We start from the raw sequence: 288,358 nt of genomic DNA on the forward strand, positions 1-288,358 counted from the left end.
GGTGTCTTCGGACTAGTTTTTCCTCCGTCGCCCACCCTGGTGCTTGAGCGGCCCGTTGCCTCAATGACCACATGCCCCCTTCCCCCTCAGCTAGGATTGCGTGGCAGGCGCGCCGTCATGGCGCGGGTCACCCTCCACCAGGGCTGGACGACGAGAGCGGTGTCTTCGGACTACTTTTCCCTCCTTCGCCCACCCTTGTGTTGAGCGGCCCGCTGCCTCAATGACCCAAAGCACCCCTCCCCCCAGCTCTCGGCTGGCCGGAGCGGTGGGACCACTCCCACTAGTTTGCTAGGGAGAAGAGGGTGCAAGTAGGGAGGCGGGGGTGTCCAGCGGAGAAACCAGCACTAACCGAGTCCTCGCAGTTTCTCCCGCAGATGAATGACCCCGCCGATTACCGAGCCTGCCGAAGACGTTCGATCAGCCCGATCCTGCCGAAGCCGACCGACCAACACAAGCCCGCTGGTACGCCCATCCCATCCCGCCTGGAACACGCAGCCGCTGTCCAGGTAAACCCCGTCGCCAGCCTATCTCCCCTCTCACCCCGGTCCTGGTACGCGCTCCGTAGCCCACCGCCGTTGCATCCGTCACGCCGCTGCTACGACGACCGTTGGCCGTCTGCCATCCTACCGCCGTCAAGCCGCTGCTTCTATCCCGCCGCTGCTTCCGTACCGCCGCACCAGTCCGTCCGTTACCCGACCGTTCAATCGCCCTACCGAACCTCCTCTACTCCAACGACCGTTAGCCGCCGCTCCGCCCCCTCGCCATCTTGCGACGGAAAGGTGCTGCCCGCCTAATATCTCCAGCCGTGTGTGCGTGTGTTCGTAACACATAAATATCGTGTATTTATTCAGTAGGGGTTTGTGGGACCTTTACTTGACTCTGGATTGACTGAGCGTTATACCAGCCTTAGACAAAACCCACCTCATACTATATACACTATTACACACAGATAAGCATCTGTTCATTTAGCTATTTTTTCTTTACATTTAGCTGGAATCTCTTCTATTTTAGGAGCAGTAAATTTATTACTACCGTTATTGATATACGATCATGATTTGTGACGTCTGTGGGAAATGCAGTATCAGATAATTTGCCTAAATAAATGTGAAATGAAAATTTGGATTAGTCGCACGGTACACACACATATACGCTAAGTCGTAGGAATTGCCTTATCAGCAGCTCTTATTTGTATGAATTATAATTTAGACGCATTTTGTCACAGGGTGCACATTAAGTGGTTTGCACGTTTTGGCATTGCAATTGTTGGCTATTTACACTACAGTTGCCCTAGGTCCATTTTCCTATATGATGATTTTCCCTTATTTGACACAGGATGAAGGAAAAGCGTTCCCAAAAACGTCTCACTTGGTCCGCAATTTCGGACTTTTATCGGACTCATAATTAAGAGCGCTTCGAAAATATTTCAGGGGTGATTTAAAAAAAAAAATGACAAAGAAAAGCGTTCAAATTTAACCAAATTTTCATATTTAAAAAAACGTTCAAATAAAACGAATTGACAGCTGGAGAAAGATAGCAAAGGTAAGTTACTACACTTTTTAGTATTACCATTTGTATGTATTCATGAAAAAGACACTTTTGTCTTCAAAGCTCTCAGCTGAGTATGTAATGTTCAGTTACACCCGAACTTAGCCTTCCTTACTTGTTAAAATTTATTTTCTCCCAATTTAAATTGGATACTTTTATAAAATAAATACTGTATGAGCTTTCGGTCATTGATTATGTGAAATAGTGAAATACCTAGAATTGTGTCTAATATGTGGATTAGCTGAAGTAAATATATAATTTAATGTATGCTATTACATTCGTGTATTGTTTTATTTAATATAATGATTTAATATGAACAAAGCTAAATCATACATTAAATTGCTTTGAAAAGAGATTATATTTATATGTATTTAAACTTTAGCCACCTTACAACAATTTGTATCCTTTAGAAATTCTATAAAATTAATTAGCCAATTTCCTTCGAAATTTCATTCGTGATTCAAAATAAATAATGCAATTGTAACAAATCAGAGGTAAGAGCAAGAAGTTTCTTTGAAATATTTCCACTTAAGCGCATTGCCCTATTTATGCTAAGCACTTTTACTTTGAAGTGAGTTTCAATACCCAGAAAGCCTAGTCGAAGAAAATATTTCTCACATAATTCTTATTGTGCGTTTCGCACACTCGGAAACATTTGAAATTTTTACTCGTTCTCTTTACTACCTTTCAATATACGCCTTTTCCGATTTTCACTTAATTCTCCCTTTTAATAGCCACACCGGTGCGGCAAGCAGTGCCTGAACAGTGAAGTGCGTCAGTTGCACGCTTCAGCGATTATGGATAAATTTGAATGGGTTGCAGCCTTTAAAGTCATTGGCTTATTTGTAATATTGCACCATTGGGTGAATGAACTTAAACAACAACAACAACTCGGGTAATTACAATAAGAAAAACTAGCAACATTCCTCGAACATAAAAGCGTATATTTACCATTTGTGTAAAAGGTATGCAAAGGCCACAGAGTAAACAAATGAGTGGCTTTGTTGAAAATTTGGCAACGCCAGACGAATGAGTGCATACGCGAAGTCACTTGGGTTTACCGTTTCGTTACATTGTATACATGTACATATTTATTTATATAAACACAAAACGCTAAAAGAGCTTAGAATAAACCCGCAGTAGGTACATATGTCTGATGTAGGTTAGGTTAGGTTGAACTGGCCGGTTCATGTGGACCTCACATAAACTAAATAAGTCCGTAGTGTTACCAGAAATTTGTTTCAACGAACAAACTAAAAAACCCTATCAAAAACCAGGACCAATGTTATAAAATAACTCCGTCCCCTTGGCAGATACTAGAAGCTTCCTAGGGTTTAAGCCACCTGCTGCTTCTAGATCTGACAGCTGTATCACTCCTAATAGCTGGAGTCTTAGCCTGGCAAGCTATAGTCCTCTCTTTTTAATGATAGAAGCAACTTTGTTAGTCTAAGGTTGTAAGACCTGCACATAATCTTCGACACTTTACAACCCCGCGCTTGAACCCACGCCTTTCCTGCTTCGTCGATCATATGCACCTCTCGCCTTCGCTTAATTTCGCCCGGTCTAATTGGGATGTCTACGGAACAAGCTTCAAGGGGTACTCTCTTTTTAGCTAGTTCATCTGCTTTTACATTCCCATCTATCCCCATGTGCCCTGGGTCCCAATTTGATGTATGCTTCTCCCTATCCCGATTCTCTCCAGGGACTGCTTACACTCTAACACGCATTTAGATGCTGTGCTATGTGAGGCTATTGCCTTAATTGCTGCTTGACTGTCAATATAAAAGTTAACACGATTGCAGCTTGGGATATTTCCTTCCAAGGTTTCTTCTGCTATGGTTACGGCTACTATTTCCGCTTGGAAAACGCTACAGTAATCCGACAGCCTGTAGGATCTGTTTATTTCCGGATCAGCACAGTATACCGCAGACCCTACTCCTTCCACTACTTTGGAACCGTCTGTGTACACATGTATCGCCTCGTCCGCCATTTGAGCACCCTTGCGCCAACCGTCCACCTCTATTGTGGCCTTAAGATTGCCCTCGAAGCGCAAATAAGGAATCAGGTAGTGTGTTCATCTTGTGATTGATGACTCTACACTACTCTCGTCGTATGGTCGGCGCTCAAGTTGCCTCGAGCCACCGAGCCTGGTTGCATTTGTTAACGCTATGTCCTTTGCTACCAGGTCTAATGTAAAAAGTGCCTTAAATTCGAATGCTACTCCTGCGTTATTACCAATGAATCAAAGAAATAACAATCCTCGAATGAGAATTCTTTTCTTCAATGACAACCTCGGCAAATCTTTAAAGAACTTTTTTGTTTAAACCTTGATATCAAAGTGACATGGAAGGTACATACTCTGTTAGGAGAATGTGCTGAAGCCCGGCTGTTTCAATTGGTTGATGTCACTCGTTCGTTGACGTCAAAATCATAGAACAACACCAACAACATACGATAGACGGTTGGAGGCAAAAGGATGACATGGCCTTGCGCCGTTTATTATAGTGGCCATATGAACAAATGCGTAATTCGCAGACGGAGTGGTAGTTTTGTTGAGGGGAAAGTAACTTCGTCGTCAAGTACAGGCTTCCATCACAATGCATGGGTGCCCCGCCGCGATCAGCAGCTATGACCAGTTTTTTAATATATCCTTTATAAGAGCGTATGCACCAATAGATGATGCAAACGACAATGGGCTTAGAAGGTGTATTCCTGACGTAAGAAGCGACAAAAATACCCAAATAATTCGATGGGTTGCGCAGTGCGACCCTTGCAAGTGGATGTCGGCGTAATTTATAGCTTCTCCAGCCCAATTTTCAATCTCCCCTATCTGTGGCGTATCATGTTTCTTTGGAAGCTGAAGGTGGAGGGCGAGATAACCTAGAAGTGTCAATATGGTCACATTTAATCGTTCCCGAAATAGTCCGGCTTTTTCCTCAATAGCCTTGTTACTGGAACGTGCGAATCTATATCCAGCAAAGACTCATCAATATCGGTAACTCTCCCTAAAACCTCCGATGAGTATCTTTATCACTACAACAGCAACAACAACTATAAGGAGACGGACTTCTTCTATGAGGCACTAAAAAACCATCCTATGACTGCCCCGACCATCATATTAAATTCATGCTGGCCAACTTCACATACAGAAATATTATCCTCTACTACGTAATAATTCCAAGGTTTTTGACTTTGCCGCCCCTCGAAATATGATCATCGGTAATAACAGGTTTCATCACTAAAAGATACACCAAGCTATTTGCATATAACTTGATCGAAGAACATGAAACCAAATCAACCACGTCGTGAGTTACGGCAGACATACTTCCAGTGTCATGCACTCTACGGGGTTCAAATATCAACTCGGACAACTTCCTTGTGACATAAAAGACACGTGCATGCCTCTGTGCAGCGAAGAAAGTGCTCACAGTTACACAAGCAACGTTTACCAAAAAATTCTGCGTATGAGACAAAGTTTCAAGATCTGGGCTGGTTACAGCAGGAATGATTATGGGGACTTAATGCCTAGCGTAGATAGTGTGCTTACATTTTGGAGGGAAAACTTCTCCTTAATGCTAGTTAGCTAGTGACGTAAAATACGATTGAGCACCCGACTATGACGCAATCGGAGTGAAAATAGCCTGGCTAGGGAATACCAAAGCGCACGCTTAAAGAAGAACTACCCGCCGTTCTGTTCAAAGGCGGAGGTGAATAGCTGAAAAAAACATACTTCAATTCCTTGAAAATGTCCTCTTCTAAACTAACAAAATATGCGATCCATCAAGCCTCTCTTAGTACAAAAATACTGAAGCCCAAAAGCAATTTCTTGTTTGCTGTTATATCTGAATTTAAATTCTCTGTATTGCTATGCAATTACATTAAGTAATACTAACAGGAGGAAGACAGTCTGCGAGGCATTCGAAACCAAACGAGGCCTTCATTTCATGTGTTAATCTTTAACCGTATGCTGGAGAAGATCATTCCACCAGCAGAACTAAGCCGCAGCGGTTCGCGCTTGGCAACAACTTCACAGCTGAAAGAAGATATATGGTACTGTATACACTCAGACATGTCTATTATGCAACACACAAAAGCCCAAAGGTTTCGCAGGCTAGGTCATGTTATGTGAATGGAGGAATTCGCTCCAGCCAAGAAAGTTTTTCAATCGACTACCGCATTCAGAAGCAGAGGAAGTAGGATACGCTCACAGAGTTGGAAGTGGTTGATAGAGGAGGACGTAACTTTCACTGTTGCTCCAAACCGGCGTCAGTTATCACGAAACGGGAAATGCTGGCGTGATTAGTCGTAGTCGTAGAACGAGAAAAAAAATTAACAAATCGATAACACAAAAGAAAGAGGAAGGGCTTAAAAAAGAGGACATTCGTGATGGTGATTTTCAAAATCGTGTAACCCAACTACAGTACCATAACAACTTTCAGGTCATTCCCAACATGCGCGTTGATGTAATCAGGCAAAGGCTCAGCCATTAGACCCAATGCTTCGATAAAAATGGGCCCAAAATGGAATGCGGTATTAGTGCAAGGATTTTCTTCAAACAGCTTTACGTCTACTATTCTTATGTATCCCAAAATAAACTGGTATATTCAATGCAGAGTTACTAGTAATAAAGAGGGACTATTTCTCCGTTTTGGAGAGTTCTGTTAGCCCGGTAGGTCTTGTGGCACTGGATTCATATTATATGTTTTTCATGTCATCGACAACTGATAAAGGGTCCTGCAATTTGATTCGTCGTCACAGTCACATTAACGGCAATCGGAAAGCGTTTAAATATAAGAGCAGGATTTTGTCAGACATTTTCTTGAATGACGGAAGTAGAAGCTGCAGCAAAGGGTTGTAAAGGGATGGTTACCGAATTATTTCTTAGAACGTACAGCCTTTTGAATATCAGCTACCTTACTTTAGTAGTTCCATGCTTATACCACTTTAATGCAAATAAAACCGATATTTTGAAATTTTTCAGAACGCACTGGCACTGGATAGGATTAGAGGACAATATCTCAGGTATACTCCTGTTTAGCAAGCTGTCAAAGTAAAACAAAAGTTCATGAAAAACACGTTTTCGACGGACTTCATAACTCAAGGATATTAAAACTGGGAAGTTCCTCAAATATAAAAGTACAATTACATAATTTTAGGTAGCCGGAATTCCCGTGTTAGTTCTTTTGTTTATTCAAGAATTGTGTGGTGAGACGGGACCTTTTCTTCGCAATAAACCAGCCAATTTCTCTCCCTTCAAATTGACCCGGTTAGGAGATGACAGGCGTGGTGTGTTGCCGTACTGCCCAAGTCATCTAAATGCCCAAGTGCCAATGATTGAAGTTAGAAAACAGTAAACGGGTATTTCTTAAATTAAACTTGTTTAACAACTTTCTGCAAATTAATTTGTTAAGCTATGCAATCAGGTCAAATTTTCATTTAATTTCACTTTCATTTCCAAATGCACAATCACCAACAGATTCACGCTTATGAAAACGAGTTGAACTGCATTTATGCTGCGCTAGCCATAATTCATATCATAATTATGTACTTGGTTATACATATAAGATTTGAGTAACATTTACATGCATGATACATATATACATATATAAATGTGGTTTTGTCTGTTGGTTTGTTTATTTGCAAAATAAATTCACAGCAATTTGCCCTTTTTACGATTTCCTTGTTTACATTTTGACTTATGAGCCGTTCAACCTCAGGTTACGCCCATACAATTACTTGTGTAAGCAGTGTATATGTATATATATTTTTATGTGCATTATATCAATGTATGTATGTGTGAACGTACTCGCATATTTATGTATGTATTTGCTTGCTTCGCTATGCATGTTTGCATAAAAATTAAGAGCATCACATTTGTCTGCCTTGATTAATGCTGGAATACATGTACGACGTACATTGTACATTGTACGTACATACATACACATGAACATTGTGCATATATGCATTTATGTATGAAGCTGATGGTGCATTATTTAATGGTATTGTTGTTGTTAGTATTTTTACGCCTCATTTCAGGCAATTCAACTACAAATATAATTTGTATACGCACTATCAACTTCGCCCAACATAACATAAAACAAGTAAGGACTGGACTGTCTTCGGCTGTGCTGAACCCTTCATACCTTTCACGAATGGGGCTGAATGATAATCCTATCCCGTTCGTAATCTCCAAATAATCGGATGTATAAGATAAGAAATATGAAGTGAACAGATGTACATACCTAAACGATTTTTAAGATAAATATAAAATAAACAAGTAAAGGTGTCTATGTTCATGGGCGTGGTCTTTAACAGGTCTCGTTCATTTTTCCTAAAAATATTTCCTGCTATAGGGAAAATTTGTGTACCCAATTTTATTACGATCCGTTAATTTTTCTTCGAGTTAGGGCTCCCGCAACATAGAAAATTGCTTAGTAATAAAAGGGTTGGTGCCACGCCCATTTTTTTTTAATTTGAAGTTTTTCCTTTTTATTGTTATAACGCCTCTTGGGAAATGAAATACCATTGATATAAAGCTCTTTTTTACAAAGATATAGCTTATTTTATTCCTCCACGACCTTTTTTAAAATCTTTTATATAAAAGTGGGCGTGGTCCTTAACCAATTTTGTTAAATTTTCTTCAAGTCATTCCTTCTAGTAAAGACAACCTTCCTGCCGAATTTTGTTACGATAGGTTTAACGATTTTTGATTTATGATTAATAATATTTGTAAAATTGATTTTATCATAAGTGGGCGGTGCCAGTCCCATTTTGAAAAATTTTATCGAGAGTATCAATATCAGTCCTCGTGTCAAATTTCAACAATCTATGTGTATTATTTACTAAATTATCAGGTTTTTTGTGTTTTCCAAAATGTTATATATATAAAAAGTGGGCGTGGTTATCATCTGATTTCGCTCATTTTCAATGCCAGTCTATCATGGGTCCAGATAAGCTCGTGCGCCTAATTTGGTGAAGATATCTCAATATTTACTCAAGTTATCGTGTTAACGGACAGACGGACGGACCGACGGTCGGACATGGCTCAATCAAAGTTTTTTTCGACACTGATGATTTTGATATATGGAAGTCTATAACCATCTCGATTCCTTTATACCTCTACAATCAACCGTTAACCAATCAAAGTTAATATAATCTGTCTGCAAAGCACTCTGAGTATAAAAATTGCAAAAAAAACCCCTTATCTGAACGATCGGTTGTATGGGATATATATTATATAAAGCTGCTATCGAAATGATTTTTACAGGAAATCTTCTATAATATATTAGAAAATATATCACCAAGTTTAACGGTTTTATATTGAAAACTAAGGGAGAAATGACCAAAAATCTTTCCATCTGAACGATCGGCTGTATAGGATAGGGATATACTATATACATATAGCTCCGACCAAAGAAATCTTCTATGATATTGTAACGAATTTTACTTGCAAATCCTCTTATTTCCAATCTTCTGTTGAGTTCGAATCACTAAACTGTTGAATAAATAACTCCAATATTGAATAATGGAAAAATGGCCTTTATTAAAGTACTTCACAATAACACTCAACCTGTGCAACGAAAAGCTTAATAACCAAACTGATAGCTCAAATGAAATTCCACTATTCAAAATAATACTGCTATTGCTCGCTATATATCGTCTTAGTCGTAACTGCTTGACAACTCAAATCAAACTCCAGCTCCTCGCCATTACTGTCGCGCCTTTTATACTTTTTGATTTCTAATTGCATAATTCTAGGCTTTTCCATTCCAGAACTTACTAGTTAGTTTCGGCTACAAAATCGCCAGCCACAACTACGTGCACAAATTATTGCCCTCTCTTGTGACAACTCAGATAAGATATATGCATGTGTTTGTGCATTGCCGCTCCACTGCTCGCATACGTACATATGTGTAGACGCAATTATTTATTCGTTTATGTAGATACATAATGATTGAATTATTGATGTGAATGTTTGTAGTTTATAGTCTCTCGAGTACACATAGGCGTATAAGTAAATGCACCTGTGTGTGACATCTCTCTGGGCTGCCTTATATATGCGTATACTTGATTTGATTATTGACGTAAATACTGCTTAGCGTGGCCTTAGTGATGGTATAGCTTAGTGATGTTAATATCCGTGACAATATATTAGAATAAATATCACCAAATTTAAGGTTTTTATATTGGAAATTAAGGGAGAAATGGCTAAAAATCTTTCTATCTGAACGATCGGTTGTATGGGATATATACTATATAGCTATAGCTCCGATCAAAGTGATTTTTTCAGAAAATCTTCTATGATATATTAGAATAAATATCACAGAGTTTCACGTTTATACTATCTAAATTGCTGCAGGAATTACCAAAATCGTCTTATCTGAACGATCGGTTGTATGGAAGATATATATATTATAGTAGTCCGATTCTACTGGATCCGACAAATGTCTAATATAATACAAAAGTACATTCTTGTGCCAAATTTCATTGAGATATCTCAAAATTTGAGGGACTAGTTTGCGTTCAAACAGGCAGACGGACGGACAGACGGACATGGCTATATCAACTCAGTTCGTCTCCCTGATCAATTCGGTATACTTAATGGTGAGTCTATCTTGTATATTTCTCAACGTTACAAACATCGCACCAAAGTTAATATACCATTTCGTGTTCATGAAAGGTATAATGATGGCAAGATTTCGTTTTAACAAATAAGATAGAAAATTATAAAAAGGTAATTTTTTTAATGAAACTTTTAAAACAACATCACCGACACTCACATTGTTTGGTGAGAAGCACAATTTAGTATACTATTTTATTGCACTTTTAATATTTATTATAAAAGAGTGCAAATTTTAAGAATCGTTATGCTATCGTGGATTTTTTAAATATTTTTCTGATGTTCGTTCATGGGTTTTTATACCTACATAGGTAAAATGGATGATTGGTAATACATACATAAATTTTTACTTACGTAGGTTTATGAAAAAAAACCATGCATGAACTTAGATAAAAAATTAAAAACACGCTGATAACAATGTAGAAACTCTCCAATAACCCTTACAAAAACTGCTTCAATGGGTAGATTAGCCAATTTAAGAGTAAAGTTCTCTCTCGACGAAGAATACTCAAACTTATAAAGGCGCTCATCATAACTGTCCTGATGTATGGCTCCAAATCATGTACAGTGTCGAGATAAGATGAGATCGCTCTTGTAGTGCTTGGCGAACATCAAAGGAGGTATAATAATAAGCTAAATGAGACTTACGCATAAATGAATGGTATGGTGATAGTGCAGAGATAAAAACGCTCCGGCCAAGAAGGTTTACCAATCGACAGCGCAGCTCGGAAGCAGAGGGATAGACGGACCACCACTGAGTTGGTATAGCCAGCTGAAGGAAGACTTGGTCTCTCTTGATGCTCTGATGCTCTTAGTTGGCGTCAGGTATCATGAAACTGGGAAAGGTGTGACTTGTTACGAAATGGCCAAAATCGCTGAGGCGGTTTAGCGCAACTGAATGATGAACTATTGTGTGTAGCTTTCAAAAAAATTTTGAAAATGGGCGTGGTTTTGCCACTTTCTTAGGTAATTTCACTATTGTACTATTAATGCCATACAGCGAAAAAAAACTGCTTTTGCCCTATTTAGAACTTTTTGAATAATTTAATGAATGTTAGGAGCGGCAATCTCCAAAGGGACTGTAGGCCGAGCTTCTCTTCCGATTTTTGTCGTGCTTCTTTTAGTTTTTGCTACAAATTCGCGTGACGGGATATACTTGTTTTTATGCCGACTCCGAACAGCATCTGTAAGGTAGATGAGTTTTCACTGAGAAGCTTTTCATGGCATAAATACACTAAACTTGTTTCTTGTTCAAGCCCCATCTGCTCTTCGGTGTGGTAGGCGGCCGCCATAAACCTTTTTACTTTTTGAATATTTATTTCCTCGATCATTATATTAATTTTCATTATTTCTTTTGTACCCATGAACTAAAGACCAAAATCAAAGTGAAGGTGTATGTTTATTCGGTTCTTTAAACCTAGTCCTCAACCTATCTAAGCTCAATAATAAAATACGATAAATATTATTGATACGCCCCAACCCCATTCTAAATGATTTGAAGATTTTAAAACTACAACCAACAGGAAGGAAATAAGTAAGCAGGAAGTAATCAAAACTGTTGAAGCTAAAGTTATGTAAATGGTAAGCTAATAAACAGATAGTAAACCCACACATATACTCCAGTGCCAATTATATTTATTTATTAAAATACACGTACGTTAAGGCGGGTCGATTTAAAAATCGCTCATTGCTCTGGGAAAATCGTATTCTAGGGATCAAAATAAGAAACTTTGCCGAAGGAACCATACCTCTAAAACGAATTCTGATGTCCCCCCCTTTGGGTCGAACTTTTGGATAGGGGCAATTTCAATTCTACCTGCTGTGTCTTGTGGTGGCTTAAAAAAAACAACACAAGCAATTTTACGATCTGCAATTGTGTCACAGTGATACCTTCATCTTTTAAAACGGTTGAATAAAAAACCCACACAACTATGTTTACGACATCACAGTGATGCCTTGGTTTTAAAAGGGGGTTGTAAAAACGCTAATTTCTAATAATTTTTTTTAATTTCTTTTCTATTACTAAGTTAAATTCATTTTTTCATTTACATATATTCTGACTAAATAAATTTCTAAAGAGAAAAATAAACTCCAAAAAGAAAAAACATAGGCATTTCAAAGTGGGATTTTTCAAAATTTTCCCCTACGAACCAAAGGGGGGGACATTAGAATTCGTTTTAGAGATATGGTTCCTTCGGCATAGTTTCTTATTTTGATCCCTAGAATATGATTTTCATAGAGCAATGGGCGATTTTTTTGCCTCTCCACAAATCGACCCGGCCTAACGTACGTACATATATTTACATATGTATATGGCTACCTAACTATAGTTTCACTATGAAAATGTACCGTAAAAACATTTTTAAATGTTGCGTGCATACAATTTATATCTTCATCAAGCATGTTCTCATTTTCGTGTGCATGTTTCTGTGAATATAAATAAAATACTTGTATCTGCACACACGCTAACTAATTGCCAGACAAACAAGTCAAGGTAAAATGCTACAATATGTAGCCAAATAAAACTCTAATGTGAACAATGCAGTGACACACATACATACAAAATAATAGATCTACTGACATAATGAGGTGTATCTACGTACGTGTGGGGTGGGTTGTGTGTGTAATACACATGCCTTACGCCCCGATTCTGAGCGTTACCGGTAAAATAGTACGCAGAACATTATGTAACCGAATATCGTTACCAGTTCTTTTATCCGCGATTCTGGCCCAAGTGGTAACGCTGTCATCACCGAAAAACTCACCAGTGTCTGTGGAGAAATTGGAAAGGTAGTTTTCTTCGCTTTCACGGTTGCTCACTCAATAAAATGTACCAGAGAAATAACATTTCACCTAGGGTATAATATATGCCAAGCTATAAAAAGAAAAATGTTGGCAAACACATTGTCGTTAATTGTTGATGAAATAACCGACTAATCAAAAAAAAACTCTTGTTTTATAATATTTTTAACGGCTAGATATTTCGATCGGTTATACAACACTATGTAAAATATATGAAAATAAAAATTGATTCTCGCTTAGCATAGCTTATAGCGAGCACTCTGCCGTGAGCCTAACACTTTCAAAACTTATACAAGGAAATTCTATGCATTACTTCTCGTTTGGCACGTTGATATTTAAATCTTTCTCACCCAGCTCAATTAGTTCAAGGAATTCTAGGACTATTGTGGTGTTAAGCCACGCAAAGTAATTGAAAATTAAGTATCTTGGCACAAGAAATATTTAACTGGAAGACAGAAAGAAGCAAATGCAAAAGAGATTTGATTTCGGAACAAATGTTTTGTACAAAATTATTCCTATACGTGCTAGCAGAACCCCTGAACTGAATCTAGGCTCTGATATGAAGTTTAAACGTTAAGGGAAAAAGTAAGCATCTATAAAAATAGCGCTAACAAAATTGCCTAGTTTCAGTTATGATTTACTGAGTTTTCCATATACATAGTTCGGCCACACCAGAACGCAAATTTTGAACCGTTTCTTACTAAAACCTAACTGCACTATATATTTTATTTCATTGCAATCAACAACATAATTCTCGAACCAAGAGCTTTGAGACCAAAACTAGGTTCAAAACGTTTGGTTGGTGAAAGACATAGGCTTATCCTATGTCAAAATATAGTATAATTTTGGTTGCATGTACATATATTTGTTTGCTCAGCTTGAATTAAAGGAATGTCTTCACTATGTTTAGTAAAATTTTATATAGAAACATCATAAAATTTTGTATTTTATACTAATAAAATAAAACAAAAATTTGGTCGTTTTTTTTTTGATGAATTTTGGTCCCAAATGAAAACATGGTGTGGCAACCGTGTTCACTTTACCGAAAATGTCTCACTTGTAGATACGAGGTTAACGAATAAATGGGACGATGTGCATGTATATGCATATTATGCATGATAAGTTTCTATATAGGTATATTGTAATTTATTCTGTGAAGTATATAATGTAAACAAATATGTATAGCAAGAGGCAACACTTTTTTACTATTATCTTTACTTATTTGCGCTTACAATTCTTTATTTTTCACTTTTGCCTTTTTCTAAACAACAGCTGTTGTGTGGTTATTTCGATGTAACCACCTTTTTTTGTGGGTAAAAAATTATCCGTAAAAGTTGCCGCATGATTTCGTTACCGTGGTGAAGAATGTTGTTACAATATTAGAATCGGGGCGTAAATAGGCCAATCCAAGCGCGACAAGCGAAAATGTCGTTGGCAGAGAGAAATGTCGCCATTTTCATGCACGTCAGCTCACTCGTGTGCTTTTAAGTGAGTATACAGTACAGGATATACAATAATGTTAAGCGCCTGAATACTGGCAATTTGTGTACATACATGTATACATATATACATATATAGAAACGCAAATATTTTACAGTTGAAGTTTTATCCTATAGGGTGTACACCTACGCACATACATACATGTATAATAGATTGTACACGTTTCAACATTTAGGTAGTTCTTATTACCTTCCGTTCGTTCTCATTTACACACATACATACAAACGTAAGTAAATTCAAAGCCGTAGTAGTAAACGCTAACGACTAAATGCGACAATTTCAACTGATGTTACATATATTTTGAGAATATTTTTAATTAAATAAAAAACGTGTAGCGGAAGGTATGCACGTTAGTCTTAAGTGAATAATTAGATGAAACTTAATGTTGGCGTACCGTTGTTATTTAATTAAGATGCAGACATCAACAATTTTCAGATATGTTAGCATTAAATATATGGGTATATTTACGAGCCTGCATTAGGATTCAGAAGGAAAGGCTACTGTTATGGTTAAAGATGGAAGCTGTCTCTGCAGTGGATTATTATATAGCGCGGATTCAACAACTGACGCAATGCGAAATTAATACAAATAACAGTGGCATCTGAGAGAATCAGAAAAATTTTACTCCGCATTATATACGTTGTTTAATTATAAACTTATCCTTCTTAAAGACGCATAAGCACTAACGCTGACACAATCAGATGTTCCAACAGGCGAAGTAGAAATTTGCTTTGAAAGACTCACGAAATTCAAGAAGAAAATATTATGAGTTAGCTTTCTTTTAAGTGACTGAGGTAGCAATTACTTAATGCAGGGTCAAAGAGAAGTCCCAAAAGCCCCCACTGTATAAAATAAAGCCTGAGTACCAAGTCCTCGTAAATATCGATGTGAAAACATACAGATGTATAACCGCATTGAAAACCAAATTTCTTAAATTTACTAGAGCTCACCTGGGTTTCAAGTTAAAAACAACAAACGTTGCCATAAACAAGTAATTTCGATAACAACGAATACCTAAAGTTATATTTTCTTTATCTGGCTATTACACTGGTGGGCGAAATAAACTTTTTGTCTGTTACATGGCGTTGTTCTTTTGCTCTTCATTTGAGGTAGCTGATTTCAATCTGCCCTCAAATTTCTTCTAGCAGCTGGAATCAAACACTTATCAGGTGACAAACTATTATCATAGAAGGGGTAGTAATTGCTTTTTTATACTCAGCTGAGCAGAGCTGACAGAGTATATTAAATTTGTTCGCATAACGGTACACCGTAACGGCATAAACTAATCGAGATAGATATAAGACTTCTATAAACTTCAAACTGATCTTAGCGAAAAGAGAAATTCATTTAGCCATGTCCGTTCATCCCTCCGTCCGTCCGTCTGCCATTGAACACGATAACTTGAGTAAATTTTGAGGTATCTTAATGAAATTTGCTACGTAAGTTCCTGTGCACTCATTTCAGATTTCTATTTAAAATGAATGAAATCGGACCATAACCACGCCCACTATTTCTATATCGAAAATTTCGAAAATCAGGAAAAGTGCGATAATTCATTACCAAAGACGGATAAATCGATGAAACTTGGTAGGTGGGTTGCCCCTATGACGCAGAATAGAAAATTAGTAAAATTTTGGACAATGGGCATGGCATGGCCCACTTTTAAAAGAAGGTAATTTAAAAGTTTCGCAAGCTGTAATTTGGCAGCTGTTTATGTAATGTTCGGTTACACCCGAACTCAGCGTTCCTTACTTTTTTATTATGAGTTCATCTATGAGAATGTCTGTAAGCAATCCATACAATTTTAGTTTTATTTTTAGCTCGTATATGTTCAAGTATTCTGGCTTGAATTTGACAGACCTAGTGAAACGAGCTTAGATGATCTTATTCGGTTCCCCATATGGATATAATAACAAATCCAATCATTTTCATTTCAAGTATCAAACTCCTTTGATATGGCTTGAACTTTCGGACTGTTATTTCTGTGTGGTAAACATACCAGGAATAAACCGCCGAAATCACTCTAAATGGATTTATCCTAACCTACTGACTGCTGTTTGAACAGTCTTTAGTGCTAGACTGTTATCAGAGGCTGAGCACAGTACATCCCGGCATCATTAATCCATGGTTTTCAAAAAAATTGCCAAATAGTTTCCTGAACTGAGTTCTGAAAAGGTGAAAGCTGGGATTTTCGATTGTCCGCAGATTAGAAAATTTATTTATGATCCAGAAGTTACTAGTCGCAAGTAAGCCACTGAAAAAACTTCACGGGACGAGTTCGTTTGTTCGAGCACTATAGGAGAGCAATTTAAAGTACATTAGAACACGCATATGTTAGCTGATTACTGCTGGAGCACTCAGAGTAATGTTCCGGACACAACTCATAAAAGATAAATTCTTAAAAGACAATTTAATTCACTGTAGTTGATAATGTAACGAATTTATTGCAAATCCTCTTATTTGCAACCTTCTGCTAAGTTCAAATCACTAAACTGTTGAATAAATAACTTCAATATTGAATAATGGAAAAATGGCCTTTATTAAAGTACTTCACAATAACACTTATACTTTGCAACTAGCTTGCTTAATAACCAAGCTGACTGATAGCTTAAATGAAACTGACCTTTCGCCTCCACTGTTGTCGCCTTTTATACTGTCCGACCTCCTCGGTGCATATTTCTACGCTTTTCTAATTCCAGAACTTACTAGTTAGTTATACATTTCTCAACTATAACTACAGATGTATAATTTTTATAGCTTCTCTCATACCCCATGCGCTTGTATGTGTGAGCGACACTTCCACAATCACAATTGCATACATTTAGGAGCATCTCAGATAAGATATCTGCATGTTTTTGTGCATCTCTTCTCCGCTGCGTGTACGTACATAGGCGTAAAAAAAATGATTAAATTATTGACGTGCATTCACGTCACTGCTCAGCATCGGCATAGAGATGGCAGTACCCCTTAGTGTTGCTAACATTCGTAACAATAATATTATGGTTTATTTAAAACAAAATTATTTTTGCTAAAAACTGTATTACTAAATATTTCGGAAACTAAAGCTTCTAGAAAAAAAAGCTTCTTCATATGAAATTATTGTAGAATGTACTTTAGCAATCGTGCATAAAATTCCATGCAACAGAATTTCTGTCGACCAATATTATCGATAGTGAATTATTATCATTTGTGGTCCACTTATATTATTTTTTGGGGGATTCAAATCGCTATTTTATCATCGGTTTACAGAGGCTTCATCAATTTTTATTGCAGTTTTATGGGTAACTGTTTTATAATAATCCGATGAGTTGTTTTTAACAATTCGATAAAATACCGATAACAAATTCGTAATAAAAAAAATGTATGTAAGGCGCTATAATCTCCGAATAGATTAAAGGCCGAGCTTCTCTTCCAATTTGCGTCATGCTCCTTTTAATTTTTCCTATAAATTGGCGGGAGAGGCCCTACTTGTTTTTATGCCGAATCCGAAAAGCATCTGTAAGGTGGATGAGTTTTCACTGAGAAGCTTTTCAAGGCAGAAATACTCTCGGAGTGCTTGCCAAACACTGCCGAGGGGCGACTTCGCTTAGAAGAATTTTCTTCTAATTGAAAAATCTTGTTTCTAAAATGTTTGATGTAGCTTTTCCCGGAGCGTGAACCCAGGATCTTCGGTGTGGTTGGCGGAGCACGCTACCACCACACCACGGCGGCCGTAATACTCCGATAAGAAGTCGAAAATCCTCTATAAAAAGTTGATAAATTGTTTAATAAAAAAATCAAGTGTTGATACTTTATCCGTCTTTGGTAAAGAGTTATGGCACTTTGTCGTTGTCGAAAAAGTGAGCGTGGTTATCGTTAAATTTCGTAAAGATATCTCAATTTTTACTCAAGTTATCCTATTAACGGATGGACGGACGAACATTGGTCAATCAAAATTTGATTAGATGCTTATAATTTTGATATAATGAAGTATATATCTATCTCGCTTCCTGTAAGCCATTACGTACTACAGTTATCCAATAAAAGTTATAATACCCTTGTGTACATGTACACGCTGGGTATAAAAAGTTCAAAATTTACTTTTTCTGTTTTAAAGAAATTATAATTAAATCATACAACTACTAATTGAGATCAAAAAAAAACAACCAATATTAGAAAAAACATAAAAATATGACATTTAAGTGTTAACATTGTTTGCCTTATATACATACATACGTGCATGAGCTATATTGCTACCTGTGACAAACGTATTGACGCTACAAATTCAGTGACGAGCAAACTTTCCAACAGCACTATTTAAAACAACGAAAACATCAAAAATCACGGTACAGCAAAATTTAGATACTATGCAATCAGCACTGATTTCAACAGCTGCATTTAACATCGCGCTTAAATTAATATGCATCCGAGTGCGCGCATGTATGTGTGAGGAAAGGTGCAACATAGGCGGTGATATGTATTTGAGCATTACTTGTATGTAGAAAGTTTTGTAGTATGTAATGTACCAAACAAAGAATTTAATACGCGATTGTAGGCAAAAAGAAAGAAAACAAAATTGCGACGCTTTATGTGCCAATACAAAAACCTTATAAAAGGGTAAATACGCTACAGCCTACATCTTATAAAGACGCTATATTTGAGCTACAGATAAGCCCTTTGCATGTAAAGAGTATATATTAGAGAGAGATATAGAGAGAGAGAGTGATAGCGAGAGTAGGAGAAAACATGATATGTCTTGTTTTTTTTTTTTTTTTTTTGATCAACCTTAGTTATTTTGGGTTGTTTTTTAAGCTTTTAGACTGCGACCCCAGCTGACATAGAGCTCACTGCTTATTCGACCTTTCGACGGCGTAATTGACTGTTAAACCGGATAAATGGTAATTAGGCGGAAAAGGTTTAGTGCCGTTAAAGTTTCACACCGACTTTGAGGCTATCGATACTTCCTTCTGTAAAAAAAAAACAAAAAAACAAAACCCTATTTACACGCACAGCGATTTTTGAAAATTATCGTTATTATTGCTAATTACGTTTGTTTATTATTTACAAAAAGAAGTGCGTCAAAAGCAGTCACAAAGCTACAGAATTCGGGCCTTTGTAATCAGGGTAAAATTCAGGTAATCCTTTCGATAAAATTAAAATAGCCTCACGTAAAGCATATATTTCTTCGTGGGAATTAAAATGTATATAAGTATTTTTTTTTTTTTCAAAATACAACAAGAGAAAATATCGTATTTGTAGTTGTTCTTGCATCCAAATGTGTACGAATATCTTTTGGCTTACAATCGCTTGCAATATGTCGTCGACTGCGTCAAATTTTATTTGGCTTTTTTGTTTATACCAAATTTGTCTTGATTTCAACACACACACACACATTGCGTACTAATGCTCCAGTTGTGATTGTTAATTTTGATGGAATAGTTGTCTGTCTAATTTAAAGCTGACAACAACAACGGCAATCTAGTCACGCTTTGTCTTTGTTTTGTGCTATAACCCAACAATGGTTTTCAGAGCGCAAAAAACAAATGAATCCTATATGATATGTGCTAGAACTTTTCCGTCTTCTTCTTCTTCATGTAGCGACACTACCTAATGTTTTTTGGTATTATTATCGATGATGATTGTCCTTTGCCGGTATTGATCCATAACGTACGGATGATTATTACCATAGCCCGATCATAGGTGTGTGGATTTTAGTCACCCCGGGCCCTTAACCAGCTGAGGCGCTAGAGCTCGAACTATGGTGAGCTGGATTTTTGCAACTATAGCTTAAACTTTGATACTTCTTATTAGTTTTCAATAAAGCACTTTTCTTCTTATACGAACTTAGGTATGGGAGAAAGATCCACTTAACTTTTGCAGCACTTTTTGTCTGCTCTTAAGGATAATGACCAAACAAGTGTTGAATCGGCTCCTCTTCCTGCACGGATTCTGTAGAATAATATTCGCCATCGTCGAAGCACCACAGCGATTGAAGCTTGCTCCTTTCATATCTATAGATACATGGCCAAAAAGACTTTGTTAGCCCACTATCAATTGGACTGATCCACACAAAGTTCATTTCCCTAATGATTTATTCTTTAATTTTTACAAAAATTAACTCAGTGTTCTTCGTATGGAGCTCTCATCCATGTTTGTTTCATTCCGAAAAACTTTTGTTCTATTTCTACAACAAATATTTTTGAGTGTTTTTATATATTAGAAACTCCATAACATATTCGATTTTATCAATTTTGATTGTGCTGTCTTATATTAAAATTAAACTTGTAAGCTATAACCAGGTCCTTTGCCGCCGCGGATAAACTTATTTCATACATCAGTCTCTATTTGAAAAAATTTACGCTCCACTACCTTTTCTCGCCCTTTGCTATTCCTTCTCCTTCTTTTTTTCCTAACTTCATTCCCTATATCTCAATTCCTTCCACCTTTCTCCTCCCTCTCCCTTTCTTTTTTCCTTAAACTTCCTTCTCCCCATCCGCTCCTCTTTCCTCCCCCCCCCCCCCCTTCCTCTTCTATATATCTCTGTGCACGCCCCTCTTTTCGTCCTTGACAATATGCCTCGCCCATATCTATAGATACTCATTTTTCTTAACCTTACTTTTTCCTTCCTTCACCGGTCTTTCTTCTACTTCACATCCCACTCACCCCCCCCCCCCCCCCCCCCCCCCGAACTATGAATACAAATACGAATGTTCCTACGCATAGTAACGATTTTCCCATTTTCCAGAAGGAAATGGATCCTAAATATTAACCTATTGTTGTTTCAATTAAGAAAAAATGTATCATAACAATAAAATGATAAAATAATTTTTGTTAGGAGTTGAGCTCGATTCGAACCCGCAACCTTTTGAATTTGCAGTATTAAAAAAAACGAAGTCTTTATATTTTTTCTTGAGTTTCCGGTATGGCCCGCCTCCAGCTGAAATTTGCGCAAAATTTAATGTTTTTTTGCTGTCTGATTTAGAGCTTACGATTTCCCGAACATGTTCGAGAAAAAATTTTTCGCGAGTCTCGCCTTATAGCAAGATTCTCGAATTTCGAATTACTCGTAAGGCTCGCGAGATTCTCGAATCTCGAGTTACTCATTAGGCTCGTGAGATTCTCGAAACTTGAATTTCTCGTAAGGCTCGCGAGCTTCTCGACATTCAACTTAATCGATTCATTGGCTGTTTTATATAGGGGTTATGATTTCTTCTGGAGCACAAGCCAAAATATCCGCAAAACCACAAGTAAAAAACCCCGAAATGTATAGAATATTGCCAAGCGGCGACTGAATTGAAAGTCGAGATGATCGCGAGTATTACGAGTAATTCGAGAATCTCGCGAGACTTACGAGTAATTCGAGAATCTTGTGAGAAGCCGTGTTCTTGATATCTCGTTGAAAAATAAAATATTGCGAACAAAATTATATGTATAATAAATATATTTTGAGTTAAATGTCATTGAAGCAATATAATCAACAATAAAGTGACAAGTAAAAAAACCCAGTGTATAAATACGGTCCATACAGCGATTAAGTAAGAATGTCGAGAAACTCGCGAGATTTACGAGTATTACGAGACATGAGAATCTCGCGAGAAGTCTAGTTCTCGATTTCTCGGGTCTCGAAAATCTCGCTTTTGTTCGAGAAGGAATCATAAGCTCTAGTCTGATTACTTTCTGAATTTTTATTTCTGAAATTTTACTTCTGAAATTTGCCTTTGAAAATTTTACTTCTGAACTTAGACTTCTGAGATTTGACTTCTGAAATTTGATTTCTGAATTTTTGTTCTGAGTTTTGACTTCTGAATTTTGGCTTTCAGAAAAAAGGGTTCTGACTAATGTTTTCTGAAAAAATGTGTTTCTGAAATTTTGTTTTCTCAATTTATGGGGGGAACCCAGTTCAACAGTTCCCATTCAGGTGTAAATTGGTACAATATAGAAGTCCCTTTATATATGCATAATATATATATATGCTTAAACAAAAAGCGTACAAAGCAAACTCGCCCTAAAATATTCGTCGAGGCACAAAAAGATCCAGCATGATATCATCTATAAGATTAGAAAGAAGAATAGAAATAGTGCCAGCTCCACAATAACCATAAAAGAGTATAAAAACGTCCAGTCCTACAGTTGTCATAAACAATTAGTCTTCGTATAGGGCATCCCCAACACTGACTACCTCGGATTCAACCTGGGCTGATACTTTTTGTGTGTAATTCCAAATTATAAAGAATTTTTCTGGCTCGTTCAACTGAACTCGATCAATGAGATTGAATTTTTTGCATTGTTATGAACAGGACTTACGCTGTGAGCCAATATATCCATGTTATTTAAGAATATTGGACTCGGGGCAAAGCGACTTGACAGATCCCAAAGGTAGCACTTTAAGTCCAAGAGCTAGCTGGGTTCTTAAAATGTGTACTTCATGTGTAGCTGTGTTCATCTCCTAGTTAAATATTTGTCCATATATGTGTATATGCATTTATGTATAAATATATGAATTGCAGATTTTGAGGTACACACTGTTGCCTCGTTGATTCCTTATTTAGTTTGAAATTGCGTCTTTTGTATTTTGTTTTGTCGTTGATACGCCTAAATGTATGCTTCTTACTCACATATGCTGAAATTTGCTGCGACATTGGTGTGTGTTGCAAGTGAGTCTCTTGGGAGGTGTTGAAGCAGCAACTGTAAAACAGCTGTTGCCTTTTTTTGGCTATACGCCTGCTTGTCACACATAAACACACACACACGCATACACACATACACACAATCGTTAACGACACGTCATCACTTCGTACCCATCGTGTAGCACTACGCCTATCTTTTATTGCATTTCTCAACCAACTCTTTTAACAAATAAATTCTTGTATGTTTATTTGCTTGCTTGTTTGTTTATTTGCTTGATTGTTTTCTAAAACTTTATCAAGTTGTTAGTTTGATTGTTGTTTACACAGTGACAATACGTACAAGTATTTATACGATTTTATCCTGCAACATCACTGAAAGGCGGATTAAAACTAAAGGATCCAGCCGCCGCTTAGTTACCAAAAGTAGTTTGCTTGAGGCAGAGGCATTTCTCTGTATAAATTTGCCTGCTTACATTAAAACAACACACATACATGCATACATATTATTTACACAGATTTTGCCTTTTGCCTTTACATCTTACAAATTTCACAATTGTTTAACATTTTGTGGAAATTTAAATTTCTTATTTGATATTTGGTTACTTTTAGAAGAAATAAACTTTTGCTTAATACAATCGGTTAAACATGTGCGTGTGTGTGTGTATTGAAGCATTCGCGTTCTCTCGTTAGTGAATAAAGAGAACACAGCTGTTTACACACACAAATACTGAACCATTGATTTCAAGCGTTTTGCAGTAACAACAAGCAATTTGCAACAAACTTCATAAGCTAAGGCACCTGAACGAATCCTTTGTTAATTGTATAATAAACCCCCACCAAAAAATTGTGAGCATATATAAAAATCGACCCTATTTAACTACCAAAGCTTTTGGCCGTACATACAGAATCGCGCTGACGTCACCTGCTTATATATTGGGCTCAAGAAAACTTCTTGTATTTGTCTAGAGGTTAGAATAGAGCATAAATCATAAGTTAAGCTATTTAAGGAATTGAGGTTTCCCATTTAATAGTCAAACTGATTCTTTTTTGAAGTCTTTATTGACCTAATAGTTAAACCTTATCTAGAGCACCAGGATTTTAATTGAGGTTAGACTGAAACCGACCAGTAATCAAAATCGAGTCCGAAGTCAAATCTTCAAAGAAGAATGAGGGCAAAAGCGAAACCAAGACCAAAATCGAATTTGATACCAAGTCTGAGAGTGGGACTGGCATCGGAACCGAAATTTGGGTTGAACCCTAATAAAAATCGAGTTCCAAAGCAAGCCCGAAAGCAAGTTCTTTACTGAGATTGAACCCCAAACCGAAGTTTAAACCAAAAGCAGGATTAAAACCGTAGCCGAAGTCAAATGCGAATTTGAAATTAGGATTGAAACCGAAGCTGAAATCATTATGAAAGTCCATATTAGAACTAGGAACAGAGGTTGAAATAGCGGTTAAAAAGTAGATTTAAATGGAGATTGAAACGTAGATTTAAACGGAGATTGAAACCGAGATTAAAACATAAATTAAAACAGAGATTGAAACCGATACCTAAACAGGGATTGAGACAGAGCTTGAAACAGAAGTTAAAACACAGACTCAAACCGATATTGATATATTTAAATCGAGTTTGAAACATAAATTGAAGCCAATATTGAAACAGAGATTGAGACAGAGGTTTATATATAAGTTGAAATAGAGGTTGAAATTGAGAATGAACTCTAGAGCCATATATTAAAACTAAGATTGAAACATAGACTAAAACAAATATTAAAATTGAGAATTAAACATAGATTGGGACAAGTGCTGGAATAGAAGTTGAAACAGAATGTGAACCGAGATTAAAGCCATGAATTTAAGCCAAGATTGATGCATAGATTGGAACATAGATTGAAACTTAGATTAAAACTTAAATTTAAATTTAGATTGAAGCCAAAATTGAGCCATAAATTAAAACCAAAATTGAATCATAGATTGAAATCGGAATTGAAACAGAGATTAATGCAGATTTTATAACCAAATATGAAAAAGAGATTGAATAAGAAAATGAAAAGGAGAAGAAGAGGGTTTAAAATTAAGATTGATAAAGAAATTGAAATTACGAATAGAACAGAAATTTAAACTGCGTTTTGAGCCATGAATTAAAAATAAAAGTTTTGCTTGAATTGAAACCGATATTAAGACTTTAATTGTAATAAGGATTAGAAGAGAAATTATAACCAAATATGGAGCAGAGATTGAAAAAGACATGGAAATCAAAATTAAAACGAATATTGTAATTAAGATTGGAACAAGAATTTAAAACAAAACTAAAGCATTGATTTTAACTGATATTTCATATAAGATTGAAACCAGGGATAAAGTTTAAATTTTAATGGGAATTTAAGCCAAAATAAAATTTAAGATTAGAGAGATAAGAGGTTTAGAACAGGGAATAGAGGCTATCTATATTCAAATAGGCAATGAAATCCAGATGGCTACTAAAACTTAAAACGAAATTGGAATCTCAAATTAAAGCCAAGCTTTTTACTTAGATTAAAACCGGGCAGTCAGACATACAAACACTAAAACCGAAGCATCATCTTGAACTGCAATCGGGTTCAAAACCATGATCGAAACTAAGACATGAACTGATACTAGAAACAAATGTAGAAACTAGAAAACTGAGCTTAAATTGGAACCTAGTTTGTGACAAAAAATGGAACAAACACCAAAATCAAAATCAATAACAAGCTCGATTTTTTGATAATACAAATTGTTCTTCTATAAATAACGCAAAGCAAGCCAGTTCTTAGTAATAAACCGCTAACAAAAGCGTATACATACAAACGTATATGATACAAACTTGTATACAAAGTATGTAGTACACAAAAATTAAGCTATGCAAAGTAGGCAACAAAGGCATGGCCTTGGCTGAATACGTTTGAACAGTTCAAATATCGCTGGAGGGCGAGTTGAAGTCTCACTACTGGGAGAATAGACTTTGAAGAGATTGAAAAGGTAAAATCGATAGAGAGCTCACCTTATACTTCCCGATGTCACGTTGTTTAAACTTTTTTATTAAATAGATTTCAATTAAAAATATTACATTATTATATTAAAGCAATAAACGACACTCTCCGCTTAATAATACAAATTATTCATTTGTTAATTTGATTAGCAAGGGGCCAGATATTCTAATATAATCAGAATGAAATTTCTAAATTAAATTAATTTTTGCGGTAGTTAAAAGGGCTTTTAATTCGATTTTCATGACAAATTTAATCACTAATTTATATACAATATAATTTAAATCTGCAGTCCTTTTAAATAAACTTAATGCAATTAAAAACTTGAATATATTTCCAATATATTATATTTAATTATTTGTGCTCCCATTTATTTTTATTTGTTACAAAATGTCACTCACATTCTAAATGAAGCAGTAAGGAACCCCCACTGTTTGCCACAACTCACAAGTCAATCAATTCATGGTAAACAATATTTCAAAATCAACTTCCCTCAGCTTTTATTTTTAAACAAAATCTCATTCTTCAAAAAGAATATATGTGCATATATAATAAAAATAATAATTACTTCATAAATATATGTACATATACTCGCATACATACGAACATTTCATAAACATTTATTCATATTTCAATAGCAGCGCTTGCTTTCTAGTACATTTTTTTTTTTTTTTGATTGTCTGAATGGAAGTGGCGCAATACAATGATTCCCCTTTCACTCTGTCATTGCATTCAATATTTTTTTTTTTTTTACTCACATTGGATACCTGACGTTAATATTAGACGGGAGAAAAACGTTTACTTCACCATCTTTAACTTACAAAAGTTTTTTAGGAGTTAAATCATGAAGTTGTAATTTTTTTGGTGGTCATCTCAAAGCGTGTTCTTTTATTCGTTTGATTCTTATGCACACAAGACAAATATTCAATATTTGGTTTGGGCCTGAAGTACCAGCTGACCTGACTTTTTGATACATTTTCTTCACATCTTCCCACTGTTTGACTATACTCAATGAATAGTGAGCAAAACGTTAATTTTTATAAAAATATGCTACCTTCTTATAATTGAAGAGCAGAAACCGCCTGCATAAAATGCAAAAGGCCTACGACTGTTAGTTAGGATTAGTTTTTGTTTAACTATAAAAGTCCATTAAATATCATTTGTTAAAATTTTCCTCAAGTATAAACAAAAAATAAATTTGAACAATCTAAGAAAATCATAAAAAATAAATCTTTTTTTAAATGACCAAGGGTTAATTTTTACTGCATACTGTAATGCCGCTTTCAGTTGCATGATAACCTATACTGTTATAGTTACCACTACAAACGCCCCCACTGTAACAAAGATCAGCTAACGAACGAAGTTACACAAACAAAATGTAGGACATGCAAGCATTTCATTCAGGCTGGGAAGTGAGTAATATTCTAGTCTCAGACGAAACCCACCTCTATTTCATGTTTGGTTCAGGACCTATTTCTATATTGTTGAAAGGATTGGCTCGATTTTACTAACGAAGATATTTCTTTGGGATTGTTTTGGAGATAACTTAAAGGCAGTTACGGGAATGCTTCGGATTTGGTTTGCCGAATTGTTAATCGTTTCGGTGTAGTTCAACCACTTCTTAAAAATTTCTTTTTGAAAATTTAATCACTATTTCGAAAACATATAGGAATTTTTATTTTCCGTATTTTTTGACCACTTCGAAATTGGAAACCAATTCTTAAGAACTTTGGGATAATTTCCGGTTTTTTCTGGAATCGATTCGGAAGAATTTCAGGATTGTAATATGACTTATATATACTTACTTATATATAATATACTTACTTACTTTTTTGCATATACGATTTTGACTTGGCTATGTACAAAATGTAATCAAAATCAGTAAAGTTATTTTTAAGAAAAAAGCAGAATGAAATAAATATAGAATAAAAACCATGCTGGAATAGTAGCAGTTATCACGTAATGATCATTTTCGAAATTATTGTGAAATGGCCATGAATTCAAGGCCTGAAGATAATCACAAAAAGATCCCAAAATGACAATGTTGTAATCTTAATGGTCCTGAATAGTGTCTCAAATAATCTGACGCTGAAAACGCACAGCTCTGATAATGAAACCATATTGACATAGTACCGAAAAAGTTCCGTCTTATTGACAGCACAAAAATAACTCCAAATTTATCCAAAAACCAATCTGAAAATGAAAAAATTCCGAAGGTAATTCCGCAACGATTTGGATTTGTTGGCAGCATCTATTTGTTAGAGCTTTCAGTTAAAAAAAATTAGGATTTTTCTGTAATATCTTATGAGAAGATGTGAACACAAATTTGTATAGGAATTTATAAAATACTAGCTTTAGCCGGCGTACGTTGTAACGCCCGATATCGAATGAAAGTAGCGTAACTTTTTCTGTTTTGTTTGTTGATAATTTAGTTTATTGTTCTGTAAATTTAATTAAATTATATACGCATATTTGGTGAAATTTTCGGTTAAAACATTTTATTATTGTATATTATTGTAATGCAAGTGGGCATCCAATATTTCTAGCTTTTTCGTTCGGTGCAAAGATAAAAAAATTTTTTGGCATTCCAACTCTAGAGCAAGCAACATATAGCTGGCCATAGGAAAAGCATGGGCTCTCTAAATTTAATCGTGCAACAGTAAGCGATTGTCCTTCGTTGCTTCGATTACAATTGGCATTAATTTCATAATGCAAAGTCTGGTTCCATTGCACAATTTTGGTGGGTCTAAATTCCGAAGAAACATGATTGGTGGTTTTAAAGAGTTTAGAATTCAATTGGATGATTAAAAATTTGATATTCATCTGTAACTGTGTCGAACGATTTTTATTTCTTCACTTCGAAAGGAATTTGGTTTTGAATACGATCATTGATTTTGTTAACATGATCACTTTGTGAGCTAAGATTGCACGTTCGCATAGCCAAAAAAAATTTAAATTTAAAATTCTTAATTGTGAAATATGAAAAACCTTGGTCTTGATCGAGGGAACCTATAGCCAAAATTTGGTGATTATTGAAGTGTGGGAAATACGTTTCCACAGGGAACACACACACAGAATTTGATTTTTATAGAAGATGCAGATAGACTGATGCTAATAAATTTTTTTAACGGCGGCATATTACTAAACGTCCAAAAGCAATAACAGCCAAACTCAACAATGCAGTCAAACTTTAGTTGTTAAAATAATCTAAGTTTGTACGGCAGCCATAGTTCTGAAATATCCCATTTGTAGGGAAAGTGCCGCGCCCCTTTTTTCCCAATTCCACATTTTACTGGAGGTGTTAGGAATTAACGTCATATAGCAATTTTCATTATCCTATCATTACTACACCCAGAGATATGCAATATGATATATACCGTTTGTATGGGAGGTACCACACCCTCTTTTTTCCTATTTCCACATTTTCTTGGTGGTGTTAGGGATTGAATTCATATAACTCCTTACTGAATTTCAATGTTATGGCATGTATACCTTTAGAGGTACGCAGTACCAAAGATTCCATTTGTATCGAAATTATGTTTATGTTTATGTCGTTTTGATAGAAGGAACCTATAGCCAAAATTTGGTGATGATTGATTGAAGTGTGGGAAATACGTTTCCATAGCGAACACACACACTCAGAATTAGATTTTTATATATATAGATTTTGGGAGGCCTAATACAAATTCTAATACATTAGATTGGGTTGGCCTCCATGTGAAAATAATATTTCAACAGAGGTCCCCCAATTTTCAAGCTTATCATATGGGTGTGCTAGTTTTTTTTTTAATAGATCCGTGAAAGTACGACCAAATCCGTCTTTTTATTGTAATTGGTTCTCGAGAAGTACCTTTTAAAGTTCCCTTGAGCAATTAAACTTGCTTTCAATATTCAATTATAAAGTGTCGTAAGATAATAATTTTTATAACCACAATTCAACTAAATTTTATTGCTACATATATTTGAGTGTAAATTAATTGTAGATTGTAAATTTTACAATAACAAAAAATCAACTAAATTTGATAGCCGTCATTGACTATTAGGTGATTGTAGACTACAATTTTTAAAATCAAGGAAAAGTAATTAATTTCATTATAATATTTGATTGTAAATTGATTAAAGATTGAAATTTTTGCACACACAAAAAATTATTAAGTTTGATTGGAATAATTGATTGTAAATTCATTGTGGTTTGTAATTTTCATTACTACAAAAAGGAAATTTGGAATTTGAATAGTTGATTGCAAATTGATTGTATATTTTGAAATACAAAAAAAGCCATCGAATTTTATTACAATCAAATTAGCAAAGCAATAATTTATTCGAAATCAAAATGACTGCAAATTAAGACTAACATTTAAAACTTTTTTTCGACTCAGCCTAAAGCACTAGAGCTTCTCCTACATGCTGTGTATATTACACCCCTTGCCATATAAGCTGTTGACTGTTTACAGCTGCTTTTATGTATTGTAGTTGTTGCTTAGCTTTTTTTTTTTAAGTGGCCAATTCAACGATTATTGCGCTGCTGTTTTAAGTGTCAAAGTGCCATAATGAATAAGTTTATTTATTCATACTGTAAAAGGAGCGTTTGCTGTTTTGAAAGGGCTATTTTATTCGCGTTTCTTTCTATGTATGGGTCAGAGTATGTAGGCATTGCGTGGTTGTATATGTGAATTAATTCTTTCAATGCGTTAAAGAATGACACACACACATGCATATCTCGTGGATTGAAAAGAATGCAGTGAAATTACTTGACTTTGTGACCACATGGTAAATTTGCTTAACCTTGATCATGACACACGCACATACTCATATACAGATTTTGTGGTGCACGATATCAATGTTAAACATATAAATTAACATAAATGTTTAACACATAAGCACGTATGTATGTAGAATGTTTTTTTTTTCGCTAATCTGCATTTAGTAGCAGTAAAAGTACAGAAATTTTACACCTTTTGACTTTCTAGCGGTATTTCGCCCCACATTTGCTCTACGCGCCATGTGCCCCAGATTTCATTTTGATTTTGTTTTTTTTTTTGCTTTTATTTTCTAAGGGAAGCCACATACAGACATAAACAAGTCACGTTACAGCTCACATTGCTCTACTAGTGGTGGGCATAGGCACTTTGAGTAATTTTTACTTTAACGTGCGTGAAATGCTAAGCTTTTAGATGGGTGGTGGTGGGCGCAGAAAAAGGCGTTGCTGTGGGTTGAAGCATAGATTGTGACTTTTTGTTTCTGATTTCTTCCGCTTTGTTTACTGTTGTTTTAGCTGTTGCTGTTATTATTGTTCTTATTTTGCGTATATTTGCACGCACTGTTAACGAGGCTGAAAATTGGTATTTATTTAAGGCTTGTGACGCACGAACACGCAGAGATTTTCAATGAACTTGCAACTGGTAACTTATGTACTCAAAATTCTAACAACTTTTGGTATTTGATTTAAAATATTTAAAATTAAGTGTACAATATATCTGGTGGGTCTGACAAGCCTCCATTAAGAAGAGTTGATGTGCCATTTAGTATTTAGTATTTATTTATTAAACCAATTAGAATACAAAATCTTACAGGCTAAGTAGAAATATGTGGTAACAGTAGGCAAATTACTAATATTGTTACGAATATTAGCCAATCTAAGGAGTGCTGCCATCTCTAAGCCGATGCTAAGCAGTGACGTGAATTCACATCCATAGATCAATCATTATGTATCTACATAAACGAAACAATAATTGCGTCTACACATATGTATCATGTACGTATACGAGCAGCGGAGAGTCAATGCACAAACACATGCATATATCTGAGATACTCCTATAAGTATGCAATGAGAAAAACTATAAAATTTTGCAATTGTAGTTACAGCTGAGAAGTTTGAGAGCTGCTGGACTAGTAGATTCTGGAAGCGCCTAGAAGATGCGAAGGCTGAAATCAAAGAGTATAAAAGGCGGCAATTTTAGAGGCGCTGGAATTCAGTTTGATTTGAGATTTCGATTAAGACGCTATCTAGCAAGCAAGAGCAGTATTATTTTGAATAGTAGAGATTCATTTGAGCTATCAATCTGTTTGGTTATTAAGCAAGCTGTTCGTTGCACAGTTTGAGTGTTATTGTGAAGTACTTTAATAAAGGCCATTTTGTACTTAAAAGGCGCTCTTTTGAGCAAGAAAAATCTATTTCCAAATAATTTTAAATTCTATTAAACTCAATCGAGTTCCTAAGCGCTCTGGCAGGAATGTTTATGAAAATCCTCTCAAGGAGCATTGGGCAGTCAGGGGCACCGCGAAAAACGTCAAAAATAAACGGTAGCAACAAAATTATTCTCCTGTTCTGCAGTGAATTTAAATTAGTCAATAGGCATCTAGCATCATAAGCCGGAATGGGTTAAGAGAAGCGTAAGTTGCGCAAAACAAAATATAAGAATACTTTATGAATCCGCTCGATTCTTGCAATGTGGCACTGATAATACGGCAACCAAATGAAAGAGGCATACTTAAGTTTAGAGCACACAAACGCTGTATACAAAAGCTTTAGGGTATATGGGTCTGTAGACTGCGAGCTATGACCGATAAGAAATGCAAGCATGTCATATGATTTCGAAATGCAAACGTTAATATGGTTTGCGAAAGTAAATTTGGAGTGAAAAGTTACTCCTAGATCTTTTATTCACTAACCCTTGTAAGGGGCGGGTTAGACAAATGGTATGAGGTATCAATGACATTAACGCGTTTTGAAAAAGTTATATGAAAACATTTTATTAAGTTAAGGGTTAACCAATTGCTATTACACCATGTACTTTAATTATCCAAATCTAAGTGCACCAGTTCAGAGCCATGTTGACTGTGAATAAGTGAATAGATTTTTAAATCATCCGCATATAATAAAAACCTAACTGCTGAGAAGCAAGAGCGAATGCCAATAATGAACAAGATGAAGAAAGTTGGTGCTAGGATGCTTCCTTGTGGGACAGCACAACAGGCAACGAAAGGCGAAGACCTCACATTGTCCACAACAACCCTACAACTGCGGTTTTTTAGGTATGATTCTTTAATGGGGCCCTAAGCTCAAGCCAAAGAATCTCAACACTTCAAATCAGTCAGCTGATGTTTCACTTTTGTAACATTCCTATCGTGCATAATGCAACCGTGCATGCAACTATAGATATACATAATTTTCCATTTTTTCGTGTGAGCGGTCAAGTTTTTGGTTAACACTTAAATTATAGAGAAGTTCTATTAAATTGTACTGGGGAAAAAGCCCCATTGAAAACCGATAAGACAAATACAATTTGTAAAGTTTATAACTTTGAGCGTGATTAAATCCACAGTTTTATTAAAACCAAACCAACATTCTTTTAATGTAGAAATGGGCGCAGTACCCGAACAACGCGACTAGTTCGCAACATTCTCCAGCAATTAAAGGTGGAACCTTGGATCCGTTCCTGAAAACTACCGTGCATCTTCTCCTGCATTCTTCGCAACTTCTGGTTGGTAAGCAATTACAATTCATCTATAAAATAGCGGTTTTACATGGCGACCGTGCGGCGCGGGCCAGCCGCTAGTGAAATTTAATTCGGAGCACAAAATAAAAGGGGCATCCATACACGTGGGCGTTCGCGCAGAAAAACGACAGCGAGGTATGCCTCGTAGACACAAAATGGCGTCGTATGCCACCATTTCTCAATTTTTAAACCCACGCTGCCACCGATAAGCCGCATATTCTAAATAATATCAATTTCATCTATCTTGCTGCATCGCACCCTTCATTAATTGAAATTTCAACATCATCATTCATTACTGTTGTCCTTAGTACCAGCGTCCAGTAGCAATCACGCATATTTTATATGGCTTACATTTCGGCATTTCAACAAGCAATCTTCACTTGCGACACTGCTCCACCGACGTATCTCTATACGTACACATTTTACGTACATGTTTTACATATTATAAATATAGATATATAATATATTCCTAAATTGCATATTCATACATTTTTATAAAATTATGTACGGTAATATTTTTTTTACATGCAACACATTCGTGTGTTTCAAATTGCATATGTCACGTGGACATCCTATTACATGTTAGCCTCTTTGGTAAGAAAAAATGCATAAATTTTTACAGGTCATTGTGCAAACTGTACTTTGCGGAATTTGGTAATCCCAACATATAACATGTCTTAAATATTATTGGGGTTTTGCATATAACTATAATTGCCAACTCGGGACACCTTTTCAATTTATTGCGTTTTAACCTATATTATATAATTCTCGTTCCAATTTTCTCATCCATTTGAGATTTTTCCTTTCGACCACGCGTTCCTCATAACGCCTTTCACGTATTTTACGTGGGTATGTCAATAAAATAAATTTTGAATATTCAGAATGTGTAAGTTTTTTTTTTTACAACCGGTATCCGCCCTGAAATTCATTAGACCATAAATCAATCAAATCTGAACATTTTGTCTTCATATTATCGGTAAATAATCATTTTCATTTTAAATGCATTTTTTGAGTTTAAGTCCAAAACTGTATTTTATTATATCATCCAAGTAGACATAATTCACAATTGCCACGGATAATAAACGGCGACAGCCTTATTAACACATACTTAATAAACTAATACAAAGTGAGATTTTTTTTTTATAAACGATGGTTTGTTAAAAACCAATTGAGATTTTTTGAATAAAGCGGTGCGTCCGTGATTACATCTTGAGACTTTTAACAATTAATACACATACTTTTGTGCAAAGTTTAAATTCCATTACACTCTAAATATTTTTCATACAAGTTTACTGCAGTTTCAATTAAATCTTCTAATCAATTGTTAAATATTTCTTTACAAAATTTTTCTCTTCTTTTCCCTCAACACTTCACCTTCAAATATAAATTCAACATTCAAACAAGTGCTTTAGTAATTTCTATGTACAACCTTAGAAGTGGTAGACAATTGCAAAAAAATTCAGATTCAGAATCCGATTCAGAGAAATCAGGCTCAAGCTACGAAAGTTTAGCTTCATCTTCGACCGAAAAAGTCACAAACCAGGAAAATAGATTTTCTTTATCAACAGATTTTCCAGGTTTCGAAAATTCTTCCATTAAAAATTCAACTTCTAATTTAGTTTCAAATCTTAACGATTCAAATAGTGAAATTTTAACTTCTTCTATTTTAAAACAAGATCCTAACGATCCAAATAGTGCAAACTTAATTAACCCTTCTTTTAACGTAAACCCAGATCTTAACGATCTAATTAGTACAAACGTTGCCTCATCTTCTGCTAATTCAGCTCCAGATCTTAACGATCAAATCATGGCAACTCCAGAGGAAAAGAGAATTTTTATTAACACATGTGCTAATTCCATTAGAGAAAACTACAGTGGTGATCCACTGGCACTTGATTCTTTTATAGACAAAATTGCATTACTAGAACAATTCGCTACTGCAGATTTAACTGATACTTTTATAGCGTTCTTGAAATCAAAATTAGAGGGTAAAGCTCGTGAAGCAATACCAACACAAGTAACTTCAATTAACGAAATTAAAACAGCTCTACGTAATAGGATCAAACCAGACAACTCGAAAGTTGTAGCAGGGAGAATTGCAGCGTTGCATGTTAACGGTAACAATTATACAGATTTTGCCAAAAAAGTGGAAGATTTAGCTGACTCACTTGAGAGGTCTGTTATTATTGAAGGGATCACTCAAACGAAAGCTCATGAAATGGCAGTCGAACAAACCGTTAACGTGTGTCGTTTAAACGCAAAATCCAATTTAGTTAAAACCATTTTAGCCTCAACGGCATTTACAGATCCGAAGGACGTAGTAGCAAAATTAATTGTAGAACAAAACAATGAAATAACTGAACGGCAGGTTTTAGCTTTTCGATCACGTGGTAACAACACATTTAGAAATTCACGTGGTAGTTATCGAGGTTTTTACCCAAACCGCGGCTATACTGGTTATAGAAATAACAACAATTCATTTTCACACAATAGTTACGGTAATAATATTCAAAGATATAGGAATTATCACGGAAATAGATATCAAAATAATCAAAATAATAATGCGCGTCCAAATACAAACCCTAATCGAAACAATAGTAACAATATAGACAACAATTCAAGATCTTCAAACGGTAGAGGTCGAAACGCAAACTTTCGCGCTTTAAACGCCAGTGCCGCTCAGGAGCGAACACTGAGGGAGGGCGAGTTAAGCGAGTAAGCGAACTTCCCTCACCAATAGCCATCTATTGTTTAAATTTGAATTACTCTGATTTCATTGAGTTACAACTTAACGAGTCACAAAAATTTTGTTCTTTCCTAGTACACTCAAGCCGACATTTCCTTAATAAAAATATCATGTCTAGACAGAAATATTTCCTTAAATAAGAACGACATTATTAATATTACCGGTGTCACTTCTAATTCAGTTTCCACTTTAGGTAAAATTACCGCAAATTTAATTTTTCAAACTTTTCTATTAAACATACTTTACATGTAGTAAATGAAGACTTTAATATTCCATCCGATGGCATACTGGGTAAAGATTTTCTGAAAATTAACAAATGCATTATTAATTATGAAAGAAATGGTATTTCCTTTTGGGTAGGCAATGAAAAAGTCGCGATACCAATCCTACACGGAACAGAAAGCGACAGTTGTATCGTTCCACCGAGATGCGAAATATTCAGACTTTTTGATTTAGGAAACTCACCCGAGCCACTTTTCGTGGACTCGCAGGAAATTGAAAAAGGTGTTTTCACAGCTAGGTGCATTGTTAATTCCAGTAACTCAATAATCAAAGTCATTAACACAACGGATGATACAAAGTATGTGAAAAGAAAAAGTATTAGGACAGAAAAACTTTCGAACTATAATGGTTATACAATTAACAAGACAGAAAAAGAAGACAAACGTACGAAAAAACTAATTTCGATTTTAAAAAATCAAATACCTCAACATGCTCCAAGTAAATTAATTGACCTTTGCATAGATTATGCCGACATTTTCGCTCTTGACACGGACAAAATGACTTTAAATAACTTTTACGAGCAAAAATTAAGATTGACAGACAACGAACCGGTATATGTTAAAAACTATAGATTGCCATATTCTCAACGTGAAGAAATAAATCGCCAAGTAAATAAATTGTTAGACAATGATTTGAATGAACCCAGTTATTCGAATTACAATAGTCCTTTGATTGTAGTCCCAAAGAAAGATACTAATGGTCAAAAAGCATACCGTATGTGCGTAGATTTTCGCACGGTAAACAAAAAACTCATTGCTGATAAATTCCCACTAGCTAGAGTTGACGATATTTTAGACAATCTCGGTAGAGCAAAGTATTTTTCCACATTAGATCTTTTTTCAGGATTTCATCAAATCCCCTTGCATCCTGACTTTCGTGACATTACGTCTTTCAGCACTGATCGTGGCGCATTTAGATGGAAAGTGCTTCCATTCGGCTTAAATATAGCACCTAATTCATTCTCGCGAATTATGACCATAGCTTTTTCGGGTATACCACCCAATGTCGCATTCTTATACGTCGACGATATTATCGTCATAGGGTGTAGCGAAGCACACCACATTAAAAATCTTTCAAAAGTCTTCGATACTTGTAGATCTTTTAATCTCAAACTTAACCCAAATAAATGCAACTTTTTACGACCAGAAGTCACATTTTTAGATCATAAATGCTCAGCTAAAGGTTTGCTGCCAGACGACTCTAAAATAAACGCAATTAAAAAGTATACGAAACCGACTGACAAAGACGCGGTACGACGATTCGTCGCGTTTGCAAATTATTACAGACGGTTTATACCCAATTTTGCGTCTCTGGCATCGCCTCTAAACCGATTAAGCAGAAAAAGAGTTGAATTTGTATGGGATCTTGAATGCGAAAGGGCATTTTTATCTTTGAAAGCAGCGTTACTTTCACCAAAATTACTCCAATATCCAGATTTTACTAAACAATTCATTATTACAGTTGATGCTTCCACAACTGGATGTGGCGCTATTTTAAGTCAAGAACAGCAAGGTAGTGATTTACCAATTTGTTTCGCTTCCAAAGCATTTAATAAAGCAGAACAGAAAAAACCCATTATAGAATTAGAGCTTTTAGCTATTTACTTTGCAATCAAGCAATTTCGACCATACGTTTATGGCACCCATTTCATTGTAAAATCAGATCATAGACCTCTAGTATACTTATTCAAAATGAAAGACCCATCTTCAAAACTTTCAAGAATAAGACTGGAACTATCTGAATATAACTTTACTATTATATATATAAAAGGTAAATCAAACGTTTGTGCTGATGCACTATCGCGTATAACAATCGATGAGATTAAAGAAGCTAATAAACAAATTTTGGCAGTACAGACAAGAGCCATGACGAAAAAGGCAATCGACAAAAACTTACATAGGAAAACAGACAAAACCGACGAAAAACAACTTACTTTACACGTCTACGACAAATTTTCATTCAATTTTTCAAAAAATATCCCACGAGTAAGATCTGTAATTACGTACACTAAAAATAATAAAACAACAAACTTAAGAATCTTTGCGCATATTAAACATAAGAAACTCGAGTTACTTAGTTTCGAGCTTGTTAACGAAATAATGACTTTAGAGAAATTTCTTTCGAGGCTTGAATCAGAAGCCGGCAAACGCAAAATTAAGAAGATTGAATGGCCTAAAAACGATATTATGTTCGTTGTATTATACTATTACGAATTTCAAAAATATTGGAAATAAAATTTTAAAATCATTATAAATTATACTAACAGATCCTGTGGAGACAGTAACAGATGAAGATACAAAATTAAAACTTATGAAAATTTACCATAATGATCCCATTTCCGGTGGACATTGCGGAATGAAAAGACTTTACGCAAAATTGCGAACAAAATTTTATTGGAAGAACATGACTCGTGATATATCGAAATATATCAAAAATTGTAAGGATTGTCTCTTAAACAAGGTTAAACCTAAAACAAAAGAAAAACTTGTTTTAACACCAACTCCGTGTAGACCATTTGATATACTAGTAATTGACACAATAGGACCCCTACCTGAGTCCAAATATGGTAGCAAGTTCGCACTTACCATGATTTGCGACATGACTAAATATCTGGTAACAGTCGCTGTACCAGACAAATCGGAAAAAACAATCGCTTCAGCTATTTTTGAAGAATTCATTTTAACATACGGCACAATGAATGCCATAAAATCAGATTTAGGTACTGAATTTAAAAATGAATTATTTGAAGAATTAACTAAACTTTTAAATATTCAACATAATTTTTCAACTGCATACCATCATGAAACTGTTGGAACGATCGAACGTAATCATAGAGTCTTTAATGAATACTTACGTGCATATTTGAAAGATACGTTATCTGATTGGGATGTTTATTTAAAATACTTTACTTTCCTACACAATACTACGAGTAGCACAGTTTTCGACAATCAATTTTCGCCTTTCGAGTTAGTTTTTGGGAAAAAGGCAACTTTGCCAAATGAATTGAGTAAAGAAAAAATTGACCCGATCTATAACGTCGAAAACTATGCCAAAGAAGTTAAGTTTAGGATGCAGAAAACGCACAAAATAGCACAAAACCTAATTAATAAAAACAAATTACAAAGTAAAAATCTATATGATAAAACTGCACGACCTTTAATTATAAAAATCGGAGATAAAGTAATTTTACAGAAAGAACCCCACCACAAACACGAGAATATATATCAAGGTCCGTTTACTATAACTAAAATCAACGAACCTAATGTAACTATTTGTGATGAAGTTACGAGAAAAGAAAAAATTGTACACAAAAATAGAATTACTAAAATACATTAATAACTACTTGTTTATATTATATTCATATATTAATATTCTTTTCAAACAGCCAAGAAGGCAGAACAAAAATAATACAATTACAAACATAATACAAATTTAAATGTAAAACGAAAAAATTACAAATTTAGATGTAAAACAAAAAAAAAAAAACAAAAAAAAACCATAATGAAATGAATCATTCTAAAACTTTACATACACATACGTATTAAAACATATTCCTAATATTTGCATATTGCATTGTATAAAGAAATTTAATTATCACTCATTAAAATTATTTTACATATAAAATATTAAATAAATTTAATAATATTGTATAAATAAACTTAATTATCGTTAAGTATTTTACATATAAACTAATTTCATAAACTGCAAATTGAAACATAAGCTGACAAATATTAGATTTTCATCATTTAAAATATTCCCATTTTACTTTTTCGTAAACTTTGAGCAAAAAAGAACTCGGCAGACTTGATCACCCTGTCGACTCCTTTTTTTCCAAAGGAGGGTGATGTAATGGGGCCCTAAGCTCAAGCCAAAGAATCTCAACACATCAAATCAGTCAGCTGATGTTTCACTTTTGTAACATTCCTATCGTGCATAATGCAACCGTGCATGCAAAAATAGATATACATAATTTTCCATTTTTTCGTGTGAGCGGTCAAGTTTTTGGTTAACACTTAAATTATAGAGAAGTTCTATTAAATTGTACTGGGGAAAAAGCCCAATTGAAAACCGATAAGACAAATACAATTTTTAAAGTTTATAACTTTGAGCGTGATTAAATCCACAGTTTTATTAAAACCAAACCAACATTCTTTTAATGTGGAAATGGGCGGAGTACCCGAACAACGCGACTAGTTCGCAACATTCTCCAGCAATTAAAGGTGGAACCTTGGATCCGTTCCTGAAAACTACCGTGCATCTTCTCCTGCATTCTTCGCAACTTCTGGTTGGTAAGCAATTACAATTCATCTATAAAATAGGGGTTTTACAATTCAATCCGTTTTAGAAACACTGAGTGGAGACCCATACAGGCCAGCTTCTTAACCAGGACTACATGATAAACCCGATCAAAAGCTTTAGAAAAGACCGTATATACTGTGTCAACCTGACAAGCAGACTGAAAAGCTGCGATGCAGTCATCAGAAAAAATAGCTAAGTTAGTCAAAGTTGAGCGTCCGGGAAGAAAGCCATGTTGCTCTGGACACACAATATTCCTAACGAAAAAAAGTAATTTTTCTTGGATTATGCATCCAAAAAGCTTTGAAGTGGTGGAAAGTTTTGAAATGGGTCTGTAGTTGCTAATATCATTTTTATTGCCAATCTTAAAAATAGGTGTAATAAAAGCCAGTTTCCACGCGTCAATGAAAGTACCCGAGGAAACGGAACTATTAAATATTAATAAAAGGGGATAAACAAGAGCTTTGTACTGCTTAAATAAAATTGATGACAGACCATCAACATATTTGATGACTGTTTAAGTCGAGAGATTCCACAAACGACATCATCAAAAGACAATGCAAGATTTCCAAAATGTATCGATGGTTGTGTGTTGAAACTAATGTCATCACTATTATCAGGGTCGGAAGCGAAGTTGGCCACGAAAAACTCAGCGAACAGATTTGCCGCATCAGCTGGAGTATCAACAGCTTTAGGGTATATGGGTCTGTAGACTGCGAGCTATGACCGATAAGAAATGCAAGCATGGCATACGATTTCGAAATGCAAACGTTAATATGGTTTGCGAAAGTAAATTTTGAGTGAAAAGTTACCCCTAGATCTTTTATTCACTAACCCTTGTAAGGGGCGGGTTAGACAAACGGTATGAGGTATCAATGACATTAACGCGTTTTGAAAAAGTTATATGAAAACATTTTATTAAGTTAAGGGTTAACCAATTGCTATTACACCATGTACTTTAATTATCTAAATCTAAGTGCACCAGTTCAGAGCCATGCTGACTGTGAATAATTGAATAGATTTTTAAATCATCCGCATATAATAAAAACCTAACTGCTGAGAAGCAAGAGCGAATGCCAATAATTAACAAGATGAAGAAAATTGGTGCTAGGATGCTTCCTTGTGGGACACCAGAACAGGCAACGAAAGGCGAAGACCTCACATTGTCCACAACAACCCTACAACTGCGGTTTTTTAGGTATGATTCTGTAATGGGGCCCTAAGCTCAAGCCAAAGAATCTCAACACTTCAAATCAGTCAGCTGATGTTTCACTTTTGTAACATTCCTATCGTGCATAATGCAACCGTGCATGCAAAAATAGATATACATAATTTTCCATTTTTTCGTGTGAGCGGTCAAGTTTTTGGTTAACACTTAAATTATAGAGAAGTTCTATTAAATTGTACTGGGGAAAAAGCCCCATTGAAAACCGATAAGACAAATACAATTTGTAAAGTTTATAACTTTGAGCGTGATTAAATCCACAGTTTTATTAAAACCAAACCAACATTCTTTTAATGTAGAAATGGGCGCAGTACCCGAACAACGCGACTAGTTCGCAACATTCTCCAGCAATTAAAGGTGGAACCTTGGATCCGTTCCTGAAAACTACCGTGCATCTTCTCCTGCATTCTTCGCAACTTCTGGTTGGTAAGCAATTACAATTCATCTATAAAATAGCGGTTTTACATGGCGACCGTGCGGCGCGGGCCAGCCGCTAGTGAAATTTAATTCGGAGCACAAAATAAAAGGGGCATCCATACACGTGGGCGTTCGCGCAGAAAAACGACAGCGAGGTATGCCTCGTAGACACAAAATGGCGTCGTATGCCACCATTTCTCAATTTTTAAACCCACGCTGCCACCGATAAGCCGCATATTCTAAATAATATCAATTTCATCTATCTTGCTGCATCGCACCCATCATTAATTGAAATTTCAACATCATCATTCATTACTGTTGTCCTTAGTACCAGCGTCCAGTAGCAATCACGCATATTTTATATGGCTTACATTTCGGCATTTCAACAAGCAATCTTCACTTGCGACACTGCTCCACCGACGTATCTCTATACGTACACATTTTACGAACATGTTTTACATATTATAAATATAGATATATAATATATTCCTAAATTGCATATTCATACATTTTTATAAAATTATGTACGGTAATATTTTTTTTACATGCAACACATTCGTGTGTTTCAAATTGCATATGTCACGTGGACATCCTATTACATGTTAGCCTCTTTGGTAAGAAAAAATGCATAAATTTTTACAGGTCATTGTGCAAACTGTACGTTGGGAATTTGGTAATCCCAACATATAACATGTCTTAAATATTATTGGGGTTTTGCATATAACTATAATTGCCAACTCGGGACACCTTTTCAATTTATTGCGTTTTAACCTATATTATATAATTCTCGTTCCAATTTTCTCATCCATTTGAGATTTTTCCTTTCGACCACGCGTTCCTCATAACGCCTTTCACGTGTTTTACGTGGGTATGTCAATAAAATAAATTTTGAATATTCAGAATGTGTAAGTTTTTTTTTTTACAACCGGTATCCGCCCTGAAATTCATTAGACCATAAATCAATCAAATCTGAACATTTTGTCTTCATATTATCGGTAAATAATCATTTTCATTTTAAATGCATTTTTTGAGTTTAAGTCCAAAACTGTATTTTATTATATCATCCAAGTAGACATAATTCACAATTGCCACGGATAATAAACGGCGACAGCCTTATTAACACATACTTAATAAACTAATACAAAGTGAGATTTTTTTTTTATAAACGATGGTTTGTTAAAAACCAATTGAGATTTTTTGAATAAAGCGGTGCGTCCGTGATTACATCTTGAGACTTTTAACAATTAATACACATACTTTTGTGCAAAGTTTAAATTCCATTACACTCTAAATATTTTTCATACAAGTTTACTGCAGTTTCAATTAAATCTTCTAATCAATTGTTAAATATTTCTTTACAAAATTTTTCTCTTCTTTTCCCTCAACACTTCACCTTCAAATATAAATTCAACATTCAAACAAGTGCTTTAGTAATTTCTATGTACAACCTTAGAAGTGGTAGACAATTGCAAAAAAATTCAGATTCAGAATCCGATTCAGAGAAATCAGGCTCAAGCTACGAAAGTTTAGCTTCATCTTCGACCGAAAAAGTCACAAACCAGGAAAATAGATTTTCTTTATCAACAGATTTTCCAGGTTTAGAAAATTCTTCCATTAAAAATTCAACTTCTAATTTAGTTTCAAATCTTAACGATTCAAATAGTGAAATTTTAACTTCTTCTACTTTAAAACAAGATCCTAACGATCCAAATAGTGCAAACTTAATTAACCCTTCTTTTAACGTAAACCCAGATCTTAACGATCTAATTAGTACAAACGTTGCCTCATCTTCTGCTAATTCAGCTCCAGATCTTAACGATCAAATCATGGCAACTCCAGAGGAAAAGAGAATTTTTATTAACATATGTGCTAATTCCATTAGAGAAAACTACAGTGGTGATCCACTGGCACTTGATTCTTTTATAGACAAAATTGCATTACTAGAACAATTCGCTACTGCAGATTTAACTGATACTTTTATAGCGTTCTTGAAATCAAAATTAGAAGGTAAAGCTCGTGAAGCAATACCAACACAAGTAACTTCAATTAACGAAATTAAAACAGCTCTACGTAATAGGATCAAACCAGACAACTCGAAAGTTGTAGCAGGGAGAATTGCAGCGTTGCATGTTAACGGTAACAATTATACAGATTTTGCCAAAAAAGTGGAAGATTTAGCTGACTCACTTGAGAGGTCTGTTATTATTGAAGGGATCACTCAAACGAAAGCTCATGAAATGGCAGTCGAACAAACCGTTAACGTGTGTCGTTTAAACGCAAAATCCAATTTAGTTAAAACCATTTTAGCCTCAACGGCATTTACAGATCCGAAGGACGTAGTAGCAAAATTAATTGTAGAACAAAACAATGAAGTAACTGAACGGCAGGTTTTAGCTTTTCGATCACGTGGTAACAACACATTTAGAAATTCACGTGGTAGTTATCGAGGTTTTTACCCAAACCGCGGCTATACTGGTTATAGAAATAACAACAATTCATTTTCACACAATAGTTACGGTAATAATAATCAAAGATATAGGAATTATCACGGAAATAGATATCAAAATAATCAAAATAATAATGCGCGTCCAAATACAAACCCTAATCGAAACAATAGTAACAATATAGACAACAATTCAAGATCTTCAAACGATAGAGGTCGAAACGCAAACTTTCGCGCTTTAAACGCCAGTGCCGCTCAGGAGCGAACACTGAGGGAGGGCGAGTTAAGCGAGTAAGCGAACTTCCCTCACCAATAGCCATCTATTGTTTAAATTTGAATTACTCTGATTTCATTGAATTACAACTTAACGAGTCACAAAAATTTTGTTCTTTCCTAGTAGACACTCAAGCCGACATTTCCTTAATAAAAATATCATGCCTAGACAGAAATATTTCCTTAGATAAGAACGACATTATTAATATTACCGGTGTCACTTCTAATTCAGTTTCCACTTTAGGTAAAATTACCGCAAATTTAATTTTTCAAACATTTCTATTAAACATACTTTACATGTAGTAAATGAAGACTTTAATATTCCATCCGATGGCATACTGGGTAAAGATTTTCTGAAAATTAACAAATGCATTATTAATTATGAAAGAAATGGTATTTCCTTTTGGGTAGGCAATGAAAAAGTCGCGATACCAATCCTACACGGAACAGAAAGCGACAGTTGTATCGTTCCACCGAGATGCGAAATATTCAGACTTTTTGATTTAGGAAACTCACCCGAGCCACTTTTCGTGGACTCGCAGGAAATTGAAAAAGGTGTTTTCACAGCTAGGTGCATTGTTAATTCCAGTAACCCAATAATCAAAGTCATTAACACCACGGATGATACAAAGTATGTGAAAAGAAAAAGTATTAGGACAGAAAAACTTTCGAACTATAATGGTTATACAATTAACAAGACAGAAAAAGAAGACAAACGTACGAAAAAACTAATTTCGATTTTAAAAAATCAAATACCTCAACATGCTCCAAGTAAATTAGTTGACCTTTGCATAGATTATGACGACATTTTCGCTCTTGACACGGACAAAATGACTTTAAATAACTTTTACGAGCAAAAATTAAGATTGACAGACAACGAACCGGTATATGTTAAAAACTATAGATTGCCATATTCTCAACGTGAAGAAATAAATCGCCAAGTAAATAAATTGTTAGACAATGATTTGATTGAACCCAGTTATTCGAATTACAATAGTCCTTTGATTGTAGTCCCAAAGAAAGATACTAATGGTCAAAAAGCATACCGTATGTGCGTAGATTTTCGCACGGTAAACAAAAAACTCATTGCTGATAAATTCCCAGTAGCTAGAGTTGACGATATTTTAGACAATCTCGGTAGAGCAAAGTATTTTTCCACATTAGATCTTTTTTCAGGATTTCATCAAATCCCCTTGCATCCTGACTATCGTGACATTACGTCTTTCAGCACTGATCGTGGCGCATTTAGATGGAAAGTGCTTCCATTCGGCTTAAATATAGCACCTAATTCATTCTCGCGAATGATGACCATAGCTTTTTCGGGTATACCACCCAATGTCGCATTCTTATACGTCGACGATATTATCGTCATAGGGTGTAGCGAAGCACACCACATTAAAAATCTTTCAAAAGTCTTCGGTACTTGTAGATCTTTTAATCTCAAACTTAACCCAAATAAATGCAACTTTTTACGACCAGAAGTCACATTTTTAGGTCATAAATGCTCAGCTAAAGGTTTGCTGCCAGACGACTCTAAAATAAACGCAATTAAAAAGTATACGAAACCGACTGACAAAGACGCGGTACGACGATTCGTCGCGTTTGCAAATTATTACAGACGGTTTATACCCAATTTTGCGTCTCTGGCATCGCCTCTAAACCGATTAAGCAGAAAAAGAGTTGAATTTGTATGGGATCTTGAATGCGAAAGGGCATTTTTATCTTTGAAAGCAGCGTTACTTTCACCAAAATTACTCCAATATCCAGATTTTACTAAACAATTCATTATTACAGTTGATGCTTCCACAACTGGATGTGGCGCTATTTTAAGTCAAGAACAGCAAGGTAGTGATTTACCAATTTGTTTCGCTTCCAAAGCATTTAATAAAGCAGAACAGAAAAAACCCATTATAGAATTAGAGCTTTTAGCTATTTACTTTGCAATCAAGCAATTTCGACCATACGTTTATGGCACCCATTTCATTGTAAAATCAGATCATAGACCTCTAGTATACTTATTCAAAATGAAAGACCCATCTTCAAAACTTTCAAGAATAAGACTGGAACTATCTGAATATAACTTTACTATTATATATATAAAAGGTAAATCAAACGTTTGTGCTGATGCACTATCGCGTATAACAATCGATGAGATTAAAGAAGCTAATAAACAAATTTTGGCAGTACAGACAAGAGCCATGACGAAAAAGGCAATCGACAAAAACTTACATAGGAAAACAGACAAAACCGACGAAAAACAACTTACTTTACACGTCTACGACAAATTTTCATTCAATTTTTCAAAAAATATCCCACGAGTAAGATCTGTAATTACGTACACTAAAAATAATAAAACAACAAACTTAAGAATCTTTGCGCATATTAAACATAAGAAACTCGAGTTACTTAGTTTTGAGCTTGTTAACGAAATAATGACTTTAGAGAAATTACTTTCGAGGCTTGAATCAGAAGCCGGCAAACGCAAAATTAAGAAGATTGAATGGCCTAAAAACGATATTATATTCGAACATTATACTATTACGAATTTCAAAAATATTGGAAATAAAATTTTAAAATCATTAGAAATTATACTAACAGATCCTGTGGAGACAGTAACAGATGAAGATACAAAATTAAAACTTATGAAAATTTACCATAATGATCCCATTTCCGGTGGACATTGCGGAATGAAAAGACTTTACGAAAATTGCGAACAAAATTTTATTGGAAGAACATGACTCGTGATATATCGAAATATATCAAAAATTGTAAGGATTGTCTCTTAAACAAGGTTAAACCTAAAACAAAAGAAAAACTTGTTTTAACACCAACTCCGTGTAAACCATTTGATATACTAGTAATTGACACAATAGGACCCCTACCTGAGTCCAAATATGGTAACAAGTTCGCACTTACCATGATTTGCGACATGACTAAATATCTGGTAACAGTCGCTGTACCAGACAAATCGGCAAAAACAATCGCTTCAGCTATTTTTGAAGAATTCATTTTAACATACGGCACAATGAATGCCATAAAATCAGATTTAGGTACTGAATTTAAAAATGAATTATTCGAAGAATTAACTAAACTTTTAAATATTCAACATAATTTTTCAACTGCATACCATCATGAAACTGTTGGAACGATCGAACGTAATCATAGAGTCTTTAATGAATACTTACGTGCATATTTGAAAGATACGTTATCTGATTGGGATGTTTATTTAAAATACTTTACTTTCCTACACAATACTACGAGTAGCACAGTTTTCGACAATCAATTTTCGCCTTTCGAGTTAGTTTTTGGGAAAAAGGCAACTTTGCCAAATGAATTGAGTAAAGAAAAAATTGACCCGATCTATAACGTCGAAAACTATGCCAAAGAAGTTAAGTTTAGGATGCAGAAAACGCACAAAATAGCACAGAATCTAATTAATAAAAACAAATTACAAAGTAAAAATCTATATGATAAAACTGCACGACCTTTAATTATAAAAATCGGAGATAAAGTAATTTTACAGAAAGAACCCCACCACAAACACGAGAATATATATCAAGGTCCGTTTACAATAACTAAAATCAACGAACCTAATGTAACTATTTGTGATGAAGTTACGAGAAAAGAAAAAATTGTACACAAAAATAGAATTACTAAAATACATTAATAACTACTTGTTTATATTATATTCATATATTAATATTCTTTTCAAACAGCCAAGAAGGCAGAACAAAAATAATACAATTACAAACATAATACAAATTTAAATGTAAAACGAAAAAATTACAAATTTAGATGTAAAACAAAAAAAAAAAAACAAAAAAAAACCATAATGAAATGAATCATTCTAAAACTTTACATACACATACGTATTAAAACATATTCCTAATATTTGCATATTGCATTGTATAAAGAAATTTAATTATCACTCATTAAAATTATTTTACATATAAAATATTAAATAAATTTAATAATATTGTATAAATAAACTTAATTATCGTTAAGTATTTTACATATAAACTAATTTCATAAACTGCAAATTGAAACATAAGCTGACAAATATTAGATTTTCATCATTTAAAATATTCCCATTTTACTTTTTCGTAAACTTTGAGCAAAAAAGAACTCGACAGACTTGATCACCCTGTCGACTCCTTTTTTTTCCAAAGGAGGGTGATGTAATGGGGCCCTAAGCTCAAGCCAAAGAATCTCAACACATCAAATCAGTCAGCTGATGTTTCACTTTTGTAACATTCCTATCGTGCATAATGCAACCGTGCATGCAACTATAGATATACATAATTTTCCATTTTTTCGTGTGAGCGGTCAAGTTTTTGGTTAACACTTAAATTATAGAGAAGTTCTATTAAATTGTACTGGGGAAAAAGCCCCATTGAAAACCGATAAGACAAATACAATTTTTAAAGTTTATAACTTTGAGCGTGATTAAATCCACAGTTTTATTAAAACCAAACCAACATTCTTTTAATGTGGAAATGGGCGGAGTACCCGAACAACGCGACTAGTTCGCAACATTCTCCAGCAATTAAAGGTGGAACCTTGGATCCGTTCCTGAAAACTACCGTGCATCTTCTCCTGCATTCTTCGCAACTTCTGGTTGGTAAGCAATTACAATTCATCTATAAAATAGGGGTTTTACAATTCAATCCGTTTTAGAAACACTGAGTGGAGACCCATACAGGCCAGCTTCTTAACCAGGACTACATGAAAAACCCGATCAAAAGCTTTAGAAAAGTCCGTATATACTGTGTCAACCTGACAAGCAGACTGAAAAGCTGCGATGCAGTCATCAGAAAAAATAGCTAAGTTAGTCAAAGTTGAGCGTCCGGGAAGAAAGCCATGTTGCTCTGGACACACAATATTCCTAACGAAAAAAAGTAATTTTTCTTGGATTATGCATTCAAAAAGCTTTGAAGTGGCGGAAAGTTTTGAAATGGGTCTGTAGTTGCTAATATCATTTTTATTGCCAATCTTAAAAATAGGTGTAATAAAAGCCAGTTTCCACGCGTCAATGAAAGTACCCGAGGAAACGGAACTATTAAATATTAATAAAAGGGGATAAACAAGAGCTTTGCACTGCTTAAATAAAATTGATGACAGACCATCAACATATTTGATGACTGTTAAAGTCGAGAGATTCCACAAACGACATCATCAAAAGACAATGCAAGATTTCCAAAATGTATCGATGGTTGTGTGTTGAAACTAATGTCATCACTATTATCAGGGTCGGAAGCGAAGTTGGCCGCGAAAAACTCAGCGAACAGATTTGCCGCATCAGCTGGAGTATCAACAGCTTTATCGCCAAGAAAGAGAGAGGAGGGAATATTCGTCACAGATTTTTTCGAGTTATCAAAATTCCAAAACGATATTGGATTTGTTTTTAAGTTTTCTTCAAAACTTAAAATGTAACTTCTTTGCAAAAATGTATCTAGGCACGTGAACTTCCTTTCAAACTCTTTATACTTGTCGAAGAACACCATATTTTTACTATTTTTGAACTTGCGAAAAAATGTATTCCTCAAATTTAGAATTTTCATCAAGGCTGCGTTATGCCAAGGAACTTTATACTTCTTTTCGGAAACCAAAGGAAGAGACCGTTTACAGATGTCCACAACAGTAGTTTTAAATATCTCGAAAGAACTGTTAGTGTCTACGTTGCGAAACAGGCAATCCCAATTAATTCCCAGAAATAGATTGTTCAGGTCAAAAAAGTTGCATCGCTTAAAATTAAAAGAAATTTTTGATTTATCATTACTGACTTTGGCAAATCTATAAAATTCAAAAGTTATGACTAACGGTACATGATGCATGACAGATTTGTAATAGGTGAGTCGCATTTAAGCAATGAGAAATTTAAATTATTACTCAAACATACTAAATCTAAGGTGCGACCAAGTAGATTTGGATAACAATTGCAATAAATCAATGCTTAAAAAGCTATCAGTCACATATATTTCATTCAGGCCAGTAACATTACACGCTATTAATGAAGAACTGGAAGTATCTTGAGACCAATTTATATTAGGATGGTTGAAATAATATTTTCAACATGCGCTGTGTATAGGTTATGGCTACTCTTGGACGGAATATACGATGCACACATAAATATTGAGTCTGGGGTGCCTCGGATGTGAACACAGACTTGATCAAGCAGCTCATTGTTATTATTAAGTGCAACCTCAGAAGCGTGATGTTTACAGTGGACTGCGATGAGAGCTCTACCACCTCTAGCACATCCTGTGATGTTAGCATTTCTGTCCTTGCGAAAGACGTTATATAACATGGGGTCGAAGTACTCCGCGCTATGAAATCATACAACCACATCTCGACGATAATGAAGACATCATATTTCTGGTGGGAACTGAATAACCGCAAAAGCTGAGATTTAGTTCTAATGCCAGCCATTTTTAGCATATAAATTTTTAATCGGTTCGTTGTTCCGTCTGACCCAACCGATTGCCTTTGGACATCGGTTGGACCTAGTCGTTTGTTGAATGAAAATTAAAAAATAAAATAATTTAAGCGCAACAAATCGAAGTTAAAGCAAATAGGATGAATTAAAATAAGAGCCACCGGTTTGATACGAGTGGCGCGTAACTCGCTGGAAATCCGGAAACTAAAAGCCAAATGTTTTATAAGAGGGAGTTTTTTGAATTGCCTCTCATTTAGTAAGGTGGTGTAGTCACCTTGCACAATTGCTATTTTTGGAAAGAGAATTAATTAATTAATTAAATACAGTTGTTGAAATAAACACAAATACGCAACACAAATGCATAGAAGACATTGATATGCACATCTCGAAAAAAAAAGCAACCAGCAACTACCTCATAGAAAACATCGAGCAATTGACTACGTGTAGGAGACTGATGTCGCATTTTTTTAATTTATACTCTTTGGTTAACGCAATAAAATATACTGGAAAAATAACGCCGATTATGTAAAATTTAAGTTTGGTATAAGACGGTATCAATAAAGTTTCAAGACACCGCCTCTTAAATTGGAGATTATTTTAAGAGGTAGCAACATTATATTATTAACTGTTTATTTGAAATCCAATTTTTGAGGTTATTATGCCATATTTTTGGTCTTGAGAGGATCTATGTTTCCTGTTAATACCCTTTTGAGTTCTGAAATCACTTTTACTATTTTTGCCCTGCTGAATGATTTGCAGCCGCTTGAAGTTTGCTTCTGGTGTCAGCAAACTATGCACAGACGGCTATATAAAATTGAAAACGGAGATCAAAAGGACATAAAAAGATTTTATAGAGCTCTCAAGACCGAAATATTAGCCCTTAATTTTAAAGGTCGGATCCAGTCTATTGGTAACGCTTTATACAGTCAAGCTCAGCAAACGCTTTAAAGGAATTTGTCTGAATTTTCAACCAATTGCCCCACGCGAAGAAGAAGAGCGAAAAAGAGTGTAGAGAAACTGTTAAATCTATGTTTTCGTTATTTTTTTTTCAGGACATTAACCAAATTATTTCGCTATAATTAGAATATGTTTCGCTTTTTTGTTGAAACCCAAGTTTCAGCGTTAGGTCACTTTATTTTATTTTTTTTTTATTATAATGTCTATTGCACCGATTTCAATGTACATGATTTTAAAAGCGTATTCCTTTCCTAAACTCTTGAAAGCTGGAAAGAACTGTGATACCTCTCCGCGAAAACCACTTAAAGTGTGTTTCGAATTGCTTTCTTTGCGTCACGGAATATATTCTAAGCGCTCGATCTCATAATTTGTTGAGTTGAAATGTCTTTAGAGTACTAGAGCTGTATTCCCCTTTTTTGTCCAGTAACCACCTTGTTTGAACACACTAGCAACTCCCACGTCATCCCCGAGCTAACGAAACCGACATGTCTCCAGCTCATATGTCTAGCTTCCACTCTTCGAATGTCCGGTGGCCGCCGTGTTGTGGTAGTAGCGTACTCTGCCTAGCACACCGCAGGTCCTGTATTCAACTCCCCGCAAGGTAGCATTTAGAAAAAACGTTTTCAACTAAAAAACAACTTTTCCTAATCGGCGTCGCCTTTCGAAAGTGATTTGGCCAGTACTCCGTTATATTTCTGTCATCATGAAAAGCTTCTCAGTGAAAATTCGTCTGCCTTGTAGTTGAAATTTGCAGTCGGCATAAAACATGAAGGTTCCGTCCAACCATTTCGTAAGAAAAATTAAAAGGAGCACGGCGCAAATTGGTTTAGAAGGTCTAACTCCACGGAGGTATATCGCGCCAAGTATTTATTTTATTGCTACCTACTTTTATTTCCTTGTATTTTTTTTCAGAAAGGGGGTAGTCACAGATAAGAGCAAGCCTTTATGAAAGGTGTATCTAGAAGTTACTGGCCTGCAGTGTCCGCGCCAAAACTTGCGTTTGATCTCAACACGATTAAGCAATCAATGAACTCATGCAATTAGAAGAGGCTTTCGACGATTTCATATACTCGAAAGCCTAGCAGATGCGCTTTTGTTTTGGCGCCTCACCTCTTAAAAGCTACTAAAAAGAACGCTCAATCATCGAAGTTTCTTAAAAAACACCCATTTCTCTACCATCTCCCACTCTCGCGCTCATTTCTCTGCCATCTCTTTCTCTCACTTCCGCTTTTTGCCTTTGGAGGACAACTAACATATTTTTCCGTACACCTTTCACGCCGACTGCAAGGACCTTCAACCCATATTGCGGTAAATTTGCTGTAGCAAGTGGTGCGACTGACCAGAATAAGCATTTTATAAGTCATAATAAGGTTTACGCAAGTCCTTACGGCATTTTGTACATAGACCCAGGATTGATGCTAATCTGGAGTGCATCTCAACTAAAACTTACGGCCACCTTAATAACGATGTGGAAAAAAAACCTACATTGGAGACCTGACGTTTTGTTAACAAGACTGATCAATATAGCGATAGCAACCATATCAGGAACGTACATTCCTATGCTACCTTCACAAGCACTGCTGCTTATCGTTATCTTGTGCATCGTGATCACGACCCCACTGACCTTACTTACTTACTTACTTAATTGGCGCTTAACCGTCTAAACGGTTATGGCCGTCCAACAAGGCGCGCCAGTCGCTCCTTCGCTCCGCCAAACGGCGCCAATTGGCCACACCAAGGGAGATTAAATCGTTTTTCACCTGGTCCTTCCAACGGAGTGGGGGCCGCCCTCTAGCTCTGCTTCCTTAGGCGGATTCCGATAGAAACACTTTCTTGGCCGGAGCATCATCTTTCATTCGCATAACGTGGTCTAGCCAGCGCAGCCGCTGCGTTTTAATTCGCTGGACTATGTGGATGTCTGTATATAGCTCATACAGCTCGTCATTAAATCTTCTTCAGTACTCGCCATCGCCAACGCGTAGAGGTCCACAAATCTTTCGAAGAACTTTTCTCTCGAACACTCCCAAAGCCGCTTCATCTGCTGTTGTCATGGTCCATTTCATTCGCCGTGAGAGGACTTTACTTTTCAATTTCTTACCTAGTCCAAAGTAGAATTTATTGGCAAGATTGATTCTTCGCTGGATTTCAGTGCTGATGTTGTTGTTAGTGTTGACGCTGGTTCCCAAATAAACAAAGTCTTTTACTATTTCGAAATTATGGCTGCCAACAATAGCGTGGTTGCCAAGGCGCGTATACGCTGACTCTTTGCTTGATGACAGCAGGTACTTCGTTTTGTCCTCATTCACCATCAAACCCATTTTTACCTCTTCTTTTTCCAGTTTGGATTAAGCGGAACTAACAGCGCGGGTGTTTAGGCCACTGACCTTGACCCAGATTAAAAATATGTTATTTTCCTGCTGACCTTTTGCAGAGTTGCTTTTTTCTCATTAGTAAGTTGTACATCGTTGTTAATGCCTTAAGAGCAGAATGTCTAGATATTTATATACTTGTTAAAAAAACTGTTAAGTTATAACCATTCTATTAGGATAGGTCAATATTTCATCTATATATATAAAAAGAAGTGTACATTTTGATTGTCACTCCATAACTCGAGAACGGATAGAAAGATTGCCATGATATTTTTGGAAAGATAAAGGAAGGAAAGATGATGGTTAGTTGATTTTGAAATCCAAAATCGGTTTAGCTATTCTTGAGTCTTGATTTTTTTTTAGAAAAAATTCAAAATTTGAAGAAAAAAATAAAAAGAACATTTTGATTGTCTTTATACAATATGGATATCAAATGAAAGCTGTCGAGATATAGGCCAAAACATGGACCCGGATACACCTAGAATGTGTTTTTATATTATGGGTATCAAATTGAAGCTGTTGATGTGTGCTATTATACAGAGTAAGTTTTACACCGCTGACTGACTACGGTCTCGATATATAGGCCAAAACGTGGACCCGGGTATCCCTAGAATGTGTTTATGCAATATGGATATCAAATGAAAGCTGTTGATGAGTGCTATAGTACAGGATAATTTTCATACAACTGGGAGGCTAGGGTCTCGAGATATAGCCCAAAACGTGGACCAGAATACCCCTAGGATATGTTTATACAATATGGATATCAAATGAAAGCTGTCGAGATATAGGCCAAAACATGAACCCGGATACCCTAGAATGTATGCGTATTATGGATATCAAATGAAAGCAGTTGCTGAGAGCTCTAAAGTTCATTGTGATACTCGATTTAGTCGTATCAACCTGGCAAAATTGATAAATATGCATGCGAAGCCGAAATAAAGACAAGAATTAATAATACCCACATACCTATTTATATACGTCCTATTCGATTTGCCTGAAATTTCGTATATAAGTTTGCCTATATTAGTATTTACGATGCTTTTTTCCGGGAAGTATACCAGAGACTGGGATTAGGACTAGAACTGGGACTGAGACTGAGATTCGGAGTGGGACTGGGACTGAGACTCGGAATGGGACTGGAACAAAATACATACCACCCTCTGGGACTGGCAATAAGAGATGAAGAAGAAGGAGAAAAACTTGATAGAAGAGAAAAGAGAGAAGGAGACTGAGAAAGAGATAGAATGAAACGAAGATGGAGATGAAGCGAAAAAGACGGAGGGAGGAGTGAATAAAAAGATTAGGAAAAAGTGTAGAGGGGAGGGAAGAGTTAGACGGAAAAAGCTTATTAAAATGTATGCAGATAGGCCAAATTTAGGGCAGAACAACGTTTGCCGGGTCTGCTAGTTTGTAATATAAAATATTATCTTAAAATATCTTCGAAGTAGTTGAATATTTGATTTGATATCGGTAAAATATATTCAGTGGAAATTTTTCAAATTAAAATTAAAGAGTTCCTGAAAAGCAAAGTAAATATACACTTATTGCGATATCAGCATGTGTATATGTATATATTTAAGTATATCTACAAAATTACAAGCTTTCCTTTTTTTTTTTAACAAATCACGTAGTACAATTTGCATGGAAAAAAATTTGGAAAAAATATTTTCGCATGCGTACTCATACGCCCTGTGGCACAGCGGTACTCGATGGCATGCAGTAGCACGTGCCCTATATGTTCTGTAAAATCTGCTATCTTTTTTTTTCTAAAACAAACATTGTTAGTAGTAGTGTAGTACAAGTGCGCATATCCTCCCAAACCACTGCAGGTGGTATTTCAGTTTAAATTATGCAAATTGAATTTTTCTCTTGAAAAGATTTTACCATGCTGTACTGTATCTATAGCACTGTGCAGTTGCTTGTTGATCCTACATACATAAATGTTTGTACAAATCAATTTTATATACATAGAAACACAGTTCCTGAGCAAGTTTCATAAGAAAATAGCGCATGCAGAAAAAAAACGTACGTCTATAAACTCAAAAAAAAAAAAATTCAAATAAAAATACGTAACGGAAATAAATAAATTATAAAAGTAAACAAGAGTTCTTTGAGAAAATAATCGATACACAAGAAGAAAGCTGGCTGAAGCAGCTGCAATAAAAACTATTTAACCTTTCCCCTCTCTATTACATTTTTTTTTAATTTTTATTAACTGAAGAAAGCAGCAGAAATTCTGGAGGAAGCGTGCTTAAGCTGCAGTCGCGTCAGCATATAAATATGTATTGATGGTCAGGCGGTATTGCAAAAAACAAAACGAGGCATTGGTGAGACTTCTCTCAGGTCGGACTATACATCAATACCAAATTCTTTGGTCATAAAGGGACAAAAGGTAACGAAAAGGCCAATGAGGTGCCAGACGAGGGTGCAGCACTCAATGAATCGACGGTAGACATCGCAATCTATTTGGGAGAAATGAAATGGAGAAAGGGTTGCATATGCTCCATCAAACACAAAAAAAACGTGGACAGTAGCGCGGAGCTGTAAAATTTTTAAGATTATGTGGAAATCCTTGTGGCGACCTTGTAACTGATGCCCAGAGAGTGCTTAGATTATGGAGGGAATACTTCTCTGTTCTTCTAAATGGAGGCAGCAAATCACCGTACAGAGATGAAGAACCCGATCCCGCAATCGATGATGATGGAATATATGTCCCCGCGCCCGATTATGACGAAGTTAGAATAGCAATAACTAGATTGAAAAACAACAAGGCCGTGGGCGCTGATGGATTGCCTGCGGAGCTATTCAAGTACGGCGGCGAGGAGTTGGTAAGGCGTATGCAGCAACTCCTTAGCAAAATATGGGCGGACGAGTGCATGCCCGACGGTTGGAATCTAAGTGTTCTTTGCCCAGTCCACAAGAAGGGGGATACTGCAAAATGCACCAACTATCGTGGAATCAGCCTTCTTTATATCGCATATAAGGTCTTTTCAAGTGTATTGTGCGAAAGATTGAAGCCCACCGTGAACCGGCTGATTGGACCTTATCAGTGCGGCTTCAGACCTGGTAAATCTACCATCGACCAGATTTTCACAATGCGCCAAATCTTGGAAAAAACCCGTGAAAAGAGAATCCACACACATCACCTCTTCGTCGACTTTAAAGCCGCCTTCGACAGCACGAAAAGGAGCTGCCTATATGCCGCTATGTCTGAACTTGGTTTTCCCGCAAAACTTATACGGCTGTGCAAAATGACGTTGAGAAACACCATCAGCTCAGTCAGAATTGGGAAGGACCTCTCCGAGCCGTTCGAAATTAAACGAAGTTTAAGACAGGCTGACCCCCTATCGTGCGATTTCTTTAATTTGATGCTGGAGAAAATTATACTAGCTGCAGAACTTAACCGAACTGGAATAATATACTATAAAAGCGTGCAATTACTGGCATATGCTGATGACATTGAAATCATCGGCCTAAACACCCGCGCTGTTAGTTCTGCTTACTCCAAACTGGAAAAAGATGCGGTAAATATGGGTTTGATGGTGAATGGGGACAGAACGAAGTACATGCTGTCATCGAGCAAAGAGTCAGCGCATACGTGGCTTGGCAACCACGCTATTGTTTGCAGCCATAATTTCGAAATAGTAAAAGACTTCGTTTAATTGAGAACCAGCATCAACACTAGCAACAACATCAGCAATGAAATCCAGCGAAGAATCAATCTGCCAACAAATGCTACTTTGGACTAGGTAGGCAATTGAAAAGTAAAGTCCTCTATCGGCAAACGAAAATCATACTCTACAAGTCACTTATCGTACCCGTCCTGCTATATGGGGCAGAAGCATGGACCATGACAACAGCAGATGAAGCGGCCTTGGGAGTGTTTCAGAGAAAAGTTCTTCGAAAGATTTATGGACCTCTACGCGTTGGCGATGGCGAGTACCGAAGAAAATTTAATGATGAGGTGTACGAGCTATACGCAGACATCAACATAGTCCAGCGAATTAAAACGCAGCGGCTGCGCTGGCTAGGCCATGTTATGCGAATGAAAGATGATGCTCCGGCCAAGAAAGTGTTTCTACCGGAACCCGCTTATGGAAGCAAAGATAGAGGGCGGCCCCCACTCCGTTGGAAGGAAAACGATTTAAACTCCCCTGGTGTGACCAATTGGCGCCGATTGGCGGAGCGAAAGAGCGACTGGCGCGCCTTGTTGGGCGGCCATAACCGTTTAGACGGTTAAGCGCCAATTAAGTAAGTAAGTAAGTATGTGGAAATCTTGCGACGCTAGATTCATTTTCTTACATCTCTAAAAAGTGAATGCTTAAGATTCATGATGAGCACAATAGCTGGACACTGCTTTTGGCGTCACATGCATATAGTGCGGCTCCGTCAGTAACAGCAGTTATAGGAAGTGCGAACTGCAGAAAGAAACGACTAAACACGTTTCATGATCGTGTCCTGAACTCGCGAGATCAGGGCGCCAGCTTCAGTTGGGGCTGTAGATTTGGTGATTTCTAATATTTTCCAAGATGTCCGGTTAACCTATATCCCGACTTTTGGCTGTAAAACAAATTTTGCTAACACTATGGACAATTTCAGTTTGTGTGAGGTCTTAACTGATCGTGCAGTTCAACGCAACCTAACTGATTTCTAATAAAAATAAAAGTATAAGTAACTGTTTGTGAGTTTATGATTGTTAAATACCTTTATAAGACTTATTCGATACGATATTTCTGCAGAAATTATCGCCTGAGATATCGCCTTGGTTTCGAATTTGTATCAGCCGATCAACCGACATTTAGATACGAAAGCGACACAGCATTAAGAAGCTGTGTCGATAGGAATAGAAGTGACTAAAGCGATAAGGCTAAAAGTGTCGAGGAAGATGGAGTTTTTATATCGTGAAAGTAACTTATTCGAAAGGATATTTTGGGAAGTAAGTTGCGATTTCTGAGGCAACGAGAGAAACCGTCGCCAATATCTTGCCAAAATTTGGTTACCAAGAAGCGCCACTGGGAAGTCAGGTAATCCAAAAATGAGAATGCAGTCGTGTCTCAGGTGTTTGTTCTTGAAAGTTAATGAGGTAGGGAATGCCAAAATTAAACCAAGATCACAATGAGTATAAGCAGTCCGATGAGTTTCTAATATTGAACACTGAGAGCGGCGTTCACCGGGCATATATAGACTTTGACTTTCTTTTGTGGGTAATGCTGAGATCCTCTCTGTGCATTTTTGGTTCGAACGGCTGAATTCTTGTGGCCAGATTTCTTCATAGTGTTAACAGGTAGGCGTGTCCTCATCAATCAGTTATCTGTTAGAATGCGCAGGGTTTTGAGTAAAACTTTCTGTTCAGCATTTCGTTTCTCGTTTTTATGGGGAGTACTCTCGCATCCATGTTTAAATGATGTTCTGGCGACATAAGTAGACATCGGCAGTTCTGAGGGCGCAGTTTTTACAGGTCTGTAGCTTCTTCCGTTGTGTTTTTTATAAACTAGGCGCGTTGCATACAAGCGCATTGCCTTAAAAGTTGCTATGGGCGTTTCTTTGTATTACCCTTAAGTGCTGTCAGCGAAGGACTTAAGGGTTTTCTTGATTCTGTTTTGGCTCACTTAAGTTCAAGTGAAATTGCGGTTGCAATTACAGATGTATATTTATCCCTATCCCTACCATGCACTTGTAAAAATAACGTAATTTTTTTTAAGAACTACTGTTTACGCCAGTTCAATGAAAGTTTTCCCAACTCACTAATTTGGAAGCAAAGAGATTAGCACTATATGCAATACATGACCACTTCTCCTGTCTTCTGTCTACCAATGAATTTCTAATTTTCGTTGGAGATTGCTGCAAACTTATAGTGTGTGGGGGTGAAGAAGTAATGTCTAAAAAAATAAAAATTTAAATCAACAACAGCTTTGTAACTATCTGCTTCTGGATAAGTAAAACTAGCTCTATTGAAGTAATACATTAAGAAGCTGCGCAAAATTCGTTTGTCTGTTGTATAATTTCATCGTTTCGGTAGTAAAAATATCCACTCACAAATCCTTGTTTTTGTTGCATTCGAAATTTGCGCTGCAAAATTATTCTCAACATAACAATGAGCAGTGAAATAAAAAAGTACAAAAAAAATAAAAATAGAAGACAGTGAGAATAAAAACACGATTTGGAAAACTATTGTTATAACAACAACAAAGACAACAACGGAAACTAATTTCAAAATAGTTATAATACGCAAAAGAGCCGAAAGTGATGTCTTGCGCACTCATCAAATTTCAAATGCACTCTAATGTTTTGCTCTTATTTTATGCTTCTTCGTTATTCTTTGTTGCCGCCAAAGGCGAGTGACGCGTTTTCTTGCTTCATTTTGAATTATTTAGTAAATTCGTTGTCATTTCAGTTATCTTGCTTTGCTATGTAGTTTAAATTTATTTTTGATTGTAAGGATAGCTTCCATTTCGCGCAGAGTTCTATTTTTTTTTTTTTCTTGTTACATTTCCTAGTTTGTTCAACTAATTTGTAATGCAGATTTTTTGTTCCTTTTTTTCGATTAATTCTTCGTTGTTTGTTTTTTATTGCAAATTTTTTTAATTCTGTAATTTACTGCAGGCATTAAGCAAGTTTTTTTTTCCTTTCGCTAAACTTTCGTTATCATTTTGAGTCAATTAGAAAGTAGTTATCAATTTAATTGAAATGTTAATTGATTGAGTTGCAGAGTTGTGGACAAAAAGCAAACTTGTCATTAAACTTTTGAAAACCAGTAAGTTGTTTCATATGCAGGGCGGAAAACTTTGAGTTTATATTAAAATTGATTAGCGGAATTCATTGTAGAATATAGCACGGAGGGAAATGGGTGATAAGAAGCGGAAGAAGACAGCAGCTGAAGAAGAGATAGAGTATGAGAAGGGAAAGGTGAACAGTAAAAGATGGAGACAGGAAGATAAAGGGCGAGCCAGAGATTTAGGCTGTTGAGAGCAAGATAAACAAAGGCAGCACGAGAAGGAAATAGAGAGAGGACGAAAGACAAGAGTGGTCAAGGTAGTGTGCAAGGAAGAGGGTGGAGTAAAGCTACATGAAATTGAAGTGGGGGTGGGTAGAGGTAGGGGAATGGGAGTTAATGTGGATGGGAAAAAGGAAAAGGAAGTGACACTGGCAGTGAGAGTTGGAGTGAGTGTGAGAATGATAATGAGAACAGGAGTGAGAGTAGGAATGAGAACGAAAACAGAAGGGGAATGAGAATCAGAATGATATTAAGAAGGAGAAGAACCATGAAAGTGAAAATTAAAATAAGAATGAAAATCAGAATACAAATGCGAATGGTAATTCAAATGACAATGCGAATAAGAGAGAAAGTAAAAATACTATTGAGAGTGTAGATGACAATGGGCATGATAAAGGAAATGAGAATCACAATGGGAATAAGAAAAGGGAATAATAATTAGAATAAAAGAGAGATTTATAATAAGAATGTGAATGAGAGATTGAGAGTGAGAATGTGGGGAACTAGAAAATGAGAATGAGTAAAATAATTAGAATAAAAATTAGTATAAGAATGAAAATTTTAATGAGAATGTGAATCAGAATGAGAATGAAAATGCAAATGACCATGCGAATGAGAATAAGAATAAAAGTGGTAATAAAGATGAGCATATTAAAAGGAATGAGAATGCGAACGGGAACGCAAACGAGTATGAGAATCAAGAATAAGAATAAGAATGAAAATGATAATTAAAATGAGAATCATAATTACAAAATAATGATAACTTGAGTGAGAGTGAAAGAAGGAATGAAATTAAAAATGTGGGTTGGAATGAGAATAAAAATTAAAATGAGATTGAAAGGGACAATAATAATAAATTCAAACCCCTCAGAATAGTATACAAGACTAACAACACAGCACCAGAAGCTGAGAATAACGCAAAAACACGAAATTAACCCCCCGAATGCATATAAACTAGAGTCACGGATGTCACCAATTGGCACACAGCCATAAACGAAGCACTTACTTAACCAACGCTTCTCACGAATACATATAAACTGACTATTTGCTATACACTCACAACGTAGCTAAATAAACAGTTTTGTGCAAAGGAAGATTATAAAAGCTTACAACTAAGCATGATCACAACAGAAGAAAACTCAATACTGAAGACGGCACTGCGCTAAAAAGGGTTGTCATCAAACCAAAATTATTAAGCGATGACCAAAATCGTTTCGAATTTATTCTAATGCGTTTAAGCATAGGAATAAAAGTAAGAGCGATAATAAGAGTGAGAAAGACGGGGAAGAGATATGAAAAAACGGACAAGCAATCAGAAGAGAAAGTGGGGAGGAAGCGAGCGGCATGAAAAATAATAGGAGCTTAATATATGGAGGGAAGATAAAGGTGTTTTATAACGGAGAAAAAGGAAAAAGAGGAGAAGAAAGGGTACTACTAGGCAGAGAATGCGGGAGCGATAAGGATAATGAGAAGACAGGAACAGGAAGTCAGGAAAAAGGCAGAAGAGGTAAAGAAAAGCAAGAATATGCAATAATAAAAAAAATAGTTCTTGCGATGCAGACGAGGACTATCCCTGAAGGGAGAAGTTTAAATTCTGAACCAGGGCCCTTCTTGTTTCTTCGGAACCGTTACAAAGTTCACCTTCTGCCTCTTCTACATGCATTCAACTGGCTAACTAAACATGGTGATGTCTTACGCGGTGAAAATTTTCGACGCTGTATTACCTTTTTCTGCAGTTCTGAGCTAGTGAAAATCTAGATACTCTCGAATTAGTTCTTATTTGGTACGTTAAATTGAGTTCTCTTCTACTGGTATCACTAGCTCCTGACCTTCTCATGGGTACGCTTTATATATGTACCTTCTTCAATTGCTCGCTTGCTATGGAGAAAAAAGGGAAATGCTCGAGTAAAGAGTCGGCTGTCGATAATGTAATGGTAAAACTGTTTAGCGGCACAGCAGACAAAAAAGGAACCTTGTGGCAGGAGCACAGAAGGGTTTAATAAAACTAGTAATATGTTCAGCCAGCCTAAAGTAATGCTGAAGAAGTCTAGAGATGGGAAAAGGCTACAAAAAGGGATGTTCTATAGTCCACGAAAAAATAGTTGTAGTGTACCGGTGGGAAAAATGGTGCACCAGGCAATTGTTTATGTGATATAAGGTGCCTGGCGCCTGTTAAGACTGGAGTGCCTTACAACGAGACTAGACCAAGCCTCATACCTTTCTTCGATGTAATTATGGTTGCCGGATAAGGGACTGTCTTATTCAAAATCACTTTGAAAACTTTCATCTGGTATCTCCTTGTGATAGTATAAGCAAATTTTTCTCTTAAAGGTAGGTAGGTAGGTGAAATGGCTGTCACCGTGGTCGCCCAAGTAGCTATTTAAAGCCGTTTTGATGCCATGTAACTCGTCTAGAAAACTACGAAATGTTACGGTCAATGTATTACAACCAGCCAGAGTTGTTGATAAAATGAAGAATATTCGGGATTGCTATCACAGATAACCCTCTGAGATCTTCTAGAAACGGGGTTCCAAGTACCCTTAGCCGGGCTCTAGCTAGAGCGGGCATTTACACATAAAGTGTTCTACTGTCTCCCTAGCATTTGGATATTTGCAGCTTCTGCAGTAGTCGTTATACGGAATGCCCATCTTTTCCGCATGCGTACCTATTGCCCAATGACCCGTTCAGACTGCTCTCAGTTTTCATGTGTTAGCCCTGGATTTGTTCAGGAGACTTCTCGTCCTCTTTCCATCATAGTTTGGCCAAATGGTTTTTAACATTGCACAGGTGGGATGTTATTCCACTTTGTTTGTGCTTTCTTCAAGTAGAAGCTTTGGATATTCCCCTTGGCTACTGCTAAGAGTATGCCTAGTTCGACACTGGTTATTTCCTCGTTCATCTCCGATGAGCCCCCGCGTGTTAGCTCGTCGGCCTTCTCATTCCCCTTTATCCCCCTATGACCCGGGACCCAGATAACGCATAGTTCTAGATTGGTGCATAACGGGGATATGATTCGCTTACAAGCTCACACTAATTTTTAGTTAATGTGTGGCGAGGAAAGCGCTTTTATCGCTGATTGGCTATCCGACAGGATGCAAACTTTACCAGCTACATTGAAGCCCTCCTGTGATTTGCAGGCTTGCCAAATCGCGAGGATTTCTGCTTGAAACACGCTGCAGTGCGATGGAAGTCTGAATCATGCAGAAAAATCTAGGGACTCAGAGAAGACTCCGGCCCCAACTCCCGATTCCATCTTGGAGCCGTCAGTGTTAATTTGGATGTCGTCGACCCTTATGCCCGGGTTTCTCTTCCACTCGTTCCTGCTTGGAATGGCGGTATTACAACCGCATTCAAACTTCAGTTTGCGAGGGTAGTAATCTGTTTCGGGGCAACATGTACCATCCGGAAGTGCAGCTGTGGGGCAAGTGCGTCCGGCCCCTATGGAACCAATGCACGCAGTGCGTTGGACTTTTTACAGGCGGGTGATATTTTAGCTCTTACTTAGGGCTTCCCGCCAGACTATGGAACCATAGGTAAGCACCGGTAGCATCACCGCCTCGTACATCCAAAGTACCTTGCTTGGCTTGAGTCCCCCTTTCTTACCAAACATTGATTTGCAGGCATAGAAGGCGATGCAGTCCTTCCCTACCCGCTCTTCGATGCATACTTTCCAATTCAACTTGCAGACAATTGTTAGTCCCAGATGTTTGGTACTCGATTACAGGGTTATTTGCTGGCCGTTTAAGAATGGTAGTCTGAAGGCAGGTGGCTTGTACTTCCTCGTGAAGAGAAGCAGGTCCGTCTTGTCGGGATTTAAACTAAAGCCACATCCCTGTGCCCACCTGCTGAGTTTAGCCAAGACCCTTTCCATGATTTCGCTCATTACGGAGGGGAAAGGACCAGAAACCAAGATCACCACGTCGTCGGCATACGCCACGATCTTAACCTCCCCTGTGTTAAGTTTTCCTAGGATTTCATTTATGGTGATCAACCAAAGCAGAGTTGAAAGCACCCTCCCCCTTGTGGTGTGACTCTGCATAACTGCTTGCCAACACTAGCTCCACCTAGCTATGTTGTTATTTCGCGGTTGCGAAGCAGGGTTGAAGCCGTAGTGGCTCTTCAACCCCTGCCCTACCGAGGGCAGCTTCAATCGTTTCGGCTCTTACATTGTTAAACGCGCTTTCTACATCAACAAACGCAGCCAGAGTGAACTGCTTGTGATGAAGGGACTTTTCCACCGTTCGAACTACACCATGTAGCACGGTTTCTGTGGATTTCCCTCTCAAATATGCGTGCTAAGCCGTGGAAAGTTGAGCCTCGCCTAGAAGCTCCCGTATATGTATATATAGTAGCCTTTTTAACGTTTTCAGAACAAAGGATGGGAGAATTATTGGCCGATAGTCTTTGGCTACTTCATGCCCCCTTCTGCCGGCCTTAGGGATAAAAACCACCCTTGGTTTAGTCCACGAGACCGGAATGTGATTGAGACGAATGCATGCCTCGAAGATCTCCTTTAGTTCCTTAACCAAAGATTTCTGAGTCTTCTGCAGCATAATAGGTAGAATACCATCCTCGCCCGGTTATTTATATGGAGAGAAGCTTCTATTGCCTATGCAATTTTCTTCTCCGCTAAAGGTTGTCTATGAGGCCAACAGGTACTTCCTCATGTGCCGTCTCTGTATCTCGTTTTTCTCTTAAAAGTCCCATTTAAAATCCCTCTGCCTCTGATCACACTCTGTTGAACCTCACACATTCTAGGCTTAGAGTTAGACTCCTGAGATTATTTGGCAGCCGGAAATAAATAAAAACGTACTTTTTTAAAAAAAGTGGAGCGAGATATTCAAGAAATTTAAACTTCATTGTATACAAAAAATATAAACCCAAGCCAGCTCACTAAACTTAAATTTTTGGTAACAAAAAATAAAAAATAAAACTATTCTAAAAGCATACAACAAAGCAACATAAAAAAGATAAAAGTGCTATTCAAGTAGTTTTCTTTTAAAGTATGTAGATGTCAAGCTAAATGGCTTTTCCAAGCTTTTGTACTCTAGAAGTCCCTTTCACTGGCAAACGATGGGACAACTAGCACTCGAGTGTCGACTAAGTGGCGGAGACAAATTTTAGAAAATTCGTTAAACGCAAAACGCGAGACTACCAAATAAGATAAAAGCATAAAAATACATACAAAAATCTTGAAAACAAAAAAAAAAAATTACGAAAAACAAGCAGCATCAATTGAAAAGGTTAAAACCAATGTAAAGTCGGCGTTAAAGCCAAGGCCATACAAAAGTGCTAAAGGAAAGGGCATCAAAGGAATGAAAAACAATAAAAAAAGAAATAAGATATCCGCAGGCATGGGAGAAAAGGCGTTTTGCAATTTAAATAAATGTGCAAAAATATACGAGTTTCCATTTACAGAAACTACCCATAAATGTCACAATTTCATTTATGCGGTTCATGTCTGACACGGTTTTGCATGTGACGAGCGATATGAACATAAAAATATAGAAGAGGTATGTAAGTAAAGTCAAGTTGAATGGGACCCACAAACGTAATAGGATATGTGGGAGTATAAGGCATAGCCAAGTCGGAAATTCGCACTTTAAAAGATTATATGCAAAATGTGTGATAAAGCCTTATGTTGTAATAGAATAATACTAGCACAAGGTGGTGTTTTTCAAGAAAAACTTTGCAGCCAGCATTTCTGATCAAAAGATATTTAAATATCACACCCAAAGATAATTAAAAACGTTCAAATTTAAAAGCATTTTCTGATCGAAAATTAACGCATCGTCGGAAGAAAAATGTCCCATAAATGTGATTATTCTTGAATAATCATTTATGATTTCTATTTCGAGACGCTTTTTATTCATATTTGATATCGTTGTAAAATCGAGCTTTAATTGTTTTAGAGTAATATTTGACTGCTTTTCACAGTCATTTTCTGATCATATTCGTGAATATATGTATTCCAATCGTTTTGGTTAAGATTTTTGAATCATTTTTGAATGCCATTATAATGTATTTATTCTTCATGTCTCATTCAAAATAGGATACTACATAATAATCTTATTTCATCAGGTGATGAAAGCATGCGAAAGTGAGCTATTCGAACCACAGCTAACTCGCAAGTTTGACCGATATACACCTGCGACTACAACATACAACATCAGCATTATCGTCTGCATCTTAAAACATGGATACGATACGGGATGTTGAAGCCGTATCCAGGTATGTCAAGATAGTTTCACTTACCTGGGGTTCAAATAGCTCACAACCTATGTATTGCCCAATCATTACGTATTTTCTGGGAAGCTGAAGGGGAGAAATGGTTGGGGAAATCTTGGTTCACGAGCAGCATTACATTATTTTTGTCTGGAAGAATATATTTTGCATAAATAATAAAAAGGGTATCAATACCTACCCGCCCCCCCCCCCCCCCCCCCATGGGAAATTGAAAATATTATTTTTGAAAATTTGACATATACATATTCATGTATGCATTCATTTCTCGAACTGCCATTAACCTCCTTGCCGTATTAAATCATTTATATCACTCTAAAACTAGAAAGAAAAAATATTTTCATGATAGTTATGAATTTATGGCATACACCTGAAAGAAAAGCCATTTTGGAAAACACGATTGAAAAATCTGACGAAACTCCATGAACGAAATCTTTAAAAAGATTAAACCTGCCCGGATGGGTTTTGAAATATGAGACCGTCAACGATTTTTATGAGTTATATCCGTTCGTTAACGAAACTCTAAATGAAATCAGAACCTCAAAAGAATAGCGCGTAGACAAAAAAAAAAAAAAACAGGCAAATCCAGAAGTTCAAAGTACAAAAGATTGTTTTCGTGTAGCAGTGTTCAATCCTTTCCTATATTCTTACATCATGGATCTTGGAGAAATGTTCACTTAACATGAAAATATACTAAAAGGATTTTCGGCTCTTTTCAAGTATGATTTGAATGAAATTGAAAAAGTTGCTGATAAATTCATCAAGACAGTGGAGTTGTATCAGGAATTTCTCACTGCAGGGGCACCTGCTATTTTTGCCGGATTAGAAGTGTGGAACAGATATTTGATTCGTAGAGGCGATATCAAACCTGGAAACGCTTTTGATGGGCTTGATCATTTTGCTGAGAATATTAGCTACTTTACCGGTATCGAAATCACATTTAAAATGGATAAAGACGATTCTGAGGAACACGACAAAAGAAGTCAGTAATTATAGTTGCTTTAAGATCCATGAATTTTATTCTTATATTAAAAATTAAAATTTGCCTAATTTTTTTATTGTAGAACCAACTGAATGAACTGGCTGTTCTGGCTATTTATCATGACATTGCAATCACAGCTGATGAAGTCATAGATAAATTATAGAAAAAATCCCAAAAACTTGATTTATTTCTTTAATTATTGAAAGACTTTTTCGCATATTGAGAGCGCCGACTGTATCCCAATTTTGGTTTGTTTTTATGCATTATAAAAAGTGATTCTCATGATTATAAAAAAGAACCAATAAAAATAACTTAAAAGCAAACAAAAAAAGTGTCAAACTAAATCCCCCCCATCACATAAAGATATATGCGGACTAGTTCTAACTATTTACTATTACCCTTTAATTAAACTATAAACAACTAACTATTAACTACGAGCTGTTATCTATTAACTACTAACTATTGGCTATTGACTATTAACTATTAAAAAAAAAATAAACACTTAACGCATTTAACCTCCCAATAGATTTCAAGCCGAGTTTTTCATTCTTGTTTTGACGTGCACCTTTTAAATTTTTCCCACAAGTTGGCTGGACATATAGGTCTCATATTCAAATGAAAAGCTTTTTATTGACTATTTACTGTTAGCTATAAACAAATAACTTTTAAACTATTTATGTATAAAAAATTTTTCCGACTGGGTCACTTTGCATATATTATCGTAAGTTTATACACACAAATATTCGTTTCAACAAACGAGCCCATCTTCTTTGAAATGGCTCACGTATGGCAATAGTAAATTTAGCAACATTTTAAGTACAAGCAAATTTAGATATACTGCCTCAAGCCAGAGACAATAACTAATACGAATTAAAAAAAAATAATAATAATTATAAAATAAAATAATTAAAAAAATGTTTTTAAGTTAAACGGTTTTATTGAAAACAATACTTACATGAAGTAATAATAATACGAAAAGCTAGAAAATAATTAGGTAGGTCATAGGTACTAGTCATCACACTCCTTATCAATCTATGGCCTTGATCAGACAATTAAATAAAAGCGTTGGGCGCGTGAAATTTCTAAAAATGTGACTTATTAAGGTTCAGTTAGTTTTACTTATGACTATCAGTAGAAAAATGACGCGTCCAATGCTTTTATTTAATTGTCTGATCAACGCCATAGATTGATAAGGAGTGTGATGACTAGTACCTATGACCTACCTAATTATTTTCTAGCTTTTCGTATTATTATTACTTCATGTAAGTATTGTTTTCAATAAAACCGTTTAACTTAAAAAAATTTTTTTAATTATTTTATTTTCAAGTTTTTAGTCTTTATTTAATTGCCTATTATTTCTCATTCTATTTAGTTCATTTAGTGACTCATTATTACAAGGACTCTTTCCTGAAAATTTGTTACAACCTAAGTCCTCAATACATAATCCTTCAAAAGACTTTACTCGACTCTGCGCCACGTATGCTTGTCCCTCCTCCAACTCCAAAATATTTTGATGTCACTTCTACCGGACTGTATGCAATATATGTTCCAAATATGAGCCAAATCGGGCATCATAGGTCGCTTTCTATTCATGTATCTATGTATTATGTGTTCCAAATATGGGCAAAATCGGACCACAAATATGATTTTTGTGAATATTTCGATCCTTCCGCCACCTAGCGGCGATTTTTTTTTTGATAGGTCGCTTTCAATTCTTGTATGTATTAAGCGTTCCAAATATGAGACAAATCGGGCCACAAATACGATTTTTGCGAATATCTCGATCCATGCGCCATCTAGCAGCGATTTTCTTTCACAGGTCGATTTCTATTCTTGTATGTATTAAGTGTTCCAAATATGAGCCAAATCGGTCCACAAATACGATTTTTGCGAATATCTCGGTCCATGCGCCACCTAGCGGCGATTGTTTTCATAGGTCGCTTTCTATTCTTGTATGTATTATGTGTTCCAAATATGAGCCAAATCGGGCCACAAATACGATTTTTGTGAATATCTCGATCCATGCGCCACCTAGCGGCGATTTTTTTCACATGTCGATTTCTGTTCTTGTATGTATTAAGTGTTCCAAATATGAGCCAAATAGGTCCACAAATACGATTTTTGCGAATATCTCGATCCATGCGCCACCTAGCGGCGATTTTTTTCTTATTATTGCATTATCATAGGGTTCTGAACTATATTCAGAGTTTCATACTTGTAGCTTATCGGGAAGTTACTTAAATTTCAATTACAAGATTCGTTAAAAACGGTCGTACCCGTGCATGCGGCCTGCGGCCTGTCAATTCAAGCTAAATAAAACCGTTTAAAAATAGCAGCTTATATTCAAAGAAATGGTGAAAAAGGTTAAACTTGAATATCGTGGAGTCTCTTGAATAATAAATTAAGGTCGATATAAAAATTGGAAATGAGAACATTTAATAGCAGATTTTTGTGCTTTTAAGAACCAATCGATTCAGGCAATGAAATCAGATCGGATTCAACTATTTCTTAAATCCAGTGTGTTGTTTTGCATTGTGTAAATAGTCGAATTAATAACTATTTTCGGTCTCTGATACAAACTCATGCTGATGTGATAACAAATGTACAACAACGAGTGGTAATTCGGCTATGCTCTGACAATTCAATATCTTTTACATGTAGAAGATTGCGTTTGCCGATTTGTATGAAATGATTCATGTATGACTATATGTTGGAGTGAATACAGTTTTTTTGCTTGACTTAATTTTATTTAATAGGAGGGCGTATGGCCGTTATATTATAATTTTTTTTATTTAGTCCTATTCACTTACTTATATGTAAGTATATTGAAAAATTTGTGCTTAAGAGAAATACTATATACGTGATTTAAAGATACTTTTTAAGATTTTTTGGACTGCATTTGCTTCACAACCACTTATCTTACCAAATATATGAATATCTACTCACCAAAGAAGAACTTTCTAAGTTACCAAAGTTACACTACAGGCTCAAGGATCACGAAAAAGGGAAGGTGGCAGGGTTTTCTTTATTCGAGCAGAAGTGCTTTGAAGATCTTTTTGGAAAGCCCTTTTAGAACTGTAATGCACCGAAAGTTCAAAAATAGTCTAGTACAATAACCTAATTGGGAGACAGTCGATCATGTTATTACGCACTCAAAGGCTTAGTTTTTTAACATTCAATAGTATGCCCTCTTTAACCGATGGTGAAGAAGGACGATGTGGACACCGCTAATAGACAGAAAGGAAGATGAGCAGTTGGAAAGAGAAAAGAGCAATGCTTAATCGAGTTATCTGGCCATCATTATAATTTTGTTATATTTTTGGTGGGTTATTCTCTCCTTCTTTTGGTATATGCAAACATAAGACCAAAGTTAGAATACCGATTAAGTTAGTGAAATATTTAAAAAGAGTCCTTATCCTAAATGGCCATCGAAAAACAAGCATCTAGATCGGCTACGTAGTGGTAGATAGATGGAATACATTCAGTGTTTTATAAAGGTGCATGTTTCGATGCAGTCAGTATCGACAAAATATCTCATCGACCTGGGATAAAGCTCCATCAAAATACTTTAGATAGTTTTTTTTTCTAAACGCGATCTTCTCTTGACCGCTGTTGGGAAAATACTCCGAGTTTATTTCTGTCATGAGAAGTGAACTTGACGTGAGAGCACAACTTGGAAGCACTTTTCACCGTCAACAATGAAGTAATTAACGATGCCGATACAAATAAAAAAAAGCTTACGAGCACTACCGTGACATCAAAAAGAATGGAAGACATACTGTGGCGAATATGAGCAGTTTCGATACGTAACTATGCCGCTAGTAAATAAATACTGTAAGAAAACAGCCACACATCCATGTAAACAGCAGCTAAGGGCGCAGAGAATATTAGCCGAAGCCAAACATGAGATACCGAAACGAGAAATTAATAAGCAACTATTCGAAAAAGTCGAAACCCTTAGAGTGATAAGTGAAAGAGGCAAACTGAGCGCATAAAAACAGTGCAGTCAAATTGGTGGTGAATCAGTTTGATTTTAAAACGTTGTAAGTGAAGTAAGTGAGTTACATATTTAATTGTGAAGTACTATTATTATAGAAGTGTTTTAAATAAAGAACATTTTGCTTAAAAGATTATTTCGTTTATTTATTCAACTGTTCAGGGTTTAAACGATAACAAAGTGTGTAGAATTATCTAGAATTTCTTAAGATTACTATATTTGCAGAGCAAAAATAAGAGATTAAGAAATTATTTTTAGACAAGAACGTGAGCACCCAGAAAGAGTATGAAAGGAACACTTTTCTGCCATTTTTATTAAATAGAACTAGCTATAAAGTACCCAAGGAAGATGGTAATAGCGATCCCATAAATTAATTTTATGGATTCACTTTTCCTGCACGTGACTTTTTTATTGTTGTCTTATGAAATTTCACTGTTCAAAGTCAGAGCTTCTGTCGGATATTTTTTTTTAATTTTATGACTTACAAGTATAATTCCTTCAACTTGGATAATAAAAAAGGTCATAACAGCACAACAATATTACATGATTTGTCCAAAATAAAAACTTATTCTGAAACATTTTGAGTTAAACTGCTTTTAAGCAAAGTTTTCACGCTTACTTAACTTCGTTATTTAAAATTTCACACCATTTTCACAGGATTTGGAAACCATTGTAAAAGTCGATTGCGAAAAAATTCTTTCTATCTACATATGCTTTTGTTATATTTATGTTATTTTGTATCTTTTCATACCTTGCTTTCCTACTTTAACACGTAGCAAATCGTTAGCACTTTATATAATAAAGAAAAGCAACAAACAAAACAAAAACGTGTGAAGATCTTGTGACAGAGAGCGGAAAAAAGGAGTCATTATAATTGTATTATTTCTCAATGTCAAAAGAACAGCAATGCAATCGAAGTGTACGCATCAGCACACCACTTGAAAATTATTTTAGCTAATGGAGCTCAAGCTGGCATACAAGCTAAAATAGATGTTGGCTGTTATGCTTGTAACCAAAAATATCCATAACAATTTTTCAACAATGTCCGTTTTTGTTATTTACTTAGTAATTAGCAAGCCAAATAAAGCGATTTTGTCTATTTTGCTTACTTACTTAATTAATTGACGCTTAAACGGTTATGGCCGTCCAAAAAGGCGCGCCAGTAGCTTCTTCTCTCTGCCAACCCGCGCCAATTGGCCACACCAAGGAAGTTTAAATCGTTTTCACCTGGTCCTTCCAACGGAGTGGGGGCCGCCTTCTACCTCTGCTTCCATAGGCGGGTTCCGATAGAAACACTTTCTTGGCCGGAGCGTCATCTTTCATTCGCATAACATGGCCTAGCCAGCCTGCGTATAGCCCATACAGATCATCGTTAAATCTTGTATATTTTACTATTCACGTAAAATAAAAAAGAATAAAAAATGTAAGGCGCGATAATCTCCGAAGAGATTTTAGGCTGAGCTTCCCTTCCAATTTGTGTCGTGCTCCTTTTAATTTTTCTACAAATTGGCTGGATGGGACCAACTTGTTTTATGCCGACTCCGAACCGCAGATGCGTTTTCACTGAAAGCTTTTCAAGGCAGAAAAACAATCGGAGTGCTTGCCAGACACTGCTTAGGGGTGATTCTGCTAAGAAAAATGTTCCTTTAATTGAAAAAACTTGTTTCTAAAATTTTGAGGTTGCTTTTCCCGGGGCGTGCACCTGCGATCTTCGGTGTGGTAGGTGGAGCACGCTACCATCGCACCACGGAGGTCGCAATGGAATATATTCCACGATAATCGGCATCACGACGGGTTCTGAACAGTACCGGTCTTTCCTATTTCCATAAAGTTTAAATGTCCCTTAAAGCTATGTAGTTGACGCTGCATTGTTGTTTAAGCTATGCCCGATGTGCAGATATTCTAAGATTATCGTACAGTGTGCATATGAGTACTCAACCAAAAGAAACAGTTATATAAATTTTGTTACTTTGCCTACTCTGGCAGTTATACATTTGTTATTCATGACTTCATGTTACTTTTTAAAATTTGTGTGCTTGTGTGTTTGCATGTTTGCCCTAAGTCGTACGTGAGTATGTTCTTTTTGCTAACTTTATAAACTTTATAACTTTAACCCAATATCTATTTCAACAAAAGTGCTTAAGTTGTTGTCCTCACAATAACAATAGACAATCTCATAGCAACTACAACAAAAACTAAAACACTTTCCTTTCAACAATAAAGTGATGCGTCGTATACAATGTAATTTTTCCCGGTATCAATGCCATCAAACTATTGAGAGCTGCTCATAATTCACGCTTTATTTCCTTTTTCCGTATCCGCTAACTCATTTCCACTTCCTAATGTTCCGGCAATTGCGTAGAATACGAAACTCAAGTTATTACCGGTGGTATGATTGTAGTTGTTGGTATGCTAAATTTGAATAGTAACTGTATCTTGTCTTTTATTTTTTTACAACCCTTTCGCTCATAAATGTTATCTTTCTATTGATTCTGTTTTTATGTTTCTTAACACTTTAAATATTTTATTCTTCATTTGAAAATGCTGGACATTTGTGTGATTTGTTGTGTTTGTTTTGTTAAAAAGGCCTTCTAAAATATTATATGCTCTTATGAAAGAATTATTTCCAGACAATTTGTTTTTGCAAAAAGTCGTGTTAGTTAAAAGTTTATAACTCGTTTTTGGTGTATGGAACAAAAGTTCTATGTTAATAGCAGTTTTACAAGAGAGTACTTGCTTAGTATGCTACAAATTCAATTTCAGCTAAACATTAAATATTCATTCGTTGGCTTCAACAGTACATCCCATTTAATTTATGAGATATTGCTTTTCCAGAATTTAGATACATAATGTTATACCCTCCGCCGATTTATGTTTACCGAATTTGTCACGGCATTACAAAGTTACGAGTGGCACAATTGATTTCGACTCGACTCAAACTTTAAGAAATTCCCCTAGCTAATATTTGAAGAAGATTTGAAATTTTTTCTCTAAAAGTCGTTCATTTTCTCCGAATATCTCCATAATCAAAGCACAAGCAAAGCACAGCGTCTAAACGTGTTTTCGAGTGTAATAAATTCCTGGAAAGAATCGGTATAGGGAAATTTTTACATATTTATTGGGTTCCTGGGCACATGGGAATAGATGGAAATGAAAAATTAGATGAGCTAGCTTAGCAGAGCGTATAAATCGAAGCTTGTACCGCAGACAACTCAGTCAGGTTGGGTGAGATTAAAAGAAGGCGAGTGCTGCGTATGATCGGCAAGATGAGCTCAGCTGCAAAGCGTCGAACATCATAACAAATAACAAAGTTACTCTTTTCATTGAAAAATGGAATTATAGGTTTGTGATGGGTTTCTGTGTGGACATTTTCTTCCGGCGTCACATGCTTTCAAATTAGGGTTTGTCAGTGTTTGCAGTTTTTGGAAGTGCATATTGGAGTAGGAAATGATGGAGCACGTTTTGTGTTCGTGTCCTACGCACACAAGACTAAAACTCCAGCTGTTAAGAGTGGTACTGCTATAATATCTAGAAGCAGCAAACTGCATAGCTCCTAGCAAGATGCCAGTATTCACCAAGAGGACGAAGTTATGTATAACAAAGTTCTAGTTTCAGAAAGTGGTTTTCAGTACGGTCGTTGAGCGATCTTCTATGCACTAATTCAGTCTATGTGAGGTTTTCACAGACTAGCCAGTTCAACCTGGTTACTTATTTTCAACGTTTGCAAACAGGAAAATTTCTTATAAAGTGGGGCAAACTCGTTTAATAAACACGCCTACTTTTGAAAGTAATTAGTTTTAAAAAACTGTAACTAGAAACCCTCAGCTGATTATATAACATTTTTGACAGTGTTTGTTAATAAGCTTTGTTTTGTTGTAAGAGCCCGTCAAAATTGAAATGCTTGAGTTATTGGTTGGTATCAAAATTTTGTGCATCCTTCTGGTTTCTCTAGTTTGACTATTTGTTTTGTTTTGTCTTTTTGTTCTACTTGTTATGAGTTATTGCTATACACCGCTCTAATGTTTTAGAACAGTGGTGCACAGCGTTAAAAACTTCAAATATTTTTGGATCTGAGTATGCATATATGATTGAGACGTTACATAATTGTTTGTTCATAGAATTGTAGCATGGAATATTTTCTCGCTGCAGTAGAAGCTTAGTTTACAAGGCCGAATCTCAGCGCTCACACGCGCCCAATTTTTATGCGAAAAGACTTGCAGCTCTTGGGTGCACCTCTGCTTCGAATAGTGATTGAGTAGCATAAAAGCTGTTTATTGTTGTGGTACTCAACTTTAGTTTATTGTAATTTTTTATTGTATCAATCCTTTTTTGTGTGTTTGAATATATATTTTTTATGGGTAGTTGTCACTATTGTTCCTATTAAATTTTATGTCACACAATTAGGTGCACAAACACTTTTGCATCCTAGATTACTGACTGCTTTATGATGCAATAAATTTATTTGGGATACAAATCATAAATTACCCAGGCGGGAACTAAGCAAGGTTAACATTTTATAAATGTTCATTTTATTTAGTAAAATATTTGATATATGTATATTTTGATATAACATCATTTCCAGAAGTAAATGAGAAAGCGTCACTTCAAAAGAAGAATTAGGACATTGAAAATGACAAACCGTAATATTGAAGTTAGAATAGTTTCTTTTATATGAGGAAGCTTCAGTTGGAAACGACTCTGGTCAGTTGTAAATGCAAGAGCGAAACTTGTATTTCACAGTCAGTTGAAAATGGGAAAGCGTCAGTTCATTAGTAGAATATTCCACGATAAAAACTTTAGAAGATAAAACCATTCTCTCTTTTAAAACCTCTCTCAAAAATCTTTTGTTAAACCAAAGGAAACATACAGAAATCTGTCACTTTTTCAAATTTACTATAATAAATTAATCCAAAGTTATTTTAAAATGTTTATTTTTTGTTTTTTTGTTTTCTAAATTTGGAGGAAGAAACCGTCCGCTTTGTTTAATCAGGTTGCACGCGACCTTGCAGGGAGACCCTACAATGTGGCAGCATACCTCCCATACCCATACCAGCACACTGATAAAAGGGAAACCTTTTTCAATTTCAGTCGGAAAACCTGATGTTAATGTCAAAGAGATAACAGCGCTCGAAAAACATCAATTCTATCATAAATCGGGTCCTTATCGGCGGCGATAGAATTTTCCATCCACCGAATTGTTATTGCAAAAAAGCTCCGCTCAAAATGCTCAAGAAGCTTTCATTCAAGTTTTTTTAATTGTTAAGAAAACTAGCAGTCACAACGAGGCTAAGCCACAAGAATTGATTTTTATCACACCACAGTTGAATATACCCTTTGCGTCATATGGAGATAATCCGCACAGGGGCTGACCTAGTTGAAGTCAGACGACCGGCGTCTTCCTAAGAAGTGGGCTTTATTCTGCAATGCCTGGAAAGACTCACATAGGATGACCTTATAAAGGAAGCCCTTGAAGCTGTGGGCATACATTTGAGAGCCAGCTCCTGTTCTGTTCTTGTTTAAATGACTGGTTTGTACATTTGTGGCCTGATGTTAACTCTGCAGGCTGCTAGCAGGAATACAAGTATGTTTTTGTGGATCGGGCCCACGCATCAGTGCACAGGCCGCCGGTAAAAACCACGCCTTTCATTAAAAGTCCAGCATTACTTTTAATCAATATTAATTTAAATCAATTCAAGGCAGAAACTATTTCACCTATGACTATACTAGTTAAGAGCGGATTAAAACGTCTGCAACCCTGTCATTTCGTTGGACATCCCAATGCTAAATGTGTCAGTTGAAAGCATTGCAAAGGGACATGATTAGAACTAGTACTGTCCCTTGATGATATATTTCTGCGCTAGTTCCTAACTACTGTGATTCGCTGTAATTGGCTACTCGGACAACGTATATAGTTTAAAACAATAACAAGTTTAGGAAATTTGATTCACGAGTCCCTATATATAGTGATTGAAAATAACTCAAGTGATTTATGAAAATATTTACACAGTTTCGTCAACCCGGAGGTAAGTAAAAAAAAACTAATAAAGACTTGTCGCGAGGCGGAGCTTCTCTTGCCAACTTTCTTCGTTTAATTTTAAGTGTCGGACGGGGCCTACATGTTTAATGCCGACTTTGACGGCAACATCAAGGCAGATGAATTTTTCTCCCAGAGTGCTTCTCAAATCATTGCGGAAGGGCCTTAGAAAAACTTTGACTCCCTTGGATTTCACAAAAAGGGACTTCGAAGTATATCAGAAGATTTCAAGCCAGAACCGGGAGAACTTATACAGAAATAAAATTTCTTGCGCAATTTTCATATCTTCCGCGTATGTGTCCATAGCCCAATGGCCAGTGCAGACCGCTAGAATTTTGTGATTTTCAACCAAAGATCTACCCAGAAGGCTCCTTGCCCCTCTCTTGTTGTAGTCGGATCATTTGTACTCTTTTGCTTTTTGTGAACTTGTCAACGTGATTTAAACTTGGTATGGTGGCCGCCGTGGTGTGATGGTAGCGTGCTCCGCCTACCACGCCGAAGATCCTGGGCTCACGCCCCGGGAAGAACAACATCAATATTTTAGAAACAAGTTTTTCAATTAGAAGAAAATTTTTCTAAGGCGGGTCGCCTTTTCATAGTATTTGGCAAGCACTACGAGTGTATTTCTGCCATGAAAACTCATCGGCCTTGCAGATGCCGTTTGTAGGAAAAATTTAAAGAAGCACAACGCAAATTGGAAAACCTCTTCGAAGTTATCGCGCCTTAAATTTGTTATTTATGTCTATTTTGACGCTAGTTATTCCCTTATTTCATTCCGTTGAGCCCTTATGTATCAGCCCAGCAGTTATCTATATTCCCATTATTTAATTATGACCGGAACTTATGCTATCATTCTAATCGCTGCTTTGCCACTCATGTTCCACAAAGTGTGTGCAAGTCGCTTGAAGTCACTATCAATTATGAAAACCGTGGGCAGGCAATGAACCTTTGGTAGACTGTTGGAATGGATGATGGTATCATCTAAAAGCAATATAGGAAATACATGATTTTCATGCCGAGTGGCACCATTTTCAGTTCTTTTGATGTGGTTGACTGCTAAACTGCCAGCAGGCTAAATAATTCATAGGTATAAGGTTTGTACTTTCTAGTGAAGATAAGAAACGTCGTCCACTCTGATCTCAACCCAAGGCCACATGTATAGCACCATATGCCTATTCATTCCAAAAACATCCATCCTGTTTCTTGAATGAGGAAGGAAGGGTCAATGCCTTTGCCGCATTGCGACCTTTGTTGAGATATACTGTGTCTGAACTTTCAACCCATTACCTGATGGTAAGGATTCTTCAGCCGGTTTACTTCATATCAAAAGAGGACAAAGAGTCACGCCACCTAGATAAAAAAGTATTTGCTTTGCCAAAGCCACAAAAGCAACGGATTTTTTATATCGGATAGATTTAACTTACTACGGATATTTCGTATACATCCTGTCTATCCCTAATAAGATAACATTATCTACAAATTCACGAGGATCACTTGATATACCTCTGCCAAGCTTTCAATTACCCACTAAAATACAAGAATAGAAAATGTATACTCTTTTTTACTTATAATAATCAAAAGTAGTAGCAAACTTAAGAGTTTAACTTTATTCCAATTTCTTCACAAAAATAGTAGCGTCTTCTCTGTTCCAGGCAATCTTTCCACCACCATCTACACTTCAATATACAAATTTCCTTCTTTTGTATGCCACTATTTGTAAATCCGCCTGTTATGCCTGATTCTAAGTATTTATCTCATGATTGTTTTTGTTTTGCACCAAAATTCAAGAATGTATTGCTGCCATTGTCCTTATGTTGTTTGTTGTTGCTCCTTCAATCTGAATATAAATTGCAAATGCAGCATTTACGCGATGCAAAATACTCAGCAAAATTTCATTCAACAAGACTAGAAACAATTTAGCACTCTGAATTGCATACAGCTTACATTCATACACAACGAGCCCTGCACTGTACCCTGCATCACCAAAGTTACCCGGCAATGATGCATTCGTTAGGCGCTGCAAAGTTGTGCAAAACTTGGCGGCTTTTTCAAGTGTTGCAGCAGCATCTACAGTTGAAATGGTCGCTTGAGTTGATCTTGGTACGTTCTACCAACAACAACACTACCTTCAAATTGTGAAAATTTTGGTGTTTTTTGTTTTTGCCGCCACTGCTGCAATTTAGCGTGTGTTTGACTAAACTGAATTTACATAATCCTCAAGTTGGTGAAAACTGGTGCAACAAGCCAGATAAAGAGCGGACAGCAATGATGGAATGATTTCATATGTACATCAATGTACATCAGAGTGCGCAAAAATGCGTAAAAGTTTTTGTTTCGTTTCGATTTTCAATGGATAAGAAACACAAAGGAGACTTGTTTCAAGGTAACTGGTTTTGGTTGAGTACATTCTAACAACTAAAATTTCATACAAGGCCACTTCTTTGCTACTTTCCTAAGGATTATACTGCTTAGGTTTCTTTGTAATTGAGCCATAAACGTTTTGAAATAATATTAGTATTAAAGACGGTAAATAACCATGTACCTCTGATTTTGTCGCAACGTTTGAAAAATCACAGAAATCGCAGCGAAAGCTCGAACTAATAACCGCAGCTTATCAACATCTGTGCCTCTTTCACAATCACGCTAGTCACTTCTGGCAATCACAGAGCCAGTGGTAGCTCTCGTCACAGGCAGCCATCTAAATGCTTTCGCTCGCAGCCTAGCTGCCAAAATATGAATCTATGATTTGTGTTGTTATTTACCGGTGGATGTCACACCACAAAGCCGCGAGCGTCTCAATAGATGCTTATATGACAGATCAAATCACGAATTATCATTTCGGTTATTAGTAAGCGTGTTTGTCAAAAGCAATTTAATTAATATTGTTCTTATTTCACCGTTCAGTCACAGTCACTGATAAAAGTAGCTGTTACTGAAAAAACATCGTCAATGATCACGTTGTTCTTAAAATTGTGGGATTTCGAATTCAAATTGTCACCAATTTCGTGATTTATCAAACAGTACTGGATATTTTCGTATAAAAAAATTGCAGTCATCTCCAACTAACCGTTAAAGACATTCTAATAAGATACCGAAGCGACATGGTCGCAGATCACCTGGCTTCGCAAATCTCATGGAATTTCGAACTCAAATTACTACCAGTTGTGGGATACTTTTAGTCGAGTTTCCGGATATCGTTTGGTAAGAAAGAAGTCGCATTCATATCCAAATAGTCATTCTGATAAGATACTGAAAAGGGTCAGTGCAAAAATAGGCCTATCATACTAATGTTCTGCATTAGGCCTGAAATAGAAAAACAATTAAAAAATACAAAACCTTACCCAGCCAGCATTTTTTGAAAATTTTTATCAAAAAATATTCAAATATCATACCCCAGATGATTGAAAACGTTCAAATTTAAAAGTATTTTTTATTCGAAAATCAAAGTTTCGCCGGGAGAAAAGTGTACTTTAAATGTGATTATTCTTGGATAATGATTTGTGATTCATATTTCTAAACACTTTTTATTCATCTTTTCATCATACTTGATATTAGTGGAAGATTGTACTTTACTTCTTTTGGAATAACATTTGATTACTTTTCGCAGTCATTTTTTGATCACATTTAAGAACATTTTTGAATCATATAGAATGATGGTTTGGAATCATTTGTGAATACGATTGTGATTCATTTTTCCATCATATTTAATACATAACTAAATACTATATAAGGATCATATTTGATCAGTGGGTGAAAGCATCCGGAAGCTCGGAAGTAAGCTTTTTGAACCGCAGGTAGTAATTAACTTGACCGTTGTACACACACACGACTACAACATCCAACACCATCTATGATCATCATTTTAGATCATGGTAACGATGTCACTTTAAAAATCACGATATTACTATGTCTCATATCATTCCTTAAATATAACTTGATGTTTTTGTCAATCACGGCTCATGGAGAATGTTGAAGCCGGGTCCAGGCGTGTCAATCAAGCTTAACTTACCAGCGGTTCAAACAGCTTATAACTTCCGTACATCGGTTCCATCCAGTATGTCTTTTCTGGAAAGCCGCATCTAGAGAAATGCTAGAAGACATCTTACGTAAGTAGCAGCAATCATATTTTAGTCTTGAATATGTTTTGTATATTTGTAATTTTTTTGGATTTTATGATTGAAAAAATGTGAGCTAATGACGAAAAATCAGATTTTTAATGAGAAGTATAGTTTTAGCAAGTAAAAAATGCATAATTTATTCAAGAAAGGTAGTCTGCAAAGATTAAGAAAGTTGATTGAAAAATGATTTTAAATTTTTCATCACCGAAGGTAAAGAAAGTATATTCAAAAATGATTCCAAATTGTGATTGAAAAATTGTTCTCAGTTATTGATCATCAAAGCAAACAAGCTTTATTATTCTCTATGTCCATTTTTATAAAATCTTAAAATTTATTTTAATCAAAGTTATTCGAAAATGATTTCAAAAAGTGATCGAAAAATGATTTTCAGTTTTTGATCATTAAAAGTAATCTTATTTTATTATTTATTTTGTTCAACTGTATGGAAACTCAGTATTTATTCGCAAGGAGAAATCAAATTGTATTGATATGAAAGAAAGTTCAAAAATGTATCATCTAAATGCTGTGTGGGTAGTGCTTGAAAGATGAGTTACTTTCGCAAGATGCAAGCTGAAGATCACCTAAAACCTTCGAAAAAATATGACAAAATTATGGCCATGACTTTCTGCTCCGCCTACCACACCGTAGATCCTAATCAAAATCAAGTTTTTTCTATTAGAAAAAAGTTTTTCTAAGCGGTGTTGCCCCTCGGCAGTGATTTGTCAAACACTCTCAGTGTATTTCTGCTATAAAAATCTTCTCAGCGAAAACTCATCTGTCTTGAAGATGGTCAGGTCCCGCTAATTTTAAGTTAAAATTAAAAGGATAACGACGTTAATTGGAAGAGAAACTCGGCCTAAATCTCCTTAAGCTATATACCGCCTTGTTTTTTTTAGGAAATTTTTTAGGAAACATAAGTTCAAACATTAACTAAACCCCCAGCGGGTTAGGCGGCGTAGAATATACACGCGGCAGGTATGCCTATCGTAAGAGGTAACTTAAATACCTAAATAAATCGAGGGGCTGTGTAGCGCATCCCTTTCAAGGGGTTGCAAGCGCAATTTTTAGCTTCTCCAATCCATTTGTCAATCTCATCTATCCGTGCCGAAACCCGTTTCTTTAGCAGCCGAAGCTCTGTGGACCCCAAATTAAACATGGCCTAACAATGCATTATTAATTAATCGTATAAAAAACTATCATGTACTCCTCCAGGAGTCCTGAAAGGACGAACTTATATCCCATAGTAAAAGGAACCGGTTCCTCTATGCATTTAGGAAATGGTTTTCTCTCCACGAGAGAATATATATTCTTCCAGAACCAACAATCGGTGGCGGCACTGTTAGAGTTTCATTAGAAATTTTGATACGGAGGGAATTATTGTCTAACAGCGACTTTATGCATTTTTTTGGACTTCTCGTCCAGCCACACTTCACATTCCTGAATCAATCAAAAAAGCAGGATTCGTTGAATTAAATTGTCTGACAACCATTGAATAATTGCCGAAATTAGTAGCGAAATAATATCTCTGGACAACGAAGCAAAGTCCGAGAAGTTGGGTCTCAAAACGCTCCTGAAAAAAGCTTTGATTAAGAGCTCAAAGTTCTAGAGGTGATCATCTATATATGATAATAAAGTGTCACCCAAATTTTGGGAAACGTTAAGTAGTACTTAAGTTTGACAACAAGCGCAGAGATGAAATTAATTACCGTTAACGGTGATCTACATTGCGTTTGAGTTTTTGTTTTATTGAATGTTTGAAAAAGATGAAAACGGGTAGTTTCTTCTTGTACTCTGGGTTGCATACATAAAATGAAGCTAGAGTTGGTGAAAGGCCGGAAGAAGTAGCACTGGAAACGAGAATAGCATAAAGCCATTCAACGTAAATTCGAAATGACGTATTCATCATACGAAACCAACGATTTAGCATATATATTTGGATAACGTATAATCACTGCAATGCAAATACTTGGGGTATGAGCGGAATGTAAGGAATTGAATTTAAGATTTAAACTTGACAACCGCGTCCGATAAACTATTCTTATATGAGGTATGTGGTATGAAAGACAGGCATACTATCACTCATAATATTGTGAACCCTCTCAGGCCTACATTCTGAAGTTAGTATACTGTCTGAAATGTGCGTCTTTCACGAAGCTCTTGAAAAAATATATTCCTTGGGTTAGGTTAGGTTGAACTGGCCGGTCCATGAGGACCTCACATAGACTGAATGAGTCCGTAGTGTTACCAGAATTTTGTTTTAACGACTAAACTGAGAAACCTATCAAACACAAGGACCTATGTTATTAAATAACTCCGTTTTCTTGGCAAATACTAGACGTTTTCTAGGACTTAAGACACTTGCTGCTTCTAGATCTGACAGCTGTATCACCCCTAATAGCTGGATTGTTAGCCTGGCAAGCGCAGGGCATGAGCACAGAACGTTGGTTAAAAGTGCGTTAAAGTTACCTGTTATGAAAAATGCGAACTTTTCAAACAATCGCTACCCCAACTTTTTTCAAGCCACTACCCCCGCTCTCTATATAATCGCTACAATAAATCTGAATTTCTATAACTCTGGGATCATTTCCGTTGTTCTATTTTAGTTTATTTAAATTTATTTTATTATATTTTAGCAGAACAGAAATGCGATTTGCATTTGCCTTCTACTTTTGCACTTTGCATTTAAGTTCACTGCATTCAGCATTTCCGGAATTTGCTAACTTGCGCTCTGCTCTCGCTGTGTCTGTTAACTAAGTACTAAGTCATACAAAATTTAATCAACAAAATTTTCATTTGGCTTCGCTGTTTGTTAACAAGCAACAAAAGTTACAACTTTTTAGCAACAAGATTTTCTATGTCATAACTAATTAAAAAAGTCGAAGTAAGCGATGAGCGACAACACTGCACCGCATGCAATGAACAGTTATGCAGTTGGTAGTGGTATATAGCGATGCCATTGAGTAATCCAAGTTATGGTGAAATGTACGATTTTCTTAAACCCTCTGTTTGAATGTTTTGATTTTGATGATTCACGAGACATTGTTCTATTTCGAAATTTCTAACTATTAGAATTGAATTGCTCAACTTGTTTAAGATTATATGATACTCTGTTTTTAAATGAAGATATTTTTAAGTAGGGTTCCCATATCGGAGTTCCAATTAACCTTCTAATTAATACATATACATATATATCTAAATACAAACTATGTGCCACAGAAACTAGAAATAACAAGTAAGGAAGTCTAAGTTCGGGTGAAACCGAACATTACATAACCAGCTGTACACTTGAAATGCTGTTGTTGTTTGCCTTGTATGCTTAATAGTGTTGCCTTGACACACATACATGCTTAGTCATAAAAGGGGCGGTGCCAGGCCCATTTTTTTAAATTTTAAGTTTTTTCTATTTACTGTTATAAATCCACTTGGTAAATGAAATGCCATTAATATAAACCTCTTTTTTGCAAAGATATAGCTTATTTTATTCGTCCACGACCATTTTCAATATCTTTTCTATAAAAGTGGGCATGGTCCTTAACCGATTTTGTTATTTTTTTTTTTTTTTTTCAAAGCATTCCTTATAGTAAAGGCAACCTCTCTGCCGAACTTTGTAACGATAGATTTAACGATTTTTGATTTGTGATTAATAATATTTGTAAAATTGATTTTACCACAAGTGGGCGGTGCCGCGCCCATTTAAAAATTTTTTTTTAAATTTCTATCAAGAGTCGCAATATCAGTCCACACGTCAAATCACAACATTCTTCGTGTATTATTTACTAAATTATCAGGTATTTTGTGTTTTCCAAAATGTTATATATATAAAAAGTGGGCACGGTTTTCATCCGATAACTCAATATTTACTCAAGATATCTTAATATTTACTCAAGTTATCGTGTTAACGGACAGTAGGACAGACGGACAGACGGACATGGCTCAATCAAATTTTGTTTCGATATTGATGATTTTGATATATGGAAGTCTATACCTATCTCGATTCCTTTATACTTGTACAACCAACCGTTATACAATCAAATTTATAATACCCTATGTACAAGTACAGCTGGGTATAAAAAGTTTCAAAAATTGTTTAAACCTATATATGGTTAAAATTCAATTTCAAATTTCTAGCCATGTATGAATAGAATTTTAATTTAAACACAAACTTACGATATATTATGGATCCCCAGCGGGTTAGGGGTCTTAGAATATACCCGCGGTAGGTATGCCTGTCGTAAGAGGCGAATAAAATACCAACTTGATTCAAGGGGCTGTGTAGCGCAACCCTCTCAAGGGGTTGACAGTGCAATATATAACTTCTCCAACACAATTGTCAACCTCACCTACCCGTGGACAATCCTCTTTCATTAACAGCCGAGGTCCTGGTGACTCCGAAATCGTGATATATCTAGGGGGTAGGAGGGCGGTAGGGCCTAGAAGGTTTCATGTGGTCATAGCAATTGTTCCCGACATGGTCGGGCTAGCACCTTTATGGTGCTTGTTACCAGAACGTACCGGATCTTCATTATCGCTACAACAACAACAACAAAAAAAACAATAACATATATTTTGGAAAACGTAACTTATTCTACCGATAATTTTTCACATACTTATATGTATATACCCATATGCATACCATACAAATTGATACACTCAATTATCCCTCTACCGCATTCATATCCACATAAAATATATCCAATTATTTCTCACCGACGTAGGCAACAAAAAATAGCTACCATAAAGTAATTGAGCTCATAAAGTTATTAATATGAAGAATAAACTACTTACACATATACCATGTATGTTTACAGATTAAAACAAGTAAGGAAGGCTAAGTTCGGGTGTAACCGAACATTATATACTCAACTGAGAGATTTGCACACAAAATTGTCTTTCTCATGGATACATAATAATTATAGTTGCGTTGGTTTAATAGATGGTTTATAAGTGGTTTTTAATTCCATATCACATACGTTTGAGAAATATCGGTAAAACTGTAGACCAGGGGTGACGCTTTTGGAACGATTTTCCTTCATCATTTGTCAAATATGGAAAAATCACCATGTAGGAAAATGAACCAAGGGTAACCCTGGAATGTGTTTGTATGACATGGGTATCAAGCGAAAGGTATTAAAGAGGGTTTCAAAAGGGAGTGGTCCTTAGTTGTATATGTGAAGGCGTTTTCGAGATATCGACCAAAATGTGGAACAGGGTGACCAAGAACATCATCTGTCGGGTACCGCTAATCTATTTGTATGTAATACCACGAATGGTATTCCTGCCAAGATTCCAAGGGCCTTCGATTTCGCCCTGCAGAATTTTTTTTTTTTTTACTTAATATGGTAGGTGTTACACCCATTTTACAAAGTTTTTTCTAAAGTTATATTTTACTTCATAAAAACCATGTTTTATCATTTTTTGGTATTTGGTATAGAATTATGGCATTTTTTTTTTTTTCATTTTTCGAAATTTTCGATATCGAAAAAGTGGGCCTTTCGTCCATTTTTAAAACCAAGATAAAGTGAGTTCATATAAGTACGTGAACTAAATTTAGTAAAGATATATCTATTTTCGCTCAATTTACCGTTTTAACGGCCCAGCGGAAAGACAGCCGGTTGACTATGTATAAAAACTGGGCGTGGCTTCAACCGATTTCGCCCATTTTCGCAGAAAACTGTTAGAGTCATAGAAGCTATGCCCTTACCATAAGCTATACCTCACAAGGATTGCTAAATTGTTGTTCGAGTTATGACACTCAAAGTATTCTAGACAAATTAAATGAAAAAGGGCGTAGCCATGCCCATTTTGAAATTTTCTTTTATTTTTGTATTTTGTTGCACCATATCATTACTGGAGTTGAAAGTTGATATAATTTACTTATATACTGTAAAGATATTCAATTATTTGTTAAAATTTAACTTACATTTTTTTTTTAAGTGGGCGTGTTCGTCATTCGATTTTGCTAATTTTTATTTGGAACACATATAGTAATAGGAGTAACGTTCCTGCCTAATTTCATCATGATAACTTCAACGACTGCCAAATTACAGCTTGCAAAACCTTTATATTTCCTTCTTTTAAAAGTTGACGGTGCCACGCCCGTTGTCCAAAATTTTAATAGTTTTCTATTCTGCGTCATAAGTTCAACCCACATACCACATTTCATCGCTTTATCCGTCTTTGGTAATGAATTATCGCACTTTATCGGTTTTTCGAAATTTTCGATAACGAAAAAGTGGGCGTGGTTATAGTCCGATCTCGTTCATTTTAAATAGCGAACTGAGACGAGCGCCCAGGAACTCACACACCAAATATCATTAAGATACCTCAAAATTTACTCAAATTATCGTGTTAATGGACAGACGGACGAACATGGCTAAATGAATTTCTTTCATATATATATATAGAAGTATATATCTATCGGAGCCCTGCGCAGCTGATTATAAAAATCATAGCAACACTGGGAAATAAAAGAAAAAATGCTGACTGTTACACGAACTTGTGTAAGTACGCAAAAAAAATTTATGTAAATATTAATGCTGTTATAATTCACAGATTAAGCGTTATTCATATTTTATTTGGTAGCGTTTGGTGTTTTCCTACACCAACCATTTATATGGTGGATAAATTTTGCGTGCACAGCAAATAATTTCAATAAATGTTAGTTGGCGTACGAATACAAAATTGCTTTCAAAGTGCGTAAATATTCAATGTTAGTTCATATGTCTATATGTATGTATGATTGGTTAGTCAAACAGCAAAAAATTTAAACCTTCCATAAGTTTTTTTTCATATGGCCAAAAGGCTTATTATTAATTCTAAACGGAATAATAATTTTATGGCGTATTGCTTGAAATATTCTTTTTTATCTGCACTTATGTCATCAGGCATAAGGATTTCCTGAATGATAAAGTTATGTATAACACGTATAGCCTTTTTTAAATAAGGGTTACATAATGAACTATTATAAGCTATTCGGGGGAATAATATAACCTTATTATAAGGCTTATGGACTAAATGAAAAAAGACTTACATTGTGCCTTATTATAAGCTACTTAGGACCTTCCATATAAGGCTTGTACCACACCAAAAATCATTTTTGCATAAGGCGTTATTATAAGGTAATAAATAGAGTACAATAACCTGATAATATGGTTTATGATCCCCATAGGCGGGTTCCGACAGAAACACTTTCTTGGCAGGAGCATCATCATTCATTCGCATAACATGGCCTAGCCAGCGCAGCCGCTGCGTTTTAATTCGCTGGACTATGTGGATGTCTGCGTATAGCTCGTACAGCTCATCATTAAATCTTGTTCGGTAGTCGCCATCGCCATCGCGTAGAGGTTCATAAATCTTTCGAAGAAGTTTTCTCTCGAAGACTCCCAAAGCCGCTTCATCAGTTGTAGTCATGATACATGCTTCTGTCCCATATAGCAGGACGGGTACGATAAGTGACTTGTAGAGTATGATTTTCGTTCGCCGAGAGAGGACTTTACTTTTCAATTGCCTACCTAGTCCAAAGAAGCATTTATTGGCAAGATTGATTCTTCGCTGGATTTCAGTGCTGCTGTTTTGCTAGTGCTGATGCTGGTTCCCAAATAAACGAAGTCTTTTACTATTTCGAAATTATGGCTGCCGACAGTAGCGTGGTTGCCAAGGCGCGTATGTGCTGACTCTTTGCTCGATGACAGCAGGTACCTCGTTTTGTCCTCATTCACCATCAAACCCATCTTTACCGCTTCTTTGTCCAGTTTGGATTAAGCAGACCTAACAGCGCGCGTGTTTATGCCGATGATATCAATGTCATCAGCATATGTCAGTAAATGCACGCTTTTATAGAATATTGTTCCAGTGCGATTAAGTTCTACAGCTAGTATAATTTTCTCCAGCATCAAATTAAAGAAATCGCACGATAGGAGTTCACCCTGTCTGAAACCTCGTTTAGTTTCGAACGGCTCGGAGAGGTCCTTCCCAATTCTGACTGTGCTGATGGTGTTGCTCAACGTCATTGTGCACAGCCGTATAAGATTTGCGGGGAAACCAAATTCAGACATAGCGGCGTATAGGCAGCTCCTATTCATGCTGTTAAAGGCGGCTTTAAAGTCGACGAAGAGGTGATGTGTGTCGATTCTTTTTTTACGGGTTTTTTCCAAGATTTGGCGCATTGTGAAAATCTGGTCGATGGTAGATTTACCAGGTCTGAAGCCGCACTGTTAAGGTCCAATCAGCCGGTTCACTGTTGGCTTCAATCTTTCGCACAATACACTTGAAAGGACCTTATATGCGATACTAAGAAGGCTGAGTCCACGATAGTTGGTGCATTTTGCACTATCCCCCTTCTTGTCTACTGGATCTGGGTTCTACTTATCATGTACCTTTAAGTTAAGGCAACATTTATTTTTTGGCTGGCCGCCGTGGTGTGATGGTAGCGTGCTCCGCCTACCATACCGTATGACCTGGGTTCAAACCCCGGGCAAAGCAACATCAAAATTTTAGAAATAAGTTTTTTTCAATTAGAAGAAAACTTTTCTAAGCGGGGTCGCCCCTCGGCAGTGTTTGGCAAGCGCTCCTGTTGTATTTCTGCCATGAAAAGCTCTCAGTGAAAACTCATCTGCCTTGCAGATGCCGTTCGGAGTCGGCATAAAACATGTAGGTCCCGCCCGGCCAATTTGTAGGGAAAATCAAAGGAGCACGACGCAAATTGGAAGAGTATCTCGGCCTTAAATCTCTTCGGAGGTTATCGCGCTTTACATTTATTTTATTTTTAACATTTATTTCTTATGTTTTGGTTTACTTTAGGGATAAGGATTATTTACAGCGTAAAGAAGCCTAAAACACGGCGTTACTAAAAGGCGTATGTATAATGTACAGTTCTTACCTTATTCTGAGGTTTATCTGTCAGGAGTGAAACTAGTAGTCCATACTGCTTACAACGGTTTATGCCAGTTTTTCTTGGCCGTTTTACATAGCTACTTGTTACTATGATTTTTTCAACAACCGCAAAGCACGCACCATCATGCCACAAACTAAACGAATATGTTTTATGGAATGGAACGTCGTGATATGGAACAGGAAAAAACCGCATACGCAATGTGGTGCCGCAGAGCCGCAAGCAAAAAAAATACACTCTTATAAACTTTGTATGTATATAGATGTACTAATACGTTTACATATTTGAATGTATGAAAGCATATCAAAGTTATAGATTCTGAAAAGATATTTTAAAGATTAGGGAAAGACTAGATTACTACCTTTGTTGTCTAATGTTAGAGGATAACTCGAGCAACACCTGAGAAACTTGGCATTTTAATATCAAGACATATTATAGTTTTTCAATACAACTCTTAAATATTCCTCTAATAAGATTTTAAAGTGAATTAAATTTGCAATTGTTTTCTGCTCATTCTAGACCCGATTACTAATGTAAGTAGTTTTCTAACAGTTCTCTCGGGATTGCACTAATTACCTAACGTAGAAAGATTATCTAATGTAAGAGTCTGTGTTTTAAACTGGGTTGCTCTCCAAAAGAAAGAAAAATGTTAAAGACGTTCCTAAATTTTAAGCTCTTTAAGGCGGCCTCGAAAAATATTTTTGAGTTTTTTTAAATTCCTTGCAAATACAGCCGAAACTGCTTTTTGTTGTAATTTCGTTATTTGGTAAGCCATTTTTAATATTCAAATGTTCTTATTTTCGCATTGAGAAGCTCTGTAATTACCTTGAGTGTCCTTTTGAGCTCTTCAGTGCTTTTCACATACTTTTTTTACATAAAAAAAAAAAATAAGTTTTATTCAATAATCTGGCCTAAAGCTCAATTAAAATTATCAAATTATAGTTTGGTGAAAATAGAAAAAAATTACGCTTTAAAGGCCTACTACTAGCTTAGCAACCCAAACTTAAAAAAAAACAACTTAAGGGCTTAAAAGGACACTAGAAGGAATAATAAAGATCCTCAAGACAAAAATTATGGCATATCAAATTTCTAAATCAAGTGTCAAATAGCCAAGTTATAACAAATAAATAATATCAACATTGTTGGCACCATGGCCAAAATCACATCTGGGCATTTTAAGTCAACTTTGGGGTGTTGCGTATCACAATGGTTAAATTTATGTTTCTCACTTTTCACCGGAAGAGATAAAAAGGGGTATTCGAGAGAGCACATTTTTGTCAGAACTAAGAATTCCAAAGGCTCTTTGAATGTAGGGGGGGGGGGGGGGGGCACCTAGGGAAAAATATTTTTAGATTTGGGTTGCTTACTAGAATTTTTCAACTTTAATTTCGGGGAGTGCAATCAACTGAAAGTTTACTCAACTAGAACTTAAAATTATACATGAGCTGTCGACTTGGCCATTTCTTGGAAACGAATTTTGAGAGGATGAATATTATGAGGTGTAATTTTTAAATAGCTTAGAGGTATTCCTCAGCCTTTAGAACTTTTCTCTAAAGACATAATGCACTTTTCCCCTGATAAAAATAAGAAGTTCAAGTCTTCCTCAACCTAGCGTCCTCGGCTCATTAGAGGTACCCTTTTCCTCTGTTTTCAAAAACGCATGCGAAGAGGCATATTATTTAGTCCGTATAGTTTCCATCTCATAAACTGAGAGCATAGTTTTTGTGGGGAAAGAACTGAGCAGTAAGACAACAATGGTTCTTTCTCAATAAGATTTCTAAGCTGGCACTATTTTCGCTGCTACGCACATTGCGGGCGCAAATGCCCTGTTAGTTTCATTTTTTTGTGTAACAAAGAGTTATGTGTGTAGGTGGCGCGCCTGTTTGTACGGGACACATACATAACAACAAATTGTGTTTACTGCCACAAAATTTACGATTTTCGACGCAAGAAATTGTTTTCTGTTAGATACAATTGACGGGCCAACAGTTGCGCACAAAACATTCAATGACTAAAACAATACAAAAAAAGAACAACAACGGTTCAAAAAAAAAAACGCAGCAGTGAAATTTAAGCAAGTTAAACTCGAAATGTAAAAAAAATTGGAAACATGTAATGCATGACTTTCATAGTAAACTATGTAAATTTTTTACGAAGAAACCACAAGTTTTAAAAAAGGAAAAAAGTGCAGTGCCGTATAGCAATAACAATGTCAGCATAGCTATGACAACAACCGACTCGAGAATTGAAATGATATGCATGAAAGAAATGCAACAAAGTTAAATTTACAGAGATTACAATTTTTTTTTAAGAAATTATCAACAATAAAGAAAGTGTGGCGTTTCAGTAACAACAAGTTAACAATCATATGAATACACGTTGACGGTTGGTTTGTAAACAAACACAAAACACGCGTTATAAATACAAATAATAATAATAAAGAATAATAATAAATCTTCTGCTACCAGCTGCCTGACCGCTACCAAACATTGACCACTATCAACTTGGGCAATGTGGCCAAACGCACATAGCCAACCTAACTTAAAGCACACCGACACTTTTTTAAACATAATAAACATAATAAACATAAATCATAAATCAAAAATCGTACATCATTACTATCTAATCATAAATCATGAATCATAAATCATAAATTATAAATCATAAATCAAAAATAATAAATCATAAATGATATAATATAGCTCCTTATTCATAATTCATAATTGGTAAATTTTAAATTAAAAATTGTTTATCGAATATCGTAAATCATAAATTGTGGTTCATGAATCATATATTATAAATAATGTCTAAATCAAAAATTATAAATCAAAAACCACAAATTATAAATCATTAATCAAAAGTCATAAAACATAAGTCATAAATAGTTAATTATATATTATAAGTGATAAAGCATAAATCATACATGGTAAAATTTAAGTCATAAATAATTAATAGTATAAAGCATAAATAATGTGTTGTAATTCGCTAATCATAGTTAATATAAATCATATATCTTATATATAAATCATAAATCATAACTAGTAAATCATAAATGATTAATTATAGATAGTTAGACATAAATCATAAATTATAAATAAAAAGTAGTAAATCTCAAATCATAAATCATATGTAAATCAAAAATCATAAATTATTTATTTTAAATCATTAATTATAAGTCATAAATTATTAGTCATAAGTCATAAATCATACATCATAAATCACGGATCAGAAATCATTAATATTAGTCAAAAATCATAAATCACAGGTCACAAATCATAAATCATAAATCTTAAATTATAAAACATTAATAAAAAAACAAAAATAATCACAACTCACAATTCACAATTCATAATCATTGATTATAAACCATATATCATATATCACAAATCCCAAATCAGAATCCTTTATTCGTAAATCATAAATGGTAAATAATAAATCTTAATGGTTAATCCAGTATCGTAAATCATAAATTATAAGTCATAAATTGTAATTCATAAATCATATTTTATAAATTAAAAATGAAAAATTATAAATCATTAATCATAAGTCATAAAATATAAGTCATGAATCATTAATCATAAATAATAAATGCTAAAGCATAAATCATACATGGTAAAATTTAAATCATAAATCATGTAAATCATAACTCACCAATCATAGTCCTTCATATATAAATCATATCTAGTAAATCATAAATAGTTAAACGCAAATCATAAATCATATGTAAATCAAAAGTTAGAAATCAGAAATCATAAAATATATATTATAAATCATTAATCTTAAGTCATAAATCATAAATCATAGATCATATATCATAAATGACAGAGCACAAATAATTAATCAGAAATCATAAATCAAAATCGGCTTGTATGACCCACTGTGAATAAATACGCGCGTGCATAAAATATTTATAAATATTTTCACACTAGCAGAACCATCAGACGTTGTTCTGCTCTAAATTTGGTCTATCTACGTAAATTTTAATAAGCTTTTTCCGTCTAACTCTGCTCCCCCCCCCCCTCACTTTTTCTTAATCCTTTTATTCACTGCTCCCTCCGTCTTTTCGCTTCATCTATCTCTATCTTCGTCTCACTCTATCTCTTTCTCAGTCTCCTTCTCCTTCCATCTTTTCTCTTCTCTCAAGTTTTTCCCATTCTTCTTCATCCCTTATTGCCTGGTCAATCGAATAGGCCGTATGTAAATATTTACGTGGGTATTATTAATTCATGTCTTTATTTCGGCTTCGCATGCATATTTATCAGTTTTGCCAGGTTGATGCGACTAAATCGAATATCACAATAAAAATTACTTTAAAGCTCTCAGCAACAGCTTCCATTTGATATTCCTATTACACACAAATTCTAGGAGTATCCGGATTCAGGTTTTGGCCTATATCTTGAGATCTTATTCACCCAGCGGTATAAAAATTACTCTGTACTAAAGCACTCACAAACAGCTTCAATTTGATAACCATAATGTAAAAACACATCCTAATTTTACCGTGATCCACGTTTTGGCCTATATCTCGAGACCCTTCACAAATAGGTATGAAAACTACGCTGTACTAAAGCACTCATCAACAGCTTTCATTTGTTATCCATATTGTATAAACACTTTCTAGGGGTACCCGCGTTCTAGTTTTCGCTTATATCTCGAGACCCTTAGTTACCTGCGGGTACGAAAAATACCTTGTATCAAAGTACTCATAAACAGCTTACATTCGATACCCATATTGTACAAACATATCCCAGGATTACCCAGGTCCACGTTTTGATCTCAAGACCTTAGCCAGAATGGGATAAAAATTATTCTATGTCTGTCTCCTGGTTCTAAGCTACCCCTCCACCAATTTTCAGCCAAATATGTTCATCCGTTCCTTCCTCTTCAATTACTCTTTATCTATTAAAAAAATCGCATCAAAATCCGTTGCGTATTTTTAAAGGTTTAAGCATTCAAAGGGACATAGGGACAGAAAAAGCGACTTTGTTTTATACTATGTAATGATGTATATCCACACATCCCTATAAACAAACGCCCGAAGTTAAATAACGCAGCGAATGATATATATGTACGTATGTATATGTCGCATCATGCCTCACTTAACACTTTCGCCTTACTGGGACAATACGTCCCAGCAAACTTCAAATATGTGTATAACTTTTAATTTTTATCCAATTACGCATTGAAATGTGCCCAATAAAATCTTGAAGCCGTCTTTGATGATCGGTAACAGCATTCCGTCATTATTGACATCAAATTTCCCGTTACGCAATATTTTGCACAGACATGTCGCGAAATTTCATCAGTAACGCGTTGTATTTCAGTGTGAAACGTCTATCTGGTACCGTTTTTATTCGTAATATACCGCTTGCTGTAAAGTTTAGGTGTAAATAAATATTATTCCTTCGAAATTGGAAAGAAATTATAATCAAAAAAGTAAGTTTTTTATATTTATAACTGTATTGGGACATATAATCCCAATAATGCATTTGTGTGGGATAATAATATCCCAATATTTGTTTATACCTTTAAATGTGTACAAATTTTTGGCCCTTTTGGTATTATTGGGTCTTATTCGTCCCACCTATAAATGTTGATAAATGTTATTGGGATTATATATCCCAGGATAACGGTAAGGATTCAGGTATGTCAAACATCTTATATTTTAGTCATATTACAGGATTAGCTGTCGTAATGATGAAAAACCCGCCTGATTTCAAAAAAAAAAAAACTCAGGGGTGAAAGGGTTAAAGGCAATTAGCTCCGACAGTTCACAGCGAACAACCACACAAACACATTTTTTGGTAAAAATGCTACTTTTGTTTAAACAAATTGGCTGATATAAGAAATGAATAAAGTATTTTTTTTTTTTTTTTTTTTTTGATGCAGATGGAAGGTAAATATTTCAGAGTTTTACTGAAAAGTAGAATTTTTTAAATCCATCCATCCGTTTATGAGTTATAGCTGTGTAAACAAAAATTTTATGATTTTTTACTACATTTTGGCAATTTGCCACGCCCCTGTAATATATACCTTCCAATTATATTAACTGTACCATCTCACGTAGCTCAAATGCAAAATCCGTTTTAAAATCGGAGCATTCTGTGTTAAGGTGTGTGCATACATGCCATTTAGCGACTTTATTTTATAATATTTATAGATAGATAGATCTAGATAGATAGATACTTTGTGGGCAGTTGCTGAGTGCCCCAGAAATTTCTTTTTTTTTTACTTATCAGACACACTTATATACATACATATACACATACCCTACACCTGTAACTAGACTCTAGAAACAAACAAAAATCAACGCACAAACAAACCAATATAAAATATACAGAAATGACAATGCAGAAAGTGTCAAAATGCTATGAGAAGGTCAAACACCAAACACGAGTTGCATGTAAACTACAAAAGCTTAGTACACACAATATCATGGTTTTATGTATGAGTGTGAGCAAATGCGTCTAAATTTGTGTGTGTGTTTTAGTGTTGGATAATGCGTGCGCACTCATAGTGGCATACATAATTAATTGCAATTTAAATGCCACAACACAGAGATAGGCAGGCAAACCAAAAATGTTCAGCATATTCTGTTGCTCCTTCAAGCAAGTATGATGTACGCAAAGCAAGTAAGGGAGCAATTACAGATATCTTCGTTTATTGATCCAGCAACTATGATGCAGACACAATTATGTGTCTTTCTATACCTACGTACTTAGTTGGTATTTTGACACATTGACCGAAATCGAATCGCATGCACCAATGCAATCAACTATGGACGACTTAAGGATACAGCAATTTTTGGTTGTAAGGAAATTCACAATTTCCGATAGCTCCAATTGCAATTGCTGCAACAGTTAAGCGAGATATGTGCCGGAGTGTCCAAATAAACTTTGTTGTGTGTTAGTTAGCTTTTGCAGCAATGAACGGGAGTGGAATCGGAGGTGCGAGAATACCACTTAGCATCGGACACACCTTATACAGCAGCGCACAGAAAAGAAGCAACAGCAATTTTCATTGTATTTCGTCAATTCAATTCTTCTTCTTTTTATGTTCCAATTTTTAGGAATAAACTTCTACGAGTTTCATAACTGAAATTATGCAAACCTACATAAAAAAAATTATCGGTAACACTCAAAAATTCGAGAAAATATTTCAAAAATTTCGATTCTTTTATTTTTCGAATTTTCTCGAGTAAGCAATCTTGTAGCCCAAATAATTTTATTTTATCAATGTATAAGGTGTAAGTCTCTCAAAACTCATATTTACTTTTGACAATTTTTTTAGAAGCGTGTTTCAGGCATTATTTGCCCTTTATATTGAGGAAAGTCTAAAAATAATTGAAAAAAAAAAAAATTGCCAAAAATCAATGCAATTTTTTACGGACTTATAAATTTCACTTTGTTAGATTAGAAAATTTATCGGGCTACAAAACTGCATACTCAAAAAGATGAAGATAACTCAAAAAAATTCGGAGATTTCGCAAATATTTTTGAGACTGGTTTGCATAGTTTCAATTTCAAAATGTACAGAAGTTCTTCCTAAATGTATCGCATATAAAAATGGCGAAATTAGTTGCCGTAATTTGATAAAAATTCCCTCTGCTTTTTTTCTGTTTGCTACTGCATGTGCGTATATTTATGTATTCCAATGCACTCGCTGCAAAAGTTTGTCTTCTTTTCAGTGCTAAGTGCATATGTGTCTTTCTATGCACCAGCAGGCTCACTGTTTTTTGGCTGGTTTCTATGTTTGGCAGTGTCAGAATCATACTATTTTAGTGGTAGTTTGACTACGTTTTTTCCAAAGCTTTTGAGATCTACTACGCCTACAACATAAGTATGTATTTGTATAATACAAAAGAATACTTATTGCTAGAGCTTTCTAATTCTTTCGCATTTGTTCCAGAATAAATATCCCCCGAGTGTCGGCTTCTCGCGAGATTCTGTAACCTCAAAATAATTGTAAGGTTCGTAATAAGCCAGAATTTCGAAAAGAGATCTTTAACTCTATATATAATATTATAAGTAATCCGAGATTCGAAAATTTCGCGAGAAGCCAAGCTCTCAATTTTTCGACTCTCGATTAAAAGCTGCTTTCCTATCATTGACACATCTCGCGATACTTGAGGCCAATATAATAGCTTCAACATGAGCATTATTCGTGTTTTTCGTTTAGAGCTTTAGTGGGAGAAAAATATTTGTTGTTTTGAGAAAAACTCATCAACCATACAGAGGTACGGTGAATTCAAAAGCAGATTCACAACTCGCTACAAAATGTTACGGCGAATTAGCATTGCCCATAAGTTTTCCTAAAACTCCTGAGAAAAGATCACTTTAAAATCTTTTCGGCAAATCTTCTCGTGATTTATCTAAAACTGTTTTTCGTTCAAGACGAAGGTGAATTTTAATAAAATTTTTGCAAATTACTGCAAAATTTACTTACAATTTCCAGTAAAATTTATAAGCAAATAACACTTTCCAAAAAAATGGCTTGAAACCTGGCGATCAACGATGGTCCCGATTGCCCTTTGCTTTGTTGTTGTAAGGTAGTAATTGAGAAAAGTGAAGCAACAACAAGACGCTGCCTTGGGCGAAATTGTTCGTCCCACTCCTGGGAGAAACTACTATGAAGAGCTTTACAAGCTATAATTGAGACAGCTGTCACATTGTACGTTATCTGATTTCGTTTTATTTAACTTTCCCCAAAATATTTATTTTTATACTCAGCGTGCTTTTATTGAATAACGGTTGGTTGTACAGGTATAAGGGAATCGATATGAATATAGACTTCCATATGTCAAAACAATCAGTTGATTGAGCCATGTCCGTCCGTCCGTCTCTCCGGTAACACGATAACTTGAGTAAATATTGAGATATCTTCACCAACTTTTTACAAGAGCTTATCTGGATCCAGAATAGATTGGAATTGAATAGCGAAATCGGATGATAACCACGCCCACTTCTTATATATATAACTTTTTGGAAAACACATAAAACCTGATTATTTAGTAAATAATACACCTAGAATATTGAAATTTGACGTGTGGACTGATATTGAGACTCTTGATATAAATTTGAAAAAAAAAATTTTTAAATGGGCGTGGTACCACCCACTTGTGAAAAAATCAATTTTACAAATATTATTAATCATAAATCCAAAATCGTTAAACTTATTGTTAGAAAATTCGGAAGAGAGGTTTCCTTTATTATAAGGAATGCTTGGAAGAAAAATTAACGAAATCGGTTAAGGACCATGCCCATTTTTATATAAAAGATTTTTAAAAGGCTCGTGGACGAATAAAATAAGATATATCTTTGCAAAAAAGAGCTTTATATCAATGGCATTTCATTTCACAAGTGTATTTATAACAATAAATAGGAAAAACTTCAAATTATAAAAAATGGGCGTGGCACCGGCCCTTTCATGACAAAGCAATTTTCTATGTTTCGGGAGCCATAACTCGAAGAAAAATTAACATATCGTAATGAAATCGTGTACATATATTTTCCTTATAGCAGAAAAAATGTATAGTAAAAACAAGTTTAAAAGGGCCGTAGACTAGAATAATAAGCTAAAACATAGCAAAAAATAGTTGTGAATCAATGATAGTTCACTTCCCAAGTCTTGTTGTAAGAGGAAATGGGGAGACATTTTTTTAAACGGGCGGTGCCACGTGTTATGTAGAAAAGTAACTTATCTAAAATGAAATGTGCAATTGAAGCTCACGCTGGGTATATAATATTCGGTTACACCCGAACTTAGACACCTTTACTTGTTTAAGCTTACTTACTTACTTACTTAATTGGCAATTAACCGTCGAAACCGTCCAACAAGGCGCGCCAGTCGCTATGCCAACCGGCGCCAATTGGTCACACCAAGGGAGTATAAATCGTTTTCCACCTGTTCCTTACAACGGAGTGGGGCCACCCTCTACCTCTGCTTCCTTAGGTTGGTTCTGATAGAAACACTTTCTTGGCCGGAGCATCATCTTTCATTCGCATAACATGGCCTAGCCAGCGCTGCCGCTGCGTTTTAATTCACTAGACTATGTTGATGTTCGACTCTCACACCTGCTCTCTGAGGGCACAACTCATCCTGAAGGAATAGAGGAGCAGTGGGAGCATATCTCCAAAGCACTTCATACTGCCGCCGAGGAAAAAATTGGTTACGGGCGGCCACGAAAAAACAACTGGTATGATGAAGAATGCCGCGTTGCAACCGAAAAAAAAGACGCTGCCTACAGGGCTACGTTAAAAGCGAGCGCGACAAGAGGAGTGTGTGAACGCTATCGTGAGTTGAAAAGGGATGCGAGACGCCTTTTCAGGAGGAAAAAAGCAGAAGCAGAAAGGCGTGAGTGCTTGAGCTGCTAGCCACCAGGAATAACGCCCGAAAATTCTACCAAAAAATACGGCGACAGACGGAAGGTTTTAAGACCGGGGCAAACTCCTGTAGGAATGAAAACGGCGACCTTGTAACTGATGTCCAGAGAGTGCTTAGATTATGGAGGGAACACTTCTCTGCTCTCTAAATGGAGGCTGCAATTCATCGCGCAGAGATGAAGAACCCGATCCCGCAATCGATGGTGATGGAATATATGTCCCCCCGCCCGATTATGACGAAGTTAGAATAGCAATAACCAGATTGAAAAACAACAAGGCCGTGGGCGCTGATGGATTGCCTGCGGAGCTATTCAAGTTCGGCGGCGAGGAGTTGGTAAGGCGCATGCAGCAGCTTCTTAGCAAAATATGGGCGGACGAAAGCATGCCCGACGGTTGGAATCTAAGTGTTCTTTGCCCAGTCCACAAGAAGGGGGATACTGCAAAATGCACCAGCTATCGTGGAATCAGCCTTCTTAATATCGCATATAAGGTCCTTTCAAGTGTATTGTGCGAAAGATTGAAGCCCACCGTGAACCGGCTGATTGGACCTTATCAGTGCGGCTTCAGACCTGGTAAATCTACCATCGACCAGATTTTCACAATGCGCCAAATCTTGGAAAAAACCCGTGAAAAGAGAATCGACACACATCACCTCTTCGTCGACTTTAAAGCCGCCTTCGACAGCACGAAAAGGAGCTGCCTATATGCCGCTATGTCTGAATTTGGTTTCCCCGCAAAACTTATACGGCTGTGCAAAATGACGTTGAGCAACACCATCAGCTCAGTCAGAATTGGGAAGGACCTCTCCGAGCCGTTCGAAACTAAACGAGGTTTCAGACAGGGTGACCCCCTATCGTGCGATTTCTTTAATTTGATGCTGGAGAAAATTATACTAGCTGCAGATCTTAACCGCACTGGAACAATATACTATAAAAGCGTGCAATTACTGGCATATGCTGAAGACATTGATATCATCGGCCTAAACACCCGCGCTATTAGTTCTGCTTACTCCAAACTGGAAAAAGGAGCGGTAAAGATGGGTTTAATGGTGAATGAGGACAAAGCGAAGTACCTGCTGTCATCCAGCAAAGAATCAGCGCATACGCGCCTTGGCAACCACGCTACTGTTGGCAGCCATAATTTCGAAATAGTAAAAGACTTCGTTTATTTGGGAATTAGCATCAACACTAGCAACAACATCAGCACTGAAATCCAGCGAAGAATTAATATTGCCAATAAATGCTACTTTGGACTAGGTAGGCAATTGAAAATTAAAGTCCTCTCTCGGCGAACGAAAATCATACTCTACAAGTCACTTATCGTACCCGTCCTGCTATATGGGGCAGAAGCATGGACCATGACAACAGCAGATGAAGCGGCTTTGGGAGTGTTCGAGAGAAAAGTTCTTCGAAAGATTTATGGACCTCTACGCGTTGGCGATGGCGAGTACCGAAGAAGATTTCATGATGAGCTGTACGAGCTATACGCAGACATCAACATAGTCCAGCGAATTAAAACGCAGTGGCTGCGCTGGCTAGACCATGTTATGCGAATGAAAGATGATGCTCCGGCCAAGAAAGTGTTTCTATCGGAACCCGCCTATGGAAGCAGAGGTAGAGGGCGGCCCCCACTCCGTTGGAAGGACCAGGTGGAAAACGATTTAAACTCCCGTGGTGTGACCAATTGGCGCCGGTTGGCGGAGCGAAGGAGCGACTGGCGCGCCTTGTTGGACGGCCATAACCATTTAGACGGTTAAGCGCCAATTAAGTAAGTAAGTAAGTAAGTATGTTGATGTCTGCGTATAGCTCGTACAGCTCATCATTAAATCTTTTTCGGTACTCGCCACCCCCAACGCGTACAGGTCCATAAATCATTCGAAGAACTTGTTTAAGCTATCCCCATTTAATTTGAGGGGACCGGTTGGATTGGACAACGATAGCATATAATATTCAAAACAACCAATATTGCTATCCTCATGTATAAAGATGCACGTCTTAAAATATCGAATTTTTACTTATATGTATATCTGAGCTTGACATTTTCATCGCAACTGTCGACAAACGCAAACCTTCGCATACGAGCACATGGCTTCATCACCACATCACGTGGACTCTACGTCAACTAAATTAAAAACTGAATAGAGAATAATAAATGCCGAGCACTAATGCAGGTAGAATGTCTTGATTAATTATAAAGCACTTTCTAGGGGAGCACAATAAAATAATTCGATCACATTTTGGCAAGTATCAGCTACATTACTTCTTGGAAGTAAATAAATGCTGCACAACAACCATATTAATGTAAACACATGAAATATAAAACAACCACACATACATTTAAATAACAATTAAGAGCGCAAACAACAAACAAATTTTCACGCATATACACAGCAACTAAGGGCGCAGACGACATTACTCAGATATATACATAAAAGACTACAGCGAATATGAGATGCAGCAGACTAGAGAATAAAATAAACAGCTAATCGAGAAGGCTGTTCACAACAGTCAAAACCTGGGGAGAAATAGGAGAGTGAGGCAAGTGAGAATATAAAAGCGGCGCGGTCCAAATTAATCAGTTTTATTTTAGGACGTATTGAGTGAATACGCGAATACTTTGTGAAGCTCTTCTGCCAGAGGTAATGCTGTAAATAAAGGGCATTTTATACACATAATATTTGAGTGAATTTGTTCGACAATTCAGTGACTCGAATAATAACGAAAGGTACAGACTTATCCATAATTCTTGAAATTCACAACAACATACTCCATTACAATCCGGAGAATACATATACTTTTATATAATGAAAGACTAACGAATTGAGTGTAAATTTAAAGAACTGCATCATCCAAATTAAACGGAATTATGGCAAAAGTTACGTAAACTCCAAAGGTGTAGAAACAGAAAGAGTTTTCTACCTTATAAATTACGAATGCCGCAGAAAATTTAAGACAAAATATTACGTACTCTTCACAAAAAAGTATTTGATAGCTTTGGCGCACTTGGTTCTCACAATGAACGAATTTTATTTATTGGAATCCTTATAAATATTGATGGTAAGGAATTTGCTAAAATATATTACCACTCTAAAAAGCCCCGTCAACGTGACCATACCATTGAGTATAATATGAATGAAGGCGGAACAAATATTCAAGTATGTCAAAAAGTTTTTAAAAAGCGTTATAAAACAAAATCGATAATTCAAACTCAAGTTTTCTTAATAGATGTGGCTCCGCAGCTGAATAAACATGCTCTCTAAAGATAGAATAAGCAAAATTCAAGAACACATTAACAGCCTTCCAAGCTATGGGAGGCACTACACAAGGAGTCGCCCACGCCGCAAATACTTTCACGCCGAGTTATCGCTTTCGAAAACGTATGCCTTTTTTGTGACAAATATTCATCCCAAGCACTGCTTGTTTTTCATATTGGAAGGTTTGTAAATGTACAGAATTTATTATATATATTTTTAACTCGGTACGTTTATTTTTAGCAAAGAAAATTAAACTTGATACTTGCCAAACATGTGATAACTTGGGGATAAATTGGAAGCAAAAATTGAGCATCATCCTTGCGAATATTGGAAAGTCATTTTGGATCGCACATACGCCGTGCAACAACAAAATGACAAGTTATATATGGGAAACCAGCCGAAAAAGGAGAATCATATCGACCGAGATCTCCAAATTTGTTTTAATCAAAATAACTTCATTCTATACTGCTCCATTATTATTCAGAAGCTTATGGACTCCTGGAATACTGAATTGCTTTCATAAAATTCTTGCCGGTATTACCTCTCCAAGTACCATAAATTTTGTCTTGAATTAGGGCATTAGCCGAAAAAATCGTATGATTTGCTGAATTCAAAAACTGACTGAGCAAGTCCCTGTCAATTTGTAAGCTGCTTTATATTTTCTGTGTACCTTAACTTAAAGTTTTAAGGACCTGCTACTCACGAGCCATTTGAAATATAAGAGCTATTAAGTATGTCTTTTCTAAAAGGGTTTTTACAACTATTTCATCTTCTTTGGTACTTTCAACCCTGATGCACTTAGCCATTCCTGCTCCCTTATGACTCAATCTATGCTACTTCGAAAATATATTGTTGGTACTCTTGTCATGGCTTCATTTTTGGTTGATTGGCTCTCAGTTCCACCAGAAACAAGTGCCCACACGTGCATTTACCGATATTTGTTTTCCTGTTCTTTGTCAGTCGCCTTTAAATGACCTGCTTTGACCACAGTCATTTCTAAGTGCCGCATTGTAGCATTGTGAAATCTGATTTTTGTTGCGGTTGTAGATATTGCACGATGATTGGCTTGTTGGAATAGGGTGAGAAGATACTTTTTTTAAACTCATCACGATAGGAAGGCTGCATTACCTTCAAATTTTTGGAAAATAATACATACAATTTTGGTAAAATTTTTCCAAAGAGAAAACTTTATATCATATTCGGCCTGCTAACATGGATTAATCTGTGTAATTTAAGTGAACCGCCATGTTTCAGCAAAAGCTGGACACTCGAAAATAAGGCGACTCACTGCTTCTACAACACAATCCTTCATGCAGCTGAAGCAGCAAAAGTTTTCCGGTATATTCAGATTTATCACATGAACGCCTATTGGAGAGTGAATTGTCCGAAACCCCCATTATAATTACTAAACGAGCCTTGAAGAACCCAAAAATATCAGACAGACCGCCTGTTAACCAAGCCCGATCTGAAAGATGTCGGTTCGTACTGACTATTCAGCATTGAACTTTTTAAATTCACAGCCCCTAAGTAATCTTCTTGACACTTCTTCCTTCGGTTAAGTTGAACCCATGCGTGGTGAAGGATCCACAATTGCACAGAGTACTTTTTTTGTTCTGGGCAAAAAAACATGCTCGTCTTCAAATATTTGATCGAACTGTATATCCGAGTATATGTTAAAGTCTCTACCTACCATATACTGAATCTTGGCCGTTTTTGTTGAGAAGGCGCTAACGTTAACAAGGAGCTTGAAACTACAACTAACATTACCGGCAAACCTTTCTTTCCAAGTCCCACTCTTCCGTGGGCTAACTAAAATAGTAAAACGCCGGAGATGAGTCCCTTTTTGGAACTCTTTCTTGAAGGAATATCTTTGCTGAAGCGGCTGAAATCAAAAAATACACAACCTGTCAAATACTCCTCTTCAACTGCCTTCCCCGCAATATGCATTTGATGTTTCAATGTTCAGTACGGCACTCAATTCCAATATGAGTAAGGGTGTATGCATGACTTTGACACCAGCCACCGCAGTCTGTTTCATCGACACTCAAATCTTGGTAACGTTCTCTGTACGTTATAATTTCCACCAAACCCATAGACCAAATATGAGACAAAAATAGTGTTAAAGTTAACTTCGGGAATATTTAAAATTCGTCACTGTATTCTAATACTCCACATCGGACCTCCAAAATAGTTTCTTTTCCAAATTAATTCATATATATTTACCCCTTTGGGAAAATACAAACCTTACCACCTAAATGGGTGGGTTCCTAAGAACATGGATATGGTTTATCACTGTAAAAAGAATGGGTCTCATTTCGACAAGCTTGCAGGCAACCCCATGTATCTGCCCTCTTATTCACTGTGCTTGGATAGCCCAGAAAAACATCGCTCAGGTCTCCAAAAATTTACCACTGACTAAGTTAGCTTCAATTTATATTTTAATGAATTTTTTCCAAGTACTCAGCAAATCTGTACTTCACTAATAATACAAGAAACATGTTGACACATAAATAACGCCCCAAAATGCACTGCAATTCTAACAATAAATTTTCGTTTGATACTATTTTTTTAACTAAGTGAAGTCTGCACAAATAACTCCTAACGAATTCCGCCTTAAGAAAACTATTTTAAACTCTTTTAAATGTTCTTTTATTAACCAAACGAAAAGCGTGTATCAACAAATAGAATGTAGTAAAAAAAATAATAAAAATAACGAATTGATAGTAGCAAACTTATAGGAATAAATAATACCAACACACACAAGCACATTTATACGATGGGGGCACTCACTAGTACATGTCTGCTAGAGATATACGCCGCCTATAAACGCCGCCGCCGTCGATTTGCGACGTTTTTCTCACGCCGCCGCCAAACGTCAAAAATATCGGCGCGGCGGCGGCGGCGTTCGGCGCGTTATTATATTTCCTACTCTTAACTGGTTACGTTCAAAAGTTACGAGTATTCGAGAAAACAGGCGCTTTCAAGGCCAGCTTCGTGTTAGAATTTCGCATCACGGAATTTACCAAGTTATTAAAACAAAACACTTAAAGAAAAGTTATATAATAAATTTAAATGCACACTTGCATAATTCTTTAAAAAAATAAATAAAGAACAATGAATTTAAATAAAATATCCCAAAATGTCGAACATATTTTAACGAATTCACTTGCAAATCCCCTCATTTGCCTTTTTGCTAAGTTCGTATCACTAAACTGTTGAATAAATAACTCCAATATTGAATAATGGAAAAATGGCCTTTATTAAAGTACTTCACAATAACACTTATACTTTGCAATTAGCTGGCTTAATAACCAAACTGATAGCTTAAATGAAACTGACTTTCAAATTAATACTGCTATTGCTCGCTAGATATCGTCTTAATCGAAACTGCTTGACAACTCAAATCAAACTGAATTCCAGCGCCTCTACAATTGTCGCCTTTTATACTCTTTGATTTCAACCTTCGCATCTTCTATGCGCTTCCAGAAACTACTAGTCCAGCAGCTCACAAACTTCTCAGCTGTAACTACAATTGCACAATTTTATACATCTTCTAGGCGCTTCCAGAATCTACTAGTCCAGCAGCTCTCAAACTTCTCAGCTGTAACTACAATTACACAATTTTATAATTTTTCTCATTGCATACTTATAGGAGTATCTCAGATATATGCATGTGTTTGTGCATTGACTCTCCGCTGCTTGTATGTGTAGACGCAATTATTGTTTCGTTTCATAATGGTTGATCTATGGGTGTGAATTCAAGTAACTGCTTAGCATCGGCTTAGAGATGGCAGCACTCCTTAGTTTTGCTAATATTCGTAACACTGCCCTCCACCTAAGTCTGATCTTCCCTATTATACAAATCTCCCGATCTAAACGTTGCCAGCCTTTCCAAGTGGAACACTTTCATTTTGGTTCGTGGTTTACCGATGGTTGTATGTGGTAAACTACATCGTTGATCCGTTTTACAACTTTGTATAGGCCTTCCCAATTACACTGCAATTTCGGGGACAATTTTTTTTACGTTGTGGGTTGTATAACTGCACCAAATCTCCTTTCTGAAAACCTTCTGAATTAATTTCTTTATCGTATCTGACTTTCATCTTGTCACTCATAATCTTTGTTCGTTGCCTTATCAGATCGTGTATTTCTCTTAGCTCTTCTTCCAAATCACTAGTGAATTTCTTGACATTTCTCTCCGCATTGGCATCTATTCCAAACTTCATATCAGCTGGCAGTCTAAGGTCATTGCCAAAAATTACTTTTGCAGGGGTTTGGCCCGTTGTCTCATGCACTGCTGATCGGCAAGCCATCAAGAATAATAGTATGCGGGTATCCCACTCTTTATGGTACTTGTCTACTACTTTCCTTAAGTGATCCTTCAATGTTCTATTGAATCATTCTACCATACCAGTTGTTCGTGTTTTTCGAATGCGCAATGATTAACACATTTCCTGGAGCACAGCTGATTCGAAATTCCTGCCTTGGTCAGAATGTAACTCCATTGGTACACCATACCTTGCAACCCAATTGTTTACAAACACTTCTGCTACCGTTTCCGCTTCTTGATTTGGGATTGGTTATACCTCTGGCCATTTGCTGAAATAATCCATAACTACCAGTACATATTTGTTTCCGCCGTTGCTAGTAGGAAATGGACCGGCGACATCCATAGCGATCCTTTCAAATGACGCACCTGAATTATATTGCTTCATCTGGCCATAACTTCGGGTTCTGGGCCCTTTCGCTCTGCTGCAAACCTCGCAGTTCGCAATCCACTCAGTGACCGACTGACGGCAACCAACACAATAGAATTTCTGTTTAATCTTCTCGAGCGTCTTCGTGATTCCAAGATGACCTCCGCTTGGACCATTATGCAGCTCGCTGAGCACGTCAGGAATCCTCTTTCTGGGAACAACTATCAGTTTCTTCTTGCATTTACCATCCTCACTCTCCCATGCTCGATGAAGGCAACCGGATATCAATTCTAAACTGTTCCAGTGTGCCCAATATGACTTCGCAATGGGACTCTCTGCTCACATCTCTTCTCTGTTTGGTCTTTCGTTTCGCTCGAGCCCTTGCATAACACGTGACAGATCTGTATCTTCTAGCTGACACTTTCTTAGCTGTTCCTTATCCCATTCATCTGTACATGTTATAGTCATTAGCCGAACATCTATAATGTCTTCTTTAGCGTCGGCTTTTGAACAGTGCTTACATTGCAAACTACCTGGTCTTCGTGACATTGCATCGCCATTTCCATGGATACTAACTTTTCGATGCTCAATGGAAAAGTCATAGCTTTGTAGTCGCTCAATCCACCGTACCAATTGTCCTTCCGGATTACGGAATTGCAGAAGCCATTTTGAAGCTGCGTGATCTGTCCTAACACGGAATCGCTGGCCGTAGAGGTATTTGTGAAAATATTTAATGCACTCTACCAATTCCAATAGCTCTCTCCGCGTAACGCAGTAGTTCCTCTCTGGTTTTCCAATCGAACGGCTGTAATATGCAACTACCTTCTCATGTCCATCGACCAGTTGTGATAAAATGCCTCCTATAGCATATACACTCGCATCTGTATCTAGAATAAATGTTGCTCTTGGAATCGGATATGCTAACATTGGGGCAGTGCACAAACGCTCATTCAATGTTTGGAAAGCCACTTCTTGCTCCTTCTTCCATTCAAAAGCTTTATTTTTTCTTGTAATCTCATGGAGGCTATGGGCTACGTTGGAAAAATTTGGTACAAATCGGCGGTAATATGTGCACAGCCCAAGGAAACTTCTGTATGTTCTGTGGTCTGTAGGTTCTGTGGTCTTGGCCAATCCTTTACAGCCTCTATCTTTTCGTTCGCAGTGCAGATGCCCTCTGTCGTTACCTTGTGACCCAAATAATATACTTCCTTTTTAAACAGCGCAGACTTTTTGGGACTTAACTTCAGACCAGCGCCAGCTATTCTTTGGAAAACTTCCTCCAAGTTCTTAAGATGTTCATCAAAATTCTTGCCCAATACGATGATGTCGTCCAGGTACACCAAGCATGTTTTCCAATGTAGTCCTTTCAGTACCTGGTCCATGAGTCTCTCAAAAGTAGCTGGCGCATTACAAAGTCCAAAAGGCATCACTGTAAATTGCCAAAGACCATCACCGACACTGAATGACGTCAGCAGTATGTTTCCATATTCATTAGTTGTGGACAATTTGATACTCTGAAGCCCAGCCATTCAATTCAGAGCTTTACACCGATCACTTTGTCGGCGCGCCGGCCACGCCGCCGCCGCCGGTATATAATAGAGCCTACGCCGCCGCCGCCGCCGATTAACTGACCGGCGTAAACCTCTAATGTCTACATACGTACCTCACATACAATTCTACACTTGAGAGCATTATCAGGCGCTGAAAATATGACTTCCCCAAACATGGCAACAAATACTCAAAATCGCATTTCACATCCTTAAGTGTGCATCAGCAATTGTGTGTATGAGTGTGTGTATGAATGTAAAAACATGAGTGGAATGGAGTGCTTGCCAATAACTGTGAATATACTTGCATGTGTATAAATGTATGTATGTATATAACGCCACTTGTATGGTATAAAAGGCGCACATGAAATATAAGAAGGCACATATAAATGGAAATAAAAGTAAATTGAATTGAAATCGAAATAAAAACATCGAAGGCGTGCTAAGACAAGCGGGTGGCAACAAAATAGCTTGTATTTGTTTCACAAAAAATACACACACACATCTGCGAGTGGAAGTGGGCATACTTGTAGGTTATAAGAGCATCGCATATTTCAGATGGATGAATACGGTTATCGGCGTTACTTCAATATCCCAATGAACATAATTTTAACTTTTGGGTAAATGAAGTCATCAATAATACATTTGGAAGAGCCGAAGGTAACCATTACTATTGCTGTTTCAGTGAAAGTCGCGTTTATGACTACAGATGCAAAATTTTCGCCACAACGATTACAATAACGAGAACCGCTTCGGTTAAGAATTTGTTTACGGTCACGATGACTGTTAGACTTACGGTCACGCTTTCGATAACAGTTACAGTTGCGGTCACACAGACAATTGCAGTATCTTAAGGTTTCATTACAAAGGCAATCTAAGCCAATGTATAATATTTCCCACGGCCAGTTTCTCTTGCTCTTACTCTCACTATTAATCTAATTTTCTTCGTATTCTTCTCCTTCTCACTTGCCCTAACCTCGTTCTACGACGCCCTATGTACGTTCCGTTTTTCTTTTTCTTCCATTCTTTCGCTTTCGCCACTTCTCCAACTCTTTAAGAGGGAACAAATTTATCACTGTTAATTTTCTGCCATTTACTTTTTTGTCCCCTTTCCGATCCTCTTTCTTTATGTCTTGCTTTCGGCCTTTATCTTTCCCTGACCCCTCCTCTCGCTTTCTAGCTCCCTGCTGACAAATCTTTCTCAATAAATTTCCCCTGTTCAAATTTTTCTATACTTTTATATCTGCCTCTTCCTTCCCCTCTGTCCCTTTTTCCCATCACAAAAAAAAAATATATATAAAATATTTGGCCCATTTACCTCGGAGGAGATTTGCACTGAGCTTCTCTTCCAATCTGCGTCGACCTGCTTTTATTTTTCCTACGAATTGGCGGGACTGATCTTAATGTATATATCTGGCTCCGAGCAGTAGCAGCAGGCACATGAATTTCCGTGAGAAGCTCTTTATATGGAGAATACAATCGAGCTTATTTCCAAACCCAGAACCATCGGGTACAGCGCCAACGTGAAGAAGGCGAATGTCGTCTGGTCTTATTTACTAGGAGTTATAAGGCCCCGAAAGGGAGCGTGTCATTATTCTGTATTACAAAATTCTGGGTGACAAAATTCTGTAAATTGCAAAAATTCTGCTTGAACAAAATTCTGCCCGGACTTGGCATGGCGTAGCCCAGGGTTATTTTTTATAAGCGCAGCCGAAGGCCGCCTATGAAGAAGGTGTTCTACGCATAATTAGTGTGCATGGCTCACTTTTTCAAAAGAATTACATGACCTCTTTAACTTTGTTAACATTATATTTTAATACAGAATTTTGTAATACAGAATTTTGAAAGCAGAATTTTAGAAAGCAGAATTTTAAAAAAGCAGAATTTAAAAAGCACAATTTTGTTTTTAGAATTTTGTACATACAGAATTTCGACACCAACCCCCCCCCCCCACGAAATGGTCTATGAAATCAAGGAATCATTCTAGACAGTAAGTTGCCATGGAAGTTCAACGTAGATAAGAGAGTTAAAAAGCCATCGACGGCACTTTAAGCTTGTAAAAGGATGCTGGGATATACTTGGAGTCTTATAACCGCTCTCCCTAAAGAGATTTTTAAGCCAATCTTATACTATGGAGTTCTTTTTGGTGGACGACCACGCAAAAAACACGTACCCCGAAAAATTTTAGTTGATTTGTTGGCTGTACTGTATTCTATTCTGCGCATTCTATCCGTAGACCAGGTGGCACAGAGCATAGCGTTACCGCCCTTCACTTCGATGGGTAGAGGCTTAATAAAGGTGAAAAGCTAGCGTAAGAGCTTTCAAATGGTAGACGAAGCGATACACATGCATATGCAAGATTTTGATGAAATGGAAGAAGTGGAGCGGTAAACTGCGCAGATCCGAAAACATACAAGTCTCACTAGCTGTCAGATCAGTATAGTGTATTTCAAGCGGAAGCAGTAGCCGTGACTAAAGAAGTCAGCAATTATATCTAAAATGTGTTGGAGCGTAAGTAGTCCTTTGAAAGAATCGGGATACGGATGTATATTTCATCTATTTTGGGTCCCCATGCATATAGAAATAGATGAAAATGAAAAAAGGGATGAACCAACCGTGGTGGAGTCAGGTTTCGAAGATCATGTGTAGATAGTACAGCCTTAAATTATCGAAGTTACTCCTATCATTGTAGAAAGAGGACTGGTGGTATATGGTGGGTGTTCTGACCCAGCGCTGCCTCCTGGCATTACACGCCTTTAAGTTAGGCCTTATCAGTGATAGTAGATGTAGAATGTACGGGTTAATTCCAGCAGTGGCAAAGTTATCTGATCTTAAACCAGCCACTTCTGGTAACACTATGGACTCATTCAGTCTATTTGAGATCTCCACGGACCAACCAGTTTAATCTAACCTACATAAATGAAATTCGACAACTTTTGTTCGATGGGTTAATATGAGCGTGGAAGTATTTGCACAAGGGAGGCTTACATTCATTATAGCATGTTTGTATATCTGTATTTGTAAAATGACTCCCTTGGGACGTTTTTATATTTGTTTGCTGTTCAATGTAAAACCCAAATAAAACATTGGTTCGATTGAGTTCTACAAGTCAACACAAAAGAATCAAATGCAGGCGTTACCAACCATTCTAACAACAAAATCAACAAAGGCAAAAAAACCTCTACTATTAAATGCAAATAACGATAAACACAACATTTAAGTGAAGAAACTCAACAGTTTGTAATTGCACATTTTTATACATACATACATATAGTTAATTAAAGTATAAACATATTACCATATAAATATATGATACAGCACAATTGCGAAAGCTTCCCCAATACCCACAAACGTTTAAATGAAAGGGTGCTTCATTGTCGAAACGAAGGGAGAGTACAAATAAAGCACAATTTTTATATGCATGTACATCTGTGTATGTATGTATGTGTGCATGTGTGCATTTTTAAGTGTTTTTAGACAACCCGGCACAGGAAGGAATAACTGAAGAGCACTTGCTGGCATACGCTCGCATGAAAAGCCTAGTACTAACGCTTATGCATAATTGTGTACATGTGACTATGTATTGGTGTTAGCATATGTGTGTGGGTATGTGCGATTGCATTTTATTGCTAGTAACATAATTCCGTTTTCCATATCAGCAAACTTGCAAATTGGAAATTGTGCAATCGAATCGTTTGCAATTTGATTTTGAAAAAGAGTCGAACGCACGCATATTTAATGCCACCACAGCCGGATTTCAAACCGACCGTTCCCAAGCTGTGGTGGGGCAATGCGCTTGTAATCCTTATATATTTTTATAGCCAGCTGTACTTATGCTTAAAGGTATTATAAATTTATAGATAAATGTATGTATAAAAGAAATGAGAAAACTTGTATGCTTTCCTATATCCGAGCTATCGGCTTTGAAAAAGGTCTTGATGGAGCCCTGTGTGTCCACCTTTCTGTTCGTTCGTGCGCCCGTTTGTACTTCGTCCTGTCACACGTTAGCTCGATAAGTTAAAAAAATATATCTTACGCAGATGTATATATCAAACCATTCGGTTAACTGGGCCCGAAATAGATTTATGTTGAAAATGGGCGTAATCGAACAAATAACCACTTTTTTGATATCGAAAATTGCGAAGAATAAAAAAGTGTAATTGTTCATTACCAAATACGGATAAAGTGATAAAACTTGTATTAGGTTGATTTTCTGACGCATAACACAAGGTGAATACCATTTGAGAAAATCGGCGCGCCCAAATATGAATAGAAAATTTTTTATGAAATGCAATCCTTAAATCGAATCCTTTATTGATATATTCTTTAAATTTGGTGGTGGTATTGCCCTCTACATATACACTAAATGAAAGATTTTCAAAATCGGTTGGGCATGGTCACTTAAAAAAAATTTTTAAGTCTAACCTCAATAGTCTTACGACATGCAACTACATTGTACTGATAATTAACCTTAATAATGACGTGTCAGAGTAAAATAGACGATTTTTAAATTGTTTAAATTAGGCACTGTCCCTTTTTCCGTTATTCTCTCTATAATACTATCCATTTCATAGCATGTCCAACAAAAATACACCAATCCTTATGGAATTTGGCGAGAGCATTGTTTTATGACGTTTACTATTTCCTGTGAAAATGAGGAAAAGTGGTTTGAAAGCTACGCCTACTTGTTTAGCCATCAGTCCGTCCGTGCGTTAAAAGAATAACTTGAGCAGAAATTTAGATACTTCCATCAAGTATAATATACGGGCTTATCTAGGGACTTAAAAAATTGGTATCGAAAATGACGAATTCCAATGATGATCTTGCCCACTTTTTCGATATCGAATTTATCGAAGTGGAAATTTTCGAAAAATGGAAAAAATGTGTAAGCAAAATTCAACGTCCACCATTATCTTAATTAACTACATATATATGTATAGTATGTCACTATCTCGTGCTGGCATGTTGGACCACAACAGATTAGTAGTGAAAATGGCCGAAATCTGATGACAACGATGCCCAATTTTTTCGATATTGAATTATTGGTAATTTAAAAAAAAAAATCTCGCCACAATACCGTAAAAATTATAAAACGACCAAAGTCGGCTAATCCTAACTAAATTTAGTGAAGGCGTATTCTTTGCTGGACAAATAAATGAAATCTATTAGAATCAAAGCTGCAGTTATAGTCAGTCTAACATCTGCTTGTCCGCTAAGACGATAATTTGGGCACAAATGAAGACAGCTTTTTCAAAATTTCTTGCAAGAGCTTTGCTAAACCAAGAATATATTGGCATTGAAAACAAACAAGATCTCACGATAATCAGGTCGACTTTTTTCGTTTTCGAAAATGTATAGACAAAATACAGCAAAGCAGATGAAACTTGGAAAGGGAGTTGACTTTCTGACGCTAAAAGAAATTTAGTAAAATTTATAAAATGGGCATGGTGCCGTTCCGCAGAAGACGATATTTGCATATTTCAGCTTTCATACCGTTTAATATTCGTGTTCATTGTCTTTAAGCTTAACTTATGCGCAAGAACCCACAGCTGGGTATATTATATTCTGCTACGCCAAAACTTAGACTTCTTTGTTGGTACATAGCTGCTTGTTATTTGAACCGCCACAGCCGCTGTGGCTTTGGCTCATTGCGCCAATGCAAATCTCAAGTGTGTTTCCATTTGATGCCAATTCTGATGCGGTGGCTGAATATTCCAACAGGAGTAAGATCTCACAACGCTGTACAGACAGCGTTCAGTTTGGATGCATGTATGGGTGTGTATGCATGTGCAAAGCAATGCAGCTGAATATGTGTTGATTTGTCTTTAATTTATTTTTTGTATATTCCGATATTGGCGAATTTTATTTTTCTTATTGTTAATGTAATTCATGGCATATGCGCGAGTACATGTGCATGTATGTATGTGTGTTAACGCCTATAAATATAGCAAATATGCAAAGTTTGACTGCTGGTCATGCATACCGCGTTGGTTTTAATAGCGAAGCAGAAACTTTTTCTTCCCTCTGTTATTCGTCGCGTTTTATCTCTTCCAAACATTTAAATAGCTTTTGCAGATAAATTTTGCATTCATTTGTGGTGGCATTGAGCTGCACTTTGATGACGCTATTTGTGGGTGTGTGGAGCGTGGAGGCTGAAAAACATGAGAAAATGAAAATAAGATCTAAATTTATGGCACGAAATTGCTAAATAAATATTTGATGGAAAATTAAAAGGATTTTTAAGAAGAGATTGAGTGTGATTGCGCTGTAATGCAATATCGGTTTTATGTGCATTATGCCAAACTTCAATGCTTTTTGTGCTTAAATTTAAGCACATAAGCCACTATGTAGTGGAAGTTACTAACATTCTTGAAGATATTTGCTATCGCTATATAAAGACTGGATAAATATTACAATTTTGGCTTTCAATAACTAATTTGTATCGATATTCGTTAATCTATGACCAACAATTGTCGCTAAATAAAAGAAGAATATAAAATTTTTTTTCTACCGGCAAGGGCTCTGGAGCCACTCAATAAGATCAGACAGGTGAAGCCAGTAGTACAACAACAAAGTTTTGACGGCCCTCATAATCAGATGATAAATTTATAAGTGGTAGGGAGGGTAAAATTTTGGTAATATTTTTCTACTTTTTTACTACTTTAGCAATGTAGTGTGAGGAATAATGTCAAACTGGAAATTGGAAACGGGAACATGAGGCAAAAGAGAAGGAAAAACAGAAACAAATGGAAAGAAAAAGTGGAAGAAGTTGGAGGGAAATCGGAAAAATAAAGAACACAAGAGAAAGATGAAGAGTGAGAGTGAAAGCAAGAATAAGGGTAATGTGTTTACATAAAGTTGTAAAAAGATAAGATTAAGATTAAGAAAAAGATTAAGCGTAATATTAAGGGTGAAAATTAGAATCCGATAAGAGCAAGAGCGCGAGAGTAAGAGGAAAATTGGGAAGATTTACGAAAGAACGAACAAAAAGGGAAGTTGAATGAGCCAATTATGGTAAACAAAGGAGAGGGAGGTGGATAGATAGAGAAAGATAGTACAATGTTTGTCGGGTTTTATCATACAGCTCGGAGAATTTCATGATTGACTAAATGTTTTAAGGTTTAGCCAGAACTGTTTAAAATAAAGTTTTGATATCGGGTAACTCTATACACTCTGATTGTTGAAGACGGCTATAATGCCAGTTATCTGCGAGAATTCCACAGTGTTGCTCAAGTCATGCGCTTCAGCTTGCAGTTTTTTAAGCACTTTCGCCTGTTTCATTACACAGTGATACAAAAATGACATAAATGAAAATATCTGTCAATTTGTACCATTTTTATACCTTTCATGAAAATGAAATCTGTCTGTCGGTCCGTCTGTCTGTTCCCCAATTTAACAGACTAAAGCTTTAAATTTCACCATATGCTTTCGTAAATAGCACGTAATGTTGTCTGAAATCGATGGGGTGGGTAGTGTAGCATACATCCCATACAACCGATTGTTCTTATAAGAAACTTTTCGCTATTTCTGTCCCATTATACAGCTCTAACCTTAAAATTTCACCAACTGCTTACGTATATAGCACATATTGTTACCTGAAAAAATTAAGAGATCTGTCAAGTATATAACATATGTCCCCTACATCCGACTGTTCAGATAAGAAACTTTTCGTAATTTCTACACCATTCTAACAGCTAGAATCTTCAAATTTCACCATATTCGTAATACAACATTTTCCCCGGGCACCGCCAAAATCGTGAGTTACGGTTGAAAAATAGATTTTTTGGACCCTTGACTTTGGTGGTTATTACCCGATTTTCAGACTAATATGATTGTTATTTATTTATTTCTTAACCAACTTTGAAGACTTTATCTTTTTGGATAGACAAAACTTCATTTTTTAAAATCTACATACTTTTAAGGATATTTGTGAACATTTGTGTATATTCAACCAACAAACGAATTTGTTTTATTATTTCCAAGTATATACCAAAAAGTGTATATGCCGTTTTAATTAATAAAGTTGTTTCTATCCAAAACTGATAAAATCTTTAAAATTGGTTCAGAACTACAAAGGTTCAGTCGTATTAGTCTGCAAAAGTTGATTCCAAATTAAGACAACAATAGGCCAAATAAACTTTCCTCAGGCGTTTTAGTACAATTTCAAATTGTTTTTTCAAATTTTGTTTTCATTAAAATTTAATTAACTCAGTCAGTTTTAAGCATATATAAGATGAATACTCGTTAAACCCATAGCTTATTTTCAGTTTTTATGTAAAGCAGGATTGGTATATTCTTCTTATAAATTAATGTATAATAATGTACATAGATAGCACCAAAGTTTTGGAAACCCGAATAAAAGCAAAAAAAAAAAAAGAAATTGGGGTTATAGGGTAAATTTTCACAGTTGTGTTATGTTTTCCTAGTTGGTATATATAGCATCGGAATGTTTTAGATATCTTCTTATATTCGGAGAGAAATTTAAAAGTTATGGTCTAGCAAGGTACCAAAAACCGGTTCTTTGCCCGTAACTCACGATCAGGTTTTTTTTTTGTCACACAGTGTAATCTATTTGACAGCTGTCAGTGGGCGTTCATTGCAAAATAAAATTGTTTATCAAACTTTTCGAAGAGTAGTACCTAGAGCCCTATGCCCCCCCACGGCCGTCGAAACTAATAAAACTCCGTCCTTTTAACTTTGTCCACCAAATGCTGCTGCAACGTTTAAAGCTCTTGTATGAGGACTAATTACGAAGTTATCTGAACATTTGAACTAAGTTAAAATAATTTCGAAATTAGTCCTGACACAACAGCTTTAAACTTTGCAGCAGAATTTAGCAGACAGAGTTAAAAGAACTGAGTTGAAGTGTATATCGAAACGTGAAAAAAAAAATTGTAGACAGCCTTTTACAAATCCAATTATATTGTGTCGAATATTAGCATCACTATGCTGTTAGTAAATAATCACGACAAAAAATAATACAGCAAGCCACACTTTTGTACATGAATACATCTATCATCATCACTTACACACACACATAACCAGCAGCTCGAAGTGAACAGATATCTCACACACACATATGTAATTATCAGCCGAAGTTCTTACTCACTCATACACACGCATATAACTAAATTACCAAGCAAGATACAGCAGTTCTAGAAGGTGAAACGTCTAGACCTTTGGAGAAATATGCGGAAGAGGCAACAGAGAGTATAAAAGCAGCGCAAGCTGAGTAATAATCAATCAGTTTTGATTTAAACACACTATTGGTTGTGAAGTATAATTTTTAAGTACTTCCTACTACTCCCAAAGTAATCTAAATAAAGACCAGTTTGGAATACTGAATATTGGAGTGATTTATAAAACAGAAATCCCCAGAATTCGTCACAATATTATATCAATCGGTTTGTTCGAGATCTCATAAATTGGCTGCAAACAAAAAATTCTTAAAAATATATTATTTTCTTTTTTATTTGAGTTATAAATGTGTTTTTGAACAAAAAACAATAGAAGTTAATTTGGAAGAAATGTTGGAGAATTACAATTTTATGTAATTTCTCTAACAAAAGCTTCCTCAGAGGAAACTCCAAAACTTAGGGAACGTTTCGGGATCATTCTTATAGGCGATATAATTTATTTTGAATACATTTATTTGGTACACAGATTTAAATGAGCGGGAGCAACATTAAATTCATATACTGGCTAATTTCTCGTGTGAACTCTCTTTCCAGCAGAATGATTTCTGTTTTATTTTAGAAGAAATTCATATATTTTAAATTTTTTAAGTGAACCACCTCATTAAAGAACTCGATTATAAATTATCGCTGTATAGCTTTAGGGAAACAATTTACCAGGTTACCACTTTTAAATTTTTATTTATTCAAGTGATGTAAATTGATTATCCTTTTTTCTGCAACACTAAATAATACGAAACTTCAAACAAAAACTTAACCACTTACTTTATATTAAATTAGAGCTCATGAAGTGATATTTGCTTTATTCATATACAAATTTTGCAATAAATTTTTTTTTTTCTTACAAGTACGTACATATATATTACGTATAAAAACTTGTATGCACTAGTACGTTGCGGTCAAAGCAAATGTGCATATTTAATGCGAAAAAATATCCGCTTGAGCTTTTTTATATAATATGTTGTAGTTGTATAATAACATGAATATTTTTAATTTCCCTGGAGGCTGACGATGTCAAAAGCCACCGAGGCAGCGACAACAACAATTGTTTGCGGTGAAATAACGAGTTTCATGGGCAGCGGAAAATGTACTTGAGTGCATGGGTGTGTGAAGTGCACTTATTTTTTTTTTACATGCTTACATACATATATTCAAACTAGCTTTTGCGTAAATGCTAATCATTTGGGGCAAACAAAAAAATAAAAATATGAAAACTGAGTATGTGTGTGTTATATGCAGGAATCAGAAATAACTGTTACTGGTAGAAATTTTAACAAAACTATATATATATACACAAAAGATAATGTCATCAAGTCATACAAAGTAGACCAAAAGGTTTTCGCACAGGCTATTGGCAAATGAACTAATTTTTTTTTTTTTTACTAAATAGATCCAAACACCAACATCAGCTATTAAATCCAGCGAAGAATCACTCCTGCCAATAAATGCCACTTTGGATTAGGCTCGCAACTGAAAATTGAATTGCTCTGCAAGTCACTTATCGTACTCGTCCTTATATATGGTGCAGGAACATGGGTCATGGCAACATCAGATGAGGTGGCTCAGGAAGTTTTTGAGAGAAAAGTTCTTCGAGAGATAAACGGACCTCTACGCGTTGGCGAGTACCGAAAATGATTTAATGATGAGCTGTATGAGCTATACGCAGACATCAACATAGTCCAGCGAATTAAAACGCAGCGGCTGCGCTGGCTAGGCCATGTTATGCGAATGAAAGATGACGCCACGGCCAAGAAAGTATTTCTATCAGAACCCGCATATGAAAGCAAAGGAATAGGGCAACTCCCACTTCGTTGAAAGGATCAGGTGGAAAATTATTTAAATTCCCTTGATGTGACCAATTGAAACAATGTTGGACGGCAATAACAGTTTAAGCGGCTAAGCGCCAGTTAAATAGCAAAATCAATTTTAGTCTAACAAAGTCAAAGACATAAGTCTCTCGAAATTCGCTTTGATTTTCCTCCAAACAAAATGTTTCATATGGAAAAAAAAATCTGAGGCCTCTTCGGAAAAAAAACAATATTAAATCGAATCACATTCTGACGTATTACTTGTACCGCGTTAGACTAAAATTGATTGGACTACAAAAGTGCATACAAAAATTCAAAGGACTTTAAAAACAGTTTGAAATTTTCGTAAAATTTTCTGAAGTTTTTTAAACATTTTGAAATTGGTTTACATAGTTTTTGTTAAAGAATTAATAGAAATTTTTTCTTAAAATATCGAAATTAGAAAAAAGGACTTACTTGACGAATTGTGGTGGCCACGGTGGTGTGATGGTAGCGTACTCCGCCTTACACACCGAAGGTCGTAGTTCTAGTCTTGTAAAAAGAAACACTAAAAATTAGGAAAAGAGTTCCTTCAATTAGAAAAAAAGTTTTTCTAAGCGGATCGTACCTCGGTTGTGGTTAAGCAATCCAAGTGTATTTCTGTTATGAAAAGATTCTCAGAAATTCGTCTGCCTTGCAGATGTTATTCGGAGTCGACATAAAATATATAGGTCCTCTGCCACCAATTTGTAGGGGAAAACATAAGAAGCCCAACGCAAAATGGTAGAGAAGCTCAGTCCGAATTTTCTTGAAGGTAAGTCACCCCAAGTAAAAAAATAATTTTTAAAAAGTGATGTTTTCTAACAAAACACATAACGATCTCCCGTTTATTTGCCTTTTTTCACAAAAAATAAAGTCGCGTGATGTTATGTTTTCATTCGGAAATCCTTTTTTCTCTTTGAATATTTTTAGTTTCTTTATTCCAATTTCTTCTTCACTTTACTTAAAGCATTTGAAATATTTCCCCATCTTTATATGAAACGGTACACTTTTTATACTCAGTTGAGCAGAGCTCACAGAGTATATTAAGTTTGATTGAAAAACGGTTGGTTGTACATATATAAAGGAATCGAGATAGATATGGACTTCCATATATCAAAATAATCAGGATCGAACAAAAATTTGATTGAGCCATGTCCGTCCGTCCGTCCGTCCGTCCGTTAACACGATAACTTGAGTAAATTTTGAGGTATCTTGATGAAATTTGGTATGTAGGTTCCTGAGCACTCATCTCAGGTCGCTATTTAAAATGAACGATATCGGACTATAACCACGCCCACTTTTTCGATATCGAAAATTTCGAAAAACCGAAAAAGTGCGATAATTCATTACCAAAGACAGATAAAGCGACAAAACTTGGTAGATCAGTTGAATTTATGACGCAGAATAGAAGACTAGTAAAATTTGGACAATGGGCGTGGCACCGCCCACTTTTAAAAGAAGGTAATTTAGAAGTTTTGCAAGCTGTAATTTGTCAGTCGTTGAAGATATCATGTTGAAATTTGGCAGGGACGTTACTCCTATTACTATATGTACGTCTAATAAAAATTAGCAAAATCGGAGAAGGACCACGCCCACTTTTAAAAAAAAAATTTTTTAAAGTAAAATTTTAACAAAAAATTTAATATCTTCACAGTATATAAGTAAATTATGTCAACATTCAACTCCAGTAATGATATGGTGCAACAAAATACAAAAATAAAAGAAAATTTCAAAATTTCATTTAATTTGTCTAGGATACTTTTAACGCCATAAGTCGAACAAAAATTAACCAATCCTTTTGAAATTTGGTAGGGGCGTAGATTTTATGATGCTAACTGTTTTCTGTGAAAACGGGCGAAATCAGTTGATGCCACGCCCAGTTTTTATACACAGTCGTTCGTCTGTCCTTCCGCATGGCCGTTAATACGATAACTTGAGCAAAAATCGACATATCTTTAATGAACTTAGTTCACGTACTTACTTGAACTCACTTTATCTTGGTATGAAAAATGAACGAAATCCGACAATGACCACGCCCACTTTTTCGATATCGAAAATTAAGAAAAATTAAAAAAATGCCATAATTCTATACCAAATACGAAAAAAGGGATGAAACATGGTGAGGTAATTGGATTGGTTTATTGACGCGAAATATAACTTTAGAAAAAACTTCATAAAATGGTTGTGACACCTACCATATTAAGTAGAAGAAAATGAAAAAGTTCTGCAGGGCGAAATAAAAAACCCTTAAAATCGTGGCAGGTATTACATATATAAATAAATTAGCGGTATCCAACAGATGGTTCTCTGGGTCACCCTGGTCCACATTTTGGTCGATATCTGGAAAACGCCTTCACATATACAACTACCACCACTCCCTTTTAAAACTCTCATTAATACCTTTAATTTGATACCCATATCGTACAAACACATTCTAGAGTCACCCCTGGTCCACCTTTAAGGCGATATCTCGAAAAGGCGAACACCTATAGAACGAAGGCCCACTCCCTTTTAAAAATACTCATTAACACTTTTCATTTGATACCCATATCGTACAAACAAAGTCTAGAGTCACCCCTGGTCCACCTTTATGGCGATATCTCGAAAAGGCGAACACCTATAGAACGAAGGCCTACTCCCTTTTAAAAATACTCATTAACACCTTTCATTTGATACGCATATCGTACAAACAAAGTCTAGAGTCACCCCTGGTCCACCTTTATGTCGATATCTCGAAAAGGCGAACACCTATAGAACTAAGGCCCCCTCCCTTTTAAAATACTCATTTACAACTTTCGTTTGATACCCATATTGTACAAACAAATTCTAGGGTCACCCCTGGTCCACCTTTATGGCGATATCTCGAAACGGCGTCCACCTATGGAACTAAGGCCCACTCCCTTTTAAAATACTCATTAACACCTTTCGTTTGATGCCCATATTGTACAAACAAATTCTAGGGTCACCCCTGGTCCACCTTTATGGCGATATCTCGAAACGGCGTCCACCTATGGAACTAAGGATTACTCCCTTTTAAAATACTCATTAACACCTTTCTTTTGATACCCATATTGTACAAACAAATTCTAGGGTCACCCCTGGTCCACCTTTATGGCGATATCTCGAAACGGCGTCCACCTATGGAACTAAGGATTACTCACTTTTAAAATACTCATTAACACCTTTCTTTTGATACCCATATTGTACAAACAAATTCTAGGGTCACCTCTGCTCCACCTTTATGGCGATATCTCGAAACGGCGTCCACCTATAGAACTAAGGATTACTCCCTTTTAAAATACTCATTAACACCTTTCTTTTGGTACCCATATTGTACAAACAAATTCTAGGGTCACCCCTGGTCCACCTTTATGGCGATATCTCGAAACGGCGTCCACCTATGGAACTAAGGCCCACTCCCTTTTAAAATACTCATTAACAACTTTCGTTTGATGCCCATATTGTACAAACAAATTCTAGGGTCACCCCTGGTCCACCTTTATGGCGATATCTCGAAACGGCGTCCACCTATGGAACTAAGGATTACTCCCTTTTAAAATACCCATTTACACCTTTCGTTTGATACCCATATTGTACAAACAAATTCTAGGGTCACCCCTGGTCCACCTTTATGGCGATATCTCGAAACGGCGTCCACCTATGGAACTAAGGCCCACTCCCTTTTAAAATACTCATTAACACCTTTCGTTTGATGCCCATATTGCACAAACGAATTCTAGAGTCACCCCTGGTCCACCTTTATGGCGGTATCTCGAAACGGCGTCCACCTATGGAACTAAGGATTACTCCCTTTTAAAATACTCATTAACACCTTTCTTTTGATACCCATATTGTACAAACAAATTCTAGGGTCACCTCTGCTCCACCTTTATGGCGATATCTCGAAACGACGTCCACCTATAGAACTAAGGATTACTCCCTTTTAAAATACTCATTAACACCTTTCTTTTGGTACCCATATTGTACAAACAAATTCTAGGGTCACCCCTGGTCCACCTTTATGGCGATATCTCGAAACGGCGTCCACCTATGGAACTAAGGCCCACTCCCTTTTAAAATACTCATTAACACCTTTCGTTTGATGCCCATATTGTACAAACAAATTCTAGGGTCACCCCTGGTCCACCTTTATGGCGATATCTCGAAACGGCGTCCACCTATGGAACTAAGGATTACTCCCTTTTAAAATACTCATTAACACCTTTCTTTTGATACCCATATTGTACAAACAAATTCTAGGGTCACCCCTGGTCCACCTTTATGGCGATATCTCGAAACGGCGTCCACCTATGGAACTAAGGATTACTCCCTTTTAAAATACTCATTAACACCTTTCTTTTGATACCCATATTGTACAAACAAATTCTAGGGTCACCCCTGGTCCAACTTTATGGCCATATCCCTAAATGGCGTCCACCTATAGAACTATGGCCCACTCCCTCATAAAATACTCTTTAATGTCTTTCATTTGATACACATGTCATACAAACACATTCCACGGTTTCCCTCGGTTCATTTTCCTACATGGTTATTTTCCCTTATGTTGTCACCATAGCTCTCAGCTGAGTATGCTTTTTTAATTTAGTTTTTATATCCAGACTAGCTGTACCCGGCGTACGTTGTAACGCCCGAGATGGAATGAATGTTGCGTTATTTTTTCTGTTTTTTCTTTTTTTTCTTTTTTTTTTTTTTTTTTTTTTTTTGTATGCATATTTGGTGAAATTTTCGTTTAAAACATTTTATTATTGTATCTTTTTGTAACGCATGTGTACACAATAGTTTTGGTTTATGCGTTCGGTGCAAAGATAAACAAATTTTTTGGTGTTCCAACTCTAGAGCAAGCAACATAGGACTATCTAAATTGAAGCTTGATTTTCTTAACATGATCATTTTTGGGAGCTAAGATAGTTCGTTTGCATAGCCAAAAAACAAAAACATTCAAATTTAAAATTCTTAATTCTGAAATATGAAAAACTTTCGTCTTGAACGAAGGAACCTAGAGCCAAAATTTGGTGATGATTGAAGTATGGCAAACACGTTTTCATAGGGAACACACACAGAATTTGATTTTTATAGAAGATGTAGATATACTGAAGCTAAAAAATTTTTTTAACGGCGGCAGATTAAAAAAATTCTAAAAGGCATAACAGCCAAACTCAACAATGCAGTCAAACTTTAGGTGTTAATATAACTTAAGTATGTACGGCAGCCATAGTTTTTCCCCATTCCAAATTTTACTGGAGGTGTTAGGACTTAACGGCACATAGCTCCTTATAATTTTCTTTATCCTACCATTACGACATCCAGATATATGCAGTATAATATATTCCATTTGTATGGGAGGTGCCACGCCCCCTTTTCCCAATTCCATATTTTCTTGATGGTGTTAGGAATTGACCTCTTATAACTCGTTACTGAATTTCAATGTTCTGGCATGTATATCTTCAACGTTATGCAGTACCAAAGATTCCATTTGTATGGGAGGTGCCACGCCTCTTTTATATATCGAAATTGGTTTTAGCCTAAAACCTTCCCGTTGATCGAAGGAACCCATAACCAAAATTTGGTGATGATTGAAGTGTGGGAAACACGTTTCCATAGCGACACACACACACACATAATTTGATTTCTATATATATAGATTGATGGTTGGGTTCTAGAATTTGTCGCAGAAAAACATTTTTTGTTAAATCTTTTGCCCAATAGTGCAATAAATTCAACACCAGAAAACATGACTGTAGCATTTGCAGAGGCTTTAGGAGAAACTGATGGCAGAAACAAGTTAGTTTTAGCTAAAGTATTTGTATTCGTATATGTATGTTGCCTATGTGACGCTCTATCTCTACAAAATGCATAGGAAGTCATCGTTATCTTGTATGTGGATAGAGCTTCCATGTTTGAGTACAGCGACGGCCACTCAAATAAGGAAGGATATTTTGAGGGAATTTTTAAATAATGGTATCCACGAAATTTACCAAGATACCAAGCAAACTTACGAAAACTCTTAATATATTTTAGATATGTAAACATCTTTGCTCACTGCCAGTAATTATCCAGAATGTAAGTGTTAATGTAAGCGTATGCGTAGACTTTGACAGTGGTATAATATTTGGCGGAATATAGAATGTAAGGAAAGACTAAAAGTCAAAAACGAAACCGAAACCGACCCCGGAAGGCGTGTTACCAATTTGTTATTGAATTGTAAACGGTTTTTATCAATGAGTTATTATCGAATCAATTTCTAATTGACTAGCTATCGAAAACTTAAGAATTTATTATCAAAAAGTTATAGATTATATTTCGAAAAGATATCGATACCTTAAAAAAAAGATTATTGAAAAGGGATCTAGTTTTCAATAAAAGTTATCGATATGCCATAAAGACGACTTATTATGGAATAGCTATGTATTACTTATAATAAAGTGATCTATATCTATTACTTATAATGAAGTAATCGATATATTATCTAGAAGCAATCGATTTACTATCAACAGGTGTCCTATGGGTTATGAAAAAATATAGATTTGCATCGGAAAAGCTATCCAGTTAATATCAAAAGCGTATCGATTTGTTATCAAAATGTTTTCGAAAAGTAAACGATTCATTATGGAAAAATGTTTAATTATTTAATACAAAGGAGTAAATATGTTATATAAAAGCTATCAATTAAATAAATTTTAAAAGTTACCAATTTGAAATCAAAAAGTTATCAATTTTCTATCAAAAAATTATCGATTTCTTATGAGAATTTATAGATTTTTTATGGTAATATTATCGATAATTTATTAAAAATTAATCGATATGTTATTTTAAAAGTATCGATTTGCTATAACTTTATCGACGTGTTATGAAAAAAATCGATTTGTGATCGAATAGTCACCGAATTGTAATCGAAAACTTTAAGATTTTCTATCTAAAATTTTAAAATTTGTTATCTTAAAGTTATCGATGTGTTATAAAAAAGTTACCAATTTGAAATCAAAAAGTTATCAATTTTCTATCAAAAACATCGATTTCTTATGAGAATTTATAGATTTTTTATGGTAATATTATCGATAATTTATTAAAAATTAATCGATATGTTATTTTAAAAGTATCGATTTGCTATAACTTTATCGACGCGTTATGAAAAAAAATCGATTTGTGATCGAATAGTCACCTAAATGTAATCGAAAACTTTAAGATTTTCTATCGAAAATTTTAAAATTCGTTATCTTAAAGTTATTGATATATTATGAAAAAACTATCGATTTGTTATCAAAAATTTATCGATTTACTAAAACTTATCGACATGTTTTCTTGAAGTTATCGATTTGCCACCAAAATGTTTTCGATGTATTATGAAAAAATATTGAATTGTAATCGAAGTGATATTGAATTGTTATCGAGGTAATATCAATGTTTAATCGAAAACTGTAAGATTTATTATCAAAAATTTAAACATTTTTTTATTTTAAAGTTATTGATGTATTTGAAAAAGTTATCGATTTGTAATCAAAAACTTACCAAATTTAAATCGGCGTTATATCGATTTACTATCGAAACGTTTAAGATTTTTTATCGAAAAGTAAAGAGATATTATCGAAAATCTAACGATTTGCAATGGAAAAGTTATGGATTTGCAATTGAAAATTTATTAATTTCATATCTTACAGAATTCTAATAAAAATTGATGTGCATCTGCAACACGGCGATAAGAAGCCGATAAGAAGTTAATAAGAAGTCGATGACTCGGCAATAGCAAGCCGATAACAACTCGATAACTAGGTTTTCTTAAATCAATTCGAAATTTCGGAGAGATACATGCAACTTTTACTGTGTTTGACTATGATCGATTGAGCTACAAATTCGATATTTTCGTAAATATTTTTCGAATTTACTAATATTTTTAAAACGTTTTTGAGATTGGTTTGCAAAATTTATTTCATTTTCTTCTTAAATTATAGAATATAAAAAAAAAATTTACTGACGAAATTTGGTAAAACGGCCACTGCTGTTTTCGGCCTGGCAGCTATTCATATATATATGCATATGTGTTAAACTTGTATGATTTTTTATATATTTCTGTGCGTGCCTTCTGAGCGCCTTGACCATTCATCAATCTAAGTTGAGTTCATTTTTTATTGCACACTTTTTCACTTTTGCACTTTTCGTTTGTTTTGTGTTGCTTTGTGTGAATAAAAAACTTGTTTATTTTGTTTGTTGCTTTTATTCAATAAAGCTAGTAAACTGTTGTTTTTATTGTTGCTTCAGTGCAGTAGTGTAGTAAATTTAGTAAATTGCTTACTACACAGGTTTATGCTTGTCTGTAAAAAAATCATATATGTGAATATATGTATAGAAAAACAAAAATCAGAAGGCGTAATTGTTGGAGGTCCTCTAATTTAAAATAAAAACAGCCGCTCTTCTGAACAATAAAGAATGTATTATTTCGACTTACTTCAACGTCGGTTAGATACACACAGAGAAAAGAAATTATTCGTAAGTTAAAAATGGCGAATACAAAGAAAGAATTCGCAAAGCAAAAATGCGATTACAAGTTGCAAATGAAAAACAGAGTTGCCACATGAAATAGAATTTCAACACTCCTCCTCAAATCTGGTATTCATTTGCAGTCACAAATTAATAATTTAACTCAAAAAAAAAAACTTTGAAGTTATTTTACATGTACTAGATTAAACCTAACAATTTTACAAACTTGTTATGATTTAACTTGCTTAGATTTTTCGTAAATACATCTGCAATATTATCTGAGCTTGAACAATATTGTAATTCAATTAAATTTTTCTGATACATATCTCTTATATGATGATATTTAATTTCTATGTGCTTACATCTTGTATGGTATACAGCATTTTTGATAAGATGTAATGAGCTTAAATTATCACCATTTACAACAATTTTGTCAGGCCTATGTACATTTATTTCGTCCAAAAATTGTTTTATGAACATAACCTCTTTTGCGGCAGTTGACAACGATATGTATTCCGCTTCGGTGCTGCTCAAGGCCACTGTTGATTGCTTCTTCGACTCCCAAGACACCGCACCACCGGCTAAAAGAAATACATAGCCAGTGAACGATTTGCGCTCGAGTGACTCTCCACCCCAATCAGCATCAGCATAGCATTGTATCGGCGTTCCCTTCTTACTGTACGTGAGCGATAAATCAATCGTAGAACATAAATATCTTAACACCCTTTTTGCCGCTGCCAAGTGTTCGCTATGTGGCTCATTATTATGCTGCGCAAGCTTGCACACTGTATGTACAATATCTGGCCCCGTGCACAATGCCAGATACAACAACGAGCCTATCAGCGACTGGCACTCTTGTTTGCCAACGCGCTTGCAACTAGAATCAGCGCATAATATTTGTTGCTTAGGATCGAGTGGTGTTGCTATAGGACGACAGTCTAACATTTCATGTTGTTGCAGCAATTCTTTGATTTGCCCTTTTTGTCGTATAGCTATTGCGCCCCTTTCACCTTCTCTTTCGACTTCCATACTAAGAAATAATTGAACAGGACCCTTATCTACCACTTGCAGTCTTTTCGAAATTTCGTGTTTAATAGAGCTCATCTCTTTCTTGTTTGAGCTGGCTATTAGCAAATCATCTACATACACTGCTAACAAATTGATGTGCCCGTCGTGATGCTTCGTATATACGCAAGGCTCTGTTACACATTGTTTAAAACCAATATTAATTAAAATGTCATGCAACCTCATATTCCATTGACGTCCTGCCTGTTTCAAACCATATAAAGCTTTCTTTAACTTTAAGACTTTATTGGGATACTCGCTGTTTGTAAATGTTTCAGGCTGCACCATATATATTTCGTCATCTATGATACCATTTAAAAACGCAGATGAAACGTCAACATGGTGTAGGTATAGCTGGTACTCTGCAGCTAACGCGAAAATTGTACGGATCGTAGAATACCGCACCACAGGTGAAAACGTATCGGTATAGTTCACCCCATATACTTGGCTGCACCCTTTGGCTACTAGCCTTGCCTTAAATCGATCAATTTCACCGTTCTTGTTTTTCTTGATCGAAAATACCCATTTGCACTTTATGACTTTCTGATTTTTTGGTAAATCTACTAGCTCCCATGTATCGTTGTCTAAAAGAGCTTGATATTCAGCACACATTGCTTTACGCCACTCACTTGCATGGTCACTAGACATGGCTTCACCCACTGTATTCGGAATATCAACATCATAGAGAAAATTTGCATAATGGTATTCTTTCTTTGGCCTTCCTGGTTTCCCTGACCGCACCAACTTAGGCCGACCAGGTCCTACTTGTTTAGTAGCAGGCTCTTCATCACTTTCTTCTTTTGCAGATTTATAATCACTCTCTGGGTCATCTTCAGCACTAACACGTTCATTATCTAGCTTGTCTTCAGTGCTAACACATTCACTTTCTGGCTTGTCTTCAGTGCTAACCCACTCACTCTTTAGCTTGTCTTCAGTGCTTACACATTCACCTTCTGGCTTATCTTGATTTGACTTTAAAATATATAAATCAACGTTTAGATTTTCTTTCGGAATAGTTGGTTCTATAAATGATACATCACGTCTTAAAATAATTCCTCTTGTGGCAGAATCATACAAGCGATAGCCCTTGGTAGCACTACCGTAACCAACCATTACATACGCTTTTCCCTTAGCATTGAATTTACTTTTAGGTTTTTTATCTAAGGCGTAAGCCACTGATCCAAATGTTCTTAGATGTGACACAACTGGTTTTCTTTTATACCATGCCTCATAAGGCGTCATTTCATCGACTGCTTTTGTTGGTGACCTATTTCGCAAGTAGGCTGCAGTATTTACAGCTTCTGCCCATAATGTATCACTCAAATTCGCACCAATTAGCATGCTCCGTGCCATCTCTACCAATGTCCGGTTATAGCGTTCAGCTACACCATTCTGCTGCGGAGTGTAGGGTACCGTGAACTGATGCAAAATGCCACAATCTTTTACATACTGCTGAAACAAATCATTTGTGTATTCAGTGCCATTGTCACTTCTAATGGCTTTAATTAGACACCCAGTTTGACGTTCAGCGAAAACCTTGAATTCTTTAAATTTACTGAAAACTTCGCTTTTGTGCTTCATTAAATAAACAAAACCATATCTTGATTTGTCATCTACAAATGTCAATACGTATTTCGAACCACCAGCCGATGTTTTTACTGGCCCAAATACATCTGTATGTACTAGTTCAAGTAATTCGCTTGCTCGATTTGAACTTGATGTAAATGGTTTTGTTACACATTTACTCTGCATACATACAACACACTGAATAGATTTTGGCACATTTACTTGAAGCCCGTTCACTAAATTTTTGTTTACAAGCATACGCATGCTGTCATAGTTCAAATGACCATACCGTGCATGCCACTTCATTGCTTCATTCTGCTGGCCTGCAAAGAATAACATTTTCTTATTTTCTGTGAACAAAAATATACCACCAACTTTGTTTCCACGTAATATTACGCTGCCGTTGTTTTCATATACCGTGACAAAATCTTTTGCAAATTTAACACAAAGGTTATTTTTCACTGCTTTCGATACTGAAATAAAATTGCATTGCAATACAGGAACATAAAGTACATCAATCAGCTGGATTTCTTTCCCTTCTGCTTTTAGTCGAACTGTTCCCTTTCCCATTGCTTCTATACATTTGTTACCAGCTAACAAAATGTTTTCATTGTATTCATTCAACTCATCGAACATGTTTCTGTCACAACACATATGCGACGTGGCTCCGCTATCGATACACCATACGTTCGACTGCAAGTTGTTTGACTCAAACGCTGAGAACAGAGTAAATGCTTTTGGTTTCTCGTTTGTTTTATCTGTCTGTTCCTGGGTTTTGTTGCTTTTGTTGCATTGTGCAGCAAAATGACCCGTGCGTCCACAACTAAAACATTTTAAGTTCGATCGATTTCTAGAACATTTACTTCGCTGCGACGACTTGCTGCCACTGCTTTTACCCTTTTCATGTGCCATGAAAACCTGCACGCTACTTTCTGCAATAGGCGACACACTCATTTTTCGACGTTGCTCTTCCTCAAGCAATTTAATTTTTAACAAACTCAGCTTTGGAAGCTCATCGCGTGACTCTAACGCGACAACTAAATTTTCGAAAGACTTCGGAAGACTAGCTAGGAGCATTATTACAAATAACTCCTCCTGCAGATCTATACCAATTTCTGCTAGCTCCTCAACTATACTCGAAAAATTGCTTAGATATTGTTGTACCTTATCACTTTCTGCCATGCGCATATCCAGTAGCTGCTTAAATAAAGACACCTTTCGCGCAGGGCCTTTTGGTCGATGTATATCCTGCAACACACTCCATGCTTCTTTTGCTGTTTTGCATTTTTTCACGTAGGCAATTTGTATTGGCGTTAGGCTTAACACAATTGTTGCCATGGCCTTCTCATCACTCGATTTCCATGCTTTTTGTTCAGCGTCTTCGGCTTCTGTAGCTGGCTGCATAAGTGCACCTGACACCACATCCCAGAGGTCCTTGTATACAAGTATACTTTTTACTTGAACGCACCATGCGTCATAGTTGGACTCATCCAACTTCTCAACATTAAAAAACGAGGAATTGTTCATTTTTCTTAGCACTTTATGTAGGGGCTGGGCCCATAACCTGTTGGAGGTCCTCTAATTTAAAATAAAAACAGCCGCTCTTCTGAACAATAAAGAATGTATTATTTCGACTTACTTCAACGTCGGTTAGATACACACAGAGAAAAGAAATTATTCGTAAGTTAAAAATGGCGAATACAAAGAAAGAATTCGCAAAGCAAAAATGCGATTACAAGTTGCAAATGAAAAACAGAGTTGCCACATGAAATAGAATTTCAACAGTAATATATGCACAAAGGTTCCCCTACTGCACTATGCACCTCTTAAAACCGTATATGAGTCAATATAAAATTCCTTTGCAACACCACTGGATGTTATTTTAGTCTATGTGTTAGCATGTTGCTTTGCCAAATTTTTACTGAAAATCTCAAACACACACACATATATAAAAAGTGCAACTTCAACCACACACTTTTAAAAGACTCAATTGCTCGAGATTCAAATAAATTGGCTGTTTTTTTTTTTTTTTTTTTTTTTTTGATATAGGTGCACCGTCGCTCAAATTGATGAATGTTGTCTATTTAGATGCCTGTGGCTCACACACCCTCATACATATACTCACCTTGGGATTGGGTTGACAGTAGAGACAACATGCTGGTTTAAGCTAAAGCTGAAATCGAGCAGCTGTCAGTAAAAATCTAAATACCCTCAAGACTTACCTTTTTACTAATTTCTTCTTCCGACATTCTTTCTGCTGTTTCCAAGCTAACGTTATTTGCCACCTACGTATATGACTCTCATTGCCACGCCTTAATATCGCATGCTGTGAAAGTGTAATATTTAAGTTTGTAATTGCAATCAGTCCACCATGGTGTGATGGTAGCGTGCTCCGCCTACCACACCGTATGCCCTGGGTTCGCACCCCGGGCAAAGCAACATCAAAATTTGAGAAATAAGGTTTTTCTATTAGAAGAAAATTTTTCTAAGCGGGGTCGCCCCTAGGCAGTGTTTGGCAAGCGCTCTGCCTATCTTTCTGCCATGAAAAGCTCTCAGTGAAAAATTATCTGCCTTGCAGATGCCGTTCCCGTCCGGCCAATTTGTAGGGAAAATCAAGAGGAGCACGACGCAAATTGGAAGAGAAGCTCGACCTTAGATCTCTTCGGAGGTTATCGCGGCTTACATTTTTTTTTTTTTTAATTGCAATCAGGTGTAGCTAAATTCAACTACGCTATTTGCACACAGGGTATATTAACTTTGATTGGATAACGATTGGTTGTACAGGTATGGAGGAAACGATATAGATATAGGCTTCCATATATCAAAATCATCAGTGTTGAAAAAAACTTTGATTGAGCCATATCTGTCCGTCTGTCCGTTAACACCATAACTTGAGTAAATATTGAGATATCTTCACCAAATTTGGTACACGAGATAATCTGGACACAGAATAGATTGGTATTGAAAATGAGCAAAATCGGAGGATAACCACGCCCACTTTTTATATATATAACGTTTTGAAAAACACAAAAAACCTCACTATTTAGAAAATAATACACCTAGAATATTGAAATTTTAGGTGTGGACTTATATTGAGACTCTTGATAAAAATTTGAAACGATTTTTTAAAATGGGCGTGGCAACTTAGATATAAAACAAGCATTCGAAAAGTTATTTTTTAAATGGGTCCGCGCTCGGAGGTAGTATGTGTAACTTCGAGTATATTTCTGCCATGAACTCACCAGTGAAAATAATCTGCCTAACAGATTCTGTTCGAAGTATGCAAAAAAAAATTTAGCTCCCGTCCTTCTTATTTGAAAATAATTTAATTAGGAGCACAGCGCAATATTTAAGAGAAGCTACGCCTAGATATCCTCGGACGTATATCGCGTTAAGTATTTAGTGTTATGTAAACGTAAGCATGCCCTTGGAAGTGGCATGCTACATGAAGGAATATCTAATGTAAGTGTAAGCTTGGTGTGTGGAATCGATATGCTGTATGAGGGAGTACTGAACGTAAGCGTAAATATGTAGTCAGTACACTTTATTTATCGGTTTCTTTTAGGTGTTCTATCGACGAAGTATATCCAAGCTACAGACTTGCAATCGAAGTATTATTACTTTGCTATCGTTTGTTATCGAAATGTCATCGATTTACTATCAAAAAATTATGAAATTTTTATGGAAATTTAATCGGTGTGCTATCAAAAACAATCGATTTTCTATCGTAAATTTATCGATTATTTATTAAAAATGTATCAATATGTTATCGACAAAATTATCGATCAACACAAACGTATCGATTTGTGCCAAAAAGCCATTAATTAATTACAAAGCTTTTTTTTTTAATTTAGCTGTAACCGATTCGCCATCGAAAAGTAATCCCTTTGATTTCAAAGAGTTATCGTGTTCTTATTGGAGTGTTACTGATTGGTAAGCGGCGACTCCTCGGTTTGTTATGCTATTACAATATTAATAAAAATCGAAGGCACATCCAAGACCCTTCTATAAACGAATTATAAGTCAATAACTCAGCGATAACAAGCAAATAACAAATCAATAACTCGATGATAACCGTTCACTATCGATAATGTTGATTTTGGCAGCAGTTACCACTTGCAGTTGCGATGCCATTTGGGTCACTGGTACAATTACGATTACTGTTACGTTTAGGACCACAGCTACAGCTTCTATTGTGAACACTTTCACGGTTGTATTCATTTAGTGACGGAATTGGAGAAACCATGGTCGCGGTTAAAGATTTATTTGCGTGGGGTTAAGTGAAATTTTTGCCGATCAGGTTTAACGGTTACGTAAACAAACTGGCTTATTGAGCAGCAACGGTTACCGCTAGGTTTTTAGGTACAGTACGAATAGTGAAACTGTTAAGGTTACCTCAAACTTTATGGTTACGGTTATGATTACGACTACGATTACAGTTATAGTCACGGTATGTTTCTGCTGCAGCCACAACTGCAATAAAGGTGGCGGGACAGTTTTGATTATAGTTACAGCTACACTTAGTGTAACGGCTGTAGCTACTGTTACGATTACAGTTACGTTGACGGTCACAGATTGAGTTTCAATTACGGTTGCGGTTACAGTTAATGTTACATTTACCGCGATGGTTACTGTTACAGTTACTGTTACAGTTGCACTCACGTCTTTGGTCACCTACATAGGGCGGTTAATGTTATGTTAGATGTACATATATGTTATTTTAATACACATGTATATGATTTATTATAATACATAGCCATATAAGAATTATTAAATGGTACTAGTCTAAAGAAAATACCCTAAAATTCTGCACATCCGGACCAAGGTATAGCTGGTAAAAGGTGCAGTTTCATATTCGAATAGGGGCATTCAAAAAAAAGGTATTTAACCAAATGAACGAAATGATTTCACGCTGTTTTACTGGACTGGAAAATTCCCTTCATTTATATAAAAAGTAGTTTACTTAATTCACGAAACAAATTTTCTTTTAACTGAAAAGTTCCATTTAATTTACTTTGAAGAAATTATTTTTTATACGTATTTAATTAGCGAGACTTATTCACATTGCTTTATACAATGGTTTTTGTTATTGATATTAGAGAAAAATTGGAAAGTTTACCAACGGTGATGGTTACTAAGACATGTTTCTGAATTTCACTTCTTCACCAGCTAGCTTCTCGGCAGCTGACATACATATGATTACATTGAATAAGGTAACAGTGGAAGTATTAAAAACAAATACTTTAAAAATCCAAAGAAATGTTACTAAGATTTTCAAAAGTGCGCCTAAAACATTCCACACAATTAGGATTAAACAGCATACAGAGTGTATGCATCTAATAGTGAATAAAAAAGGAATAGCAACAACAATTCAATTCTTAGAGACCAATTACAAAGCGAGCAGCGGGGCATTCATATGACTGAGTAGTTAAAGGTCTAAAGGCCTTCACACTGGTATGAATGTTGGAGATTCGAATTCAAAACTCAACTCCTGAGAAGCTAGCTGATGAAGAAGTGAAATTCAGAAACATGTCCTAGTAACCATCGCCATTTGTAATCTTTGCAATTTTTCTCTAAATCGATAACGAAATTATTTTTGTTAAATGAAATTTTAATGATATTCTCTTAAGCCATATACATATATGAATTTCCGCTAGAATTATAACTTTAAAAGTTTATAGAAAACCTGAAAAATGCATCTTCCCTTACAACACCCATCATGTCGTATAAAGCTCATCCTTTTCCTTTGCTCTTCCGCCTACCACATACCACTTTCCGCACGTGCTTACTGCTATCGCATGTGTTGCATTTGATTTATGGCCACTTGATTGAGGGCCAAAGACCTTTACACACACATTTTTACGCCCTTAGTTTTGTGTTGCTTTTTATACTTCTTTTAATGCAAAACACTTTTTTATACGCGAGTATCATACATCTGACGATCATTGTGTGAAAATTTACATTTTTTCACACCTTCATTTGGCGCGCACTCTTGTGCCTTATTGGGTCACACTTAAATTTCAACGAGTTGCATACACATGCAGTATATACCCAGCAGTTAATCGCACTGCAGTGCTTTCAACTCATATTTTTAACATTGCAATGTCCTACCAAATGGCAATCGCCAACCTTTTGAATGAGTTCTTAACTGTTTCATTCGAAAGTGGTTCTGAAGTAGTCGTTACCCTTGATGAATTAATTTAAATACATATAGCTCAGACTTAAGCACCCTTGGTACAAGTGTGCCTACCAACTGTGCCACTATGGTTCGGATTATCTCCAGTTCGTAGGTAGTAATTAAACCCGTGTTGCGAATTTTCGCTTTGCATAACTGTATCACATTTTTGCTGCAGGGTTGGCTTGTGAATAGTTTTTTCGAATGTTGCGTATACGCCATGGTGCCCCGATATGTCGCTCTGATGGTTTTATTGCTTTTTCAAATGACCACCCACCATTCAACTGTTCAGAACTATTTATTAATAAATGTGTGTGAATTGAAATATTTTTAATAATAGTTTTTTGTGACTTTTGAATGTTTTTTTGGTTCATTTCCATTCTGTGTCATATTGTTTTGTTTAACATTTAATTACTGTAGTATTCGGTCGATGATTTCCATCCACCGTTGCGTGCAAAAACAAGCGTAATTACTCTGATGATGATGGTATGTGTGCATGTAGTAGTTAAAAAATCATTATGTAAATTTTTTATAAAACTTAACATTTTTATTTTTAGTGCAGTAATGTTGGTTTGTTACTATTGGTTTTCATGGTTATTGATTTTGCTGGAATCGAAAAATTAAGGGCTAATTCTGTTTAACACAACGTGATGCAACGAGTCATTTTTTAAAGTCTGACACAAAAATCTTATGATACAAGAACATTCGCAGTATGCTTATTGTAAAGGCAGATCAACGGAAATGTCTCATTTTGAAAGGGTTCAACATATCCATATATTCATTGGTTTTATGAAATGGTAGTCAAGCCGATTTTGCTCTATGAGACGCTGGTCTGGGTGAATGGACTGGACACGGCGAGCACCACCAAAATATTAGTGTCAGTACAAGGGACGGAGAATGGTTAAGGAGATTCATCTGGGGCAGGGCACCACCATGTTACTTGTTAGCGCATGGGTCGAAGCTGGACGGAGAGGTGATGGGTGGGTCGTCTGTCAAGAGCTTATTGTAAGCCACAAGTTTGGGTTGGCTGTTTACTGCAGCGTCCTCCAAGCGGAAGTTGCTGCGATTAAAGTACTACAGTAAGTCAATGGTTACAATACTCAAACTGAAAATAAGAGGAAGAAACATTGGCATTAGCCATTCCCATATATACCCTATAAAACTGAGAAATGGGATTTGACACTAATAATACAATGCTGAAGTCATCCCAAACTTAACTCTAAAAAGTTGGCAAATTAATTCCCTGTTGCTCCTAAACAAATTACAAGGAGGTTCCAAAACGCATCCCAAAACTACTTTTTTTAACCTTGTGCTTGTGCTGCTCCCACTGAAGTACTTTGTACTTTGTTATACTTAAATTGATAGAGCTTCAAAACAGCATACTCGAAATATTCTGAAAGCTCTAAATAAAAAGTTCAAATTTTTTTCGAATTTGCGAATTTTTCCAAAAATGGTGTTGAGATTAGTTTACATAGCAACAGTTGCAAAACCTATTGAAGTTTTCGCTTAATTTATAGAATGTTTTAAAAATAATTATTTGATTGACGAAATTTTGATAAAGCACTGCAGAGATTATTATCACTAAATCATAAAAACCATAATTATATAGGATTGACCTTCCTTCTCTTGCACTAACACGTCTAATCAGCTCATATACAAATTTTTTATGAAAAAAAAAATAAATGTAAGGCGCGATAACCTCCGAAGAGATCTAAGGCCGAGCGTCTCTTCCAATTTGCGTCGTGCTCCTCTTGATTTTCCTTACAAATTGGCCGGACGGGACCTACATGTTTTATGCCGACTCCGAACGGCATCTGCAAGGCAGATGAGTTTTCACTAAGAGGTTTTCATGGCAGAAATATACCCGGAGCGCTTGCGCTTGTAATTTTTCAACTCTTCATTTTGCACACTAAAATAAAACAAACTCATTTTTATTTCAATTCTTTATTTTTTTTTTTCAGATATCCTTTAAAAAATTTTGTTCCAAAACCAACACATATTCAAGTTGCTCAAGGGCAGTAGAATGCCAATGAACATGAAAAACGTTTTAGCAAATTTTCCGGTAAAAACAAATAAAGCTGAAATCAAAAAATTCATAAGAAATTACTTAAGTCAAAATTTTATGTGCGCAACTCGATGACCATTGTAAAATGTAAATTTTTCAAAGATTGGCAGCAGCTGGTCGATAAAGATAAAAACAACTTAAAAGGCGGAACTGCGTCAGTGGCTGCACTTAAGCAACACTTCCGGTGTGATTGCCTTGCATTTTTGAAGGTGAAAATTCAAGCGAGAATGTGGAGAAAAAGGGCATTAAAACAGAATAGAAATTTTGTTTGTATTTAAAGGAAAATAAAACTGCATTTGTTCAGCATATAAAGTGTGAAGTGATTATTTAAACATTCCTGATTTCTCTACCACTTTGGCTAAAATTGCGTTTTTAATTCAGTAGTAATATTTCAGTATAGGTTGAACAGGCAGGTCAAGAAAAAGCTCTGTTGGGGACATATAGCCAACGACCATAAGGTTCAATTTCCAGGGGACCTCTTTGAACGTTCATAAGGTACATTCACTTTAGGACCTTTTCGAATTTTAATTTTTACTATCACAGAAACCAAACAGCTCCTAAGGATAAATTAGACGTTAAATTGAAAATTTTTTATTCCATTTCACATTGCAGTGGAACCAGAATAGATGAAAGAAACTCCGCAGTCAAAAATTTTGAATAAAAATAACCTTTTGGCTCCTTTATAACCATTTCAGGGAAGCAGATTGGTCATAATATAAATATCGTTGACATTATAGACATTTTAAATTTGATGTTGTGACCATTTAATATGGTCATTACTTCAACTGACCTTTTGGCCATTTGAAGTGGTGGTCATAAGTGGTCACCCTTCAGAATTGAATTTGCGAAATTTTCCCGACCAAGGGCTGTCATTTCAGTGTAACACTGATACAGCAACAACAACAACAACAGTTCATCCAGGGTAATCCCTACCAAACCCTCACATATACTAAAAGTGTCCATAGTATTGACATGTTCCAGTATAGCCAAATTTTTTAATATTTATATAACAAAATGACCTTATTACACTCCTCAAAATTTATCTGAAAAATATATATACTTAATAGTAACCGATCTTTTTTATTACTTCCTTTATATTGGGTAGGTTTCATGATTATTTCGTTCTCGAGATGAACGGGACTGTACATAAGTGGTGCTTGTTACCAGAATGAACCAGATCTATATCCGCAAATGATCACCAATATCGATAGCACTCCTCATAACCTTCGTGGAGTGGCTATATCGCTACAATAAAAACAATAACTATAACTACAACTTTTTTAAATTTAATGACAAGATATATACTCAACTCCAAGGATTACCAATGGGATCACCGACCTCACCTATCATAGCAGACATATTAATGAAAAAGTTGTTGGAAAATAGCATTGAAAATCAAATAAAAAAACCAAGATCTGTAACAAAATATGTTGATGACATTTTTGCGATTATAAAAGAAACCGAGGTACAAAACACACTTGACGTATTAAACTCCTTTGATCGACATATAAAATTTACTACGGAATTAGAAGAAGATGGAAAATTACCCTACCTGGACTCACTTGTAATAAGAGAAGGCAATAAAATTAAATTGAAGTGGTACAAGAAATCAAAATCATCAGGACGCATCATCAATTTTAACTCCAAACACCCAAAGACGATGATTATCAATAAAGCAACGGGCTGTATAAGACGAATGCTACAAATGTCGGACGACGCTTACCACAAAGAAACTATAGAAGAAATTAAATTACTATTAAGAGATAATGATTTTCCAGAGAATATTGTAAAAAGTTTAATAAGAAGAACGGGATCAACAAACCGAGATCTTATACCAAAAACCCCAAAAACATTTAAATCTGTTATTTACGTACCTGGTTTATCAGAACGACTTGCCAAATCAGATTGCTATAATAGCGAAGAAACAAAAATTACCCATAAACCAATAAACACTCTAAAACATATTTTCAATAAAACAAAATCAAAAACAAGTAAGGAAGGCTAAGTTCGGGTGTAACCGAACATTACATACTCAGTTGAGAGCTATGGAGACAAAATAAGGAAAATCACCATGTAGGAAAATGAACCTAGGGTAACCCTGGAATGTGGTTGTATGACATGTGTATCAAATGGAAGGTATTAAAGAGTATTTTAAGAGAGAGTAGGCCATAGTTCTATGGATGGACGCCATTTAGGGATATCGCCATAAAGGTGGACCAGGGCTGACTCTAGAATGTGTTACGATATGGGTATCAAATGAAAGGTGATAATGATTATTTTAAAAGGGAATGGGCTTTAGTTCTATAGGTGCACGCCTTTTCGAGAAATCGCCATAAAGGTGGACCAGGGGTGGCTCTAGAATATGTTTGTACGATATGGGTATCAAATGAAAGCTGTTAATGAGTATTTTGAAAAGCAGTGATCCTTAGTTCCATAGGTGGACGCCGTTTCGAGATATCGCCATAAAGGTGGACCAGGGGTGTCTATAGTTGTACGATAAGGGAATCAAATGAAAGGTGTTACTGAGCATTTTAAGAGGGAGTGGGCATTAGGTCTATAGGTGGACGCCTTTTCGAAATGTCGCCATTAGGGTGGGCCAGGGGTGACTCTAGAATGTGTTTGTATGATATGGGTATCAAATGAAAGATGGTAATGAGTATTTTAAAAGGGAGTAATCCTTAGTTCTATAGGTGGACGCCTTTTCGAGATATCGCCATAAAGGTGGACCAAGGGTGACTCTAGAATATTTGTAGGATATGGGTATCAAACGAAAGGTGTTACTGAGCATTTTAAGAGGGAGTGGGCATGAGGTCTATAGGTGGACGCCTTTTCGAGATATCGTCATTAGGGTGGGCCAGGGGTGACTCTAGAATGTGTTTGTACGATATGGGTATCAAACGAAAGGTGTTACTGAGCATTTTAAGAGGGAGTGGGCATTAGGTCTATAGGTGGACGCCTTTTCGAGATAACGCCATTAGGGTGGGCCAGGGGTGACTCTAGAATGTTTTTGTACGATGTGGGTATCAAATGAAAGGTGGTAATGAGTATTTTAAAAGGGAGTAATCCTTAGTTCTATAGGTGGACGCCTTTTCGAGATATCGCCATAAAGGTGGACCAAGGGTGACTCTAAAATGTTTGTACGATATGGGTATCAAACGAAAGGTGTTACTGAGCATTTTAAGAGGGAGTGGGCATTAGGTCTATAGGTGGACGCCTTTTCGAGATATCGCCATTAGGGTGGGCCAGGGTGACTCTAGAATGTGTTTGTACGATATGGGTATCAAATGAAAGGCGATAATGAGTATTTTAAAAGGGAGTAATCCTTAGTTCTATAGGTGCACGCCTTTTCGAGATATCGCCATAAAGGTGGAACAAGGGTGACTCTAGAATATTTGTACGATATGGGTATCAAACGAAAGGTGTTACTGAGCATTTTAAGAGGGAGTGGGCATTAGGTCTATAGGTGGACGCCTTTTCGAGATATCGCTATTAGGGTGGGCCAGGGGTGACTCTAGAATGTTTGTACGATATGGGTATCAAACGAAAGGTGTTACTGAGCATTTTAAGAGGGAGTGGGCATTAGGTCTATAGGTGGACGCCTTTTCGAGATATCGCCATTAGGGTGGGCCAGGGTGACTTTAGAATGTGTTTGTACGATATGGGTATCAAAAGAAAGGTGGTCATGAGTATTTTAAAAGGGAGTAATCCTTAGTTCTATAGGTGGACGACTTTTCGAGATATCGCCATAAAGGTGGACCAAGGGTGACTCTAGAATGTTTGTACGATATGGGTATCAAACGAAAGGTGTTACTGAGCATTATAAGAGGGAGTGGGCATTAGGTCTATAGGTGGACGCCTTTTCGAGATATCGCCATTAGGGTGGGCCAGGGGTGACTCTAGAATGTTTGTACGATATGGGTATCAAACGAAAGGTGTTACTGAGTATTTTAAGAGGGAGTGCGCATTAGGTCTATAGGTGGACGCCTTTTCGAGATATCGCCATTAGGGTGGGCCAGGGGTGACTCTAGAATGTTTGTACGATATGGGTATCAAACGAAAGGTGTTACTGAGCATTTTAAGAGGGAGTGGACATTAGGTCTATAGGTGGACACCTTTTCGAGATATCGCCATTAGGGTGGGCCAGGGGTGACTCTAGAATGTTTGTACGTAATGGGTATCAAACGAAAGATGTTACTGAGCATTTTAAGAGGGAGTGGGCATTAGGTCTATAGGTGGACGCCTTTTCGAGATATCGCCATTAGGGTGGGCCAACGTGACTCTAGAATGTATTTGTACGATATGGATATCAAACTAAAAGTATTAGTGAGGGTTTTAAAAGCGACTGGCCCTTTGATGTATATGTGAAGGCGTTCTCGCGATATCGACCAAAATGTGGACCAGGTGATCCAGAAAATCATCTGTCGGGTACTGCTAATTTATTTATATATGCAATACCACTAACAGTATTCCTGCCAAGATTCCAAGGGCTGTTGATTTCGCCTTGTAGTACTTTTTCATTTTCTTCTACTTAATATGGTAGGTGTCACACCCATTTTACAAAGTTTTTTCCAAAGTCATATTTTGCGTCAATAAACCAATCCAGTTACCATGTTTCATTCCTTTTTTCGTAGTTGGTATAGAATTATGGCATTTTCTTCATTTTTCGTAATTTTCGAAATCGATAAAGTTGGCGTGGTTATGGTCGGATTTCGGCCATTTTTTATACCAAGATAAAGTGAGTTCCGATAAGTATGTGGGCTAAGCTTAGTAAAGATATATCGGTTTTTGCTCAAGTTATTGTGCTAACGGCCGAGCGGAAGGACAGACGGTGGACTGTGTATAAAAACTGGGCGTGGCTTCCACCGATTTCGCCCATTTTCACAGACAACAGTTACCGTCACAGAATCTATGCTTCTACCAAATTTGAGAAGGATTGGTAAATTTTTGTTCGACTTATAGCATTAAAAGTATTCTAGACAAACTAAATGAAAATGGGCGGAGCCACGCCCATTTTGAAAATTTCTTTTATTTTTGTATTTTGTTGCATCATATCATTACTGGAGTTGAACTTTGACTTAATTTACTTATATACAGTAAAGATATTAAATTTTTTGTTAAAATTTGAATTTAAAAAAATTTTTTTTTAAAAAGTGGGCGTGTTCTTCATCCAATTTTACTAATTTTTATTTGCACATATATAGTAATAGTAGTAACGTTCCTGCCAAATTTCATCATGATATCTTCAACGACTGCCAAATTACAGCTTGCAAAACTTTTAAATTACCTTCTTGTAAAAGTGGGCGGTGCCACGCCCATTGTCCAAAATCTTACTAATTTTCTATTCTGCGCCATAACGTCAACACATCTACCAAGTTTCATCGCTTTAACCACCTTTGGCAATGAATTATCGCATTTTTTCGGTTTTTCGAAATTTTCGATATCGAAAAAGTGGGCGTGGTTATAGTCCGGTATCGTTCATTTTAAATAGCGATCTGAGATGAGTGCTCTGGAACCTACATACCAAATTTCATCAAGATACCTCAAAATTTACTCAAGTTATCGTGTTAACGGACGGACGGACGGACTGACGGACGGACGGACGGACGGACATGGCTCAATCAAATTTTTTTTCGATCCTGATTATTTTGATATATGGAAGTCTATATCTATCTCGATTCCTTTATATATGTACAACCAACCGTTATCCAATCAAACTTAATATACTCTGTGAGCTCTGCTCAGCTGAGTATAATAACAAACACCGAAAAAAGCAATGTTGTATATAAAATTCCTTGCAAAGGTAATGATAAATAATCGTGCAATAAGATTTATGTGGGCACAACCAAAGCAAAATTAAAAACTCGACTGTCACAACACAAATCTGATTACAAACAATGTAATTCTACTAACAACCATAAAACAGCTGTCATGGCCTACTGTGCCAGCAGTTATCACAGTCCGAACTTCGACGACGCTTCAGTTATTGATAAAGAAGAGAAATGGAAGAAAAGGTACACATTAGAAATGTTACATATCGTTAACACACCTTCAAACATTCGAATTAACTACAAAACAGATATTGATAATACTGCACAGTCGTACAGACACTTGTTGACAAAAAATAAACAGTATAATACTCAGCGTAAGGCAGTGTAAAAGTAAAATAAATGTATTAATTAGAAAAATTTTTGTTATTTGCGATATATTGTTTGATTATAATTTTCATGTTGTTTTTTTTATTGTTAATAGTTACCCTGAGGACGATTACCGAAGGTAATCGAAATATATCGGTTATACAAGAACTTCTTGTATTTTATTACACCTGACCTCGAGCCAGCTTAACTCACAGATACATAACTACAACTGCAAATTTCGAAATTGCGGAAGCTTTAAGCGAATTCCCGTAAGCTAGGGACTTGAAACTCGGAACATACTTCGAAACCTTATGACAGTGAAACATGTGAAAGAAAAAAATATTTCAATAAGTTACGCAGGGATCGTGGATTATGGAAATTTCATTGAACTAAAGGCTTGAAGCTTTGAACAAAATGTAAACTTTGGACAGAAAAAAATTCGACCAGATGGGGCAAGGAACGAGAGAATTAAAGATCTTCAGTAAACCCATAAAGAGCATGTGGAATCTTGTGATCGAGTTTTAGTATTTTCTCATTGAGTTAGAAACTTCATGCCTTGCACTTAGATCGACCATCAGGATACGTGTCGAGATAATTAGAAAATACATAAGAGATAAGAAAATTTGGGCTGGGTTTCTAAGCATCTTTCCGGTGAACTTGAAGCTTGAAATTTTGAACATATCTTGAAGTTTAATCATAATGAAAGAACAAAGAAAAAGTCATCCAGATCAGGGATCGAGATACTAAGAGACATTTAATTAATTCCTATAGAGCATGTGGAATCTTGCGAACGATTTTCTCAATGAGCTAGAAGCCTAAGCAACAAAAAGACAAAAATTGTGCGCTGCGTGCTAATTGGAGAATGGCTAGCCGGTAGGTGGCGGCTGGATGACCCAAAAGCAAATGTCTTCAATAGACTTTTCTCTTTGAATAGCAACTTTTTGAAGCAGTCTATACAGTACTCGTCATGAGTTAAGTATCCCCTCTAGATTAGCTTGTCATGGTTTATCGCCATCATTCATTAATTGGCGCTTAACTATATATGCGATAAAGTATAATCCCAATATTGCTTTTCCTCGATAATTGACGTCATTTGGGATCACTAAGGGAGGTCACATTTTCCTATACCTGCAACTCCCAAATCAGTGGTTGTCCTTCCAAATTGTGATGTCAATTGATATAATTTCCTGGCCGCAGCTTCTTGGCCCATTTGCAAAACATGACCTATCCAGCGAATCTTTTGGGCATTTAATTGCTCCACTATCTCCGTTTATGTGTAAAGCGCTTTACGCTCATCATTATACATCCTTTTTTAGTCGCCATCAGCATCAGGGACACGGCCACGAATCTTCCGGAAAACAATTTAAGAGCCATTTGATCTTCTCTCGAAACCGTCCATGATTTCGAGCGATATATTTTCATTTTGCACGTTGCGTGGCCTAATTTTATTTATTTTATTTTTATTTATTTATTTATTGCAGCTTAGTTATGCCTAGCTTATATCTATTTACATTGTATATATATAATTATTTTAACTAGACTAACATATTCTAACCTAGTTATATCTGTGAACTACCATAAAGTGCTGAACTGTGGCAGACCTCCCAATCATGCCAACTATATTTTGATGCAAGTTATCTCTGGTATGGAGGCCATTTACGCATAAGCACGAAGGCGACATCCGAGCGGCGATGCACTGATATGATCGAGTGATTCGTTGCAGTATGTGCTTCGGCGACTTTTATTGTATGCGCACGAGAGCTTGGAAGGCGCTTCATATCAGAATATTTAGCAGCCATATATTTGTATTGATGTTATCGAAGCCTGCCTAAACAGTATTAAATTGGTAGTGTTTTACAATGCATATACAAAATTTTTAGAACCTATTGCCATTGCATTATTTGATACCATAAGGTAGCTCGTTATAGCATTTTAATCCCTTATAATACAAGTTACATTTATCTGCTTTGGTTTAATAAGCAGGTAGATTGAAATTATTTTTGATTCCAGTATTTACAGAATGTATACCTTTTACATATTTGATGTTACTCTTTAAGTACGCAGGCAAATTACCGTCTATTTAAGGCTTTATTTCTTCTTGTCTTCACTAAGCTTTGTAAAGTATGCTTGTACTAACGAACGCATCTTCATATACATTTTTGTGAGTTATTCCGTTAAACTGAGTCTTTGATAGCTCAATTCTATTATTTTCATGATGTTCCATCTCCGCTTCTTATCACACCCATGTTTGAAGCCGCACTGCCTATTTCAAAGAAATTTCCTCTAGAGAAACGAAAACGTTTGCTTATGAACAACACTTTTACTTCGCCATACGCCAGTGATGGGCCATTACTCTTAAAGCCTCCTTGGTACTGACAGAGTAAAAGGATAAAAATAAAATTAAAGATCATCAGAACGACGAAACGGTAAAAAGACACAGTGCAATACTATTAAGTGATAATTTATTTGTAATCTCCGACAAGTCAAACACCAGCAACGCCGGCTTAATCCACGTCTACTAGGAATGCCGTAATAAAGACAGCAAAGATTGCAGCGGCCACAAAAACTGCATTAAGCGCATTTGTGCGCTTATTTTCTACTTATTCCTCTTCTATATATGCACCTTCTGCGATAGCCGCTGGACGTACAGACAAATACTAGCAGTTAAGCCATCATAGCAGGAGACATACTTACATGTGGCTGACTGGTTGGCATTCAGTGGACATAAAGTAGACGCCCTGCCTTGTCTATGCGATCAAGAAGCAAATGCCGATTTAACGGTATGAGTAAAAGGCACACTTGGGAGTATTTGTTGTTGTAATAGCATGGCGTTCATTTTTATGTTGTAGCTACAATGGCCGACCATCTCATATGCCGTAAAGTAGGTTCCAAGTTTGTTTAAGTGTGTGTGTTTATCTTCTTGGTATGCAAAGACGTTGGTAAATTAAGATATTTGCTCTGTTGTGCAACGCATTTATCTACCATTATTGGTTTTGATGATATTTCTTGCAAGTGCACTTGTTCAGCTAAATCCAGTGAGTTAGTGGATAGAGCACGTTCGTCGTTTATTTAAATATTGTTTTTTCTGTAGGCCGTTATTTCAAAATAAGTAAATCTTTACCATTAGCCATATAATCAGCCAGCAGATGGTTTTCGGTTTAATGGTCTGTGGTTAGGTTACGGATATACGTGTGTGAGTATGTTTGGATATAAGGATAGTAAAAGCAAAAAGCTTTTTGATGACATGCTTAAGCGCTATTAAATTTCCGTTCTTGAATTTAATTTTTGTGAATATTCTTACTGAACCACTGCGATTACTAGTCAGTAATATTCTAAGGTTTTCAGTTCCAGCACGATGATTTTTTATTGTTATTTATAAATAATAATCTGACTAACCTGCTGAAAAAAAATTGCAATAAAAAAAGAGCAGCTCACTTTTAGCTAACTACAAAAAGTCAGCTATTAACTGGTTAGAAGGCAACGCAACATTTCCATGACAACCACTGTAGCAGAGATTGAAAAAAATCCAAATTACATGGTGGAACCAGCTGAAGTAAATAAAAAATACAGTAGATGTACGCTATCTGAAATGGTAGGGATGTATTTTCAACAGTCAGAAGAGGGTAAAATTTGTAACAATAAAAATCTAAACTGTGATGAGCAGTGATGGGCAGTAAAATTTAATAATGGCTCTAAAGTAAACTGACCTCAAACTCAACTGCAGTTAAAGCTTTCATCGAAAAACCGGGCACCTGTATTAACTTTATGCACTTAAATTGGTTTCGGGTTTGATGAAGTGTTTTACAGTTACACTTGAAAGTGATCGTAATACTTTTAAATTGGTTTTTCCATCCCTAAAAATACATTGTTATTTCCATCTGCTCTGTTGATTTGTCGTTAAGAGTCGGAATTAGAACATATGCCCTTCTGATATATTGTGAAGAATATTAGCAGCACTAAGGGATACTATCATCTCTAAGCCGATGCTAAGCAGTGACTTGTATGCACATTACTAAATCAATCATTATGTCTACACATATGTACGTACACGCAGCGGAGAAGCAATGCATAAACACATGCATATATCTGAGATACTCCCGAAAGTATGCATGGTTGTGAAATTGTCGGTTACATATACACGCGCATGGGGTATGAGAGAAGCTATAAAATTATACATCTGTAGTTACAGCCGAGTAATTTTATAGCTGATACCTAACTAGTAAGTTCTCGTCTAGAAATATGTCAAAGAGGAAACCGCACAATATAAAAGCAGAAACAGTAGAGGCGCAACAATCAGTTTGAATTAAGACGCTCTCTGGCGAGCAATAGAAATGTTATTTTGAAAGTAGTCTAATAAAGGCCATTTTGCAGTATTGAATAGTGGAGTTATTTATTCAACAGTTTAGTGATTCGAACGTTAGCAGAAGGTTGCAAATAAAAGAGATTGCACTAAATTCATTACAATATAATAAAAACTTGATCAGTAGATCCCCAAAAGCTCTTGACAGTTGAATTCATGATGTATTTCTAATGTTACCAAGTTATTATTTACTAAAGTATGTCAGGGGATATAATAGCCTCGCGGCAGTCGGCCTAGAAACAAAAGATGCTGATCCTATCGAGCTGGATTCATATATTATAAATTACAATCCATAACTGTAACATTCCTCTTACCTTAGTGCTCTGATTTTTAAGGCAAAACAACAACAGTGTGTTAACATTTTTTGCAACTATATTTAGAAATCCATTATTTTAGCGAAGTTTTTACATAAATAAAAACTAGTAAGACAGCTTTGGCATTCGTAATGCCCAACTGGTCATGGTATGGCCTTAAATTAAAAAGACGTAAAAAATTCCTGCAGGCCAATTCCGTTGGCGGATTCGGGTTCAGGGCAACACAATACTTGGTAAAACATCCGTGACTGTGACTCGTAGAGATTATGTAAATGAAAAAAGTTACACATTAAATTAAATTCATATACAAAAATGTGTTTTTTCTAAGATATTATTGCAAACTTAGAACTAGTTAGTTCTCATTTTCGGAATCAGAATTTTTGAAATGTTGGGTTCGGGTAAAACGTCCCGAGCCTCACTGTTGCCCTTTAGATTTTTATAAAAAGAATGATATTCTTTTAGTATAACCAGTTTTTCGCACATTTAGTTTTACCTCGGCGATAGGCAACGACTTCAAATAAACCAGTTTGCCTTCAGTTAAACAACGACGACCGTTTTTTCGGATAGCGTTGTTATAGCACAGTAATTATCAGCAAAGCAGTGCCCAACACCGGCCGCCGTTGTGTGATGGTAGCGCGCTCCGCCATCCACATCGAAGATCCTGGGTTCACGCCCCAGGAAAAGCAACATCAAAATTTTACAAACAAGTTTTTTCAATTGGAAGAAAATTTTTCAATGCAGGGTCGCCCCTCGGCAGTGTTTGGCAAGCACTCCGATTGTATTTCTGGCATGAGAATCACTCAGTACAAACTCATCTGCTTTGCAGATGCCCTTCGGAGTCGACATAAAACAAGTAGGTCCTGTCCTACCAATTTGAAGGAAAAATTAAAAGGAGCACGATGTAAATTAGAAGAGAAACTCAGCCTAACATCTCTTCGGAGGTTATCGCGCCTTATATTTATTTTTTAATTAAAATTATTAGTAAATATGAGTACGAATGTGTGCTATTCTTACTTTTTTTCAAAAATTGTTGAGCCATATCAACGAATATGTTATACAAACAGGAACAGCACTACTTTGTTGCCAGCCAGAATGTGCCACATTCATTTTTCCTGCCCAAATTTATGTGATTGAATTATATATTAATGAAAACGGCATTGCAGATTATTGGGGTTTCCATGTAAGGTAGGAAGCTGTAGATTTAAGTGGAACCTAAAGAATCTAAAGGGTAATCCAACGAAGCTTCTAACACAAAATCGGAATATTTGAACATTCATGTTTCTGGCTAGCGAGCGACGATATGTCCAATGCATGTTATGTGCCTAATGTGACACAAACCGCCTTTTTAATATGGAACCAAAGCTACGTCCAAAGTTCTTCTCTTTTTAAGGTGCGCCAGTTTTCACGGAATTTCAGAATGGGATTTCGATTGACAGAAATAGCGCAAGTGAACCCCAAACCGAAACCGAACTGCTTGTAAACAATTTCTTATTCAGCTGTTTGTTCTCGGTGAGATAACAGTTTGTTACAGCTGCTTCGTAGATGAGGTATAGAAGAGTTATAAATTTGACATTAAAGTGTTACAAATTTGCTATCTATAACAAAGGTAATGAATGACTTACTGACTTTTCCTCAACGAATTATCGGTTTCTTAATAAAAAGTTATCATTTTAGTATTGCAGAAATATCGATTATTTATTGAAAAGTTATCAATTATTCATCTGAAGTTATCAGGACTCGGGTTGGGAAAGCTCCTCGCGACAGGGCCTCCTTACTGGTGCTAGGCTGGTCCGTCGCATTCGCCGGACCTCTCCCTTTCCCAGTACCTGCACCATATGGTTCTGCATTGGGTGTCGATTTTGACCTCCTCTGCTACCCGAACTACCTGTATCTACGGGTTTTGAACCCAGACCCATCCGTCTGATCAACCCTTATGATCCGCCGGGAGTTTTCCCGGCTACCAGCGACCTGCTTCGGAGCGCTCTCCATACCTGTCGCGTCTCTCGCACCAACCATGAGACCCTCGCCGTCACTCCTACCCTCCTCCTTTATATTTTTTTAGTCGTGTCAATTCTAAAAAGTCGCCTCTCGTGGTCGCTATCCGGAGCCGAATATGTAGTCGCTCTTCAACGGTCTCGTGGTTATCTGTTCTATGCAGGGAGGCCACGCGAGGGTTACCTTATGGGTAAAACGGTCAGAGCCAGACCGGACGCAAAGCGTGAAAATTTACAATCGCACCTACACCACCAACTTAACGGCGACGGTGCCGGAACGTACCTTGAAGCCCGCCTCACTTTTAACGGGACGGGGACAGAGTCCTCCCTCCCCTGAGCTCGGCACAATGACTAAAGATTTCGGGTTTTATCGAGTTGTCCTCTCTAGATCCGCCATTATCAATATAAGCAGGGGCAGCTCGTGCAGGACGTGATAACTAATCACACGTGACCGGTCTAAGTCTGATAACAGTCCGTGGTCCAAAGCTTAGAACCACGTATGATATCCAAGCCAAGTATCTTAACACCTTAACCTACCTATCTGTATGTTTCCAAAAAGTTATCGACAAGTTATGGATTTGTAATTTGAAATTTATCGATATGTTAGTGAAAAATGATCGATATGTTATCGAGAAGTTACCGATTTTTTTTCGAAAAGTTATCGATTTCATATCAGAAATCTATCTATCAACTTTCTAACAATTTTTTATCGATGTATTATATATTTGTTGTCGATAGCCAATGAACAGATGCCGATAAAATTTCACTACAAAAACGATGACATATCCGAACACAGTTATAACAAGCCAATGAGAAAGCAACAAAAAGCCGATGACTCACCGATGACAAACTTATGACTCGACGATAATAATTGGCTGTCGATAATAAAACAACAACTTGTCAGTACCAGTAGTTACCGATAAGAAGCCGACGGAGTTGTTCTCAAAAAGTCTGAAATTATTTGTGGGTTTACTTCAGCCCCTGTGCGCGATGTTGTGAACTTAAAAAAACTAGTTTTCAGACGTTCATCTGTATATTTACACATCGAACGAGTTCCTCCTATTCACGCCTTTTTTCCGCTGAGCTCTTATCATAAAACATACAACACCGCATTAAAGAAAGCAAACAAATTATAAAACAAGCAAACAGCAAAAACATCAACAGTTTTAATATTAAAGAACACTCATTACCACGCCTACTTCCGAGGCTACTTCACTTTATGACGTTGCTTTAGCAAACTATTACAAAAAGAAGCAGCAAACACCGACCACACCGCTATATAATCAGCGCAACGAACTGAAATGCAACGAGACCGCAATAGCTGTAATGGCAATAGAAATTCATGCAACAGCTGCAACAGCACAGAAAATATGTTTGTATGTATAAATATACTTGTTTAATAGTATAGCAGCAACAACATTTGTTTATGTTACGTTGTTTGCATTCGTACCAATGTTTTGGTAGATGACGTTGGCGATAAAAAGTCATCAACGTTGAGTAATCACTTTCGGTCTCAGGTTGCACCTTTTAGAATAATTAAAAATGCAAGGCAAGCAAATCAAAAGAGCAACAAGCTGTGGCAAGAGCAACAGCTACACAACAACCATGGATAAAAAAAAGTGGCAAAAGCAACATTGTCCAAAGAGTATAACAAGAAAAAAGCAGAAAAAACTAGACTTTCAATGAAGACGAAGAAAAGGCTAAGAGTAAGAAAAAAAATTCTAGAAATTTCTTAAAAGGATAGGAAATAGCGCAAAGATTACAGAGAGGCATAACGAAAGTAAAATAACAAAATGGTGAAGGCAGCAACATGCAGTTTTTCTTGTTTTATTTTATTTTTGTTTTTGCCGGGCGGTTTTGTTGATTTCAATGCAAATTCCATCGTCGTTGTACGTGGGTATATCGCGCTATAGAAAAGTACGTTGTTTTTTTTTTTTTTTTTTTTTTTTTTTTTGTCACTTGAGCACATTTAAGCCTATTCGTTGAAATATTTTACGATTAATTTTAGTAATGCAATAAACTTGCCTAGCGGGACTAAATAAATTCAATTAAAACGTTGCAAGGTTATACAAGCTGCATGAAAAGTTTTTCAGCTAAATAATTTTTAGCGCAGTTTAGGATTCTAACAACTATAAATTTTCCAAGACCAATTAGGCATAAGTGAAAAGGGAAATCAAGCTGCCCTTTTAATAAAAAGTTTGAGTGTTGAAAAACGACTAGAAAGAATCGACTGCTAAGTTTCCACTTATGCCGATGACAACACATTAAAAACAACAAGAAAACATCAAAGACTATATGCAACAAATCATTCTAGTAGTTGCATGGCCTGTGATTGAGTCCTGCGGGGACTGATATGGTTCTAGTCGCCAGATGCTACAAAAAACGTATTTCAAACCACCGGAACTTAACATAGTTAAGCTCCAACTTTCACCACTTATTAGTTGCCTGGAATGTATTATGTTAATTACATAGGAGCAAAAACAACTTACTATGATAGTATGTTTTTCCCATTTGCATTTGAATGCATTCACGCAATTATGGCAAGCAATTTTTAAAATTTGATTTTATTAAAAGTTTGGGCAAAAATTTAAACAAACCGACATCAAGACGGGCAAAGCAACCGCTATTTCGGAAGAAAAGGTCTTTGAAGAGATTAATCAGGTATAATCGAAACAGCTGTCTCCTTGTTCGTCTTGATGTCGATCTGTTTCAATTTTTTTCCAAACATTCAATAAAAACCTGTTTTTTTTTCTTTTTTTGAGACGGTAAATTTACCCCAATAGGTATGTCGAGTACAGATTCTGAAAGGCCTTTTGTTATTGTTGTGTTTAGAGGTCTTCGCCCTGTTTAATAGATGCGAACGCTCACAAATAGTCATCAAAGTCCTCTAACCGGAGCCCAAAGAAACAAGCAGTTTCCGCAGGAGTGGATCAGAGGAAAGTTGCTCTTAGAGGGGTCGGCTCCACATTTAAAAGATGGTAGGTGTCATGTGGCAACACATCCAATGCAGAACACAAATGTGGTATATCAGGGTGGATTATGAGGAAGTAATAGTCTAACCTACGCGGCCACCTGGTGTGATGGTAGCGTGCTCCGTCTACCACACCTTATGCCCTGGGTTCACACCCCGGGCAAAGCAACATCAAAATTTTGGGAATAAGGTTTTTCAATTAGAAGAAATTTTTTCTAAGCGGGGTCGCGACTCGGCAGTGTTTGGAAAGCGCTCCGGGTGTATTTCTGCCATGAAAAGCTCTCAGTGAAAACTCATCTGCCTTGCAGATGCCGTTCGGAGTCAGCATAAAACATGTAGGTCCCGTCCGGCCAATTTGTAGGGAAAATCAAGAGGAGCACGACGCAAATTGGAAGAGAAGCTCAGCTTTAGATCTCTTCGGAGATTATCGCGCCTTACACTTATTTTTTTTTTTTTATTTTTAAGAGTCTAACCTTTTTAAATCAGAAGTATAGGTTGGGCTCAGCGTCATCCCAAGAGTGCTTTATTTTAATATGAAGTCAAGAAGTACTGCGATTAGACTGAATTACTATTCTGTGAACCAGTGAGAAAACTTTCGTAAATAGATTATGCTACTCCGACATATAGTATAGACAACAAGTTCTATATCGAAATTCAAGGGCAGAATCTAAAATGTTTTTACGGATGATGATGTGTGCCTCGGGGTACAATAGTGTACGTGGGAATTGTGTTGCTGATGGGCTAGATAGGAAAGCCACTGAGCAGACGAACGGTTGTCCGCTAAATACAAATAAGTTTTCAGTTAGTACGTATTATAACTTCTTTGTAATTTATCTTTAACATTGATATATATTGTATATAGCAATTCTGCTCCTTGTATACATATGCATGTATGTAATATTATTAGCGTTTGCTTATGCAAACCTTAGCTCAGCCGTATATAAGACCATAACGCTTCTTTCTAAATTTTTACTTGGTACACAAACAGTCGAAGAGACGAGAAGTTCACGAACATTTTAGAAGCGCAACGTGTAATTAGTAAAAATACGTAAATTATTATGCGTGAATAAATTGTTACACAGCTTAAACATTTTTTTATCTTATATATAAATAGAAATGATGAAAAAATTTGGAACCATTTTCTGCTAAACTATAATTTTAAGGTACATATATTATATATGTATTGATAGGAAATTTTGTGGTGTAGTGTTATCCATAAATAAAAAAATTTTAAAAATCATTTTAATATAAAAAATTTAACATAAAAGTCACACCACTACACATGCACTTATTCATACTATAGACACGATGTGTGTGTGTACTTGCTTTTTGTGTACTATGCTGAATCGGGAGCATGGCCTAGGAGTTGCATTGTAGGGAAAAATTAAACAACAATAAAAATAAAAAAAATAAAAACCCATCTTTGATCATGCATCAAGTGTTTATAAAAACAAAACAAAGTAAGCATGCTAATTTATTGTTGGTAAAAATACTCAAAGTAGGGGTTAGCATTGTTTTTGTATACTCTATATTGAGAATGAGTGAAGCGAAATCATTTCCAAGAGAATAACGGCGTACGAATGTAGTCTCTGTTTTTGGTTTTGTACGTTTTCTGGATATTCGAAAAATTACTGTATTTTTGTTGCTATTTTTTCACTACTTTATACTGTTAGCACCAAAAGGGGGTTTTGGCATTCTTTCACTTTAGATTAACTTATTTAATTAGTTTACCGATACGTGTGCCAAAATGAAAACCTCCTTTATCTCTCTGCAAATATAAAAGGTGGATTTATATAAGCTATAAGTCTTATTAGTAAAATTTTATTTAAAAAAAAAACTGTCATAATTTTGTTTACAGAAGGTAAGTAAAATATTTCTTAATTAATATGTTAAAATTTGTGATTTTAGTTTTTGTATTTGCATTAAGTCCAAATATCCTTTGCTTTCCTGTCCTTCGCTTTCTTTTCCTTTTCTATCTTTTCCTTCTATTTCTTTTCTTTCCTTTGCTTTCTTTTCCAATCTATTCTTTTATTTTCGTTTCCTTTGTTTTCTTTCCTTTGCTTTCTTTTCCTTTCCCTTTCTTTTATTTTCTTTCCTTTCCTTTCCTTTCTTTCTTTCTTTTCCTTTCCTTTCCATTCCTTTCCTTTGCTTTCCTTTCCTTTTCTTTCCTTTCTTTTACTTTCATTTCCCTTCCTTTCCTTCCTTTCTTTTCTTTCCTTTCCTTTCCTTTCCTTTCCTTTCCATTCCTTTACTTTTCTTTTCTTTAATTTCTTTTATTTTCATTTCCCTTCCATTGATTTTCCTTCCTTTCCTTTCCTTTCCTTTCCTTTCCTTTCCTTTCCTTTCCTTAACCTTCCTCTCCTTTCCTTTCTTTTCCTTTTCTTGCCTTTCCTTTTCCTACCTTTTGTTTACGAGAAGCAGATTGATTAAATCATCACCTTCCTGCCAGAGCAGTATAAAATTTCCCTATTTTGAGCTTACTTATTCATTATATTACCCATCAAATGTTCCTATTATTATATTAAAATGACAAATTATATTAAAAAGTTCACACTTTTGATAGCATAAAGATTTATATTTCAAATTAAAATGGACAAGGAAACTTACTTAACGACAACAGAGTGTTTACAAAAAATATTTTATATAAAGAAGTTCTACGTAGTCATTAAATATTTTATTAGCTACAAACAAACTTGGAATACGTTTCTTTTACCAGAGTAGCCGTAGTATTTTTGAGAATTTTGGTTTGCAATGTTACTTTTTTATAAGAACAAATAGCTTTTTAGATATCAATAGCTGCAGTTTCTTATATTGTTAAACATTACGTCTAAAAAGTACTTTAAAGCCATCTTAGAATAAATAAAAAAATATAAAAATAAAATTTTAGTTATTTTTGAACTATGCAATAGTTTTTTAAGTTTTGTTCAGTATTGAAATTGTTAAATTTAGCAATATATTAATAATAATAAAAATTTTAACGTTTTTGAATAACCCTTTTTCTTACTAAGGTAAATATCGTTAAGTATGAACAATAAAAATTTTATATATTATTTTAACTGCTTATGTGGTTGAATTTCATATTAATAATGTGTAACATTTCTAGTGGGAAGCGTTTGTTATAGTGTTGTTACACATTATTAATATTCCGACTAACACACGACTCAACTATAAGAGCGACGTAGATCACAGCGCACATATCTACAAACACCTACTCACTAAAAACAGTACCATACTCCACGTCAGACAAAGCAGACGTGTTAATAAAAGTATGTATTCATGTGATATGTAAAACGCAAATTTGTTTATTGTTAATGTTTATTATTTTTGTTAGTTGCTACAATCCTGAAGATCATTGCCGTTGAGCAATCGAAAAATATCGATTAAAAGAAAGAATCAAAGGGTGTTTTTAATTTTTCAATTATAAAACACGGAACTAAAGCCAGATATAAATACATATTTAAAGATAAAAGGTCGCCAAAAAATTCATTATTTTAATTGAATTTTGTTTGTGTGCGTAATAACGGCATTTTTGTCACAACACTTACAATTTGACAACTTGTTGGTATGTATATGTGTATATGTCGTGTTGTTATTTTATATCAGTTTCATGTTGTTTTTGCTCTGTATGCTTCTGTTGCCGTTTTACTTTATTTTCAATTGTTGCTATTGTTGCCAAACCTTGTTGACTATTATTTCAATTTCCGCTTGCACACACTCACATAATCAATACAAACAAAAGAACAGCTGTGCTTTTTAAATGCTCAATTCACACAACAGACCTGCAATAAATAATCTTCCTGCTATATCACCTTTGGTTTTTATTATAGAAACCACAACCATAGTCACAGCCACAACAATAACCACATAGTCTCCTCGTTATATGCATGTGTTTGAATGTTCTTATATTAGGATGTCCATATTTTACATTATCAAAATTTTTTTTCTCTGAATGAAAAAGGAAAGTATGAAAGTGAAAGTTTTTAACGGGCTAATTATTTTTAAGGAAACTCGATTTAAGAAGTCATTCTTTCTCATGTAAACCAAAATTTGGGCATTCACTCACATCGATGAGTGACAGTAAACCTAAACGCCTTTGTGAAATTTTGGTTTTATATAGTCGCTTAAGCATACATTTTCTTTAACGTTTTCCGTTCCCAATTATTCCAAAGTTGATTATAATTGGTTAACTTTAAGGATTCCAAAGGCTGTTTCTTTTGATCAGGCTAAAAATTTAATGTCAAAAACTCTCGCTAATGCTTGTTTTTTACTAGATCAAATTTGACCACCTATTTGGCCGTATTATGAAAACTGTTTGTCATAAAACGTCAAATGCATTTGCTGTCCGTTTTAAATACAAAGGAAAATTAAATTAACCAATAAATGACAACGACAATTCTCGAAATTTGGTATTAACATTTCATTTTGATCTTATGAAAACCAAGCATAACTGTAAATCTTAGATGTCAAAATAGTCCCCTGAAAAAGCTGGGTTCGACTGCTTCACCGTACACGCACTTCGGGTCTTCGACCCCTTCCGTTCGGGATAGGAGTTTTTGAACTACATAGGTTTAGAAGCCTTTGGGAACTTTCTCGGATATGTCAGGAAATTGTCCGTTCCTTGGGCATGTATTATAGAATATCCAGTTGGAACTTTGATTTTACTTTTCTAATTACTCAGAAGGATTCTGCAAGCATGGCGTCTGTTCTTGGGCTTTACTATTTTTACGCTTCATATTACAAGTTGTGACTCTTTTTTTGTTAAATGGCGAAGCAACCACGAGCTTTCATCTAATGTGAAAAATACGAATAATAATATTTCACGGGCCATTAGTTTGATATAGTTAAACTTCTAATGAAATTTTTTATGTTGAAACTGGGATAAGGCAACCACTTTCTATTACAACATTCATTTCTTCGCGGTCGTGTCTTCCAGCCAAAAGCTTCTGTGATTTTGTTATTTTGCTCTTCGATTACTTAAACTAAAAAAAAAAAATAATTGGCGCGATTTAACTCCTAGGAGACTTAGGCAAGTATTCTCTTCAAATTTGCGTCGTGCTCCTTTTAATTTTCCCTACAATATGGCCCACTCCTACCGCCATCTACAAGGCAGATAAATTTCCACTGGGAAGGTTTTCAAAGAACCATAGAACTCTATCGAATTCCATCGTTAGCCCCAGATGGATTGTTTTCGTGATTCCTCAGTTTTATTTCATTATAGTTTTTCGACCATCTATGGGCCAATAATTCCGATATCCCAACAGTACTAAATTTCCTTGAAGTAGCCGCATTCGAAAAACGCACTCGGATTTGAAAAAATTGGATGTTACTATCAACTAAGGTGGTCCAAAAAATTAACCGGTTCGGAAAAGTATGGACTTTCGATAAAACAGCCGGCCCAAAAAAGAATATGTTTCGAAAACGTAAAAAAAAAAATAAAACTTAAAACGATTTACCTCCAGTCTGATTTAGCTTCACCAAAATAGTATCCCTTCCGAATAGGAAATCGTTTCCGATAATGAAGTCGGTGTCGGTAAGTATTGTTAAAGCGAACGGTGTACGAAAAGTAAGTGGTTCCGAAAGATTAAGCGGTTCCTAAAAAGTTGCCGCTCCCGAAAGGACTCGCTCCGAAAGACTAACCGATTCCGCAGTTGTAACTTATCCCGAATATGTTATTAGCTCCAAAAAGTATCGCTTCTGTGTAAAGTAACTTTCTCATAAAAAGTAATCGATTTCGAAAAAGTAACAGGTTCTGGAAAAGGGCTGGTTCATTAAAAATTAAACGGTTTCGATAAAAGAACCAGTTTCAAGTAAGTTCCCGGATACGAAAAATATCCGATACAGATAAAGATGCCTATTTGCTAATCGTTGCCGAAAACTCACCGATACTAAAAAAAAAATACTGTAACTCAAAAAGCAAAAAGTTCGAGCGACAAAACCAAGGAAAAATGCATTTAAGAACGTACTCACCCTAATGTGTGACACACAAAGTGCTGGCAAAAACTTAATTCATATGAAATTTCCCTTTATTTGACTGTTAGTGCATACAACCTTTACTACGTTCATGTGTTTGTGTGCCCACGTATACTAAACAGTATTTCGGTTGTGTGCCATTAAACTGCACTTCCTTTTTGCATGATGAACTTGTCAATATTACTGGCAGTAGTAGTAACAGACATTGTCGTTGTTGTTGTTGATGCACTGCGTATATATATGAAGTTGTTTGTTAGTTGAGGGAATGACTTACCACAAGCTGTCCCGTTGTCCAGTTATAAGCACTTCAGCTTCGTTTCTTCTTCCTCCTGTGCTCGACTTTCTTATTCTGTTTTTTTGGACGCATTTGTTATCAGTTTTTGTTAATTTATATTTTTTCTTTTAGAAAACTCTTTTATACTCACTTTCAAAGCGCTTCGAAACCATACATTCCCCAGCCGTTTGACTAGCTTTGTGTGTGTTTCATTTGACTGCCAGCCAGTCCTCTCTTCTAATAGACACTCCTTCCTTATGTCATTTGTTGACAGTGACACCTGCTCAATGCCTTTCAAACTCTAACAAGCAGCAGTGCGTGCATTGATCTGTGTGTGTGCGTGTGTGTGTATGTGTGTTGGCAATGTTTGCACTTTTTAGACTTTTAGTTTATTTCTCGAGCTGTTCATTTCTTTGTTATTGTAGTCACTAAAGCACTTGCTCTGGTGTCCTCTCAACAAAAACTCTTGACGACACTTCACTATGCTAGAGAAAAAGCACGAAAATTAAGAAATAAAAAATAAAAACCGAGCGTATGTGTACAATGTGCAAACTTTGCATAACTTTTGAGCATATGCTAATATCAAATATTTTCACGCATATCTGCTCACACAAAGTAACATATATATATGTATGAGTGTATGTTTGTGCGTATGACATCCCGGTGTGAAGGAAATTAACTGCAGCTTTCTAAAGTCTGCTTCATTAAATTTGCTTTTCTCGAAATCTTTTGACTAGTTGGCTTGACTTTGATCAGATTTTTGCTAGCCTTGCTTATACGCTAACTCTCTTGCATGTGTGTGTGTGTGTCGTTGAATGTTTGTATACATTTTAACTAATTTATGTCAATATCTTAATTAAATATCAAAAATTTGAGGTTGTCAAAGCTTGTTTCCTTTTCTGCAGCAAGCTTTTCTGCAAATTTATCGTATTTATAAAGTTACAAGATTAAATAAGTAACAGTGTACATGAGAATAAAAGTTTAGTATATCTAAGCCTTAGGGGCCAAGGTAAGATAGGGGTTTGCCTACCATAACAAAGGTACCAGATTAAATTCCCGGGGCAGGTTATCTTAAATATTTAAATTCGCCTTTAAAATGATTTTAAAGCGAGTTCGTTGTCTTCCCGTGGAAAGTTTCTCAGCTTAAAAAAAACCGTTCATTATGAGGGAACTTAAATTTCCCAAACAACTAGTTTGAAAAAAATTTCGCCATAAAATGCCGGCCGTTATAATAATGTTGTTGTCATTATAGAGACCTTATATTCTGAGCTGGTGTTGCTCACAACTGCGCCAAAACTCACAATTAGCTTCACATTTTGCTATCCTGATGTTTATATGAATATTAATACAATGGGATTCTTTGACTTACAGGTTACGTAAGCGTATAGTTACAGTTTCGAGAAAGACCTACATTAGACATGGATATGTTTTTCGAAGCTCCGTGACAGGCAGGATCGATACACTTCCTTGTCATACTATTCAGAAAGATCTCACTACCATGCAAAAGACTGCGCTTATGAGCGGTTTCTTAGCAGACTAAGGGCCGGCTTGAACAAAAGAAAATCCTGCATAGTTATTTCAAAACCGGCTTATAAACACGTGTTGCAGCTGACCCAGATATTTCTGTGGCCTGGATAAAAGGCGATCCTTATTTTAAAATAGCTCGAACAGACAAAAGCTAAGTCTGATACTAAGCATCTACCCTCTACCCATTTTGAATCATTTCCAAAGTCCTGCCTGACGAGCAACTCATCTTCGTTCCTCCTGAAGTTGTTTAAATTATAAGTAAGAGACAAGTTTTTTTGAATAAACGGATAACTTGTTTATAAAAACTAGCTTACTTTTTGTTAGCCTTCGTTATCGATTACAAGTTTATTAAGCTTTGATCACAAATCGATAACTCGTCTATACACCGTCGATAACACACCTATAACAAACCGATTACTCCTCGATAAGAAATGGATACCACGGCCATATGTAACCGATAACACACCGATAACTCCTCCATAGCGAATTGCCAACACTTCGATAACAAATTGAAAAGATGCTTTGCTTCAATTTGCTGTCTGATTTCGCTCACATCAACTCTACCGCGTACATTTTTCCCAAACTAAACTACAGTGCAGTGACTACTACATTAAGTAAGTAGTGACTACACTTTCGCTCTTCCCCATACCGTGAACAGAGCTGCTTACACATCAATTTAAATTTATCTTGATATCGGCCACAAATGAAAACTTTATTTTAATGGTAGCATGCCCAGCAGACGTTGTTCTGCGTCACCTTTGGGCTATCTGCATGACTTTTAAGAACTTATTACCTCATAATCTCTCTCCCCCTTTTCCTTATCCTTTTATTCACTCCTCCCTCTGCCTTTCTTTTTTTCTCCTTCTGTTTCTCTCTCTGCATCTTTTTCCTCAATTCATTTCTTTCGAGCTCGCTCTCTTCTTCCACCTCCGATCCATCTATACCTATTTATCTATCTTCGTCTATCTCTATCTTTTCTTCTCCCTTGTTCTTCTTATTCTTCTTCATCTTTATTCTCAGTGCAGATATACAGTCGCATTCGTAGTTCCAGTCCCAGTCCCAGTCCCAGTCCCAGTCCCAGTCCCAGTCCCAGTCCCAGTCCCAGTCCCAGTCCCAGTCCCAGTCCCAGTCCAAGTCCCAGTCCCAGTCCCTGTCCCAGTCCCAGTCCCAGTCCCAGTCCCAGTCCCAGTCCCAATGTAGTATAAGATTAAGTTCAATGTGGCAAGAAAGTTTCTCAAAAAAAAATAAATTTAAGCTTCTTAGTCATTTATGTAAAATAGACAAAATACTTTTACACTCGAAATAGTGTGAACTTCCACATTTCATGGAAGTCTCAATTCTTTTTGTGAAACTTAATTTTTAAAAAAAAACCATTCCAACCATCAACCAAATTTTGTTTGCATTCTTTGCGAATCTAACAACAATGTTGCAACAACAAATATTTGCTGTTACCGACCTACCTCTAGTGGTCATTTGCAAAAGAATTTTCTATAAATTGCCACAACAGACATTTAACAGCAAAAGACGCACAGTTACAAAACAGACGGTCGATGTAAGCAGTGAGTGAGTGAGAGCATTTGCTTTCATTAATGACCATTCTATGCAGCATAATAGAAAGTAACCAAAGCATTCTGTTGTGGTTAGCCACGATGTTGGTGCATATGCACTCAAGAAATTTGCCACATCAGTAGTCTGCGCATGTCTGTTGGTTGGGTGCTGCTCTTGACTGCCTTTTGCTTTACGATTTTTTGATATTGTCTAATTTTTCTTATGAGTTTTATGGTTATGATTTAAATTTTTGCAACTTTCATGTAACTTCACTACATACTACATACATACTCTGTCAGATACACACACATTTAGTATATAACTTCTACTTTTCTCTTAAATTTGCTACAAAGCCCAAAAAAAGGAAAGACGAATATGAAATTGGTCAAGTCGGTTTGTAAAATTTTGCTTCACTAAATTTTAATTTTTGCTTGTTCTACTTTCGCTTTGTATATATAGTACAATTGATGTTAATACTTTTGAGTTTTCATACTTTGTGTGTTTTAAGCATTAAATGCAAAAAGGATTTCATTTCTGTTTTTATGTTTCGGCTGCAATTTATTATGTGTCTGTTGGTTTCAGGCTTGCACAAACGCCAGGTCAATGCATACGAAGGAACTGAAGTATTTATGGAATAACATGAACATACATTTTTCTGAATGCGAAGTATAGTGGTTTCTTCATATTTGCCTTGTATTTAGATCTTATAAACTCTTAAGAATTCTTTCAGTTGTGGTTGGATGTATGAAACTTCTCAGTTCAGTATAATTTCTGCTTTAAACTAATCCTTGACTTCATCAATATTTAAAAGTTTGAGTAAATCTTTTCTAATGTATGCACAGGTTTGCCAATGCGTAAGGTGTAAAGTATAAGCGAAATCGTAAGTGGTATGCTTTTTGGGTGATATATTTATAATTTAAATTGGAATTTCGTGTGTGGCACTGGTTTCTTTAGACTTTTATTTCTTATAAATATTTTTACAATTTCTATTTAAAAATTTTAAAATCAAAGTTCAGCAAGAATATTTCTTTATATAAGCATAAATTTTTCGCAGATTTTGTCCATTTATATAAAGGAAATGCATAAAAATGTTTTATTTTCTTTTTATTGTCTACTCTTTAGCTCTAGCTGGAAAGGCGTAGTGCCTTATTTATTACAAAGTGATAAACTTACTTTTACTAATTCAGAATGCATACAATACTTGTATATAATATGTATAGTAAATATGTAATATAGTACATATCAAAAAAATACATTAGTTTTTAAGCTACTTGAAAATTGTTCATATATGCAAAGCTTGAATTGCTGCACATATTCGGAAGAAGTTCCAAGATTGTAGCTCAATTGGAAGTCGCTTAAAAATTGGGCGCAAGGTTTCCCTCGTTCAGTACGATTTTTCTTAATATCCCAATTATTGCGTCCCCTATCGAAACTTTTTTTGTGCTATGTTTTATAATGTCATCGGCCTCTGAATTAAGTTTGAAACTTCAAGTCTCTACCTCATCGAGTACTTACTTAAAAGCCGGTTTCAAATTTCCAAATTCTCATCTAATTATTTCGATCCGTGCGCCACCTAAACAATTGTTTCCCCTTTTGTTCCTTTGTCACTGTGTCTTAACCTATATGTGAAGTTTCACGTTTGTAGCTCAATGAGAAGTTATTTAAAAATAGATCTCAATTTCCCCAATTTACAAACTCTTATCCAATTATTTTGATCCGTGCGGCACCTAACGGATATTTTCTCCCTTTTTTTTGCAACATATCGCTGTCTTAACCTATGTGTGAAGTTGCACGTTTTTAGTTCAATTAGAATTTACTTAAAAATCAATCTGAAAATTCCAAATTTACAAATTTGTATCTAATTATTTTGATCCATGCTCCACCTAACGGAGTTTTTTCCTCTTTTGTTCCTTTGTCACGGTGTCTTAACCTAATTGTGAAGTTTCACGTTTGTGACTCGATGAGAAGTTACTTAAATATCTATATCAAAATTCAAAATTTTTAAAATTCTTATCTAAATATTTCGATCCGTGCGCAATCTAACGGAATTTTTTCTTCTTTCGTTTCTTTGTCACGGTGTCCTAACCAATCTTTGAAGTTTGGCGTTTGTAGCTCACTGAGAAGTTACTTAAAAATCTATATCAAAATTCAGAATTTTTAAAATTTTTATCTAGATATTTCGATCCGTGCGCCATCTAACGGAATTTTTTCTTCTTTTGTTCCTTTTTCACGGTGTCTAAACCTATATGTGAAGTTTCAGGTTTGTAGCTTAATGAGAAGTTCCTTAAAAATCGATTGCAAGATTTGTATTGAAAATGCGTACGAACATTCAACCGACCTAATATGAAGGAAATAAAAAGAAAGGAAGGGTAAAGAAGGGAGAGGAAAGGAGAGGAAAGGAAAAATTTGTTAGAGGTGTGTAGTATACGATATATAGACAAGTTATCGATTTGTTATCAAAGTGTTATCGATAACAAACATTATCGATAAGCTATCAATTGATTATTGATGAGCTATCTATTATCAACATGTTTGCAAAAAGTTATCTTTGGTATCCCAATAGAAATCTTATTATGTATTTTTTGTTTATTTATTTTTTAAATATAGTAATATTTGAAATACAAGGTTTCTGACAGACTACATAACGAATTAAATATATTTACAAAATAATTGTTTACGTTAAAAATTTATTGCTTTGTAATTTAAAATTAGATTTTTCAGTTGAGAAATCTATATTCAAACAATTTGAGAACAAATTAAACTCTCGTAAATTTCTGATGAGAGGAGCATAATATGCATAGTTAGTCCTCACGCATTCAATAAAAACAAATCATTACTTCCTCTGTGGAACCAAGAAGTTAATTCGTTGTAAAAGAACCGGAGCGTCTACTTTGCCTTGAATAATGTCAAACACAAAGCTAAGCGAAAGCAAGATTCTTCTGTTATCCAACGTCTTCAGGTTAATAAGGAGACATCTAGCTTTATAAGACGGAATAGACTCTTCAAAGTTTAATCTGCACAGAGCAAATTTTATGAAGGTCTTTTGCACCCGTTCTAGCCTCTTTATATGGCATTCGTAAAATGGTCTCCATATAAACACAGCGTGTTCTAACGTGGAATGAATCATCGAGGTGTAAAGAAGTTTTAGAGTGTATGGATCAGTAAAATCAGTACTGCACCGGCGTACAAAGGCAAGCATTGCGCATTATTTAGAAATTGCATGATTTATATGATCATGAAACATAAACTTAGAGTCAAAAATTACTCCTAAATCTCATATTTTAGACTGCGTAGCCAGTTTAGATCCATTAATATCATATGATGTAGGAATTAGGGAAGGAATTTTGATAAAAGTTATGTGAAAACATTTACTAATATTGAGTTGCAGGTGGTTTATTCTGCAACAACTGGCTACATTTTCCAGATCATTTTGAAGACTAAGGGCATCAGAAATGCAGAAAAGTTTTGAAAAGATTTTCAGATCATCTGCATACAAAAGGAACTCAGTGGATAAAAAACAGGAAGATATATCATTAATAAAAATAACAAAAAGGAGGGGATCTAGGATAATGCCCTGAGGAATACCTGAGGAGGCAGTGAAGGGGTCAGACGCATAATCATCAACAACGGCTACACACTTGCGAAGAGAAATATACGATTTAATCCATGATAGGAAGGTTGAATGAAATCCAACATTGGCTAACTTATCTATTAAAATTGAATGACTAACCTTGTCGAGGGCTTTTGAGAAGTCTGTATAAACAGTGTCCACTTGCAGCCGACCATTTAAAGCGGACACACAGTAATCAGAGAAAACCGCCAAGTTGAAAACTGTGCATCTGCCAAACACGAAGCCATTTTGATTACAGGAAATTAAGTGACTAAGAGCCAAACACATCTTCTGTTTAACGATGTATTCAAACAGCTTTGATAATTTAGCTACATTTGCTTTATTACCGCTTTTGTGAATAGGGGTAATTGAAGCAAACTTCCTCCCATCAATAAAACCTCCACTTCTAAGGGATTTGTTAAAAATGAGAAGAAGAGGAAGAGTCAAAGCTCTACAGTTCTTAAAAAGATACGACGAAAAACCGTCCATATCAGGTTTCATAGAGGGTTTAAAATTTTGACTCCTTCCACTATATCTTCTAAAGTAAGCACCAGACAGCCAACATTTATTGGGCTATTTAAATTAAAGACTATATTAGGCGATGATTGAGAATCATTATCAAAGTTCGATTTGAAGAATTCGCCAAAGAGATTAGCGGATTCGTAAGTCGAACCTGCCCTAGTCTCATTGTAGAACACGCCCGATTGGATATTTGAGCGAGCCTTCTTCGAAGACTTAGGGTTACTCTTGATTTCGCGCTCAAACTTACGCACATAATTCCTATACAGAGATTTATTAAGAGATATGAACTTCCTCGCATATCTCAAGGAATAACACTTATAAGAAGAGCCAGTTGAAGACTTAAACCTTCTATAAAATATGTACTCAAATTCTGGAATTTCTTCAACTGCTTGGCGTACCATGGAATCCTGTGACAAGATTTTTTCTTAGGTGGTCCAAACGCTCGACATGTTTCAAATACGAGGTTTTTGAAGGTATCAAAACATTCGACTACCCCGAACCCTTCGAAAAGCACAGTCCAGCCAATAAGGCATAGTTCATTATTCAAAAGCTTTAAGTTATGAGTATTAAAATTAAAGTTCAAATCAGTAAACTTGCTTGTTCGCTGGAGTGATGGGAAGGCATAAAAATCAAGTTTCAAAACAAGAGAAACATGATGTTGATTGGCATAAGACAAAGGTTCAGGCTCAGGTTAAACAGGCCCTAACTCCCAGGGGCTTAGTAGTGATATCTGCAAGCATTATACATAAAAAGGCGTCGAAACTCTATGCCAGGAATTGCTCAGCGAATCCCGTTCTTAAAGGTAAATACCCTGAACATGCACAAGAGGAAAGCAATCTCCCTAGGGAGACGAGGGTCACTCTAGCTCAATTTCACTCTGAACACTGTAATGGATTAAACTTTTACCTATCCAAAATCTGCCCGATATACATAATGTATGCCCCTCTTGCAATGCGTCCCCATATGACACCAATCATCTATTTAATTGCAATGTGGAACTAACGTCTCCATCATCTCTCTCATTCTGGGCCACCCCTGTTGAAACTGCAAATTTCCTTGCAGTCCCGTTAGAGGATATTGATGAAATTTTTTGAGTGGTCGCACCTATTGGATGGGGCGGAGCACTGCTACAACAACAACAGATGTTAAGACAAAAATCTAGGATGTAAAAGATCAAGGTTTCATCGTTCTCTTACTGCAAAACCAATATCATATTACTAGCTAAGTGACCCTACAAATATCAAACGCATTATATAGCTATCTAAAAGAGCAAGCCGCTTACCTCAAGCGAGAAATGCTCCACAACTGTGGCTAAGATGGCGTTTATTGCCCAATTCTTGTCTCTCAAGGTTTTCACATGGTTGCAACAAGGGCGCACGAATCGGGCAAGAATATACCGGAACAACTCCCGCTATTTATCCACCTACACAGCCATAATCTCATATACGGTACATAGGAAATCTATGAGAATTATTTTAATTTTAAATAAAATAATTAAAAAACAAGTAAGGACGGGACTGTCTTTTGCTGTGCCGAAGACTTCATGCCTTTCATGAATGGGGCTGAACAATAATCTTATCCCATTCGTAATCTCCAAATAATGCGCTGTATAAGATAAGAAAGATATAGTGAACAGATGTACATAGCTAAACGATTTTAAGATAAATATAAAAAAATTGGCAAAAAACCCCCTTATCTGAACGATCGGTTGTATGGGTATATATTATATATAGCTCCGATCGAAGTGGTTGTTACAGGAAATCTTGATATATTAGAATATACATCGCCAAGTTTCACGTTTTTCTATTGGAAACTAAGGAAGAATTTGCCAAAAATCTTTCTATCTGAACGATCGGTTGTATGGGAGATATATTTTATAGTGGTCCGATCCTACCGGATCCGACAAATGTCTAATATAATACAAAAATACATCCTTGCGCCAAATTTCATTGAGATATCTCAAAATTTGAGGGACTAGCTTGCGTTCAAACAGACAGACGGACGGACGGACAGACGGACATGGCTATATCAACTCAGTTCGTCGCCCTGATCAATTCGGTATACTTAATGGTGAGTCTATCTTCTATATTTCTCAACGTTACAAACATCGGACCAAAGTTAATATACCATTTCATGTTCATTAAAGGTATAGAAAATTTTTAAGTTAAACCGTTTTATTGAAAAAAATACTTACATGAAGTAATAATAACACTAAAAGCTAGAAAATAATTAGGTAGTTCCTAGATACTAGTCATTACACTCCTCATCAATCTAGGGCGTTGATAAGACAATTAAATAAGAGCATTGGGCGCGTGAAATTTCTAAAAATGTGAGTCGTAGCATAACCTGATTAAGAAATTTGACGTGTCCAACACTTTTATTTAATTGTCTGATAAACGCCCTGGATTGATGAAGAGTGTGATGACTAGTGCCTAGGATCTACCTAATTATTTTCTAGCTTTTAGTATTATTATTACTTAATGTAAGTATTGTTTTCAATAAAACCGTTTAACTTAAAATCTTTTTTTAATTATTTTATTTTCAAGTTTTTAGTTTTTAATTTATTGCTCATTACTTCTCATTATATTTAGTTCATTTAGTGACTCATTTTTTCAAGGAATCTTTCCTGATAATTTGTTACAATCTAAGTCCTCAATACATAATCCTTCCAAAGACCTTACTCAACCCTGCGCCACGTATGCTTGTCCCTCCTCGAACTCAAAAATATTTTGATGTCACTTCGACCGGACTGTATGTATTTTGTATTCCAAATATGAGCCAAATGGGATCACAAATAAGAATTTTTGAATATCTCGATCCTTGCGCTACCTAGCAGCGATTTCTTTTTCATAGGTCGCTTTCTGTTCATGTATGTAGTATATGTTCCAAATATGAACAAAATCGGACCACAAATACGATTTTTTGAAATATTTCTGCCCATGTGCCACTTACCGGAGTTTTGCATATTCTTCTTATTATTGCATTGTCATCGGTTTCTGAACTATATTCCAAGTTTCAAGCTTGTAGCTTATCGGGAAGTTACTTAAATTTCAATTACAAAATTCGTGCCGCCCAACCAGCCTCTGCCAAGTCAACCTAAATAAAATTGTTTAAAAATATATTCAAAATCTCATCAGCTAATAATTTGCTTTTACTTACGCATAATTTTTTTATAAAATATGCAAACAAAACATTAAATTAGCTCATTCAAACACTCAATTACCGTTACTCTCAGCAGAGCAAGAAAAGGTCAATTGGGGCAGTAAATTATTCAAGGGGCATTAAATGGAACATTTAGCTTGATAACCACCCAAACCGAAAGTAAACTGGACTACAATTAACTCACCGATTGACAAGTGAAAAGCCTTTCAGCGATTGAACTGAAGACGAAATTTTTGATTTACATGGAAAATACAAAACAAAGGTGGGTTAGCATCTCCAGAGTAACTCATGTGGTTGAAATACAATGGAGACCATAAAATGTGTGCGAAGTGTGAGAAAGTGTGGCGTTCCGAATGTGCAGTGGACTGTGGCCTTTCGAAGCACCTGACTATGAACCAGCCAACACACATAAACACGTTTGTACAGAGGGAGACAGGTTAAGGGTGTTTTTTATGAATGTTCGCTGTGTTGAGTGAAACATGTATGATAATGACGTAAAATGCACTAAGATGGTTCGTAGCGCTTACAGCACTAAGCTCTTCGGATGTTGATGTCCACAACTCCAAGCAAGTGAAAGCTTTGGAAAACTATATTTTGAACTTATTGTAGTTTTAACATTAACAGTAATTGAGAGCAATGCGTATCTCAATCATACTGCCAACGTAATAATATTAAGCCAGTTGAACCACCATATTTCTATGATACCTTGGGTCATCAGTGATGCCCTTTTTGGAACAAGCGAAGTCAAAGATATAACAAAGCACATCGCAGGATGAATATTTCACTGAAAAGTGGAGAGAGCACAACCGAGCCATTGCATTTAGGTTTCGGTTTTCAAAAGTGTGGTGGTTGTATTGTTAAGTGATTTCCAGCAGCTAATGGTGCGTCGGAGGCTTAACTACCACGACCAAAAAAAAACCACTTTACGTTAACTAGAGCTCACAAGTTGGACCACAACAGCTTTGTTGGCTTCTTATCGGAAACAATCGACACAACAGAAAACTTTGTTGGTTCATTATCATCTTATTATGGATAGCAATTTATTATCGTGAAGATATCGGCTTGTTGAAGGATGGGTTATAAGTCATATATATTATATTGACGTTTTATCGGTATCTACTCGCAACTGGCGACCGATATTAAGTTTTTAATAATCCGATAAAAAATCGATAGCTCTTCGATATCAATGCGATAACCTTTTTTATAACAAATCGACAACTTTTCGATAAATATGCGATAACTTTTCTGTAATAAATGATATATTTTCAAGAACCCACAGATATGTTTTCGATTACAAATCGATGATTTTTCGATAATTTTGTGATAATGTTTCGATAAGTTTTCAATAAATGATCCATACCTTTTTATATAAAATAAATTTTATTTCAATAAATAATCAATATTTTTTCAATAGTATGTTTACTTTTCGATATCAAATCGATACAGCAGCGATATTATGTTTTTAGTAATGTGGTAAAAATCGATAGTTCTTCGATATCTATTCGATAACTTTTTTTATAACAAACCAACAACTTTTCGATAAATAGGAGAGAAATTTTCAATAATAGGTTGATATCTATTCAATAACCCACCGATAAGTTTTCAATAAATGATCTATACCTTTTCTATAATACAAATTTTATTTGAATAAATGATCGATACTTTTTTAATAGGTATGTTTACTTTTCGATATCAAATCGATACAGCAATATAGGTCGAAAAATCGCGGCATGAATCCAAGTGCATACACTGAGATATAGCCTTCGTGGCTCACACATGGCTCTTTTACACGTACATAATGCAAAGTATGCTTTCTTCTGACGCTGAATGACGTCATCCTTACACTAAACCTCTTTGTCCTGAAGTACGCATAGGAAATTGACCCCATCGGCGCACACCATTTCGTTGCGGTAGGTATAACAGTGATATTTTGTACCGTCTGATGCATAAAGTAATCTTCACTTTATCGAAACTAACCCTGCGTCCAAAAATTTCACTCTATAAGCACTATCTAGGTCATCACCATATGCCACAATCTTATTCCCGCCCCCCTTCACTTTCTCCAACCTGTAGCTCTTAACCGCGCGTTTACCACATCGTTTCATAGAAGCGCGGCGCAGCGTATCATGTAAGCCTTCTCCAACGATGAAAGTATTTTTCTTCTCTTTCTTTAGCCAGGATAATTGGGGCAATGTAAACGGCGCCTGAGTTTATATTGTTCCGCATTCCTTCAATGTCTTTTTCGACCAAGGATGTTTCAATAATAAAAACTTGGCTATGAAATACAGTTTCCATAATGTACTTACCTTTAATGTTCCCATGTTTATAGCCAAGTAGAAAGTTTCTTTCAATAGTGGGAGTAATCAATTTGCTAATCATTTTCTGCAGAATGACGAAGAAATAAAGGATGATCACTGCTCATGAAGAAAGAAAGACTGACCAGTCGGTAGTTCTTCGCCTCCGTAATGACGGTCTTCACGCATATTGAATATAGTCGAGAGTGAAACAGGCGGCATATACATATTTGAGGCAGCCAGTAAGCTGTTATCTCCAAAAATTACATTAGGATAATCCCATCTAATATAGTAGCTTTATAAGGGTTAAAGCTTTAAACTGCACACTTAACCCCCTCTTTTGTGATGTATATGTTTATAGCTTGGTTTATGACAGAGATTTCCGAGTTGGCATGACGTCTTTGGCAGCAAGTAAGCAGTAATTTTTAAAAATTGTTATATATATGTGAAAACATGACCTTGGGGGGCAATAAGTCAATATCAGCTTTTTTGTTTTGTTTTTTACTCGTCTCATCTACAGTAAACGAACATTTTTTGTTCCCATTTTATATATGCATTCAAGTTCGGTTAGGAGGCTTTAATTTTGCTCTAACTTTGGCAATTGGCTTACCTTCTCACACCAACGTGTGCACGCTTTCATTTCATTACCCACCCGGACTTAACGCTTTAGCGCACTTGCTCTTCTAGGAATTATTTTATTAGCTTCTTTACAGCGAGCATTCCATAAAAGTAGAATACCTTTATGGATCCACAGACAAACAAGTACATATTAAGGACACACACAGGCATGTAAACCCACTTATGCACTTAAGACAACTTGTGCAATTGAATTGGAAAGCGTAACACAAAAAAGAAAGCAGAAACGAAACAGGTTGACCATTGAAATGCACACGCCTTCTTACCGCCCCTTTATCACTCACTGACTTCACACATGTATGAGAATATAATAGTTAATCGTAGTTTGCTTGTTTTTGAGTGTTTAAATATATGTGTTTACCGGAGTTTTTTATAGGTATATATATGTGTGTATGTATTTGTGCATGCCCACTTAATCGAGTGTAACCTCTGTATTGTTAACTTGAGACTCCACTCGACGTAACCAAAGTCGCAAAGTTTTAACTGTAATCATGTCTACTTATTTGCACTGTGCGAGCGTGTGTTAGTGTGTGTATGTTGTTTGCCTTTGTGCAGATAAATATCTTTGTGCATACGAGAGTTTTCTCTCATCAAGTGATAGTGACACAATTGCTGTTGATACTTTTTAATTGTATATGTGTGTGTGTTTTATAGTTGCTTACTGGCGTCGGTTTATTGCTTGGTTGACCACTCAGCTGTAACCGTAAACTCTTGGCCACAGGTAAATGAAAATGGCAATGACCAACGTTGACGTTTTCATTCGCAAATCCACACAAAAATAAAAACATTTCAATTGCGGTAGGTTTTATAGCAAAATACAATTCTATACATTCTTGTGTTGTTATTGTCAGAGATCGTTAATTTTATTATATATTATAGCTTATTAAATGACTTTTAAAGGTATATTAGCAAATGTGACGATAAATTCGGAATGAGCGCCTCAAAATACATATAGATAAATAGGTTCCAGCGAAATAAAAATCTAAAAAAAACCTGTCATTTTTGAGTGAAATGAAACTTGGAAAAATACTTATATTTCAAGAAAAAACAAAGAGCTCTAAATATTATCATTTTCTGAACAAAATTATGATCTCGATCTTTTCTCCGAGGGAAATAAAATCTCAAAGAAGAACTATTGCATTCCGAGTTAAAAAAAAACTATGTTGTTTTCCTATCGAAAACACGAACACACTTTCATAGAAAAACAACAAGAAAAAACTCAGAAAATTACTTATAAAATTCCGAAAACTAAACAAAACCCCAAAAATAATTGTTATTCTCTGAAACAGGTAAAGTATAGATATCCGTGCGAAAGAAAAGAAAAAAACAAATAATTGCTGGAGTTTTCCGAGCCAAATCAAAAAGCTCACAAACAAAATGTTTCTCAAGCCAACCGAAACTTAAGACTCAACGAAAAACTGTTAAAATTATATTAGAAACTTATAAAATAACTTTTTTTTTTTCGAGCGAAAAAAACAAAAAAATTATTGTTTTTCGTGCAAGACAAAAACTTGAAAAATAATTTTATATTTCGAGCGAAATATAAATAGCGCGAAAACGAGCCGAGTAAAATAAAAAAACTCCAAAAATAACTGTTTGTTTCCAGTAGGCGGTAGATGGTGTCACTGATCTTCTTCAAAACTTTTTACGGGCCTTCCCAACTGCACCGAAATTTCGATGGAACACCTTTTCGCCGGTGAGGGTTGTATAACAGTACCAAACCTCCCTCCAAGAAACCTTCCGAATTATTGTTCTCATCGTACCTGCGTTTCATCTTACTACTCATTATCTTGGATCGTTCCCTCCCACTCTGTTGTTTGGCCAATTAACTACTCTGTAGGGCTTGATCCTGGCGGATTGGCTCCACATAATCAGTTCGTTCCGACGTTTCCCAACAGTAGTGCGCCCTGGCTTGAAACCACCCTTGCATTCTTTCTGGGAAATTCTTTCGTTCGTTGTAGTGCGTTCATTAGAGCTTTTCAATGCCAGTGTTTCTCTCATAGGTAATTTCCGTTTTGATTTGTTTGGCCCATTCGTTCCACTAACCTTTGCGCTATCTACTTTCCTTGACTTTTGTGGTCTCTGTCGAATCTCCTCCACCAGCACTCGCTTACTACTGAACCCTTTCTCCAAACTGAAGTTAAGTGGCACATCCTGGTTCTCATAGCGCATAATCCTTCTCCCCATATCGATCCTGATCTTAGTTAACCATAACAACTAAGAAGTCCACTCCCAATATGACTTCATCAACGATCTCCGCCACAACAAATTTGTGTAGAACCATGAACTTCCCAATTAAGACCTCACATACCACATCTACCTGGACTTGGTTATACTCGCCAGTAACCGTACGCAATCTTGCTCCATGTAATGGCTTTATTCTCCTGTTGGCCAAATCTGATCGGATTAAGAAATGAGACGCCCGTATCTACTGTCTGTGCACTCTCCTTGCGCTCCACATTTCTTTTGACTGTAAGACTGCTCGAGTTTCTTCCAATTTGCGACACAGATATCACAGGACATTTAATAGCTGGAGCTAGCTCTCGATCTCTACATCTTACTCGCTCTTGCTCATTCCCTCCAGCTTTTTTGTTAAGACCACCCTTGCTGTGGCAACCACTAGGATCAAGATCGCAATGACGTGCAATGTGACCGGGCTTTCTGCATTTGATAACTCTTTCACTCCGCAATCTTTTCAGTGCCTCCAATATTGTGTTCGTTTCCAGAACTCAAAAAATAACTGTTTTATTACGACCAGAATATAACACCCAAATGAAAAACTCAAGATTAATATTAGTTTTTCGAGCAAAAAAACCCCAAAAATAACATTTATATTTTTAAGTAAAGATCTTGAAAATCAAAATCAGTTCATTTTTCGATGGTCTGGGCACATATCGTATTATACGATCACGTATCGAAAATCAATTTCACTCTAAAGATAAATCAGAAACTGTCAAAAGATTCATTAAATTGATAGTAAGTTATGAATGTAGTGAGTCCTGGTAGCCACCATTTCACATATTTCCCTAAACCGATTGGCCATTTCAGATCTTTTGCGATTTAACAAATTGATTTCGAGAACATGATCGGGGCTCTGTGTAGTAAGGAATGCATTGGTGTACCCCTTTTTAAGACGGAATACGACTTCAGTATATTTTCTTGTTTCAAATCTTGACAAATAAAAATTATTTTCTATCCCTGGTTACTGTGGCTGCTGCAGATGCTGCTTTTGTAATTTCTTTATCTGCTTTAGTTTCTGTGTCGTTAGCTTGATTGCTTTTTAGCTCTTGTTGGCGTTATTCCAACTACCCTCAAATCTTTCTTTTTTCACCTCAAGAAATTTCATTGCAGTTGATTGCTGAAACATCTTTGTAAAGTTTTATTAAGATTTGTGTTGTTGGTTTTTTTTTTCTAGTGGTTAACTGCACTAATTTTTACCTGCCAATATCTGTCTACCTATCTCATTACAAGCCTTTTGTATTTCATTTAACAACTGGCCTTTATTGCATGTTTTTACTATCTGGCTATGAAAGAAATATAATGATAAAGTCTACTCGAGCTTTCAATGTGAGTTTTAGTGCGCAAAGATTGGTAGTCCAATTTTTGTTATTTGGTAATATGGCGTATTTCTATCAACAATGGGAATTTTTTAAAAGAAAATTTGTGGTGTTCTTTGTGAATGCTTATTCCCAAAGTTATGCTGAAGGGTTTCGAGGGGTTGTGTAGCGCAATACAAAGCTTGCCCAATCCAAGTGATTAACTCACCTATGTACGTATGGCGCAGCCAATTGTGAATATGTATTTCCACGTCCTATATTCACTGTAATAATTTGACCCTCCAAAATTACTTAGGAACTAAGGAGTGCCACTAAAGGCTGTGTTGCCGAACATGATGTCAGTAGACGGATTTGATTTTGTTCAGGGTAGGTGGCACAACCAAGCGAGGAAGGAGTACCAAAAATGTTCATTTTGACTAATGGAATCCTTCGCAAAACAAGCTGGTTATATCCGTTAGTGTCATACTTTTTTTCGTGAAATGGGAACGAGATTCTGCGAATGTAGACCACCCTCTTTCTTTTGAATGGATAACCAATAGAACTTAACTTTGCAATGCGTCCACAATTTTCCAAACCTAGGACGGGCCTTTTCACTCCTTTGATAGGATAGCACCAAACTTTAAATTCATAGCTACTCTTTTCCTAATGGGCTAGGCAACCAACTTCTCATCTGATAAGATGTATTTGATCTTGGTCATGTTATTAATAACACGGCCCGGAGATAGGTCGCCAAGTTCATCCAATATATCTTTGGCCTGCGTATATTGGTCTTCAGCTGTATCCATAACATTAGTAGGAGTCCATATGTTACCTTTGTATTAAGATTACGGTTGAACTGACCATTCAGTAACGACCGCACATTGACTGAATGTGCCCATATTGTTACCAAATGGTACAGCCCCTTTCCAAAATATATTCCTGTCATAAGGCGTCGCTTCGGACGGTTCTATATAATTGTTTTAACAGTATGAGGAATTCACAGTCGGGATCTGCCTTGGTCTGGGAAGCTGACGAAAGCACTTGGGGTTTATGACACAGCTAACCTAGTTACCTCCGCTGATCGTAGGTTAAGTTCTGAGGCTTTCCAAGGCTTCAAGTCATGCTAGGCTGTTTAAAAATATTTCCATTGGAATTGTACAACGTTGTGGTCGTACTGGGTAACGTTCACTCTTCCGGGGATGGTTGGGAGGAGTAAAGCCTGCTGTGTTATTTCCCATACTCACTCCATACATTACCTTATTCTCTGCATTACTACCATGAATTACTGTTCTTTGGCTTAGCTCATTTCATCGCAGCTTCCAGCAAGTAAGTCGGGTTTGCTTAAATGATATGAAAAGCCACTGTGCTAATGCAATGATATTTTTCGAGAGGCCACTTCTCAATAGAAATGGTGCGAAGATAGTCTCATATGCAGACGACGTCATAATCACTGTATCAGGTCCATTCAACTATAAATGAAATTCTGACAAGGCGCTTCCAAAACTTCTGGGAAGCCAAAAGCGGCTTTAGCGTAAACCCTGGGAAGACGTAAAATACCATAGTTTCAAAAGCCCTAACTGACAATTTTAGATAATACTATGCATACATAAGTTTCGAGATATATAGAGATACTTAAATCAGCTAGAACTTGCATTTTGTTGCTCTCTTAGCATTTGCTGTTTTGTGTCAGTTTATTGCTTGAAATTGCTAGAAAATCCGTTTAAATTAAATTGCGACACGCAATCAACCCGAAACGAGAAGCGATGTTAAGTCTATGAAATCAAATATTCACACATACCAACACTTAAAACGTGCAGTTGTGTGCTCTTTTAGCAAAGTTGCCGGCTAAGGCCGACACTCGAACGTAAATAGCAACGACTTACAAGACGTTTGTGGGGCACATATACCAACGTAAATGCCGGCTTGTTGTTACTCTTTACCGTTTAATTTATACCCAAGAGTACATTGCTAAGAGCCGCCATCATTTGCCAAAAGCCCTTTGACAGCGATACAAGGCAGCCGTACCCGAAGCCGAAATGTCCTCCCAAAAAAAATATTGCTAGGTAATCAGCCTAAACTATAACGTGTCAGCCTCTATTATCGAGTTCCTGAAACAAGTAGTTGGCACCCCCAACCTAAATCCGGGAAGAAAGAATGCCGCCTGCGGCGTATGTATCTCTTCTCAGCCTTCTCTGGGGCTTAGCTATTCTGCCACTCATAAACTTGCTGTTGAGTTCTGTAGTAGAAGAGCCCTTCCAATGCCCTCTGGTAATATATCATTGAAGGCTTCTTCGATGTCAAGGAATGAACTCCAAGGTTCTTTTTTCTCTTGGCTGATACCTTAATTAATTGAAGGACACATACGCTCGTCCGGCGTGCTGAAATTTAAAAAAAAAACTGCTTTCAACGTTCAACGTTCAAACTTCAAATTATTTTATTTAATATCAAAAATCAATTATACTCTTGGCGACGTTTTTGTTCCATTTTGTCCCCATTGGCTACTTTGAATTTTCAACGGGCTCCAAATGAGACAAAAATTATCTATCATATGATCCAGCGATCCATCATTAAACCATATATCTCACACACAAAAAATTAACATTAAGTTCACAGCAGATTATAAAATGCATTACACTATCTGGGCGAAAATTGTTTAGCCTTAAATTTTATCCATTTATTTTTACTTCTGCTTCCACTCTTATTTTATTTACTTTGTTTTACTTTTCTTCTTCAACACATTCATTCTTGTGCCAATTACAAAGCTTGCTTCCTGCATCATAAGCTTCCTATCTGACTCAAACACTTCTTAACTTCACTACCCGACATGAACTGTTGCCCATGTTGCTGCTACCTTCAATTATTTTACAATCACTGGCACCTTCCTTCATCTCTCGTGTCTTCTTTTTCGTATATAACAGTTGAAATCCCTTTGCCCCCTTCAATGTCTGCATTATTTCTTTGCACTTTTAGCCGCTTAATCTTTCGTTGTGCACATGCAGCACTTCTTTCGTTATACTCGCGTCGTTACCAACACGCTACTCGTCCAAATATATGTATACATATACGTACACACACACACATATTTCTATTGCAGAATTTTAAACGATTTGCGTTTTTTAATTCATTGCAAAATCTACTTTTGGTGTTATGTGAATTTTCATCGTGTCACTATGTAGGTACTACGTGAGACCCCAATGTTGGTTTATTAGCAACGCTCATCTACAACAACACAATGATTGGCATGTGTTTTCGTTTCTTTTTTGCTTCCAGCCACCTTAACACCGTATTAAGTTTATTTGCAATTTAATTTCTTTTTCTATACTCAGCGTTCTGTGCACACAGAGTATATTAACTTTGATTGGATAACGGTTGCTTTACAGGTATAAAGGAATCGAGATAGATATAGACTTCCATATATCAAAATCATCAGTATCAAAAAAAAATTTGATTGAGCCATGTCGTTCCCTCCGTCCGTCCGTCCGTCCGTCGGTCCGTTAACACGATAACTTGAGTAAATTTTGAGGCATCTTGATGAAAATTGATATGTAGGTTCCTGGGCACTCATCTCAGATCGCTATTTAAACTGAACGATATCGGACTATAACGACGCCCACTTTTTCGTTATCGAACATTTCGAAAAACCGAAAAAGTGCGATAATTCATTACCAAAGACGGATAAATCGATGAAACTGGGTAGGTGGGTTGACTTTATGACGCAAAATAGAAAATTAGTAAAATTTTGGACAATGTGCGTGGCACCGCCCACTTTTAAAAGAAGGTAATTTAAAGGTTTTGCAAGCTGCAATTTGGAAGTTGAAGATATCATGATGAAATTTGGCAGGAACGTTACTCCTATTACTATATGTACGCTTAATAAAAATTAGAAAAATCCATATATGTTATACTTCTATATTGCTACAAAAAGCTAAGTACATTCCCCAACATCATAGTGCCGATATGTTGCTGTTTACCTGTTTTTGTTTTTGTATTCAATAATCGAATGTACCAAAATTTAAGTTTTTCCTTGTCAAACTTATGCTGCTACAATCACAAAAATTGTATAGGCTGTCTTGCTTTGATTTCGCATCCAAATCACATTGCGAGCATTTTCTATTAGCAATATAGGAGTATTTCATATATGGGAAAATCGGAGAAGGGCCACGCCCACTTTAAAAAAAAAATTGTTTTAAGTCGAATTTTAACAAAAAATTTAATATCTTTACAGTATATAAGTAAATTATGTCAACATTCAACTCCAGTAATGATATGGTGCAACAGAATACAAAAATAAAAGAAATTTTCAAAATAGGCGTGGCTCCGCCCTTTTTCTTTTAATTTGTCTTGCATACTTTTAATGCCATAAGTCGAACAAAAATGTACCAATCCTTGTGAAATTTGGTAGGGACTTAGATTCTAGGGCGATAACTTTTTTTGTGAAAAAGGGCGAAATCGGTTGAAGCCACGCCCACTTTTTATACGCAGTCGGCCGCCTGTCCTTCCGCTCGGCCGTTAACACGATAACCTGAGCAAAAATCGATATACCTTTACTAAACTCAGTTCACGTACTTATCTGAACTCACTTTGTATTGGTATAAAAAATGGCCGAAATCCGACTTTTCGATATCGAAAATTACGAAAAATGAAAAAAATCCCATAATTCTATACCAAATACGAAAAAGGGATGAAACATGGTAATTGGATTGGTTTGTTGACGCAAAATATAACTTTAGAAAAAAACTTTGGAAGATGGGTGTGACTTCTACCATATTAAGTAGAAGGAAAGGAAAAAGTTCTGCAGGGCAAAATCAAAAGCCCTTGAAATCTTGGCAGGAATACTGTTCGAGGTATTACATATATAAATAAATTAGCGGTACCCGACAGATGATATTCTGGGTCACCCTGGTCCACATTTTGGTCGATATCTCGAAAACGCCTTCACATATACAACTACCACCACTCCCTTTTAAAACCCTCATTAACTTTTAATTTGACACCCCTGGTCCACCTTTATGGCCATATATTCAAAAGGCGTCCACCTATAGAACCAAGGCCCACTCCCTTTTAAAATACTCATTATCACCTTTCGTTTGATACCCATATTGTACAAACGCATTCTAGAGTCACCCCTGGTCCACCTTTATGGCGATATCTCGAAAAGGCGTCCACCTATAGAACTAAGCCCTCTCCCTTTTAAAATACTCATTAACATCTTTCGTTTGATACCCATATTGTACAAGCGCATTCTAGAGTCACCCCTGGTCCACCTTTATGGCGATATCTCGAAACGGCATCGACCTATGGAACTAAAGATCACTCCTTTTCAAAATACTCATTAACAGCTTTCATTCGATACCCATATCGTACAAACATATTCTAGAGTCACCCCTGGTCCACCTTTATGGCGATATCCCTAAATGGCGTCCACCTATAGAACTATGGCCCAATCCCTCTTAAAATACTCTTTAATACCTTCCATTTGATACACGTGTCATACAAACACATACTAGGGTTACCCTAGGTTCATTTTCCTACATGGTGATTTTCCCTTATTTTATCTCCATAGCTCTCAGCTGAGTATGTAATGTTCGGTTACACCCGAACTTAGCCTTCCTTTCTTGTTTTGCCTATCTTTATCCATCGCATCTCTGGGATGGCGCTAATGGTGACTTTTTCCTTCACGACGAAAGCAATCAGCCGGGCATTTGTACCAATCCCATCAAGATAACCCTCATTCTAGGTGCATTCCCTCAAATCAGAGACCTTTAAACGTTTACAGTGATCGTCAGCAGTAAAGAATAGTCTTTCTCCGAGGCTTTGTGTAGGTTTTCATTGAAATGTGGTTTTACTTGGCGGGTTTGTAGTCAAGCGCACAACCAACTTATCACGGCTCCACTTATTACTAATTACTATTCACATACACTTGCTGCTTCTAGCTCTGACAGCTGTATCACTCCCAATAGCTAGAGTTTTATCCTGACAAGCGCAGGATATGCTACCACATACCTAATTTAGAGGCATGTGATGCAAGAAGGCAGTGTCCAGTCAGAATACCCGTCACGAGTCTACGGTCCCCGAATTTCTCGCTTAGTCGATCGTGTGCACCTCTCGCTTTCTCGTAACCTCGCCCAAGCATCGAGGAATGTGTAATTTGTAGCTAGTTCAAAAATCTAAAACTGCTTGCACTCGCGAAAATGAATATTCGTTAGATATTTAATACACAAATACATACATATTTACTTACCGCAAGCCCGTAGCGAACAATGTGGTATTGTTTTGCACTCTTCCCCTTTCATTTTAGTCCTCTCCTACCATTCGCATTTGCTAAGCTCTAAAGTACATCTACTTAGCTTCATTTTTGTTGAAACCGTTATTTCTTCATGTAACAAAACATTTTGCAATTTCAACCGCACTTTTATAAAAACCCTCAAAGCACTCGCTTCATACTTACTTGCTTATTTTTTGGTAAAGAAAAAGTGTTGCTAATTAGACGTAATCGTATTAAACCATATGTTAAGAAATTTGTTGCGGTTAATATGAATTCTTGCTTGGCGCTGATTTGTGCATGTTCTTACCAACGAGTGTTGCAACTTTGTTGGCTTTTAGAAGAAAAATTTCTCTACAGATTAAGTGTAATTTGACTAATGAGCAAAAGGTAGGACGAAGGTGAATATAAAAGTTTTGATTGAAGAAAAACCTTTGCAACTGGTGGTTTGAGGTTAATTATGTCATTATAATTTATCGAGGCATAAGTATGATATTAGGCTGGCTCGTTGGGAAATAAAATACTAATATACTCCGGGATCTCTCTTTTCAAATGCTAAGAAAATTTTGAAAAATTGTTTTTGCTTCTCTTTCGCTTGAAAATAATTTTGGAAGAAGCTTTCAAAAAATCGGTTGAAGATGCATCCAGTCTCAATCTATCCATCTAATATTTCACATCCTTTTCATAAAAAATTTTATTTAAATCAGTCCTCGTTTTCTAGAAATTTAAACATTTGCATATAAAAACAAGTAAGGAAGGCTAAGTTCGGGTGTAACCGAACATTACATACTCAGTTGAGAGCTATGGAGACAAAATAAGGGAAATCACCATGTAGGAAAATGGACCTAGGGTAACCCTGGAATGTGGTTGTATGACATGTGTATCAAATGGAAGGTATTAAAGAGTATTTTAAGAGAGAGTAGGTCATAGTTCTATTGATGGACGCCATTTAGGGATATCGCCATAAAGGTGGACCAGGGCTAACTCTAGAATTTGTTTGTTCGATATGGGTATCAAATGAAAGGTGTTACTGAGCATTTTAAGAGGGAGTGGGCCTTAGGTCTATCGGTGGACGCCTTTTTGAGATATCGCCATTAAGGTGGACTAGGGGTGACTCTAGAATTTGTTTGTACGATATGGGTATCAAATGAAAGGTGGTAATGAGTATTTTAAAAGGGAATGGGCTTTAGTTCTATAGGTGAACGCCTTTTCGAGAAATCGCCATAAAGGTGGACCAGGGGTGACTCTAGAATATGTTTGTACGATATGGGTATCGAATGAAAGCTGTTAATGAGTATTTTGAAAAGGAGTGATCCTTAGTTCCATAGGTCGACGCCGTTTCGAGATACCGCCATAAAGGTGGACCAGGGGTGTCTCTAGAATGTGTTTGTACGATATGGGAGTCAAACGAAAGGTGTTACTGAGCATTTTAAGAGGGAGTGGACATTAGGTCTATAGGTGGACGCCTTTTCGAGATATCGCCATTAGGGTGGGCCAGGGGTGACTCTAGAATGTTTGTACGATATGGGTATCAAACGAAAGGTGTTACTGAGCATTTTAAGAGGGAGTGGACATTAGGTTTATAGGTGGACGCCTTTTCGAGATACCGCCATTAGGGTGGGCCAGGGGTGACTCTAGAATGTTTGTACGATATGGGTATCAAACGAAAGGTGTTACTGAGCATTTTAATAGGGAGTGGGCATTAGGTCTATAGGTGGACGCCTTTTCGAGATATCGCTATTAGGGTGGGCCAGGGGTGACTCTAGAATGTTTGTACGATATGGGTATCAAACGAAAGGTGTTACTGAGCATTTTAATAGGGAGTGGGCATTAGGTCTACAGGTGGACGCCTTTTCGAGATATCGCCATTAGGGTGGACCAGGGGTGACTCTAGAATGTGTTTGTACGATATGGATATCAAATTAAAGGTATTAATGAGGGTTTTAAAAGCGAGTGGCCCTTAGATGTATATGTGAAGGCGTTCTCGGGATATCGACCAAAATGTGGACCAGGTGATCCAGAAAATCATCTGTCGGGTACTGCTAATTTATTTATATATGGAATACCACTAACAGTATTCCTGCCAAGATTCCAAGGGCTGTTGATTTCGCCTTGTAGAACTTTTTCATTTTCTTCTACTTAATATGGTAGGTGTCATACCCATTTTACAAAGTTTTTTCCAAAGTTATATTTTGCGTCAATAAACCAATCCAGTTACAATGTTTCATCCCTTTTTTCGTATTTGGTATAGAATTATGGCATTTTTTTATTTTTCGTAATTTTCGATATCGATAAAGTGGGCGTGGTTATGGTCGGATTTCGGCCATTTTTTATATCAAGATAAAGTGAGTTCAGATAAGTACGTGTGCTAAGTTTAGTAAAGATATATCGATTTTTGCTCAAGTTATTGTGTTAACGGCCGAGCGGAAGGACAGACGGTGGACTGTGTATAAAAACTGGGTGTGGCTTCAACCGATTTCGCCCTTTTTCACAGAAAACAGTTATCGTCCTAGGAGCCAAGCCTCTACCAAATTTCACAAGGATTGGTTAATTTTTGTTCGACTTATGGAATTAAAAGCATCCTAGACAAATTAAATGAAAAAGGGCGGAGCCACGCCCATTTTGAAATTTTCTTTTATTTTTGTAATTTGTTGCAGCACATCATTACTGGAGTTGAATGTTGGCATAATTTACTTATATGCTGTAAAGATATTAACTCTTCTTTTAAAATTTGAATTTAAAAAAAAATTTTTTTAAAAAGTGGGCGTGGTCGTTCTTCGATTTTGCTAATTTTTATTAAACAGACATAAAGTAATAAGGGTAATGTTCCTGCCAAATTTCATCATGATATCTTTAACGACTGCCAAATTACAGCTTGCAAAACTTCTAAATTACCTTCATTTAAAAGTGGGCGGTGCCACGCCCAATGGCCAAAATTTTACTAGTTTTCTATTCTGCGTCATAAGGTCAACTCATCTACCAAGTTTCATCGCTTAATGCGTATTTGGTAATGAATTATCCCACTTTTTTGATTTTTCGAAATTTTCGATATCGAAAAATTGGGCGTGCTTATTGTCCGATATCGTTCATTTTAAATAGCGATCTGAGATGAGTGCCCAGGAACATATATACCAAATTTCATGAAGATACCTCAAAATTTACTCAAGTTATCGTGTTAACGGACAGACGGACGGACGGACGAACGACTGTGTATAAAAACTGGGCGTGGCATCAACCGATTTCTCCCATTTTCACAGAAAACAGTTAACGTCGTAAAATCTACTCCCCTACCAAATTTCAAAAGGATTGGTTAATTTTTGTTCGACTTATGGCGTTAAAAGTATCCTAGACAAATTAAATGAAAAAGGGCGGAGCCACGCCCATTTTGAAATTTTCTTTTATTTTTGTATTTTGTTGCACCATATCATTACTGGAGTTGAATGTTGACATAATTTAAATATATACTGTAAAGATATTAAATTTTTTGTAAAAGTTTTACTTAAAAAAAAATTTTTTTTTTAAAGTGGGCGTGGTCCTTCCCCGATTTTGCTAATTTTTATTAAGTGTACATATAGTAATAGTAGTAACGTTCCTGACAAATTTCATCATGATATCTTCAACGACTGCCAAATTACATCTTGCAAAAGTTTTAAATTACCTTCTTTTAAAAGTGGGCGGTGCCACGCCCATTGTCCAAAATTTTACTAATTTTCTATTCTGCGTCATAAGTTCAACTCATCTACCAAGTTTCGTCGCTTTATCGGTCTTTTGTAATGAATTATCGCACTTTTTCGGTTTTTCGAAATTTTCGATATCGAAAAAGTGGGCGTGGTTATAGTCCGATATCGTTCATTTTAAATAGCGATCTGAGATAAGTGCTCAGGAACCTACATACCAAATTTCATCAAGATACCTCAAAATTTACTCAAGTTATCGTGTTAACGGACGGACGGACGGACGGACGGACATGGCTCAATCAAATTTTTTTTCGATCCTGATTATTTTGATATATGGAAGTCTATATCTATCTCGATTCCTTTATATATGTACAACCAACCGTTATCCAATCAAACTTAATATACTCTGTGAGCTCTGCTCAACTGAGTATAATTACGCGCAAGTGTGCACAGAAAAGAATATTTATAATAAAAATTGGAACTGACAAAGAATTATGTGATTTCTAACAGAACGTTTGTCACAAAACTTCACAACTCACTAACACATTTCATTTGAGCGGTAAGGGAATTTGGAAGTAATGATGTGCACTATGAGTTCAATATAGCGGGACTTCAAATAACTGAAGTAGATTGTTGCATACGGCAGCGATCTCAAGAAAAGCAGTGTAAATTTTACAAAATAAAATTCTCCTTTTTTTATGTTTGAAATCCTAAAAAAAGCTTATATGAATTTTGTAAGTAAATCTATGCAAACTAGTCCCAAAAAAGTTTTCGAAAAAATTTTATAAAATTTTACGAAAATTTCTATTTTTTTATTTAGATTTCTCAGAATTCTTTCTTGTATGCAGTTTTGAAGTTGTTGGTCTCTCAAAACTCGCATTGATTTTTAACATTTTTTTTTTTTTTTCAGAACGCTGTTTAAGGTTTTCTTCCATACAAAGTATGAAAAATTTATTTTTATATGGAGGAAAGTCTCAAACAATCTTCGAAAAAAAATTTCAAACTCAATGCAAATTTTAAGAGACCTAGAACTTGAAAACTGCACATTATAAAACATTCTGGAGAGCTCTAAATAAAAAATTTTCGTAAAATTTTCTGAAATCTTCAGATTTTTTCAAAAATATTTTTACGGCTGCTTTGCATAGTTTGAGTTACCAAACTCATATTTTATTTATTTTGAGAAACTTAAAACTTGTACTTTGTTGGAATAAAATTGATGGGCACAAAACTGCATACTCGAAAAAATTCAAATTATCGTAAAATTTTATCGAATTTTCAGATTTTTTGAATCAACTTTGAGATCATCTTTGAGATTGGTTTACATGGCTTTTGTTACGAAATTCACTCTTGGAGAACTGCTCGTGTAGTTTTCTTAACAATGGCAGGGAAGATCAGTCACATCTATGACGACAGGCCCATTAGCTTATAATTATTTCTTCTCAAAACCTTTGAGAGGCTGCTTGATGGATGTGTTGTTACGTAAATTCCAACATGGACTGAAAATTGTTCTTAACAAAAAAAAGCATGCGTACAATAAATGCAAGTTAGTTAGCACGGCACTTCATAGGGTATAAGGAGCATATCTTAGGGTTTTCTCAAATATTTCTGGGACATTCAACAATGTCTCTAAACGGGGGATCATGGATGGTCTTAACTACATTGAAGTACAACTAGCCATAACCAGATCGACTACATGTTAAATTACGGAAAGATTACTTCACAACAGGGTTTGTATGAGGCTACGAAATCAGTGGACAGGGGCGCGCCATAGGGTGAGTTACCATAACCTCTGCTGTGAGACCTGGCTATAAGCCAACCGCTCAGTCGGTTCAACGAGGTACTCGTCAAATATACGACGTTGCCGTTGTCACAAGTGGAAAGAGCCTTCCAGAAACTACTTCATTGATGGATCCAGCGCTGGTAGGGTGACCCTGCAGGAGAAACCTTGCACAAAATAACTAGGAAAATGTGGTGGAAGCTCAACGTGGAGGAATGAGTAAAGAATCAGTTACTGAACGAACACACTACCTTAACCGTACCTGCGCTTTTAAGGGACTCATATAGCAGTGGAGAGGCGGAAGATTTGTTTAAGGGTGTCCAAGAGGCAGACGAGGCGATACACATGTACACTGATGATCCGAAAATAATCAGGTCTTCCAAACTGCCAAGTCACTGTAGTGTTTTTCAGGCAGAAGCAGTAGCCGTACGGAAACACTGGAAAAAAATAGCTTAAACTATAGACGCATCAACTTTTATATTGACAGCCAAGCAGCTATCAATTCAATAATTTCGCATAGCATAGCATCTTAAAGTGTGTTAGGGTATATGCAATCCCTGGAAAGAATCAGGAGAGGTGGAAGCATACATCTATATTGGTCCCGGGGCATATGAGAATGAAAGGGAAAGAAAAAGTGGATGAGCTAGATAAGAAGGGAGCATATCTAGAATCTTGCTCCATATACGTCCAAATCAGGCTGGGCGATAGTAGGAGAAGGCGAGAGTTGCGTATTATCGACCATGCGGGGCTGTCAAGTGTCGGAACATCATGTGAAGGTCTTACAGCCTTAGACTTACAAAGTTCCCTTATCACTAAACAGAAAGGAATGCGAGCTAATGACGGGTATTCTGACTGGACACAGCTTTCTGGCATCACATATATATGGGGTGCGAGTTGAAGGAAGAAACGATCGAGCACGTTTTGGGCTCATGCCCTGCGCTTACCAGGCTTAGACTCCAGCTATAAGGAGTAATACAGGCCAATAGGGCGGAGTTATTTTATAACATAGGTCCTGGTTTTTGATAGCGTTTTTCACTTTGGTTGTTTATCAAACTTCTGTTAACACTATGTAAACATCCAGTCTATGTGAGGACCTCACTGACTGGACAGTTTAGTCTTACTTAACCTTAATCATTGTTAGTTTAATATTTAACTAAAACGTGTCTTGTTTAGTTTGAAAAAATCATTAACTTATAAAGAATCCAAGCAGAGATATATTCACAGATGAATTATTCGATTTATCGATTGATTAAAATTCTAGATTACAGATTAAAAAAAAAGGTTTGCTGAAGTAAAATATTTTTTTATTACACAAAAATCAAATTAGTTCAGTTATTTCTCTTTTGATAAGTCACGGTTTGAATAAAATTATTCTAACTAATTCGAATTAGATAAAAAAAAATGTTGCTTAATTACTTTGAATATTTGCTTATTTAGTAAATCAAAATTGCAAAGGTTCAATCAATCTAAATGAAATTATAAAAAATGTGTTAATAAAGCTTAATCTAAAAATTTTGAATAAAACCTGTCAAAATAATTAAAACTAAAGCAATTCAATTAAATTCACCAAAAACTTTTGATCATTCCTTCCCAGCTCGGGATTCATATCACCAACACTGAAAACATGAAATTTTAATTGGAACAAAATTAGTAACAATAAAAATTTTAATGAATTACAGGTAATGAACAAAACCCAATTAAGGATTTGAGAGAGAGTGAGCGTAAATATAATTAGATTTGAAATAGGCGCACACAAACGTAGCTGATGGGCGCTTACAACACATACACACACGCGTGTGCTGGAATACAAATAAATAAGTAGATATTTACGTGTTAGTATTATTTGACAAATGTTTATTTGTTTGATTATTAAAATAAATGAAAATTATTTAATTAAAATATTTATTATATGTATACCCAGAAGTAAGGATGAATGGATGCAAAGACGTTGGATGTTTGAATTTATTTAAATTTCATTACTTTAATAGAAATGAGTGAGAATAATTAAATTGTTGAAAAGAGAACAGCGAAAAGTAAATATAGAAAAAGGAACTTGTGAAGTGCTTAAAACACTAAGTTTGCAATTCAGGATAGGTGGCAGCTTCACTCAAACAAATGTAAATTCCTAGGCTATGCATAATACGAGTTGTATCGTATTGTAACATATTGCAATATCTCAAAATATTTTTCTTAAAAACTGCTTCGGCGACCTGGTTCAGAACTATCAGACATAAGACAGAAACATTGACGGTGTCGAGAAAAGATGGGTTCACCGTAGGAATATTTCAGAGAAAGTGTAGCCAAAATATTTATATAAAGGTGTGTACGTTGGCGGTTAATTGACGAGCTTTATGAACTTTACACAGATTAGAACATGATGCAAGGTATAAAATCTAAATAACTCCCAGGCTCGCTCAAGCTAAAAACAAATATCTACAAGACCACAACGCTAGTCGAAAGGTTGAGCATATATGTATAACAATAACGTAGCACTTTTCGCTGTTCAAAATACCACTCTTACTCTCAAATTTCAGAATGTGTCTGTGCGATATACTAGAAATTGTTAGTAAATTCAAAAATAAAATTGGAATGAAAAAAACTTATAACAGAATGAGTCAAGAGAGACACCTTAACATACACGGGATACTTTTATACTCAAATTGTAAATGAAAGTCTAAACAAAGGGGTAGTTCATAACCTAAGGAAAACTTCAATTGTGGTACCAATAGAGAAAGGAAAGAATACTATAAGAGCTGATGAGATAAGACCAATTAACTGTAATTAAAAACCAGCTAATGAAATACCTAGATGATAATAAAATTATTATACCGCAGCAATCAGGTTTTCGGAAAAATCATTCTTGTGAAAGTACCTTGAACTTTGTTTTAGCTAACTAGAAAGAAGATCTGAGCAGAAATAAACATAAAATAGCTATATTCCTAGACTTAGAACGTGCTATTGAGACTATCGATCAAAATTTATTGCTAAAAAAACTGTATAGCATATGTGTTACTGAAATGGAGCTAAAATGGTTCCAAGATTTTATTATGAAGAGAAGTCATAGAACTGTTGTTGCATCATCCCTGACAGAAAAAAGAGAGATGCCTGTTGGACTTCCGCAAAGGTCTGTCCTGGCACCTATACTATTTAATATTTATATTAATGATATTACCAAATCTCTAAATTACTGTGATATTAAACTCTTTGCAAACGATACATTGTTGATGTTTAATGGAGATAATATCACTGAAATATATATAAAAGTACAAGAAGACTTAAACAGAGTATATGATTGGTTTTGCTCGAATAGATTGAAACTGAATATAAGCAAAACAAAATTAATGGCTATATCAAGAAGGAATTTTCAGAACAATGGGTTATCACTTCTTAATATAAACAGCGAAGCTATTGACGAAGTCAACACTTTCAAGTATTTAGGAATCAAAGTCGATGAAAAACTTTAGTGATCACATCGATTACACGGTTGGGAAAATAACCAAGAAGATACATTTCATGCAAAGAACCCGCAAGCACTTCAACAGAAAGTAGAAGGTAATGGTTTACAGATCGATAATAATCATATATTGTCCAACATTATTCTTCATTATCAGAGATAGCCAAATTTACAAATTGAAAAAGTAACAGAACAGAGCTATGAGTCTTAGGAAACGCTATGCCACACCTATCGGAGGTATGCTAGCCGCTCTAAATATACTAAGCATTAAACAGATACTGATTTATCATACGATGAATTTTATTAGAAACATAAAAGGAGGCCACTTGCCTCATTATTTGAAAAGTAACATAAAATAAGTAAGAAATGTTCATTCCGTTAATACAAGAAGAAGAAATGATTTTACTTTACCAGCTTATAGAAAAGAAGCAAACAAATATAATTTGTACTATAAGGACTAAAATTCTACAGTGAATTACCAAATGATGTTAAATCTAGTACATAAGGAATTTAAACACAAATTGTAAAATTACTGTAGAATACTGCCAATCTTGTGCAGGGTGGGCAAACTTCCGAATCACCAAGCATTGCATACATCCCGAATACTCTACGCTAGCACTAGGAAGCTTTCCACGTATACTGTAATGCACCACTCAACCAAATGAGTGCATCGCCTTCGCACTTTAAATACACAGCGTCAGATACAACTGCAAGGATTTTGCATTGGGGTCATTCGTCTGCTACCCATTCCTCACTCAATTTGGGCAGTCAATAGATGCATATAAACAACTTTAATTAGATTAGATTACTATATATAGATATCATGCTTTCTCATGCTTAAATTTATAAATGTCTATTTGTCCTCTAACAAATGCAAATATGCACGTGCTAGCACGTGTGTTAGGCTTGTACGCATTTGTCACCTGATTTTACGTGCCGAGATTAAAAATGCGTTTTGTTGAAAGGAGCAAGTGCCATTGATATATAATTGATTAAAATAATTGATTTTAGAAACATTCATTGCACATGCTACCATTTTGTAGAAGTCAAAGTTAAACTTTTTTAATTTAATTTTTGATATGCTTTTGAATAGGAATCCTTACAAGATAACATTGGAATGTCAGAATTTGTCCACAAAAAGGTATACAAACTTGTGTAGTCATATGAAGGGTTTAAAATTTAAACTCAAGTATCTTACCGTGACTGATCTCCATATCGAGGCAGCTATAATTGTCTATATCGATTAATTTATCGGCAAAGTCAAGTAAAAAATAAAAATAAATAAGCCTTTAGTTACAGTGCCAAAATTTGGCAGTTTGGAATGTGACCTCAGCTAAACATACATTAAAAAAGTTCGTAAAAGATATTGTCACACTGTCTGGCGCAGAGGCTTTGTAATCTTGAATTCTACTAACAGTTGGAAGGCCTTCGAAAAGCGACACTGATGATGGCACAACGCCGACACCGGTTTGCCTCGAAACCAAATTTGACAAGTGATGAGGGAAAATCGTTCCAGAATACATCATCACTTCATCATTAATCACCTTATCAAAGGAAAAAGTGGGCCATGCGATTATGAAAAAAACAGCTTCGTTGTATAGAAGTCTCGACCACGTTGCCAATAAAGAACGGGCATATTTATGTCGTCCACCTTTTGTTAGTTAACTTAGACGCACTTGCAGAACGGAAAGTTTTCTTTTTAACTGAGAGTTTACCTTACATATGAAGTTAAGTTCATACATTTTTCAAATTAACTCTGAGTTAAAAAGATAACTTGCCGTTCTACAAGTGGGCCTAAGTGGACAAATGGCAGCTCATGTGACTTCCACAGGTACTCAAGGGATGAAAATATATAGTGTTGACTATTTTCTTTATGTCAACTTATTTTTTGTCCCTTAGAAATCCAGAACGTAAACGTAAGGTAAGTGTAAGTTTGGAAGTGCTGGAAGGAATCTTGTTACAAATATGAATTTATCATACATATATTAATTAGGCGAGGCTCGGGCGATCTCAAGTTTCTTATGGAACTATAGAAGGGGCATTATGGCCTAGAAGATTCAATGTGGTCATATTAAATCCTTCCCTTAATGGTGCTTGCACCGCATCTCTATCCCACAAATGACCATCGACATTGATAACACTCCTCAAAACATTGGTAGGGTGTCCTTATCGCTACAACAACAACAGATATTACTGTCACCCATCCCCATTTGTTCATGGAATTATTTTAAAGTGAATAGTACTGCTCTTTGAGGAATTTAGAAATGTATGTGATGTGTTATCTTTATTTCCTTTATTTCAATGATGTGATATCAATACTTCGTTTAACATCAGTATTACTATGTATTACTCAGAGAGTTTCATTAAACAAAATGTATTTATGTATATGTAGCAGAATTTACCTCTTTACCAATTACATCGAAAACTATGTAGTTGTATATACATATGTACGTATATCAATAAATACATATAAACATATATCAAAATACAAAGCCCATTGCTGCCGTCTTATGTTCTCCTTATCTCTCTATGCTCGACCATTAACTGACCACCATGGTTCAACTATATGGTTGGATCATCTCTACAGCAACAACATACTTTTATTCAAAAATGCGTGTTGGTATTAAGCGAATGTAATGGAATGAAAACACAAACCCTGCAATTCTTGTGTGTTGTTAAGAAATATTGTCAATGTGTTAGTTGCAATTTTGCGTTTTCCATCTCCTTTTGATAAACCCTACTCCAGTGAAATGAAAAAAATAAAATCAGCTGATGAGATGAGCCAACCATGTAGTTGAGCCCTGCTGACTACCTTGCAGCAAGTTCTATTCACTCTTGGTTGCATGATTGTCAACAATAATGTTAATATGCGTTTAGCTTGTAGCCATTGTTGACATTATTATTGTCGTAACATAGTTACATGGACACGTATATTTATAAACATACATTGTAATCATAGTAAACAGTGTAAACTTAGTTAATCGACATTGGCTGTACAATAAATTGGTCACAAATGAAGCATCGCCATCTGCGGTTTGTTCATGCTATATTGATACTGATGTCATATGCTATATACATATATTGAAAGTAAATTTGTACAAAAAAATTATAGCCCTAACAAGTCATCAATAACAAAGCACGTTAATAAGTAAAAAATGTTTAAATAACTCAGCTTTAGTTATAGCGTGGCAACTTTTTTGAACAAAAAGTGTAATTTATGTTCATTTTCTTTTGTCTCTTAAATTTTATTCTTCTTTACTTTGCACGAAACGACACAATTATTCACCTTGAGGATAATTGCTATATACTACTTGGACGGCGACGCCTGAAATGCTGCTGCTGCTGCTGCACAACCACAAGAGTGCATGAAAATATATGAACACCTTCATGTTGGAATTTTAACATGCTACGCTAAATCTAAACTTTGCTTGCTATCGTTCCATGGTCATTTGCTCATTTTCTTCTCCTTCAAATTTACGCTTGTGTATTACCTTCTGCAACGTGTTGTCTTTTATAATAATTTTTTTAACAAAATTTTGGCTCGATAACTTTATTGTTCACGACAACGTCATTTAACCCCAATACACAATTTAATCTATCTTTAAGCTGTTTTTTATCTTACTGGAAAACACAAATCCCATCAAAGATTTTTAGCACGAAACGTGTAAAGCATTCAATGCACATTGAAATACATAGAGTGGTATATAGGGTGAGTAATGTGAATGTCCGTGCAACGGACGTCGCTGATCGGTATCAGTGGCGCTCTCAGAACGACACCTACCTTGGCACTGAACGTCATGCTGAACATATATCCATTAGATATTGCGGGAAAGGCGGCCGCGGAAAGGTTGTTGGTCAGGCTTCGTGATATGGGTCTATTATCAAGAGCTAAATTTAAGCCGCAAGTTTAAGTTGGCTGATCACTGCACTGTATTCCAAGCTGAAGTTGCTGCGATTAAGGATACAGTGGATGGAATGCTATCCAGTGCTACTACGGTTAGGGAATTTAACATCTACTCTTATAGCCAAGCGAATATCAAGGCCTTGAGCTCAACTACATCGAAATCGAGGTTGATCTGGGAGTGCCTGACCTCGCTTGTGATTTCATCGAATTTGTTTACAATTAAGATTATCTAGGTCCAGGGCGATAGTGATATTCCGGGTTACTGTCAAGCGGATCTCTTAGCCCGCATCGGTACAACAAAACCGGATGAAGATGGCTGTAGGGATTTCGGGATTCCGCTAGACGCCTGTGGATTGTTTCTCCATAGCTGTTCTGTCACTTCAGTAAACGTTTGGCGGATACCACATCATGCAGGGTAGCAAGATCTTTCTGGCCAAAAATGGATGGCAGGCGGTCTGCTGAAATAATTGGGTTCACTAAGGCTCACCTATCAATGGTCATTGGGGTTTTGACAGGGCACTGTCCCATGGGTAACCATGCGGTACGCCTCAATATAGTGGAAACTCCATCCTGCTGCAGCTGTATGGAGGATGATGAGATGGAATCACCAAATCACTTTATGCTTGAATGCCCAGCTTTTGTCCGAACTAAGCGAAAGAACTTCGTCGCGACTCACTTGGATCTCCCGGGGGTTTATTCAAAGTTGAGATCAGTATCATTCGGAGCTTTATCGTTCCTACTCAATGATTCTCTAAGTAGCTAGATCTAAGTCACCGTTATTTTTGATCTACGTGGTATCACAACGGACCTTCGTGTTGTCCAAGTGAGCTATCCTTATCAGGGCAGCTACCACCTAATCTAACCTAGGTTGAGTAAATTTCCAGATTCTCATTCTAGTTAAAATTCTATAAACAAACAACTTTACGACCTCATCGTTTTACGCCCACGAACGCACGATATTTGATTGAAAGTCGATGAAGAAGAAGTTAGTATTGACAATTTTTATCAATTAAATATTTCCCTTATATTTTCCATAAATTGGGGAAAGAAATCGATGAATTTTGCAACTGGAACTATGCAAACCAATTTCAATAACGTTTTCGAAAAAATTAGTAGTTTCGCGAAAATTTTATGGTAAATTTTACTTTTATTTAGAATTTTTTGAAGCAGTTTTGGGTATGCTGCATTGTAGCCCTATCAATTATTTTTTATAACGATTATTTTTCCGAAACCTGTTTCAAATTTTCTTCCATATAAAAAATATAGCTGGGCGCTCTTCATATGTCGGAAACTGGAGGTGGGAGTGAGATTTCGAATAGACTTGGGTTAAGCAGGATATACCTAAGCATTCTACGACCTCAGAAGGGAAAGGTGGAACGTTTCCGAAGTGGCTGCCGCGGTAATACCACAATGACAATTATCCAAGTGCATTCTAAATCATCAGGAAAAAATACTAGCTCGGAGTGTGGACACAACAGGAAATATAATGAAAATCTATGTGGATATTGAAAACCGTTTGTATATTTTCAAAAATATTCTTTTCAATAATCTCCAAACTGAATGAAAATTTTGGAAAATACAAAAATAAGTTGAGATGATATTCTTTCACCAAGCCTCGATGTACTACGAGGTAATATCCTGAGAAAGCTGTCAACATTTCCGATATGCGATTACTCGATTGATGAGAAATTCGTGAAGAGTTTGCATCAAGGTCCTTATTCCCTTTTGCTTAATCGCTTACGTAAAGATTTGGCGATCTTAAAGTAGAGGTAAAAGCAAATATATTATGCAACACTAAAAACAGTATAACTGGAGAGAATTGTGGCTCCCATACAGCACATAATCAATTTCTCCACTTGCACAGCACTTCCAGGTCAAATGAAAATTTTCTTCAAGTAAACTAAATGTTTTTCTCACAAAATGAAACTTGTTTCAAGTTTTATGAAACTTTTTTCAAATCAAAAAAATTTTTTTCTTTCAAATCAAATGGAACTTTTTTCAAACCAAGTGAAACTTTTTTTAATCAAATAAATTTTTTTTGAAGCCATATTAAACTTTTTTTAAACAAAATGAAACTTTTTAAAAATCGATTGAACCTTTTTCAAGTCACATAAAACTTTATTCCAATCAAATGAAACTTTTTTCAAGTCAAATGAATCGTTTATGACATCAAATGAAACTTTTTCAAACATGGAAACATTTTTCAAGAAAAGTGCAAGTTTTTGAAACAAAATGAAACTTTTTTTTAAATCAAATGTAACTTTTTACAAATCATATGAGGTTTCTTCAAATCAAGTTAAACTTTTTTTAATCAAACGAAACTTTCTTTAAATCAAATCAAACTTTTTTCAAGATAAATTAAACCTTTTTTAAACAAAGTCAAACTTTTCTCAAATAAAAATGAAACCTTTTTAAATACTATTGTGGTGAATGTTAGCATCACTATGCCGTTAGTAAATAAATACACAACACCAATAAAGCAACAGCCACACTTGTGTACATGCACACATTAAAGTAATCCATTTACACACGTACATAGAAAGCGACGAAGAATATCTCACATACACATATGTTGTCATTAGCTAAGATCAGGAGTAGTTACTCACGCATACATACGCATATGGTTAGAAGAAAAGCATAAACTGCAGATATATATGTATATAGCTAAATAACCAAGCTTGAGATACAACTGTTCTAGAAGTCAAGTGCGCGAAACGTCTCGACCTAAGGAGAAACGGGCGAACGAGGTAACCGAGAGTATAAAAACAGTGCAAGCTGAGGAATTAGTAATCAGTTTGATTTAAACGCGCTTTTCTGAAGTACGGTATAGTGAATGACAATTGTACTACTCCCAAACTAGTCTAAATAAAGACCACTTTTCAATACTGAATATGGGAGTCATTTATTCGACAGTTCAGCGATTTGGACGTTAGCAGAAAGTGCATAGTGTTACGAATATTAGCAAAACTGAGGAGTGCTGCCATATCCAGGCCGATGCTAAGCAGTGACGTGAATTCACATCAATAATTCAATCATTATGTATCTACATAAACGAATCAATAATTGCGTCTACACATATGTACACATTCCGACGAGCAACATTTACATACAAGGCAGCGAGAGATGAGATGTCACACACAGATGAATTTACTTATACGCTTATGTGTGTGCGGGAGACTGCAAACTACAAACTCACATATGTACATCGGAGAAATGCTAAAAAGTAGACAATTGTAAACAAGTAGAAACTATATGAGAACTATACACACACGAATATAGTTGGTAAGTTCTGGAAATGGAAGAGCCTAGAAGTATGCAGCGTAAACTATAAAAGCGGGGCAGGCGAGTAAGAAGTAATTCAGTTTGATTTGAGTTGTCAAGCAGTTGCGATTAAGATGATATCTAGCGAGCAATAGCAGTATTATTTTGAATAGTAGAGTTTCATTGAGCTATCAATCAGTGTGGTTATTAAGCAAGCTATTCGTTGCACAGTTTGGGTGTTATTGTGAAGTACTTTAATAAAGGCCATTTTGCATTATTACAAATTGGAGTTATTTATTCAACAGTTTAGTGATTCGAACTTAGCAGAGAATTGCAAATAAGAGGATTTGAAAGTAAATTCGTTACAATAGTAATCAGAATTCCCAAAATTAGTTACAATATGAAAAATTTTTTTTTTCTAATGACACTTTTTCACTTGCAATAATGGCAATGGAATTAAATTCAGTTGATATTATTTCTCTTTTTAAAGCTGATTAAGGTCAAGTTTTTACAATTTGAAAATGTTCGTCTTCAAAACAAAAATTTAAAAAAAAGCCATGGTCGAAAATTTTCGTTTTGTATCATGAAACGATTTGAAGTTCCATTTTAAAAAAATGCTACAGTCGACAAATTTGAAAAAAAATTCATTCCATTCGAAACAGTTTTCTTGTTTACATTTGTGACCCTCTGCCAATATCTTTAAATGCCGAAAGTGGTGCTCGTGAATTCCAGAACCATCAATTGGGTACAAGCCAGTTTGATTTCACCACCATTTCAACTTTCGACCAAAAATTTTCAGTTTGTTTTGTTATGGGAGAAATCCACCTTAGACGCAAAATCATCGCCTCTTGCCTTGGCTGCTCTACTACTGTTACGTCAATCGAGGGATGGAGAGGCTTTTTGTCACATATAATGGCTATGTCCAAGGGGTTATTCCTTTCATCTGCACCCCGTACTGTGGGTGAAATTTGGACAGCACACTGGTCAATTCTTAAAGGGCCATCTCTCTTTAGTCATTTAACGCATGCATCTACCAGGTACTCCGACAAGTTTTTTTCTCCCACCTCTTAGTTGCATTGCTTTAGCGCCACTGGTAATCACCGATGTCCTGTTTTTTAATTGTATTCATCGATGAGATACGGCTCATCCAATCCTCGACAAGAGTTGCAGCATTAACCAATCTTCCTCGGTTCTGCTTTTTATTCTTGTTGCATTTCTAGCGCGCATACTCTTTCCTTTTCTATTATGCAATAAAAAATCAAATGGTAAATTCCATTTTTTCTGAATTCCTTATCAGCGCTCTTGGTCGGCATAATACAATAAAATTACAATATCATCACCTGACTTAATAAAAATTAGAAATACAAAGGCGTGAATTCAAATGCTATAGTTTGAAAATTATCTGAATAAATCTAACAAAAGGAGACTAGCAAAAAAGGAATGCAAGTAATAAAACTCAATAAAATCAAAAAATGTGGGTTTGGAAGAGGAGAAAATAAATGATGGAGTACAATATGTGTGCTATTGAAAGGATTTAAACTTTTTGAATTAAGCCATGCAAAAGCTAGCGCGGAAGCGTAAGTGAGTTGTGGATGACAAGAGAAAAAAAGCACAAAAGAAACAAATAGGAAGGAAGAAAAAAAACAACATGTTGGCAGCATGTTTATCACTTCCTTGGCTACAGCCGGGGCAATGAAAACGGGCTAAAAAGGCAAACAAAAAATGTAAATTCTTTAGTTAGGTTAGTGAGAATGAATGTAGGCGCTTTATGTTTGGTTGTTTGTATGCCCAGTGTCTGTCGTTTCTCGTTTTGTTGTCATATAGTTTCCTTCCGATGTGTTGTTAAATGCCAATAATTCTAGTTACCAAGGCAAACACACCAAAACACGACCACAACAACAGCTCGCGGACGGACATATGAATGAAAAAATGCCAGCAGCTTGTCGACAGACAGACCGACAAACAAACCGAGCCAGCTGTGTTGCATGAAAAACACCAGTCGGTACCACTAACAGCATGAAAGCTGCATATGTTATCATGAATACATCCAAAGCTTGCAACAAAAGCATATATTCAATTTGAAAGTTGTTGCTAACACCAAGAAAAGTTTTGCAAAGCAAATGTGTGGTTGCGCGGAAATTGTTTGTTGTTGTATGTGTATACCGGTAAAGGCAACACAATAGGCGACAGCAATAAAATATTTTACTACGTAAGTTTGGTGTGAAAGATTCATAAAATACGACAATGCCCTTGCAAACACATACAAATTAACCTTGCACATGTACCCAGCAAAAAATTGTGTGAGCGATCGTAAGGAGTAAGGGAAAGAACGGCTGTGTTTCTTTTTTCTATGAGTTTCTTTTCATTATACTATAATAACAGCTTTGTAAACCGCACAACATGTAGTAATTAGCGAATTATTAACCAGGGGTGAGCTTAAAAAAAATATAAACAATTTTAATTTCGTTTGTTTATTATTCCAAGAAAGCTGATGTTTTGTACGAAAGCATTCTTGAGGCGTTATTTATTATTAAAATAGAGCGCAGCTCTCAAGACTCCTTTCCAGAGTCCGTTACTTCTAGCGACTATTTCAGCTGTCGATCACCGAAATCCAATTTTTTTTTTTTTACAAACTATGTGTTTCGTTTTTTCAAAGCTAGCACAGGATAAGCCACTTTTTTTTGTTAGCTCACCCATTATATAAGTAACTATCGGAAAAACAAGTTTTCAAACTGTGTAACTATGCGGATTGTTGTGCAAATGAAAAAAAGGATGAGCTATACTCAGCCAACTTTAGACAAACGATCCACATCCTTTTAATTCAAAAATTCGCATTTCTGGGTTCCAGCTTCACATACCAGACTATTTCGAGGTCATTTCCTGATCGATTCAATGTTATTTGCAGATCATTTGGGATTCATATCGGGATCACTGCGGCGTGATTTCGGTATGGCTTGGGCAGCTATTTTAGGGTTTCTCAGATATCATTTCGGGTAAAATTCCGGTTTATTTCGGAATCACTTCGGGGCATTTCAGATGTTTTTGGATGATTATTTTTGGTTCTGTTATGGGGGAGTCAATTTGTAAGGCTTTTTTGGGGTTTTCTCGAGGTTTTTTCTTTATCATATCGGGGCTATTTCAAGTTTGGGTTTTTTTTCTGAATGGTTTTGTGGAGTCTTTTTGTGGTCATTTTGGAGTCAGTTAGTGTCGATTTGAGACTCATTTTCTTCGTGATAATTCGAGATGTTTTTGGAATCTTGTTTAGAGTATTTGCGATTTTTTCTGAGAGTCAGCTCGTGATGGTTTAAGAAAATACTTCTACAATACTAATTTCAGGATCACTTTGGGGTATGTTCGTATTAACTTCTAAGCCAATACGGATTGATTGTGAGGACTATTTCAGATCCATTTTGGTATCAGTTCGTCATCATTTCGGAGTCATTTAGTGATCATTTTGTGATCATTTAGGGATCACTTCAAGGTACCTTGAAACAATAAGAAAATACCTCAGAGATAGGTAGCAGGCGTACGAAACCCACAACGTTCAAAGGAAGAAACTGAACCTAAGGCTGAAGTACCAAAACACGGAGAGGTCGACTTTTACCTGACACAATGATATAGTAACTTACGCCAAGATCTCCACAGAAAGTTGAAGGTGGAATACTAGAATTGCCTCTACTGCGGTTATACAGCAGATCTACGCCACAATTTCTTTGAATGCGAACACTTCACTCAGCAACCAAAGACTGTAGAAGAGGCACTTTTCGACCTATCGCCAAGCAGTTTCGTCAGTAGCATTAACTTCGAAGAGGCCGGAGTAAGGGAGTTCTACACTCAGAGGGTCTTGCAAGGAAGCTTAACGAATCCCGCTTAGTGTATAAAACATTTTCTTCCACCATCAAAACTCAAAGAAAACAAAAAAAACAGCGCTCACTTAGGCAAAAATGTTTGTTTATGCATTTCTTGAAAAATGAAAGTCCATAGAACTGTAAAATCCGAAAATAAGACAGCATTAGGCCGTATTTATCCCATATTTCATTTTAAAAATAGACAAATTTTTGTTTGTAAGTAAATAGAACAATATGTGCATTTGTTGATCTTATTGTGGACTTCAAAAAAAAAAGCATCTATTGTTTGAAGTCTTAGCCTTTCATACACCCCGATCAAAGATATACCATATCAGTTTTGGGCTCAATTGCAAGTGTCAGAAAGGGAATTCATTGTTAAACCGAAAGACATCAGCACGGCAAAATAAACTGCATTTTAAGGAATATTTAACACAACTAAATACCTAACAAATTTGGTATTCATATGGGATGTATTTTGTATGCTTTATATAAGGTGCAATATTTTTTGGCGGGTTTTTGCTGCACACTTGTTAGCTGTACATATATGTACTGCATACATAAGTATCTCCTTTTTACGAGACCAACGCGTAGAAGAAAAGTTACTCGAAAAGTTTTTTACAATAGGCGACATTAGTGCCACTTTAAGCACAAAACACAATAACGTGGCAATGCCGACAGAGCCTCTGCTAGCAAAAGGTGTGTGAGGGGAAGTGTACTTTCGATTATAAATACATATAATTTGTAATGCTTTTAATAAAACTCATAAATGAAAATTTAACTTGAACTATGAAAAAGCGAAGCAAAGTTAGTTTGTGAAAAAAAAAAATTTAAGAATTAATGATGGGAAAAATGTGCTTAATTAAAAAGGAAAGTGAGGTGAAATCTACTTTTGTGGAGAGATTTTTTGTTCTAAGGCTCAGCTCATTGTTCAGCTGCCGTTCCAAAACTGATGTAATTTATGCCACTTTAAAATTTTGTAAGTTTCTTCACTTTAATTAATAATTACAGATATAAGATTTCTTATCTTGTACCCGCAGCCCGCACTCTCTCCAACTTAGTTTCCTTATGAGACATAATTTGTAAGCATTGAATAGCACTTTTACAGTTAGTACACCCATTATGTGCCTTGAGTCTTTTCTCTGTAGTTGTGGTTGTTGTTGTGTCTTTTCGCTGAAGGGCAGGAGTCTGCATTCCATAGCACAGTTTTGCTCTCATTGTAGAGATATAAGCAAGTTTGTAAGTCCCATTCACCTGATCGTAGAAATTTTGCAGCAAATGAGTTAAAATTATCAATGTGCATTAATCATGAGCTTTAAGCACTTCACAAGAAGACTTGTCACATAGCGCTCAAACCCTCATAAACCTTCTACCAGCAGTACCAATCAGCGCTTAGAGGAAATCAGACTTAAGACCAAATCCTGCCAGCCCTACCTATGAGTTCAATCATACTGACGTTCAGCTGAAGGACAAAGAAGTATAATCAACCGAAGGAGAATCACCACTAGGGTAAACTAGGTGTTAAAACCTTGTCACTGCAACTAGAAATCTTCGGTTGGAATTCAGCGCTTACGCAGATTATGTCGCTATAAAAGTAATCGGAGTATCTTCAGATTCTAGAAGATCTGCTTTGAAACGCATTGAATCCATGGAGAGCTGCAAGCGTTAAGGAGAATCCTGAGTGGATCGAACAACGCTATCTTAGAAAATGCACTGAGCTGCAAAAAGCTTGTCGCTAACAGAACAAGAAAGGCTTTTCTTGTTCTCCATTCTTCTAAAGCAACCATTTGTAAAATGTGAGGCATATTTAATTTATTTAATTTATTTGGATTAAAGTCGACACAGACACAATGCGGTCGACTACTAAGATATATAAAACATAAAATTAATGTTAGAATTAAAAATATTTAAATTCAACCATACATAGGAAGAAAGTACAAAATATCAGGCCAGACGTGACAGTATTGAATTATGCAACTCGGAAAACGAACATTCAAAACTGATGCAGTTATACAAGTTGTTGTAGTGCGAACACCAACTTCGCAGTGGATTATTTTTGGCAAAATTTTGCCGGCATAGTGGTAAATAAAAAGGCGCAAAGTGCCAGGAAGTTCTACAAGGAACAGCAAAATTTAGTCGACTAACAAGATCAGTTGAGTCGATCTCGCCCATAATGAGCTTGTGAATGAACATTACCCGAGTAAAATTCTTCGATTTTCTAAAGTTTGCATATTTATAAGGAGAAGCCTATTTCTATATGGTGGCAAATGCACACTAGAATCCCAGTTAAGACCACGTAGTACAAATATAATGAATTGCTTCTGTACTGACTCAATACGCTTTATAAAGTTTTGATACCCTGGGTACCAGACACACGAACAATACTCTAAGATTGGTCGTACCAACGATGTGTAGAGGGTCTTAGTCAGATACGGATCATTAAACTCCTTAGCCCATCGCTTCACAAAACCGAGTATACCCGTTGCTTTGCTTACCATTGATGAAATATGTATATTAAAAGTCAGTTTAGGATCAAAAAGAACGCCTAGATCACTTACGACAGATATACGCTTCAAAGGCGTGCTGTTTAACGTATACGATGTCAAACTTGGCTTCACTCGGTGAAATGTCATTAGTTTGCACTTCGAGCAATTCCAAACTAGTAAATTTGCAGTACACCAACATTGAGATGAGTCCAAGTCTGCCTGAAGAAACTCCACACGGGAAGACTCCGAAGGCAAGTATGAGTAACAAAGTTTAACATCATCCGCATACATAAGAGTTCGGGAATGTATGAGAGTTTGTGGTAAGTCATTCATAAACAAGGTAAAAAGTAACGGACCCAAATCACTACCCTGAGACACACCAGTCGTTACATCAAACAACCTAGAAAGGCTGTTTTTAAACAAAACTTTTTGAGTCCGATTCGCGAGATAGCTTTCGAGCCATTCAAGTAAATGCTTCGGAAATCCAAGTAAATCAAGTTTGTAAACTAAAAGCTCATGATTGACAGAGTCAAACGCTTTACTGAAGTCGGTATAGATCACATCCGTTTGCCTATTGTTTAAAAATCCATCCATTACAAAAGAATTAAACTCTAGCAAGTTGGTAGTAGTTGATCTACGCGGCACAAACCCATGCTGGCAGGGCGATAATATGGAGCTACACATGTGTTGAAGTTGACATATAATTATTCGCTCAAATGTTTTGGGAATAGCTGAAAGCTTAGCTATACCTCTATAGTTCTCGATACTAGACCTACTACCTTTTTTGTGTAAAGGTATAATAAATGATTTCTTCCAAATCAATGGAAAAGTGGCAGATTCCACAGATAATTGGAATAATTTATGTATCGGCTCAGATAAGTTAACTGCACAGTATTTGAGTGCACAACTAGGAACACCATCTGGACCCGGGGAAAAAATCGGTTTCAAACCGAGAAGGCTCTGAAGAACAGTATTCTTATCAATTACTGGATTAGGAATGCAATTAAAACTTTCCAAGTAGTAGGAGTGTTGACCGGGTTGAAAACGTTTAGATGAGTAGGTCGACCTGAAAAATTCTGCAAATAATTCCGCAATATAATTATCAGAACTAGCGTTCTTGCAACCAAAAGAAAAAGTAGCTGGAAAACCAGATGTTTTCCTCTTGGAATTAACAAAACTGTAAAATCTTTTCGGATTGTTGAAGAATTGAAATTTACAACTGCTTAAGTACAACTTATAACATTGTTGGTTTAGACAATGAAAGTTGCAACGAGCAACCGAATATTTAGAAAAATCGGCAGACGATCCTGAGCTCTTGAAACGTTTATAAAGCCTACATTTAACATTATTGAGTCTGATAAGTTGTCTTGTAAACCAAGGTGGTTTACTTGTTCCAGCACTAACACATCGAAGGGGGACACAGCTTTCAAAGGAGCCATCAAGAATACCGTAAAATAATGAAGTCGCTGAGTCGATGTCATTACTCGAATAAAGATCTGACCAGTCATGAGTAGCAATCAATTCGTTGAGTTTTATGAATTCCGCCTTATAAAAACATCTTGAGCGCGATCGAGATTTTAATTTTGTAAAGCACAGCTCCATAGGTGGCTGAATAATATCAATTGCTATTTCAAGCGTAGGATGTAAGGGATCTTCTGGAAAAGATAAAGGAGAAATACGATTGAGAGCAATACCCACTGATTCATCCACAAATACCAGGTCAAGAATCTTGTTTTTACAATTTAAAACATTGTTGATCTGTACGAGAGATGTATCTAAAATATTCTTAACGAAATCATGCTGACAGGTGGGAATCAAAGTGTTTGAGTCGCTCAAGCTAATCCAATTTACCGAGGGTAAGTTGAAATCACCAAGAACGACTAAGCGATCTTTGTCTCGCAACTGAGAGTACAAGTTTCGAATAATAATGGATGTACAAAAAATCCAAAAGAATATGCATAGTCTGACCACCAGAATGGAGTCATATGCAGCAAAGCCTAAATTAAATTGTCCATTAAAACACCAAAAAGAAGCGGATGTGACACTATCTCTAACAACCTAGACCTTCAGTCCTCGGCCATGTTCACGAATGGCTTCAAAAAATAAGGACTCAACATACCTAAGTATAAAACTGCAGAGCGGCTTCAAATTATTTCAGGCCGCTAAAAGCAGTGCATCAGGTTGTTCGATAGTTAGAATCTAGGAATAATATATCAACTTCAAATTTATCTGACCGCGAAGTCAACAGTATATTGCAAAAAGAAGCTAGAGTACAGAGGCCTTTGAATATTTCAAGCAGTAATATGGGACCCAGAATACAAATAAAGGCTATAAAAAAATTTAAATTTTTCTTCTTCTTTTGCCGATACCGAATGGTAGCTACAAGACATATTAATTTTGACCATAAAGTTTTCATGGTGGAAATACACTCGAACTACCAAATTACTGCCGGGTGCTAACCACGTTTAAAAAACTTATTCTTAATAAAAATACTTTTTTCTAATACTTCGTCTTTGCTGTGCTCTGGACTTGAACCCGGTGTGGTCGCAAATTTAATTTAACCCGTGACGTTGGATTGAGTCCCAATCATAATTAATCGTCCTTCCTAAGTTGACTAAAATACTCACAATTCGCTATAATCAATATGGATTGCGCGAATCAAGATCCACCGTAGATGTAATACAAACTAGAGAGCTAGAGCTAGAGCTACAGAAGCCATCTCTGGAGGCCAAAATAATAGGAAGTTCTGTGCACTGATTACGTTGGACATCAAGAATGCTTTTAACACTTCGAACTTGATGCAGATAATGGCAGCGCTGCGAAGCTTCGGCACACCAGCTTACTTACTCAGAATAATAGATAGCTATTTTAATGACAGAGTACTTTTTTGACACGGATCAAGGAGCAAAAGAGTACAACATCACTGGAGGCGTCCCACAGTAATCTGTTCTCGGTCCAACGCTTTGGAATGCAATGTATCACGGGGTGCTAAAGATTGATCTACCAGAAAAGACGCAAGTTAAGTTTCAAAGAGAACGTCAGAGCAGTGGGAGAGAAAATTACCAAAGATAATGGAGCACTTATGCGAATAATACCTAACATTGGTGGTCCGTTCGAAGCTACCCGTCAGCTATTGTCCACAGAAATCAGCTCGATAATACTATACGCAGCACCAGTGTGGTATGGATCTAAACGGACCCATTAAAAATATATATTAGCATTATACCGACTTGCAGCATTAAGAATAGCAAGTGCTTATCGGATGGTGTCCGAAGACGCGACCCTGGTCCTAACCCGGAAAATCCCAGTGGACTTACTAGCAAGAGTAATGGCCGATCTGTATAGCACATATATGGAGCGACCATCTGAAGAAGCCAAGAAAAGAGCAAGGACACAAACAATAGCTAAGTGGCAAGAACGGTGGGAGGCTCCGAATAAAGGGCGTTGGAATTTCACGCTAGTATGGGACGTAGCTCAATGGAAAGAGCGGAAGCACGGTGAACTGAACTGCAGTCTCACGCAGATACTGACTGGATATGGCAGTTTCAAAGAGTAGTTATTGAAGCGTAGGATAGAGGAAGATCTTATTTGCCCAATGTGTACCACAGAGTTAGAAAACGCAGAACACGTCATGTTCCACTGCCCCCATTTTCACGAGGAAAGACTCACCTTGCAAAGAGTTTTTGGGAGGAACCTACGACGAGAAATTTAGTATCCCAAATGTGCAACAGGAAGGAATACTGGACTGAAGGATGCTGAGAGCGAGCGCAGAGAAATGTGCAAGCGAATTAGTAGCGACTAAATCGACACTCAGAGCAAATATCGGGAACCTGGACGCAGGGACAACAGAAGGCTCTTAAATAATGAGATATATGGAATGCCACCCTGAAGTAAGGCGAAAGTAGTACCGGGGTGGGCGACTGTTCCAAAACAGGGCTAGTCTACGGACACACGGTTGCTGCGACGGCAGAAATTGTGATGCAATAGACTAATATGCTTATTAAAATCTTTTCTATTTTTCTCTTTTTATTAAAGATAATTGATTAATTTCTAAACTCTCCTGTTACTAAATGTATCATATGCCCACATTTAATCTAATTTCTTAAAAAAATATTATATTTGCTTGAAGAAACAAATACAATAAAAGTACGATTTTCAAGGCACACACTTCCTTGTCATGAATAATTTCAAAGAAGAGCCTACTTTTACTAACAAGCCCAAAGAAATATCCCCTAGGGACAGTCAGTCAGAAGAAAAAGATGTGCTTTTAACAAGCAATGAAATTTAGCTTAATGTTTATGACCTTTGATCTAGCTGAAGTGGAACTGAAACAAACAAAACGAAAAAAATATATATATGAAAAGCTCATAAAAATAGAAAACACATCGGTCCATAGCGTATAATTTGCCTACTTTATTTATTATTTATTAAAATGAATTTTCTAGGAAACACACAAAAAGTATGCATCGCGTTAATATCTTAGAGCTATCATTTACAACAAATCCTAAAAACATTTTGTTTTTTTTCGGATGGATGATGTTAATATTCTCTGCAAAAGGTTGCAATTGAATATGCAGAGATATTTTTTATTAAATTTTTTTCTTTTTGTGCTTATAAATTCTCAATTTATTTACATGGAAACTTGTCACATTTAAGCCAACACTTGAGAGCACTACAATGTGCACTTGGAAGATATTCCACTAACTTGCGTGTCCCTACTGACGCATTAACAGTTTATGTTTTTTGTTTTTGTTTTTAATATTTACTTCCCCTAAGTGGCTTTCTTCACGTTGCTCATACGCCATGGTGTGCTCAGTGAGCTCAGTAGCTAAAGTTTGAGTGTGGTTTTGGTATGAATAGGAAACAACACTCATAGTAAAGTTGTTTGTTTCGAGTAAATGATTTTTCATAGTTATTTTTTTCATGTTCATACTTTTAGGTGTTTTTATTATGTTCTGCATATTTAATCAATCACTTGGGGGCAAAAGAGAATTTATTATAACTCAAAAGTTGTAACTGAGATTTTATTACATCTCTTTTCCTTCCTTAACCTTTTACACATAAATATTTTGGTTTTATGAAATTTTTATCATAAACTTTTATGTTTATGAGTAAAAGGCAGTTAATAAATGTGGGTTTGATGTGTGTGAAATTTGTTTTTGAGGATGTTTTGAGCTAAAATAATTGTCACTTATACCAATCCGTATTTGACTACCAAAAACATGTTCACGACATATTTTTCTATTGTACGCAAAAAGAAGCATCAACTTGTGTCTTACAGGCCGCTTCAGCAAAAAATTTAAGTAAAATCTTCAACCCTCGGGATGTCAATCCTTTAATTTTAACTCTTACTTTAAGCTTGGTTTTAACTTTAACCTTGACAACTTAAACTTGATCTTTGCCATAAACTTTAACTTAAGCTTAAACTCAAACTAAACTTAAACTTAAATAAAAAAACTTAAACTTAAACTCAAACTCAACTTTAAATTTAAACTTAAATAATAAAAACTTAAACATTAACATTAACTTTAACTTTAACTTTAACTTTAAATTTAACTTTAACTTTAACTTTAACTTTAACTTTAGCTTTAACTTTAATTTTAATAAACCATGAGCACTTGGGAATGTCAAACAAAGTAATTGACAATAAACAAAAATCCAGCATTATCAGTGATTTGCACCAGATGGCGCAACACTGAATAAATATAGTTGGTAAAAAGGAATAGAAGTAGCAAATTTGCCAGTCAAACAAACCACCGCTGTATAGCTAAATGGTTAGCGCAGCATGCCTAAAGCGTACTGATGATGAAGGCCTAGCACCCTTCGAAATGGATCTATCTGCGGAGCTATGGCAAGTTGTCTGCAAAATTTTCTACTTACTATTCCAAAAACAAAATACAATTTTTCAAATTTAGAAAAATTAAAAAATAACAATAATTATCATTAGAAAAAAATTATTGTTCTGGCCTTGAGCTCGATTCGAACCTTCAATGATTTAACTTTAACTTTAACTTTAACTTTAACTTTAAATTTAAATTTAACTTTAACTTTAACTTTAACTTTAACTTTAGCTTTAACTTTAATTTTAACTTTAACTTTAACTTTAGCCTTAATTTTAACTTTAACTTTAACTTTAAATTTAACTTTAACTTTAACTTTAACTTTAACTTTAGCTTGAACTTTAATTTTAACTTTAACTTTAAATTTAAATTTAACTTTAACTTTAAATGTTGCCTCTAAGATATGTATGTATACATCCATTGCTCCCAACATATCAAGGGTTCTCGAAGTAAACTGGCCTGTCTTGAGCTCGTGAAAATCGAAAAATTCAAAATGCAGAAAATGATAAAAGTCCAGCACGCGAAAGGGAGAACGGTTTTTGGAACTCCCGGCCGTTTATGTCGAATTTTTCTACACAAGCGCCATATAGGGAATACTCACCTCTCAACTAGTGCACCAAAATATGGTTGAACAGCGCTCTTTTTCAGGATTCAGTTCCAAATATATTAACTTTAGGCACTATCCGCAATAAATATCAAATGAGAAACACTTAAATAAATTAAAGCTTACCAATATTCATATCTTTTGCTGGGTTCTATGACAAAGTCTCAAATACCCAATTTCTTTGAACTTCAATAACATTTAGCGAACTAACTAAGCGAAAATATTGCACACAATCATTGCAGTCCCAGGGGGAGTATTCACAAGCTCTCCGATCAACTTTTGGGTAAAGCAGTGACAGCATGGATTGAGCAGTGCTTCGATGAGAAAGCAATAAAAATAAATAAAATGTGCGTCAAAAAATTTCATGTGAGTACTTACATGCAATTCCCTAGGGGCTGCGAATGCTAGAACAGTACAGCGAAAGGATTGCCGCCGATTAGCTAAGCTGGTGAGCAGTTGAACAGCTTAAACGAAAACAAGTACTGGAGTTGAAGCTAAACAAAAACTTCATTGAAAATCGCTGAGAATTTTATTGCTTTTGTATATGAATGTGTATTAGACTGGGTCGAAAAAAAAGTTGCTTATGTCCACCCTTAAATTTAAAGATTATGTTGAGGGGGTTTCGGAAAAAATTTTTATTTCTTTTTTTTTATCCTTCGAAATACAGCCGAAAAGGTTTTTTATGACGTACGATTTTTAAAATTGATATGTCATTATTTTGGCCTTGATAAGCTTTACATTTCCGTTTAATGTCCTTTCAATATTTATTGCAAATGTTATTTTACCTGATTCCTATTATACTTAGACCTGAAACTCATGATATTTTTTGAGGAAAAATTATTATTAGGGTTTGCATTGAAAAGTTAATAAAGATATGCCAAATATCATAAATAGGGGAAGTCAAATTAAAGAAGTGAGTCAAACCTGTTGTTTTGTATTTAAAATAATAACACTATGTGACAAAATCAACTTTTTTTCTGGGTATTGGACAATTAGAGATTGAGGCTTAAATAAACAAAGTACTATATCCGTTTTTCGAAGTTAGCCTCCAAAAATAGATATCGGCTTTCGAAGTTCGAAATTCGAAAGTAGACATAGTACTATCCCCGTTTTTCGAAGTTAGCCTCCAAAAAATATATATCGGCTTTCGAAATTCTACATTTCCAAATTTAATTTTTTTGGTAACGCGCTCAGCAAATTAAAAAAGTAATAATGTGGTCGTGGTCCGCTCTTTTCCCTTATTTGAAGGGCTGATTGAAGAATTTAGTATAACATCTGTTATACGAGTTGAACATTCAGAAGTCAGAGTCTGACTGTAGTCAGAATACAGCGTTAACAAAAAAAATAAAATTTCGAAATGCAGAATTTCGAACTTCGAAAGCCGATATCTATTTTCTGGAGGCTAACTTTGAAAAACGGGATAGTACTTTGTCTACTTAAGCCCCAGTCTCTACAAAAAAGTGGGGTTTGTCCAATTCCCAGAAAAAAAGTTGATTTTGTCGCATTGTGTATAAATATAAATACGAAACAACAGGTTTCACTTATTTACTTTGACTTCCCCTATATATGATATTTGGCGTATCTTTATTAACTTTCCAATGCAAACCCTAATAATAATGTTTCCTCAAAAAATATCATGAGTTTCAGGTCTAAGTATAATAAGAATCAGGTAAAATAACAGTTGCAATAAATATTGAAAGTGATATAATTTCTTTGTTTATTATTTTAGTATTTTTTTTTTTTTATTGAATATATATATTTGCAGTCTATTCATAGAACAATAAGCAAATTATTTAACAATGGGAGTTTGACTTGTATTATTGATCTCCAGTGAGGTCAATAATAATATAGTGACAAATGTACAACATACATATACATATGATAACATATACATATTTAGATGTAGAGAAAGAAAGAATCAATTAATTAGTAGTTTAGTTATTATTATGTTAAACTTTTTTTTTTTTTTGGTTTTTTTTTTCTTTAGTTAGTTTCTAAACGGTAGGTCTTTTAAGCCTTATGATTTCGTTGGTTTCATCTAATAACGTAATAGCCAGCAGCTTGTCATGATAGCTGATTCTGCGTAGGTATGCTGCACTGAATCTAATAATTTCATTTTTTATAAACGGAATATTTAGATCTGAATGGATGGCTTTATTTGTGATGAACCAGGGGGCACTTGTGATCAATCTTAAGGTTTTAGACTGATATCTTTGTAATATTTCTATATTTGATTTTGATGTTGTACCCCAAAGCTGTATGCCATAAGCCCATATTGGTTTTAATATAGCTTTATATAATAAGAGTTTAGTCTCGAGTTATAGAGATGACTTAGATACAAGTAACCAATATAGTTTTTTTAGTTTTAGTTTTTAGCAGCGTTCTTTTGGCTTGAATATAACATTTCCATGTTAGCCGCTTGTCTAAATGTAAGCCTAAATATTTGACGCTGTCACGTTTTGGAATGGTATTACCATAAATACGAAAAGGGGGGGCAGTCATTTCGCCTTAATGTGAATAACACATGCACAGATTTATTTGGGTTGACCTTCATTTTCCAACGATCTAACCAGGACTGGATCTCATTTAGTTCATTCTGGACTAGGTTGGAAGTTTCGATTGGAGATACGTTTGACGCTAATACAGCCGTGTCATCGGCATATGTAGCAATAAATACATTTTCAGTTTCTGGCATGTCCGATGTAAGAACTTTGTTAGCTGGCCTAATCATGTGAACAACTTTATTGCTTAGAAGGCCATTAAACGGAAATGTGAAGCTTCCTAAGGACAAAATAGTGACATATCAATTTTAAAAATCAGACGTCAAATAACCAAGTTACAATGAAAAAACTATTTCGGCTGTATTTGGAAGGATCAAAAAAAACAAAATTTATCTTTAAATTTAGGGGCGGACATTTGCAATTTTTTTTTTTTTGTATGGGGACTGTGTATGCCTATCGAGCGGGCGTCTATTGACATTAGAGTCTTACCTGCTTCGACAAAATTTGGGGAGATAATAAATATTACTGTGATATGAACAGTATACCCTTTATTTTTTTTCTTGGATGTTGGGGAAGCGCACTACCTTCAAGTGGTCATGTGTCAACACTCGGTGGGGCCGCCGTTAGGCATAACATCACGGGAGGAAATACGATTTATTCACCACTGCTTCGCGTGTGTAATGCTCTGCGCTAGAAAGATCATCTTGCACACAGCAGTCCAACAATCTATCTGTTTGCAAATCAGGAGGACTAAATTCCTAATGGGGGGCTCCTCTCCAAAAACTCTTTGTACAAAGGATCATTCGCTAGGAAAATGAGGGCATTGAGGCATTACATGTTTGCCAACTCGGTGGGACAGTATACCTCTTTTATTGGTTTGGGTGTACATGTGTATCGTCTCTTACGCCATTTACACACCCTTGCGCCACCTTTCCATACATTTTGTGGTTTTACGATCTGTGTTGCAGCGCATTCCGGGATCAGGTAATCTCTCCGCCCTATTTTGTATTACACGGGCGACGCCAGTCCGTATCGGCAACACTCAATCTTCCCCAAGGCAATAAGTCTGGTAACATTTGTTAGCGTTACAATCTTGGTCACTGGATAGGCTAAGGGGTTAGTATGCATAATAGGCTTCATAATCGCTCCAATAAACCAACAGTTTAAGTAATTTATGTCTTACAATATCAAAATCAAAAACAAATTAGATTAAACCGTTTACTCAGCATCTCATCACGCTTTCTAACTCTCTTTTTAGCTCTTTAGACTTCACAAGGACACATCCCAAGGTGATACGTTTGCAATTTTGGCGAGTCTGCAGCTTTCCGGGTTTATTTGCTTTTGGTGTGTGTCAGCCTTAAAACCATCGAAAATTCACGTTTGTAAATAAATACGTTTATGTGCGAAGTAGGCAATCGAAAAGTTCGAATCGCAGAAAGACGCGCAAACTGAAACACATCGTCTACGTAGCTATGTCGTGTTGCGCGAATGAATCATGGCTCTCCGGTCAAAGAAGTATTCTTATCGGCACCCGCCTAAATAAGCTGAAGAAGTCAACGGTCCAGCTAAGCAGGAAGAGGCAGGTGGGATTTTATTTAAATTGCCTTAAGATCGCCGGGCCCCAGTTAGCACAACGAAGAAGCGACTGGCAGACGGCTCCCCTATTTACCAAATTTTAAACCTAAATTCCAATTTTTGCATACTGGGAACTTTTGGATCGATATTAATGCGTCCTTTTGCGGCCACTGCACAGAAGTATATGGAAATATATGTATATCTTCCTCGATTCGTTCGTGCATTTGAGGTGTGCAGTTATTCCATCAAAGTTCATATACCCTGAACACAAAGCGCAACTGGGTATACAAACTAAACGTCTGTCAGTGAAACGGGATACATTCACTTGTTACTTATATTTTCTATTTCCTCCTAGCCAAAATTTATACTGACCTTAATGTATATTTAGATCCCTTTTTATATATACATATTTATATAAATTTTGTAACACACAAATAAACGCATAAAATGTAAAAGTCTCAATTATTCTCCCAGCGGGACTTTTTTCCTTTTAATACAAAGTTTTATCATCAACAAGGAGCTCATAAAATATGTTTTCATCTTCCTGTGTGCATCGAAATGCTGTCGCTCCATCACCAGCAGAGCCATAGCGATAACGGTTGAAACAGACGTATCTGTTTGGATGTGTACATGTATATCTGCACGTAAGTATATTGTAGCAGCAAAAAACCAAAGCCCCTCCCGATTTTGATGCTATGCAGGACCAAAACAGTTATGCTTTTGTTGTTTCGCATCATTTGCCCACAGCATGGCCAGTAGCTATTTCTCCTGCCATTTAAGTATACACTGATAAAAAAAAATAAAATGCAAAGACACTTAGGCCGAGCTTCTCTTCCAATCTGCGTCTTGCTCCTTTTAATGTTGCCTACAAATTGGCGAGAACATGTAGGTCTCATTTTTAACGCGCGTCTCCGAAGGCAGATAAGTTTCACTGAGAAGATTTTCAAGGCAGAAATAAACTCGGAGTGTTTGTCAAATCACTGCCGAGGAGCGATGCTGCTAAGAAAATTTTCTCTAATTGAAAAAACTTATTTCTAAACTTTGGATGCTGTTTTGTCAAGGAATTGAACCAAGGATCGTCAGTTCGGTAGGCGGGCCACGCTACAGGCCACACTACGGTGGCGGTGACCGCTGGCTAGCTACTTTTTAATATACCCAGGTGTACTTGTAAGCACGAATCAATAACTTTAACCGCATAATATAATATGTAATATTGTAAACAAATTGAGGTGAATGTGGATTTGTATATATCAAAAATATCATTGTAACCAAATATTTTAATTTAGTGCTGTTCATCTGTTACAGTAATCTGGCAGCTTTCAGGATCTGTTTATTTCCAAATCAGTACAGTATCAGACTCTACTTCCTCTATTACTTTGGAACCATAGGTGTAGGCGTGTATCGCCTCGTCTGCTATTTGGGCGAAGCCCAGGTACGACTGGACTTTTAAAGCCACAAGTCGACCAAAAATTTAACGATCATAATTAAAAGTGGAAAAATAAATCGTTTATATCGATAGCACTTCGAGTTTTCACACTAGCATCAACAAAGCAATTTCATTCATTTCATTCGCATACAATCCGTGGTCGCACCTGTGTTAGCTTCTCGAAGAGTTTCTTTGACTTTTAGCTCAAAAAAATTATCAAAATTTGCTGTTGTTTCAAGAAGGTAAGTGTAAACTGATTACTTCCTTAATCCTGAACAAGCCTTCCATTTTCGATAAACGCTTCAACTAATGGCTTCGATATCCAACATTTGTCGATGCGTCATGTACATCCTTCCTCTACAGAACGTCGGTGAGTTCATCATTATCGTATTTACAGGATAAAGGCCTCCGAATATTTACTGGTCGTTGCATCCAACCGATACTTAAATACAGAACACATGACATATTTGTGTGCTCAAATGTTGGGAGGAAATGAAAAGTTCCGATTCTCATCTCTCTTATTGGCAACACGGTGGTGCTTGCGCCACAACCATACCTACTAGTTTGCTTACGTTCAATCCATCGGTCATTCTACATCAGCTAACTCTTCACAAATCCATCTGCTATTTTCATTGAACCACCATTTCGTTTTATGCAGCGAGTACCGATTGTCGTGCGATTTTGGCAGCTACTTACTTTTGGACATCTTATCGGATTCAGTCCATCAGTTATTTGCACACCGACTCATCGATAAATCGGTCATCTTTGCGATTGTTCTGCATTGGTGCACGTTAGGCAAATTTTCCAATTCACCGCCCATACCCAACGTTACCATTAACCTGTTGCACAACCTATATTTATTCCTCTGGTCCTTTGAGCACATTTCAACATTCGTCAGTTAGAAGTTCTGTCGCATAAGCCTCCACTCTTAGACTCGCTTCTAACCAGCTATCCTACGGGCCTTCGCTTGATGATTCTGACTCACCATTCTTTCTTTTCATTGGCCGTTTATAATCGCCGATTTCCATCGATTTGACTAATTGTACGCGTGGGTACCAAGTGCTCGTGAAGTTTTATGTGTAAACATACGAATGCACGTCTAAAATAAAAGTTTTTTGCGAAACTATATCTCGGAAATGAAAAGACTTTACTTTACGAGTTTCTGGCTATTTTCAAAAAGGGTTTGATATTTTTTTTGCTCTACTCCAGGATTGATAAAGGATCATTTCAGCTTGTTTTCTGGGCACATAAGGCACAAGGAACAATTCTTTAGTCGCTTATTTCTGTGAGTATCGAACTCAAAACCGTATTTTATAATCTACATAGGTATTACTTCCGGACTAGTTCGGATATCTGCGTGGTCATATCGGATTTACTTCAGAATTATTTTGCAATTGCTTTCGAGATTACTTCGAAATCAATTTGCAACTGCTGTGGGACTTTTTGGCTGTTTCGTTTAAACTCCGTACTTTTTGAGAAAACCTACATCTGATTGATAATGGTAACTACCGATTTCGACGAGTTATACATATGTTACTGGCTTGCTATCGACTTAATGAACTATAATCGGAATCTACTTCTGAGATGTCGACAAATTTGCTATGGAAAACAGGCCGATAATACTTCAATAGCCACTGATAACTCGCCGTAACAAACCGATATAACGCCGATTATAAACCGATAACTAGTCGGTAAGGTAAAGAGCGGATAACTGATAGATAATAATTCGAAACTATATACATCGCATAAATTAAGGAACTGTAGTGTTTTTATTGCTAATCTACAACTGGGTATATAATAAACTCCTACATTCGCAACCAGAGTACCTCGCTTCTTATTCCTTCAATACTCTCTATGCTTCCGTTTGTTTTAGTTTCTTTTGGTGCTTCTTTATTTTAACGCTTTACGCTACTTTTCTTGCCTCAGTTGCAATGTCCTGCGGATGCTCCTGCTAGTAACAGTTATATATCCTTTGATTTTGTGTAAACTTTCTGCTCCCTTATATATTTTTTTTTTTTTTTCTTAAATTTTTCTATCTTATTTTTTAAATTATTATTTGACAGTTGCCGTCTCCTACCCATCCCACGGATGTATCCGCTTGTTTGTTACAACGCTCATTCGTTTAAGCCATTTTGCAGCAATTTTGTTTATAGCCAATTTAGTTCTTGTACATTTATGCGAAAGCCAATGTAGCTAGCAATCGCCTGCAGCGCAAGCACAACTTAATTTTGAAGGGTGGGTTTGTAAAAAATTTAACCTCTGCCAACAGCTTACCTGTGATAATGTGCTAACATTTATGTACGCTTATATTTGTAGGATCTCTAGCTTCCGATTAACAAAAGAATGATTTTGAAACAAAATATAAAAACAGAACAGGGACTATAATATCCAAATTCAACCACATCTCAATATTAAAAGGCATACCACATCAAAAAAAAAGATGCATTCTTGTTGATTATCTAGATTTTGGAAGGATCAGATATCCTCGAGGCAAGTGTGTCTTACCGGGTGTATGGTCCATGTTCCCTAACCTAGTCGAGGTTGATTGTGTTGCAAAAATTTTCCTTGGCACATTACGGTAGTTTTACATACATATATGGTCAGTTATTTAGCGGGTAAACAAAAATTCCTTCACCACCACACACTATCGAGTGTATAGCTTTTAGTCGTCTCTTGTGAGAAGCATACCTTACCACGGCAAGATCATTAAGTCGCTTTCGATGGTTTGAGAACTTAACCGAAACACATGACGCCCTATTACTTCAGCGATTTAGGAGCATACATCTACGATTCTTCTCGCATAGGAGGGTGGCTCGATGTCACCGAAAAAGAAACCTCAACAATCTACGGTGAGCATGAGGTATAATCAGCTGAACTTGAACGGAGTATTTTTGATAACCGGTTATTGCGAGAAATCCTCGATCATAAACTAGATTGAGGAGGCTTAAGTTCAGGGTGGTGTGAAAAGAGTCATCGATCGAGTTATGTCGATAAGCCTACACTTAAAAGTGGCAATAGCCATGACCCATGTACCTTGGAATCTGTAAAGAATAAAGGTGAGAGAAATAGTGGTAGTATGCAAAAAAGAAATAAAATAACTGACAAACTAAAGGGGCTTACTTGGCGACTGTAAATTATTATTATTATTACTAGGCCTGGAAGCACTACGATTTTGTGCAGATCTATTGTGCATGATCTTTCAGCCAAATTTTGTATCTTGAGGCTTTTGATATATCTAAGTACCTCTTCAGACTTTTTACTACATATCACATCGGGATTAAGAGTCACACCACCTAGATGGGAGAATTTCTACCTAGCCAGAGCGACGCATTAGCAGAGAATGTGAACCGGCGTTTCATCCTCCAGCTCACATAAACGACAAATTTTGGTATCGGATAGATTTAACTTACCTAGTTGATATCGTAAAGCACAGTGTCCCGTATAGTACGCAGTGAGTGTTCTTAGGTCCTCCATGCTTAGATTAGTGGACTGTACAAGGAGGACCCGCTGCCGCTCCGGTTTTTCGCCGGATATTTTACTAAGGATTTAAACATTGCTCGATTGTGCGTTAATAAATTGTAGCAATGCTGGCGGCCCAAACCTCCCAAAAGGTGAATTTCTGAATTTATCATGGTAAAACTTTGGACCAGTCTAAATATATAAACGAAAATTTGTAGAAGTACACTTGCACAGCCCGCAGTGTTTGCCTCCGCTTCAAATCTAGGATGATTAAGGATAAAAATAAGGTCGCCATAGTGAAATAAAATGGGAAAACTTCTTAGAAGGCTAGACAAATAAATCTGCTAACTTGTTTGGAATACGGAAATTGCTCTTTTAAAAATCTTCAAAAGTGAAATGAATAAGGTGGAGAAAATAAGTGCTTTCCAGAGAGACACAGGACTGAAAATAGTAATGATATATAATAGGTAATCGTCAGGTAATGAGCCCATAGGGGTGCTTTTCGACACACTTACCATCGATATATAAAGCCGAAGGGCTGAGAAACCTTGACTCGAACTTAAGTACCTACAGCCAAATTTATGTAGTTGACAAGCGCTTATATACACTCAACAGATATTTTTTTCTTTCTAAAATTAATTAAGTCAAAATCCATAGTACCTTTGCAGTATTTCTTTCGCACGTTTCTGAGAACGTACAAACAATAATGCAACAAAGGGGATGGTAAGGCAACTGTATCTGCTTATTTTTAAGTAACTAAAGTATAATGGCTACCATATCGAGTATTTTTCGTTCAGTTAATGGTACAGCAATATATAAAATTTAATATTATTTAATGTTTAAACTATTGCACACATGGACATACTTACGGGTAATACTAATCATATATGGATTATTCCCCAGTAATATCATCAGTACTATTTTCAAACTTATTTCATTCGGCCTGTTTGCTCTAAGAATAATGTTTATCATGAAAAGGTTACACTGCGCTGCCTTTCCGAATGTATCCAACACAACTGCTTTTGAAGTTTAGCTGTAGATGAAGATGTAGGCGCTAAGGTTTCCAGTGTCGACTTTGCTATAACATATCATGTTTAAGCGCAGAGTTGTTTATTGAAAGCTGAGAGGAAAATTATGTGATAAGTGACGCAAGAAGTGACGTTGATCATGCACAGGCGCTCAAGCGGCTATAAATTTTTATACTCAGTTGAGCAGAGCTCACAGAGTATATTAACTTTGAGTGGATAACGGTTGGTTGTACAGGTATAAAGGAATCGAGATAGATATAGACTTCCATATATCAAAATCATCAGTATCGAAAAAAATTTCGATTGAACCATGTCCGTCCGTCCGTCCGCCCATCCGTCTGTCCGTTAACACGATAACTTGAGTAAATTTTGAGGTATCTTGATGAAATTTGGTACGTAGGTTTCTGGGCAGTCATCTCAGATCGCTATTTAAAATGAACGATATCGGACAATAACCACGCCCACTTTTTCGATATCGAAAATTTCGAAAAATTGAAAAAGTGCGATAATTCATTACCAAATACGGATTAAGCGATGAAACTTGGTAGGTGAGTTGAGCTTATGACGCATAATAGAAAACTAGTAAAATTTTGGACAATAGGCGTGGCACCGCCCACTTTTAAAAGAACGTAATTTAGAAGTTTTGCAAGCTGTAATTTGGCAGTCGTTCAAGATATCATGATGAAATTTGGCAGGAACGTTACTCTTATTACTATATGTCTGCTTAATAAAAATTAGCAAACTCGGAGAACGACCACGCCCACTTTTTAAAAAAAATTTTTTTTTAATTCAAAATTTAAAATAAAAGTTAATATCTTTACAGTATATAAGTAAATTATGTCAACATTCAACTCCAGTAATGATATGTTGCAACAAAATATAAAAAATAAAAGAAAATTTCAAAATGGGCGTGGCTCCGCCCTTTTTCATTTAATTTGTCTAGGATACTTTTAATGCCATAAGTCGAACAAAAATTTACCAATCCTTGTGAAATTTGGTAGAAGCTTAGATTCTAGGACGATAACTCTTTTCTGTGAAAAAGAGCGAAATCAGTTGAAGCCACGCCCAGTTTTCATACACAGTCGACCGTCTGTCCTTCCGCTCGGCCGTTAACATGTTCACGTTCTTATCTGAACTCACTTTGTATTGGTGTAAAAAATGGCCGCAATCCGACTATGACCACGCCCACTTTTTCGATATCGAAAATTACGAAAAATGAAAAAAATGCCATAATTATATACCAAATACGAAAAAAGGGATGAAACATGGTAATTGGATTGGTCTATTGACGCAAAATATAACTTTAGAAAAAACTTTGTAAAATGGGTGTGACACCTACCACATTAAGTAGAAGAAAATGAAAAAGTTTAGCAGGGCGAAATCAAAAGCCCTTTGAATCTTGGAAGTAATACTGTCCGTGGTATTACATATATAAATAAATTAGCGGTACCCGACAGATGATGTTCTGGATCACCCTGGTCCACATTTTGGTCGATATCTCGAAAAGGGGTCCACATATAGAACTAAGGCCCACTCCTTTTTAAAATACTCATTAACACCTTTCATTTGATACCCATATCGTACAAAACAATTTTAGAGTCACCCTTGGCCCACCTTTATGGCGATATCTCGAAAAGACATCCACCTATAGAACTAAGGTCCTCTCCCTTTTAAAATACTCATTAACACCTTTCATTTGATACCCATATTGTACAAACACATTCTAGAGTCACCCCTGGTCCACGTTTAAGTCGATATCCCGAAAAGGCGTCCACCCATAAAACTAAGGCCCACTCCCTTTTAAAACACTTATTAACACCTTTCGTTTGATACCCATATTATACAAACGCATTCTAGAGTCAACCCTGGTCCACTTTTATGGCGATATCTCGAAAATGCTTCCACATATAGAACTAAGGCCCACGCCCTCTTTAAATACTCATTAACACCTTTCATTTGATACTCATATCGTACAAACAAATTCTAGAGTCACCCCTGGTCCATCTTTATGGCTATATCTCGAAAAGGTGTCCATCTATAGAACTTAGGCCCACGCCCTTTTAAAATACTCATTAATACCTTTCATTTGATACGCATATCGTACAAAATAAATTCTAGTCACCCCTGGTCCACCTTTATGGCGATATCTCGAAAAGGCGTCGACCTATAGAACTTAGGCCCACTCCCTTTTAAAATTATCATTAACACATTTCATTTGATACCGATATCGTACAAACAAGTTCTAGAGTCAGGCCTGGTCCACCTTTATGGCGATATCCCTATATGGTGTCCATCTATAGAACTATGGCCCACTTCCTCTTAAAATACTCTTTAATACCTTCCATTTGATACACATGTCATACAAACTCATTCCAGGGTTACCCTACTTACACAAGGTGATGCAAGTTGTGATGCCGAACAATACGTCTTAGAAGGAAGGCCAAGAACATTCATTGTGGTCATATTAAACCATTCCCGAACTGTTCGGGCTAGCACCTTGACCCATTAAGCCCGGCACGTTGCGTTTGCGCAACCTTTACCGCTTCGCACATATTTCACGGGTTTTCGGAAAATTTTACGAAAAAATATCGAAAATTTAAGAAAAATGGACTTACTTAAAACGTGTTGTACTTATATTTGAATGTAGTGAAGATACACATTTATTTCGGTTTGAATATCTGCCATTTTTTGGGTGTCTTTTGTTAAATTATTAAAAAATACTTTCGAATTAATAGATAAAAAAATCTCCATGTTAACCGAATTTTGTCTAAACAAATTGACTGAAAATAAATTTCGCAAAATTGTTTATTGCAATATTTAGCATATGTATGCAGTTAAAGCTGTAAGTTGTGCAAATGCAATGTTATGATTTGACGCTAATAATATTTTCAACCGGCAGTATTCAGCCCTGTGAGCAGCTGATATTATTTATTTACATTTTCTGTAAAGAAAAAGTTTGACGTTTTTTTTTTTGGAAAATTGTTTCTAAAAGAAGTTTATCTAAAGAGATATAGAAAATATAGTTAAATCAGAACCAGGAGGATGAAATCGTAAATAATATAAAAAATGAGCTTCCGTTCAAATGATATTACTGCTGGAGACTGTAGATGCAGCTAGTGACACAGAAGATGTGGACGAAGATGTACAACTGCTTTCAGATCAAGCCGAGAAATTTCCTGGGGAAGTTTCTGTGGAAGTTGATGGTGCAGTGGAAATTATTTGCTTATTCAGTATCGACAATGATCGAATCGCAGAAAACCAACTTGGAAAGTTGGCTCATCAGCAAATCATCATGCCAGAAAAAGCTAAGTCGAGTAAGTCCTTGACCCTTTAATAGAATATTATGGAACCTTGTTTGAAAAACTGGATAAATACATATATAATAAAAAATAGTGGAGCGATTTGTAACCGTCTCAGTTTTTTTGTAGTGATACTACATTATTTCCAGAGGTTCGACAGAAATTCAAAAACGTTCATTGGAATTTTGTATGTTACTAAATTCAATACCATGCCATCAATAAGAAGTTACTGCTGTTGTTTTTGTAGCAGTGCTTCGCCCCATCCAATAGGTGCGACCGACCATAAATTGTCACCAATGTCCTCTAACGGGAGTCCAAGGAAACTCGCTGTTTCAACACGGGTTGGCTATAATGAGAGGGGTGTTAGATGCATTGGTACCACAATACAGTTAAAGAGATGATTTGTGTCATGTGGGGACACATTATAAGCAGGACATATGTTTTCTATGTCGAGGTTGATTCTGGATAGGTACGAGTTTAACCTGTTACAGTATTCAGATCGAAGTTGAGCTAGAGTGACTCGCGTTTCCCTAGGGAGAATACGTTCCTCCTCTGCTAGTTTTGGATATTGTCTTTGAGTACAGGATTCACCAGGCAATTCCGAGCGTAGAAGTCCAACGCCTCTTTGTGGAATTCACTGAGGACATAGGGTAACCTCATAAGAAGCAACTGCTGGAATTGCTTGTTTTTGAAAGTGTTTTTCGGAATATCCTAATTAAAATATATTTTATTTATTATCATGATTCCCTATTTTTCAATTTTCGCACAAAGGAAATAAATTATTGTAAAGATAAAATGAACTGAAAAGTAAAAATTTTTATATCACTATGACCTAACGTTGCGTGTACGCAACGTGACCCACCACCCAAATGGGTTAGGGCAGCAAATTTTTTTTGGTTTTTTATTCTTAATTGAACCAATTTATATGGCCACAGAAAATTTCATTGAAATTTCTCTAGCCCTTCTATGCTCAGGACTTAATGGGTAAATGGTGCTTGTTACCGGAACGCACTAGACCTACATATATCCGGCAAAGGACCATCAACATCAATCACACTCCTCAAAATCTTCGGGAAGTGCCTTTATCGCTACAGCAACAACTTACGGTACACTGTCGCATCCTTCGCCATGGAATGCACCAAACTATAAGAAAAGAGGTAGTTGGTAAAATAAAAAACAAACACAGAGATTTCATTGAAAACTTGAAATAGCGCACACAATATAGGAAGTCAAATCCAACTGCATACACGCACATTCCAATAAGTGGAAAATATTGCATAAAACAATCTCGAAGCTGCCAAAGCAACACCAGGTGATAGTGCACTAGCGCAAGGTCTCTACATCCGTACATATAATATATATACACACATGTTTACGGCCATAAGTGCAATCTTTACCTACAACAACGTCGAGATTAGAAACCAGTGTTGCCAGTTAAGCTACTTACATAAATTATTTGTATTATTCCTGAGAACTTTCTAAGGTAATTTCGTTCTAAACTGTTGCTACAGTCGCTACATCGAAGGCATTCTGGTTTGATGGTGGCGCATGCAAGCGGCAATCATAAACTACCAGCTCTTATATAGGGTAATATGCCCAAAATACTAGCTTTATTTCACGTCGCCACCACAACACCAAGTCGGCTTTGGGAGTCACAGTGCCCTTATTTTGTGATGGGTTGTGATGGGGATAAGTTACTGTTTAATATAAACAATCCGCTAAGCTATCCTCGTCGTGTTGATGAATACAAGCTAAAATAAAAAAAAAATAACAAGGGCAAAGGAGAAGCCAACACAAAGAGAAGATATTCAACCACGGCAAGACACAAGGAACAGATAAAGGCAAAAGGTGTATGAACTCCCCAGAAAACCCCGCTGCAAAGAAACGTGCCTCTGTCAATAAGTATGTTGGCGATGATGAATATGACTAGCACCAGCAAGCGAAAGCAGCACATCGCTGGAAGCAAGTAACTTACAGTCAGCCTGAAAAGATTCTGCTTCGCACTATACTAAAGCCCAGCAATATCAATAACTCGCCACAAAGTGGTAGAATTTGACAATAGAATAATTTCATAACCGCCTCGGACAACTCGAATGACTAGTCGGATGGCCAAAACCTCAGGAGGACAAAAGTAAGTGTAGGAGATATTAACTGATACCGGATTACATCAAGGAAGCCAGAGGTACGAAAACTACTCTCCCTAGCGTCTTATAATCAGCAGAAAAGCAGTCATACATTGCAGTCGCTAGACTTGAAAAACAAATCACTTTGCATGCACTGGGGTGAGTCACTAGCGAACTACCTCGCCTGCTGATAACCGGAAAACCTGCTAAGTAATGACCGAAGATACGCCAAACTCAAAAGTTTGGTGGATGGCCCAGACCGTAACTGAAGTATAGCAGACTGCACCAATCCCTTCCACAATCTAAATGTACCGAAGCAACATAGCTAAATAGACATTCTCAGAAGCACACCTTTGGTGGTCCTGCCTCGAAACTACCACGCAAATACCCTTATCTAGAATGAAGTTAGGCGGTTACAAGAAGTTGTCATGATCGAGGTTGCAAAGGGTTGCCGTTAGAGCCGGAGCATTCTTCGGTACTATTAAAGTGACTGGGTTTAAGGTCAACTATTGATTCAACTTAACGTAAACAAACTTCTATTGGCAACACTCCTCAACAAAATTTCATTGCGTCCACTGAGTGATGGATGCTGTGCTTTGGTACTAGGAAGGCATTCAATCAAAATCAAGTAAGCAAAAGTAAAAGTACAACAAAAACAAAAAGATGAGGAATATTGGAAATAAATTTTATCAGAGAACTGAAAAGGAGTAAATTTACCTGAGGATATAGAAGCATCAAATGAGCACATATGGAAAAAAAACATTTGAAAATTGCGCAAAGGACAAAACTATGCACTCATCAACAACAAGCAACACAGAAACAATAAAAACAACAACAGCAATAGCTTAAAACAACTAAACAATTGTTGTTAGTATTATTTGGTTTAGATTTTGTTTTTATATTTCACTTTTCTATATTCTGCATCGCATTGGAGAAATGCTCAAAGATCCTTCGATTGAAAGGAAAATATGTTGTATAATGTAAAGCGTGTGTAAACGTTTTCGTGTTGCATATATAGAAGAAGAAGAGGAAGAAAAGGTAAAAAAACGTATAGAATTTGAAAAGCAATTTCCATTTACTTCACAAGTCTGTCAGCATTTTTTTTTTCTCTGCAGTCTTAGCAATCTGATGGTTTTGCATTTTTCTTGTAATTGTTGTTATTGTTGTTATCGTTGTCTATGCTAAATAAACTACTTGCTCACAAAGCTTGGAATTACACGCTTAGACCTTTAAAATGTATGAGGTTTTTGAATATGAATTCCCTGCAGGGATCTGTGTCAGTCATTAGCAGGTGCTCTAATTTTCATTTGCTCATGCTTTTGTTCAAGCAGTGCTAGTGACGGTATTCCATCTCCTTCTTCTTGTAGCACTGCTTCGCTACAACCCATAGGAGCTATCACTCGCAAATTTTCATCAACATCCTCTTGAAACTTCCAGTTTCAATTAAATATGAAAATATGGTGGACGTCATACGGATATCGGGATTGATACTGGATAAGTAATAATCGAATGAAGGTTGCTACTCAACCGTGATTCGGCAAGCACTCCGAGTGTATTTCTGCCATGAAAAGCTTCTCAGTGAAAACTCGTCTGCTTTGCGGATGCCGTTCGGATTCGGCATAAAACATATAGGTCCCTTCCCGCTAATTTGTGGGAAAAATTAAAAGAGAAGTTCGGCTTAAAAGCGCTTCGGAGGTTATCGCGCCTTTAATTTTTTTTTTTTTAGTTTAGCTTTTTACAGTATCCATATCGAATTTGTATCAGAGTGACGCCCGCCTCCCTGGGAAAACTGCTCTTCTCATGTACAAGTGTCGGTATTGAACTCTGAGAACGGGATTTACTGGCATTTATTGACATATAACTTTGTCGTTTCACCATGGATGAGGCTGAGGGCCTGTTTGTGTTCATGAAGTTCAAACGGATAAATTCTTGTGATCCGGATTTCTTCTCAGCGCTGGCAGGGACTATTCTTTATGCATCTGGAAGGGGAAGCCCCTTCAATCAATTCTCTGTTATAATGCCTAGGTTTCTACGTATTTAGCGCACTCTGTTTGTTCAGTGTATTTGCTATACAATGCAAAAAAAGCGTTTCCTGCAGGGCCCATTTTCTTTTAGGTATGTATGCACATTTTTTTACCTGGATAAGCACTAGCCAATGGATTTTAGTATAATTTGCTCTTTCGCCAATTCACTCAACAACTCAACAGTCTGCAGAAAACGATGAGCAATAATAAAACAAGCTGAGGTGTTTTGCAATCAAATTGCAAAAAGATAACGACGTAATCATAATAATGTAGACAACTAATAACAAGCTATTAAGTAGAATAAGCACGGTATTTTATTAAATACCAGTCAATTACACGCAAACATATCCGCACTACTAGAAAAGACGGATACCGGTGCGTATGAGTAACATTTTTTTTTACCATACATATTAGTAAATCAAATAGAAGCTTGTTAAAAAACGGTCCGAAAAACATATGCGGAATATTTTCTTCACTTATTTACCAACTCACAAGAACTATTAGGCGTCTTATTTCGATTACTTCTAATTTCATACGAATATTCACCCCTATTACGGTTGTCAACGTCAACCATCACTTCGTATCGTCATCGACATCACGTCGTATCAACGTCAATGTCACGTCAATGCATAATTAGTATGTACTAAGAGAATGTATTGATGTCGACGTGATATCAATAAAACTATGAACTCTATATATTTTGACAGTTGTTTATTTACAATTTGTATTGAGTAAATTTTTTGTTTAGTGAACAATTTTTGGATCTAAATAACATAGTGTACAATACCAAGTGTGTCTACTAAGCGATAAACGTAAAAATTACAAACAGTCTCGCTCACCTGATGCAAATCTCAGGTCTAGTGTTGCATTTTTGGTACGTACTAGTACTTTAAGCTGAGTTGCATTTGATTAGTTTAATAAAAAATTTTAGTATTTATAGTTGAAATAGTTGCATATATTTCCACGGAAATATAAATAATGGAAGACTTTTAGCCTCCAACAATGCGAAAACATAAGGACATAGCAAAATTTATTTAAAATAGAGTCAAAAAAGTCTAGAAAAACTTAACAAAATATAAAGCGCCACACGTGTAACATTGTTGTTTTTTTTTATTTAATAATGCTGTTACCAGATTATTGTATTACACAAATATAATGAACTTGGGTACAGAAATACAGAAATCATAGAAAATATTTTACCGATATAGTTTGTTGTTGTGTTTAAAAAGTTTTTCACAATAAACTAAAATTGAAAAACTATACGCTTTCTATGCTTTTTACACTTAGAGGAGTAACCTCATGAAATAAATTTAATTTTCAATGAAAATCAGTAATTCTGAACTGAACAATTATCGCCATGAAAAAATTAAAATGCTGTGTAACAGGAGCAACACTTTTGTGACTACGTAAACCCTGTTTCAATCTTTTACGTCCTTGCACAGAATCCTAATTGACCGTTTTCAACCGAAACAACAATGGCAACCCAGATTTCCCGTTATGTTAACTTAAGCGAGTGCCTGTCAGAAAGAAGTCAACACACTTGTACTTACCCACAATGCTAAAAAATTGCTGAAATCTATTAGTGCACAATTAAGCATTCCGGGCAAAATACACACAAGGAATTTGTTTACAACTTTACTGAATATATTGTAGATGATAGCATTTCTCTTTAGTACACCATTAGCAAATCCTCTACCTCCCAAAACGTGGTGCACTAATGGAAAACTTAATCGAATTCCGGAGTGGTATTAAAATACCCGAATTTTAATGAACCAATTAAAAGCTTGCAACTGTTTTTTTTTTTGTGCAAATATATCCCAACGCAAGTAAAATTTTTAATTTCCGCCTTCGGATTATTAAAATCGAGGTCAATACGTGTCTTTTGATACATCTCCTGAGTTTTTTGGACGTGTTTTAGCAGTGGACCACTGCCCTAGAACATTACCACAATTCTATTAAACTGACTGTTGTTGGTTATTTTGACTATTTCATGAAACTGAATAAAAAATGAATAAATAATGAGCATAAAAAGCATAAAAAAGCTTATTTTTTTTATTTTTTTAATAGCTGAGTTCTGTATTGCCGCGCCTGTCGTCACCAAAAACTGTGTCAACAAATTTTGTGTCGCGTCGCGTCTACACAACTTCAACATTGTTTCAGCCAATACCAAAAAGCTTCAACACCTGTCAATAGTTATCGACGTTGACAACGCCGATTCCAATTCAGGAGCGTCGACACTAATTTTCTCACTATTGACAACCGTAATAGGGGTGATTTTCTTGTGCAACTCGATAACAAAAGAATGCGCCTATCGCAACTGTTCGTTATAAACGAGCTAGCGCATGATATTGAATATCTAAAGCCTTAACGAAGATATAGTGAACATTTACTTACAGATGTGCATTTGGGGCTTTCCAAAGTTAAACGAATTAATTTGGATCATCGGTTTGTTGAAATTTGAATTGATTTTGGTACTCTTCGAAAAAAGTTTATATGACTTAACTTATATATATATATTTTTTTTTTTCATACAATCTGAAGGTTTCAAAATTTATAGATTTTGAACTAATAGGGCTTCAGTCTAAGGAATAGGTCTTAAAGTCATATTTCCGGCTTAGTATTCTTCAGAATAATTTTATTTTCCTCATAGAGCTAAAGTCTTGAAACTTGAAACCTAGTTCAGAACTCGATGGCAACGCAACATGAGCAAATAACTTTCGCCAGGTGGCGCACGGTACGTGTTATATGCAAAATTCGTTCAAAATGGGGAATTTTGAGCCGCATAAGATTGCATTATAGCTTTAAACCCAAAAAAAGTATATAGAACTATCTATGAGAGGCTGGAATCGAGATATTTAGGAAATACATTTAGAACAGAAAGAGTCTCGCCATTGAATTTTAGGTACCTTTCTCGCACAAAGTTTAGAGCGAAGAGTCAGTATAACAATAGGATAACAGTGTCCTACGTGGCGAACGAATTGAGATAGCTTGAAAATTGGTAAGAGATTTAGGAAATGGTAACTGTTTTTAAGTTAGAGACAATGAAATTCCAGAAGTCGTTCAGAGCCTGAAGGCAGAGACTAATGGTAATGGCAGAACAACGCGAGAGACATACGGATGGAGATATTATTCGCAAAAAGGTACAGAAGGTGACGCACGTAATTTTCGGAAAGACTTTTACCAGTTTAAGTTCATTAAATTGCAATGCGTGTTCCAAAATCAGAAAATTTAATGCAAGTTCAGAAAATTCGATTCAATTTCATTACTGCCAATATAAGTACCGGAAATTGCAATTTAAATTCAGAAATTTCAAATGAAATTCAGAGCTTTACAATACAAAATAAAACGATTTTATTTTTAAGTCAAGAACTACCAATTTAAATTCAGAAAATTACAGTTCAATTTCAGAGTTTCCAACTAATGTTCAGAAAATTCCAATTCAAATTCAGAAATTCAAATTTAAATTCAGAATATTACAAATCATATTCAAAGTTTCCAATTTAAGTTAAAATAGCAATTTAAGTTCATACACTCCAATGTAAATTCAGAATATTACAATTCAAAATCAAAGGATTTTAAATTTAAGTCAAAAATTACCAATTTAAATTCAGAAAATTACAGCTTTCATGATATAACAACTCAAAATAAAACCAAAATTACAACTCAAGTTCAGAGTTTCCAATTTAAGTTCAGAAAATTGATATTTGAGTTCAGAAATTCCAATTTAAATTCAGAAAATTACGATTCAAGCTCAAAATTTCCTATTTAAATTTATTATGTTGCAGTTCAAGTTCAGTATTTCCAATTAATGTTCAGAAAATTGCAACTCAAGTTCAGAAATTCCAATTTAATTCAGAAAATTATGATTCAAGCTCAAAATTTACAATTTAATTTCCGATTATTACAGTTCAAGTTCACATTTTCCACTGAATGTTCAGAAAATTGCAATTTAAGTTCAGATGCTCCAATTTAAAATCAGATAATCCAATTTTAATTCAGAATATAACAACTCAAAATAAAAAAAATGTACAACTCAAGCTCAGAATTTCCAATTTGAGTTCAGAAAATTGCAATTCAAGTTCAGAAATTCCAATTTAAATTCAGAATATTACGATTCAATCTCAAAATTTCCAATTTAAATTCCGAGTATTACAGTTCGAGTCCAGAATTTCCAATTAAACTTCAGAAAATTGCAATTCAAGTTCAGAAATTCCAATTTTAACTCAGAAAATTACAATTTCAATTCCAAAAATTTATATTTAAGAACAGAATAACCAACTTTAATTCAGATAATTACAAATTAAGTTCAGGAAATTACAATTCAAACTAAGGATTTTTCCAATATAAATTCAGAAAGTTATGAAAATAAAATTTTTCAAAAGTATTGTGGTAAAAAAATTAAAAAAAAAAATTTTGACAATTTTCAGAATATACAATTCTTAAAATGGTGCAAATTAAACAAAATTTCAGCAAAATCGGTGATACAAAATACAGCGATGGGATTCGTTGGGGTGCAAGTACAATTGTTATGTCCACAGTCCACTTGGTAGATTATTGAGTCACCCAATGCTTTAGCGTCTTTTCTAACTTCTTCGGGCCATTTTATTATTCAATATTTGCTTAACCTTTTTTTATCAATTTCAATTTTTTTTCTTGCAATGTAAGCTTGGAATTATTTATGATTACAAATGGGCAGCAAACATATGGTTGTGTTTATACATATATATTGGCTTCTCTGCATTGTATGCTTAACCTTTACAACGTCTGTAAGTATATATATATAAGGATTTAACAACATGCGTATCGTATGTATATACATGCAGCATCCAAGTAAGCTCTTCCAAGAACTATTTGTTACTTATCGTCTTGTTATCCTGATATCATACTACAGCTATATACAAATACTAAGAAAATTGTATACACATACCCACACACCTCTGCTGAGAAAAAAACAATGTTTTTTAAGTTTTAAATCATTTGGTTTCCGTACTTCACTTTTGAGCAGAAAACCGCAGTATGTTCAACTTTGTTCTCATCTCTTTCTATATTTTGCATTCATTAAAATTTATTTAAAACTTTTGCCTAAAAGAAACAAATTCAAATGTGGTTATTCTGAACAACAATTTACATTTTTGTTTCTCTCTTAAAATTTAGATTAAATGAAATTTTTTAACCCTTTCATTGATAGGAAAGTTTTAAATATATCTTTTGTACTATGGGAGAAATAAAATGAGCCTTTGGCAGCTTTTCAATATTAAATGAGATTTAGGAATACCCGGAAAAGGAGCTTGGCTGTCAAAAGAATATTGTAACGAATTTCAGGGAACTCCAATTATTTACAAACTTCTGCTTACGTTCGTATCATTAAACTGTTGACTAAAACACTCCAATATTCTGTATTACAAAATGGTCTTTATTAGACTGCTTTGAAAGTACTTCACAATTAAACTTCACTCCGCAACTGATCGCGTGCTTAAATCAAACTCATTACTGCTTACTCAGCTTTCGCTCTTTTATACTCTCCGCTATCTCGTTCGTATACTTCTAGGTGTTTCTTCTTCTAGAATTTACTACTTAGTCACCAGCTATAAACTTACTTGCTACAAACTGCATATGCACGTTTATAGCCTCTCGCATAGCCATATGCGCGTGTATATGTGAGTAATACTTCCACTGATGATTGCATACTTTTGTGAGCATCTCAGATATATGCATGTGTATATGTGAGATTTACTTTGCTGATGATTGAGTACGTTTGTGAGTATCTCTCCGCTGTTTTTATGTACATATGTGTATACATTATGATTGATTTGTTTATGTAAATACAAGTGACTGCTTAGTATCGGCTTAGAGATGATAGTATCCCTTAGTGTTGCTAGTATTCGTCACAATATGAAAGCTGTAGTGAAATGGTAGGCCTTTTGGCTTCAAGTAGTTAAATTCTTGTAAATGTATACCTCTGTAATGAACATAAGGAAATTAAGAATATAAACGTTTAAATGAAAGACAAAAAGGTTAGCTGGGACGAAATGTCACCGCTTCTTTTTCTCTGTATACAAAATTACAAGGATTTGTGTATTTAATATTTCTTATGTATATTTTACTAACAATTTGAGCCATTTTAAACAGATAAGGGAGAATTTATTCCGCCCTTTCTTTGCAATGTGGTGTGGAGCCTGAATCATTTTTTCTCGTGCACACTGCTAGTTCAGGAAACTCTATTATAGGTTCAATCTAAAGGTCTATGCGCTATACATAACTTACCCACTTCAAGAATTTTCTTGTAGGATATGTATCGTGCTGCTTCAACATCGAACGACACTTTCTGTTCCTGTTTATGGAGACAAAGTGTACTGAGGACCAATACGTCTAGCTTTAAAAATCGACCGAACTCTATGATTTTTAAGACCATCGAAAAGTAATCGATTTGTTATCAAAAAATTATCGACTTGCTATCAAAAAGTTATCAATATATTTTGTAAAAGGTATCGATTTGTTATCGTAAATTAAGCAATTATTTATCAAGGAGCTCTACATAGGTTATCGAAAAGTTAACGGTTATTTACAAACTTGTTATTTGTGTGTTATCGATTTATTATCGAAAAGCTAACGAATGCTTACCACAAAATTATCGATTTTTTAATTAAAAGTTATCGATTTGCTATCGAAAATGTGACATTTTTTATGAAAAATTATGATTTGGTATAAAAATATATCGGTACCTTGTCGGAGTGTTACCAGTTTGTTATCGACGTGTTATCAATTTGTTTGTTATCAACGACTCATCATCTTTTTATAAAACAGATACTAAAAAATCTTTAATATAAAAATTTATGACCACATCACAAAAAAAAAAAAACAAGCTATACTCAAAAGCCCAAAATTATTTGTTAAGGCAAAAGTATGTCTGTTGTGGCTTAACTTTAACCCGTGGTAAAGCTTTAGTTAACTTAAAAACGCTTACCCAACGAACTTTATTAGTAGTTGTTACGCACGCCTTTCCGTCCCAACTATTTGTATGGAAAAAAAAAAGTAGCAAAACGCAAACTTTAAGACATGCACAGCCTAAATCTCCTCGAAGAACTAGCTAGTGTTTCCCTTTTTTTAGACATATTAAAAAGCTTGTTTAATTTTTCGCACTTTTCCAAAATTTCAGCAAGTTATCGTTCTTGAATTTCCCTTGAGCAGCACACAATTTATGGCATTTACGCATGACATTGATGCAATAAATTTGTGTTAATCAAAGCAAATGTGTGAAGGTTACATAATAACACAACAGAGTTCAAACTACTGATAAATACACAACACACTATCTGTACTAAAATGTGAGAAAGCGTAGATCCTATAATTATATAACATTTACACATGGATATATGTAAAAAGATAAGCGTGGCACTCATAAATCATAACAACACAAAGCCAATTTAAGTTATTAATAAAGATGTTAAGCGTGATAATACTTTCAAATAAAATTAGTCAACAAAACAATGTAAAGGGACAAGCTAAGTAAAGTAAGAAAATTGCAGCCACGGTAGTGGATAAAGGGTAGTACTATCATTACACATACATGTCTACATATATGCATACCAAATCTGTAGGGAAAATCTCTTGTTCAAAACTGGTGCACTTCTTTTGCATTCGGAATGACTTCTAGTTCGCTCTGTAGCTATTTAACGTGCCTTGAACTAGCGAATTGAACATGGCAATGTCATTGGCGGTGAAAGTTTCCTTCATTGCATTACATCTTCTATAGTTCCTAAAAAGATATATATTTCCTCTTAAGAATAAGTAAGCTTACTGTTACAATTTCGATAGTTCCTAACTAGTCTAAAAATTTACAGTTTAGATCTAGTTCTTTTATTGTTACTATTTCGTTGGTCCCGAACCGAATATATATTCTACATATTGATTTTAGTTCTATTTTATACCCCTTTTTGCAAGTTCCGAACAAGTTAGAAGGGTTTAAAAGTGTATGGAATAAGCACACTCCTTAAAACTATCCTGTACGCAAAGTCTCTACTTCAAAACTGGTGCGCTTCTAGTGCATTTGGAATCACCAACAGCTACCCCTCTATCTTTTTTCCATGCTCTCAACTGGCGAATTGAACATGGCGATGTCCTAGGCAGTGGAAATTGTCCCCGCTGCATTACCTTTTCTATAGTTCTGAATTAGATACAAAGTTCCTCTTAAACTAGTACTCTTATTGGCACTTTCTACACAGTTTCGAACTAGTGTACAAATTTACAGTTTAGATCCAATGGTCTTTTTGGTATACTTCGTTAGCTCCGATACAGACCGAAAGTTTACATGTTGTTTCTAATACGATTTAATCCTATTTTTCGTTAGATCTGAACCACTCCATAGATACCTGCAATGGAAATATCTACTCCCATTTAAAGAAAGTTCTGATCCATACCAAAACTACAAATATTTAACTGGCACCTTTTTCCATAGATTATATAACAAAGCCGATTTCGAGTTTCGATGCAATATTTCGGATTTCCTCTGATGGCCCTAGGCATGTTTAACATCAGATGAATCAAGTGTAAGGTGCTTGCCATTGTATACATATACTATGTTGGATCTATAGCGATATATTTGCTATAAAGTTTACATAAGGAAAAGGTTTCAAAGTAAGGGAAAAGAAGCCGTAATCAAAATCGAAGCTGCTTAAAGTTTGAATCAGTTTTTTAGATGGGATATGTATCCAGTATGGATAAAAAGGATATATAAAAACATAAGCTGTCGATTAGAATAAATCTATTTTTTATTGAACTAGTACTTATTTGGTAGTTTAGGTCTATATCTGAACCAGAAATTGTTACAACTAGTTACGGACTGTTGTCGTTGAATTAACGACAAAGACACTCCCCGAAGGTTTTGGGGAGTGTTATCGATGTTGATGGTCCTTTGCCAGATATACACAAAGCACCATTAAGGTACTAGCGAAACTCTATCGGGAACGATTTATATGACCACATTAAACCTTCTAGACCATCCCGCCCCCACCCCTAGTTCCATGAGGAACTTGGAGTCACCAGAGCCTCGCCTGCCAAATATGTGTATGATACATTCATTTTTGTACCAGGATTCCCCTCGCGTAGTTGAGGTTGACAATTGGGTTGTGCGAACTTTGAAACTTTAAAGCTTTGTATTGCGCTTGTTAACCCCTTAAATCCCTGTCGTTAATACAACAACAAAAACTAGTTACGGACTTTCCTACAGGGTACCGGCTTCTTTGTAGAGAGTCTATATCGTAGGTCCCGTGGAAGACTAACACACTTTAATTGTTTTCAATATCTCGGGAACCATAAATGGTACACAAAAATTTAAACATCAATTTGATTCGTGATGAAATTTTCTATTTTTTTTTCACTTTGGCCATTTTTATTAGATAATGTCATACAAAAATATTAAAATGCAAAGGAAACCTTTCATTTTCGTCCACACTTTTTCGCGTATTTTTGCACCCTACTTCAATTTTAATCTAATTTACGGAAATTGTTCTTTTGTAATACGCTTTACAGATGTCACGCAATCCCTGTCGGGACATGGACTTTGTTTGAATATTAAATGAAGAATCGATAAGTTCCCGAAAACGTGTGGCCGAAAATGAAAGTTTTCCTTTGCATCGCAAAGCTGACCAGAGCAAAGGATATAAAAAAACTATCAGGAGTGAAACGAATGTTAAACTTTCTACAACCTATGGTTCCCGAGATGTTGATTAAATTAGACAACAATATGTATTTTTCCATAACTTTGCAAAAACTATTCGCAAGACCAGCCAATGCAAAATTAAGCTTTCCTTAACGGCTGTGTTTGGCTTCCACGCTAACAACTGAAACGTGCTAGTTTTCCGTTAGAACAAGCAAAATTTGCCAGTCTTCCAGGCGAAGAAACCAAACGTGTTAATCTTGCACGCGAAAGTCTTAAATGTGCTAGGTGCCAATCATGTTAATCTTCCATAGGAACGACGATATAATATAAATATTAAGTGCGAAATATAAAAGCCCAAACTGGTGGTTTTGTAACCAGAGAAAATCTAGTTGCTATCGCTATAACACTTTAGGTCTAGTTCTAAACCAGAAATTTGTATCACTAGTTACAGACTTCCCTTCAGCGAAGGTATTGATGTAGTTGAACGTATATACTTGACTCTTTAATATGAATTTTGCTTAACTTGATATTCAAACACTGATTTTTGCACTGCAGCTCAAAAACTTTCAACCAATTTTCATGGCAAAAATTATGGTTCATAAATACAACCTACAACAGCACAATACAATATAGACTTATTTCAGTTCCGTACTTCTTATCCGCCCTTGCTCGAGTACTTTGCATGTTATGTATGTATGTAAATAGCTTCTTTCACCCAACCACTCGTATTTTAATTAATCGTGTGTAAGGTCTCAAACGAGCCCTTTCATCGGAATCACAGTCACCAAGGGCTGGCAAAGTGGCTTAAGAAACAAAAGTTTAATTATACAATAGCAAGTTCTTGTGAGATGGGGAGGGAGGAAGGCAGGCAAGCAAACAATTTTCGGTGGAAAAAAAATAAAAAATATTACAAACCATAAAAAACTTATAGCACAGCACTTCGCCGCTTGAAACTCAGTAGAAAACCACATTTTAATCCTTTGCATAGCATGTGCCTTTGGTTCAATATAAAGTTGGTGCTATACATGTACATATGTATGTACATATATATGTTTGCATTAATTTGAGTATATACACTTCGTAAAAGTGACTTGCATATGAGTTTGGTAAAATTGAAATATACAGCAATTTCTTATTTTTTCGTTAAAACTTTTCGAGTTTTAAATTTTATTTATAATTTAAATACGGAAATGAAGACAAATATTAATTTATAGGTATTAAGCACGTAAAGAAACTTGTTAAAGGATGTATTCACGGGATTCTTGTTTCATTTATCGAAAGTAAGCCTGCTATTACAAATAGCGAATCGAAAAGTAAATTAAAGTTTTACCATATTCAAAAATTGTATGATAAGTTGATTAATTAAGTCAAGCTAAGCAATAAAGATATTAGTTAATTTAATGAGTTATAGACGGTTTATAATACCTTCACCCTCGCTCTCTCCAATTCTTCTTAATTTCAAACCTCGCCCTAAGTTTCAAAAGACCTCGCAAAGTTCAATACGAAACTAGCTCTAATGACTGGTTTTGAATTGAAAAATTTTGGTTTGAATTTCTTTTCCATTTCTCATCTGGCCGCAGGCATCTTTCCCGCAAATCTACTGGATGTTCACCTTGACATTCCATGACAAAATAGGTGTTGTTCTAAGAGCCCCGCTGATACCAACCAGCGCCGTCCGTTGTGCTCAGATGCTATAATGATGGTGGTGTCCCTTGATATCGGCAAGTGATTTTTGGCGATTTCAAACAATTTCTAGCAGCTATTTATCGCGCCGTCAACAATATTTCGAAGTTTAAGTATTTCAACCGCTAATTCAAATATCACCCTTTCTTGCCTGCTACTTCTAAAACGTCGAACCTGAGAATATTTTTCAAAAACACCCTATTCACGAATTTGTTTAAAAAAGGCCATGACTCAGTACTCGCTTGTAGAACGCCCAATCTCAGAGTTTTTATCATAGGCGCCTAAGCTAATCTCAAATGTATTAACTTTAACCACAGGTAGGGCATGTCTTCAACCGAATTCGGAGAAAGGCTGTTTCAACACAGCAACTGATATAGTGTTATATTCCACCATGGCTCAACTATATGGTTGACTCATCCCTACAACAATAACATACCTGTGTACAGATTCTCAAAATCTGCATGTTGAACTTTGTAAGTCTTGTGGTTTGGGGGAAGGTAATGCGCTAAATTAAATGCATCAATAAATATAATAGCTTGATGCGATGTGAAACTACTTATTAATAAAAAAATTACCAAAAAGGCAGTAAATAAGTGTCAATGTGATGGTAAAGTATTGCATTTTCCATTTCCTTTTCACAAACTCTACGCCAGTGCAATGAAAAAAATAAAACCAACTGAAGAGATGAACCAACCATATCATTATGCTATGTATTCTACTCAGCAGTCAGTATAACATTGAATTCTTTGAATATCAAACAAGTTTCAAATTTTGTAGCCTTGAATAAACAGACTTTTTAGAGTAGAAAGGAGAACTATTTTTCCCCTATAGCAGAGCGTTTGAACTTGAAAAATTTGAAATAATTTTAATCGAAATTTTACCTTGCGAAGGTGAGCAGTGTGATGCTGACTACCTTAATTTGAATAGTCTGAGTTCATATTTCTTTAGGCGTATTTTGGCATCCAAACCAATTTTTGAGATTTGTTAGTTTCCACTCTATTTATAAACCAAAATTTAAATCTAAGATTAGGGTCACATCACTGAAAATCTCAGACACTTTCCATAATCATACAATCTGTAAGCCAGCATATTACGGGCCCTCCTTGAATGTAATCCTCTAAGTGCACCAACTTTAAAGCAGCAACTTTCTCATCATGGATAGTTGCATAACAAAATTTGCAGCACTTTTAATGAGCACACATATTAAATTTCACTTTACTTATATGCATGGGTATATGAATGTATATGGATATCTAATAGAGCAAAATCTCATTCATTGTTACAATTAAGTAGTGCAACATGCGTGAAGAAAACAAAGAAAAATTTAGTTCTTCGTTGCATAACTTTCTTGGCACACTTTCACCCTATTACACTTTCCTTTTGCAAGCCAAATTCATAAATACTTCAAAAGTTTGTCGTTTTGTTTTGTTTCAAAAACGCGCCAAAAAAACCCACTAAAACCAGTAGCCCGCCAGCCAAGCTTGCACCCACAAGATTCACTTGCATATACATATATGTGTGTGTGTGGCTGCTGTACCCAACAAAAACTGGCATTAGCGCTTGTAAGTAATAAGGAATACTGGTTTTACTCCTGATAGATGAACCTTAGAATTATGTCGATAAAGCACATCATCTCATACCTACAGTAAATAAAAAAAAATTAAAAAACGTTGCCTTAATTTAAAAGGAATACATGATAAACAAAACCAAGCTATAGTCGATAAATTTTCGTAATATTTTTAAGGAAATAAGATTTTTTTATTTCAAAAATTAGAATTATATTTCTCCTTATCTGAGGAGATCTGTTTGCGTTTCTATTGGTATACTGCTTTCTTATCTTTCCTACGGTGGCCCCCATAAAAAACAAAAATTCAGAAACACATTTTTTTCAGAAAACATTAGTCAGAACCCTTTTTTCAGAAAGACAAAATTCAGAGGTTAAAATCCAGAAGTCAAGTCTCAGAAGTCAAATTTCAGAAGTCAAATTTCAGTAGTCAAATTTCAGAAGGCAAAATTCAGAAGTTAAAATTCAGAAAGCAATCAGACGACAGAAAAAACATTAAATTTCTCTCGTTTATTTGGATCGTATTTTGTACATATAAATAAAAAGTAGCACAATCTAGAATTCTAAATTGTGTGCAATGGCAAGCATGTAGTTAATTAAATTGTGTTCGCGTTTATCTTTTTCAGTCGAACTTACAGGGATCAAGCGGTTGATAAGAGCAATACACAGATTTATAGCTCCAAAGCTTCCGCAACCCAATTGTCAACCTTACCTACGCGAGGGGAATCCTCTTACAAATATGGATGACACACATATTTAGAAGGCGAGGCTCTGGCGACCACAAGTTCTTCATGGAACCAGGGGGTGGGAGGGCGGTGTGGCCTAGAAAATTTCCCGATATGGTTGGGCTAGTACCTTAATGGTGATTTATTAACGGAACGTACATATCTATATCCGGCAAAGGACCATTAACATCGATAACACCCCCCAAAGCCTTCGGGGAGTGTCTTTTTCGTTAATACTACAACAACAACAGCAAAGGAATTTACAATATAATTCGATATGGCTCGGCTCAAGCTGAAAAATGCTGCAATTTTATTTCTTTTATTGCCTGTTCTTTTTTTTTTTATTTATGGCATTGAATATGTTAGGGTGTGTCCTAAACGCACTTCGAATGACATTGTGCCACCCTTCGATAGAATTATTTGTTTGGGCTTCACACAATTTGGTGCTATTATACATAATAATACATCCATAATTCGATTGGATATAACGCTTTCTTTCGACGTTGCTGTGTTCCAGGAAGTTACCAAACGGCTGAAAAAATATTGAGAATTTAAATTCAGAAGTCAAAAAGCAGAAAGTAATCAGAGAGCAAAAAAACATTAAATTTTTGGCAAAATTTTATGTTTTTTGCTTTCTGATTACCTTTTGAATTTTGACTTCTGAAATTTGACTTCTGAATTTTGATTTCTGAATTTTTGTTTCTGAGTTGTGATTTCTGAATTTTGCCTTTCTGAAAAAAAAAGTCTGACTAATGTTGTCTGAAAAAAGGTGTTTCTGAATTTTTGTTTTCTGGGTTTATGGGGGAAACCCTTTCCTACATACTGGCGGGAGGTACGTGCTTTATGCGATTCTAAACGACATCTGGAAATGACATCTGGTAAATGAATGTCGCGGCTGCTGAACCACTTCTGAGAACTGACCGCGTTGAAAAAACTTTAAAATTTATTTCTAATGTAAAATAAAAATTTAAAGCGCGATAGCCCTCAAGAGATTTTACGTCGAGCTTTTCTTCCAATTTGCATCATGCTCCTTTTTTACTTTTTGCTAAAAATTGGCGGGATGGCACCTACTTGTTTAAGCCGACTTCGAACGCCATCTGCAGGGCAGATGAGTTTTCACTGAAAAGCTTTTCATGGCAGAAGTACACTCGGAGTGCTTGCCAAACACTGCTGTGGGGCAACCCCGCTTAGACAAATTTTCTTCTAATTGAAAAAACTTCTTTCTAACATTTTGATGTTGCTTTACCCGGGGCGTGAACCCAGGATCTTCGGTGTGGTAGGCGGATCACGCTACCATCACACCACGGCGGTCTACCAACATCTAATGTTACTTTTCTCGTAAACTAAAAGTAGGAACTGAAAATAAATTTTCAATGAAATATAACCAATATATGCTTAAATAATGCTTTGAAATAGCTGATTGAAGAAACTCAAAGTCAGATGGTGTCTTATTACAATTCCTGTGCAACCTTGATCTTATATGTACAGTTAAACTTATAATAAGGTTGTAATACAGCATACTATTCCCTATTCTACCTGGTTCATATCCTTAAAATCAGGTTTTGTACTCAACGTATTATCTTATTATAATGCCTTGCATGAGCCCCATTTTCATTGGACTATAAATCTTATATAAAAGATCCTAATGCAGCATGTAGTGTCTTAAAATAAGACCTTATTTAATGTACGCTTTATTTTACTCGGCCCATAAGCCTTATAATAGGGTTGTTATATTCCACCTAATTGCTTACAATAATTTCTTATGAAATCCTTATGTAATATCGGCTATAAGCCTTATACATGAACATCCTTCGAATAAATTTATGCATAAGGTTATAAGTGCAGAAGAATAAGTAGTATTGTAAGGAATACGTCATAAAACTTATATTGTTTAAAGAATTAAAGACTTATGCCATAAGAGTTTTGGCCAAAACGAAATAAGCCTTATATAAGATTCAAAAATTTTTCTGGGTAACCACGCACCCCAGATGATATTTTACCAAAGTTTACAACATTCGCTTGGCATCGCATCTTACAATGTGCAGTAAACTTTTCATTTTCGTTTGCATTTAATATAAATGTTGGGTGTGTGTCTTTCCTTTTTTTTTTATTTTTACTCAACTAATTAGTTACCTGCTCCCAGCGCGTAGTGCATAAGTAGCACCGGAAATTAAAGTGAACATTGCAAGTAGTTAACAGGATTCAGGGTGAAAAAAGCAATACGTTTCGTTGTAATATTTTGGCTGGAATGCTGTATATACTTTACAAGAGTAAGTTGCTGCAACTTTTCTTAGTAAATTCAATTTCAAGTTATTGTGCAATATTAAACTTTTTTTGATCCTTAAAACATTTTAATTTGCTTCTGTAGGTCAACAGTGCGTATGATTAATTTTTAATTTTTACAAGGAGATTACAAGTTTACAAAAGCTGAATATGCTTACGGTATATTATGTTGATGTGACTTGTATTAAGCCTTAAGCGAACTATATTGAAAATATTATTACAAAGTCTTCATCACCCCGTTCTACGAAATCTGCACTCTGAAATTCGCAGAGGAAATTATCACTGTGCCCTGAGTCAATCTTTGAAAATTTGAGATTATGTCACTGTACAAGGAGTTTGAGTTATGACCCCTAGTATGATGTTTATGGTATAAAATATTAGTAGTATTAATGTACACCTCAGAAATTCACCGAACCATCACCTGCGCTTGGCCGTTTTATGTTCGCTTGAATGGTGGTACACCATAACGTAATCGGTCAATATATATTTAAATAACAGTAAATAAAGTAAAACAAAATCTAAAAACATGCTTTTAAATATTAATTTTTAGTATCTTCAATCCACTTAAATATTTGACGTTGAAAGCACCGTAGCACAGAAGTGCGTGTCTCCGCTATTAAGCACAACTCATTCTGTAGCGAGTTACTTAACCACTGCCGCTAGATGGGTCTAATTCTCCTTTGCGCGCCTAGCCTAGGGAGTTACAAATATGCATACATACAAAAAAAGCTAATATAAGCGTGCTAAAATAAAGGTTATTCCAAAAATAACCGGTTTCAATAATGAGACCATTTACAATAAGTAAATGTGTTTCAGAAGTTAATCTTTTGCAGGAACTAGTCACTTCAAAGTGACAACTTTCAAAAATTTAAGCGGTCTAAACAAGTAGCGTTTTATAAAAGTAGCCGGTTCCGGCGGCCACCGTAGTGTGATGGTAGCGTGCTTCGCCTACCACACCGTATGCCCTGGGTCCGCATCCTGGGCAAAGCAACATCAAAATTTTAGAAATAAGGTTTTTCAATTAGAAGACAATTTTTCTAAGCGGGGTCGGCTTTCGGCAGTGTTTGGCAAGCGCTCCGAGTGTATTTCTGCAATGAAAAGCTCTCAGTGAAAACTCATCTGCCTTGCAGATGCCGTTCGGAGTCAGCATAAAACATGTAGGTCCTATCCGGCCAATTTTTAAGGAAAATCCAGAGGAGCACGACGCAAATTGGAAGAGAAGCTCGGCCTTAGATCTCTTCGGAGGTTATCGCGCCTTAAATTTATTTTTTTTTTTCTAAAAAAAGTTACCAATTGCAAAATAAGTAAATCGTTCAAAAAATAACAATTCTATAAAATTGACCGGTTCAAAAAAAGTAAACGGTATCAAAAAAATAACCGGTATCAAAAAAGTAACCGGTATCAAAAAAATAGCCGGTATCAAAAAAGTAACCGGTATCGAAAAAGTAACCAGTATCAAAAAAATAACCGGTATCGAAAAGTAAACGTTTCCAAAGGATAACCGGGTCCGAAAAAGGTAATAACGGAATCAAATTAATACATAGTTATAAAGATAATGGCGACTTGGGAGCTGATGTACAGAGCGTGCTTAATTGGTAGGGGAGCACTTCTCCTCATTGCTATAACCGCATATGACGGAAAACATGTTTCGCCATACGGCTATGATGAAGTGAGAATGGCAGTAGCCCAGCTCAACAATAGCAAGGTGCCCGGTAATGACGGACTATCCGTCGAGCTATACAAACACGGAGGCAAAAAGTTGATAAAGAGCACGCACCAGCTCCTATAGAAATATGGTCGAACGAGCGCATGCCTCCAGATTGGGATTTAAATGTGCTCTACCCAGTCCACAAGAAAGCCGATCTCGCAAAGCACACTAGTTATTGCGGAGTAAGCCTGCTTAGTATCGCATATAAAGTTCTATCATGCGTACTGTGAGAAAGACTAAAGCACAAAATGAATTAACTGTTTCGACCTTATCTTCAGATCTCTTTAATTCACTTTTGACCAGATCTTAACTGTGCGCCACATCCTGCAGAAAACTCATGCGATTTCTGTAACTTAATGATTGAGAAGATAATCTAAGCAGTCAAGCTAAGCCGTGATGGCATAATCTGTTATAAGGGCATGCAATTACTAGCGTATGCTGATGATATTGATATTATTGGCCTTAAAAAACGCCAAAAAAGTTAAGTCCTTCGCCGGTGAACAAAAAACACGCTTAGTAAGTCGTACTGTTCTAGTGTGTGACTCGGAGTCATAGACAGTGTCGAGAGAAGATGTAATGGCCCTTGGTGTGATCGTCTTCTAAAGATTTACAACCTTGTCCATGTCGTCGACTTATTTACAAGCTATATGAGCTTTAAGCATATAAAGATTGTGTGCTGAATAAAAGTCCAAAGGCTTCACTGGCTAAGTCGTATTGCGCGAACAAGCGAAGACGCTCCGGTAAAGAAAGTTTTCAATCTACACCGCAGTTTGGAAACAGAGGAAGGGGGGCAACTCCGCTGAATATTGGGGAGGCAGGTGGAAGTAGACTTGATGTCAATTATCGCGAAATAGGAAAAGCCGGCGTGACATGTTATGAAACGGCCAAAATCGCTTAAGCGCCAATTAATGATGAATGACGAAGAGCTTAAAAAATAGTAAGCGGTTTCAAAAAAGTAACGGCTTCAAAAAAATGTTGTTTCATCAAACATGCATTCTGGATTTCATGCCACCGGGAACCTGGTAATGCAATGTCTGGCCACTTGTATTCATGTGGTCGCAACCAGTTAAAGCACTTGCTTCTTTGATGCAAGCCCACGATTTCTTTATGGCTATTGCTCACGAGCAAATCGACGTCCATGAAACTATCAAATTATTTTATTGCAATAGATTCTTGATAAGCCTAACTTTTTTTATATCAAATTTTATAGTGCTAAAAAGAAAAATTCCTCCTGTCCTATCTCAATGAGCTTACATTGTTCAAATCAAACCTTATTGTCTACTCGCCACTTCCAGCTACTTCGCTGATTTGATCAAACTATTATATTTTCAATGTTTCTATTATAACCCTACTCCACCACGCCGTTGTACCTATCAAATGTTGCATTGCTGTTTGTCTTTGAAAAGTTTTTAATACATAATTACATCATATCCTTTTATGGGAAGCAAAAACCCTGTCCTCGCCTTTCCAGCTACGCTTTCTAACCTTACAAATTATTTAATTTAAATCGATCCTTAACAAGTCTAGGAAAATTTTATTTAATTTTTATTTTTCTGAAAACTCAAGTTTCGATTCAAGCTCAAGGCCAGAACAATAATTTTTTTAATGATAACTATTGTTTTTTTTTAATTTTTCTATAATTAAAAATATGTATCTTGTTTTTGGAATGGTAAATAGAAAATTTTTCAGACAACCTGCCATAGCTGCGGAGATACATAGATCCATTTCGAAGGGTGCTAAGCCTTCATCATCACGCTTTAGGCACGCTGCGCTATCTTTTTAACTATATAGCGTTGGTTTGTTTGACTGATAAATTGCTACTTCTATTCCTCCTTACCAACTATATTTAATCAGCGTTGCGAAATCTGTTGCATATCACTGATATGCTGGATTTGTTCATTGTCAATTACTTTGCTTGACATTCTCCTGTGCTCTTTGTTTATTAACAATCGTTTTTGTTTTATAGGCCTATGGATAAAGGCCTCAATGTTCGTTTCAAGGCCAGAACAATAATTTTTTCAATGACAATTATTGTTTTTTTTTTTATTAATTTTTCTTTAGCTGAAAATTTTTATTTTGATTTAGGAATAGTAAGTAGAAAATTTTTCAGAAAATCACTTACCAATAGGCCGATGTTTTTGTTTCATTTGTTTTTTCTGAGAATTTAAGGATGACAAATCTAGTCTGATGAAGCTTTTACGTACATACATGCTAGGTCCACGAACCATACTAAACAAATTTCTTACGAGGTTTGCCTTCTTGACCATGCGATTTATAGAGAGAATTTTACAAGTCGTCTTCTGTCTTTTTGGCAAACTATATATTTTTATTTTAAGGTATGCAGTTAATAAATTGTAAAACTATAACAAATATAACAATGTTCAAGTTTCATACAAATAAAGCTACTACGAACGTGTAAAAACTAACTGGTTTTAACTTTTATTGACGATGCTTAAAATAATTCATGAATTGTAGACACCAAATATTAAGTCTTATAAATTGCTTTTGTTTTAAAATACTTTTCTTCGCAAATATTTTAAGCTGCTGCAAATAAACCCGATACAATGTTTAACAATGATAAGTCATAATAAAATTTTTAGTTAAACGCTTAACGCTAAATTCTGATAAATTTTTTTACAAATATTTACTTTTAATTTTCATAAGATACTAAAAGTAAAGTAAACAATAATAGTGACCATGCACTAACGCACACGTGCGTACACATATGTAGATATTTACATACCTAAATTAAATATCTACACTTTTATAAAAACAAAAAAGATTATGTGTACTTAATACTTACTTATCTGCTTTCTTGACTTTATGACAAAAACATAATAGTGGAAATTTTAAATTTTAGAAAATCAAATTTTAAATTATTTCTTTGAAAAAATCTTCATATTTGGAGTTACTTTCGAACACGCTTTGCTTGTATGTTGATGTAACTCTTTTATAATAAATAATAAGTAAAAAAAATGATACCTATAGGTACCCGTCTTTTCAGGTGATACGAATACGTTTGCATCTAATTGGTTGGTGTCAATAAAACGACGTACTTATAGAATGAGCTGTTCAATTTAGACAAGACATCTTGTGGGGTTTCAGTACCTGCACTTATTATCGAGCGATTAGTGTCGAAATTCGTGGCATTCGTGATTAGAAGTGATATACTCGCATTAATAACGGGGATAACGGGAAACAAATAGGTAATGTGGACAGCGACTTCCAAAAATTACTTCGATTAAAATAATTTTTTTTTTTTTTTTAATATTTTTATCGGTGAAGGCTCTTCAGTAAAGAATTTATAATTAAAGGATCTGTCTGGAGGTAGAAAAAAGTGTTGAGAGCTAAGACTTGTTGTACTTATACTGTAAAACCTTCTGTACTGCTTTGTTCCTAATGTGAAACTAGGAAGTCGTTCATGTGAGCAATTACAAGAGCTTTGTTATCCATTTACTAAAAAATCAGTAAATTGGCACATTTATGCTTTTAGCTAGAGGATAATGAAATTTATTTCAAAAGTTACTCATACGACATGCTCATCCCACCCACACATACATGCTCTTAATTTTTATAACCCATATGAACTTCTGGATTATGCATATTTATATGAATTTTTTCCAAGCACTGCTACACAACTTGAAGCGTAAGTGAATGAGCATATTTGTATGTCCATATGTACGTAAGTACGTTTGGCTGAGCATAGCACATCTTTATGTGTGCACATATTGTGCAAATTAAGTGCAAACTCAAATTTCAAAGATAAATTTATAAATTTGCCAAAATGTATATAAACGCACATGGGTGTCTATATATCTAGAAATAAAATTGTTAAAACTTCCATTAAGATAGCGTTTATATGTTTATATTTTTAATTCTCACATTTTAATAGATATAGTATATACATAGACATGCACATTTTTGGGAATACGTATAAAAAGTTTATTTTAGTTTTTAGTCTGAATCACATTTTCAATGAAATCTGATAAAATTGACATGCATTGGAATATGTACTGCAAGATACGCTAGATATAGATTAGATTAGATGAGATTAGATCAGATTAGACTAGATTATATATTGTATCAGATTATATTAGTTTAGGTATGTTAATCCTATATTGGATTAGAATATATAAGTTTAGATAAGATTAGATTATTTAGATTAAATTAAATTAGATTAGATAAGTTAAGATAAGATTGGATTTGATTACGTAAGATTAGATAAGATAATATTAGACTACATCGCATTAGATTAGACCAGATTAAATTAGAATAGATTGGATAAGATAAAACAAGATTGGATTAGATTATTTTGGATTAGACTAGATCAGACTATACTAGATTGGACAGGTTCAGAATTGACTAGATTAAATTAGATTAAGTTAGGTAGTAATTTATTAAATTATAATAAATTATATTGGATAAGACTAAGCTAGATTGGATTAGAATAGATTAGATTAGATTAGATTAGATTATATTAGATTAGATTAGATTAGATTAAACTAGATTAGATTAGATTAGAACAGATTAGATTAGATTAGATTAGATTAAGTTAGATCAGATTAGATTAGATTATCTTTTATTAGATTAGAATAGATAAGGTTATATTAGATTAGTTTAGATTATATGAGATTTGATAAGATTAGATTAGATTTGATTAGATTAGGTTGGGTTAGATTAGATTAGATTAGGTTGGGTTAGATTAGATTAGATCAGATTAGATTAGATTAGATTCGATTCGATTAGATTAGACTAGATTAGATTAGTTCAGATTAAATTAGAATAGTCAAGATTAAATTATGTTAGATTAGATTTAATTATATCAGATTAGATTAGATTAGATTAGATTAGATTAGATTAAATTAGATTATAATAGACTAAATATTAGATTAGATTATATTAGATTAGATTAGATTAGATTAGATTAGATTATATTATATTAGATTACATTATACAAGATTAGATTACATTAGATTAGATTAGTTTAGATTAGATTAGACTAGATTACATTAAAATAGATCAGATTAGATTAGATTAGAATAGATTAGATTAGATTAGAATAGATTATATTACATTAGATTAGATTAAATTAGATTAGTTAAGATTAGATTATATTAGATTAGATTAGATTAGATAAGATAATATTAGATTAGACTAGATTATACTCGGTAAGATTATATTAGATTAGATTAGTTTAAACTAGATTAGATTAGACTAAAGTAGATCAAATTATATTAGCTTGGACTAGATTAGATTAGATTATATTAGGTTAGACAAGATTATATTAGATAAAATAATATTGGATTAAATATAAGAAACCACAAACACAAAGTCTCTATTAACATACGTTTTGCATCACTCTTTCAAGAAAAGTTGGTCTGAAAAGTAAAGGTTTGACTTAGCTCTACTAAAAAATATTTTTTATACTTGTGTAGAAAATTTCTGACAAGGTAAAACATTGGTAGAAAGTAAAGCAATGCACCTTTTCATACTCAATTCAAAGAAAAGCTAAACTACGACTTAATTATCGTTTACGGATTCACATTCACCAACCCAATTGCGTTATCGACGCCTAATATTAAAATAATAATGTCTACCATAAAGTCGTGTATGCTTCCCGATTAAGAGCTCACTTAGCTTCCAATATATAATTTCAAATGAAATGACAATTTACGTCATAAAGGGCATATTTGGATATTTATATAAATATATGTGCACAAGCATGAATATATCCGATTTTATTTGTAGCCCTTATCCTACGGTGAATAAAATATTTATATAAAAGATACAAGAGCATAAATGTTGCTGCTTGCCAATAGGCATTAAAATCGGTCGTGCCGTGCATAAAAAACAATCTTGAATACTACAAACATTGCCACCCTGGCACACTTATACACTACACCAGACAGTCGCTATTTTGCATGCAACGCAAAACTCACTAAGTTTGCAAAGCTAGTACATGCTCATTGACACTCATTGCTCAGCAGTACATTTCCATATATATGTTGGTGTGTAAATATATACATATATATGCAAGTTTGCACGACCCACACACTCCGTCGCACTTACAGGCGCATAATTGCTATCTAAGCACAGAAACATCAGCTTTTCATGCACTCAACTCAACTTGTGACTTTTCGTGCCTCTTTTAGTTTTACTTCTTAGGCTGCTCTTAATATTCATTCCGTGTTAATTTTTTTTTTTTTTTTTTTTTGTAAGTTTTTGTTATTTATTTTTTTGCCAACACTTTTTGGTATGTTCATATATGGGTGCAATTTGCTTGTGTAGCCCTGTGTAATTTCGTTATAAACACTTGCATACTTGCAGGCTAGATTATAGCTTTTGTGCATTTGCAAAGCGAGTAAAGTTTTTGTAGGCAGTACGTAACATACTAGTTACACTAGCGCACGGTGGGCCGGAGGCTCCTGACAATATTTCAAAGTATGATGTATATCTCAGTACAGCATGTCGTATACGTAACTTTTTGAAGGTTTTGGACCAGCTCAAAAATAACCAACGACAATGGACCAGGGAATTTCTCTCACTACAATTTTGAAATTTGGAAATTCAAAATGACAGAACATACTTTTAACAACTTTGTATTGTGATATTTGCACAACTCTGCGACTCTTTACAAATCATCGTTTACTGTGAAAATATTGTCATCCACTCTTCCATAAAAGTGTTTCTTTTGGCTGACTTGGCAATTGAGAACTGAAGTAAACGTCAAAATTCTAGCTCTATAAGTCATACATGCCATGAGGTTGTGATTTATTGACAATGTCGAACGGGAATGTGCATGAATAAGTACAATTAGTAAAAAACCATCCGTGTTTGCGAGTTTAAACTGTCGATACATGCAATAGCTTCCTTTTTCGAAATAGCTCTAGCACTAAGGAAATTACACTTTGAAACTCGGGTTGTTGTATTTGCGACCTACATCGTAGCAGAGTCAAATGATCGCCTGATTGGTAAGGAAATTGTGTTGCTGCAGAGGTGTGATGTATTTTACAAGACAACAATAAACATCTATAAAAGCCGTAGCTTCATCGATGTCCTCAGTCATTGAGCTCTATTGATGTTGACATGACCTTTAACTAAAGCAAATATTCCCGACCTTGTTACACAGCCCGTTTCTTAAAAATCTGTGCAGTCTTTGCAATATTATCTTTTATAAATGGGCAGCGACATCTTTATCGAGCAAATAGGTTCTTTCCCGAGTTCAACTAACATATAATGTAAAAGTCTGTTTCATATTAGACTAAGTGAGTTCATAGTGTTTTTAAACAATCGCCGCAGGATTGCCTCACATGCTCAATAAATCTTATTTATTTTCCATTGCTATGAACCCCGCAGCTCGAAGTTCTGATGTCTACTTTTTCTCAGCATTCTTTGAGCTCATCAAGAGCCTGATAGATATCAGAGAACATATTTTTGTATCTCGCAAGCCCATTTAGAACAGACAATTTTTCGATATCGAATTGATACCAACTCGATATAACGCACAGGTAACACGCTTATAGTAAACTGGCTACAGTACGATTACAATTCGATAAATTTTTTAATAATAAATCGATGTCTTCGCCATGACATAACGACATTTTATAGATAGCTAACGATTATGTATCGATAACTCTTTGATATAAAAAAACCTTAAAAGCAAATCCATAACAAATCGATTACCTTTCGACAGCCGATAGCTTGCCGATATTAAATTTTTTAACACTCCGGTAATAAGTCGACACTTTTTCGAAAACAAATTGATTACACGCTGCCAGCAAATTGGTAGTAATACGATAATTAATATGATATTAATTCGATAAATGGTCGATGTAACATCGATACATTTTTAATAGCAAATCCATAACTTTTTGATAACAATTCGATAGCTCGATAATTTGTCGATAATAAGTTTGTAAAACTCTGATAAGATTTCCGATATCAAATCGATAACATGCCTATAACAAATATGTTATACTCCGATAACAAATAGCTTACTTTTTGATAAAGAATAAATAACCTTTTCACATCATATGCATACCTTTCGATGAAAAACTACCGTTTCGATAATATTTTTATAATAAATCGATAAGTATTGAAAGATAAAAGATTAATAACTCATCGATAACCTTTGTTATCAATATCATTTTATATATTACTTTATAATACTTTGATAACAAATCGATAACTCGTCTCTAAGTTAGCGATAACACGCCTATACCATACCTATAACCTGTCAGTTTGTAATGCATAATACGACCATAATCTGTCGACCACAAGCTGTCGACGTTTCCCTTTAGATATGTAATTAATTTTTTATTTACTTAACTTCTCGACTATTGCATTAATTTCATTCCTTTATTCTAATTTTCCTTCGAGACTTATGAGCATTTTCTAGCCCACAGTGTTCAGTGTTATGCGTGCGCCAGTTGTTTTTTGCTAAACTCGTATCAAACTGTTTTTTCACTCCAAACATTTATTACCACTTGTGCATTTTGTAGTCTTTACTTTTGCATAATTTAACATTTTTAGTGGCATAGCTTCTTTTTCCAACACACATTTCAACATAAGTATCTTTGGTGTTTTTTGTACTTAAGTTTTTTCTATAACGTACTTTTTTTAATTTGCCTACTATTGCTATTATATAAAGGCATAAGTTTCAAGTTTATGCAAACACAACACCCCACTTACTAAACTTAGCTCGCACTTTCTTTAACTCCACCCTATCATTAGCTCATTACTATCGCTTCGTTTACTTAGTCGGTATTTGTAAAATTTTGCCTGCTTTTCTCAATGTTATCCGTATACTTAGCATTTCCATGCCGCTCGCTCGGCCTGTGTGTGCACCACGTCGTATACGTAACTTTTTATATGTTTTGTATGCTTTCAAGTATAACTTATTTCTTACATATGCTATTACAAATGTATATACATACGTATGCACTTATGTGTATGTAAGTGCCTATATACAGTGTGCAATTTACACATAGCTTTTGTGCTTGTTTGCTTTTGTTTGTTTTTGTTTTGCTTTGGCGTTGGTGAGCTGCTTGTAAGCTTGAGATTATCAAGTTACCTTTACTCTTTTACACTTTGAAGTGTTTTCGAAATAATTTCTAAGTGTTTCGTATAACACGTTTTACAGCAACAACTTTTTTACAAAATACAAATACCCACATATACACAAACAAATACTCAGAATTGCATTTATGAATGCTTACAAGTGCTACTTGACTTTTTGACAGCGATAGTTTGTTTTCAATGTTTGCGTACTTGCATACATATATTTAAACTTATCCAAACACACATACACACAAAAATTCAACAGTACTCAATGCTATTTTTTTACGTCATTCAATTTCATTGTTTTGTACACCACCATAATCTCATTTTCATTCATTCACTTAAGCGTATTTGAGGCAAATACTTTCGCATGTGAAATGGCAGGGAAAATACGTATGTATGTACATACCATAAATATAAGTTTGAAGTTGGTGGTGAATTTGTTGCATTTCGGCATTTTTTATTCACATAATATGTTCTCACTTTTATAGCTTTTGCATGTCAAGAAGAAGCTCATTGGTCAAATAAAAGTGCCTATATTCGACATACTTACGATTTACGATTGTTTGATTCGAAATTTGATTCGTCCCAGTAACAAGCGAATGGCGTACTGCATAATACCACAGAAGTCAAAACCTCTTCGAGCCGACTGCTACAGGATATCCATCGAGCTTTTAGGCATTCTGAGAACTTGCACCAACTTCAATGCAAAATATTCCTGCACGCTGCTATGTCCGAACTAGAGTTCCTTTAAGGGCTTAAAATATCTCAATAAGGATAGGTTACGACGTTTTCACGACATTGGAAGATACAAGAGGCCGCCGTATTACATTATTCCTTAAAGTTTATGCTGGAGAAAAGGATATTTTACAGCAGATTTTAGCCCCAATGATCTTACGCTGTTTTAAACACGTTTTACAGTTTATTGAGGACAAAGCAATCTATATATATATTTTAGAAGAATAAGAACATTTTTGCTAACAAATCCATCTTCTCATTGTAGCTACGAGCTACTCCCGAAGGTTTGTGTAATTTTACCGATGTTGATGCTGCTTATGAATGCTCTAGGGGTACGTGGTGTTCAAAAATGAATTGAAGAAGGCTGAGCTACACAACCCCTTGGATGTCAAAAATCTTATGGGCAACCTATTTTCTCTCAATACGGTTGGTTGTATCCAGGCATACGTCATGGCAATAGGCTGCTAGAGCGTGATTCGTAAAAAGCAATTCTAAAGCTTCTACAGCGCGATTTATGCTATCGCTTAGAATTGTATCTATATAATAACGCTCTAGAAGCTGCATTGATATACGGCGCGAAATAATGAACTACGTCGAAATAAAATTAAATTTGTATTAGATGTAGCGAGCAAAATATATTCGTTGGGATTTATGATCACGAAATGTATATAGTCATGATCTGTGTTACCTATATACACATATGACAATAGTGTAACGAACAGAACCCAAATGTTTCCTTGGCTATGTCTTATGTGAGATTGACAGAAGACTATGCAGCTCAAAAAACATTTCAGCATCGTATTTGAAAGCAATAGAGAGAATTGCCTACAATTGCTTAGAAGAGATAGGCGGAGGAAAACTTGAATTGCCTTTTTGCTCCCAATCAGCGTAAGTTATTAAAAGTGAGGATAGCTGGTGCTACTTGTAACAAAACTGAGCGCAGACTGTAAACAAGTCGACAATGAAGTGCACAAGCCAGCATTCCATTTCCGAAGGAAAGGGCTTTGAAGAGATTATCATAGTATGTTAAAACTTTGGTCGAGTTTCTCATCCTGATGTGGTATTATTTAAATTTTTGACCAAAATATTAAAAAAAAAAATTTAACTCAAAATTGCTTTAAAAATGTGTTTTAAACAGTATAGGGGACCCTCAGTATAAAAACATTTACAACAACAATTACCTGCTCATAAAGAGCGCACCAACAACAATGCTTAGTTCTCGGACATGCAACTACATTAAGTATGCCTTCTACGAAGTTACAATTAAATGCAGAAAAAGGCAATTGTAAAAATGATGTTAAGTAACAGGACGTAGTTTTGGTCGGGTCTATTTTTGAACACATCGATCATTCCGGGTGAAAAGGGGTTGAAGAAATTCACAAGGTGCAATCATAACAGATACCACCCTTCGCCTCTCTTGATCTTTAATAAAAAGGTTACATTTTCTTGTTTTTGTTTCTTCGGCAGATGTTACAGCACTGTGAATGCCAATTGGCAAGAAACATATAGGAAAATAAATAAATAAAATAAACGAACCACGGCAGTAATGGCTGCATGGTTAGAACTGCGTTCCCTACACGTTGCTGCTGAAAGAGTTTGGCAGTTCCCGTAATGGGTCCACACAATGAGGTTTGGCACTTGTCAAAAACTGTTTCTTTTTTCTTTTCTAATTAAAAAGTTTTTTCAATGAAGAAAAATAATATTGTAACGAATTTAGTGCAATTCCGCTTATTTGCAACCTTCTACTAACGTTCGAATCTCTAAACTGTTGAATAAATAACTCCACTATTCAATAATGCAAAATGGCCTTTATTAAAGTACTTCACAATAACACTTATACTTCGCAACTGAAAGCTTGCTTAAATCAAACTGATCCTGAGTGCTCAGATTGCGCTCTTTTATACTCTTCAACTTCCTCGTTCCATACTTCTAGGCGTTTCCAGAATTTACTTAGTTACTGCTATAAAATTATAACTACAGATGCACGTGTATAGCTTTTCATATGCGTGTGTATATGTGGGTGATACTTCCACAGATAATTGCCTACTTTTGGGAGCATCTCAGATAAGATATATGCATATGTTTGTGCATCTCTCTCCGCTGCGTGTATGTACATATGTGTAGACATAATGATTGATTCGTTTATGTAGACACAAGTGACTGCCTGCTTTATTGTTGTTGTGGCTTCATTTACTTAGCATCAGACTAGTGATGTGATTATCACTTAGTGCCACTAATATTCGTCACAATTTTATAACAATAATAATGACAAAAAATTATATTCTTGCTTTCTTCTACTTTCCGTCATCTAACTCTGATTAGAGCGTAATTTTTGCGCCCCTCTACTAGTTCTCATAAAGCTATCAATTTTAAAGCTACGCACAATCGTCTGGAAGTGGGGTTACTCATTTTGGTTCGACCACAATATTTGAACTGAACAGTATCAACCACATTATCGGTTCCTCTTCCAAACGTGCCACCCGAAAATATGCCTCAATATCCAACCTCCCAACGTAGTTTAGTGTAAAACAACCTAATTCACTTTAGGTCCCTATAGAGAAACTCAAAGGTTTTATGAGTTGCTTATGTCAAATAACTCGCGAATTAAACATTCTGCAGCGTCAACTTAAAAACTGCAAATTATGGAAAATTCTTCGAAAAATTTCATGTTATATCTCTTCACAATGAAATGTGCGAAATCTACATGCATAAGCATTCTTAAACATAAGGATATTCCCATCTAAATCGCGAGACCTATGTTCGTTATATCAGCGCTAATCCTGTAAAAGTTGTATCGATAATTGCGACTTTATCGCCGCTTGTTAGTGCACTACTTCAACTAGAAGATAAACTGCTTACATTTGATAGAGGAAAATCTCTACTTACACATTTTCAATATTCTCATATTACTTCAAGTAAAAGTTACTGATAACTAACATAAATAACATAAAAATAAAAACAAAAGAACATAATATCAATAAAAGGGATGTATCCAATACGAAGCAACAACTTAGACAGATAGACGGATGGAACACAAAGCTCCTGAGAACTTAAGTAGATGAATTAAAGTCGAGCATCAGCCAACTGTTTAGTAAGATAGCCAAGAAGATTGAAAAATATATGCTTGAAAGGATAGCATAGCTAAATAAAAATAAAGCCGGATAATAAAGGAAAGTGGTTAAGTATGTTGAGATAACGGAACGGAGGCGGAAGGAGTGCGTGGGAAAAATAATATAAAGGGAAAAAGTAAGAAAGTTAAGAAATACGTTGTTTATCTACATATTTAAAGAAAGTATGTAAACCACGTATTTTTTTTTTTGTGATGCATGTTAAAAATGTCTCAAAAAATTTTTGCATGCACTAAACAATTTTTTTTTTTTTTTTTCATTGTGGTTTGGTTCTTTACTTATTCGGAACTAGTCTCAGAGAGCGAGCCGGAGAGACTTACTTCAATGTTGAAGCTTATGGGCATACAACAATAATCCCACTTATCAGTCTAGGAGGTCAGGCTTGAAGCTTCCCAGCCGTCGCACTTTAAGTTACTTGACTTATCTCTTTGGACTTACCAACTGCTATCAGCGAAGGGTTTTTATATTGTTTCTCAATTTAGAAATACATTAGCGGGATGGATAGTAAACCCTTCAGTGTACAACCCGATAACTGGAGTTTTTTAGTGTTGTGATTAAAACGATATGTATGTATGTCGATGCTCCATTGAATTTTGTTCACTTTTCAGGTGATAATAAATTCGAGTCGTTGGGTAGTTGGAGGTTTCAAGAATTTTACGTTGAAGGATAGGGTATGTAAAAAGAAACCCAACCTAAGCCATCTAAGAAATCTTTGCAATGAAGCTCACGTGCAGTTTTCTATGTCCTTCGAAAAGGCGATAAAGCAGGTTTCAATGGGCGGTCCACACAACTCATCGTGGTTAGCAGGTTTTTTTTTGCAGTAGTGAAACCACGCTACTCGATATTCGCAGGTTGAAAACAATATCAATTCTATATATATCTTGATATTTTGACAAGATTTTAGACTCGCTTGAGACAAAGCTGTTTTACAAAAGCGTGCTCCTTCTTTCGGTTTCTATTACTTTGTAGGTTTGCGATATCTACTGCCATGCGCAGTATCTAAAAAATAAATACAAAGCGCAATAAACATAACTCCCAGGAAGATAAGGCCAAGTTTCTCACTAACAAATTGGGGGAACAAAACCTATATATTTGCTGACCCGTGCGACATCTGCAAACAGGTGAATTTTCGAAGAGAGGTTTTCTTAGCAAAATAACACTAGCAGTAGTTGCCAAACAACTGCCCAGGAGCGACCGCGATTAACAAAATGTCCTTAATTGATACGGGAGTATGCGAGCATGCTCACGGCACACTAAGGCGGCCCAGTATCTTGGATCTAGAGGAATAAGCTATCGGCTTCTTATTGGTTTCTAATTGACTTGTTATCAACGTTTACCGCAATTTGTTTCATAACAAACTGATGAATCCTCGATAGCAAATCGATAATACGCCGATAAGGTATTGTTGACACTCCGATAAGAAACCGAAAGCTTTTCGACAAAAAGCCAATAACAAATTTGTAGCACTCCAATAACAAATCGATGCCTTGCAATGGCTAATCTATAATTTCTACAATATAATAAATCGTTAATTTTTCGGCAGTAAATCGATAACTTTTCGGAAACGTATCGATAACTTGCTGATGATAAATAAATAAACTTCCGATTAAAAATCATAAACTACCTACAAGAAGTCGATAACGCGCCGGCCTTAGATTACAGTTCGAAAACTTTTCGGTAACAAATCTATTACATTTTAATGACACATCGATACTTCTCCGATTAACAGTAGGTAACTTTTCGACATTGACTAGGTACACTTACGACAGCATCCCGATAACCCATCGATAAAAGATCAATAGCCTTTGTTATCAATAGCAAATTTAAAACACTTTCATAACGAATCGACAGCTCGTCCATCCCTCGTCGATAACACACCTTTAGCATAGCGATAACTTATCGATAACAAACATTTAACATGCCATCTGGTTTCGGGCCTAGTTTCAACATTTTACCTTTCTCCTCTTCTCCTCTCCTCTAACCTCTTTCCCTTTCTCACCCGCTTCGTTTCACATTCCTTATTTTGTCTTGATTTTCTCTCTAATTCGCCAAAAGCAAAACTACATCATGCATGTGGGAACAACATATGGTGACTACACTGTAGCGCCTACCCTTGCAAATACATTCTGTACTCCCCCAAGTAGCGTATAAGTTCCAAGAACTACGCTAACGCTTACATTCTGGATTCCTTCACACCGTTAGTAAAGATGTTTAAACATAAAAACTGTTACTCATACGCAATGTATGTACTTATCTGTCTACACAAATGCACACGTATGTATTATACGCAGGATTCAGGCAATAATAAAAACTGCTGTGTAACCCCCGATAATCAGGCCTTTCTTCGCTTCGAAGCTACCAAAGCGTTTATGTGAATCGGCCATTATAAAATGTAAATGTAAATATGTATGTATGTAAGTACATATGATTTTGTGCTAATTAGAATTTGACTCTACAAAAACAATGCAAGGGTTAGGTTAGGTTAGATTGAACTGGCCGGCCCATGAGGACCTCACATTGACTGATTGAGTCCGTAGTGTTACCAGAAGTTTGATTTAATGACCAAACTGAAAACCCCTATCAAAAACCAGGACCTATGTTATAAAATAACTCCGTCCTTTTGGCAAATACTGTAAGCTACCTAGGACTTAATCCACTTGCTGCTTCAAGATATGACAGCTGTAACACTCCTCATAGTTGGAGTCTTAGCCTGGCAAGTGCAGGGCATGCGCACAGAATGTGCTCGATCGTTTCTTCCTCCAACCAGCACTTCCTACATCTGCTATCACTTACCAACCCTTATTTAAAAGCATGTGACGCCAGAAGGCAGTGTCCAGTCAGAATACCCGTCATGAGCCTACAGTCATCTCTTTTTAATGATAGGAGCAACTGTGTTAGTCTAAGGTTGTAAGACCTACACATAATCTTCGACACTTTACAGCCCCGCGCTTGAACCCACGCCTTTCCCGCTTGGTCGATCATGTGCATTTCTCGCCTTCGCTTAATCTCGCCCAGTCTAATTGGGACATCTACGGAGCAAGCTTCAAGGGATGCGCCCTTTTTAGTTAGTTCGTCCGCTTTTTCATTCCCATATGCCCTGGAACCCAATATAGATTTATACATCTCCATGTCCCGATTCTCTCCAGAGACTGCTTACACTCTAACACGCATTTAGATGCCATGATATGCGAGATTATTGCCTTAATTGCTGCTTGACTGTCAATATAAAAGTTAACACGGTTGCAGCTTAAGCTATTTTCTTCCAGGCTTTCTACTGCTTTGGCTACGGCTAATATTTCCGCTTGGAAAACGCTGCAGTAATCCGGGAGCCTGTAGGGGTAAATAAGCAAATTTTAAACGTTAATATCTCATGAACAAATTAACCAATTTAAATTTTGTGCAAACATGCTCATAAAAAGCTTATATTTCATTTATGTACGTATTGTAGTTTAGCTTAGCTAAGCGCTGTGTTTTAGAATAATACAAAGATTATAATAAAGCGAACAAAATAACCGAAACTCATAGAAATAAATGGACCAAAGGCACCCAACTCAAATTTCGAAAATTCTATACAATAACACAAATATTTCAAAACATGCCCAAAATGTTTGCATTTATGTTCTGTTTTTAGTGTTGTTGTTGTACACCCAGTCTCAGCTACGTTTTAATTGATGATGTTTCAATAAAATGCAACAAATTTGTATATCTACAGTGAGGATAGAGTTGATAGTAACATGTAACAACAAATGAAAATATTTCTCTTATGATAAACAAAAAAACACCATCAATTAACCGAAAAAAACAACAAAAAGAAAATAAATAATCAATATTTTTTTTGCTATGAACATTCATTACACTACTTTTGCTTTTCTAGTTTATTGTTATTTAGTTTGTAGGGGCCTTGGGGGCCTTGCACAAATGTATCAAAAATGCTTTTATGCGCTGAACATCAGTTTTTCCAATAAAACCGTTTTAGCTAGAAACAGTTTACTGAATTTTTTTCCGACATTTTACATTGTTTGGCTAACAACACAAAATTTTTATTTTTTATTTTTTAAATTTATCGGTGAGCTAATAAAACAATCATTCGATGTGCCAGTTATGCCGCTCTGCGTGAATTTTATTTACACAATTTTTTTATTTGCTTAGTTATATGTACATATGTGTGTGCATGTGCGTGAATAGGTGCCAACCTAAACATGTTTTCACACAAAAGCCGCTAACAACTTTCGTAAAATTGTTGCGTTATACACAATTATGTATATATGTATTAAGCTGGGTTGATTTACATGGACGAAAGTTAACCCATATCGCGCCATCGATTTTTCGATAGGTTTTGGGCTCAGGAAAAAAAGTTCGACTAAGCATACCCAAAAGAATAATTTTCGAGCCTGCAAAATTTGAGTTTTTTGACTTTTTTCTTTGATTTTTAAGGTTTCTTTCATGACCTACTTAAAAAATTTTCATTTGATTTTAAAATTTTCATGTATACCCTGTCCGACTGAAAATTGTCCGCTAAAAACTTTGGTGATAACAGTTTTTGAAAAAAAGGAGTGTTTTGGTGAAAAAATTTATTTTTTCGCCATTTTTTTTTTAAGGATTTCTTCAGAAACGTGCAAAGGTGTTGCCGATGAAAACGAATTTGTATCATAGTTCCTGTCCCATTTAAAATTATGCGATAAAAACGTTGGGATTAACAGTTTAAAAAAAAATTTTTTTTTGGTTTTTGTCGGTCGAAATCGATTTTTCTCATTTTCAAGGCTCCAAATCATTTTTTATGTATATGTTTCCGTTAGACCCACCAATAAGTATACCAAAATGATCAGGCATGTCCGTCTGTCCGTCCGTCCATCCGTCCGTCTGTCCGTTTGTTTGAACGCAAACTAGTCCTCAATTTTTGAGATATCTTGATAAAATTTGGTAAGCAGCAGCATCAAGATCGGACATTTTTATAATATATATCCCATACAACCGACTGTTCAGGTAAGAGGATTTTCATAATTTTTTCCGAAATCGATTTTTAGTCCGATCTTGATGAGTTTTGAGACAACAATCTATGCCCAATACGTAAGCTTGTGGTAAAATTTGATGTTGCTAGCTGTTAACATGAGGCAGAAATGACGAAAACGCTCTTATTGAAAAATCGATTGTATGGGAGGTATATGCTATAGTGAGCCGATACGGTCGATTCCGACAAACGTCAAATCCCCCATCGAAATATGCCTGCTTACCAAATTTCATCAAGATATCTCAAAAATTGAGGGACTAGTTTGCGTTCAAACAAACGGACAGACGGACAGACGGATGGACGGACGGACAGACGGACATGGCTAAATCAACTTAGCTCGTCTCCTGATCATTTTGGTATACTTATTGGTGGGTCTTACGGAAACATATACTTAAAAAATGATTTGGAGCCTTGAAAATGAAAAAAACTCAATTTCGACCGACAAAAACCAAAAAAAAAATAAATTTTTTTTTTAAACTGTTAATCCCAACGTTTTTATCGCATAATTTTAAGTGGGATATTCGGGGGGAATTCGTTTTCATCGGCAACACTATTGTACGTTTCTGAAGAAACGCTTAAAAAAAATGGCGAAAAAATAAATTTTTTCACAAAAACACTCCTGAAAACCCAAAAAATATATATATTTTTTTTTTTTTTTTCAAAAAACTGTTATCGCCAAAGTTTTTAGCGGACAATTTTGAGTCGGACAGGGTTTACATGAAAATTTTAAAATAAAATGAAAATTTTTTAAGTAGGTCATGAAGAAACCTTAAAAATCAAAGAAAAAAAGTCAAAAAACTCAAATTTTGCAGGCTCGAAAATTATTCTTTTGGGTATGCTTAGTGGAACTTTTTTTCCTGAGCCCAAAACCTATCGAAAAATCGATGGCGCGATATAGGTTAACTTTCGTCCATACAAATCGACCCAGGTTAATGTATATATGTATGTATAGATGTATTTCGATAGTGTTATTTTATTTAAAATTTTTGTTTTTGGTTTTTTTTTTTGTGATCGCGATGTGTTCTATTCACACGTATATCATTGCAGGATTGAGTATTAACACGTTTATGTAACCGCTTTTCTTCTTATAACTGAATTTTTTTCACGAACCTGCTAATATTTTGCAGCAAGTTTTGATTGAATAATAGTATTAAAATAATAAATACAATAAATGTAAGGCGCATTAATCTCCGAAGAGATTTAAGGCTGAACTTCTTTTCCAACTTGGATCGTGCTCCTTGTTAATTTTCCCCACAAAATGGCGGGATGGGACCTACTTGGTTTATGCCAACTCCAAACGGCAAGGCAGGTGAGTTTTTACTGAGAGCTTTCCATGGCTGACAAGCACTCAGAGTGTTTGTCAAACATTGTCGAGGGGCGACCCCGCTTAGAAAAACTGTCTTCTAATTGAAAAACCTTATTTCAAAAATGTTGATGTTGCTTTTCCCGGGACATGACCCCGGATCTCCGGTGTGGTAACCGGAGCACGCTACCATCACACAACGGTGGCCGCCGCATAATAGTAATAGTGAGCAAAAATTCCACTCCAGGTAATTCTACTCTTATTTGCCGATCGCCAAATAATCCATTTGACAATTAAAGAGATTACAGTTTCCTTGCTAGTATCTCAATTAAAAAAATCATTTTTTGGCGAACTTAAAAATTAGGGAAATTTTCTTGGAAAAAGTAGGACTGTAATACATACAAAATAATCTCAAAAAACTTACGCGAGGGGAATGTGATGTTATATGAGAGCATTGCGATCTGACTTGGAACATTTGGGTCTCAATGAAGTGAGTTTCTTGAAAACAGGCCTTCCCTTGATGCATACCAATAAATTTCTTTCCTCTTCCGCCACTAAAAACCTCAACGCTCAGAAGCTCCAACAAATCCTAAAAATACCCCGACAAATAGCATTGGATGCTTATCTTTTTACTCGAAGAAAATGTTCCTCAACGGGGCTTCTATTCACATTTCTAAACTTCCTAATTTGACGTCGTGAAACCTCAAACTAGCGTTTTTACCCTCGGTAAAATGAAGAAAACCCATTAACAGACGCTTTAAGGAAACTAAGCTACAACATGTTCTGTGTTATTCAACAACAGTAAAAAAAACACTTCAACTAACCGACGGTAGCACGCGTTAAGAACAAAGAGATGATTCGAATGAACTTTAAGGCGATTAGCACTATTTTCGTATCACGGAATAAGGAAAATACCGCATGAAAAACGTCAAGTCTATTAAACTGTCACCTAAACTGGCGCCTTGGCAGGTTCAAAAAGTGTGTACTTACCATTATTCTTGAAAGTATCCACGACGATCCCAAAAAAATTCCCAAAGACTCAAGATTCGAAACGAGCTCAAGGCCAGAACAATAATTTTTTGTAATGATTATTGTTTTTTAAATTTTTCTGTAATTGAAAAATTGTATTTTGTTTTTGGAATAGTAAATAGAAAATTTTTCAGAAAACCTGCCATAGCTGTGCAGATAGACCCATTTCGAAGGGTGCTAAGCCTTCATCATCAGTACGCTTTAGGAACGCTGCGCTAACCATTTAGGTATCATCGGTGGTTTGTGTTGACTGATAAATTTCTACTTCTATTCCTCTTTACCAACTATATTTATTCAGCGTTGCGGCCTTGAGCTCGTTTCGAACCTTGAATCCTTTATCAATAGGCCGATAAAACAAAATCAATTCCCAAAGACTACAAAAATAATTTCGATTTTCTACGATATTTTTCAAATCTTACCAAAATATTGGTTTTCTCGAAAGTTTTGTACACGCACTTATGTTCCTCTCAACCGAATCTGAAAGCTTAGACAATTTTTGTTGCTGTGTCAGCAATTTTGAAACATTCTATGCAAAGTATTTAAATGTAGTAAGCGACCAAATTAAGAAAGATTCAGCAAGCGATCAAAAAATTGCAATGTTCAGAAATAGCGTATGCGCCAATGACATACATTTTTTATTTTTTATTTTCATTCAGGGATAAGATACATCGGTATGGCTCTCCAAACAGCCACGCCAGCTTCTGCAGAAACCAAGCATTTCCTAACCTTCTATGCTATGTGGTTCTATTTTGTGCTTTCCTTCTTTGAATAGTTCCACGTTTGGATTTCCTCAAGTGGCTTGCTCATTTTCTGAGAGTAGTTGAATCAGAAACAAAACCACAAATAACAGCGTTTCACATATTGGCCTCTCCATTACCTGGTTTGGTGGACGAACTTCTCTATCCACTTCTCCATAAAGTTCTTTTCTGTGCGTGAACCTATTTTATTTGATGATAGTATAGAAACTCTTAGTGCTGCTGTTGTTGTTGTAGCGATAAGGTTGCACCCCGAAGGCTTTGGGGAGTGTAATCGATGTGGTGGTCCTTTGCCGGATGCAGATCCGGTACGCTCCGGTACCACAGCACCATTAAGGTGCTAGCCCGACCATCTCGGGAACGATTTATGTGGCCACATTAAACCTTCAGGCCATCCCCTCCCTCCCCACCCCCAAGTTCCATGGGGAGCTTTGGGTCGCCAGAGCCTCGTCTGTTAGTGAAACAGGATTCGCCGCGGATAGGTGAGGTTGCCTATTGGGTTTGGAGGAGCTGTATATTGCGCTGGCAACCTGAAGGGTTGCCCTATACACCCCTTGAATCTGGTATTTTAGTCGCCTCTTACGACAGGCATACCTACCGCGGGTATATTCTGACCCCCTTACCAGCTGGAGGTAACTCTCTTAGTGCTCGCTTTCCGCAGCATAGTTTTCGTAGCTGTTTCACTCTTTCACCTACATATATACTTTCTTCTTCCCCTACCACGTTCTTCTTCCTCCTATATTTCTTTTAGGATGTAAACAGTACGTTCTCTTCAACCAGCTTCTATTTCATTTTTTCGCATACCAATGCCGATGCCAAAACTCTGCAGCATCTAGCTTGGATGCGTTCCTCGTCGGTATGTTGCATCGCGCGTTCGTTATCTATCACCGACCGTTTAGGGAGACATTTTTAATTGTGATCTCTTTGAGTAAAGTCCTCCATGACACTTACATGATGTAATCAAATCGATTTATGGCAGCCGCTAAAGATACTGAGTTCAATTCCCAGGAAAAGCAACATTAAAAATTTATAAACAAGTTGTTTATATTAAAAAAAGTTCTTCTAAACTGGGTCGCCCCTCGGCAGTGATTTAGGAAACTGTCCGAGTGTATTTCTGCCATAAAAACTTTTCGGTGAAAACTCATATGCCTTGCAGATGCCGTTCAGGGTGAGCGTAAACATGTGGGTTCCGTTCCGTACGAAAAATTAAAATGAGCACGACGCGAATTGGAAGAGAATCTCGGCTTAAAATTTCTTCCGAGATTGTCGCACCTTGCATTTAATATATATTTTTTTTATATGTAAAGCAAATCATCACTGGCAAGGCAGTTTGCCCTTTGTAACAGCAAGTGTCGCTCTTATCATGGTACAGGCTCTGAACCCAGGTCTGGTCGAGTTTTGAGTTACAGGAGTAGCTTTGTGCGCATTCGGTTGAAGCTGATGCTCTACCAACATTTTGCACACACTTCCAGTAAACAGCATTTCAGTCTGGACACGTGAAGTCAGCTCTTCTGTGTCCTTAAACTTCTTCTCTAATCTGTTTTAAGATAAATTAAGGTAAATTTTATTAGAGCAACTCATGAGAGCTCGATTGCCCCTCAGAAATTTCTTTAACAGCATAAAACTTGGAAATTAATATGAATGATTATTCCATTGACGATGTTACCATGGTTACGCCGCGGGTTCGCTTTAGTTGCCTAATTAATTTTAGTTAGGTCCGTTTAAAGAAAAATAAGTTTCGTTATGTTAAGTTCAACCAAAGTTTGTTTCACTTAAGTAAACTTGAGCTAAATAAGGTCAAGTACTTATCTCAATTGACTTATAGTTCCCCTTATGTAATTGCATATACATATATATGATTTAGGTAAAAGCGTCTATAGAAAATTATGATACACAACGTAGTTAAGGTGCAGAAAATCAAGAAACTTCTTCATTCATACCTAACGAAGTACTTAATAGACTCCTTTAAAGAAATTGAACGTAGCTGCACCAAAAAATGCAATGTGCTTCCATCATCATTTTCTTCGATAATATTCATGAGTTATTGCTGCACACCTGAACAAATGGTCGCATCTATGTAAATCTTTGGAAAGCACAAAAAAGATCTTCCGAGAAAGAAGGGCAATGCTTACATATACATTAACTCCTATACTTACACTTGAAACATTTATCACTGCTGAATATTAAAGTATTTATCGACAACTTCTCTTCATTCATTTTATCAGCTTGTTCTTTCGTACTTTTGCTGTACTTAACATTTCATTCAAGCTTTGTAATATTCTGTCAGCTGCCAGCGACAAGTGCGCCCTCACCTAACTACACAATACCCATATGCCTTTTCACCTGCAGACACACAAGTTGAAGTGCAACAACAACATACTTTTTAGTAGACCTTTAAAGCAGCTTGTAAGTGCATCTTCTTCTACTGTTGTGCTTAGTTGTTGTTGTCGAAGCGGAAGTCTTTCAACGAGATGGCAAAGTAGAGGAAGGAAATGTGTATTCACGTTAGCATATCCTTCCCACAGAAATTTATCAGTTACTAGTTTTGATTGCCTCACCAGCCACAGTTGCGATGAACAATTTATCTGATTCGATTGTGTTGTGTAGCTCGCTTTATAGTGGAATGGGTAAATTGGGTGACTGTTCAAGATCCATGAGCAAACTATATGTTTGGAGATATTGCAGTTGTTGGTATTGACTTTATATTGTACACCAGGAATCGCGTCAGTGCTTTCATTGTGATTTCAGTACGTTATTGTTGTTTTTGCAGCCATAAAAATACTCTCATAAAGGCTTGTATAGTGTTATCGTTGTTGATGCCTTGCAGATGCCGTTCGGAGTCGGCATAAAACACGTAGGTCCCGTCGTATCAATTTGTAGGAAAAATTAAAAGGAGCACGATACAAACTGGAAGAGAACCTCGGCCTATAATCTCTTCGGAGGTTATCACGCCTTTAATTTATTTTATTTTTATTTTTACATGAAAGCTTCTAGGGCATCCCGCCCTCCCACTTACTAGATCCATGAGGAACTTGGAGTCGCCAGAGCATTGGCTGTTAAAGAAACCGGATTCGCTACGGGTACATGAGGTTGACAATTAGGTTGGAAAAGCTATATATTGCGCTATATATTCCCCTTAAAAGAGTTGCGCTACACAACCCCTTGAATCAATTTGGTATTTTGGTCGCCTCTCACGACAGACATAACTCCGATTGATTTTTCTGATTTTATCACATAATCAAAAATAATGTCAGAGAATTTTTTCACCACATTTTTTCAACTAACTGAAGAGTTACTGATTGGCACTTCGATAATTTGGTTCCAATCCCCTTTTTTCCCTGCTTACTTGACCATGCGCGACTCTCTTTATCTTGTCCAATCTGGTAGGAGGTCTACCGCATATGCTTCAAAGGTTTACCCTCCTTTGCTAGCAAATACGTTTTCTCAGTAGGTTAAATTCCCATATAATCGGAAATTCAATACATTGCACTCTTTCAGTGATTTTTAACAGCTATCATAGTTTTAGATGTGGTCATATGAAGGATCATAGATTCGGTGTTAGTCATTACATTGACATGGCAGTTTGTAGTTTACGATTTTCTCTGCAGACACTACGCTTTTCTTTAAGTTGGAGCCCTTCGAGCTTAATCCGTTTCTGTTTATTTGGCATAAACGTTTCGAGAACATCATGGTGTTTGTGGTTGATATCCAAATGGAGAAGAGTTGCTTAACTTTAGTGTAGAGTTGCATTGCAACCAGGTGCCATGACCCATAGCTTGTAGGAGGTTTATATAGGCCTCCAACTGCGCCAAAATTATGTATGCCTACTCAAGTCATCGATTAGGACCAGGTTAATAGAGTTTTCTGTTCCGGCCAAGAGTGGCTATAACCAGTGTGTATTGGAGCACCGTAAGATTAGGCCAAGGACGACAGGTATTTAAACATCCATACGCTGTGAACCTTCTACCTTTTTTATGGCTTTAAGATCCTCTTTGAAGCGCAGGCTCAGAGTCAGGTACACCACACTACCTCACTGCAAGACATCAAATCTCGTTGCATTTTGTAACGTTTTGTTTTTCGGCGCCAAGTTCGTGCATCGGATAAAGGATAGGCTTCACTACCGCTGTGCGAACCCAACGAGAGAGAGAGAGAGTGACAGGTGCCAATAAAAGTCTAGTTACATGTATACATTGCCGTTTCTTGCTTCTCTCCTCCTTACTTACTTACTTACTTACTAAAATCTACTGATAGTTATCATTTATTTTAACATGAAGAAGTAGACTTGGATTTTTGGCACTTTTCTAAAATCTCGCATACTCTTAATGGTTCTGATTTATCACATGAACTTAATGTGATAACTTCGGTAAAAGATCGGTTAAGAACATCAGACGCCTGTACAGGATACATACCGCCCAGCACTTTAATTTTTGTTTGATTTTTAGGGTCTGACTGTAACTCTTATTGGGTTCGTGCTAAAAGGTCTTGGGGTAGGTGAGTAATGCTCGCACCCGCTGATAAGAATCATAAATACACTAAGTGAATAGTTCATTGTGGTGCTATAAAATCGTTTATTCCGCCCTATTGAACCACCTTAAAAAGTAAAAATTATTACACATTAACCTTCAATCTGACTTAAAGAAATTTTAATTTAGGCAGTATAACATTAATTTACTAAGTTTCAGATAATCACAAAAATTTACGTTATCGTTATTTCCTTCTTATTGTGCTTAGAATTCATAAACAACGTTGGAAGGAGTCCATTCTCTTACAATTAAAAGAACAGTTCGGGGTTAATAATGCAACTAAGATATGTATATTGCAACGGTTTTCCGTCATCCCCATCAGATTTGATTTACAGATAGACCGGTTCCAGGGTTGTGCCATCTTCAGTGTCATCTATCGTTCTGTATATATATCTGCTATTTTTCGGAGTAGGCATAAAAGAAGTAGGTGCCGTCCCGGCAATTTGTAAGAAACATGAAAAAAGAGCACGATGCAAATTGGAAGAGAATCTCGGCGTAATATCTCTTCAGAGCTTATCGCACCTTACACCTATTTTTTTATGTCGATATCAGCATAGGCCTCTAATCCCAAAAAATAAGAAAATTTTCTACAAAAGCTCCTTCAGTTTTTCTTCATAATGAGGTTAAATCAATTCTGAGTGTTGAATATCCTCTACAAACTGTCGGTCTTAATACATCTAAGATACTACGATAGTATCTACTTAGATGAGATAATAGTTTAACGGTGACAACAGCTTCAAAAATCACAGGAGAACAGTAAAGTTGAGTGAGCCTAAGAAATTCTGCTAGCCGATTGGTGTGATTACTTTGCTAAAGTGAATTCGTCAGGTAATTTAAACTCTGTGCTTTTTCCGCATATAACCAATCCATCCAAATATATAGGGTAGGGGGTCAGTGTACTTAATACTCCCCATATTTCAACCGCCTGTACTAGATGATCTACTTAGCAGGTATAATAAGAGTCGCTGTGTTCCGAAACAAGGATTGTATACAAACCAAAATATTTTAAAAGTATCGAAAACGCGGTGAAGCATTCTCAGATCATAATGAGACTTAATGTTTGCGTACTCATGCCTTTAAGTGCTGCTTATCTCTCAGCTTGAGCTTTTTTGAGCTTATTGAGCTGCGATTTTTACACATTTTTATTTCAGCTCAAGTTGTCTAACGTCACAGTAACTCTTGACTTAAAGGCTCTTTATTTTCTCACTATCATTTAATTTATTAGGTGAATATACATTGGTACAGTAAGACAAATTGTCTTTTTGTAGTACAACAAACTAATTCATAATGACTAAAGGGAATCATATTACAAAAAATCAATATAACGTAAAATAAGTCAGAGCATTTAGGTACATGTTACCGATATGGAAAAAATAAATAAATATATGAACTAACATATATATGATTAAATAAATATGTATATTTGTATATAAATAAATAACTAAAAGATGCTGAATAACGAGCATATCAAAACAATACTTCAAAACTTAAAATTTTTAATTTTTTAAATTTTTAATTTTGGTTAAATTAATTAAGATAAAATTAAAATTAAATAAATGCCCAGTTTAAGTTTTGACTAGTTGTGTAATAGTGTTGGTAGTTGCTTTGGTTTACATTAGTCCTTATTGCAGTTGGGATAGAGTTCCAAATACGTATGGTGTTGACGAAAAACAGCCTTATCCAGGCAACGAAGTTAAAGTTAGGCACAACTAGATTACACGTCCTGGGAGACCTAGTGAATGTTAATTTCTCAAAAAGATATGCTGGTAATTTTGTGACAATCAAGCGGAACAAAAAAATCATACTTCTAGCTTTTTGGTAATCAAATATGTTACATCCTAATAGTTTGAACCTCCAAACCGAAATATGATCGAACTTTCGTAACCCGAAAACGTAACGAGTTACATGATTAAAGGCAACTTCAACTTTGTGTGCAGAACACGAGTCCAACTTGTTATAAACGTGCTCTGAATAGTTTATTATTGGCAAAAGAAGATATAGGGCCAGTTTTCTTCTAATATGCGGAGGTGTGAAAGGTGCAGTGGTATACACTTTACACATGACTGTATTGATATGGTCTTCACAAGTTAGAATAGAGTTGATAACGAAACCCAAATTTGTAATTCTAGAAACAATTTGTAAAGCCGTGTTACCAATGCATATTGGTGAGGCAAGGGCATCAACGGACCTATTCTTCGAAATGGGCAAGACGAACGATTTAGTTGCATTAAGGCAGAGACCATTATTATTGGCCCAGCTCTGTACTGACAAAAAATCATTATTTACTTTAAGGCAGAGGTTGGCAACGTCCATGAATTTACCAGATAAATATAATTGTATGTCATCTGCATATGCGAGCATTTTCATGTGCTGACAAACCGAAAAAATTTCGTTTACGAAAATACTGAATAACAAAGGCCCAAGAATGGAACCCTGCGGAACACCTTGGGGTAGGTGCTTCATCCCCGAAGTTTCGCCACCAGTATTAACAACATGTGATCCTCCTGTTAAGTAACTTTACATCAACATCAATAATTTTAGCGAATCCAAAATATGTTTTGAGTTTATAAGAATGTAACGCGTGGTCAACAGAATCAAAAGTTTTCGAAAAATCTAACAGACAAAGCAGATTGAGTTGGTTTTTACCAAACGGTATGCGTATGTCATCAAAAATTTTAAGTAGTACCGTTGTACAACTATGATTGGCTCTAAAGCCCGATTGGTACGGTGATAAGAGATTATTTATAGAAATGTGCAAATTTTTTTGTTCTGCTAGCAGCCTTTCAAGAACTTTCGACAGCGCTGTCAATATGCTATTGGGTCGATAATCACAGACCGAGCTTGCAAGCCTTTTCTTCGCGACGGGTTTTACCGTAGCACATTTCCACGATCCAGGAAACCGAAAAGTTGGGACGTAATGGTTGATGATGTGTGTGAAGGATGGTATTGGTATACCATCAACCTCGATGGTATTGGATTTAACTTAAAGTAAGCGCCTAACCACGTCGCATTCGGATACCGCCCTGAACTCAAAATTTTCTCCACTGTAGCGCCCAGAAGCGTTTGGAAAAAGTACAGTAGGACTACTCACAAACGCACCATTAAAAGTGTCAGCATTTAGTTCACATACAGGTTTTCCCATCCATATACTCGCAGGCTTTTAGATTACGCCAAACAGTTTTAGGAGGTAGCGAAGGGTTTAGCCTTGAGGTAAAAAGTCTACTTTTCCCTTTTCCTATTATCTTAGTAGCGATATTTCTGGCAGCTTTATAGGCAAGCCACGCAAGAGTGCTGTTAATCCTCCTCCACGATTAGTATGCCTTACTTCGTGCTTTTATTGCTGCTTGAACTTGGCCATTAAACCACGGACAGGAAATATTTATAGGTCTACTTGAGCGAATAGGCACATGCATGTTAGAGGCATTAACGATTTTGCTGTTAATAAACTCAAGTTTTTCATCAGCAGAAACACCAAAATAGTTCTTTGCAATGTTCCACACTTTTTAGCAAAGATTGCAATATCTTATGAGTTCTACCATATCAGATTTTGTATCGAGAAATTACCCCCTAAGAACCAGTAGTAATACCACACTTAAGTAGTTTAATTTATTTGTCTGGGTTGAAAGACAGTTCGTAGTATTCAGCCACAGAGTAATGTACCTGTAGAATTCCTTCTGATATGAAGTCTCAGATCCTCAATACAGAATACTACTTGAGAGACCATATATTAAGTGCGCTGAATATGGGACCTGACAAGAGCTATTGAAATAAATGGTGATAATGTAATTAAAGTAAAGTATTTTTTAATGTTTCTTAGCATTTTTAATACTTGCCTCAATGCTTTTCTTTCAGTAGTAATAAGAGGTGCCCTTTATGGAAATTTTACTACTTTAAATATCTTTTTCAGTGTAAAATTATACTGAATATTCATTATCCTTAAATGATTGCTATTTTGCTCTTTACGTAAAATGTGTTGGCCTGAATAACCTAAGTATTAGAACACTTTGTTATCAACTCGACTCACCCGCAAAATTCCCACATTTCACACAAATTTTCTCATTATGCCACTCACAGCTTCATCGCTTCTCATCTTACACTTCTGAATCTGGCTGCGTATTTGACGTACTTGCACTGGTATTAAGTCATCCCATTTGACTGACTGAAATTAGCTCAGTTCCAAGGCATTGCTGCTTTCATTTGTATTAAAAGCTTCCGGCTGCATTCAATCAAAGCTCACTCCAGCAGGGATCGTACATAACATATATTGTTTGTACTACTTCAATTAAAATAGTTGGATTATGGAAATAACATGAAAAATAACTAGATAGTATCCCCCTCCATCGGGCAGTCTTAACCTCGGGCTGACCCCAAGTTCCAGCGTTAAGACTGTTAAGACTAAGTGTTCAAAAGTTTTTTCCCTGGCGAAGATTGCCATGTCAACAGCAAGGGGCACTATTTGTAGCCCCTATCCTATAGGGTCACAGAATAAAAATTTGCGTCGCATTATTTCACTCGAAGTAATTGCCAAGCAACTGTGAGAGGTGACCGCGCCTTGGACAACTTTTTTCTAATTGATCAATCAGTCTAAATTTTTCGTGTTGCTTTGTCCGGGAATTGAAATCAGGCGCTTCAACGTGGTTGGTAAAAGAGTGCTCCCCCTTATGAGTTGTATGATTTTATTTTATTTTCCTTTACCGTTTTTGACAAAAGTCGTAATGATTATGGTCCCTGCTTTTTTGCTCTACGTCGTTTCTGCTCTATTGCTCCGGCAACAGTCGCTTATTTGTACATCAAATGATAAGCAATTTCATAGCTCAATAAAAAGCAAGCAGTTATGTCCAGGTATAATGAACGCATATGTGGGACCAACAAAAATTCGTCTAGATTTACTTGAAAGACCAATCAGCTTTGTCTGTTGTTGTCTGAATTTAACGTCCTGGCAATACTGACAGTGCTCAATGCGGTCCTCCACACCACCAACCCATAGAGCAGAATCGGATTGCCCATCATCTCTTTAAGCAAGTACTACGAGACAACTTAGTCTTCTTACACTGAGCCTCCAGCACAGTTTCGTATTCTTAAAAATCCCTTTGTATATGTGGTTTTCCAGTCAGATGTATAAAGATGCTCTATTGTGTGGTACACCACTGAACAATATTAGCTTTTAGCTCCTCCATAACCCAGTTTTTTACCCAAACCCAGAGATACAGAAAAAGACCTCCATTTGCCATCATGCTCTCGATTGTCGCCCCACCGTACTACTTTGCTACTAACCATAACACAGTGAACCAGGCCCGAAATTATTAAACGCCCTGGAAGCTTACTCATAAATCTAATGAAGTCTTTATTTTCTGAATGACAGCAGCACACTCGGAGCGTTTGCCATAACACAGCCCATGAGGGACACTAATTTGTAATGAAATTTTATCAGATTTATTCTCAGCTGTTTTGGGTACCCTCTCTTCAATCGAAGCTTCAAAGCTTTTGAAATGTGTTTGTAATACTTCGCAAACTTTAGTCGGTACCCTCCTATATTCCTATATTCGCGTATGAATCTATGTATGTGTTCATAATTGTGAAGTCGGATTAATGAAAAGTGAAACATTTTATAAGAAAATGTAATTGGCTATGCAGGAATTGTTTCAATGGCTGCATTTAGAAAATTGTGCATAATAGTACCTGGAACTAATTTATGAAAATGTCTAAAGTATATCGATGCATACGGTACATAAATAATTACATACACATCTGAACATACATATAGATATACTAAGTTATATAGAAAATACGATACAATGACAACACTTCGCATTACGTGTAATTACGTGAAAGGAAGTGGAAGAAGACAATATGGATTATATCTTCACAATAATCAAATGTCTACACTATTGTCAATATTCTTCTATAAGGATAAGCAAGTATGTACAGATGTGTATATTTTTGGTGCAAATTAGAGCTATGCGTAGCATAAGCATACCGCTTATCTGGTTAAACTACCTGCTGTCATGGCAGTCAACCATAATGGTTATACGTCTATGTACATGACTCATCCCCCATGACTGTCAAGTAAATTTGCATGCTACTAAGCGAGCATATACATATGTATTTGTGCTCAAATACAGAGTGAAGTAGATTATTGAAGACAATTATTATCCTTCTTTTTAATAAGCCCTAAACGTTCAATGTAATACGCCACGTAAAACTTTCCAACAAGCGCCTAAAAGTAGACTAATGGCATGTTAGTTAAATTCGTCCTTACATCCATATTTCACTAAATAAATATCTATATTTCTCGGCCATATCATAACCTTCGGAATTTAAAGGGTCAGATTTCATTTTGGAGCATACTTGTGTTCTTGCTAGCTGATATGAAAGGCTGACATCATGTAGCTAGTCACTCTTCACTTTGAAATGACGACAGGCAGGTGTTTCTTGCTTATATTTTGCCGTTTGTACCCCTATAACTAGACTTTTATAGTCCTCAGCTATTTTTACAGCAATGAACATGTTCTACAGTTTCGGGATGGCGCTTGGTATTCATTTATGCTTTCTTCTTACTGCCTCTGTAGTATCGCGTAGAATTCACCCCACTTCAAACACGCTTAACATTACCCATTCATTGACCCAGGTAACTACCGTAAGTTCATTCGCTTTCACTAAGTCACCTAATGCATTAATCCGTCATACCAAACTGCTCAAGCGGGAATCATACTGACAATATGTAGGTCAATAATTTGCTGACAAGCATTCCTCACTATTGAGTCATGCACCTTTAGTATGTAAATATTAATGTAAGTATGTATATATGCATAGGTTAAGAACCTCTGTATAAATAGTAATGAATTTCATCAATAAAGAACAATTGCAACAATTGCGATCCAACGCTACTCATCAGCGTACGGCTCTTAATCATTCTTGTTCAACTTTATGCTACACCTCCCCTCCCACTTATTCTCTTCCAACCCATGAATCAGCCAATTCAGAGTTTGCGCATCACCTCCTCACAACCTTTTACTGGCGTTCGTAAACGGCCTGCGGAATTCCTTTAGGGAACAATTTCATATAAATTCGTCCGCTGTCGTTATCTCTAAGTCTATCTATGATCACCTCGTCATATATTCAACCATTTAAGTTTAAAAGAAACTGTTCTGGGAGCCTACCGGGGTTGATGGTTTTAGGCGGACAGCTTGTTCTGCTGCAGGGGTGACATTATATATATATATATATCCGGTGGATATTACAGGAATATACGGCTGAGTTCCTATGGGCTTTCTGATTTCGGTCACTTCTCCATTAAACAGCTTGGACCCCATCCCAGACAACACCGATAATTATGTGTTATTTTATGGGAAAGAAACTGTGCAGAATGAATCATACGGGGCAGTGGTATAGTTAACTGGTTCGCAGAAGAAAAGGTTGGTGCTGAGGGTTTCTGCAATTTCAAGATATCAGTCGAATTCTCTAAGTAGCTTTCACTTACTTCGCCGATATCTTATGCTTTTAAATAAGCTTCTCCTTCCCGCGCAGCTTACACCCAAACTAGCCTCATAAACTCTATACCTCTTTTACTTTCTTTGATATTGAAGACCAACGTAAGGTCTCCGAGTTCTAAGCGCACCCTGTATACGTATGTTCCCAACATGTTGTTGAGTGTAATTGGTGCTAATGACTGTGTTGGTGTTTTTGGAATTTTATCTTTTATAGCTTTTGTTGTTGTTGATGCTGATGTTGTTAAGCATCCAACAAAGACGAACAATGACACTTGGACCGTGTGACACATATATAGATGTGTAAGATCTGATAAGTATGTATTTATATACATCGTTAGGTAGGTATAAGCGAAAATCTTTGTAATTGCCGTTAGAAATTTCCATGCAAATTGGATTTCATAGCAAGCTTCCAGCAAAGTTCAGCTCAATAGATTTTACTAGAGGAAAAGGACAGCAGCTAAAGGCTATGACAGCCCCACCATACAGTACCGATAGTTGTTTTTGTTGTTGTAGCTGCACATATATGCGTAGGACAAAATAAGAAAATGGTAAAATTACTAGGAAAATATCAAGCCGCTTTGTTTAAGCTTAGTTGTCATTTACAGAGTAAATCGCTAGCGGCCCTACAAACATACACACGCATATATATCTATCTACACGGAAAAGGTAAAATGTGTGGAAAATAAATACGCTTATGACTTTTTAAGCATTTATTGGGTGTATCGAAACATACTTACACAATTCTGTTGATTGCTTTGAGGTGCGGTATTGAGCCATTTAAATTTTTCTGAAGTTCAAAGAAGGAAATTTCTTTTTTTAATCTTAGGTGAAAGCACGTAAAATATTTTATTTAAGGTTCATGCATGAATTTGACAGATTTATCGATACTTAATCTGAATAAATTGCTATTTGATCCAATTATTTGAATTTTTTGTTGTTATAAAAATTTTCTTTTTTGAGTGGTTTTTGGCTTCAGGGTGGCCAAGTTAAAGAAATTATAGCTTACACATAATTATACAAATATGCAAGCCAACGTGCCGGGCTGTCGTAGCTTAAATAATTTTATACATCAGTATATCTATTTTATTTAGTTATAACTATTTTGACGAATATTAGCAACACTAAGGCATACTATCATCTCTAAGCCGATACTAAGCAGTCACTTGTCTACATAAACAAATCAATCATTATGTCTACACATATGTACATACAGAAGCGGAGAAATACTCACAAAAGTATGCAATCATCAGCAAAGTAGTTCTCACACATACGCATGCATATAAGTGAGATACTTTTGTATGCAATCATCGCTCATATTGCTATGCGAGAAGCTATAAACGCGCATCTGTAGTTTATAGCTGAGTTTATAGCTGGTAAACTGGTGGTAAATTCTAGAAGGAGAAACACCTAGAAATATGCAAACGAGGTAACCGAAGAGTATAAAAGCAGCACCAGCTTAGTTAGGCATGGGCAATCAGTTTGATTTAAGCACGTTATCAGTTGCGAAGTATAAGTGTTATTGTGGAGTATTTTCAAAGTAGTTTAATAAAGACTAGTTTTCAATATTGAATATTGGAGTTATTTATTCAACAATTTAGCGATACGAACATTAGTAGAAGGTGTAAAATAAGCGAAGTTTCCATAAATTAGTTACAATTCGTGTCAGAAGATGAATTGTTGAATAAATTCCGAAGATTTCGAATAAAACTTGGACAAGGAAAAGTTAAGTGAATTAAGGATCCAGCAACTGAAAAAGGAGTTGGAAAACCGTGGATTGAATACAACCGGCAATAAGATCGAACTTCAAGCACGGCTACGAGAGGCAATGGAGTCGGAAGGAATTAATGTGGACGATGATGTCTTTCATCCTGATGGGGACGAGACAACAACAAAAATTTGATAGAAAAACGAAACATCGCAGACAGTAACGAGCACAGACTTGAACATGATATTGGCTGCAATATTGGCTCAAACATCGACAGTGGCATCTCAACTGGAATCCCAGAAGACATATAAGGTATCTCAACTAAAATTCCAGGAGACCCGTATAACAACCAATATGGAATCCCAAGAGACACGAATAAGATTGAAGCCCAGGAGACGCGTATTTCCGAAATGTCGGCACAAATTTCAGCACAGATATCATCTCAGATCTCCACACAACTAGAAGAGCAGGAAGTCCGTATATCATCTAAACTGGAAGCGCATATGGAAGAAAAACTAACCCAATTTCATGAAGGCTTCAGTGGTCGACAGGATAAAATAGAGGCAAAAATGGATAATTTGAAAGTTAGGATCCAGGAATTACAATTGAACCGCCCAGTCACTTCAACGTCTAATCAAAAGGTATAAACAGCATCCTTTGACGGTTCTGTTCCTTTCCAAGTCTTTAAGCTACAGTTTGAGAAGACGTCGGCAGTGAAACCGGAATGCGGAAGATAAAGTAGCTGCACTGCTCATGGCTTTCAAAGGGCCTGCAGCTGAGATCTTACAAACTATTCCAGAGGGCGAACGGAACTGTTATGAAGCATTGATTGGCGCTCTAGAGAGACGATACGGCACCGAGCATAGGACACAGATATACCGAATGGAGTTACTGAATCACTTCCAGAGGGCTGGTGAAACATTGCAAAAGTTTACGTTGGATGTTGAAAGGCTGGCACATATAACGAATGGGGACGCACCCGTGGAATATACCGAAAAGGTAAAAATCCAGAGATTTATTTATGGAATACGGAATATCGAAACGAAGCGAGCGACATACGCAAACCTAAAACCTACATTCACAGAGACTGTACCACATGCTATGATTCAGGAAACAGCAATGCTTCTGTGTAAGCCAGCGTTCAAAACTCGCTGTGTGGAAGTAGACAGGCCAGACTGGGTGAACACAATATTGGAGGCGCTGAAAGGATCGCAAAAGTGGGGTGAAAGAGTTATCAGTTGCTTCAAATGCTTCTTAATAACAAAGCTGGAGGGGATGAGCAAGAGTGAGTAAGATTTAGAGATCAAGAGCTAGCTCCGGCTATTGAATGTCCTGTGATATATGTGTCGCAAATTGGAAGAAAATCAAGCAGTTTTACCGTCAGAGAGAATGTGGATGGGAAAGAAAATGTACTGACTGTAGATACGGGCGCATCTCATTCCTTAATCCGATCTGACTTGGTCAATAGGAGAGTAAACCGTTACCTGGAGCAAGGCTGCGTACGGCCACTAGCGAGTATAACCAAGTCCAAGTAGAAGCGGGATGTGAGGTCTTAGTTAGAAGGGTCACGATTCTACACACATTTGTTGTGGCGATCGTTAATGAAGTCATATTGGGAGTGAACTTCTTAGTTGACCATGACATAAGAATCGACGTGCAAAGAAGGGTTATGCGCTTCAAGAATTAGGATATACCACTTAACTTCAGTTTGGAGAAACGGTTCATCAGTAAGCGAGTGCTGGTAGAGGATATTCAACAGAGACCACAAAAGTCAAAGAAAGTAAAGCGGGCAAAGGTTGATGGAATGAATGGGCCAAACAAATCAAAACCCAAGGAACTCGCGAGAAAAACACTGGCACTGACAAAACCTAATAGATGCACGAAAACGAACGAAAGAATTTCTCAGAAAGAATGCAAGGGTGGTTTCAAGCCAACGCGCATTACTCTTGTGAAACGTCAAGACGATACTGATGATGCAAAGTCAATCCGCCAAGATCAAGCTCTGCGAAGTAGGTCTTCATTGGCCAAAGAACAGAGTGCGAGGGAACAGCCC

The sequence above is a fragment of the Eurosta solidaginis genome, chromosome 1 (assembly GCF_040869045.1).
Source record: "Eurosta solidaginis isolate ZX-2024a chromosome 1, ASM4086904v1, whole genome shotgun sequence".
Taxonomy (NCBI): domain Eukaryota; kingdom Metazoa; phylum Arthropoda; class Insecta; order Diptera; family Tephritidae; genus Eurosta; species Eurosta solidaginis.